Source organism: Lemur catta, chromosome 10, assembly GCF_020740605.2.
Source record: "Lemur catta isolate mLemCat1 chromosome 10, mLemCat1.pri, whole genome shotgun sequence".
NCBI lineage: Eukaryota > Metazoa > Chordata > Mammalia > Primates > Lemuridae > Lemur > Lemur catta.
The window spans coordinates 79,395,587-79,683,944 of record NC_059137.1 but is presented as its reverse complement, the minus strand read 5'-3'; the positions used below and the strand labels follow the sequence as shown (position 1 = coordinate 79,683,944).

At 40.5% G+C, this 288,358-nt stretch overlaps 2 protein-coding genes, 1 long non-coding RNA gene, 1 other non-coding gene and 2 pseudogenes across 7 annotated transcripts in view; 2 read left to right on the top strand and 4 right to left on the bottom strand.

Annotated features, from left to right (window-relative positions):
• LOC123646070 overlaps positions 1 to 5,620 on the bottom strand; it is a 6,285-nt gene extending 665 nt beyond the window's left edge. The window contains exon 1 of the long non-coding RNA XR_006737784.1: positions 5,499 to 5,620. This is a non-coding gene — a long non-coding RNA (uncharacterized LOC123646070). The remainder of the gene's footprint in view (positions 1 to 5,498) is intronic.
• Positions 5,621 to 30,522: 24,902 nt separating this feature from the next.
• Positions 30,523 to 36,423, bottom strand: LOC123645706 (annotated as a pseudogene).
• Positions 36,424 to 36,435: 12 nt separating this feature from the next.
• Positions 36,436 to 37,508, top strand: LOC123645705 (annotated as a pseudogene).
• Positions 37,509 to 119,376: 81,868 nt separating this feature from the next.
• On the top strand, positions 119,377 to 179,809 carry GOLM1 (golgi membrane protein 1). 3 transcript variants are annotated; one of them, XM_045562710.1, is made up of 10 exons: positions 119,377 to 119,550; positions 130,881 to 131,030; positions 131,964 to 132,143; positions 153,635 to 153,689; positions 157,349 to 157,451; positions 161,520 to 161,649; positions 170,218 to 170,377; positions 171,104 to 171,373; positions 172,990 to 173,103; positions 178,269 to 179,809. In XM_045562710.1, exons 2-10 carry the CDS (start codon positions 130,902 to 130,904, stop codon positions 178,343 to 178,345), a joined length of 1,218 nt encoding a protein of 405 aa, XP_045418666.1. In that variant the 5' UTR covers positions 119,377 to 119,550; positions 130,881 to 130,901; the 3' UTR covers positions 178,346 to 179,809. The 3 variants fall into 3 exon arrangements, with proteins under 3 accessions (XP_045418666.1, XP_045418668.1, XP_045418667.1); XM_045562712.1 differs by lacking the exon at positions 119,377 to 119,550 and having other exon boundaries at positions 170,218 to 170,311; XM_045562711.1 differs by lacking the exon at positions 119,377 to 119,550 and having other exon boundaries at positions 170,218 to 170,368.
• On the bottom strand, positions 141,465 to 141,569 carry LOC123646725. Its single transcript, XR_006737986.1, has one exon. It is a non-coding gene; the product is annotated as a U6 spliceosomal RNA (small nuclear RNA).
• Positions 179,810 to 186,156: 6,347 nt separating the features above from the next.
• On the bottom strand, positions 186,157 to 280,796 carry NAA35 (N-alpha-acetyltransferase 35, NatC auxiliary subunit). Of its 2 annotated transcripts, none has more exons than XM_045562708.1 (23): positions 280,665 to 280,796; positions 279,650 to 279,778; positions 268,368 to 268,401; positions 263,988 to 264,102; positions 262,934 to 263,008; positions 260,264 to 260,431; positions 240,853 to 240,919; positions 240,729 to 240,772; positions 239,176 to 239,226; positions 238,433 to 238,516; positions 237,438 to 237,552; positions 220,190 to 220,368; positions 214,516 to 214,575; positions 210,462 to 210,568; positions 198,035 to 198,101; positions 196,620 to 196,718; positions 195,406 to 195,584; positions 192,746 to 192,882; positions 191,835 to 191,902; positions 190,779 to 190,919; positions 190,264 to 190,386; positions 187,437 to 187,517; positions 186,157 to 186,549 (listed from the first exon to the last, which is right to left on the bottom strand). In XM_045562708.1, the coding sequence occupies exons 2-23, from the start codon at positions 279,771 to 279,773 to the stop codon at positions 186,490 to 186,492; spliced, it is 2,178 nt and encodes a 725-aa protein (XP_045418664.1). In that variant the 5' UTR covers positions 279,774 to 279,778; positions 280,665 to 280,796; the 3' UTR covers positions 186,157 to 186,489. The 2 variants fall into 2 exon arrangements, with proteins under 2 accessions (XP_045418664.1, XP_045418665.1); XM_045562709.1 differs by lacking the exon at positions 280,665 to 280,796 and adding an exon at positions 280,533 to 280,663.
• Between the last annotated feature and the right edge of the window lie 7,562 nt (positions 280,797 to 288,358).

The following is a 288,358-nucleotide window of genomic DNA, read 5'->3' as shown; positions in this document are numbered from 1 at the left end:
ACACTTGTGATGACACTTCATTTGACGGTTTTAAGTTGAACAAATATGTTCCCTGACCACAAAGCAATCAAACTACAATTAAGGACAAAAGTATCTTTGGAAAATACTCAATTATTTGGAAACTGAGTTTAATAACACACATCTACATAACACTTGATCAAAGAGGTAATGAAAATAGAGATGAGAAAATATTGTGAACTGCATTAAAATGAAAATACAACATATCACAATTTGGGAAATGCAGCTATTTAAATAAACAGTACTTGAATAAAAAATTTTAGCACTGAATGTCTATATTAGAAGAGTCTCAAATTAATGATCTCCATGTCTACTTTAGGAACAAGAATAAAGAAAAGCAAATTTCCCAAGGCAAGCGGAGGCAAGGAAATAATAAACATTTGCTATAATCCGAATGTCTGTGTCCCCCCACCAAAGTCATATGCCGAAACCTAATGCAGAAGTCATGATACTAGGAGGTGGGGCTTTTGAAAGGTAATTAAGTCACGGGAGCCATACCTTCATGAATAAGATTAATGACCTTATATGAGAGACTCCAGAGAGCTCCTTCACCCCTTCTGCCATGTGAAGACACAGAGAAAAAGATGGCCTCTGTGAACCAGGAAGTCGTCCCTGACCAGACACCAGTTCTGCCAGGGCCTTGATCTTGGACTTTGCAGCCTCCAGAACTGTGAGAAATCCATCTCTTGTTTATAAGCTATCCAGTCTATGCTATTTTGTTACAGTGGGCTGAATGGAGCACAGCAAGAAAGATGAAACCAATAAAGCAGAAAAACCATAGGGAAAATCAATAAAAGGAAACACTTTGAGGGAATCAATAAAAGTGATAAACCTTTAGCCAGGTGGATCAGGAAAAAAGAAGATACAAATGAATAATTTCAGAAATGAGTAATATGATATTATACAGATTCTATAGATATCATATGAACCTTATGTGAATACACCAGACAAACTAGATAAAATCAGTAAATTCCTCAAAAAATCAAAATGAGCAAAGCTCAATCAAGAACAATAAATTATGTAATCCTAGCCCTCTGGGAGGCAGAGGCGGGTGGATCACTCGAGGTCAGGAGTTCGAGACCAGCCTGAGCGAGACCCCGTCTCCACTAAAAATAGAAAGAAATTATCTGGCCAACTAAAAAAATATATATAGAAAAAATTAGCCGGGCATGGTGGGACATGCCTGTAGTCCCAGCTACTCGGGAGGCTGAGGCAGTAGGATCGCTTAAGCCCAGGAGTTTGAGGTTGCTGTGAGCTAGGCTGATGCCACGGCACTCACTCTAGCCTGGGCAACGAAGTGAAACTCTGTCTCAAAAAAAAAAAAAAAAACAAAAGAACAATAGATTACCTAAATTACCCTCTAGCTACAAAAGAACCCAAAGTTGTAGCTGAAAACCTTCCTAGAGAGAAAACTCCAGGCCCAGATATCTACAGTGGTGAATTCTACCAAATATTTTAGAAAGATATAAGATAATTCTGCAAAAACTCTTCCCCCCAATTAAACATGAAATCTATGTACATGTGAACTCATTCTTAAATGCCAGCATTATCCCAAACCAAAATCAGAGATTGATATTCCAAAAAAGGAAAACTTCCTCATGAGCATGGATATAAAAATTCAACCACGTTTTATCCTCCAACAGGTGAATAAACTGTGGTACAGTCGTACAATGGAATATTACTCACCATTAAAAGGACATGAACTATCAAGCCATGAACGGATTTGAAGGAACTTTAAATGTGTATTAGCAACTGAATGAAGCCAATCTGAAAAGGCTACATACTTCGTATTTCATACTCCTATTTCAAGTACATGACATTCTGGAAAAGGTAACACTATGGATATAGTAAAAAAGATTATTGGTTGGGAAGGGCAGGAAAGGATAAACAGGTAGAGCACAGATGACTCCTAGTGCAGTGAAAATATGCTGTATAACACTATAAGGATGGATATACGTAATCATAACATTGTCCAAACCCATAGAATACACAACATCAGGAGGGGACCCTAAAGTATACTATGGACTTCGGGTGATCATGATGTGTCAATGTGGGTTCATGTAATTGTGACAGCTATACCTCTATGGTGAGGGATACTGATAATGGGGGAGGCTATGCATGTGTTGGGACAGAGGCATATGGAAAATCTCTGTATCTTCCTCTCAATTTTGCTGTGAACCTAAAACTGCTCTTAAACAAAAGTCTTTAAAAATTCTAAACAAACTTTTAGCAAATTGGATCCAGTGATATATTAAAAGGATAATACATGAGAAACAAATGTGGTTTATCCTAGGAATGCAGGGCTGGTTTAGCATTCAAAATTGACTGTCATTCACAAAATTAACAAAATAAAAGGGAAGAACTATATGATCATTTCAGTATATAGAGGTATTTGATAAAAATCAGCATTCATTTTTGATGAAAAAAATAAAACTCTCAGCTAACAAAGACTACAAAGGAACTTCTGGAACATGGTAAAGAGCATCTGTGATAAACTTATGGCCACTGTGTGCCATGGTGGAAAAGTGAATGCCTTCCCCATAAAATCAGGCACAACCAAGGAGTGTCTGTCTTCACTACTTTTCCTCAGCATCAAAGATGAAACAATAAAACAGAGACACAAGACTCTTCCCAGTGTGGTCGGGCAGGAGAGAAATAAAAGGCATCGAATGTTGGAAGAAGCAGCAAAACTGCCTTCATCCCCAGCCATGATAACATATTAGAGATGGGTAATCACCAGCCTGTGGGCCACCTTCTTGGTTTTCTCAGTAAAGTTTTATTGGAACTCATCCATGTTCATTAACTGATGTATTGTCCGTGGCTTTTCTCATACTTCAATGGCACAGCTGATTGGCTGCAACAGAGACCATTTTGCCACAACTCTAAAATATTTACTATCTTTAGTAAGAGAGTAGTTTGAGAAAGAAAAAGGTTGTCAATCATTGGTCTATATAGAAAATCTGACTCAATCTACCAAAAAACCTAATGGAACTAAAGAAGAGTTCAGAAAGGTTGGACGATACAAAATTAACATAGAGAAATCAATTGTATTTCTATGTAGTAGCAATAAACAATGAAATTGAAATTTTTTAAATATCATCTACTTCAGCAAAAAATTGAATACAGATAAGTCTGATAAAATATGGAAATACCTGGACACTAAAAACTGAAAAATATTATGAGAATATTAAATAGGACCTACATAAATGAAGAGATACATGTTTTTCAGGAGTGGAAACATTCATTATTGTTAAGATGTCAATTCTCCACAAATTAACCTATAGATTCAACACAACCCCAATCTAGTTTCCCAGCAGGCTAGCAGACTTTTGCATTGACAACGTGATTCTAAAATTAATGTGGAAATGCAAAGTATCTAGAATAGGCCACCTAACCCTGAAAAAAGAACAAAATTGGAGGGGTGATGGCAACAACTTTCATAAAATTACAATAAAGCAGTGCAATACTGGTACAGGATGAGTATCTTGTATCTAAAATGCTTGGGGCCAGAAGTGTTTTGAATTTTGGATTTTTTTCAGATTTGGGATTATTTGTATATACATAACTCAATATTTTAGGCATGGAACCCAGTCTAAACACAAAATGCACTTATATTTTCTGTGCCCTCTATAGACATAGCCTGAAGGTAATTTTATAGAATACTTTTGATAATTCTGTGCATGAAATGATGTTTATGTATATGAGGTCAGATGTGGAATTTTGCACTTGTGGTGTCATGTTGGCCATCAAAAAGTTTGAAATTTGGGAGTATTTCAGAGTTTGGATTTTGTATTAGGGATGCTCAACCCATGTAAAGAAAGTCAAATACAGGTGGTCCCCAATTTAGGATGGTTCAACTTATGTTTTTTTTTTTTTACTTTATGGTAGGTTTACTGGGGTATTACATGGATTTTTGGACTTACAATGTATTTATCAGAATGTAATGGCATTATAATTGGAGGACCATCTGTAAATCAATGGAACAAAATTGACAGTCCAAAAATATACCCACACAAATATACACAACTTATTTTTGACAAAGGCAAGATGGCAATGCAGTGGAGAAAAGGTAGACATTTCAACATATGGTAATGGAACAACTGGATATCCATATCTAGAAAATGAACTTGAAAACATCCTTCCCAACATATATAAAAATCAACTCAAAATGGATCATGGATATAAATGTAAGATCTAAAACTGTATGACTTCTAGACAAAAGCATAGGAGAAAAATCTTTGTAACCTTGTGCTAGGCAAAGATTTCTTATTAATAGACATGACACAAAAAGAAAAATCCAAACTGGAATAAACAGAAAAATTGGACTTCAACAAAATTAAAAACTTCTGCTGTCTAAAAGATAATATTAAGAGAATGAAAAGTCAAGCCACAACTGGGAAAAAGTCCTCGTGAAATACACAGCTAATAAAGGAATAGTATATAGACTATGTAAATAACTTTTACAACTCAACCAATAAGAAAACAAACAACCTAAATTTTTAAATGGCAAAAGATGTGAAAAGACAGTTCACCAAAGAAGATATACAGATGGCAAATAAGCCTGTGGGAAAATGCTCAACATTAGTACTCATCAGGGTGATGCACATTAAAAACCACAATGGTATGCACAATACACACCCATCAGAATGGCTACATATAAGAAACTTAAATTGTAAGTGCCAACACTAAGAGTTAGTGATGGATGATACAGAGCAAATGGAACTGCCATGTACTTCTGATGGGAGTGGAAAATGGTACAAAGACTTTGGAAAAATAATATACCAGTTTCTTAAAGGGGTACGAGAAGACTGTTGTCGGGGATGGGTATGTTAATTATCTTAATGATGGTGATGATTTTGTATGTGTAGAGAGATCTATGGCAAACTTATCAAATTGTACATTTTATATATGTGCAGTTTGTCGTACATCAGTTATACCTCACTAGAGCTACTTATTGCAGGAGCAGACATTGAAGCCTGTGGCTGGGACACAGAGACAAAGGATGTGGAATGATGCCAGATAACACTAGAGGACTGAGATCTTTAACCTTATAGCAATGAGAAGTGATAGCTGGGTTTTAAGCAAGGGAGTATCATGATGACATCTCAAATTATTAAAATATATAATCATGGTTGCTTAGGAGACCAAGATTTTGGCAGGTAGGGTAGCAGTAAAAACAGTTCTAGGGTCCTTGCAGTATTCCAACCGGGGGATAACCGTAACCTGACCTTGGGTAAAGGCGTAGGAGAGAAGCAGGGTCACAGAAACACTGGGAGTGCCCTTCACACTGAGAGTAGCAGAGTGCAGTTATCCTAGCTCTTTGGCTGAGAGGGTACCATATACACTAGTTCTCATTCTATTTTAACATAAAACATCTTTCCGAGATGAACATCAGTGGTCTATGGTGCCATGCTAAGCAATGTGTGCAGACGTTACTGTAGGATACATAAACAGGCCTTATATTTATGTAGTGATCTTACCTTCACAATCCTTCCCCAGTTGCTCAATTCACAATAGACATTTATCATAATTAGTGGAAGGAATCCCAGCATCCTCTGAAGCTGGTTTAACTGACTCAATGAAGTCATGAAAGTCATCCATATAATACATTTCTTCTTCTTTGACCTATTATTAAATAAATAACACTGTTTCAACATGCCCCCAAATATTTATAGCATATACTGAATAAAGTGCCTTCTTTTTATATGAGCACAAACACAGGTACTTCCTCAAAGAACAGATACCTTTGTCAACAGCTACTGCTTCTTAATCCCTTTTTCAAAGTAAATGTCTTTACAACAACACATTCTCTATTTTTCTACTTTACCTTTTATAACTTTTTTAACAGTAATACTTTTGATAATTTATTTTGACATTATCTTGTTCTTTTTCTTCGATGTATTCTTTGCAGGCCTAAAAGATATAAAGAATTCCTTTCAGGCATATGGTAAATTTGTAAAACACCAAGACTATCTAAAACTGTTTTTATATAAAATCTCTATTATTGTAATTTTGTTTCCTTTAATCATAAAGTTTACAGGTATTATTTTTTTCAGGTAATGTAAAATACAATAATTCACCACAACAGGGATTAAACTAAAAACAGAAAGAACAACATTAAGGGACAAATAAAATGTACTATTAATAATATAATAATTAAATTTAGATCAAACTTTCTGACAGTCAAAGCAACAGGAAAAACATAATGTTACGTGTATCATTTTATGGAAATATACCAGGATTTTTGTGTGTGTGATTGTCTGTTTCAATAAAAACAAGCTTTTACTGGCACCAAAACATACCTGGAAAGTAATACTTACATCCTTATATGGAGGAAACCCTATTTAATGATGATATTAGTTTGCTTTATCAGGACTTGCTATGAAAATAATATGCATTATTCTAAGTGCATTATTCTAAGCACACACGTTATTCCAAGTGTGTTAAACTGATTTTAATCCTCAAACAATTTGGTGAGGTAGGTAACATGTTAAATATTTTATGAAGGAAGAAATTAGGCATAGAAAGGCCAAGTACCTTGGCAAGCCCACACAGCTAGTTAATAGCAGACCACCACTGAAACCCAAGAATCCTGGCTCCAAAGCATGTGGTTCAACATATGCTGTGAAAATAGTATTTATTTTCAGATGCTTTTAAGTGATATGATAACAGATGAATCAATATTATCATCCCATTTCTGGATATAATGATAATAATTTCCACGCCTTGTAAATATTTTTTAAAATAAATACAGCTTATACCTAGGAAATTTGGGGAACCTACTTTTAATACAGTTAAGTATAATTACTACAGTGAATAGTTTTCTAAAGAAATTCATCTATTCAACTGTTTATTCCTGCATTTAACAAATATTTATTGGGCACATAATACATGCCAATGACAGTGTTGGTACAGAAAAACATGGCTTTATGTTTTACTTTAAAACATTATAATCCAAACATAATAATCCATGATGGATTGTCAAGTTTGCTTTTCTGTTATACATCAACAAAATCCTTCCCTTCAGCCCAGAATCTGAACAACTATTAAGCTGATACATCTGATAGTTTAGAGGACCTTACCAGATCATATCTATTCATGATACTACTGGAAAAGATACGGTATTACCAATATATGCACAATCACCAAGGAATGTTCAAACTCTATTCACTATGGCCTAAGTGTCTGCATGTTTATCAGTACATAATGTTTTAAAAATTTATGTATGATAGCTTCACTTTTAGGTCATCATTAGCATGTCCAATTACATTAGAATATTCCATTTCGGAACCAATTCAGAATGAACCTCCTACCCGAAGACTGCACAAGAATAGAGGTTCTAAAGATAATTGGGTTAACACTATGGTGCTCACGTGGTAGTAATATTCTCCAGGGATTAGCAATTTGGTGGGGGATAAACTCACAACTAATGAACACGGTGAGCATTGTAGAGGGGAAGGACATGCCTCTAATCCGTGCTTGGGTGAGGCAAAGACATAAAATGTAACCAAAACATTTGTACCCTCATAATATCCTGAAATAAAATTTTTTAAAAAAGAAAATAAATAAATAAATAAATAAATTCTCTATCCAGGCCAAAAATAAATAAATAAAGACAATTAGTTTAAATCTTTAGAATATAACGCATTAAGTTTTCTAATGCTTAGACATGTAAACAACATTAAATTTCATAAACGCTTCCTTCTCTACTGAACCACTTCTCAACATGATACAAACATACTATAAAAGCTTCTAAGTTAAAAAAAAAAACTCCTTGAACCCCACATTCTTCTTCAGTTATCACCCGTTGCTCTATTGCCCTTCCCAGCAGAAGTTCTCTCAAGAATTGTCTACGCTCATCCACTACAGTCAGGGTTCCATGGTGACCATTTACTGAAACTGCTCCTTGTGCAAGTCATTTGTCCCCATCTTCATCAATCATTCAGCAGCATTGATGTAGCTGAGTATTCTCTAGCTTAGGCAGACTACACTATTCTATTCCAGAAAAAATAATCACTGCTAACATTCCTTCACAGGGAATGTTCATCCTGATCTATTTCATGTAAACTGCTGTCATCATTCATTTGTGGCAGACCATCACTTTCACTTAGTCATTTGGCCTTCTCAAACACTGGTGTCATCACAGATTCTGTTGAGGTCCACTTTCCATTTTCATTTTTCTTGACTTCCTTCTTGTGCCAGGCAGGACCACTAGTTTTCTCCTTGTGCCAGGCAGGACCACTACTTTTTACTTTTTAACTAATTTTGTTGACCCCTGACCTACCCTGAAAGATAATAGAGCATAAAAGACAGTTGTTCTTATCTGTACTTTAAATTATGTGTATACGTGTATATGCATGTCTGTCTGCATGTACTGGGATCAACCCGGCATATCTTTAACTACTTGAATCTGTTTGGACTGTCTGTTGCAGGTAGCAGAAAACCCAGTCCAAACAGGCTTAAATGAAAAAGAGCATCAGTTAGGTCATACCACTAAAAAAATCCTGGCCTAGGGTCAGGGTCCATCTCCTAGTTCTGCCTCCTCTGTGTTAGTTCCAAGACTGAGCTCATCATGGACAGACTTAACTTCTTCCTGCACATGGCTCTGCTCAAGCCCAAGCCTGGGGTTGTCTCCTTGATCTGTGTGTGCTGGCTCTGGGCATCTCTGAGCCAAGGCAGCTGGGAAATTCTGGGGTGGAGTCATCTTCATCTGTATCCCAGCGACCTAGAGTTGCTTCCTCTAAAGCAAAATTTAAGAATTGTTGCCACAGGAAAAGAATGAACATTGAGTGGCAAAGTAAGAAAACTGACGGCCTTTGTTTCCAGTCTTTCTCTGACTACACAGAGCCATTCTCCAAGGCAGAGGGCAAGATTCTCACACAAAAATGCAGGGGCAAGCAGCTCTTTTTGCCATTTTATTTGGAAGGCTTTGTCTCCCTCATGTTGGGGCTGTCACTGTCAGAATCCCAGTGGCCAGTTGATTCATTAATCTGTTCCGGTAGGAGAACATTGCCTGAGCATCTGCTTTGTTAGGCTTTCTGGTGACACTGGATTTGAGACTCTTTTTAACAGAGGGAGAGTAAAATATTACCAAGTTACTGAAAACAAATGAAACATAGGGATCTCAGTGGATGTCATCAATGCAGCTCGCTTTAAAGCCATTTTGCATTATTGACATCAGATACGTGTAATACACACTCATACACAGAGCACTGTATAGCACAACGATAGGAAAGGTGTGGTGAAAAGTGCATATTGGATCAAGTTAGGGGCTGTGCTGTTTGTCAGTCCTCCGACCTGTCCTCCAGGCCTTCCACATTATCTCTTCATATACTCTTTGTTAACTGTTCATTTTTCCTATACTCCCTGCCACTCACTGAGGGATATGGTCCGATAATGTGAACACAAAGTAGGATAAATAAAAACAACACACTTAGGGTATCTTAGTCATACTGCAGGAAACTAAAGACAAACAGAAAATCTTAAAGGAAAACGAAAACTTACACACACAGAAGCAAAGGTATGAAGAGTTCTCATCAAAGACTATGCAAGCAAGAATAGAGTAGGCTGAACTACATAAAGTTCTGAAATTCCCCTTCAAAGCCTAGAATTCCATATCTAGAAAACATTTCCTTCCAAAGGGAAGGAGAGAGTGCCACCAGTAATATGGTGGCGGAGGAGGTCCCCAGCCCTAGTTCCCTCACAGAAACACCAACTGAGTGAGTACCCATAGATGGGAGCACCTTTGTGAGAATCGGGGAGCCGAGGCGAGTGGTAGCAGAACACAAATGGAGCACAAAACTCCATCAAAAAACTTGATCATGGTTTTACTTTTCCTGTGTTGCCTGTCCCCTTAAGATGACCCAATCCCTTTGGCCCTTGATTTGTCAAGTAGGGGAAAGCAAGACAGAGGCTGATGTTCAACTTTCCCAGGATTTGGGGGCACTACCTCAGAGCCTACTTCTGTCTTGCCTCATGTGGAACAGGTGGGGAATTGGCATGGCTAGACCACCTGGGGACAGCTAGAAATAGGGAAAAGGGACAGGGGCTCACAGTGACTGGTGTGCAGATCTTAGCAGTAGCCCCATACCTTCATCAGTGGTCTCACCAAACAAAGACCCTCTCTAAGGGCCTTGATAGATGGAGGAAACAATAAACCAACCTTTCTTGACCATGGAGCTCCTCCAAATGGCCCCATCCAACTGCAGAATCCAATAAATGGCCCCATCCAGCCAGAGGGTCCAGCCAGCATCCCTCGGAAAAACTGCAGAGCCCAGCCACAAATCCTACCCTGCTCAGGAGCCTGAGCAGCAGCTCCACCAAAGCTCAGAGCACCAGCAGCATGCCCCACTCACCCACAGACGCTGCCATCTGACCCAGGGCGTCAGCCTAGCTCACAGCAACCTCAAACTCCTGGGCTTAAGTGATCCTACTGCCTCAGCCTCCCGAGTAGCTGGGACTACAGGCATGCGCCACCGTGCCCGGCTAATTTTTTCTATATATACTTTTAGTTGTCCAGATAATTTATTTCTATTTTTAGTAGAGACGGGGTCTTGCTCAGGCTGGTCTCAAACTCCTGACTTCGAGCTATCCACCCGCCTCGGCCTTCCAGAGGGCTAGGATTACAGGCATGAGCCACCGCGCCCGGCAGAAGCCAATCTTTAAACACTGGGATAAGTGATTACTTTCTGAAATATGAGACACCAATGAAAGGATACAAAGGTCAGGAAGAATAAAGGAAACTTAAAACCACCCAAAGAAACTAATAAACTTCCACTATGAATTGAAGAACTATAAGCTGCCTCAGCAAGAATTCAAAATACTTATTTTAAATAAGCTCAGTGAACTTCAAGAGATCACAGACACGAAACCAAACAAAATCAGGAAAACAATACATGAACAAAATTGGATGTTCAACAGTAAAAAATAAACTACTAAAAACAGATATCCTAGAGCTCAAAAATATAATGACTGAATTGAAAATTTCAATATAGATCTTCAACAGCAGACTCAATCAAACAAAAGGAACACTTAGTGAATTTAAAGACAAGTCATTTGAAATTATCCAATCAAAGAAGCACAGAGAATCAAAGAATAAAATTAAAGAATGCCTAGGTGAATATGGGACACCATCAAGTGAAACCACATGACACCAATACATATTATGACATTTCCAGATGACAAAGGGAAGAATAAAGAGGCAGAGAGTCTATTTAAGGAAATAATGACTCAAAACTTAACAAAACTGGAGATGGAAATGGACATCCAGATTCATGAAACCAAAAACCGTCTACACATGTGAAACCTGAATAGGTCTACACCAAGACCCATTATAACTAATTTGTCAAAAGTCCAAGACAAAGAGAAATTTTTTTTTTTTTTTTTTGAGACAGAGTCTCACTTTGTTGCCTGGGCTAGAGTGAGTGCCGTGGCGTCAGCCTAGCTCACAGCAACCTCAAACTCCTGGGCTCAAGCAATCCTACTGCCTCAGCCTCCCGAGTAGCTGGGACTACAGGCATGCGCCACCATGCCTGGCTAATTTTTTCTATATATACTTTTTTTTTTTTAGTTGTCCAGATAATTTATTTCTATTTCTAGTAGAGACGGGGTCTCGCTCAGGCTGGTCTTGAACTCCTGACCTCGAGCGATCCACCCGCCTCGGCCTCCCAGAGGGCTAGGATTACAGGCGTGAGCCACCGCGCCCGGCCAGACAAAGAGAAATTTGGAAAGCAGCAGGAGAAAAGTAACTTGCCATATACAAGAGAACTTTCATAAAACTAGCTATGGGTCTCTCAGCACAAACCTTGCAAGCTAGGAGAGAGTGGGATAATAAATTCAAGTATTGAATTTAGTCTGGCAACCAAGGATACTATACCTGTCAAAATAATCCTTCAAAAATAAAGGAGTGATAAAATCTGTGCCAGATAAACAAACACTTAGGGAATTGGTTACCATTAGACCTGCTTTCCAAAAAGTGCTGAAGGGAGGTCTTCTAGTTGAAATTTAAAAAAAGGTAGTAAATAACAACACAAAAGCTTATTAAGGTACAAATTTCACTGATAAAGATAAATATGTGGGCTGGGCGTGGTGGCTCATGCCTGTAATCCTAGCAGTCTGGGAGGCCGAGGCAGTAGGATTGTTTGAGCTCAGGAGTTCAAAACTAGCCTGAGCAAGAGCAAGACCCTGTCTCTACTGAAAAAATAGAAAGGAATTATATGGACAACTAAAAATATATATAGAAAAAATCAGCCAGGCATGGTGGCACATGCCTGTAGTCCCAGCTACTCGGGAGGCTGAGGCAGAAGGATCGCTTGAGCCCAGGAGTTTGAGGTTGCTGTGAGCTAGGCTGACGCCACGGCACTCTAGCCTGGGCAACAGAGTGAGACCTTGTCTCAAAAAAAAAAAAAAAAAAGATAAATATGTGGACAAACACAGAATATCATAATACTTTAATGGTTATGCATAAATCACTTTTAACGCTATAACAGTTAAAAGAAACAAGTATTAAGAATAACTATAACTCCCCAAACTTGTTCGTGAATACACAATATAAAAAGAAAGAAACTCTGACATCAATAATATAAAGTATGGGGAAGGGAGTAAAACTGTGTAGCTTTTGTATGACACTGAGGTTAAGTATTTATCAGCTTCAAATAGACTATTATAAGATTTTGATGCAAGACTCATAGTAACCACAAAGAAGAAAGCCTATAGTAGATATACAAACATAAAGAGAAAAGAATCAAAGCATATATCGCTTAAACATTCATTAAGCCAGAAGGAAAGACAAAGGTGGAATAAAAGTAGAAAACAATAACAAAAGGAAATCAGGAAAAATCACAAATGCATGGAAATTAAACAATATACTCTTGAGCAACCACTGGGTCAAAGAAAAAATTAAAAGAAAATTTACAAAATATCTTTAGACAAACAAAAGGAAAATAATACATACCAAAACTTGTGGGATTCAGCAAAAGCAGTACTAAGAGGGAAGTTTATAATGATAATAGCCTACATCAAAAAAGAAGAAAGATCCTAAGTAAACAACTGAAATTTACCCTTCAAGGAACAAAAAAAGAAAAAGAAAAATTAAACCTAAAGTTATTAGGAGGAAGATAATAATATAAATCAGAGCAGAAAAATAGAGATTAGGAAAACAATAGAAAAAACTGGCAAAACTAAGAATTGTTTTTTTGAAAAGATAAAGAGAATTGGCAAGCACTTAGCTAGACTAAGAAAAAATAGAAAAGACTCAATATCAGAAATGAATGAGGGAGAATTAAAACAAATGGCACTGAAATAAAAGAAGATCATATGAAACTATTGTGAATAATAATATATTCACAAATTCAACAACTTAGATGAAATGGATAACTTAATAGAAACACACAACCTACCTAGACTAAGACAAAATTGAAAGCTTGAATAGATTAATAACAAAGAGATTGGATCAATAAAATAAAACCTCCAAAGAAAAGCTCAGAACTAAATGTCTACATAGGTGAATTTTACTCAACATTTAAATAAGAATTAATACTAATCCTTCTTAAATTCTTCCAAAAAATAAAAAAGGAACATTTCCAAACCCCTTTTATAAAGCCATCATATCCATGACACCAAAGCCAGAAAAAGACACCACAAGAACAAACCTATAGGCCAGTATCTCAAATGAATATAGATTCAAATCCCTCAACAAAATATTAGCAAACTGAATTCAACAGCACATTAAAAGGACCATACACCACAAAAAAGTGGGAATCATCTCTGGGATGCCAGGATAGTTAAACATATCCAATCAAGCAATGTGATACTCCATATTAATGGAATTGACAAAAACTACATGGTCATCTTAATAGATACAGAAAAAGCATTTGACAAAATTCAACACCATTTTTTCATTAAAACACTCAACAACCTAGAAATAGAGGAACTCAACCCAATAAAGGTCATATATAAAGTGCCCACAGCTAACCACATTCAATGATGAAAAACTGAAAACATTTCCTCTAGGATCTGAAACAAATCAAGGATGTCCTCTCTCACCATTTCTGTCATCATAGTGTCAGAAGTTCTAGCCAGAGCAATTGGGCAAGAAGAAGAAATAAAACACATCAGAATTGGAAAGGAAGAAGTAAAACTGTCTCTATTTGCAGATGAAAAGATCTTATACATAGAAAACCCTAAGGCCTTCACAAAAAGACTGTTAGAACCAATAAACAAATTCAGCAGCTTTGAAGTATACAAAACCAATATCCAAAAATCAGTTGCAGGCTGGGCCTGGTGGCTCAGGCCTGTAATCCTAGCACTCTGGGAGGCCAAGGCAGGAGGACCATTTGAGCTCAGGAGTTCAAGGTCAGCCTGAGCAAGAGTGAGACCCTGTCTCTACTGGAAAAAAACAAAACAAAACAAAAAAAAACATAGAAAGAAATTAGCTGGACAGCTAAAAACATATATAGAAAAAATTAGCCGGGCATGGTGGCACATGCCTACAGTCCCAGCTACTCAGGAGGCTGAGGCAGTAGGATTGCTTGAGCCCAGGAGTTTGAGGTTGTTGTGAGCCAGGCTGACACCATGGCACTCTAGCCTGGGCAACAGAGTGAGACTCTGTCTCAAAAAAAAACAAAAAATCAGTTGCATTTCTTCACACCAACAATAAACTATCCTCCCCCAAAATTAAGAAAGCAATCTGGCTTACAATAGCACACACACAAAACAATATTTACGAAGAAACCTAACCAAGGAGATGAAAGGCCTATATACTGAAAACTATAAAACACTAATGAAAGAAATTAAAGCCAACACAAACAAATGGAAAGGCATTCTGTATTCATAGATTGCAAGAATTAATATTGTTAAAATGTCTAAACAACCCAAAGCCACCTACAGATTCAACGCATTTCGCATTAAAATCCCAAAGACTTTTTTTTTTTACAGAAATAGAAAAAACTATCTTAAAATTTGTATGGAACCACAAAAGACTCTGAATAGCCAAAGCAATCTTGAATAAAAAGAGAACAAAGCTGTAGGCATCATGCTGCCTGATTTCAAAATATATTACACAACTACAGTAATTAAAACAGTATGGTAGTGGCATAAAAACAGGCATATAGACCAATGGAACAGAATAGAAGGCCCCCAAATAAATCTACTTATCTATAGACAACTGGTGTACAACAAGGGTGACAAGAACACACAATGGGGGAGATGGAGGAAACTTATATCCATGGCAGGAGTTGAGATCTCCACCGTGTCTTCCATTCGCTTCCTTCGCCAGCATTGTAGCCCGCCCCTGAAACTGAGCCCGATGGCAGAGACCGCGGAGGCCCCAGCGCAGGGGGAGCCGGAAGACAGCCAGGAGAACAGCGCTATCTCCTGGGAGTGGACAGAGTGAAAGGCTACAGGACGGCGCCCCCAGCACACCCCTTCCTTCCTGCAGATGGCGGGATGTCCAAGGACAACGCCAACCATTTCACCCTGCTTGGGAAAACTGACCCCATGCGAACTCTCGGTACCATCCAGAAGGCCGCTGGGGACATTTGTGACAGCCTCTCGGGCCACAAAGTTACGGACCACCCCCTGTGCGAGGAGTGCACGCACAGGCTTCTAGAGCAGCTGGACACCCAGCTCTTTCTCACTGACCTTGGCTGTCTGGAGAGCGGGGAGCTGGCGGGCGAGGACGAGAGGGACGCGCTGCGGACGGCGCTGCGGGGCCTGGAGCAGGAGGAGGCCAGGCCGGCCCGGGAGCTGGAGGACGCGGACAGGGACCAGGCGAAGGCGGCGGCGGGTCTCCAGGCAGCCCAGGCCGAGAGCGCGGAGCTGGAGCAGCAGGAGCGGCAGCACCACAGGGACTACAGTGCGCTCAAGTGGCACCAGGTGGAGCTGCTTGATGAGCTGGGGAGCTTGGAGAACCGGCTGCGGCGCGCCCGGGCCCAGCTGCACCGGCTGAAGGAAATCCACGTCCTCAGCGCCCTGTTCGAGATCCGGGCCGAGGGCGGCCTGGGCGTCATCAGCAATTCAGGCTGGGCTGCCTCCGCGCCCTCCCCGCGGGCTGGAGTGAGATCAGCGCTGCCTGGGGACAGAAGGCTTTGCTGCTCCGGGCCGGGCCAACATGCCTGGGCGGGAGTTTGCGAGGTCTCGCCTAGGCCGCTGCGCAAAGCGCTCCTATCTCAAATCTTTAGCCTTTGACTAGGCTGAGCTGCCCTTGTATTGTCACGCCGGGCAGAATGCTTTACTGGATGACAGATTTGATGGTCGCCCTGCGGGACTGCATGCAGCACTTCGCGGAACAAACTGGGGAGGGCGCGGGGATCCACGTGCAGGGAGGCCTGTTGGAGGACTCCGGGATGGCAGGAACCTGTTCAGTCAGGCCTCCTTTGAACACCCAGGAGCAGTGGACCAGGGCGCTCAAGTTCATGCTTGTGAATTTCAAGAGGACTCTGGCTTGGGCCTCCTTAAGTTATCGTGGAAAGTAACTTTTGGCAGGGTGCCGTGGCTTGTGCCTGTAATCCCAGCGCTTTGGGAGGCTGAGGCAGGAGGATCCCTTGAGGCCAGGAGTTGGAGGTTGCAGTGACTTATGATCCAGCCTGAGCAGTAGAGTGAGACCTTGTCTCAAAAAAAACAAACAAAAAAAAAAAACAACTTTTTTTCTAAAATATTGTTCAAATATTATCATATAAATCTTCCTCAATGCATCTTTGTCCTCCCTTCCTTGTGCCTTTCTGTCCCTCATCCACCCAAACATTGAAAATGACAGGAAAACTCAATTACAGGACAATATTACTCCTACATAAGGGGATAAAGGGACGCAGATGGCAAGAACTGAGGCCGAGGGGGAGAGGAGAGAGGTGGTTACAGGAAAGATAGAGGTTTTCAATTTTTTATTAAAAAAGATTTGGGGCCACTATATATAAGTAGAATCTTGGGGTGAGAGGAGAATATCCAAAAATTAAGTTTTTGTTGGGATGCAATGTTTATCCCCTCCTATTCATCCCTGAGAAACTTTCAATAAATTCCTATACATTCTTTTTTTTTTTTTTTTTTTGAGACAGAGTCTTGCTTTGTTGCCCTGGCTAGAGTGAGTGCCGTGGCATCAGCCTAGCTCACAGCAACCTCAAACTCCTGGGCTTAAGCAATCCTACTGCCTCGGCCTCCCGAGTAGCTGGGACTACAGGCATGCGCCACCACGCCCGGCTAATTTTTTCTATGTATATTTTAGTAATAAAACTAACAACTCCTTAGGAAGACGAATGAACATAAAAAAAGACACAGCACAAAAAGCCAACATTAGGGACATCAAAGAGGACATTATTAAAAATCCACAGTAATTAAGAAAAAAATCAGAGAATATTATGAATAATTTTATGCCAATACATTTTCAATTTGGATGACATAGAAAAAAATCTCTAGAAAAGGATTATCTACCAGAAGGAATAGAAAAACTGAATAGTCCTAAAATGATTAAAAATAAGACTAAATACAGAGTTGAGAGTTTCCCCCACAATTAACAGAGAAGGTGTGTGGATGGCAAATAAAGACATGAAAAATGCTCGGATCATTAGTCATTGGAGAAATGTAAATTAAAACCACCAGTACTAGTACAGGTAAAGTTTTAAAGGAAAAAATAAAAAATAACAAATGCTGGCAAGGATGTGGGGCAACTGGGACTCTGGCTGGAGGGAATGCAGAATAGTACAGCCACTTCGGAAAACAGTTTGGCTGTACCTTGCAAGTTATACATGCTCTTACCATACAAACCAGCAATCCCATTCCTATGTATTCACACAAGAGTAATAAACATATACGTGCACTATAAGAAAGAACCTAGCTCCATTTTTTGGATGTTTGCTGCTGACAGCTTTTGAGCCTCACTGGTCCCTTCCCCTTCTGCCACACTCCTGGGCAAGCTGATAAGATGTAAGCCCAGTACTCCCTTCCTCTGGTGGCAGTGGAAGGTTCAAAGCCCCTGGCCCTGCCTGGGAGCCCTCACCCTGGCCCCCATTCCTCACCACCATGAAAACTCCAAGCCAGTCTCCTTTTAGGACAAGTTTGGGCCTGCTCGGCAGCCACCCTGCTCCCCATAGGAAGTTGCATTATGTGAGGAACGAGTCTTCTCATCCCCTTTTGGTGGATGGGTGGCATCCTCACCCTCAACATCCAAACCCAACTTGGCAAATTTGCCTCTGCAGGGTGGCCACAATATCCACATAAAGGCTTGTGCATGAATATTTATATGAAATTTACCGATAACAGCCAGAACCTGGGAACCCAAATGTCCATCAGCCGGTGAGTGGATAAACAAAGTGTGGCTTATCGACACAGCAAAATCCTACTCAGCAGTAACAAGGAACAAGATCCTAACACTTGCAAAGCATGGGCACATCTCAGAAGTTTCACGCTAAGTGAAAGAAGCCCATCCGAAAGGCCACATACTCAGATTCCACTCACAGGATGTCCTTGAAAAGGAAAAACTGTAGAAACAGAAAGCAAATCAGTGGTTTCCTGGGTCTGGGGCTAAGGAGAGGGTATTGAACACAAAGGGCCATGAGAGAACTTCTGAGGTTGATGGAAATGTTCTATATTTCATGGTGGTGGTAAATGACTGTATGCATTAGTCAAAATCCACTGAACTATACACTTATAAAGGGTGGATTTTATCATAAGGTGTACCCCAATAAACCCACTTTTTGCCAAAAGAAAACTCTAGGACCATGTGGCTTCACTAGTATGTTCTGCTAAATAATAAATGAAAAAGTACTTCCAAATCTTATACAACTTCCAGAGAATAGAAATAAGTGGACATATTTCATATGTCCCACATATTTTATGAGGCTGGCATAAATTTATACTAAAACTTGACATTAAGAGAAAGGAAAATTATAGGCCAATGTCAATGATGAACATAGGTGCAAAAATTTAAAAGAAAATGTCAGTAAAACAAATCCAATATTATATTTTAAAAAGATACTATATCATAGTCAAGATAAGTTTATCCTAGAAATGCAAGGTTGGTAAAAAGATTAGAAGAATCAATCAATGAAATTCACCACATTGACAGCTTAAAGGATAAAAATCATATGATCATCTCAAAAGATGCAGAAAAATAATTTACTAGACTCAATATCCATTTATGCTGACAAAAATCTTAGCAAACTAGGAATAAAGAACAATTGTTAGTTTGAGAACTCCTTCTGTAAAAAAGCTATGGCAAACACAATCCTCACTGGTACTACATTGAAATCTTTCCCTTTGTAATTAGGATCAAAATAACCCACTATTACTTCTGCTATTTAAAATTTTTACAGTACCCTAAGCAATACGGAAATAAAAATAAATAAAATTTTAGTGATTAAAAGGATGAAACAATAGTCTATCCTTTTAGGAAATAAGATGATATATGTAGCAAATCCAAAATAATCTTTAAACTATTAGCATTGATAAGACATTTTAGCATATTTGCTGGATACAAAATGAACAAATTAAAATCTGAATTTCCACATACCAGCAATTTATAAAATTAAATAAAAGAGATATTAATCACAATAGAATGAAAAGTTACAAGTACCTAGGAATAGATGTAACAAAATGTGTGTACAATCTTTTTAGGTGAACTTATAAATCTTTAATTAGATCTATTAAAGAAGTACTAAGCAAATAATGAATGTCATGTTCCTGGATTGGAAGATTCAGTGGTAAAGATATGTCAGTATCTCAGGTAGATATAAATATTTTTTTTTTTTGGATTCAAAATGCCTGAGTGAAAGACATATATTTTTAATGGTATTCCATCAAAGTTTCAACACATTGTTTTTTTTCCTGGAAGTTGACAAGCTGATTTTACAATTTACAAATGTGAAGGGCTAAAAGTCAAAAAATGAAATTAAGATGTGATATTAACACTTACTTTAAAGCAAATTAAGACTGCAGTATTGGTGGTAAGATAAAAAAGAGAGAGATTGAGGTAAAAAAAATAGAGAACACAGAAACAGACCCATGCATATATAGACACGATACAACAGAAAAATTGTGCTGAAGAACAATGAGAGAAAAAGACAATCTTTTAAATTAATAAATAGTACTGGGACAATTGGGTATCCATATCGGAAAAAAACTGAAATCCTTCCTCAAACCATATGCAAGTATCAATTCCATGACATGTGCAAAGTAAACTATAAAGCATTTAGAAGAGTGAGCATATAGAACAAACATTTTCTTGACTTTGTGGTATGTCAGGATACTTAAACCAGTCATAAAAGAACTACCCATTAAGGAACAGATTTATAATTTAACCACACTAAAATTTAAGATTGCTGCAATCTCATGATAAAATTTAAACAGATGAGGAGTTGCTTCTTATGAATGAGCAAAGAAATTGGTTTCTTTCTTTTCTTTTTTTTTTTTTTTTTCTTTTTTTGAGAAAGAATCTTACTCTGTTGCCCCACCTAGAGTGCAGTGGCATCATCATAGCTCACTGCAACCTCAAACTCCTGGGCTCAAGTGATCCTCCTCCCTCAGCCTCCTGAGTAGCTGGGACTACAGGCGTGCACCACGACACCCGGCTAATTTTTCTATTTTTAGTAGAGATGGGGTCTTGCTCTTCCTCAGGCTGGTGTCAAACTCCTGAGCTCAAGCTATCCTCTCGCCTCAGCTTCCCAGAGCACTAGGATTACAGGCATGAGCCATCTCACCTGGCCAAAGGTGGTTTGTTGAGATGGAATCTACTCTTAGTGAAAATGCTGTGAACATTGTTGAAATGACAACATATTATTTAGAATATTGTATAAACTACCTGATAAAGCAGTGACAGAGTTTGAGAGGACTGACTACAATTTTGAAAGAAGTTCTACTGTGGGTATAATGCTATCAAACAACATTGCATGCCACAGAGAAATCTTGAGAGGAAGGGTCAATGAATGAAGCAAACTTCATTGTTGTCTTATTTTAAGAAATGGCCACAGCCATTCTCAACCTTCAGTAACCACCACCCTGATCAGTCAGCACCATCCCATGGAGGCAAGACCCTTCACCAGCAAAAAGATTGCAACTCGCCGAAGGCTCAGATGATTGTTAGCATTTTTTAGCAATAAAGTATTTTGAAATTAAGGTATGTCCATTGTTGTTTTAGATATGATATTAATGCTATTGCACACTTAATAGACTACAGTATTGTATAAACATAACTTATAGGGGAAAACCAAAAGTTTTGTGTGATTTGCTTTGGTTGCCATATTTGCTTTGTTGCAAGCGGTCTGGAACCAACCCCAAAATATCTCCGAGGTATACCTGTATAGCAGTCCCAAAGTCTTTGTGTAGTTTAAGCTTTGCTAAGTCCAAAATTATAAATGCTACACACTTACAGAAATATCATTTGGTTTAACTACCTATAATTCTTTGATAATTAGAATTGTGAATTTTAAATAATTATTTTAATTTTAAGTGTGTAGGTCCCTCTGATTGAAAGTGGGGCAGAAATAAAAAACTTACTATTAAAAATTTACAAAACTAAATAAGTGTAAAAGAAATTTAAGCTCTGTCCCTGCATGGATGTTAAGACAAAAACATTGTGTGGGAAGCTGGAGTTGAGGACAAAGGAGATTCTGAGAGTAAGAACCCCTGGGCCGTAGCCAAAATTCCAGGGTCAACTTCAGATTTTCAAGGGCTATAAAATAGGTGGACCTCAAGCCAAGGTCTCCGATGGATAAAAGGAACCAAATAATATCTGGTCCCAGGGGGGAAGGAATAGAAAATTGACCAAGGTCTATATCTGACAGGATGAGAGGGTGGAATCCAAAGGAGGGATCTGGAAGGCCCAGGGGGTGGAGGGATGAGCAGGGCTGGGTTGGGGGGGAGGGACTGTGGTTCAGCCTCCTCCCCACATCATCAACCCCACCCTCAGGAGCCCTTTGTGATGAGGGGCCACAGCTCTGTGATGCAGGCCTGGGCCTAGTCAAAAGGCCCAAAGGCAACGCCCAGGGCTCAGTTGCTTTAAGGCGACAGTGCGATTCAGATGGAGAATTATCCATTTCCTCTGAATACCCATAGCCCCACATGGCTAAACCCCAGCTCCACCTCCTGGATGAGGGATATCATCCTGGGCATCCTGTGTGGACTGGGGCTCTTCCTCCTGTTACTCCCCTGCCTTGTGAGAGATCCATCCTCACCGCCCCTTGTGAGAAATCCATCCTCCCCACCGACTGGGCAGAAAAGAAGCATCAGGAAGGTAAGGAACCCTCAGCCCAGACCCAACAGAGAATGATTCTCTCTTTTATTTCTATTGTTATTTCTACTTTTCCAAATAGAGAGACTCCCGGGGTGGGACATTGGCTCACCCTTCTAGGCACAGGCGGGGCAGGCTGGGGAAGAGCGGCACAGGGTTTCTATGGGAAGCTCTCAGGCCACCAGTGTGGGTGCACAAGGGGCGGCACCAACGCGGGGCCTCAGGGGCCAGGGCGGGGTTACGAGAGAGAGAGAGAGAGAGAGAGAGAGAGAGAGAGAGAGAGAGAGAGAGAGAGAGAGAGAGAGAGAGAGAGAGAGAGAGGGGGGGGGGGGGGGAGGGAGGGAGGAAGGGAGAGAGAGAGATATCTCCGTGGGAGGACGGCCCTGGGCCCTAGTCGCCTCCCTGTGGCTGGTGCCTGGACCCCGCTTTTCCTCCGTGTGGGGTGATCCGAGGGCTGTGCTGAGCCCCTGAGAGCCTCCCATCAGGGGCTGGAGAGGCCTCTGGCCTCCTCAGGAAGCAGAATCCTGCCTGACAGCTCAGAGGGTGAGTTTCTCGAGCAGAGGAACAGTGACAGAAGACACCCGTGGTAATTTCACGCAGAAAATCCCTCCTGTGTTCTTCAAAGGAGAACAAAATATTTTTCATTCACTTTACAAATGAGTAAAAGCAAAGTAAAAACAAACGCAAAGCTCCGTTAATTCGGTGCAGAAGGTCGCGACCTCCGTGAGCGCGGAACGTCTGCAGCTGGGGAGAGGCGGGTGAGGACTGGTCCCAGCCCCTCAATCTTTCCTGTCTCTCAGCGTCAGGTGGAGAGGAGGGAGCGGCCCAGGAGCAGGAAGAAGAGCTCTGTACTGAAAGGTGAGGCTCTGCTGCTCCACCCCAAACCCCTGGAGACTTGATCTCACCTTTCCCTGAGGGACCAGCCCCATGTCTTAGCCGTGAGAGGGAGGCTGGGGCAGGACATCTGAACCCGGTCTCGCTCACATTCCGCGCTGGGAATGAAGCCAGGGTCCGGGAATGGGGCTGCCCAGTAGCGGCGGTGTGGGGGGCAGCGGGCCCATAACCGCCTCCATGTGGTGGTGGGGGGGTGCTCCAGGCCCACCTGTGGACAAGCTGTTTAACTTTGCTAATTCTAGTCCTTGTGGCGCCGACCCCTGTCCTCCTCCCCATCTCCCCACAGGGCAGGTGTGAGGACCTGGGCAGGGATGGATGTGCACTTTGTAAATTTCATCCCCCACGGGCTGCCCTAGAGGGACATCCCCTCAGCGTCTAGTAAAATCCACAGGCCCCTTCCTTCCCCACCTTAACGGGCTCCTAATTTCCAGTTTGTAGAGAGAGCCTGAGGGATCTGAAGGAGGCTGGGGACATGATTTCCCTTCTACAGAGGTAAAGAACTTTCCCCTTCTCCGCTACCCTTCCTACCAGACTAGGGTGTTACCCCAGGGGACCTGGGGGTGGGAGAGAGGATTGTGAGGTCCTCCGGTGGCGTTGTGGCAGGGCGTGGCCGGCTTGTGCCCCCGCCCCTCCCCTGGAGCCCCACCCTGGCCCCTCCCCCTTCCCCTCCCACCCCCTCCCCCCACCCCCACCCTGTCTGCTCCTGGGCTGTAGCTTGTACCTCCTGTCTCCTGCAGCCACCTGGAGAGAGTCCCTGACACCCCTGATAAGGTGCACAAAAGCGCATCTGCTAGAGTCCCCCAGCCACAGGAGTGTGTGGAAGATACTGCTCCCGCCAAGGCCCGGTTCGCTCCCCGAGAGCGCGTGGAGGACGTTGGTCCCGCTAAACCCCCGTTGGCTTCCCTGCCTCCTCTGATCGAGTGTCCTCTGCCTCTGGCCTCCACCCTGTCACCAGGCCCGGCAACCTCCTCAGGTACTGTTTGTTCGCACTCATCCCTGAGTGCCTCCGGACCAGCACAGCCTCCGCTCTCCCTTTTTGGCCCTTCACCCAGGCCCCTTGCACTCCCCCTTCCTCCACCACGGCCCCCTCACCCTGCGGCCTACTGTCAGCCTCCCAGAGGCTTCTCTGCTCCTCCGGTGCCGGACTCCAGTCTGACCTTTTCTCACTGTGACTCAATGGTACTTGCATTGCGCACCATCCGACGGAGCTCAGCTCCACGCAAGTGTTTGTCAGCTTCTCCCATCCTGGCCATCGCAAGCCTTGGTCGCTCAAGCTGTCCCATTTCAGCCATCTCCTGGTGGCAGGCGCCTGCCAAAGCCTGGAGCCTCTCCACCATGTCAGAGGGCAAGTCCCAGCAAGGGCACCTTTCCCCCCACCCACCACAGACCTCGCTCTGGAGAGACCCCACAAACAGGCAGATGGAGGCTGGTAGCCCCTTTTTGCCCAGCTCTGATAACGAGAAGCTCCTGGAGATACAAGTCACAAACACAGTCAAGATCAACATTTGGGACGAAAAAGAAAAAGATGCATCATTTCCAGAACAAATGAGCCCAGAATACCACTTGAATTCTTTGGGGAATATGTTAAAGTCACTGAATTCTGAGCAGGACACCACTACCTCCCAACCCTTATGGAGCATGGAGGACAAACGGGAACAGCTGCCAGGTCCTCAGAAGTTCTCACATCCCAGCATCTTGAAGGACCATTTTCAGCAGAAATATAGCCGGCTTTTCTGGGGTCTTCCCTCTCTGCACAGTGAATCCCTAGTGGCTACTGCCTGGATCTCTGAGAGCTCGTCGGCACTGCAGCCTCCCTTCTTCTTATTCAACGGAATCGCAAATCTCTACCCAGTTCAAACGCAGGCTAAAATGTCTCCACTGCTTTCCCAGGCCCAGCCCCTGTCCCATCTGGAGCTCCAATCCCAACCCTTGATTCCATCTCCACGCCAGCTCCAGCCTCCACCTCTGGATCAGGCCCAGGCCCAACTCCAGACCTCTTTCCCAATCCTCCTACCTTCTTCTACACCCTACATTAAGGACTATGGAGTATCTTTCCCTACATCCCACAATAAGCCACAATCTCTCATCCCAGCAGAAACTCAGCACCCAGAATGGAACCCTAGTAAACAACTAGAGAGTGGGTGGACTTTACCCTCTGAGGTCCGAAGATCTCAGGAAGTCTTTAGTCCTTCCTCTCCTAGCCTTTCCCAGGAATGTTCGACTTCCATTCTTCCAGAGAATTTTCCAATCAACCCTGAGCTCCGGAAGCAACTGGAGCAACACATTCAAAAGTGGCTCATTCAACACCAGTGCGACCTGGGAAGAACCCAAGAATCCCTGGAACTGATACAGCTTCAGGAAAAATTACCAGAGACGTGTCAGGCAAAGGGAAAACATGGACCATTACAGTCTTTTTTGTCCACCAGTGAAAGCAGCAAGGATGTACACAAGGTGACATTCCAGCTAGGGAAGGCCCCAGGCACAAAGCTGGGGCAAGTTCTGGGGAAAGCTCCGAACCATCTGTCCAGGGCCATGACATGCCCCCAAGTGAAGGTTCTGAAGGTAAACTCTGAAGAGTCAGAAAGGGACTTGATGAGGCCCTCACGGAGTGACTCAGGAAATAATTTACTGACGAGTGTATATAAGAATCCTCTAGAAAACATCCTGAACACCCGTTTGGGCATGACGTCGAGGCAGATGAGCGAGAATTTGACCTCCATGAATGTGGGTCGATTGTGGCATGATGTTGGCCATGGTTTTTCCATGTCTGACACCCACGTGGAAACCAGAAATTTAGCAGTCTCAAAAAGTTTAGAAACCTATGTGAACACTTCCCAGGATCTTTCCTTCCTCAGTCCACGCGTGCAACAGGATCTTGGAATGCATGTTGCAAAGTTTAGGGTGAAGCACAGGTGGGGCTTACCCCTCAAGGTCCTCAAGCCCATAAATGTCCTTAAGTTGAAAAAGGCTCGATCCTCACCCCTTCCACAGAGTGCCTTTCACCCTTCAGCCACCTATGAATCTGAGGCCAAATTTCTGGGAGAACATCAGGCAGGTCTGAGAAAGAAGGTAACAAGAGAAGAGTCATTCTCCACACTGACCAGTCATCTTGCTGCTTCCTCTGCACATAAGAAAATCCAGAAAACCATGCAAAGGGCCCCATCTAATAATGACCATGGGCCCTCAGCAGCCCCTCTGCCTGGACAGGAGGGCAGGTGGCCTTCTAAGCCCCTCACATACAGCCTCATGGGCAGAACCCAACAGAACAAGAACTTAGGATCTCAGTCTTCCAGGGCTGAGGAGACCAGGGCAGCAGTGACACAACATAGAGTCATCTTGGGATCCAGTATGCAGGCAAGCCTCCAAGCCACAAATGAGCATGTGAGTGGTTTAGAGGCTCCAGGAGCCAGTAAAAGCCCTGCACCCCCTAGAATGTCTGTTGCCCAAGATCCAGAAGAGCTCTGCCTTCTGGGTAGTGAATTTGAGCCCAGAGTGGCAGCAAAGTCAGCAGCCAATCAACCTCATGTCTGTGGTGCTGCTGTACTCCTTCCAGACAGTGTCACTGATATACTCCCTGATGCAAACAGTTTGGCTTCTCAGGTGCCCCAGAGCTACCTCCAGAGGGCACCTGTTGGGGACAGGCCAGCATTCCAGGTGCTAGGTGACCTCATGGCAGCCAGAGGGAGCAGCCTGGGGCTGCAGGAGCCCAAGATCCCCAAATATCAGGACTCATGCAAGACTCAAAGGGAGATGTTTGCCCTTGCTTATAAGAGTGAGAGCGGTAGGAAGCTCAACTCAGAAAAGCACAAAGAAAGATTTGAAGAATTGGGAACCTCCCAATTTACCTCGGTCAGGGGAACTGAAGACGCCCTTCACAAGATCCCCAAATATCAGGACTCATGCAAGACTGAAAGCGAGTTGTTTACCCTTGTTTACAAGAGTGAGAGCAGTAGAAAGCTCAACTCAGAAAAGCACAAAGAAAGATATGAAGATTTGGGAACCTCCCAGCTCACCCCGGTCAGAGGAACAGAAGATGACCTTCACAAGATCTCCAAATATCAGGACTCATGCAAGACTGAAAGCGAGTTGTTTAGCCTTGTTTACAAGAGTGAGAGCAGTAGAAAACTCAACTCAGAAAAGCACAAAGAAAGATTTGAAGAACTGGGAACCTGCCAGGTCACCCTGGTCAGGGGAACAGAAGATGCCCTTCACAAGATCCCCAAATATCAGGACTCATTCAAGACTGAAAGCGAGAGGTTTTCCCTTGCTTATAAGAGTGAGAGCAGTAGGAAGCTCGACTCAGAAAAGCACAAAGAGAGATTTGAAGAATCGGGAACCTCCCAATTTACCCCAGTCAGGGGAACAGAAGATGCCCTTCACAAGATCCCCAAATGTCAGGACTCATGCAAGACTGAAAGTGAGTTGCTTGCCCTTGCTTACAAGAGTGAGAGCAGTAGGAAGCTCAACTCAGAAAAGCACAAAGAGAGGTTTGAAGAATTGGGAACCTCTCAGTTTACCCTGGTCAGGGGAACAGAAGATGCCCTTCACAAGATCCCCAAATGTCAGGACTCATGCAAGACTGAAAGTGAGTTGCTTGCCCTTGCTTACAAGAGTGAGAGCAGTAGGAAGCTTAATTTAGAAAAGCACAAAGAAAGGTTTGAAGAATTGGGAACCTCCCAGTTTACCCCAGTCAGGGGAACAGAAGATGCCCTTCACAAGATCCCCAAATATCAGGACTCATACAAGCCTCAAGGGGATTTGTTTGCCCTTGCTTACAGGATTGAGAGCGGTGGGAAGCACAGGTCAGACAAGCACAAAGAAAGGTGTGGAGAATTGGGAACCTCCCAGATCACCCAGGTCAGGAGAACAGAGGACACCCTTCAGGGTGAACGACACCTGCCCTTGCCAACAAAGAAACAGGCTCCTCCAGAAAACCACTTCAGAAAAGTCCTCAGACAATTTCTTCAATGGATTAGTCCCGAGACAAAATGCAAGCCGCCATTAACCGCTGCCCAGAGGCAAGGAACACAGAGAAACAGATCATGTGTGGACAGCAACACTGCAGAAACTCAGGGGCTCACGACAGCTGTCGGACAGATGCTGGAGGAGGAAATAATGGTTCACCACAACCTTCATGTCTTGAATATAAACCAGTGCAAACAGGAGCTCCACACCCCTGTCTGTCAGTGTGCGGGCTACCACAGGCCAGCCTGCCACCCAGGGCTGAGCAGAATGCAGAGCCATGCAGCCAGCCATCAACCAGCCACCCCCAAGGCCCAGAGTCACCCCATCAGGGAAAGGCCAGTCAAAGATGAACAGTCCTTGAAAAATGGCCGATTCGGCAATGAGCCGTGTGGCCTGAAGTGTCCCCAACTCGTGCTCTCCAGGAAGGCTGGGTCCCCAGCCAGTCCCTGCCAGCACAGGCCACCTGTGTCCCTAGCCAGTCCCTGCCACCACAAGCTGCCTGTGTCCCCAGCCAGTCCCTGCCACCACGGGCTGCCTGTGTCCCCAGCCAGTCCCTGCCACCACGGGCCAAGTCCAGCTGGTGCATCCAGCCATTATCACCACTGCCCAAAGCACTGTCTTCGTCGAGGATGTGTCTTTTCGGGCCAATAAGAAAATTCTTCTCCAGTCCTTCCTAGTAGAAAAACATGTCTTCAAGAAAAAAAAATCAATCCATGTAGAGGAAAATCACTTTTTCTCATGTTAATACATCCAAAATATAAAATAATGTTCTCCAGTGTGTGTTTTTCTCATAAGAGGGTAATGGCTTCTGTCTGTGCCATGCTTTGTGTGGGCTTTGGCTTCTAGAAGGGATGGGGCCTGGAGGGAAGTTGACAGTGGCGCTGTGAACCTGCTCTCATCCTGATTTCCTTCGTTGACCCTTACGTATCCATAATACCACTGTTACACAAACCAACCAACCAAAACTACTCCAAAAACAAGATGAGAAAAATCCATGAAGAGCCCACCCCGGGAGCTGATTCAACCCGCCTTTCCACTGCTTTCTCTCTACCTCAAATGTTATGCAGCTGTAGGGCCCAGGTTTATGGAAACTACGTAGTGCTGAACCCTCCCATGCAGGCTCTGGAAAGTGCCACAGCGCCATGGCCTCATGTCTCACAAGATGATATAGAAGTTTGGAGGGGAGGGAGCTGGGCCTCACCCTGCTTTTAGCATAACTGAGTGCCCTGAGACCCCTGTGTGGGGATTAGACAGTGCCTGCCCCTGGGAAGCCCCTTCTCTCCCTGATAAAAGCTGGGATGGAGATGGGCTCTCTTAGTTCAGCCTTCATGGAAAGTACAGAGTCACCATCCCACTGCCTGTCTCCTCCTTTCCCACATTCAGAGTGACAGTGGGGACAGATCTTCCAGCTCTGTGCATGTGTAGGTCATAGGTGAGGGTGCTCTGGGGAGGGTGCTGAGGGTCGTGAACACCACTGCCCCACATGAGTGCAGGGCCCCACTCGTGGGCCACCTGCCTTCATTTGTCTCACCAATGTCTTACCTCCAGAGAGGGAGCTCTGGGAGAATTGAACAGGGCACAACTGTGTGTGCAGCAACCTTCTGATGGTTGGACGCTGTGGACCTACTGTGGGATGCAAGAGAATTGAAAAGGTTGGAGCCAAAGAAGGAGGCAAGCAGCATAAGGATGCCATGAGTGGTGCAGTGAACTGGCAGTCCCTGCCATCCCACTGCCATCGACAGGCTTAGAGGGGAGGAGACTTCAGGAGCCGAGTGGCCCATCCTGGTCCCACCCCAGGGTTCCACCCTGCCCTAGCTCCTAGATCATAAACCTAGAGAAACTGCTGACACAGAGGGCTAGACTAGAAGGGACACAAAGCAAATTAGGGAAGATGAATTTCTTAATATGTTTGATAAGCTTGTACACATTCATCTCTTGGATTCTACATAGGATGCAGTGACAATTGGTAGAAAAGCCAAGACTAGGGAATTTAGGGCCTCACTCAAAATCTGGTGATCTTTACATGTGCACATGGCCCCAGGACTCCTCCCAGGAGAGCAGTGGGGACTTAGAAGGGCTGGGAGGCTGGCCTAGGGTCACATAGCAAGTCTCCCTGGCTTCCAGGCCTTGCTGGCTCCAGAGGCTGGCAGGGGAAGAGACAGTCAGACTGGATTTGAGCATACAGGGGGCGTGGAAGTGACCTGTCCAAAATGGGTTGGGAGTGGACAGTAAGGAGTGGTCCCTGCTCTGCTCTCACTCTGCTTTTAGCATAGGTTTCCTCTTCTCTGCGGCCCCACAGAGCAGGGAGAGGAGGAGCCATTTCTCCAGAGGAGTTTTCCATGCCCCGTGCCACATGGAGGCCATGCAGCAGTCACAGTTCCAGGGGCTTCATTTCTGCAGTGGAGAGCCCTGTGCCAGGAGGTGCTGCCACTCTACATGACAACGGGACCAGGCTGGCCCCTGGGGTGGAGGGCAGAGTGGGCACAGTCTCCGGCACCCTGCTGCTGGTGCTGCAGGCTTCTGCTGGAGCCAGGGCTTGTCTCTCGGGCCTGCACAACTGAGGCAGCCTCCAGGGTGGGCCCAGCAGTGACAGTGGAGCCAGGACTGGCAGGAGGGGCTGAGACCTGGAGTAGAGAGAGGCTCTGGTCCCTCAGGGGCTCAGGAGAAGGTCACAGAGTAAGACACTGACCTCTGAGGAGGGGCCATGCCTGGCTTCTGCTGGCTCTCTCAGGACACCGAGAGGTGAGTTCTGGGATGGAGAAGAGCTGGACACGGACCCCAGGGCTCCTGCCAGGAGAAATGCCACACACGGGCAATGCTGACGGACCAGCAAGAAAACAGGACAGAGCAGGGCCTTCAGCCTGTCTACTGCTCTGTCTTTCGCGAGCTGCAATAAGGCCAGCAATGTAGAGACCCACAGAGACACCCCTGCACAAGAAACTCAGAGAGATCTCACACAGAGACAGCACACAGAGACCTCTCACTGACACACAGACACACTGAGACCCCCCGCAGAGATTCCCCCACAGGAACGTCAGAGCTCTCAGATGCTTCATGTTGCCCCACAGGGACCTTGAACAGAGACACCCAAGGAGCTTCACACAGAGACCCCTACGGAGAACTCCGCAGAGATCACTCTAAGAGACCTCTCCCTCAGTCCCACAAAGAGACTTTCAGTAGTTCTGACACAGAGACCTCCCAGAGATCTCACACTTAGATCCCCACGAAAACCTTAGATAGAGACCTCACACAGAGTCATCAGAGAGGGACCTTATACAGAGATCTCACAGAAAAAACACACAGAGACCTCCCACTGCCTTGTGGAGACCTCTCGCAGAGTCCTCCCACAGAGACCTTGCATTGAGAATTCACAGAGACTCACACAGAGACACACAGGCCCCGCGCAGAGATCCACACAGAGACTGCACGGGGCCTTCATACAGCGTCTCCCATGGTCACCGCACCCAGTACGCTAAGAGAATCACACAGAGACCTCCCACAGGGACTTCATGTGGCCCCACAGTCTCTTGCACAGAAACCCAGCACAGAGACTTCCCACAGAGGCCAGAGAGAGACCTCTCACAGGGACCCACACAGAGACCTCCCAAAGATACCTCCCGCCCGGACCTCCCACAGAGACCACACACAGAGGTCTCCCGCTGCCCCACACGGTGCTCCCGTGGATTCCTCACGCCGCCTCAGAGGCCGAACACAGAACCCTCACAGAAACCTCTCTCAGAGACTTCACAGAGCCTTTCCACACAGAACTCACACAGAAACCTCACGCTGAGATTCCACAGAGACCTCACGCAGAATCCTCACCAAAAACCTGGCTTAGAGACCTCCCACCCAGAACTGACACAGGGTCCTCACCAGGGACCGCACGCAGATACCCCGGAGATGTGGCACCCAGAGTTCACAGAGAGACCTCACATCCATTCTTCAGGCGCCCGAGTAGCCACACCATGACAAGTTCCAGATATTGTCAGCATTGCATTAAAGGGGATTCTCTGCCTGGGGAAATGCTCACGCATTGGTTTTTCTTTTGTAACTTCATTGCCTCTGAACGAAAGCATTATGGATTCCACATGTAGACCAACCTGCACAATTCTTTCTTCCACAGTTTTCATTAGCTTGAACTCTGACACACAGTTTAGAGATTTACGAATTTTAAACATGAGTAAAACATTGCCAACCTCCAATAAAAGAAAATGTTTTATTTGTTCGTTTTTATCATCCAGCCAAATATCTTTTTTATTTTATTGGGAATAAGACTTTGAAAATATGAATGGCAAAGGATCCCTAGAAAGGAAATAAACCAGCCAAGGGCACTGTGCAACTGGAATAGGTCAAATCTATGGCAATATTCCTATTATGTCACCTGACAAAATTATACTTTTTAATAATATTATTTTATTCCTTTAAATGTGGTAACGCTTTCAAATGACATTGTTACACGTTTCCAGCATATGACAAAGTCCTAACGTTCGGCTAACATAGCTTAAACAGATGGGCTATTTTAAATGATTTATTTTTTAAATAATTCTGTGGAAGGCACATTTTTTAAAATAGGCTGTAGGGATCCATTTTATATTCATTACTAGGCTAAAAAAGGACACATTGCTTAAAATAGTTTTAAAATCTTACAAAATATATTACTTAATCTATGCTTTAGATATACAAATGGCCTAACAAAATTACTGAGGAAGGGACATGTTAACATCTGAATTGAAGAACATACATATTTAATCAACATTTATATAATAATAATGAATAATGAAAGGCCTCACTTGTTATAGATCCAGCATTTTCCAAAGAATGCACTTTGGTGAGACTACATGTTTCTGGCTGCTCATAAGCAAACTGTTGTGCTTATTTTGGTAAAATCTATTTTAATGACAGTTGTTAAATGTGTTTCACTAGATTATCTAGTGGGATGAAAGCATCACACTCCTTTCTCTCAGAAGGGCAGAGGTGATACTAGGGCTCTTTTAACCTATTTCTTTCAACAAGAAATTCCCTTTTTATATTCTCCATAGTTTATATTTTTTTAACTATTAATTTTCTATCTTATAATGTCATGGAGTCATAAAATGAAGGAATATCATAATGGATGTCCTCTAATATTTTATCAGATATGTATTTTTAATAGTGCAACTTATGTGGGGAAGTTTTGTGATTGGAATAATATGCAATCAATTAGAAATTTCATACAGGAAAATATCCTTTTCAAGTTGACTATTTTAACAAGGTTAAAATAAGTGATGATTCTTCAGTCTTTTGAATTACAGAAAATGTCCACAATAAATAGTTTATTGGTATGATATGTGGGATGTGTTGTTTCTCACTAGTAATTAATAGTTCAATAATCTGTGAAAATTGCAGTGAACAATGTGCATTGAAGTAATGCTGCCATCAGTCATGCATTAATCTGCCATGCATTGCCTCTGGTGATTTGTGTGTCTAATTTCACAGAATAAGCTTGAGACTTTACCCCAGAAGAAATAATCAAGGGGCTTCAATCTATCAAAAAGATATTGTCAACATTTCCAGACTCTATTACCATCTATATTTTATTTTTAATAAGAATCATCCAGGGTAAATATTATAAACATTTTTACCACTTACATGTGCCCAGATGAAATGGATATCAATAACTATTAACAGGTAAGGGAGAAAACAACAACAAAAACAGATCTTTGTTTTCAAAATATTTTACATCAAAACATTTTGCTGGAAATAAACTGGTTTTTAATCTCCAGACAAAAGACTCTCTAAATGTCATTCAGGATATATTACAAATTTGAATCTAGAATACATTTATGTTTGAAACAGGTCTCACACTGGTTTCGATGAAGGAGGCACTACAGAACCCAGTGTGGAGGGCGGCAATTATGTGATGACTTCTTAATACTCCAGGGGGTAAAGATCTTTCCCACATAAGCAAAAAAAGTAGTCTTTCTACAACATCGACTCCTAAGAGCGAATCCCCTTTTTGGACTGCAATATAATTGTTGATTTCATACACTATTACTTCATAAAGAAATCCCAGAGAAAAAAAATTTCTGGAGGCTTTCCCTGATTGCACAGCTAGGCTTTCTGCTGAGCTTGCACCGTTGGCAAAGAACAGCGCGTCTAGATCCAGATAACCAAGGGGCTTCATAATTGCCTCCTCCACATACTTTGTGAGGCTCATCAGATTCACAACTATTCCTGTAACATGATCAATCTTTATAATTGTGTCCGTGGTCCTGTGGCTGTTGCATTTTCCCAACAGGCGCAAGTCTTCTCGGTTGCTGGCAGGTTTGCTGCGGTGCCCTTCCCTCATGCCCTGCTCTCCACAGCCACTCACACCGCAGTTATGCAAGTGATGTTGACTAAAGTCCGGAAGGCTGCAAAATAGTGGTGTGCCAAGCACAGTAGATGCGGATTTAGAAAAGCTGACGTCCCTCATAAGAAATGTGTGTGACCCTACACTTGGGCCGTAGGTATTTTTGTGCTTCAGCTGGCCCCCTGGATCAGATGCTTCTGTGGAAATGCAGCTAATTTTAAGATTTTCTTCCCCTCCTTCACTCCTCTTCACTTTAATGACATCTGTCACTCTTCCTTCCCCCTCTCTGTCCAAAAGCTGGAATCTGCCACCACCCATTCCCCGTGGTTTCACAATCTCCGTCGTTCTTCTCCAATGACCACTTCAACTCAAACAGCTGTCCCTCACTTCAGGTATTACCCTTCAACTCCATGAGCGAGACCACTGCCCTTTTTATTTCTGCTACAATTTTATGCTGGTAACACTTTGCATATGTATTTGCAATGTCAATGAATTTATTTTGTAGAACATGGTCCCTGGAGTCAGATAAACTCCCCACTTACTTGGTCTGTTGTTTGGGCCGGTCATTTGTTGCCTTGATTTACCAATTTTATAGCACTGTATTAGTTTATTACAAAAGATTTTATTTCATGAAATGCTAGCGCTTTTCCTATTGTTTTGAAAATTGTAAATCTATGGATTTAGGCTCAGTTATTTTTTTAAAAAAAAATCAGTACTTGTCTAAGTATTTGACAGTTTTTCTTTCCTTACATATATCAGAAATATGTTAAGAACTTAGCTAAGAATATACCAATATTTTTGTCACTTTCTGTCATTTTGTGTACTTATTTTATGTTAAAACCTCTACTATTGTGCAGCAAAGAGTTGGTTCCTTGGGAGGAAAACAAAAAACAGCCTTAAGAACTTACTAGGTTAAAGCTTAGCATCTTAGATCTGTGGCTCACCTTACTGTTTTAAAGATATTTTCATAAGCTGGTAAAAAGCCCTAAAATCCTAGGAAGAGAAACAAATTGAGAATTACAAGTCAGATCACTGAAATGGAGTCAACTGACAGTTTGTGTGCTCTGCTATACCAGCAGTGAGTGGGAACAGCTCCTGCGTGGAGACGGCAGCTTCTAGGCACTTCAGAGAAATCGGAAGGAGGGCAGAGCATCCCTGAACTGAGACTAGCCAGCACCTCGCTGGGCTTCACACAGGAGAGGCTTTAAGTCTGAGAGGTGACCAGATTCCACAGGAGACCACAGAGAGGACACCGAGAACTCACAGTGGCTGCCACTGCTGCGCGGGGCTGCTTTCCTCTGGATATAAATGCGATCAATTTTAGTTATACAGGTGTTAAATCACACTCAAGCACCTATTTTCCTTGTGATGAGTTCCTTTAGATTGTGGGTCAAACGTCATCTCAGGGGACACTGGCCCAAGGAGGTGTTGGAGGGATGAACTGACTTGACTTTGCAACCATGAAAACTCATCCAACAGAGATACTAACAATGCAAACTTCCTACTAACTTTCTGGTCAGAAAGCGTCCAACACTGTATTTATTTTGGGACAAAAATATGTATTTAGAAGATTTTTCACAAAAGAGCAGTGATGGGAGGAAACGTTGCATCTGGGCCTGGCTAGTAAGATTTTTCCTTCACAGTTTTGCTTTGGGCTACCCAGCTCACCTGCTCGCCTTGGCACCTGGTACGTCACGCCCCGAGTGCAGCCCTCGTGATCTTCAAGGAGAGTCACCACACTGCCAGGCACCTTGTCACTGCCCCAGTGGAAGGTGTCTCCCTGCCAGAAACAGCGGTTGTAGCCGCGCATGAGGCCCACAGGGCTGTCGCTGTAGATGAAGTCAGGCCTCCACACCAGGGAGCCGTACCTGAAAGTCCACAGCGCTTGAGCATCACCATAGTCCCAGGGGTGCTGAGCGGGGGGCGCAGGGGACCGCGAGCGGGGCACGGTGTTCGGGGCTGCGGATTCCTGCTTCACGGTGCCGGGCTCAGGAGACCGCCACCTTCGCCAAGGTCAAGCCGGTACCTGAGCGCGGAGCTGAAGAAATACCAGACGGAGCAAAGGTGACGCCCTGGACGAGTGTCAGGCTGAGCTGAAGAAACTCCGCAAGAAGAGCCAGGGGAGCCAGAACCCGCGGAAGTTCTCGGACAAGGAGCTGCAGTACATCGGTGCCCTCAGCAACAAGCGGGGCGAGCTGGAGGGCTCCGTGTCCGAGGGGCACAGGGGGGCCCTGACAGAGGAGCGCCGCGGTTCTGCTTCCTCGCGGAGACGCAGTGCGCCCTGGCCAGGAACGCCGCCGCCTGCCGCGCCAGGCGCAAGGGGCTGCTGGCCCTGAAGCTGTCGCTGTGGCAACAGGCTGTGCCGACCCCAACAAGATCCCCGACCGCGCGGTCCAGCCGGTGCAGCAAGTGGCTCGTAGCAACGGCGCCATCCTCCCCAGCACCCTGTAGGCCTCCAAGTCCAGCCCGGTCATCTCAGACCCCGTTCCGGGGGCCAAGCCCCTGCCGGTGCTCCCCGAGCTGGCACCGTTTGTTGGGTCCCAGAACAAGCTGAGCTAATCGTGCTCTAACACGCTGCCCGTGTGCAAGAGCGTGACGCCCTCAAATAGCTAGGCCGCCACTGGGAACAAGACTCTGCCCGGCTCCAGCTCCACGGCTGCCGGCCTGGAGCGCAACAGGTGCATGCGGGTGAAGGACATCTTCTCCCACGCAGCGGGGGACAACAGCACCCTGCTGAGCTTCGAGGAAGGGGGCTTCATCACCCTGCTGGTGCCCGAGGCCCGTGATGGCTGGCATTACGGCCAGAGCGAGACCAGGATCCTGCAGCAGGGCAAGAGCAGCAGCTCCGGGAACCTCCTGGACAAGGACGACCTGGCCCTGCCGGCCCCCGACTATGGCGCGTCCTCCCTGGCCTTCCCCACCCGGATGGCCGGCACATTCAAGCAGCGGCCCCACGGCGTGGCGGTGCTCGCCTTCTCCCAGGGTCTGGACGACTATGGCGCCAGGTCCGTGAGCAGGAATCTCTTCGCCCATGCACAGCTGAAGCCCACGGTGACCAACGACAGGTCTGCTCGCCTCCTCAGCTGAGGGCCATGTCTGCTCTGCTGCCCATGTGGCCGCCACCCCACCCCCACATGGAACCTATCTGTCACCATCTGCGTGTTCCTGCTTAGGGAACGGCCACGCCCCCGCCTGCCGGACTGCGCCACTGCAGTCTGGCCTGGATCCCGGCTGTACCTGGTCGAGGCCCCACGGAGTGAGGGCTGTCCCTGAGAGGCCCTGGGGCAGAGGGACCCGCCTACTTGAGGGCAGGCGTCTCTGGGCCGTGGGCCACGGAGCCCTGGGGCACTCCTGGGTCTGGAGGACAGAGAGGACATCCAGTCAGCCGTAGCTGGAAGAGGAGCCCAGCTGCCCTCCACTCCCACACGTGTAGTCAATAAACAGGCTGCCCCCCCCCCCCAAAAAAGCCTTTATTCAGACTACTTTTAAATAAGTGGTTGTTTTTATTGTCAGTGTATTTCCCCAAGTATATTTTTCGAACATTTGAAGTGCTGAAAGGAAGATAAGCTCTTCAGTCTGAATGATCAATAAGGATATTACAGAATTATATATATAAGAATTTTATACATGTATACATTGCTAAGATCTCCAATCTGCAGCTGGGTCGTCTGCGAAGCCTTGCCTGTCTTGACAGCAAAGGTCCTCTGCAGCATCCCTGCAGACCTGGCCTCAGCTCAGGTGCTGCACCGTGCACAGGCATCTGGCCCCAGCCTGCAGCATCCCAGACAGCAACATTCCCGCCTCACTGACCTCTGCACCCAGTTCAGGCTGGTCTTCAGGGAGTGTGTCCACAGGGTGTGCGAACACAAAATGTTAGCTGTCCATCCGTGAGTGCTACTTTTGCATGTGGCTGGCATCACTTAGTGCATGTCTTTAAAGATATTGTAAAAGAATGTAACAGAAATGTATATTGCCTTTGCCTAAATTCATTATTGTTCAAGGTCCTCAATCCAATGCATTTTATATAATTTTAGCAGGAAAAAAAAAATAACAACATCCTGCCACCAAGTATATTAGGAGTAATATGAGGGATAAAATTAAAGATGATGACTGAGAGACACTGAGCTGTCGTGGGCAAATAACTGAAATGGACTCTCTGGTAGCTTCTAGGATCCAGAGAAATCTTCTACAAGAGAAACTAGGAACACATGTCACTTTCCTCAACTGGGTATATCTGGGACTAAAATAAATCCATCTTCTGTGTAAAGGAAAAAAAAATCTCGAGACTCCTCCCCCTAAAAAACCTTATAATGCCAGAAGGGAGACCAAGCCTGAGAACTGAACCACTCAACTCTGCCATCCTCTCCCCAAAAGAAATAGCTGTGATTTCAGGACCCCATGTCATGATGTTGTAAGTCAGGTTTCTCAGGTTTCTCCAATAGCAAAGGTCCTTTGCCTCTCCAAGAAGGCTCTCTTCTCACAGATTGCTCACAGGGAACTGCCTTGTTAGCCCTAAAGCCTTTAGTGGTATATGGCCCCCATAAAACATGCACATGCCAATTATAACCCTACAGCTACAAACTAAACAAAGCCTTGATCCTGAGTTCTGTTAAGTTGCAGGGGACGACAATGTTCACTGCAAGCTTGTCTCAGCAGAGGCAAACCCAGGACAGATGAGCTCAGCCACCCCTCTGCCTACCCTGAGAAGACTACATAGTTGACTTTCTTTCTTTTCACTCCCTTTTTGAGTGTTCACCTTATCTTATGTACAATGTAGATTTCCTGAGCACTAATTAGAGCCTCACAAGAATATAACCATTTGCCTCACTGCCTATCCCTCCCCATCCCCTTTCTCTTCTGTGTGCTCTCCCTTAGATACTCTGTTTCCAAACCTCTGCAAAGACAGCCCAGGCCACAGATGCATTCCTGGCCTGTGCTTATCCCAGGCATGTCCTTAGACCTTGGCTTACTAAACCTCATCTGAGTGTGACTCAGTTTCAGTCACTCATTATTTAGGTTTTCCTCTGCTAGTATCACCTTATTCTTAATCTTGTTTTTCTTCCCCAGTATGAAAAAGACACGATTTCATTGTGATTGTTGCTTGGTATAATTTTGAAATACAGAGGCTATCGAGACAGAGCAGGAGCCCCTCCTAGAGGCCTGCTGCCTGCTGCAACACCCCCACCTACCACCAAGAATGGAAATAAAGAGAAGTCAATTTCCTTCAAGGGAAACTCCAGGTCCCTAGCTAGCCTTAAGGAATACACAAGTAACCGGATAAGCAAGAAGGTAGTAATAGCTTAAAACAATGCCCACCCAAGTCAGGTCAAGTCACAAGATGTTTGTTTCCCCATAGAAACTAAAAATAACATCTTAACATATGTCTCTGCGTTGTTTTTCAGAAACCCAGACCCTCACCAAATGGAAAATGCCTCTCAGATAAGGGGGAGCTTTGGACTGAACTGTGACCCCCCTGTTCTTTGTTCCAAATTTCTTCCTGAGGGGCCTGGAGAGAGTCACACCCACAGGCCAATGCTTAACATTCCTTTCTGCGGACCCCAAGTTTTTAGACAAAAACTAAATTTCCTTAATTAATTGCAAATCAAAGAATCTTTGAATCCACCTATGACCTGTAAGCCTCTATTTCAAGATATCCCAGCTTTTGGGGCCAAACCAATGTATAACCTCCACATATTGATTTACTATTTTGCCTGTAACTTCTGCTTTCCCGAAACATGCCCGCCTTTAAAACCCCTTGCTTGGAAGCCATCAGGGAGGCTGAGTGTTAAGCATGAGATGCCTGATTCTCCTTGCGTGGTGCCCTGCAAACAGATGCCCTCCTTTCTCTCGCTGCAAACCTCGGTGTGGGTGTCTGGCTTTACTGCGCTGGAGGAGTGGGCTCAGGTTCGTTTTGTTACTGAATGCTAGCACTTGTGCCCGGGCCTGCATAAGAAGAAAGTCCCAATGAGAAAAACAAGGACAAGTGGCTGAGGAAAAGGAAAGAGAGATTTATTAATTTGCTGGAATATGAGGAGAATGGAGACTCCTGTCTAAAATGCCATCATCTGTCTTAATCATAAGCAGAAATACAAAGCTTTTAAAGGGAGTTTTTAGCTTTAGGCAATTGCTGTTCAACTGCAGTTGATGATTCTGATTCCTCCCATCTCTGGGGAAGAGAATCTTGGGACCTCCGTCCAGACCTCTGCTTGCCCAGACCCTTCCCAGGCCTGACAGTTCGACAGTTCCGATGAGCTATCTCCTGTAGTACAAAGAAGAAAGCTCATTCCTCTGCCCCTCCTGACCACTGGCCTGAGACAGGGAAGCAGGTTTTAGTTCTCCAAAAGGAGTGGGGGAGGTTTTAAAGAGACAGAAAACACTTTGTCTCTCTCATGGTCCTACCTTGGCTGTAGAACACAGTCTCTGTGCCTTATTCTGATATCCAAGGCCCCTTACAATGTGGCCCTAACCATCTGCCCAGACTTGGCTCTCTCTTCTCACTGTCTGGTTTCCTAAGCTACAGCCAAGTTCCATCCTGTATCCTGTCTGTCCTGTGAGCACATCACATCCTTTATGCCTCAGTGCCCTGCCCGGAGATTCACTCTGCCCACAATGCCCCCTCCTCTCAGAGCAGCTGTTTAAACTCCTGATTGCTAAGATCTCAAATCTGCAGCTGAGTCCTCTGTGGAGCCTTGCCTGTCTTGACAGCAAACGTTCTCTGCAGCATCCCTGGAGGTGCCAAGGCAAGTCATGGGTTCCAGCCTTACACCAGTAGAAGCAAAGCTTTAGCCTATGAAGCAACACCTTGATACATATTTTGGGCAACTGACTAAGCACGATAGATTTTTTTAAAGATCACAGTGTTGCATGGCAGACTGATGGCTGTGGTGTAAGAATGCATCTCAGTTGCCTATAATTGGGCACAAGGAGCCCTGCTCCAGGGATGCACACAGAGAAAAATGCTGTTTCTACAGCATCAATCTCCAGTATCCTCAATAACATCTTGTGTTATATTTATTTTTTAATATAGTTGATAGGGTATCCAAGTGAGAATAAATAATCATAAACTTTCTGTAAGTTCTCAAAAATACTTCTCCCAAAACTTTTTTAGGTAAAAATATACTATCCTCTTATTGTTATCATGTAACTGTAGCTTTACATCTTCTAAAAACATGTGGAATCAAGTATGACGTCAAAGATTTCATTTATGTAAAAATAATAGTTGCTTTTGTCCAAAAAAATGAGGTGGGGCTGGCCTGCCTGTGGCCTGGCCTGCCTGTCACTGTGCTGGCCGCTCTCTTCCGTGGGCCGAGCCACACGCTCTCACCACACATGTCCCTTTGGGTGCTTGAACAGCAGTGATGGTGATTGCCTCTTACCTCCCTTCTTCCTGATCAAGAGAACTGTCCCGAATGGCTAATGCCCCACCTTGATCAATCCCTTTGACCACAGTCTTCCTAGATGGCAGGAGCACCACCAGGCTTGGGTGTGCGGGCCACACCCTGCCCTGGCAAGGAGACTGCACTTCTCTGAATGAGGCCCAAGCCCTCATTGCCTCCATGTAGTGCCCAAGACTTTCAGCCTGTGGTTCTCTCCAGAGGCTCATGCTGGGTGGGTGTTGGGATGTGGACAGGCCAGGGAATGCTGTGGCTCCTCCTCAAGGCCCCCTGTCAGCCTGTGTCTCCCCAGCTCAGCCTTTACGCCCACCCAGGGGTCTCCTTGCATGTACCCAGCCTACACCCTGGCCTCTCCGGGTGGCCTTTGGGGCCTTCAATCCAGCTATCTACCCACAAAACTCCTCTTGATGGGAGGGGGAAGCAGAGGCAGAGGTTCTGGGCCCTGGTACTGTGGGGAGGGCAAGGTGTTCACATCAGGCCTGGGGACAGTCACCACCACCCCTGATGGAGCGCCTGCCCCACTGCTGTGTGCCTGCCGGTTTTCATGGTGTGCCTCCCTGTGCCTTCCCAGGAGTCCTGGTGTAACCGAGTGAGGGTGCTGCTCTGCTGCAGGGAAATGGCCAAGGCTCAGACCTCAAAGAAATAATCTCAAAGTCTTAGGCTGAGGGTGGGAGTTTAAAAAGGGAATTTGGTATAAAGGGCATGCAGGAATGGCAAGGAGGTGCAGGTCAGTGTGATGACTGCCTTGAATTATTGCCCCAGCTGGTGAATGGGCTGGCGCTATCTCGAAGGCTGTTTATCCATAGATTAATTGCAGCCTGGAGGTAGTCTCCTGGTGGGGGTCTGGATTGTTCCAAGACTCAGTCTCTGGAACTTCTAAACAAGCACATAATTAGGCTACACTCCTGTGAGGGAGCACCTGGTGGAAATGTTACAGCCGGTTCCCCTCGGCCCCGGGAACAGAAAGACAGAGTCACTGAGGCTGCAAAAAGGCAAAGGAGTTTTATTGACTAGCTTGAGCTAGGGTCCAAGCCCTGAGCACCAACGCAGTGGTCTCTTTCCATGGGCAGGGACCCCGCGCAGCGGGGCGCATGTCTTTTATACTTTTTTTTAGCGGAGTACATGCACGGGGCGATGGATCCCCCCTCCCTCCCTTAATTCATTTGCTCCTTCAAAAGTGGCTGATTGTCTTGGCTCCTGATTGGTTGGTTTTTTTTAAGTTGCGGGACTGGCTTCTGATTATGCCTTGCCCTTCTTATCTGGTTAATTGGTTGGAGGCCCCTGGACTCTCCAGCCCTTTATCAGGAAGTAACTTGCGGTACATGTCAGGGCTCCACTTAAGCCAGCAAGCCATATTTACAGAAGCAATTAGCATCCGTTAGAATCAAAGAGAGCACACATTCTTTTTTTTTTTTTTTTAAAACATTTCCCGTTCTTCAGGAAGAAGGAGGGTAAAGGTCAGTGTTTCCTCGTTAAGAATATAGTAAAAATGGGCCGGGCACGGTGGCTCACTCCTGTAATCCTAACACTCTGGGAGGCCGAGGCGGGTGGATCACTCAAGGTCAGGAGTTTGAGACCAGCCTGACTTTTATTTTTGTTAGTAAATCCTAGGTTTATGACATTGTATTACTAATGAGAGTGTTAGTTGTAATATTTCTATTTCATGAATGTTACTGTTGTGTCCTTTGTGACCTAATACTTAATCAGTTTTTGTGAATATGCCATATAGTCTCCATAACCAGGGAGAAAATTTTATGTACATATACCTCCATAAGATAAAAATTTCACAGTGTCCTTTGTCACATTTAATGCTTTGGGGCTTGAGTTCTATTTTTCTGATATCAGAATTGCTACTCCTGCTCAATTTTTGTTTCCATTTATGTGATATGCTTCTGTCCAGTAGTTTATTTTTAGCTTCTCTGAATCACTTTGTTTTAGATATGTCTCTTGTCTCCTCAAGGTTTTTGTTTTTATAAGCCAAGCTGAAACTAATGTACTTGGTCTCAAATATTCAACTTATGCATGTTGTTATATTACCTTATTATAAGATGTATATTACTTTCTCATTTAATTTTTAGAAGTTAGAGAGCAGGGATTGGTATTTCTATTTTTGTTCTACTGATTACCTCCACACTTAAATTTTCACAATACCCTTAGTTACTCCACTTTCTTATTTAACCTTTTACTATCTGGTTTGTCAGGGTTTTTTTCCCCCTCAGTATTCTTTAAAACCCACCTATTACCAACACTTTATCCTCTTTTCTCCTCCCATCTTTTTAGTTGCAATATTGTACTTTCTTACAATATACAACAGTTAGACATTAGTCTTTTACACTGGTCCTCACCTTCTTAATCATTTTGCTGAAACTTTCCCATCATCAATTGTTTGGATGAAGCTCACCCTCTAATATATTCCTCAGAAATGGCCGGTGGATACAGAAATTACCCAAGTTCTTGTATGTTGAAAACTTTTTTTTCTATAGCTTTGCTATTTGAAGGATGTCTCAGTTGGATACAAAATCCATAGTTCACACTTTCCTTGAGTTTTAAAAAAGATACACCTCCATTGTTGCCTTGCTTTGTATGTCAGTTTTGCAACGTCTGATGCTTTTTGTAAGTTTGCCTTTGCCTTTGTAAGTTATGTGTTCTTTTTGACTGGAAGACTTGATGATTTTATCTCTTAAATCTAATAGTTTTACTAAGACATATCTCAGAGTTGATAATTATGGGTTAATTTTTCCAGGTACCCAGTAAGTCCTTTCAGTCAGTAGATTTAGGTTTTTTTCCATTTCTGGAAATTTTTCTTAGATTAGATTTTTAAATATTAATTCTGTTCTGTTGCTTTTTCTTCTTCAGGAACTCTGATAATATGAACATTATGTCTTCTTTGCCTGTCTTACATTCGCAATACTTTCTCTGACTCGTTTTACCTTTTTATGTCATTTTCAATTCTCTTGGTTGTTTTCATACCTTTCTTCATTTCCTTTTATTAAATTTTTATTTGAACCTATTCTCCCTTGACTATCTCATCTTTGTTGACTTATAATTTGTCTTTTTCTTCCATTTATTTCCTGCATTTCATTAATTTTTTTCATTTCTCTTTTTCATCATTTTCATTCTTAGTTTTAAAATTTCTAATCCAAAGTGTTTTTAAACCTTCCGATGCTTGTTTGAGTACACTCAGTTCTGTGTGGAGTGTAGACTTACTGGTTTCCTTCTGTTTCCTGGTTGTTTTCTGGGGAGAGGGAGGTAGTCTCCCAGGGAGATTTGTATAAACAGTTGTTTGCTGATTTTCTGCAGTAAGTTCTCTTTGGATTTTATTTCCTCTTGTGCATTTTTGTGACACTTGGGAGGACAGGGGTGGTAGTTTACAAGATTACCCAGTTTAATGTCATCCTAGCAAAGCCCACATGAAGCCTTTCATAGCGCTGCAAGTTTTGCTAATGTAAATGTTAGCAATGAGGATCCGGGGGCACAGATTTGGCAGTCACCTCAAAAGAAAACCAAGGTAGAGTTGAAATAACTAACCACGTATTTGAAGGGGATAACAGGGTAGGATCAAGAATGGCAGAACACAGGTGAGGTGGTGTGAAATATAGTGAATTTCACTATAATGTGCACAATTGTTCTATTGTATTATCGTGGAGCAGTGCTTCTCAAAGTGTAGTAGGCAAGCAGGAATTGATCTGTGAGCTATATGTTATCCAATCTGTATAGAAAATGGAAGTTAAGTATTTAGAAATGTTCATAAGTTGATAGTAATTTTATGTCTGTTGGATTTAATAATAAAAAATTTGAACTCACATTGTCTGTTTTAATTTCTTTTTTAATAATTCTTGTAGGCCGGGCGCGGTGGCTCACGCCTGTAATCCTAGCACTCTGGGAGGCCGAGGCGGGTGGATCGCTTGAGGTCAGGAGTTCGAGACCAGCAAGAGCGAGACCCGTCTCTACTAAAAATAGAAAGAAATTATCTGGCCAACTAAAATATATATAGAAAAAAAATTAGCTGGGCATGGTGGCGCATGCCTGTAGTCCCAGCTACTCGGGAGGCTGAGGCAGAAGGATCGCTTAAGCCCAGGAGTTTGAGGTTGCTGTGAGCTAGGCTGACGCCACGGCACTCACTCTAGCCCGGGCAACAAAGCGAGACTCTGTCTCAAAAAAAAAAATAATAATAATTCTTGTATAGTATTTTACAAAAGTATGAATCTGTCAAAAAGTAAAAATTTTAAAAACTGGTCCTTTACCACAGATAGTTCAAGAACACTACCAGAGTATTTAGCTTGCACCCCAAATTTAAGTGGATTAACTCTACCTTTGTAAATACATGTTAAAAAATAAACACAAATTTGAATATGGACTGGAATATTAGAGATTATCTATTTTTTGGTAATTTTTTTAGGTTACTAATACCACACTAATTATGTAGGAGAATGATATTTTGTAGGTATGTAGGAGCTACCTGCTGATATATCTGGGGGTAAGTTATCATGATGTCTGCAACTTGTTGAATGGTATAAGCAAAAGAAAGGACACACAGCAGGCAACCCATGCACATACGGCTAAAGCAAATATGGCCAAATTAACAGTAGTTGAATTTAAGGAGTGGGTATGTGGATAATGATACTATATTTTCAACTTTTCAAAACATAAAGTAGGAAAAAAATGTTTAAATAGTACATAACAAATGCAAAGTTCTCCATACCCCAAAGTCACCAGGGTAGGATTCCCCGGATGACTTCTGGATCCTCGCCTTCCTCAAAGCATTTCATTTTATCAAGGCTAAAACAAAAAGGGAAAGCAATACTTTAAGGTCGGCCATGCATCTTGTCCAAAGCGAGTCAGGGTTGTGTTCTAAATACATCGCTGTATTAAGCAGTCAAATAAAATCCAAAAAGCAATTCTGAGGAGAGGCCAGAACTCAAGGCAATGATTTCCATGCTGATTATTTTATGAAAAGCATATATAGCCCATGAAGGCAACCAGTATCATTAAATAGAGAAAGAGATCATAAAAAGTTATTTGTATATTTTCAATCCAAATAAGGCACTTTTGGGGGAAATCTCAGTAATAGCATACCCAGGAGATCCCCACAAGAAACCATAGTTAATCAAGGTTGTAACATTCTAATGATTAAATCTGGAGCCTCAGCCATGACTGGGGTTCCTCCATTATCAAAGTGCCTGTCAATGGCAAGTACACGTCGCTGTTACCCTGATTGCTTTTCTTTGTTAACAAGCACTTTTTTAAATTTTTTAAATTCAAAATATTCTGTGGGTACAGATTTTTTTTTGATACATGGCTTGATAGGCTTGAGTTCCTATCACCCGAATAGTGTTCATTGCACCAGTAAGGTGAGTTTTTCCCTTCCCCTCCTTCCCCTCCCCACTGCTTGATTTCCAATGACTTTTACTTTCCTCTGTGTACTTGTGTGCCCATCGTTAACAAGTACTTTTAAAACTGGAGAATAGAAAAACTATCCTTTGATGAAGCTATCTTCTTCCTCTACTCCGACTGGCAGAAATTGTGCATCGGGGTCCTGGGACTCCTCCCGGTGTTCCAGGAAGGCTCCAGCCCGCTGAAAGCTTTGCAAGGGCGCTCCTCCTACCCCAGGTCTAAACCACAGGTCCTCCCAGGGACGAATCCCAGAGGACAGCCGGAGCTAGGCTGCACCCCGGTGGTCCACAAACTGCAAGAGCCCCTGGGTCCCGCACTCACCCGCACACCGCCCTCATCGGCCACCGCCTGCAGGCTGCAGCCCGGAGCCCGGGCCACCGCGGCATCCTCCCGGTCCCCGTCCGCGACCGCTCCACGCCCGGGCAGCGCGGGTGCCGGCGGCTCCGTCAGCGACAAGTTCCGGGCCCGCGCAGCCGGCCAGGCCGCAGCCCCCAAAGGAGCCGGCATGGAAAGCGGGCGTGCTTAGTTCGGGAAGCTGGTGCTCTGCAAAGCTGCAGCCGCCAGTGCTGGCGACCCGGTCCTGCCTGTTGACAGCCCCGCCGCAGGCTCAACGGCCCCAACCGCCCTCGGCCGGTTTCGTTCCACTCCCTCCCTCCCGGCAACCGCCAGGCGCCGAAGGCGTCGCGGAGCCTGACGGGACTTGCAGTCGCCAGCGGCCCGGGGCCTATTGTCGCCCTGCCCGGCCCTGTAGGGAGCTGGGGCGGCGGGTCGGGCTGGGTTCCCGGAGCCGCTGAGTCCCGGCCCCTTGCAGTTACGGAGCAACAGCCCCGCCGGTAGGGCGGCCTCGCCTCGCCCTGACCACACCGCCTCGTTTCTCTGGGCCCGAGGCTCCAGGACTTTTCTTTGGCTCCAGGGTTAGCAGGATGCTCTGCTACGGCCCTGCCCTAGAGCCTGAGAGACAAGGGGGCCGAGGGCCGACACCAGGGTCACGACCAGCCCTCCAGATGCGGTCCTTTCAGAACCTCCCCAAAAGCGTGAAGTTTGCATGCATGTATACACATATGCATTGCTGTATGCTCTATGGGTAGTGAGTGTTTCAGAGACTCTACTCTGTATCACACACTGTACATTATTAACCCTAATGTGTCTTTTTAAAAATCACATTTCCAAGTAGGGATTATCATCCCCGTGTTGCTGTTGAAGGAGTTAACTGCTAGGAAATAGAAACAGGATCGGATCTGATCTCAACTGGGCTAACTTCAAATGGAGCGCTCTCCATCTCTCAGAGACCCCAAAGGACGTGGCGGGACAAACAGAAGAAGCCTGTCTACTTACGTAGTAGGACATAGTCACATGCTATATAATTCACTCATTTGAAGTGTTCATTCAGTGGTTTGTAGTATATTCACAGAGTTGGGCAACCATCACCATAATGTATTTGAGAACTTGTTTTCCCACTCCAAAAAAGAAATCTGGGTGGGGCTTGGTGGCCCACCTGTAATCCTAACACTTCAGAAGGCCAAGGCTTGAGTCCAGGAGTTCAAGGCTGCAATGAGCTATATTTTCACTACTGCAACCAATCACCCATGGTTAGTGACTATATTTATGGTAACTCTGTGTTGAACCATTTGAGGAACTGCCAGACAGTTTTTCAAAGTGGCTGCTCCATTTTACAGTCCTGCCCTGCAGAGTGCTGATTTCTCCACATCCTTGCCAACACCTGTTATTATGTGAATTTTTTATTATAACAATCTTAATGTTTTAAGGATCTTGTATATTAAAAAAGAAATGAAGACATGCACAAAAGGTTGTAAAATAAAGAAATATTTTAAATGTTTACATGAAGAAGTTTAACAGCTCTAATTGCAGGAATGCTGTGTAATAAAGCTATGCTATTCAGAAGATTAAAAACAAATCTTAGTGGATGTGAAATGGTATCTCATTGTGGGTTTGATTTGCATTTCCCTGATGTTATTGAGCATGTTTTTACGTTTATTGATCATCTTTATATTTCTTTACAGAAATGACTATTCACGTTCTTTACCCATTTTTAAATAAAGTTATTTGTCTTGTTACAGGAGCCCTGGTTTTTATCAGTGCACTATTGTAGGAGACATATTTTTTTTGTCTGCCTCGCATTGTTTCTTAGATCTGACCTTCCCTACTCATTTTGGTTCTCTGGGGGTTGGCAATAATAGAATCCTTCCCATTCTGGCCACAGTGATTGATTCAAGGATGAGCAAGTGACTCAATTAGAACTAATCAGAATCTTCCTGTGGGATTTTATCTATTGGCTAAGAAGCTCTTTATCAGTTCTGAGGACCTAAGGATGTGTCCTAGGCACAGACTGTGCCTGCCAGTGGAAAAGTTAGGAGGGGCAGAGGCAAGAGTTTGAGTAAGCAAAGGCAGAGAATGGAGGAAAAAAAAAGCCAAGTGACTTGGAGCTGTTGGGACTGAGGGCATCTCCTCCCCTATACTGGACATTATGTAAGAGAGGCAACATTTTACCTCTACCCTCATAGGGGTTTTCAACTGGGCCTGAAAATTAAATTTACAGAAGACAGAGCAACAGGAGAAAAGCATACAAATTTATTTAATACAAAGGTTTTATGTGACATAGGATTCTTCATCAGGAAAGGAAGACCCAAAGATGCAGTTAGAATTTAATACTTATTTGCTGAATTGGATGAAGAGTAGTAATTGTGAAAATGTGACAAGGGGCTTGGGATATGGTAGTTAATTGGATAGAGAAGTGACTAGGAAGATAAGGGTTAGTTTAATAAGGGGTTTCTCTACATATTTCCCTCAGCCTCAACTTTCTATCCTTGATGGCAAACGTGATACTTTCCTTCGGGTATAGGGAGGACATCTTTCACATGGGAATTTCATCTGCTTTTAAGAAAGAGAGAGAAGATCAGAGTGGTCTTCTTGTACCTGATGTTTTTCAAGGGCTTTTAAATCAAAATACTCAATATGCCACAGTGAGACATTTTGGGGTGGCATGTTCTTAACTCCTTCGTTAGTAATATTTTTAAATCATAAGCTAGTTTGAGTTGGATTCTCTTACAACCTGAAGACCAATAGTCTTCACAGGTCCTGAAAGATATGATCTAAATTCCTAGACAGGGGGAGCTCTCACTCCAGAGAATGAGGTCATGCTTCAGGCGGAACAAAAAATTGGGTCTAACATATATCTAGGATTTCGTATTACAACATTGGCTTCAGGAGTGGAGGCCACAGAGGTTCCTGAGCAGCAGTGGGGAAGGGCAGGAACAGGATGACCATAACAGGGGAAGGTTGCTCATTGTCACTGAGATGTAGGGTTGGGGAGCAGCAGCTGGCGAGGTGTGGGTTGCAGGGATTAGCGGGGAAAGGAGGGTCAGTGGTGAGCACCAGTGGCAGTCACAGCAACGTGGCAGGCAGTTGGGTCTTAATCAGAAGCTGCCCCTTCTTGGGATGAGGCCATGGCAATGGCAGCTTCTGGCTCTGTGGCAGATTTTATCAAAGATGGGGATGTTGGTAGGCCTGGCCGTAGGACCAGACCATGGCAGAAAAGAGGTGAAAAGATTCCGAGGTCCTGGGATGAGTACAGTCCCTATAATTCTGGGTGAGCTTTGTGTCATCCTTGGGGGAGGGAAAAAAACTAAGGTTTCCTAGTTGTGGGTACTGGAACCAACCACTGGATTGGGGTAGTGATGTGGGATTTAGAGTCAGGAATCCTGAGTAGTGGTTCAAACCAAGAGGACTATGGAGTACTACCTGTCCCTTGATTTCCCAGCTTTGCTTACTGAAGAAAAGAGTAAGAACTAGGGAATGGGAACAGGACGTGAGCTCTTGAAGTTGGCCTCTGAGCCTTAGTTTCTTTACCTAAGATGCTTATGTGGGCTCAGCAGGGGATGGAAATGGGAAATGCTTGCTGGGGGGAGCTGTGGCAAACTGGGGAGAGCCTGCCTCCATGTAAAAGGAGCCACCGTGGTGGTGCCATGCAAGAATGCAGGCCTTGTATACAGGAGGTTCCAAAGAAGCCAGATAGCTATTTTGTTTTGTTTAATTTTTTGTTTTTTTAGAGATAGGGTTTCATTCTGTCAACCAGGCTGGTGTGCATCAGCATGATCATAGGTCACTACAGCCTCCAACTCCTGGGCTAAAGCAAATTTCCCACCTCAGCCTCCCAAGCAGCTGGAATTACAGGCACCTGCCACCATGCCAGGCTAATTTTTAATGTTTATTTGTAGAGATGGAGTCTCGCCATATTGCCCAGGCTAGTCTTGAACTCCTAGCCTCAAGTAATCCTTCCACCTCGGCTCCCAAAGCATTGAGACTACAGGTGTGAGTGATGGTACCCAACCTAGTTTTTCTTAAGTGTGAGATCTCCTGATTGTAACATGTTGGAAATTAATTTAAATAAAATTTAAAAACAATATTCAGCATTCAGGGCAACATAGCATACTCCATCTCTAAAAATAATTAATAATCATAATAATAATAAACAGTATTTGGGCCAAACATAATGCACATAGGCATCTGGCCTATGGCCCACCAGTTTGTGATCTCTGATCTGTATTGTGATTTCTGATCTATTGTGTCTTTAAAAATCCATCCAGCTCCCACTGTGTAATTCCACATGTGAAATTGTTTCAGTTTGTTTTCCAAAGTATTCTGCCACAGCCCCAAGGCCTTCTTTCTCATAATTAGACTATAGGTACGTGGGAGCCTCACTGGGATTGAAATCATGTCTGTAGCCCACCCATTTAAAAGTTGGCTGTCCAAGTTGTATTTCCATCTAGTTCTTTCTAATGTCTACATCTTTCCTAGAGATAAACAATTTATTTTATTATTGTCCTCTGGCTTCAGTTTTTTTTTTCCCTGAGTGTAGAATTGATCTAGAATTTTTAAAAATAATTTTGAATAAGCAATAGCCTCACATGGCACATAATCTTAAAGATACAAATATTATACAGTGAAAGATAATTCTCTCTTACTCCCTTTTTCCCCAGCCATGTAGAGGCCCTTCCTGGAGGTAACCGTAATCATATTAGCAGGTTTTTGTTTTGTATTCCAGATAAATCATACATATATATATGTATACACACACATATATCTTTTGCACAGAGTGGTAGCATACTAGATACACTGTTCTATATAGTCTATACCTCATGTCTTCTATTTAAGGGTACATCTTAGACATCCTTTTGTATTAATATGTAAAGAGTATCCTAAATTCTTCCACTGTATGGATCTCTCAACTTTCTTTAACTAGTTCTGTATTGAAACACAGTTAGGTTGTTGGCTGTCTTTTGATATTGCAAATAATGCAGCAATGAGTAATCTTATAGGAAGTCATTTTTCTCACATATATCTGTGCTCTGACCTCAATTAAAATTTTTATTTAAACATTCTTCTTCTTCTTTTTTTCTTTTCCTTTTTTTTTTTTTTTTTTTTTTTGAGCTAAGGTCTTACTCTGTCACCCAGGCTGTATTGTAGTGGTGAGATCACAGTGTTACCAAAAGCTCAGCACTTGTTCCCGAGGCCACATCAGAAGAACAAGGACAAGTGGCTTGAGGAAAAGGAAAGAGAAGTTTATTAATTTGCCAGCAAATGAGAAGAATGGCAAATTCTCGTCTTAAAGTACCATTTCCCTTTCCCCCTTTTAGCACAAATACAGAGCCTTTCAAAGGGGGTTTTCAACTTTGGGCTACTGCTGTTCCACTGTAGCATCTCTGGTGAAGATCATCTCCTCACTTCTGTTCCATTGAGCCAACTCCTGTGGTTTAAGACACTAGAAACAAAGAACTAAGAGCATTCCTTTGCCCTTCTGATCCTTGGCCTCAGTCAGGGATGCAAGTTTTACTTCCCAAAAGAGGTGGGCGGGGGTGTTAAACAGACACCTTGTCAAACATTTTGCTCTTTTTCAGGCCTTTACCTCTGTTACAACAGCTCACTGTAACCTCGAACTCTTGAGGTCAAGTGGTACTCCAGCCTCAGCCTCCAAGCAGCTTGGACTGGAGAGATAGGTGATCAGCTCTTAGTCCTAAAGGCAATTGATAGAATAATAATAACCATTCAGTTATAACCATTCCAAGGCCTGACATTAATTATAAGGAATTCTAACAACTCAGATGGAAACCTGAATCTAGTCTCCTCTTTAATTCTAAGCAGTGTTCCTTTTAAAGGTTGAATAACTGTTAATAGACATATATTTGTGTGATGACTTGCTTTTATTCTCTAAATTGCCTCCAATGTATTGCCTTAGGATATCTCTACTGTTTCTTATTCTCCCACTACTGTAACAGAGGGAATGGCCTGGGAAAAAAAAAAAAAAAAAAGCAGCAAAAATGTTTTCTGTCTCTTTTTTTTTTTTCTTTTGAGACAGAGTCTTGCTTTGTTGCCAGGGCTAGAGTGAGTGCCGTGGCGTCAGCCTAGCTCACAGCAACCTCAATCTCTTGGGCTCAAGGAATCCTCCTGCCTTAGCCTCCCGAGTAGCTGGGACTACAGGCATGCGCCACCATGCCTGGCTAATTTTTTCTATATATATATTTTAGTTGGCCAGATAATTTCTTTCTATTTTTTTAGTAGAGACGGGGTCTTGCTCTTGCTCAGGCTGGTCTCGAACTCCTGAGCTCAAGCGATCCACCCACCTCGGCCTCCCAGAGTGCTAGGATTACAGGCGTAAGCCACCGCGCCCGGCCTTCCATCTCTTTAAAACCTCCAAAAGCTCCCCAACTCCTTTTGGAAACTAAAACCTGAATCCCTGTCTCAGGCCAGTGGTCAGGAGGGGCAGGAGAGTATCTTTTGCTCTTTGCGCCGCAGGAGATGGCTCAGCTGAACTACCAGGCAGAGGCCCAGGTTCAGGCAGGCAGAGGTCCTGGGCGGAGGTCACAAGATTGTCTTCAGCTCTGTATTTCTGCTTATGATTAGGACAATGGCATTTTAGACAGGAATCTCCATCCTTCTCATTTGCCAGCGAATTAATAAACCTCTGTTTCCTTCTCCTCAGACCACTTGTCCTGTTCATCTAATGCAACCTCAGGGACAAGTGCCAAGCTTTCAGTAATAGATTTGGCATCCCTGGGTGGGCCCATCATACCAAAGTAAAGAGATGTCCCATAGAAAAACAGAAGCCAAGTCCCCACTGAGGGGGCCAGACTTTAGGCAATTTAAAATATCTGTTCAAGAGAAAGGGAAAAATGAAAATGTTTTCTGTCACTAATCTTTCTTTGGTTATTTGTTCTGTCTATAGGTTGGAGAGACAACTCCTTAGTGAGGATTTCCCCAGACTACTGCCTCTGTTGACCTGTCTTGCTGCTGGATTTGTCATCATAAACTTTGTTCTGTGCTTTATATGATTTCTAAATTTGTAGAAGTCAGTCTCTCGGATCACCTACAGGGTGTGACTAACAGCTCCGTACTCAAGCATCCCATGTTTCTTTCTAACCCAGCCCTATATCAGACCTGTGTACAAGGCAACAATCCATTTCACTTTGTCAGTCCTCAATGATATTTTTTTTCCTGGTAACCTGTTGTAAACATACTCCCAAAGCTTTGCAATGGCATACATAGTTATAAACCTTCCATCCAAAACATTGTCCCAATTCAGCAAGAAGTAGCTCGATGACTGCTTCACCCATCCTCTCATAGATATGGAAGGGTAAAACTGACAGTGGGGAATACGTAACAGAAAAAAATGTCAAAAATGTTTTCTGTCTCTTTAAAACCTCCAAAACCTCCCTCACTCCTTTTGGGAACTAAAACATGCTTGCCTGCCTCAGGCCAGTGGTCAGGAGGGGCAGGGGAGTGTCCCTTGTTCTTTGTGCTACAGGACATGGCTCAACTGAACTGTGGGCAGAGGCCCAAATTTGGGCTGGCAGAGGTCCTGGGCGGAGGTCATGGGATTGTCCTCAGCTGAGATGGGATGATCAGAATCATCAACTGTACTTGAACAACAATAGCCTACAATAGAAAACCCTCCCTTTAAAAGCTCTGTATTTCTGCTTATGATTAGGACGATGGCATTTTAGATAGGAATCTCCATCCTCCTCATTTGCCAGCAAAGTAATAAACCTCTCTTTCCTTCTCCTCAAACCACTTGTCCTTGTTCTTCTGATGTAGCCTTGGGGACAAGTGCCAAGCTTTCAGTAACACTACCTACCACCTTCCCAGCTCCATTAAAATGTAAAAATTAGGTAATTAGCTTTTTGCAAGAACAGTGGCAAATTTATAGTAAGGTGTTTTAAATCTTGGATTAGGAAAGAGAGCAAGAAAGTCTAGTGGTAGAAAATACAGAATCAGAGAAAAAAGATCAAAAAACATTTTGACCCCTTTGGTTATAGGGATTGTAACATGGGGGGGGAATTCAGGAGAAGTTGTGGCTTTTCGGTGAGAGGCTTGGAATAGGACATTGTCTGACTCCTATCACATGAGGCTCGTCAGAGCCTGCCAAAGAGGTAGCTTTGAATTCCAGCTTGTATAGCATCTTCAACAAAGAACAAGGCCAGGTGCAGTGGCTCACACCTGTAATACTTGTACTCTGGGAGGCTGAGGCAGGAGGATCACTTGAGGTTAGGAGTTCGAAACCAGCCTAAGCAAGAGTGAGACCCCATTTCTACTAAAACTAGAAAAAAATTAGCCAGGCATGGTGGTGTGCACCTGTAGTCCCCGCTACTCAGGAGGCAGAGGTGGGAGGATCATTTGAGTCCAGGAATTGGAGGTTGCAGTGAGCTATAATGGTTGCAAAAGGTCTCACCTAATTCCCTATGGTCATTTGATTTATTCAGTTGGTTGCCTATAAGCCTAAGTTCATGGCTCAAATGAACCATTTGCAAATTGAGATTGTCATATTACTATTAATTTTACTTTTTCCCTTTTTAATCTATCTGTTACTTGTTAAAACCTTTACAGAAGTATAACTCCTAACAGAACAATGCTGGCCCAGCACTTTGAGATGATAGCAAAAGACGATGGAACAGACAAAATTGAACTTAATAATGGGCTCCAGGTAGACTTAGCCTGAAAGGTAGACTTAGCCACTCCCTTCAAACCTCTGCTGTTGCTCAAATGTGGCTATGAGGGCTTTGACACTGACCCTTAGTTGCCAATCACTCCCCCAACATGGGACACAACCAGGAACTGGGACAGGTCCATCCTGGCATCAAGGGACAATCGATTAATCAGTGATGCTTTCAGAGAAAGATTTTTTTTTTTTTTTGAGACAGAGTCTTGCTCTGTTGCTTGCTGGGGCTAGAGTGCCATGACATCAGCCTAGTTCACAGCAATCTGAAATTCCTGGGCTCAAGCGATCCTCCTGCCTCAGCCCCCCGAGTAGCTGGGACTACAGGTGTGCACCACCATGCCTGGCTGGTTCCTGAGTTTTGCTAAATGCACCATGGTAACACAAGATATTAACAACAGGGAAAGGTAGATGAGGGGCATATGGGAACTCCATATATTTGCAACTTTTCTATAAATGTAAAACTATTCTAAAATTAAAAGTTGATTTAAATAAAATCACTTCCATAAATAACCAAGCATTCATCACATAAAAATCCAAGGAGTCACCAAGGATTATGACACCTTTTAGGATGTTTTTGCATATAAGTTTGTGGTTTTAGACCAATTCCCAGAGAAATTTTAGAACAGATTAATAGATAAAAATAATAGCCAACATTTATTACACTGTTATTATGAGCCAGGCACTGCATTAAGCAATTGTGAACACATTAACTCATTGAATTCTCACAAAACTGTGTGAAGTAGTCACTATTTCATCCTGATTTTTCAAATAACAAAATAAAACAGTTTATAAGCCCTTAGACATGTCAATGTTGATGATGAAGTAATTCATCCAAAAGCATCTTAATAAAAACGACTGGAAGGCATTTGTCTAGTGACTCCACAATCAAGTCTATATATTCTGATTCCTGATTTTGCCTTTTGCTTTCCAAAGTTAACTTCACCCTGAATGCGGACGTAGTGTAGGAAAACAGCCTGTTGCATGACAAGAGTGACACCATCTTGAAGCGAAACCACCATGATAACCACTATGTTTGACTCCTGGAAACCAAGGTGTTCCCATAGCATAGACAACCCCACATAAAGAAACAATGCCTATAGCATAGGTAACCCTTCATCAAGATGTTTATCTAACCTCCCCAGTGGTCACAAGTTTCACATGAAAGTCTGAGGCATGACCAGCTACACATGTCTTTAGGCTAAAAGCTTGCTATAGAAAGGATATTTTCTGGAGGGCAGGTTCAGGGATCCACTGTCTCTCAGCTTCCAGAGACATGGCTTCTGTTTGTAAGTCCCTATTAAATGTTTCTTTCTGAGAAACTGGAATGTCAGCCTCTTTCTTCAGCCTCTCAGCCCCCTCAGCCTTTGGGGGTAGCTTTGCATAGACCTGCTCATGGTGGAACACCTGGGATTCCCCAGAAAGATTCCTGGCCTTTCCTTACCAAGGCCCACTGTGCAACCACCACTCCTGCCTTCATTTCTAAGACTGAGCAGGCCTTCCACAGGCCCCACCCCAGTGGTATCTCTCTTTGTTCTACACTGCACCATGAGGAAACTCTACTTTTTATTTTAGAATAGTTTTACATTTATAGAAAAGTTGAGTTTGAGTTCCTAGTGAACAAATTCTGCCAAATTAATGTCATTCCTTTTTTAAATTTGAAAGACACAGATAGCAATACAGGAGGTGGGTGGTGGTCCCCATGAGGTTCTTCATGATTGGTCAAATCCACCTTCTGAATCCTTAGTGTGCCCAGTGTCAACCTGGAAAGAGCCTAAGGAGGGTCATGGGTCAGTCTTCTATATCTGGACTTGTCTACTGCAACAATCTCCCATTAAAACACACACACACATTCACTCTCACACACACCCTGGATGAAGTGTTATAACAAGTGCTTATTAAACCTACAGATGACCCAGAGCTGGAAGGTTAATGCATTGGATGAAAAAATTAATATTCCTCAAAATTCCCCATATACTTCCCAAGATACACAGTGTAATTTAACAGGTATAATTTTAAAATTCTAAATTTAAGTTCAAAAATTAACTACATTCAATTTGGGGAAAGCCTGGCTGACAATAGTTCCCAGGACAGAGACCAGGGGGGGTTCTGGGGACTATAAGCTCAGCTGGTGGTGTGGCCCGACATGGTTGTGGAAACAAGCAAAAAGCTAGTGCAAGCTGCTATAAAAATATAATTTCAGCTCCACACAATCAGGTCACAAGTAAAGTTTTGTGTTCAGTTGAAGAAACCACATTTAAAGGACCATGGAATTAGAAGTTCATTTAGAGTAGTGGTTCTCAACCAGGAACAATCTTGCCCCTACCCTCATCCCCTGGGACATAAGACAATGTCTGGACACATTTTTGGTTGTCACAACTTGGCGGGGAGTGTCACTGGCGTCTAGTGGGCAGAGGCCAGAGATGTTGCTAAATATGCACAGGACAATCCCACAGCAAAGAGTTATCCAACCCTGAATGCAGAGAAGCCGGCTCCGGAGTAAGGGGCTAATGTCCAGGAACCATGGATTTCAGTAACGTTTAAATACTATTCAAAGAGAGGAGAAAATCTGAGAAGAGACTTGGGATCTGCTGTCAATAATTTCTTAGGTGTAAGAAGTTTTTCATTTACTCCATCTTTTTCCAGAAGGTAGAACCAGAATCAACAGGAAGTAGTGACAAGGCCGCAGATTTTAGGTCGGCACAAGGAAAAAACTCTCCAACAAATTTTAATTTGATGTTACATGTGGATGTAAAAGAAAATGTACAAATGTGTAAATGTATTAACATTGTCATAGGATACTAGCCCAAGGACATTGAAACTGAACCTAGAATCTTAAGCTCTCCAAAACCAGTTTCAGAAAGTGTCCCTCACCCACTTCCTGGAACAGATCTCCGTGTCAGTGTTCAAATATCAGGCTGAGGGATGGCTGAGCCCGTGAGAGACAGGAAGAATCAACTAGAGAGAACCAGGGCCAGTGGGGCTGTGCCCACACCAGGCGGTAGGAGGTGCACCACCTTCCACACCCAGGAAGGAGAGTCTATGCCAACCTCTCAATCCTCACCTCCTTTGGGCCTCCCTGGGCTACTTGGGTTCATAACCTTGAAGGAGATTCTAATCATTCCTCCTGTAGGGAACCTCCTCTCATAGGTAGTCTCTGCTCACAGGCCGGAGCCATTCACCCCTAAGATAGCACTCAGTCTCCTAAGTCAAAATATAATTAACAATTCATTTCAGTGGAAAAAAAAAACTAACATGCATTCATGCTAAAACACAGCAAAATGCCATCGAAATGAACAATGCCTCAGTAGTGAACACCCTGTCCCCTATAACAAGCCCAGTAGGGTTGCTCAAAGTGCTTTCTGGGCTGTGACATCCTACACACTAAAGACCACGTGCCTGCCAGGTATACACATAGTTATGCAATTAAACCTTCATGCCAATTAGAAATTAACAGAAAAGTAAAGACTACAGAAATTGATGACAATATTGCCAGTGACGGGCAGCTGGATTATCACAACTGCACACTAATAAGCTGGGCGACCACCTGGGGAGTCATGAAAGGTGAAGGTGTCTCTGGAAGGGACGCTCCCTGGCTCAGTTAGTGGTCCTGTCATTCACCTATCATCCGAGTCAGACACCTACTTGTGACCTGTATTGGGGTTCTCCTGCGAAGCAGAACCAGTCGAGTGTGTGTATGTGTGTGTGTGTGTGTGTGTGGGTATGTGTGTGTGTGTGTGTGTGTATGTGTGTGTGTGTGTGTGTGTGTGTGTGTGTGTGTGTGTGTAGAGACAGACAGATTGTAAAGAATGGGCTCACATGATTATGGAGACTGAGAAGTCTCTCGTTCTGCAGCTGGCAAGCTGGAGACCCTGGGGGCCGATGGTAGTTCCAGCCTGAGTGCAGGAAATGACTGAGGTCCCCACTCAGCAGTCAGGCAAGAGCAGTTTTCTCCTACTCGGCCTTTTGGACCTATTGAGGCCTTCAATTGCGTGGACAAGGCCCACCTACACTCGGGAGTGCCTGCTTTTCTCAGTTTCCCAATTCGAATGTTAAACTCATCCAGAAACACCCTTGAAGACACACCCAGAACAACGTTTGGCCAAATGTCTTGGCACCTCAGCCCAGGCTAGTAGATACGTAAAAGTAACCATCACACGCCCCTAGCCTCCTGCGGTCCCAAACCCCCGACATCCATGTAATACAAATATTTCTCATTTGTCACGTCTCCATTAACAATGCCTCTGCCCTAGTGTGCCCTCCCCCCGTCATTCTTATGTCCCTCCGGGTGCTGCCTTCCCGCCTCCAGCCTCATCCTCTTCAGATCTATTCTACAGAGAGTGAGCAGGGAGTAGACTATCTAAAAGGCAAACCTGACTTCCTCGCTCGGTGCTAAACCTATCCCTCCGGGAGAAAGTATCGGTTCTTCAGGGTAGAGCTCAAGGCCTCCCCTGCCTCCATGTCACCCCGCAGCCACCTTGGACCTCGGGGGCCTCCACCCACTGTCTGCACCTTGGCCTGTGCTGTCTCCATTTCCTGGCGGGCAGTTTCAGCATGCAAACACTGAGCCTGGCCAATCCTACTTATTAGAGTCCCTCCAGAAAGCCTGCTCCCGTCTCCCCTCTCCCTCACCCCCGGGCCCAGACTGGGTCAGGGACCTCTCCTCCCTGCTTCCAGAATATCCTCGCCATATCTCCATCACGACCATTCACTCATGCATTTACTCACACAGCAAATATTTCACGTTCAGAGCACAGGAGCTAGGGCAGAAGCCAGACAGGAGAGTGGGGGTTGGAGGCCCAGGGCAGAGAGTTGATGCTGACAGAGACCACATGAGGTGTGGACTGGACTTGTCCCCCACATATATCCAAAAAGAGGCCTCCTCTCTTCCCTGTCTGTCTTCACCACTAGGCTGTGAGCCTTAAAGGAGAAAACACTCTCGTAGTCATCATTTTAACTCCCAGCCCAGCCCACCATCTGGCCTGGGGTGGGCTCTCCAGGGTGTGGCAGATGAAGAGAATAAGAGCGTCCCAGTCAGGGCCATCTGCTGCAGCTTGCTGTCGTGACTCCTCAGAATGGCACAGGACCATGCAGATGTGGTCCAGTCCCTTCTCTGCTGACAGCTAAGAAACCTGAAACCCAGCGAGGTGAGCAACGAGGAAATTTCGGGCATCAAAACCAAGACTTCTGCATCCACAGCTCAGTACCTTTTTTTCTAAACCGTTCTGCTTCTAACTCAAGTTGAACAAGGTGTGATCTGTGTACCTCAGTAAACTTTTACTTGTTAATATTTTTAATCACTTATTACACAATAACTTGAACATTCTTGCTCCTTCCTTCTTTTCTTCTATACTTTCTTCCTTGCTTCCTTTTCTACCTTCCTTCCTTTCATTTTCTCTTTCATCCTTATAACCATTTTGACCCCAAAAGGATTTTAGACTGAAATGCCTACCTTGAGAGAGGCATTCCAATGGGTGCTGGGATGCAAAATGAATAAAGTCGGTCCCCTGCCCTGTGTGGAGGACGGCTGAACATGAACAGGTGCAGTACAGTGTCAATGCAAGCATTGAAGTTGGGGGCTGTGTAAATGCTGTCATTGAAGTCCTCTTGGTTTGGGTGAATCAAAAGAAGCCTCACAGGGGTGGAGATACATAAGCCCTATCTCAAAAAACAAATGGGGTTTTGCAAGTATTAGGAGCCCCAAGAAGGAGGGTGTTCTTAGCAGAAGCACAGCAAGTATGAGACAGAAACAGTAGGTATGTTAGTTCTTACATTCATTTTTGCTATGCTCTTTAGACTTAAAAAAAAATCTTTTTCTAACTTTCATCAGTTCTTATTCCACATCTCACATTCTTCTAACTGCTTATGCTTATATTCATCTGCTTTCAAAAAAAGGTAATTCATCTGGCCCTTCCAATATTGAACTCCCTCCACTGTACAAATGAGCTACAAGGGTTTAAAGAGTACATGCCAGCAGCACAATTCACAATTGCAAAGATGTGGAAACAACCCAAGTGCCCATCAGTACATGAGTGGATTAATAAAATGTGGTATATGTATACCATAGAGTTCTATTCAGCCACAAAAAACAATGGTGATCTAGCACCTCTTGTATTATCCTGGATAGAGCTGGAACCCATTCTACTAAGTGAAGCATCACAAGAATGGAAAAACATGTACTCACCATCAAATTGGTTTTAACTGATCAACACTTAAGTGCACATATAGTAGTAACAACCACTGGGTGTCTGGCAGGTGGGAGGGGGGAGGAGGGGATGGGTAAATACAAACCTAATGGGTGTGGTGTGCACCATCTGGGGGATGGACACGCTTGAAGCTCTGACTTGGGTGGGGCAAGGGCAATATACGTAACCTAAACATTTGCACCCCGTAATATGCTGAAATAAAAAAGAAAAAAAAAGAGTACATGCCACAGTCAGCTGCACTCCACTGTGGTCACCTGCACTCCACCTCCTTCTACAAACCTGGACTGACTACTGTGTGCCGAGCACTGAGCTAGGTGCTGATGCAGAATTGAAGACGCAGACAAGAGCACAGAGGGTGCAATGGGCCTGCCTGGTGGAGACGGGACATCATCACTCATTCACCAGCAAAAGCCGCTAAGCAAACTAAGTTTAGCCATAACTCTATTGGCTTAATTATTATAAATTCTTTGAAGGCAGGAAACATGTCTGCCAGTGCCTGGAAGTCACCCTTGACTCTCCTTCTCACTTACCCCCGTATCTGTCACCAAGTCCTGTCAATTTTACCCCATAAATATTTTCAAATCTTTCCATTTCTCCCCATCTTTATCACCACCTCCATATTGCAAGCTTCATTATCTCTGCCCGGATTACTGCAATTGGCCTCCTTGCATCATTTCTAATCCTTCTCCAATCTCCTCTAATTCATTCTCCACATGCCAGTCAGAGTAATCTTTGCAAAATGCAAGCCTAATCATGTTCAGCCATCACACATGTTTGAAATCATCTGGTGCCTTCCAGCTGTTCTTGCTGTAAGGATGTGGTCTGTCTCAGGGTACCTCCAATGGGAACAGAGGCACTGACTCAAGCCTTTTATAACTCTGCATCTTCTCTCTTAGTGACGTGATGGGGAAGGAGAGCCTAACATATAATTTGATGACTCAAACTATGAGTTGGCCACAAATTAATGGTTCACATATCATCCATTTAGCATCTGGAGACCTTTCCATATTGGCAAATAGAGAGCTATGTCTTTCTTCTTAATGGTTATATGCTATTTCCTTGTGAGGACATTTCACAATTTAACCAGCCTCAATGCCACTTAAGGTGTTTCCAATGATATTGGTATATATTCTTATACATATATCTTAGTTTACTATTATTATTTTTTCAATTTATTTTAATTATTTCTATATCAGTGTTCCTGTTCTTATATCTTTCATATAAATTTTTGAATCAGTTTTTGAAGCTTCCTGAAATATTCCATTGGGATTTTGCTCAGAATTGCAAAAAATTTATAGGTTATATGTAAATAATGAACAATGAGAATACGGCATATGATTCTCCACAGTCTGGCACAAGTGGTTGTACATGAGTAAGGATTTTGCACAAGAAGACAAATGAGAAAGTGCAAATCAGAAGCATAACTTGAAAAAAATACAGCTTTATTGAATTGAGGACCTATTAGATTATTCAGTTACTAAAAAGATGTCTATTGAGCAACTCCTACGTGATGGGCACTGTACCACATGCTGGGATTTAGACAATGTCTTTTTACATTCTAGTGTGTGGACCAGACAGTAAGATTATAGACATGCACACATGCACATATCTGCAAATGTGTCCATGGTGAGAGGTGGTAAGTAAAGAAGTAAACAGCAGCCGGGCGTGGTGGCTCACGCCTGTAATCCTAGCACTCTGGGAGGCCGAGGTGGGTGGATCGCTCGAGGTCAGGAGTTCAAGACCAGCCTCAGCAAGAGCGAGACCCCGTCTCTACTAAAACAAAATAGAAATTATCTGGCCAACTAAAATATATAGAAAAAATTAACTGGGAATGGTGGTGCATGCCTGTAGTCCCAGTTACTCGGGAGGCTGAGGCAGGAGGATTGCTTGAGCCAAGGAGTTTGAGGTTGCTGTGAGCTAGGCTGATGCCACGGCACTCACTCTAGCCTGGGCAACACAGTGAGACTCTGTCTCAAAAAAAAAAAAAAAAGAAGACGTAAACAGCAAGAGGAGATAAGAACTGGGCACTGCTATGCATTGGGTGATCAGGGGTCAGTGCCCTGAGGAAGTAATATTTAAACTGAGCTCTGAATGACAAGAAGAATTCAGCTTGGCAAAGACTCAAGGGAAGAATCTTTGGGACAGGAGAGCAGCCACTGCAAAGGCCTCAAGGCAGGGACAAGACTGGCACTTCTCAGGAACTGAAGACCCATGCAGTTGCTGGGGGAAGCACGGTGAGAAGTGAGGACAGACAGGGGCACAGGGGCTTCAGGCCAGGCGTGATAGACGTGTGCAAAGATGGCCGACAGCAAGTCCTCTGCTCCTGGAAGGAGCACAGTCTGCTCCTTCATTAGAAGGCAGAGTCTGTTTCCGTGCTCTTGGAACTAGCCCGGCCATGTGACTTTGACCAATAGAATAGTGGAAGTGACACTGTGCAGTTCCAGGTCTAGGCCACAAGAAGCCTAGAAGCATCTGCTTTCTCCTCTTGGTGCTCTGAGCCACCACATAAAGAAATTCACCTTCCCTGCAGTAGAGAGAGGCCACATGGAAAAAGAGAGAGGGGCCCAGAGGATGAGAGACTCTAGAGAGATGACAGGAAGGCCTGGCCAGACCTGGAGCTGTTCTGACCATGCCAGCTGATGCCTGGCAAGTGAGTGAAGCCATCTTAAACATGCAGCCTGGGTCAGCCTGCCCCAGCTGACACCATGTGGGGAAGAGACAAGCTGTCCCCACTGAGCCTTGTCCAAACTGCAGAATGGTGTGCCAATTAATGGTGCTGGTCGTTTTAGGCCACTCGGTTTTAAGGCGGCTTGCTGTACAGCACACGTGACTGCAATAGCAGAGTGAGGTGTTTGGGTCTGTTCTGAACGCAGTAGGCAGCCGCGGAGGGATCTGATGTAGGGTGTGTGGTGATCTAGGGCAGTTTTTAGAAGCCAGCCTGGATGCAGTGTGTGGCGTGGGTTGAAGTGGTTTTGGCAAGGCGGCCACGAGGATTATGCGCATGTCCGCCTGCTCCACCAGCCAAGCACTGCTTACTTCTCGGTGAAAGCACAACGTTTGGCTATAGATTCTCAAATGTTTACTGAACCAGAATGAATCCAAAAAAGCTCCTTAAATTTTGTATTAAATTGTACCATTCTTTTGTTCCCAGTCTTATGTTTCTGAATCCTAATAAATATCCCAGCCTTTTAGGAATAGGCTATGTTATTAGAAAGGGGCTTGCCTTTCATTTCTAGACGTTTAAGTCTTTATTTGAGCACCTCCCAACCTACCTTGAATTGATGTCAGTCCTAATCAGTGTCAGATATTAGAATATCTCAATGACTCCATAATTCCACTTTCTTCACAACCCAAGCACTGTGGACCTGTTATAATAGGAGAGCTGGACTTCCATTGCCAATACATATTGTGTCCTTATTAAGCATGTGACTTGCCCTTGCCAAACGACTTTACCAGGCTTTTCATTTCTACATATCTGGCTGAAATGAGACGGAGAATGCCTTGACACCATCACTCCTTTCTCCCTGTCCAAATTATGATCCTTCCCAAGCCCCAGATCCATCCAAGATAGTCTCATTCTCTTCTCTCCACGCCTCCATGTTTACCTCTTCTCTTCTCCTAGAACCTGAAAATCCAGTCCTCTTCTGCCCTCTTCTCTTGAGCACTCAACCTGTCTCATCCCTAAGGTCTCTCTGCCCTTCCCGCTCTCTCCCTGGTCCCACACCCACAGCACAGCGCCCCCTAGCAGCCACCTCAGCCGGTGCACCCAGACTTCAGTTGACTCCAGGAAGGGCAACCCTGGGGGCTGTTGCTGCTTCTAAAGTTTGATTATCTGGGGCAGAAGGGGAGATAGGAAAAAGGCAAGAGAATCACTGTGACTAGGCAATATATAACTGCAACAAATGTTGGAAAGGAGAGCTATACAGTACCACTAGAGGCTGGCCAGAGATCAGGAGGCTCTTCCCTGAGGAGGTTATGTTTAAGCCGAAGGATGAAGGATAAGTGGCAGTTTCCCAGGCAGAGAAGGGTGGGCACAGCATCAGAAAAGCTAAACCAAACAGGAGGCATGACAGCATGTTTGGGTTTCAGGGAAAAAAATCTGCCCAGAATTTACTTTTTTAAAATATGTATATCAGAAAAATATTTAAATAACACATTAAACTTACCACACTATTATATTGAGGTTATAGTAAATAACCCTATAACAAAGGCATATGCCTACATTATTTTCAAATGTTCAATTTAGAGAAAATGGAGGGTATGAATCATAGCAAAAAGCAAATTCATGACTGTACATAAATGACTGACATTTAGAAATATAGTTCTACTCTATTCATTAAATATAATTTACCAAAGTGTTTTAAAATGAATGTTGTATTTTTGGAGTAACTTTAGATTTATGGAAGGATTGCAAAGATAGCATGAAGTGTTCATGTATACATCTCACCCAGTTTCATCTCCCTTAACATTATCATCTTAAGTTACCACGGTATATTTGTCAAAACTAAGAAACTAATTTCATTCACATTTCACCAGGTTTTCCATTAATGTCTTTCTTCTGTTCCAGGATCCCACCCAGGGCACCCCATTGCATTTAGTCATAATGTCTCCTTAGTCTCGTCTGACCTGTCAGTTTCTCAGTCTTTCCTTATTTTTCATGACCTTGATCATCTTAAGGAGTTCTGGCCAGGTATCCTGTAAAACACACAAACATACCCCAATGTGGGTTGTCTAATATTTTCTCATTATTAGACTGGTGTCAGAGTTTTTGAAAATAAATCACTTGTTAACACACTATGCTGCAGTACAAAGAGATCAGTGAAAGTTTCCAACACCCAAATCACAAATGGATGTTTTGAATTGAAGGGGATCAGAGTATACCACCCAAAAATATGCCACTTTAGCATAAGAATTATTTTGAGCTAAAGGCAATTGAGAAACATCAGATGCACAAGAAACTCTCTTCCTTCCCCCTTTCTGCCCAAAAGAAGAACTAAATTTCCCTTTGTGAAGGTGTTCCCCCTCCTCTCTGTTATATTAGGAAAAGATACCTCTTATTATTGGAAATGGCTATGATTTAAGTCTGCCTAGAAAACCTTACTATAATAAATACCCCTTGTCTTTTCTTAGTTTTCCCCATAAATTTACCTTGCCACAATTTACCACACCTAGAAGCTCAAACACATTTTTCTGTCTTGTCACTTCTCCACAGCGTATTGCCTTTTGTTAAAATGGTATATAAACTCCCAGGCCTAACTGCTTTTTGGGATTTTTTATTTACTGTGAGGCTCCTCATGTACATATGAAATAAACCTTTTGTCTTGTTAATATGTACTTTATCACTTTAATCCTCAGTTCCCAGATGCTGAAAAGGTTTTTTTCTCCCTTACAGAATCCCATGTCCTTTAAGGAAAAATTTTCAAAGCTCACTGCTGAACTAATTACAACTGATATAACTTGGCAACTATCACTAATTTTCACACTATTATTTTGTAAATTTTCTAAGTGATAGTTCACAAGCACGTGAAATAACTAAATCATCTAAAAGGATGGTGCTTTTGGGTGAAAGTAAAAAAAAAGTAACTAAATCATATGAGAGGATATAAAGTGTGTGATATAAAAGTAAAACTCACAAGTTCATTGGTTGCAGGCAGGTTCTACTAAACAAGGACTAAAAGTTTTGAAAAATTTTAAGTTCACTGAGGCTTTGTCTTTAGCCTCATATCTAGATAACAAGTGCTTTGCTGCTTAGAGGCTGTCTTCTGTTCTTGAAGGAGAAACTCATCTTTGTGTGTGGAGGGGGTTCTCTATATAAGAGGGGTTTACAGTCTTTCTTTCCCAGGTGTGAGCATCTGAGGACGGGTAGTGAGCAAGTTGCCTTGGCCAGAGGAGGGAGGACCGCAGCAGAAACTGTAGGTCAAGTAAGGAATTGTTATTTATATTCAATCCAGCTGTACATATAAGCCATTAATTTTTGTAGGAGACTAGAATATGCCAATTGCAAATATACCACATTGGCATAAGAATTATTTTGAGTTAAATGCAAATGAGAAAAAAACAGATGCAGAAAGACGACTTTCCCAAGCTTTCCTTATTTGACTAAATGCAGAAACCTCTGAGAAATGAGGACTGGCATGAATACCTTCTCCTGAGCCAGTTTTACGACTGTGGAAAAGATGAAAAGCTGGTGTCAAGAGGGGCCTGCACAAACAAACAAACCTCACTCCATTAGTGTCCCCGCTGTATGTACCTTGCCACAGTCAGCTGCCCTTGGAAACATAAACCCTTTTTCCTTTGTGTTGCCACTTCTCTAAAACTTATTTTCTTTGCTAAGGTGTTGTATAAGCCAGTCCTAACCACTCCTTTGAGCTACTCACCACTGAGGTCCCTCCTGTGTGAGGTGCACTGCGTGCATTAACCACCTGTTTCTCTCTTGTGGATCTGTCTTTTGTCAGTTTAATTTGCAGGGCCCCAGGCAGAGAAGCTGGGACAGTAACGGAAAAGTTTTTCCTCCCTTAAGTCTCAAACCTCAGCATGCATCAGCTGTCACCTGGAGAGCTTGTTACAACACAGATTGCTGGCGCCCCCAAGAGTTTCCCATCCAGCAGGTCTGGGCTGAGGTCTGAGAATTTGCTTTTCTAACTTGTTTCTGATGGTGCTGATGTTGCTAATTAGAAAGAGCACTACGAGGATGAAGTCCCCCCTAATCAACTCAGGGGAGCAGGTCAGATGACACCTCTCTGAAGTCTTTCTCCTTCTCTCATAGAATCCTGTGCTCTTTTCAGTTTTCTGATGTTTGGCACCACTGGACCAGGTGCAGAGAGAAAAGCTACCAAACCATGTGCTCAGCAGCAAGGGCCACCCTTTGTGTTTGTTCAGGTCCCTCTGAAAACAAAGCCTGAGGCAAGGACTTCGGTGCCAGTGTTTTATTTGGCGGTGATCCCAGCAAGCAGGAGAGAGGAGTAGGGCAAGAAAGATGGGGAAGGAGGGAGCTCCAACATCAGGGTCCCTCAATCCTCCTGGGACATCTGAGAAGCTGAAAGCCTTCCAGAATTGTCCATGGGAAAGATGGGTGGCCAGGGTGTTATCCATCTGCTAGACTCCACTGGTCAAGGGTTGCCTTAGAGGCATTAATTCTCCCACACTTCCAGGCCAAGCCAGCTCTGACAGCACCATGGGACAAAGGCCAGGGCAGAAGGTGTGTGATTGAGTTGTGACACTGTGAGGCTGATCTCCCAAGGCACTGTCCAGCACAGCAGGAATGGAAGTGGACCCATGGGGCATGGTGCAGACATGAGTGGCATCTGCCACCTGGCTGGAGGCTCAGGTGTGCGTGAGGGCTGGGAAAGCCCGGATGCTGGCAGGCGCAGCACACTCTCCTTCTAAGGCCTTAAAAAGAACTTTGTCTGATCGCACATCCACATTTGCAACAGCACTATTCACAACAGCTAAGAGGTGCAAGCAACCCAGGTGCTCCTCCAGGGATGACTGGATACGCAAAATGTGGAGTACACATACAATGGAATGTTATTCAGCCTTAAAAAGAAAGGAAATGCTGACACATGCTACAATATACATGAATCTTGAGGACATTTTACTAAGTGAACTAAGCCAGTCACAAAAAGACAAATGCTGTATGATTCCATTCATATGAGGTATGCAGAGTAGTCAAATTCACAGAAAGTAGAATGGTGGATGCCAGGGGCTGGGGGTACTGGGAATAGAGAGTTGTTTAATGGGCATAGAGTTTCATGTTTCTGTGATAAAAAAGTTCTGGAGATTGGTTGCATGCAACAGTGTAAATATACTTAATAATACTGAACTGTACATTTAGAAATAGTTAAGATGGTAAATTCTATGTTGTGTTTATTGCCAAAATAAAAAATAAGTTAAAAAAGAGCTTTCTCATGCACAGAGCCTGGTGCGGCACAGAGCTCCAGCACACGGGCTTGTTTCTTCTTAGCCCATGACTTTAAATAAAGTCTTATCCTCTCAAAGGAAAGGAGAGCCCTGCCTCTCTGACACAAGTCCTTGTGCTTCACAGATAACCTTTGCTCACAATTCAACATGAAGTGAGACTAGAGATCCCCTTTTCTCAACTTGTATTATTTGAAGGCACCTATGATTCCTCTCTTTATGGTTCTTTATACCAAATTTAACAAAGCCACAAAGTATAGTTCCCAGGGCCAGCAGCATCAGCATCACCTCACAACTTGCTAGAAATGCAAATCGGAATCCTTGGAGTGGAGCCAGAAGAGTTGTTCCTTGTTAGATCTGTGTTTTAACAAGCCCTCCGGGTGATTCTGATGCATCACTCATGTTTGTAAAGGATAGTCCTAGGCAGTGATATTTAGGATATGCATTTTTTAAAGATAGTAACTGATTGATTTTTCTCCCTGCTATGGTTTGAATGTGTCCCTCAAGGTTCATGTGTTGGAAACTTGGCCCTCAAGGTGGTGGTCTTGGGAGCTGGGACTTTTAAGAGGTGTCTAAGTCATGAGTGCTTTGCCCTCGTGAATGGAAAGAATTAATGCCATTATTATGGGAGTGGGTTATCTCGGGACTGGGTTTCTCATAAAAGGACAAGCTTGTCCCTCTCTTGCCCTCTGTTTGCCGTTCTGCCTTCTAGTAATTCCATGGAATGATGCAGCACAAAGGTCCTCACCAGATGCTGACCCTTTGATCTTGGACTTCCCAGCCTCCAGGACCATGAGAAATAAATTTCTATTCATTGTAAATTATCCTGTCTGTAGTATTCTGTTATGGCAGCACAGATGGACTAAAACATATCCCAATTAAAAAACAGCTTTCCTGGCTCGGCGTGGTGGCTCACGCCTGTAGTCCTAGCACTCTGGGAGGCCGAGGCAGGTGGTTTGTTTGAGCTCAGGAGTTAGAGACCAGCCTGAGCAAGAGCGAGACCCTGTCTCTACTAAAAATAGAAAGAAATTATATGGACAGCTAAAAATATGTATAGAAAAATTAGCCGGGCATGGTGACGCATGCCTGTAGTCCCAGCTACTCGGGAGGCTGAGGCAGGAGGATTGCTTGAGCCCAGGAGTTGGAGGGTGCTGTGAGCTAGGCTGACACCACGGCACTCACTCTAGCCCGGGCAACACAATGAGACTCTGTCTCAAAAAAAAAAAAAAAAAAGAAAACAGCTTTCCTGTCATTATATTTACTGTAAAATATTATCACTTATTCACAATCAGGATGAGCTTCTCTGTTATCTTTGCAAACCACAAACTAGCAAAAAGCCTCCCATAAACACTTGCAGGGTACCTCAGCAGACAATAAACTATTTCACAGTATAATCCAAACCCAGAGATACCTCCAGACAGTTTTTCAGAAAGCCTCTTCTTGCTGGATGTTGATTTCTTTTTTTTTTTTTTTTTTTGAGACAGAGTCTCACTTTGTTGCCCAGGCTAGAGTGAGTGTCGTGGCATCAGCCTAGCTCACAGCAACCTCAGACTCCTGGGCTTAAGCGATCCTACTGCCTCAGCCTCCCGAGTAGCTGGGACTACAGGCATGAGCCACCATGCCCGGCTAATTTTTTTTTTGTATATATTTTTAGTTGGCCAGATAATTTCTTTCTATTTTTGGTAGAGACGGGCTCTCACTCTTGCTCAGGCTGGTCTCGAACTCCTGACCTCGAGCGATCCACCCGCCTCGGCCTCCCAGAGCTAGGATTACAGGCGTGAGCCACCGCGCCCAGCCTTGGATGTTGATTTCTTTATATGGTCTTCACTTATGCTGTGCCTCTCTCCTGATGACCAGAAATAGGACATAGGGCAAGGGTCTGAAAAGTCTTGTCACACTTCTGTCTTTACAAATACTCCTGTGAACTAACAGTCAAGAAAGATGTTCAAACCCTATGATTTAGTAATTTCCCTCTAAAAAGCTACCCCATTTAGAAACAATGACAAAGGTTTATACTCATAATAGCAAGAAAAATGAGAAACAGTCTGAATAGCCAAAATTATGAGAATAGCTACATAAATTATGTATATATTATACAACCACACAATGGACTATTATGAAGTCATAAAATGATATGTACAAGAGTTTTAGTGAAATGGTGAAATGCTTATGATAAAGAATTAAACGAAAAAACAGAATATGAAATTGTGTATACAGTATGATCATAATCATGTGAAAAAAAAGACCAAAAAAATTCCAAGGAAATGGTCAAAATGTCAAAATGGTAATGATATGGGAAAGTGACTCCAAAACTGGGGTCCAGCCTGAGGCCAAGCGGGTTCTTGGCTTCATGCAGGAAAGAATTCAAGAGAGAGCCAACAGAGTATGGCAAAAGCAAGTTTATTGAGGTAAGAAAAGAAGCAATAGGGAGGCCGTCCCCTAGACAGCACAGCAACTATCTCTCACAGCAATGGAGAGTAGCCCTTTGTGAGTTTTCAGGGTCTTATTTTATACCTTCTATTAATTCTATGTTATGCAGAGGGAGGATTATTCATAAGATTTCTAGGAAAGAGGTGGGGAGTCCCTGGAACCAAGGGTTCCTCCCCTTTTTGAACCATGTAGGGTAACTTCTGGGAGTTGCCATGGCAATTGTAAATGTCATGACCCTGGTGGGAGTTCTTTTTAGTATGCTAATACATCATGACTAGCACATAATGAGCAGTGAGGGTAACCTGAGGTCATTTTTCATGGCCACCTCAGTTCTAGCTGGTTTTGTTCAGCTTCTCCACTGCCTCCTGTTTTATCAGAGATTTTGGTTTGAGCCTTATGACTCCTCATGGAACAGGGCCTGCTGGTTCCCTATCTCAGTAACAATGTGAGTTTTTTTGTGTTTGATTTTGTTTGTTTGTTTTTTTGTGGGTTTTTTGGTGGAAAGATCATGAGGATTTTCTTGTGTTCCTTTACACTCTCTATATCTTCTCTGGAGGAAGAGATTTTAGTTTCACCCCCTGGAGGAAAGTTGACATAGGAATCATTTCTGTTTACCAAAAACAGTTTTGTGAGTCCTTGGTCACCAGTTGAACTTATGTGATGAACATTGGTCATGTTGTGTGGCTGCCCAGCATCTTTGACCCACCTTGTCCCTTGGATGAATGTCCCCCACAGAAGCCAACCCCCAGGAAGAGCCAGGTGCTCCCTTGTAGCTCAGGCCTGTGATCCTAGCTCCTGCAGCCAAGAGCAGTCCATCCAGAAAAAGTGAGGTGGGGGTGACAACAGAGGCTGATGACAATGATCAGACCGTACATAAAGAGAGAAAACTCTGACCCACAACCTCTGCAGCCACCAGCCCAGGAAGCCAAACTACAAACTGTAGCATCAGCTCCAAACAGTCAGGACTTGGTCAACAATTGCCAGGTTCCCAAATTTTTGCCTCTGCTTCCAACTCAGGACCAACCCAAGAAACCCTGATATGCTCCTCTAATTAGTCCCATGGGATGCCCATCTCTGATTAGCCCACCATGCCAACAGCCTCTGATCAGGACATCCCCAAAGCTTCCCTGTTATCACCACACAGGGCCCCCACTCTCCACCTGCCTTTGAACCTCTGTCAAATGCAAGTGATGGTGGCCGACTCCTTTGCCATAACACGCTCTGAATAAACAGCTTCTTGTTCTCAGTGGGTGATCTTCAGTTATTTGCACTGGGGACAGTGGGCAGGGGCACAGTGACCAGTGACAGCTCTATGAGGTGGGTGCCTGGCCTTGCAATGGGACCTCCCAGAGATCCTGTGAGCCATCTACTAGTCTATTAATAGTTCCCTTTCTGTTCCCTGTGGCTAGAGGGCACTCTGGGGCTCATAGTCAAGAACGCTGACTGATAAAATCTAATATCCACAACTGTCCACCTTTTGGGACAGAAATTTGGCATTCTCCTAAGATCTGGGTACTGTGGTGACAGCAGAGAGGCATGTGCAGGGGAGGCTGCTGGCCCCACCATGCCCTCAGCAGCCACCAAGCAGGGAGTGCAGCCTGAACACCACCTGCCTGCAGCCTGCTCTGTTTGCCGCAGGGCTTTCTTTAGTGCAAACTGGAAGTGTTGGGGACTTTATGCCCACAGGAAGCAGCCCTCAACCAATGGCTGACAGAAATCGCTAAAAATCACCCAGCCTGCTCTCTCGCCCCTTGCGTGGGACTGCCCTGAGGTTCCTGTCGTATATTCTCTTCCACACTTTTCCAGGGGGACCAGGGTGACATGGTGTTTATTGGCTTCCTTCCTGGAGTCACGTTCCCACTCCCCAGCAGGGTTACCTGGGACCACCTCCCATTGAACTGCTTGTACTTGGGTGTTCCTCTCAGGGTTGACTTCTGGGGACACCCAAATCTCCACAGATTTGAAAAGTTTCTAATTACTTTTTCCATGTTTCCATGTTTGCTCTTATTTATCATAAGAATTCTCCCTTTTGTTTAAGTATTGATGATAGTATTAGTTATCCTATCAATCATGTTATGCACTTAAATTATGCACATTTTTCCAAAGAATGAGTCATTTTCTTGCAGCTGGTGATATTCCTTAACTCCTGAACTTAACCTTTTCTTTCTCTCACTGCCAGAATAAGGAATAGCATGAATGGTACTCTTTATATCTGGGGTTGCATACTCAAATACCTTCCAGGATCAACCAGGTAATATTTGTGTGTATAGGGGCATGTGCAGGGAAGCTGGGAGGATGGAGCCTGGGGCAGCCTGAGAAGGATTCAAACCAAATTTTATAAAACCACCTTTCTGGATGAACAAGACAACTGAGGTTGGCCTATCAGCCACCAGATTTCACCCCCTACATTTAGATCTTTTGTACACAGCATTTCTTTTCTTTCTTTCTTTCTCTCTCTTTTTGTTGGGTTTTTCTTTTCCTTTCTTTTCTTTTTTTTTTTTTTTTTTTTTTTTGCTTGGGTCTTCCCAAGGGCCTTGTCTAAAAATCATTTTATATCATGGGTCTGGACACATAGCACACAATAAAGGATTGATAATGCTTCTGGAACTCCAGTTCTTAATATACTTACCTCTGCTTAGCAATCTGATTTACTATTGGCATCAAAAACATTGTGTTGAATGTGTCTATTATTATCTTCTAACCCATCATCACCCTCCCCCAATAAATGACCCACTATAACCCTATGTACACACAGGTATTTCTGAGGAGGAGGCATAGGGTGACCAACTATTTTGGCTTGTCCAGGACTCAGGAGTTTGGGGAGATATGGGACTTACAGTACTAAAACTGGGAAAGTTCTGAGCAAACCAGGATGAGTTGTTCACCCTAGGTGTGGGCCTCAGCAGCCACACGCATACTGCATGCCCCAGCCTTCTACCCTAGCTACACTGGACCATCACAGACACCTGACCAAAGAGAAGCCAGCCTCTAGACCTGGCTGAGCCAGTCAGATTTTTTCTTTCTAGAATTGGAGAGAAACAGGGAATTATAAGATGGTTAACCCTCTAACTAAAATGTCAGGCAGATCCAGTGCCAAGATGTGCCCATTCTACACAAATATGGACTGAAATTATGAAGGCACAGACAGACAGACAGATCTCATCTTAAAAAAATTAAAAGGCAGAAGCCCATGACTAGCATCATCCTTAATGGTGAATGACTGAAAGATTTCTCCCCTGAGATCAGGAATAAGACAAGGATGTCTGCAGTTATCAACTCTATTCAGCATTATATTAGAGGTTCTAGCCAGGACAATTAGGCAAGGAAAAGAAATAAGAAAAAGAAACAATCTGGAATAATTTTTTTCCAGTTTGAAAAATAAATAAATAAAACTATCTGTAGTCACAGATGACATGATCTTATACATAGAAAAAACTAAGGAATCCACACACAAAAACAGTAGAACTAATAACACAGTTAAGCAAAGTTGCAGGATACAAGAGCAATACACAAAAATCAACTGTATTCTTATACATTAATAATGAACAATCTGAAAATGAAATTCCATTTGTAATAGCTTTAAAAAAATAAAATAGTTGGGAATACATTTAACAAAAGAAGTATAAGACCTGTATACTGAAAACTACAAAATATTATTGAAAGTAATCAAAAAATATCTAAATAAATGGAAAGACATTCCATGTTCATGTACTAGAAGATTTAATACTGTTAATATGGTAATACTCCCCAAATTGGTCTAGAAATTCAATGTAATCCTTATCAAAAATCCCAGCTGGATTCTTTCAGAAATGGACAAGCTGATTCTAAAATTTTTACGTACTTTCAAGGGACCCAGAATAACCACAACCATCTTAGGAAAAACACAGTTGGAAGAATCACATTTCCCAATTTCAAAAGTAGGAGTAATCAAGATAGGTTAACACTGGCTTAAGAACAAATAGATCAATGGAATAGAATTGAGAGTCCAAATATCTACCTTCATGGTTATGGTCAATGGATTTTCTACAAGAGTTCCAAGACAATTCATTGGGGAAAACTAGTTTTTTCAACAATTGGTGCTGGGACAACTGGATATCCATTATGCAAAAGAATGAAGTTGGACCCCTACCTCACACCCTATACAAAATTAACTCAAAATAGATCATAGACCTACATGTAAGAGCTAAAACAATAAGATACTTAGAAGAAAACAAAGAGGCAAATCTTCATGACCTTGTATTCCATAATTGTTTCTTATAAAGGACATTTGTTTGTGAGAAACAAAAATATAGATAAATTGTACTTCATCAAAACTAAAAACTTTTGTGCATCAAAAGATATCATCAAGACAATAAAAAGACAACCTAGAGGATAAGAGAAAATATTTGCAAATCACATATCTGATAAAGAACTTATCTCTAGAATATATAAAGAAACTTAACAACTCAATAATAAAAAAGTCAAATAACAGTTAAAAATGGGCAAAGCATCTGCATAGATATTTCTTCAAAGAACACATACAAATGGCTAATAAGCACATGAAAAGATGCTCAAAATCACTAGTCACTAGAGAAATGCAAATCAAAACCACAATGAGATGGCTAAGATAAAAAAGACAGACAATAATGACTGTAAGTGTTGACAAAGATATGCAGAAATTAGAACCTTAATACTCTGCTCGTGGGAATGTAACATAGCACAGCTACTGTGGAAAAGAGCCTGGCAGTTCCTCAAAAAAGTTAAACATAGAGTTACCATGGGGCCCAGCAATTCCATTCCTAGGTATATATCCAAGAAAAATGAAAATATATGTCCACACAAAAACTTGTACACAAATGTTCACAGCAGAATTATTCATAATAACCAAAAAGTGGAAATAAGCCAAAATGTCCATCAGTTGATGAAAATATGTTATATCCACATATAACATAGTGGATGTGGATATAACAAAATATGTTATATCCACATAGTGGAATATTAGCCATTAAAAAGGAATGAAATACTGAGACATGTCACAATATGAATAAATCTTGAAAACATTATGCTAAGCAAAAGAAACCAGTCATAGAAAGCTATATAATGCATGATTCCACTTATCGGATATGTCCAGCACAGGCAAATCCATAGAGACATTCATAAAGGAGATTCATGGTTTCTGGGGGGGAGAGAGGAAATCAAGTTTCTTTCTGGAGTGATAAAATGTGCTGAAATTAGTTAGTGGTGATGGTGACATCACTCTGTGAATACACTAAACCCCAACGAATTCTCTCCTTTAAAAGGGTGAATTTTGTGGTATGTGAATTAAACCTAATAAAACCTATATTTTTCAAAAATCAGCTGGAGAATGCCACAGACCCTGGATGAAAGACAGATGACAGCACAGGTGGCCCACGTGAATGGAGCTGGGCTGTGACTCTGGTTCTCTAGCTCCATTCCAAGAATTGTAGTAAAAGTCTGGTTTCTACAGAGGTATAGACATAGCTAAAGTTAATCAGCAACTGTTTCACAGCTAGCCTTCCTGTAATTGCTTACTATTTAGGAGTTATGCATCCTTGACTGACATAAGATTGATGACTTCCCCAATCGTTTCTATAGATAACACCTCTATTGTAAAACCTAAGATGGTCTTTGGGATATCTTCCAGACTCTGCTTTTGGGGGGACCAACTGACACCAACCAGATCAGTGGCCATACCTAGGAGCTGTCTCAACAGGTCCTGTGACCCTCTTTCCAGGAGCCATCTCAGTGCAAGAAGACAGTTTCTGCTTCCTAATCCTATGAGTTCACCCCCAGCCAATCAGATCCAGTTCTCCAGCCCTTTGTCTGCCAAACTACTTTTTAAAACCTTAGCCTCAAAATTCTTGGGGAGATGGATTTGAAAAATTCCTCCCATCTCTTCATTCAGTACCTTGTGATATTAAACTCTTTCTCTGGTGTGACCCCTGCTGTCTCCATGCATTGGCTTCATCCTGTGCAGCAGGCAACAAACCTGGTTGTGTGGTAACACCACTGGGTTCAGGTTTTGGCCTAGTAAAGAAGCAGCCAAGGGTACTCATTATCCCATACATGGAGCGGATTTGTCTTTAGGGTTCACGTTTATGATCAACATATTCATGCAGGAGAAACATGGCCAAGTTTGAAAGGATATTATCAAATCTTTCCTGAAGATTAACAACTTTCTGAAAGGATGGCATTGTTAGTAAATCATCTAACATAAAAACATCACTGTGCACAATGGTGTGCTGGCCTCCATTGCTTGCTTCTTGCTTGACTACCTGTAGTTTAACTTGTCGTTTTTTTTTTTAAGAGCTTATTTTGCAGAGCTGGAAAAGTACTAAACAAATAAGGAAAGGGCACATAGCTTCATCAGCATCAGCTATACTGCATTCTGAAAAGTCAGATAAAACCAGCCCATCAGAAAACAACTGCTCTGGAAAATAACTGCCTTCTGTTACCAATTCACAACAAGTGCTCTGGAAAATAACCACCTTTCATTATCATTTTGCAACTACAACTGCTCTGCTCTTTCTAACTCCAATAAAATCCCAAGCCACTCATCCTCAGGGCCGGCATGCCTTCTTCCTTTCATACCCTGCCCTTTCCTCCCTTGGAAAGTAAAATAAACTCCTTACTTCAAAATCTATCTTAATCTTTGAGTCAAGAATTCTTTCTCATCCCATAGTACAAGCCCCCTAACACTTTCAAAAAGACAAATGTTCACTTGAAGGCTTTTCCACATTTACTGGCTAAAAAATAACTTGGTGCTACAGAATCCTGATAAGTTTTGCCTTGAAATCCTGATGTCTTTCTCCTTTGGCATTAGATCCTAACCATAAATTATTTAGATTAATATTTATTCGTCTGATTTCCTGCTATCCAGCAAGACTCACTTGAGTGTGAATATGTAATTTTGTTGCATGCTATTTCTTGAGGAAGAAACCTTTATTTGAAGATGAACTTTGTGACTTTCAGGACAAGATTCTTTAAAAACTAATTTTAAATGTTTGGCTTTCCGAACTAACCTTCACCATCAGTAAAACAAATCATGAAAAAAATTCCGCATTTCCATGAGACCCTTTTATTGAGCTCATTTAGTTCAGCATGTCTCGTGTGCTTGGGAGAAAATTGGTTTTCTGCTAAGGACAAAGGATTTTGCACATTATGCCTTGATTATAGGAGATAATGCTTAGGTTCTTTTGGACTTATTTTATTCAAACATATGCAATTTGATAAAAATCTGAATGCATGGCAACAGGGGAAAAAACCCATAGCTCCTATTCCTTTTTATTTTTCTTTTATGTGATAAAGTAATTGTTCAAAAATCTTACTAATTTGAACATGTGTTGTTGTAAAGGATATTTACGAGGTCCCAGTAGAGATCACTATTCCCACATGTAAGACCTGCGTTGGCTCCTTCACGCTGCCTGTGCCTCTTTCTATGTCCCTCTGCCCCACCTTGGCCACTGCCTTCAGAATCCAAGTCTCAGCTCTTAGACCCCCCTGTTCCCCAGGCTGAATCAGATACTTCTGAAATCCCATATTAAAGCCTACGCAAGTATCTCTTTGGGTACTTATCATAATGTATCATAAATAACAAGAATGTGTGAACTCCTTGAAGGTAAAAATTATCCCTTTCTCTTCTCTGTGATCCCAATAAGGAGTGTAGAGATCAAGGCCCTTGGCCTCCTAAAGGTTTGCTGAAAAATCACTGACATGGGGCAGATTGATTAATAGGAGAAAAGGGCATACAAATGTATTTAACACTTATGCACAAGCGCCTTGGGAAGATACTTCCCACTGAAGTGCAGAAGTTTGGGTTGTGGCAAAACAGGTTTAGTGGCAACGTGGGTCGTGGGAGGGAGGAAGGAAGAGGCTTGGCTAGCATAGGGGTCTCGTTATGTAAATGACACTTTACAGTTAGCAGCCCTCAAAGGGAATAAATGGTAAATGTTTCTTTTCAGACCCTTAAAGGTGTTAGACTCTCAGTTAATCTTTCCAAGATCAATAAGGAAAGACCTGGCTGCATTAATGGAGATTCTCTACAGATGTAAATTTCTCCCCACAAAAGACAGTTTTGCAGCATTGCTTCTGTCTGTTGGACTTGAGGCAGCCGTCTCAAATATGTCAAAGAAATGTATTTGGGGGTAAAATATTCTGCTTTCCTTTAGGAGCATGCTTCCTGACTCAGAGCGGTTGTTCCATTCACGATTGCCCAGTGAATGAATGAATGAATAAATGAATTAATAACTTTAAAGAATATTTTCTTGTGCCACTCCGCAAAAGGCTTTTATTGTAGCCCTTTCAGACAATCTATTCTTTGCTACTTATTGTGTGCCCCACATGTATGATGAAAGTAGATATGTCCTCCATAGTGAAGAGCACTGATTCCCAAAGAACAATGCAGATTCTGAACCTGATTCATGGTAGACCGTTTACCAGTCAGCTGTACAATGAGAAAAATATGGGCGTGTGTCGAGTTTTTACTGAGTTTGTTAAATAAGAGGCCACTGTTTTGGACTGAGCTCCTGCACTGGGCCCCAGCAGACCAAACCAAAATGAATTCACTCGTGCTAAGTGCCACATAATCAAACTGAAACTTTAAGGAAGCATGAAAATCCCCAAACAGACTTGTTTGATCTAAAAACAGAAGATTCACACAACCAATCAGAAAGGGCCCAATTAACCTGAGCTGGTATGATACAGAAATCTCCTCTGCTTTAACCCTTATTAGGAAAGTAACTGATTTTAATAATTTTTTTTATATTGTTCTGTTTCCTCATTTCTGCTCAAGCTACCTTACCAAAAAACAACTCTTCTGCCTTGCCCAGCAGAGCTCCTTCTATCTGCAAATGGGATGCTGCACAATTCATGAATTGCTAATAAAAGCCAATTAAATTAGATCTTAAACTAAATTTGTTGCAATTTTGGTTTTTAGCAAGCTAAATTGATACTTTTTGTTTCTGAGATATTCCCTTTCCTACTTTTTTAGTATTAAAATACTTTTCTTTTATGAACTAGTGATGTCACTGGAAGGAAGGGTCCCACACATGTGCAATATAGTGAGGTATAGATAACAATACAGGATGTTGATATCTTATTATACATTAATATATGATATGAATATGTACATTGATATTAGTATCTTGTATTGTTCAGAGTAATGAACAACTGCTTTTGGAGCCAAGAAATTTCCCCAAATTCAGTGTCTGGAGGAAAGAGCTTATTCTTCTCTCGCATAATTGTCCCACAAAGAGTAGACCAGGTTGGTGGGACAGCTCTTCTCCATAGAGTCATTCAGGAATCCAGATTCCTTCCATCTTGTTATCTCATCCCCTCAGGTGGGATGTCCTTGTCTGCATGGCCAAATCTGGGTCAGGGACACAGTTGTGTCCACATGCATGTCCACATATGTGTCTGTGTGGGACAGAGAAAAAAGAGAACTCCTGGGAGTCAGTTTGTCCTTTGGGTTGGAGATGACTTAAAAGTTACATACTGGCCAAGCACAATGGCTCATGCTTGTAATCCCAGCACTTTGGGAGACCGAGGCAGGAGGACTGCTTGAGGTTAGGAGCCCAAGACCAACCTGGGCAACATAGTGAGACCCCATATTGTTAGGGCAATGACTGGTTCTTAACCTCCAACCTGAAGAATCACAGCCAGAGGAACAGTAGACAGAGCAATTAGCAAGCCACAAACCCACAAGTCACACAAGCAGCCTTTATTTGCAAAGCAAAAGTACATCCTGAAGAAGAGACAAGTTGGTCCCTGGGAGTGGAGATGACACTGTGGAATACAAGATTTGTTCTTTTTATTATGGATGGGCAAACTGTGGCTTCTAGTTGGAAATTGCTCCCTGTGTCATGGTTTTCCATAATTCTCTCTGAAAACCCACCAGAGATGGGGGTGAAACCACAGTGTATCTATGTCATAAGGTTACACTCAGTCACCCTTCTCCTACTAGTGCATATATTTTATGCAGGGGAAAGTCACAACTTCCTGTTGTTGTGTTTAATCACTCCTTTTATTATTGTTTAAGCCCATGGAGTCATTTCTTTAATCTTGCCTAATCGACCATTTCAGGCTGGGTAAACTCCACCTTTCACCCACCTCTTTGCTGAGGTGTCCTCCTCCCCAAACTGTACCCTAACAATATCTACAAAAAAAAAAAAGAAGTTGCATGCTTATTCCTGCTCATGGTCCATCAGCCTGACTTAGTAACAGAACCACATTCAGTTGCATGAGAGGCTGGGAAATGTGTTCTCTCTCTTGGCAATTGGGCAACCAGCTTAAATTCTACTGCTATGGAAGAAGCTGAAAACAGATCGTGCTGACAATTAGAAGTCTCCACTGTCAGGGTAAATAGAAATCTAAAAAGCTTTAAATTTTCTCTGGTGCCAAAAAAGAAAGAGAGCATACACACATATACATTTTTCTAAGAGCAGTTCCTTTAGAAAACATGTAATTGTAAATTCTTTCTTTGTCTCTTTGAAATGTATGTAAATCTCTTTAAAAGCTTAATAAGCCTCATGCCAAGTTTTGCACGCGAGGAAGGTTTTTTCCTGGCGTCTTTGGAGCCAGTTTTTGAAATGTAAATATCAAAAAGAATGACATCCTGTTTCCTTGTCTCTGAGTGAGTTTAGGCTTGGTGCCTATGTCTAAGTTGTAGATTCCTGCTTGTTGTAATGATATAAGAAATTTTCTTTTTCCCTTTGATAAAGACAATTAATATGTAAGTCATGGATTGTATCTGCCTGGCTGTATAAAAAAGTGGGATTTCTTTCTGTCTTTGCAATCTCTTTAGTGGACTTTGATGCCCACATCATGGTCTGGTTTAATGCTTAATCAGTAACAAAATTATTTCATTATTTTCTATAATTTCTGGAGAGGATTTGTCTGCTGTCTGGAGATTTTATTTTTAATTACTTTTTCAACACTACCACCACCTAATAACCTTATTTGGTAAAAGTTGTCAATCTCTTGTCAGTTCTTCAAACTGCACTGACCCTCAGGTCCCAAGGCCTGGGAAGTGAGGAAAATGGCATACTCCCATCTTAGAGTACCAGTTTTCCTCATTTGCTGGCAAATTAATAAACCTCCCTTTCCTTCTCCTCAAACCACTTGTCCTCCTTCTGATACAGCCTCGGGGACAAATGCCAAGCTTTCGGTAACACAATTTAGCATCCTTGGGTGGGCCATCAGCACCCCAGTGGAATGTCACCCCTCGACTCCTGGAAGAGGTGGGGGCAGCCCTGGGTCCAGCCATGGGTCTTCACTGATAAGAGCAACTTCTTCTTAAGGTGAGTGCATAAGGGACAGCCCCAGCAGCTGCTGGAGGCTGTTTTAGTTCCAGGGTACTCCTGTCTCTTTCTCCCCGAATTTGATGCAGTACAGAGTTGTGCAGGATCTATGTGCCACTAATTGATATTATACAAATGACTATTAATGATACTCAGTTGCATTTGAATGGCAGGATCCCAGAGTGGCCTCATGGTACTACTAGACTGTGTTACCTTAGAGGTTTTAAAAGGGCTCTCCTGTGCTGTTTGATGGGGGCTTAGTGGGAGACTTGTGGAACCTGCAATTGGACAGATTTGCAAACAGCAGGTCACTTATCTGGGATTCCAAATTATCAAGGGAACCCACGGCAACTGCGCAGCTTCCTAGGAACGGCAGGGTTCTGTCGCATCTGGATCCCAAACTTTGGACTAATAGTAAAGCCCTTGGATGGGACTCTTAAAGGGACAGATGTGGAGCCCCTGATCTGGACCACAGACTGTCAAAATGCCTTTGAAAAACTAAAGCAGAGTCTTATGACAGATGCTGGGAGACATCCCATGGCCAGTAGCATCAAAGCCACTGAAGAATACTACGAGAGGACGGCCTCCTTGCCTCTAGGCAATAGCAGCTATTTATGAGTTGTTATTAAAGACTGCGTCTATTCTCAATCCTGCCACCCTGTTATCAGACAAAGAGAATGGGCCTTTTCAGCATGACTGTTTAGAGGTTCTGGAGGGTATCTATTCTAGCAGGATGGGTTTGTCAGCTCAGTCGATGCCAAAGCAGCTTTACGGACAACAAAGGGCTGAATATGCAGTGATCATGGTAGTGGCTGAACTGATTGCTTTAACTAGAGTTCTTCAGTTATCCAGAGGCAGGATGCTGGCAGAGCTACTAAGGAGGCCGCTGAAGGTGATCTGTTCCTCAGGGCCTTGATACCCCAGCTAGATTTAGATCCCCTTTAAAACCAAAGGCTGGTGCTCTAACATTTGGGATGGCACAGCTAAATGGAGACAAAATTCCCATGGATTCATTCTCCTACCCGAAGCTTTGATTTGACCTCTTATGAGGCACCTACATGAACGCACACATTAGAAATGCGATGCCTTAACAGGAGTACGAGAAGTCTATGATGTGCCTCGTAGAGAAAATCTGTGTGTCGGATAATCTGGGCGTAAATTATAGTGCTCTCAGTCATGAGTTCAGTGTTAATGAATCAACAATAGATATTAAATGAGGTGTCCTTAAACAGAAACATACATAAATCCTGGCTATGTACCGAACAATTGACAAAAATCTTGTGACCAGAGGCTCATGGGAACCTAACCGTGTTTCCCTTAGGAGCAATGGTTGAGTATTCACTAACTTGGTGTTAGTGCTGACTTCATGGAACATAACTACAGTGAATGAGAATCAACTGTACATACATTTAAATGAGCTTTTACATGGTACATACATATGCACAAATGCATAGAAAAATCTGAACAGATATGCACAAACATATGAACAGTGATTATCTCTGGGTAATAAATAGAGTTCTGGTCATTTAAATTTTCTTCTTTTTACCAATCTGCATTTTCTAGTTTCTCTATAACTGTGTATTACTTAAATCATAAATATTAAAATGGACTCAGTACATCTTCAAACAGAAAATGTGTATTTAGCATCTTCAAGTATTCAATCATTTTTATGATTCCTTACACCCAAGAATAATGGAGTAAGAAGTTTCTTCTTTTTTAAAAGCCAGAACATATAATAAATTTCAAGGATAGTAGGCTGCTCCCAACCTTTAACCCCTTCGTTGCTGTTTCCCTTCACCCTCATTCTAGATATTCAATATAGGAGCATATCTGAAAGTTTATCATTCACCACTTACAGTTGACAAAACTGAACTTGTGGTTTATAAAAGAGACACATCCTTCAATAGGTGCATGGATAAACTGTGATGTATCATACAATGGATCAGTATTCAAAGATAAAAAAGAGGCTGGGCTGAGTGGCTCATGCCTATAATCCCAGCACTTTGGGAGGCTGAAGCAGGAGGATCAGTCGAGGCCAGGAATTCAAGACTACCCTGGGCAATATAAGTGAGACCTCGTCTCTGCAAAAAAAAAAAATTAGCCAGGCTTGCTGGCACAGCTATAACCCCAGCTACTCAGGAAGCTGAAGTGGGACGGTTGCTAGAGCCCAGGAGTTCAAGGCTGCCGTGAGCTATGATTACACCACTGCACTCTAGCCTGGGCAACAGAGTGAGAGCCTGTCTCTTAAAAAAAGAGAGAGAGAGAGAAATAAAAAGAAAGAAATGAGCTATGAAGCCATGAAAAGACATAGAGGAATTTTAAATGTCTATTGCTAAATGAAAGAAGCCAGTCTGAAAAGGTCATATTAATAGAATGTTTGATTCCAACCATGTGACATTCTTGCAAAGGCAAAACTGCTCTCTACCTCAACTCCTCCCAACCCCTCTTACTCACCATCCCCACCAAGACCTGATTGACTCAGATCACAGATGCTTACTTTAGCCATTGAGAGGATACAGATAGGATCTGATGTAAAAGATATTCTCACCTGACCAAGTGGGGAGGGCCTTTTTGAGGAGGGAAGGAGAGAGTGAATGGCTGGGTCTGTTTGTGGGTGTCGGTGGGGATGGAGAGTAGAAAAATCAAATAGGTTCAGGAAATCTGAAACCTTTTTGGGTAGTTAACTTCAGTTAACATTTAGAACAATTCCAATCCCATAGTAAGCCCCTCAGTGAGTGTTAGTGTTACCTCCCTGCTCAGTAATTACAAAATCTTTAACGAGTACATGTACATCAAGCGCTTTGCATAGTACCTAAAACACCAACTCTTGGTAGCTGTTAGTATCACTCATCAATCCAAGATTAAGTTTTGACATAGACATTGTTGAAAGCTGAACAAGTGAAGCCGAGTGTCTTGCTTACTACAATAAGCAAAACCACAGTGACTGCCATAGCAGTGTCTCAGAAGGAGGAGCTCAAGGTTAAGGTTTTGGAGGACTGGTTGGAAGCAGGTCCTTCAGTGCAGGTGTGGGACCTGACTGAGCCTGGGCAAGGCTCATAATTTAATAGGCACAGAGACAAGATTGCTGCTTTGAACTGAGCCTTAAGGAATAAACAGTCGCTTGATAAGCCCAGTTGATCAATCTGTTTTTCTGAAAAGGGAGCTATTAACCCTGCTAAGAGCTAGTTGAGTCCACAATTCAGATAAATGAGTTTTTACAAAGTTCCTGAAATAAACCATAAAGTTATTTGCAATGTCATCTTCCTGGGCAAAATTTCCTGGGAGAATCAAGTATTGTTAATGGACACAGCCTCTGTTCTTAATTAAGCTGTGAGGCTGTAGGTAGTTTCACATTGGTGTCCTTTAGTGCCCATTGTTATTAATACTTTGTCTTTAACCGAAGCAACCCTTTCTGGAGCTTATGAAAGCATGAAAAACAACTGAATTCAGCCTGTATATGTGCACAGGCATTGGGAGTTCATCTTGCCTTCAAAGAGACCAGCCCTAAACCCAACAAGACAGATGACAATGTTCGTATACCTCAAAGGAAACCTGTCACACGTGCCTGGAAATGATGTGTCTGCGAGATTTAATAAAGCTAGTGGTTAAAATTATGAGGCATTGGTTGTAGTTTATGATGGCATGGATGTTATGCACCTTTGAGACAAGTGTCCCTGGGACCTCTACTTGCCATTTCTTCCTCAGTCAAAATGGTAGCAAGTGAACTTAGCTCCCCTCTTAGGAGCAGGCTCAGGACCATGTGATCACAACAGACCATCTTCTGCTCTGCAATGACAAAGCTTCAAAAGACACCGTGGAGGCCTGAGCAAGAGCTGCAGTGACACGCCTTTCTCACTGCTGCTCACTGTTGCCTCTTCTCCCCACAATGCTTGAGCCATCCTTGAGGCAGGGAAGCCTCTTGTTCACACTGCAGTTTGCCTTAGTCTATGAAATTCTAGTTTATTTGACCCCATGCTCCTTCCACAGTGAGCTAAGTCAGTTCCTGTTCATCCATCTCTCTTTCTTATTTTGATAGGTCTCAGCATTTGCTGTTTTCTTCTCCATCCAAATACAAAACTGTTCGCTTTATCTTTTGGTCTCATTCCACATTTGTTCGGTTTTCTCCTTATCTTCCCTTGCTGGAGTTTCCAACAGCCCCCAATAACTACAGCAGTGTATCCTTGCAATGGACATCTGCGTATCTGACAGCTGGAAAGTGTAGCATACCAATATTTGCAAACACTGATTGATGGGAGCTGGAATTTATTTTGAGGGGGAAATTTCCATCAGTTCAGGAAAGGAACACATTGTGAGTCCTTTTTGTCATCTAGATGAAAACAAGTGAAGTTCCTACTCAAAAGTGGATGCTTCAGGCTGAGATGAGACACTAAGCAGAGAACATAACTGATGGTGTTTCGAAAGGCCACCTTGCTGTGGACGGGTATGGATGGCTCTGCAGAGACTGTCGGGATGTGACGCGATCTGGAGGCTGGGCCAGGCAGCAGCAGAAGGAGGGCAGGGGAAGCCTCAGGAGGAGTCACTGCAGCAGCAGGGAGGGCTGACAAGGGATTAGCCCTCTGAAGAGACAATGGCCAATGGGCTTCCAGAGCTGGAATATCTGATGTTGGGTGTTAAGCTTTTCTTTTTTGTATTTTTACTTTGTTAGCAGAGTTGGTTACAGTTAACAATGTTGTATTCTCGGTGCCTTGGGGGAAAAAAGAGAAATAAAGGCCTGTACACCTACTTGGGAATGAAGCAAACCCATAGTGTCAGTGACACAGCCGCAGTATCACTAAGGATTAGGTTCACTCGCAAGTGACAGAAAACCGAACGTGAGAAAATGTAAAAAAGATAGGAATCGTTTTCCCTCTCAGGTAAACAAAGTCCGGAGACAAGCAGTCCAGGAGTGTATGGGGGCTCCACGACCATCAGGAACCTGGGGTCCTTTTATTCTGTTACTCTACCATATTCAGCATGTGGCACCACCCATGGTCCCAAATGATTGCCAGAGTGACAGCCACCATGTTCACGTTCCAGCAGCAGGAAGGAGGGAGGAGGTGAAGAAGGTCACTCCCCTGCACTCGAAGGATACCTCCTCAAGCCCCACATGACACCTCAACTTACAGCTAATGGAACAGACGTACTCCCACAACCGCACCAAGCTGCAAAGGAGGCTGGGAAATGTAATTTTTATTTTGGGTACCCGTGTGTTCAATTTAAAATCAGAAGTTCTATTAGTACAGAAGGAGGGAAGAGTGACGTTGGCCTATGATAGACATAACGATGCCTCCTTCCCCAACATGTCCATGTGCTAATCTCGGGACCTGTGAATATGGTACTTTACATGGCAAAAGGGACTTTGTAGGTGTGATTCAACTAAGGCCCTTGAGATGGGGCGTTTGCCCGGGATTATCTGGGTGGACCCAGAGTCATCACAGCAATCCTTAAAAGCAGAGAACCTTTCCCGGTGTAGTCAGAGGGAGACATGATGACAGAAAGAAGGGACAAAGAACTGTGACACTGCCGGCTTTGCAGGTGGAAGGGGACCATGAGCAGAGGATTACAGATGGCTGCTAGAGGCTGGAAAAGGCAAAGAAATGGACTCTTCTGTAGAGCCCCCAGCATGGAGCCTTGCTGATACTTTGATTTTAGCCCAGTGAAACCCACATCGGACTTCTGACCTACAGGCTGTAAGATAAATTTGCGTTGTTTTAATCCACTAAAGTTGTAGTAATTTGTTGCAGCATAGGAAGTTAACACAGGCACACACTTGTACTAAAACTCTCTGCTACAGCCATGAAGATGGAGAAGTGATCCAGAGACGGCCGGAGGCAGGAGAAAGTCAGAGCACGAGCCCACAGCTAGCGTGGCAGGCAGCAGCGATGGATTTATAAAAACCCACATATTCACCCAGGATCCTTAGAAGTAATCCCTGGTGAGGGGACTGGGCTTTCTGAAGAATGAGGCCTGAACTATTACTATTTATTTAAATATTAAAGGAAAGGATGACTCTCCCTTTGCTTTGGATAACACAAAGCTAGTTATATCATCCCCTCTCACTCCTGCCAAATCTGTGTTCCTAGAAAGAGATCTATGGCAGGGAATGGATGTTAATTATCTAGAGAACTTGGGCAGTGTGATGGAAAGTTAAGACCAAAAGACCCAGACTTCATTCATTCATTTATTCAACATACATTCACTGAGTACCTACAGGGTGTCCATAAAGTCTGGAAACAGAGCTTGTTTTTTATAGTTTACAAATTGAAGATGTCCTTGACAACATTGTGCATTGTGGCCCATGTTTTCAGACTTTGTGGATCCCTTGCCACGTGCCCGAGAAAGCAGTGAACTGGCCGGATGTGGGCCTGCCCGTGTGGAGCTCACTGTCCGCGAGGAAGGCAACCAACCAACCGAGTGCTGACTACAGAGAAGGAGGAGGGTTCTACACTCACTAGTTCAAATCTTAGCTCAGCACTGACCTTGAGCAAATTATTTAACCTCTCTGTGCCTTTATTATAGAAAACTTCTAGGATTGTTGCTAGGATTAAATGAGTTAACACATGTACAATGCACCTAGGACAACTACACATAGTAAGCACCCAAATACACATTAGCTACTGCCATAATTATTACTAGCCACGCAGCCCAGAGGCCTGGGCCTCTTTTCCCCATCCTAATAGCCTAGTACACCTCACAGAGTTTGTCAGCTTGGATGCAGTAGTGGATGTAAAAGACACGTTCTATTACAGTACATTGCAAAGATATAGTGTCATTATCATGGGTTTATTTACTTCTGATATTTGCCCTTGACTGTCTGTCACTACAGGTAAGCTCATGATGGCAAGAATCTGTTTGTCTTTTGTCACAGATACATCCCAAGCTCCAAAAATAGTGCCTGGTACTAAAGCACTCAGTAGAGAGTTGTTGATTTTCTTGAATGAATCAGTAAAGTAATGAATAAATAAATAAATGATCCTGGGTGTATGAATCTACTTGGGTTGTCATAAAAGAATACCATAGATTTACGTGGCTTAAAGAACAGAAATTTATTTTTCACAGTCCTGGAGGCTAGAAGCCCAAGAGCAAGGCACCAGCCATTCTAGTTCCAGGTAAGGGCTTTCTTCTTGGCTTACAGGTGGCCGCCTTCTCTCTGTGTCCTCCATGGCAGAGAGAGAGAGAGAGAGAGAGAGAGAGAGTGTGTGTTCCAGTGTTGGTGTGTCTACTTGTAAGGGCACTCATCCCATCATGAAAGCCCCACTCTTACGACCTCATTTAACCTGAATTACTTCCTCAGAGGCCCTATCTCCAAACACAGGCACAGTAGAGGTTAAGGTTTCGACATATGAATGTGGGGGAGGACACAATTCAGTCCACAATGCTGAGTGAGTGCATACAGGGTCCATACAGCCATTGCAGCTTGTCACCTCTTGCCGTGAACTTCTTCGAGCTCTGGCCATTTCATACTTGCACCACCGCCGTCATCACCACCACCTTTGTCCTTAGCATCAACAAGGGATGGTCTCCTTCCCAGAGGGAGGTTCTCTCAGGTTCCCGGGACTGCAGCGCTAGCAAGCCAAATGTCTAGCATGACCAAGAAAAAAACAGTCTTAAGGATTTTTACAACTAAGAAGAGGCAGATCCATTTAGCTTTGTCAAAAGACAAAATTCCAACAAATTTGATTATAGATATAATCAGGTTTTATTTGAGATTCATGAATCAAGGCAGCCTCTATTCTGCAAAATAGAATAAGGGCTCCCAATGGACAACAGCAGAACTGTGGGTTTTGTGAGGTGGGAACAAGGAAACAGAACAATAGGAAAGAGCTGATGGGTTAACATCAGGTTACTTCAGGTTAGTATTTGTAAAGATTTAAGCAGAGGGACTTCCTTAATACACTACCTCAGGTAGACTGGAATCTCCTTTCTCAGGAAAAACTGGTCGGTGTTGGGATCTATCTGCTTCCTTCGAGCTGCAGTTTGAATATGTGGCATTTAGCATGAGTGACTCCATTTTGGATTGGGCTGGTCTGTCAGGACCCAGTGTAGGAGCTCAGTCCAAAACAATGGTCTCCTGTCATTCTGTTTAGTAGCCTGAACTTAAGTTCTTCAGTGACTTGAATCTTTATCTAGACCAAAGTCTTCCACTGAGCTGCTCTCTTGGAATGTCGGGCTGACCTGCTGAAGGCCACAAAAAATTCAGCAGATGCAAGTACTGTTCATGAACTCTAATAATTTGTGTTCATGGTGCATTTGTTGCTTATAGGACATTGTTAACCAATTGTTGCAATATGCATTTATATTTATGAATTGATAATTGTTGTAAATAATGTGATGATTACTGAAAGGCATGTTGCCAAATCTTATGCATATGTTGATTATCAGTCTGTATGTGTATGTATCAATGTGTATAAATATGTCACTTTTGTTTGCAGAGCAAAAATTGCCTGTCATTTATAACTTTTAGGGCTCTTCTCTGTAAATCTGACATGTGCCTAGTGGTATCAAATAAAACAAGACTCCAAATAGTGACTAAATGGTCCTTTCTCTTGTGGCAGCTACAACCTGTAACAAAACAAACAAAATAAAAACTAGACAACATATAAAGCTCACCCCCAAGAAAACAAGTCACAAACTGAACAAAGCACTTTCCCTCAGGCTAGATCTTACAGACAAACACAGCATCGATTTATTTCAAAGTCATTTCTAAAGAGCCTCAGAAAGCCACCCAGCCTCGCCCACAAGTTGGTTAGCTTCAGGGTCACACTTCCAGTGGGGAGCTGACTCCTGAGTCACACCTGTTTCACAGCCCTGCTGGCACTCAAGGGGCCCAGTTAAAGGCCACAGGCAGGGTGGCAGTTAGTCCAGGAGACCCAAGGGCCACGCCCATATTCTGCCTGAGTCACGTTAACGGTGGTTGTCCTGGAGACAGCCAGTGTTCTTCAGGAGTGAACAGCTGTTTTGCCGCTCTGCCTGGGTCTGGGCAAGACGGCTCCTTGCAGAGGCGCACACTGCTGAAGACGGGCTCAAAGGCAGGAGTGACCCAGTCCTTTGTGCGTGCTGATCGAGCTCTGCTATAGAAAATGCTTGACACAAGACTGTTTTTCCCTCCTCCCTCCCAGCCCAGACATGGCTTGATTGTTAAAACAGCCATGAATAACCACGACTGGCTTTGTGCCCTGTTGATGGCTACACACACTAATTTTCCACAACCTTCAAAACCCTTTCTGAAGGGTGTTGTGGAGAAAATCCCAGAAGACAAACACTGTGTAAATGAACCCGCATACAGACGGATATTAGCATAGATCCTGGAACAGTCTTTCACCCATGCAGAGTTCGTGCCCAAGGCACCACCTTCTCACTAAACAAAAGGATGTTTATTCTTGCTGAGTCCTTCTTCCCTATTCTATTAAGTTGCAGCCGGCTGAATGCAAACTTTGTGTTGTGCTCTGTCTCTGTATTTGCTGTTTGCAGAGCAGAACACTACTTTGCAGTGGAGGATACAGCTATGGATATTTGAGTCTCTGCCCTCAATTAACTCATAGTGTCTTGGACCCATAAATCAACAATAAGATGGTAGAACAGAAAAGTGGCACCTAGCTGATACAGGGGCTGCCAGGGTTAATCCTGTGGGAGGACCAAACTTCAGAGCTGAACAAACGGAGGACAAACCATTTAAATGCATGGCTTTAAAGCACTGAGGTCAGGACTGTGCAGCCACTAAAGAGAATGAGCCAGAGCCTTATGTGCTGACACAGGAGAAGCCCGGGAACACACTGGAGAGTGACAAAGTAAAGAGCAGGGCAGTGTGTATGATGTGTCCCCATTTGCAGGGGAAATTATGAATATGCTGAGAATAAGCCCAGAAGCATCCCCAGGAAACTGGTAACAGAAAATTTCATTTAGGGACAGAAATCGGGTGGCTGGGAATAGGGTGGGGGTTGGGGGTGGGACTTTTCAACTATATTTTGAATTTGTTACAATGTAAATGTATTATCTTTTGGTAGCTTTTGAGTTTAACTTAACACAATTTTTAAGACCTATATACATAGCATTCTTCATTTGGGGGTGAAAGGGAAGCAATGTTGTATATGTGTACATGTGAGGGGGGTGTTCAATGCAATCTCAATCAAAACCTCAGGATGCTTTTTTGCAGAAATTGGCAGGCCGATTCTAAAATTCTCTGGAAATACAGAGGACCTAGAAGAGCCAAAATAAATTTGGAAAAGAATAAAGTTGGAGAACTAACACTACTTGATTTCAAGAATTATTATAGACACTGCGGGGCCTGCCAACGTGCCTGCTCAACTTCCCAGCCCCCTGCCCTCTTGCCAGCACCATGCTCAGAAAGGCCATGAGCTTCTCTGCTTTGTGTGCCCTGGCTATGACTTTCCCTCACTACCTCCAGAATCAACCACTGACCTACTAGAATCAACCATGGAGCTAGACTCGACCACACACGCACGTGTACCTGGAGAACATGCTTTCGAATTCTCCGCTGATACAGAGTCAGCCACCTCCACCTTTGTGGAATAAGTCACCGAGACCACAGCTGATTACAATACACTTCAGACAGAGAGCTTCATGAGTGCAGATTTTGTAGACATCACTGCTGTTTATTCTGAAGAGCCCATGGCTGGAACACCAGATCAGCCCAACACCTCCAAGAGAAGCAATGAGCACATCTCAGTGCATGCTTAAAATGAAGGAACTTCTCTGCTAGCTGTGTCTATCACCATGCTATCTGCCACTTTCTAAGAAGATTGAGCCTTCGCACAAGCCTACCACTGCGGGGAGTTAGCTACATTCCCAGCAAAAAATCGGGTCCCTTAGGCAGGGGTTGTCGCAAAGGATAAGGAAATAATACAAAATAGAAAATAATAGAATATAAAAATAAAAGAATACACAGAGACGAAAGTACAGTTTTATAAAGTATAGATTTTAGGAAAGGTGGGGGAACGGGAGACCCCCCAGCATTCCCGTGGGCTGTGAGGCCTCGAGTAGAGTTTCACATCAATATTTATATATACGGTGATCAGTTCCCAGGGGTAACAGATTTACATAATAACAGGTAGTTTGTTTTAGGTTAAAAGTCTCCCAAAAAGCTTCTAGAGATCCCTTAATTAACTCTATCTACATGAGCAAACAGTTACAAAATCTTTCTAAGACAAACTTCTAAGTTCTAAGATAAAGCTATCACTTAGCAGAAAGATTAAACAGAAATATAGTGGCTCTATATCTCTTTATCTAGTTTTTGTGGATTGAGACAGGTAGTTAGGAGTGAAGCAGGAACTGTCCCTTAGGCTAATTGCTTTTAGCCGCAGGTGTCTATCTGTGGGGCAGGCACTCTTTGATCATCTCTCATCCCGTGGCTCCATGCAAACCTGCTTTGTTGTACAAAACAGGTGAAAGCCACAGGTGTGAGACACAATGTCACCTTGGAAAGCAGCTGCCACTGACCTGTGAGATGCCCTCCTGAGGCGAGGCAGCTTTTGATATGTGAACTAACAGTTCACATATTCCTTCAGGGCAAAGCCCTGCAAAACTGAAATCATTTCTGTCTCTATATAGCAATATTAATCTATGGAGCAACATAACACTACACTATGGAAGATTGCATAACTGTAGACAATGGAAGAAACCTAGGATCTACCTAGCTGAGGGGCAACAGGCATTGATCCTGGCTGGCTGGAGTGAATTCGGGAGGGAAATTTCATAGCTGTTCTCCATTAATACGGGCTGAATACATATTCATTTGAATTGAAAGAAAAAAGAATTATTATAAAGGTACGCTATTCAAAGCACCATGGTACTGGTATAATGACAGACAAAAAGATCAATGGTATAGACTAGAAAGTACATTTGCAGAAAAATCTCTAGAAATATATACAAGAAACTCATGATGGTGCTTATCTTCTTTCAGGCTGGGAGCTGGGTGATGGAGACCTGGAGGGGACACTTTTCACTGTACGTTTATTTAATGTTTGAATCCCATGCATGTATTACCTACCCAAAAACTAAAATCAAAAAAGCACTTATGCCACTTCTTAAAGCACAGTTTATGCTAACTGATCAGGAAATATTGAATACCTTCTGATTTGGTAAAGAAAAAAAGGGAGAAATCAAATTGTCTTTCAGATCAATTTAAACCAAGGTTAGGGTCCTGGAACTCTGAGTTTTCAAGATGGCTAGTCATCCTTTCTGAACACATTAGGAAAAGTCATGTCTGAAAAAGGTTGTTCAACCCTGTGACTAATGTTCCTTGGTCACATCTGGTCCCAAAGCCACAGAACTCTATATTAAGAAAGGGGCTGAGGTCTTTCCCTCCTCCTTTCCATTCTCAGAGTGGGGTCAGGGAGAGGGGAGAGGGCAAGAACAAAAAAAAAGAAAGGAGCTGAATTTCTGGTTCCTATCTGCATCTGAGATCTCAGTAAACAGGAAGGGTTTTTCGTTTCCTTCCTTTCTTTTTTTTAAAAAGGCAGCTTTATTAGGTATAACTGACAGACCATAAGCTGTACCTATTTAAAGTATATAATTTGATATATGTACACTATCCCAAAGAGTAAACGTATCCATCACCCCCAAAATTCCCTTGGGCCCTTGGTAATCTGTCTCTCATGACCCTCCCACTTTCCAAGCCTAAACTACTACTGATGTGCTTTCTGTCAATGTAAGTTAGTTGGCATTTTCTAGAATTTCATATAAATGGAATCATGTAATGTTTACTCTTTTTTGTCTGGCTTCTCTCACTCACAATTATTTTGAGATTCATCCATGTTGTTGAATGTTATCAGTAGTTCATTTCCTTTCATTGCTGAGTAGTATTCTATTACATGAATATGTCACAATTTTTTTTATCCATTTGCTCATTGATAGGTATTTGAGTAGTTACCTGTTTGGGCTATTACAAATAAAGCTGCTGTGAACATTTGTATATGTGTCTTTGTATGGATGAATAGTTTCTTTTCTTTTGGTTAAATATCTAGAGTGACATGGCTGGAAAATACAGGAGGTATGTGTGTAACTTTTTAAGAAACTGACAGATTCTCAGTTCTAGTAGGTTCTTAGAAGATTCCATCTGATTTCCTGGTGGAATTTCCAATGGAAAATCCAATCAGATTTTCTGATGAAATGATCTAATAAATGCTCATGTATGCAAATAGACACAGTTTTACTTGTTCTTTTCCACTCTAGATGTCTTTATTTTATTTTATTTTATTTTATTTTATTTATTTTATTTTACCTGATTGCCCTGGATAGAATCCTCAACACAATGCTAAATAAGAGTGGTGGGAACAAACATCCCTAGGTTATTCCTCCTCTTAGGTGGAAAGAATTCTGTCTTTCAATAGCAAGTATGATATTAAACATAGGGTTACTGCACATGCCCTTTATCAGGCTGAGGAAGTTCCCTTTTATTAGTTTGCTGAGAGTTTTTATCAGGAATGAATGTTCGATTTTGTCACCACCTAGGAGTTTTTCTCCTCCCATGGAGATGATCATATGATATGTTTTGTTTTGTTTTGGGAAAGGTTGTTGTTGTTAGTTGATATAGTTATTCAATTAATAACAATAATTGATTTCAAATATTAACCCAACCCTGCATTCCTGGGATAGGCCCCACTAGGTCATGTTGCATTATACTGTTAATATATTGTTGAATTAAATTTGCTAAAATTTTGTTATAATTTTTGCATCTATGTTCACGAAGGATATTGGTCTGTAGCTTTGTTTTTGTTTTCCTTGGTATGTTTTTGTCTAGTTTTAATATCAGGGTAATGCTGGTCTTATACAATGATTTGGGAACTACTTCTTCAGCTTCAATTTTTTTAGGGGGAGAGTTTGCCTAGCATTGTTATTATTTCTTCTTTAAGTGCTTTTTAAAATTCACCAGTGAAGTCCTCTAGGCTTGAAGGTTTTTTTATGAGATGGTTGCAAATTCAATTTCTTTAGTGAATATAGAACTATCCTGGCTATGTGTTTTTTTCTTCAGTGAGCTAGGGTGGTTTGTGTCTGCCAAGGAGTTTGTTCATTTTGTTTAAGTTGTTGAATGTATTAACATTAAGTAGTTCATATTTTCTTATTATAATTTTAACATCTACAGATGCTGCCTCTCTCATTCCTAATATTGGTAATTTGTATCTTCTCTTTTTTTTCTTGATCAGTCCGGCTAAGGCTTCATCAATTTTATTGATCTTAAAGAAACAACTCTTGGGTTTATTGATTTTTCTCTATTGCTTTTGTTTTCTATATCATTGATTTTCACTTATATATTTAATATTTCACATATATATTTCATTTATATATTTAATATTTCCTTTCTTCTGATTCTTTTTGGTTTAATTTGCTCTCTTTTTCTAGCTTCTTAAGGTGGAAACAAAATTGAGACCTTTCTTCTTTTCTAATAAAGAGATTTAATGCTATAAATGTCCTCTTTTGCAATCTCCCACAAATTATTATTATTACTATTATTATTAGAGACAGGGTCTTGCTCTGTTGCCCAGGCTGGAGTGCAGTGGCATAATCATAGCCCACTGTAACCTCAAATTCTTGGGTTCAAGTGATCCTCCCACCTCAGCCTACTGAATAACTAAGACTATGGGCATGTGCCAATATGCCCAGCTAATTAAAAAAAAACTTTTTTTTGTAGAAACAAGGTCTCACTATGTTGCCCAGGTTGGTGTCAAACCCCTGGGCTCAAGTGAATCCCTTCATCTTGGCCTTCCAAAGCACTGGAATTGCAGGCATGAGCTACTACACCTGGCCCACAAATTCTGATATGTTTTCACTTTCATTCATTTCAAAACACTTTCTAATTTCCCATTGGATTTCCTCTTTGATATGTGGGTTATTTAGAAATGTGTTATTTATTTGGAGGACTCTTTCTGTTGTTGATTTCTATTGTAATTCCTTTGTAGTAGGATTACATGCTTTGTATGACTTTAATCCCTTTAAATATATCCAGATTGGTTTTTTGGCCCAGAATGTGCTTTATCTTTTTTTTTTTTTTTTTTGAGACAGAGTCTCACTCTGTTGCCTGGGCTAGAGTGCCGTGGCGTCAGCCTAGCTCATAGCAACCTCAAACTGCTGGGCTCAAGTGATCCTCCTGCCTCAGCCTCCCAAGTAGCTGGGACTACAGGCACGCGCCACCATGCCCGGCTAACTTTTTCTATATATTTTTAGTTATCCAGTTAATTTCTTTCTATTTTTTAATAGAGATGGGGTCTCACTCTTGCTCAGGCTGGTCTCGAACTCCCGCCTCGGCCTCCCAGAGTGCTAGGATTACAGGTATGAGCCACTGCACCCAGCCTTGTATATGTTTTATCTTGATCAATGTTCTGTGTGTACTTGAGAAGAATGTGCCTACTGTTTTGGTTCTTTCAGTCAGGGAGTAAATCCAGTCCCTGTTTCCCCATCTTGGCTGGAAGCAGAAGCTCAACACGACTTTTAAGGAAGATGAACAATCTCAACTTTGCATCAGCCTTTAGTGATTCTCAACCTTATGTGCATATCACAGTCAGCTCGGAAGCTTAAAAAAAAAAAGATGCCAGGGTCCACCTTCCTGCCTCAATTCTAATTTAATTGGTCTGGGCGGGGCTGCTCAGTAAAAGCAAAGTCTTGTGAGAGCTGAAAAGCTTAATTTGGTGCTTTGGCACCATTTCCATGCCAGGAGGCGGGGATTTAAGATTTGGCCATCCTGGGTGATGTGCCTCTTCGAGACAGTGCCAGTGCTCTGGTCGGTGACACATGTGATTGCAGGGGAAGAGCAGTCCCTCATCTGTCACCTCAAGCAAGCCCATGAGCTCAGCTAAAAACAGTGAGCTTGCCGTGCAGACATAGCTCAAGACAAGTCCCCAGCTGGAGAAATGTGAATAAGGCATGAGTATAGATGGTATTGGCGAAGTTATTGTTAATCTCATCATATGTCACGATAACAGCTAAGAAAACAATGTTATTATTTTTCATATGTATACTGAAGTATTTGGGGGTCCATTGGGGGCTGTAATTTATTGTAAAATACTTAAGGGAAAAAAAAAACTTCAGCATCCTTCTTTCTTTTATAATTAATTATAACCTCAACAGGGTCCAAGACGACTCAGCACCACATGAACAAGGTGAAGGAAACAGGATTCAGGAGGATGAAGGAAAGAGGACAAAGCACCACCCTCGCCTGTCAAGGGCATGTCCCAGAAGTTACACACAGCACTTCCCCTTACATCCCACCCACCAGGACTTAGTCACATGGGTGCACTTTGCTGCAAGGGAAGCTGGGAAAATGGAGACCTTTGGAGGGTTTTGTGTGCCCCACTGAAACACAAGGTTACCATACTGAAAAGAAGAGAACAGATAATAGGGAATAGTGATTAGTCTCTGTCATCTGTAAAACTACCCACCTGTGCAAATTTTCAAAAGAATGTATTGCTATGAGATTTAAAGAGAAAACTCCAATAGGAAAATTGGAATCTAGCCGGCAATTCCAGGGAAAGCAAACCCTTATTTCCCCGGATTAGGTGTGAAAAAAGCATGTGGCCTTTTTTACTCAGAACTATTTAGACCTATAACACAGCACTTCTCAAACCTGAGTGTGCAGACTGATCGCCTAGGGGCCTTGTTGAAATGCAGGTTCTGATTCAGTAAGTCTTGGGGAAGATCCCAAGATTCTGAGTTTCTAACAAGCTCCCCAGGGAGACTGACACTGCGGGTCTGAGGGTCACACTTTGAGTAGCAAGGGATAGCACCCTGTGATGGGTTGAACTGTGTCCTCCAAAAAGGTATGTTGAAGTCCTAACCCCCAGTTCTTGTGAATGTAATTTTATTTGGAAACAGGGTCTTTGCAGATATAATTAAGATATAAATCAAGATGAGGTTATACTGGATTAGAGTAGGCCCTGAATCCAACCACCTGTGTCCTTATAAGAAGAGGAGAGGGCACACAGGGTCCCACACAGTGACGAAGGCCATGCAGAGATGGAGGCAGGGATTGGAGTGATGCAGCTACAGGCCAAGCAATGACAAGAGTTGCTAGCAGCCATCCTGCTGGCAGAGGCAAGGAAGGATCCCCCTTCAAAGCCTCCAAAGGGAACATGGCCCTGCCCACACCATGATTTTATACTTCTACCCTGTGAAAAGAGAAAGCATTTCTGTTTTTTTTAAGCCTCCCAGTTTGTAGTAATTTGTTATGGCAGCCACAGGAAACTAATACATACCTTTTGATTTGATCTGGCATGTGTGTGGGCTGGACGATTCTTTAGGGTTCTGCATTGTCAACATTGTGTCAGGTTTCATTTCTTTCCTACTCAAGGCAGCATTTCTCAAAGCATAGAGCAATGACTTAGGATATTCATTTAAAATTCAGATTTATGGGCATCACTCTACCCATAGCATCAGTATTCCTGAAGGTTGGTTCCAACACTAGCATTTTAAACAGGCACTCTGGGCAACAGCTCTCTAGAGCCTTCCCTAGGGCTCTGCAGTGTAGACAACCTTATTGTGTAATGTGAATCCAAAGCCAAGATGTCTAAAAGCTGCTTTCCACTTAAGAACTGCCCTGAAATTCCACTGTCAAGACCTTAATCCTTCAGGTAAAGAGATGAAGGATTAAAAAGCAGATTAAAAGCCTATTAAAAAGCAAATGCCTCTGCCACTGAGCCGTATGTTTTTGATCTCTTCCCAGAGAGGAGCTTTCTTCCAAATTCTTACATCCCTATCTCAAATCACTGAATGCAAGTACAACTTGACAGGTCTCTACTCCAAGAGGTGAATGGCACGCAACTTGCCTGGCACTGCTCCGTGTTGCGAGCTACTCGATGAGAATGTCTTGTGCAAGCTAGTATCAGACATTTAAACCTTAGTCTGAAAGAGCAGCCGTGGGGAGATGAGAGGCTGCTATACCACTCACTCACTGTGTGAGCAACAGTCCACCACTTACGAAATCTGGGCTTCAGGTCCCCTTCTGAGAAATGGGGCTCTCATACCTTCCCCTCCCACCTGGTAGGGGCTATCATGACCACCCCAGGGCTCTAGGGAGTGAGAGGCTGGTCCTTAGGGAGGGTGTAAGCCGAGAAGCAAGTACAGGAGCTGTCTGGCAGTCCTGGGAGAGGAGAGACAGCCTGCTTCTCTGTTTGTCTAGAGTCTGAACTGTACAGTGGTCCTTTGAAAATTGCTGTTAATTAACTGTGGCTGACTTAATTGGTTGCTGTTTTCAATTAGTTGCTTGGGGGTGACTCTTGTTCTATGTAAAATTAGTTTAAGTACTCAGAATAATCAACCACTATAGATTAAAAAATAAATAAATAAAGCAAATGTCCCTCCCTGTCCTTCTTCATTCCCAAGTGTCCATGGTACCCTGAAGGAGTTTGATAGTGATACAAGTGACTTAAAGACTCCTGGAAAACTTAAGTGCAAATCAATATTTAAAAAAACCAACACAAGTGAAAAAAATCAGAACTGTGGTTGCCTTTCTGGAATGTGCAGGAATTGACTGGAAGGGTGAATGAGTCAATTTTCTGGGGTGATGGTAATATTCTATATCTTGATAGGGTGCTGTGGTTACAAGGCAAATGCATTTGTCAAAACCCAGCAAATGACTGTGCATTTCATTGTCTGCAAATTTTACAAACAAGGTAAGAGATGAATCTACCAAAAAGTTTCTTTCCTACCTCGTGAAAACACCACCTTTTGGCATATATGAAAAGAATACCATGGTACTGAGTGGTGACCCAGCCTTGCATTTGTGGGCTCAGAAGACAGTATCTCAAAATTAAGCCCACAGAAGCAGAAGTTTTTCTCTGACTTTCTCCTGCCCTCCTGTCTCTCAGTCCCATTCTCCCCACTAGGCAAGCCATAGAAACCAGAACCCCTTTTCCCCAAAGCCAGCCACAAAACCTAAACATATTACTCCCTGACTTTCGCTCCACCTTTCTGTGTAAAAATTGGCCGTGAAGAAATTACCTGACCTACCTTATTTGACCATAGGTCATAAGACCCCTATTCCAGAGAGGGTCCTGCCCCACACCCAGAAGGAACGAATGTGGCTCAGAGAGGCCAAGAAGAACCCAGACAGACAGGCCTTGCTGGGTTTCCCCACTTAGTTTATTATTATAGCATTGGATCATACCCTTTTTATCCAATCATATTCTACATGGCTATCCATACTTTCTTTGTTCAATCTAAGCATAAAAAAATGGACAATATCCCCTGTGTCTCCTGTATCTTTGGGTCTTCATTTTGAAGGCTCCCGTGTACATGTTAAACAAATTTGTGTGCCTTTTGATTTTTCGGCAAACCTACAGAGGGTGAAGCGGAAATTTTCCTTGACCCGTATCCCTGTTTTCTGGCCACCAAGAGACCTCAGTGAGGGGTCCTGCCCACGCTTTCCCCTCACTCCTCGGCCTCCTGATGGACCCTGGTGCGTCCCTCCTCTTGGGAACCAGGAGTAACAAACTACCTTTTCAATGGCAGTCCTCTCCTGATCTGTTGACCTCACCATACCTGAATTTAAAGAAAATCTCAGTAAGCTAGCTCAAAAGTGTTGTCGTGGGCAGTGCAAGGTCAGACGTACCCAGGTCCACACACGTTTGTGTCTTTCCACAAGGTCAGACTTTCACTGATGATTATTCAATCACAAAAGCCATGAGCTATGTGGAGTTCTCAAGGAGGCAGTTCTCCTTAGTACTGCCCATTCACTTGGTAGTCAGAGCTGCGGACACACAGGCTCAATCTGCAAGTCAGTCAATATTGCAAATCATACATACTAGTATACTTAATCAATACATAAATGTTACAGATCTGAAATCTCACGTCAAAAAGAGTAACACTGAACATCAAGAAGAAAGGGGATAGGAAAAAGGATTAACAAACCAGCCCAAGGAGAGCAAGAATGTGAACAAGAACAATGCCCTGGGCTGATCCAGATGATTGTCAGCATTTTGCAAGGAAGTCCTTGGTTTGGCAGATGCCCGGTACTGACCACGAGTGACAGCAGGATGGTGTCTAGTGAGATGGCTGGTGTTGAACTGGTGAAGTTCTGCTCTTCTGTAGTCCTTAGTCCTCTGGTGAGGGCTTAGAGTAAAGGATGTATCTGGTTGGGTATAGTCTCTATTGATTAGGTGAATGTCTGGTCCCACCGGCATGTTGCCTTTTAAAATATAAAGTGGAGACTTTTTCTAAGATGGAGTTACTAATGTCAAGGGTGCTCTATACAGGGGTCTACACAGGAGGGCTTTGGGCCAGCCTTAGTCTGACTGGAACCACCTCATCTGTGGAGTGTCCACTTATGGCTAGGCTCTTACCTCCACACTTCCCCCAGGATGCTCTAAATTCCAAGGTGGACCTTCATTCCTTCAGTTTAAGACTTTAGCACCTTATTAAATGCTAATGCCCCTGAGGTAGGTAGACACAGCCTACGCCTTCCTCATTCATCCAACCCTTCCATAAGGATGTGAGAGCAAACCACACAGGCTGGAGAGGGAAGAATGAAAAGCTGCTACTGATGCTGATGTGATAAAGGTCCTGTCCTAATTTTTTTCTCATCTTGTCATTTATGACCAAGAAACGGATCGTGGTGATGTGAACCTTGATTTCGACCTTATTTTTCCTTCCTTTTTCCTCTGTTTCTTTCCTATTAGTTTCTGGCTTCATTAGTAATCATGATAGCTGATCCAGATAAAGAATAGCAAGATTTCATTAATAAGGTCAAAAGCAGCATTTAAATAATTAATCATCTCTAAATAACAATATAATAGAAGTTGTGAAATTGATAAGACTGGCTCAAATCAAACTCTCATGATACGCAAAGAACCAGTGGCATAGGCGTTAAACCTAAATGATTTCTAGAGATATATTAATCTATTTCTGACTACTCCTGTACTTTCAGATGTTTCTCAGCATGGGTAATGACAAGAATGAGAAAGGTGTAGCCAGACCGTCCTAGCAGAAGCCGAGGAAGCTGAGAGAGAGGAATTGGGAGACGCAAGATCTGGTACCAGGCTTGGCTGTCACCAGCCTTCCTGACACCTCTATGCAGTGATAGCCTCTAAGAATCCCAGGCACCTCATTTAATTAGGGTCCGATATCATAATTTGAGATCTTGGTGGATGGGAGTCTTCAGGAGAAATATCTAATTTGGGCTGTGTTGATGTCTTCAAGTGTGAGCAAGAAAACAGGTTGTTCCTAACCCATGGGAGAAATAAGTCATATTAACCTGGGGCCTTGGAAATGTTCATTCCAGGACCTTTCCTAAGGGAAGTTTAAATTGCTGAAGGCCTTGTCTTTTTATTACTGGTTTTCTCATCTGAGAAGAGACCAGAAGGGGCAGAGCCAGTCCTGGGACTCCCTGCCTGGCAGCAAATCCGTCTTCCGCAGCCCCTCCCTGTCTCCCCTCGTTCTTCCCTCCTCCTCCTTCTCGGCCACACCTGCCTCCTGTGGTCCCCTTCCGGCCGCTCTATCCTATGTATGTGAACAGTGCTCTATTTTGGTGGAGAAAAAAATCTCTTTTACATTTTTATTATTGTTTTAAATTACCAGAAGGCTTAGTGCCTTGATATGTTTTCTATCTCTGGAGGGTTTGTTTAAAAATACATGTATTTATTAGGGAGAGGACCATGTGAATACTCAGGGAGATATAAATGCTAATGTAGCTGTATCAGGCATCTGAACCGGCTTGGCTTTTTCAGGGAGACAACCGAGGGTATAGGAGAAGCCACGCCCTACCTACTGCCCCCCATGGGTAAAACTGGCTCCACTGTTGGATTTTTTCCATGTTGTTCAAACACTCATGTCTCTCTTCTCTGACTCCTTTCCAAATTTCAAACTGCAGCCCTGATTTATCCTTTCTTGTATGAAGGACGCTCTTGCCGGCCAACTTCAAAAGCTCCCACGGCTCATTACCATAGCAATAGGAGCGCGCTGCGCAAATCAGCACCAGCGAAGGGCCGGCGGGGGCGGGGGCGGGGGCGGGGGTGGGGGTGGGGGTGGGGAAGCACTGCGCCCTCCCAGCACCGGAGCTCAGGTCGCAGCCGCTGCATGCAGCTAAAGGAGCGACTCTGAATTTCCTGAGCTCACAGGCATTAAAAATGGGGAATATTATCCCTTGAGCAAATTACTGCACGTTTCCAGACCTCTTTCCTCTCCTGTGTGTGACAGAAGAGAGTTTTTCTCTAACTCAACGCAGAGCAAAATCTTGAGATGGTTGTGTCCAATTCCACCCAATACAGGGATGACTCAATGTATAGGTCGGGGGGACCTTCTATCGGTGACGGTACCACCCCTCTAAGGGCTTAGATTCAGCCACCTGAATCTCAGGGGATTCACATCCCGGGCTATAGAAAGAGGGAGCGGTGAGTTGTTTGGGACTGAATGAAATTTGGTGGCGGACACTGGCGCGGTCCTCCTGGGCAGTCTGCGGAGGACGGTGGCCCCCAGCAGACACCAAGAAGGAAAACCGCAGGTGCAGCGGCACTGTGGCTTAGGCAAGCAGAGCGCCCACTCATGTGGGGAACAGATGGGTGCAGGCCCCTGAGAGGCCCCCGCAAGGTGTCCTGGAGGTCAAGAGGACGCCCATGGCCTCTGGAGGTGAAATTCACCCTCTGGATTCTGTATCTCCACCCAGGCTTCACCTCTTCACCCCTGTGTCCAGCCCCCTCCCCAGGGGAATCCTTTCTAGATTGAGCTGCAGGAGGCTTTAGACTTTCAAGGCATTTTTTCCAAATCTTTTCTAATAGCATGCGACCTTCCATTCCTTCCCCTGGCGATGAAGCTTTTCAAATTCGAAGACCAATAATTGAAACTTTTTTCTGTTTTTTTCCTCTGTTACTCATACCCTTATGCAATGAACACAGACTTTTTTAAAGTTACTTTGTGCGGTCTATGGACCCTTTCTCAAAATAATATTTTAAATGCATAAAAATAAAAAGGAAATCATAATGAAATCATAATGAAACACAAGTTGTCCATATATTCAAAAAAATGTGTGATATAGTTATATATGTGCTTCTTTATTAATAAATTAATAAGATGAGGTACCTTGATTTGAAATTGCTGATGTGCATATGAGACATATGCCACAAATATAATGTGCTATGAAAATATCTGTGCTTTCTATTGGTTACAAGTCATGGTACTGTGAATACTATGAGGTCTAATGCTTACATTAAAATTAAAAAGAAATGCTAAATTTCAGTTAGAGGTTATGTTATGTCAAGAACTGGGAAGGGTCTGAGATTTTACCCTGCTTGTTAGGGTAACAAATTAGCCAGAGACAGTTTCATGGATGCTGACAGAAGACATGAGATTCCTGGGTCAGACATGAAGGACAGTTTATTACTCACCACAACAGCAATAGTCAGAGGATCAGCATTTGTGCTGGTTCTCTGAGCCCCAGTTCCCACAGAGTAATGCAAAGAGGGCTAGATGATACCTGCACACACAGTAGGATTAATTGTATTATTTATTAAAATGTAACGGACTTACTGTTTTTAAATGAATTAATCAATATTTTTAAATTTTCTGTTTTAATTTCTAAAATATTGATAGTGAGATTCAGATGATCAAAAACTCTTTGGGGTCATCGGTAATTGTTAAGTTTGTTTACTTAAAAATTTCTGGTCCTGAGACCAAAAGCTTGAGAACCTCTGGTTCAGATGATCCACATAGTAGGGTTGGGAAGATAGGCAGGGGGCAGAAAGGAATACTGGAAATAAAAAATCATATTATATAATAATAAAAAACATTGTAAAAGAGGGTATTGGATGAGATGATACCTAGGGTGACACCATTAGGATTCTGTGACATGGGGGGATAAAACTCTCATCAAGACTGAATTCAAAGACACTTTATTAGAAGGAGGTGAGCACTAAACTCGGATCTTTTTTCTTTTGCCCAAATTCCTTTCTAAGGGGGCCTGGTGAGTCACACCTACAAATGATAAAATCTCACTAAACAGGTTGTGTTAAGCCAATATAATACGGTTTACTTCCCAACCTGATTCCGTATAGCATCATATGAAAGACAGAAGATGCTTAACTCCTTTCTGCTGCCTCTGGTCTTTTAGACAAGCCTAACTCTTTCAGCCAATTGTCAACTAAAGAATCCCTAATCCCACCTACGATTTGCAAGCCCTCGCTTTGAGATGTCCCACCTTTTTGGACCAAGCCAATATATGCCTTCCATGTATTGATTTATGACTTTACCTGTAACCCCTGTCTCCCTGAAATATATAAAACCAAACTGTAACCCAACCACAGCGAGTCCACTTGCTCAAAGATTCTTGGGCACAGCTTTGGATCATGGTCCTCAAACTTGGCTCAGAATAAAGCTCTAGAGTTTGGCTTCTTTTCCATTGACAAAGGCAACAGCATCTGATGAAGGAATGGATCATTTCAGCAGCTTAATTCCAATGCTTAATTCCTCCCTCTGATACAATATTACTTTAGTTTCCACCAGACTCTCTTAGAAAGAGCAGAAAAAAAGGAAGAAATCAGAAAAACTGAGCATCTTTCCAAAATAGACTGAAATAAGTATTAACTAGTTAGTGTAAGGCCCTCTCCCCAACTCCGCACCATTTCCCCATGAGAACTCAAGAGGAAGATGACATCCCGCAAGTCACTGCCCACCCTGCATCACTGTGAACTGGGTCTGGGTGTCTGAACAGGCTTTGCATCCTCAGGACTCCAGGATCAGTGTTATATGAACACAAGCTAGCAAACCAGTGTGGTGGTGTCTGGGCCTCCAAAAGCAGAAACCAAGTCTCTGGAATGCTGGGGGTGGGAGGCATAGGGAAAACCGGAAGGAGAAGAGCCAAGAATAAAGACAAAAGTTGCCTCCTTTACAATTTTGCCTAGGATGAAAACGGAAGACAGGAACACATATAATTTAGATTTTTGAATGCTTGCCTGTCTCTATTTCCAGTAGTAAACCTTTGGCACACATAGCACATTTTTTTTCCTTTCCCTTGGCTCTCTGCTTCCTCACTTTCTTGTTCTCATCACGTGGTTTCTTTTAGAAGTGCTACATGATAAACACAGTTGAAGGAGGAAGGAGATGCCCTGGCAAAGAAAGGCAGCCGCCTCTCTCTCCATGCAACACCCTCCTTCCCCATGAGCTCTATGCCTCCCTGCTTGGCCCTGATGTGCTGAGTCTTGAGGTCTCTCCTTCGGACAGATTGCCATGCACTGGCCTCAGGGAGGTGCTGGAAAACCAGTCAATACTGACGGATCAGCCCCCTGCTGACTGCTCTGTTATCTTTAGCTGCATAACAAACCATGGCAGAATCCAGCAGCTTAAGACAACAATCACTGCATTACTATTGCTGCAGTTCTGGATGTTGACTAGGCTCAGCTGGGCACTTCTTGCTCATGTCTCTCTTGCAGCTGCAGTCAGATGGAAGACTCAATGGCTGGGGGTTAGGGTTGCTCCAGAGTTGGAGGGGAATCACCTCAGGCTTCTTCACTCACCTGTCTGGCGGCTGATGCCAGCTGTCCGCGGAGACCACAGTGGAGGCTGGGAGCCAGACACCTACACGTGGCCTCTCCATGTGGCCTGGGTTCCCTCACAGCAACAAGGAACATCCCAAGAGACAGCCAGGAGGAAGTGATGTCACCTTTTATGACCTAACCTCAGCCTCAGTTCTGCTGTCATCTGTCTGTTAGAGCGGTCACAAGCCTCCACCCTGACTCATGGGGAAGGGACACAGACCCCAGTCTCAGTGGGAGGAGCGTCCAAGAATTTGGGGGTCAAAACAAGTCAAAGCTTTACCCTTACCCTACTTAGTTAAGGCTGGACCATTGAAACACCAGCTCTTCTAAAATATTGTGGCTTCACTTGTTATTAATATAGTAACGTGCCTTACTAGGAATGGCAGAGACAGCTAGCTGTCACTAAAAATCTCTTCCTTTCTGATTTAGGAAGAGCACCCAGTTTTTAGCTGGGCACATGGCTTCCCACAATACGAGCCTCTATTTCCCAGATACCTGGCAGCTAGATGTGACACGTGACTAAGCTCTGGAGAAGGAATGTAATCAGAAATGTCGTGTGTAACTTCTGAGAGGTGTCCTTAAAGAGAAGGAAAGAGGTCTTTCTTCTTCCTCTGTCTCCTTTCTGCTCGGGGGAATGCAGAAGTGGCAGCTTCATTTCCAATGGCCATCTTGGACCACGGGGACGAGGGCCACCCAGGATCAGTGGAACCTGAGTCTCTGAGACTTTGCAGAGCTGTCCTTTCAGCCCAAGACCACATACTTAAAGATTTACCCTGCGAGAGTATAAAATTTTGTGGGCAAAAGTCACTACCATTTTGGGCTTCTCATGGTGACAAGACAGCTGAACCTAATGCTAAAATGATGTACAGACCAAAGCTCACTCTCTTGACTTCATGTCCCATAGAGCAGAACTCTAAAGGGAAAAGGATCTTCCCCAGTTCCTAGTGAATACTTTTCCTACTTACTGGATTGTTAGAGTCTCTGTTGAGTCCAGTGTTTCTCAGTACGGGTACTGTTGTTATTGGGAGGCAAAAGCATCTTTTGTTGTACAGGACACTTAACTGAAGGTCAATAACAGACCTCTCCCTCACCCCACTCCTAAAAATCACTGTTAAAAAACAAAAGTCTCCCCACATTTCCAAACACTCCCTAGGTACATGATACCACCCTCAGTTGAGAATCACTGCTGAGACCAAGAAAGTGAGCCTCACCCTCTCTTCCCCACCTACCTTAGAAGTTCTTTCCTTCTGATGACTAATACTGGGCATGACCCATCCCAAAACCCACATCGGTGTGACCTCACCATGTCACCCTTGGTGGATGCAGTGGTTCTTAACTCAAGCTATAAGCAAAACTTGCTGGGTGCGGAGAGATTGCCAGATTTGGTAGGATGGGAAGTCACTGGGCACACAGATCAAGCCAGGACAGCAGAACTGGGTGCAAGTGTTCCATGGTGCATGAGCACATATCCGTGTGAAGAGAGAATACACATCAAAACAAAGGACAGAAACCACTGAAATACAATTGACATTGATATTTCAAGGTATATTTTTAAGAAATATCTTCCTTCCTCAAACATCATTGAAAAATAAGCTAAAAAAAAAAAGAAAAAAAAAGAAAAATAAGCTACAGTAGAAGTCATTGAGCCAGAAAACCTCTTAAGACTGCAAGTTTATAAGTATTCTTAATAGTGCTGCAAGGTTAAAACAACCACAAATCTCTCATTCTAGTTATGTCTCGAGGTTAAAGAACTAACCTGCTTCAGAAGTTGTCTGAAGGGGCAGAGGGAATATATTTTGAGAACTAAAGACACGCAAGCATTAAATCATCTTTCCTACAACAACTTCGCCTTGGTGCAAACACACATACACTTTTCTCATACATACTCGACTGGGATATTTCCTTACATACACCAGACCTCACGTCTTCAGGCTGGTCCCCATATTTCAGGATACCCTCCAGCATGGCCCTTTCTCTTCTCACTTGCTCAAGGAAACTGACAGGCATTGCATGTGGCCCCTCTCTGCACCTGCAGCTGGCTCCTCCACAGTCCCTTGCACTTGGACCATGCCCTAATGTGTGCCTCCCACCAAGAAGACAAAATGGTAAAGGCAGCTGTGCAAGAGTATCAGTTTTAAAAGATGTTGAAAGTCTCACAATACACTAAGGCATCTCTTTACTCAGTGTTAGGAAGCTTTTGAAAACTAACACGTCCTTCTCAACTTCAAATCACATTAAGGTTCAGGACACCATGATAATCGTACTGTTTTACAGCCCCAATCAATACAGAAGACTGAAGATAGTTATTTGAATTCCTAAAACCAAAAGAGGCATCTACTCTAGAATTAAAGTGCAGGAATTCCTACTTTCCTTTGACTATAACAACCTGAATTTTTCAAAGGTTTCAGATGGCCAACAAAAAATCTTCATTTTTTAATTTTTATTTTGTATTTCTTGAACAGAACAAGTTGGGAATAAACCCTTCTTCTAACATAGGATTGTCAGACTCAGCAAAACAAACAAACACCCTATCCAGCATACAGTGTTAACTTGAATTTCAGATAAACAACAATTTTTTTAAATTATCTGTCCCATGCAATATTTGGGACATACTTATAACTAAAAAGAAAAAATTGATTTGCAGTTTATCTGAAGTTCATATTTAACTGGCAAAGCTACACAGATAACAAAAGGACTCATAGTCAGGATTCTTTTGGCTGTTTGTGACAAAACCCAGTTCAAATTTGCTTAAGTAAAATGGGAAATTAATTGGCTGATAGAACTCAAAAGTCCATGGTTAGATCTGGCTTCAGATATGGCTGAATCCAGAAGACCAAAAGACATGAACACTAGGTATTTATCTCTCCCTTTCTCAGCATATAAAGCCAATTTCTCCACATAGTGGCCCTAAGCCGCCCTAGGCTTGTGTTCTCCCGGTATAGGCTGCCCTAGCGGAAAAAACAACTTCTCTTTCCCAGTAGTTCCAAGACTGTCCTGCAATGGAGTCTCACTGGATTAACTGGGTCATGTGCCCATCTCTGAACCAATTGTCATAGCCTCAGACATTGTATCAGTTCCCTGTGCAGCCATAACAAATCACCAAACCTGGATGGCTTAAAACAGTACAAATTTTATTCTCCTATAGTCCTGGAGGTAGGGCCGCGCTCCCTCCAAAGGCTGTAGGGCAGGATCCATCATTCCAGCTTTTGGGGGCTTCAGATGTTCCTAGGCTTGTGGCTCCATCACACCAATCTCTGCCTCTGTAGTTAGTTACATTGCTTCCTCCTTTTTTCTGTCTCAAAACTCCCACTTCCTTTTTCTTCCAAGGATGCTTATGGTTGCATTTAGGGCCTATCCAGATAATTCACAATAAGCTCCTCTTCTCAAAGTCTTCAACTTAATCCTGTCTTTTGCCATATAGGGACATATTTACAGATTTGGGGGATTAGGACATGGACATATCTTTGGGGGAAGCTACCACTTAGCTCACTAAAGATATTTAGGACTAAAAAGTCAGTGAGGAATAGTTCTCCAAAAAGTGGTGATGCTGATACTTGAAAAAGGGAAAAATGGATGCTGGAAAGTAGCCACAGCAAGATATTTACAGCAAGAACTTTTTAGTCTGTTCAATTCATGTATAGTTGACCCTTGGATAACGCAAGGGTTAGGGGTGACAACTCCACACACAGTCGAAAATCCATGTGTAACTTCTCACTGAGCCCAAACTTAACTACTAATAACCTCCTGTTGAATAGAAGCCTTATCAATAACATGAACATTTGATTAACGCTTATTCCGTATATGTGTTACATGCTATATTCTAGCTTTTATTTTGAGACAGGGTTGCCTAGGCTGCAGTGCAGTGGCACGATCATAACTCACTGTAGCCTTAAACTCCTGGGCTCAAGCAATCCTCCTGCCTCAGTCTCCCGAGCAGCTAGGACTATAGGCATGAGCCATCATGCCCAGCTACTTAAAAAAAAAATTTTTTTTTTTTTCCAGAGACGGATGGTTTTACTATGTTGCCCAGGCTGGTTTCGAACTCCTGTGCTCAAGCAATCCTCCCACCTTGGCCTCTCAAAGTGCTGGGATTACAGGCATGAGCCTCTGTGCCCAGCCCATGTATAATATAGTCTTACAATAATGTAAGCTGGAGGAAAAAATATGATTAAGAAAATCATAACAAGAGAGAATATATTTACTATTCATGAAGTGGATAATCATAATGGCTTTCATCTTTGTCATCTTCATGACAAAGGCTGAGGAGGAAGAGGAGAGGTTGGTCTTGCTGTCTCAGGGATGGCAGAGGTGGAAGATCCATGGATAAGTGGACCCATGCAGTTCAAACCTGTGTTGTTCAAGGGCCAACTGTATTAATATTTGGAAAGTGCCTACAATGTGCTGGGCACTGTGCTACCTACAGAAGCTTCTAGTCCAGACTGAAATATTTGTCCAGCACTTACCGTGCAGGAGATGAGGAGAATACAAAGCTAACTCAAGAAGAATCCCTTCCTTTGGGAATGCTTCAGATTTCTAGTGTGGGGCAGAAAGTGCTGGGTGCTATGAGAGGTTATTTTGACGGGGGCTGTTGCGTTGTAAGAAAGTGCAGGGAAAAGGACCTCCCAGGCAGAAAAGCAGAGCAAACCTGTGCTGTGGGAAAGCGCAGGATAGCGGCCCAGTGTGCTTTGAGGAAATCTGGACAGACAGCCTAGAATGCCAAGATTCTATACAGGCAAGGAGAAACCATTAAAAGTTCTTGTAGAGAGTAGTGGCCAGATTGGTAATTTGGGAAGACTATAATGTCGTGGAGAATGGTTTGGTGAGTCTGAGGTAAAAGTGCTGCATTTCCTTCTTATCCTCCATTTACGAGGACGCCCGATCCACGTTTTTGCTTCAAGGTTTTCCTCCCCTAGGTCTGCCTGTTGTCACTTGGAGGGCTTCTCCTTCACATTCCCGCCTTCGTACAAATACCCACCCTCCTGGACCTGGCTCTAACTCCTGCAGCACACACGGGCTCCCAGTGCCCGGCTTCCGCAGTGCAGGGCACCCAACGGCCAGCAGCTTCCCCTGACACCTTAGCAGGCAGCTTTCTGGAAAGTTCCACAGGGCAGATTTCCAGCAAGTTATAAGGGCACCACAGTGACTTCTCCAACAAGGGCTGGATCTCATTTCTGGGGTGGGTGGGAAGACCCGGTGCTCTTCTGTGGGTGTTATATCTTAGCCACAGGGGTTGATGGCTGCTCTGTGTATCACTATTCCCACGTACCTCTCTTTAGACAAAGCCTCATTACTCCAATACCCAGTTAATAATCCTTTATATTAAACTTTCCCAGTTCCAATCACTGTGTGTTTTCTCTCTTTCCTGATTGGACCCAGACTGATACACCATCCTTCCAGACCTGAGCTATTCAATACGGTAGGGGCTGAGCACTCAAAATGTGGCCGGTGCCAGTGAGGAACCAATTTTTAAATTTTACTTAAGTTTCTTTTAATTGTAAAAAATACATGTCATAAAATCTACCACCTTAACCTTATAAAAGTGAAGAGTTTAAGAGTACAAAGTATATTCACATTGCTGTGCAAAAGATTTCCAGCACTTTTTCATCTTACCAAATGGAAACTCTATACCCATTAAACATTTTTTCATTGTCCCCTCTCCCTAGCCCCTGGAAACTACCATTACTTTAATTTTAATTTCAATTAGAACTGGAGCAGCATAAAATGTTTTTGCTAAGTACTTTATTACATGTAAGATGTCTCATTACCATTTTAATATTTTAATTACATGTTAAGGTGATAAGATTTGACATATAGTGGGTTAAATAAAATACACTATTAAAAATTATTTTCACTTGTTTCTTTTTACTTTTGACTGTGGCTACTACAAAATTTTCAATTACATATATGGCTTGAATTTTATTTTAATAGGACAGCCTTGTTCTCCACATACCTTCTGTATACTCTTTACTTATTTTCATAAACGATACGACTTATCTCTCTCTTTTGAACTTCCATGGCTCTTTGAATTTCTCTTAGGATATTTACGGAGGAAATTTGCTATTTTTTTCTGCCCGCCAGCATCCTATTTCCTCTTCTCACAGGCATTCCAATCTTCTTTTTGAGGAATGTCCCATGGTGTGGAGTCCTGATGAGAATTCTTGGCCACTTCCCACTACAGAAACCAGACGGGTTGTCTCTGCTAGCCTGGGGGATGGGCACACAAATCAGACTCCTCCAGTTGGAAACTTCCTCCTCACACTTTTCGTCAGGAGCAAGTGTTCCAAGGTCATGTGAGGTCAGTTGGAGGTCCTATTCCTTAAAGCCACAGCAGATTATCACACATATATATTTCACTCATTCTTCCTGCTTCATTTCTTTTGCAGTGATTGCTGCTGCCTAGTTTTCTGCAACATCTATGTTTTCTAAATCGACTGGAAATCAATCAAGTCGATTTTACCAATTCTCACCACTGATTCTGTGAGACCCTGACAACTGTCTAATTCCCATTTTCTTTAAGATTAGTAAGAGTTTGTTTCTGTTGTTTGCAACCAAGACCCCTGATTAATATTGCACAAATGCTGCTCTACTATGTTTTACATTTAGTTCTAGCAAGTTCTAGACTCTGGAGAAAGTCTCAGAATTGAAGCATAAACAGGGGAGAAAGGCTTTGGAATGCACAGGAGCCAACCTTAGAGCTCTGTATACCAAGAAGGATGGGTGCCATCATTGAAATGAGTGCACACCTGTACTTTTCAGTCCTAGGGACGTAGCTGTGTTCATTCCAGGAACAGAGTGTAATAAATGATCTGAAGTTCTAGATCTGTGGTAGACAGAATAACGGCCTCCCAAAGAGGTCCACATCCTAATTCCCAGAACCTATGACTGTTATCTTACACGTGGCAAACGTGACTTTGCAGATATGATTCAGTTAAGGATCTTGAGGTGGGAGGTTATCCTGGACTATATGGGTGGGACCAATGTAATCACAAGGGTCCTTAAAAGTGGAGAACTTTTCCCAGCTGGATCAGAGAGATGTGACTATGGAAGCAAGATTAGAAAGATGTTACACGTCTGGCAAGCCAAGGAGGGTGGTAGCCTCCAGAAGCTGGAAAAGGCAAGGAAACAGATCTTCCCTAGAGCCTCCAGAAAGCAGCACAGTCCTGCTGACACCTTGATGTTAGCCTGTAAGACTTCTGACCTATAGAAATGTAAGGTAATAAATTTGTGTTCTTTCAAGATACTAGGTTTATGATCATGTGTTATGGCAACAAATAGAAAACTAACACGAAGTTCACCCTTTGACCTGGAAAAGACACTGCCTGGAATAGTATTTGGCTATATCGTTTGAACAGTAGGGAGGAGGCTGCTGTATGAAAATCAGTTGCCACTAGCAAATGAAGGGCTATGGTTTGAATATGTGCCCCCTAAAACATGTGTTGAAAACTTAATCCCCAGTGCAACCACGTTGGGAGGCGGGGCCTAATGGGAAGTGCTGATATAATGAAGGCCCCACTTTCATAAATGGATTAATGGCAACTATAAAAGGGCTCAAGGTTCTTGAGTGTGCATGTGCTCTCTTGCCCTTCTGCCTTCTGCTAAGGGACAATGAACCAAGGCCCTCACCAGATGCCAGCACCTCGATATTAGACGACTCAGCCTCCAGAACTGTGAGAAATAAATTTCTTTTCTCTATAAATTACCCAGTCTGTGATATTCTGTTATAACAACACGAATGAGACTAAGACACGAGGGAAAGGATGCTGAACAGGCAAAATGTGGATGCCTACTGCAACCAACCACCGCAGCCCTTTCCACATTGTTTAATCAAAACCTGTCCAGATGAATGTTCAGGGCCACTAACTGATTAGTTTAAATATTTTGGGTGAAAAGACTTGAGGAAATAGAAGGGAGCTTAAAAGAATATAAATTATATATATATATATACATACATATATAAAACTGCATCTGAAAAATTCTAAATTTTATCATAAAGAATGTGATGAAACTTGAAAAGGACTAATTCTCCTTCAGTAAAGATGTAGCTAATTCAGCCAGCTGCCTTAGCACCTAGACATATGGACCTGTTCCATAAATTGTTTAAGAATCACTGACTTAGGCTGGGCGTGGTAGCTCACACCTGTAATTCTCGCCCTCTGGAAGACTGACGTGGGAGAATTGCGTGAGGTCAGGAGTTTGAGACCAGCCTGAGCACAAGAGAGACTCATCTCTACTGAAAACAGAAAAAATTAGTCAGGCGTGGTGTTGAGGGCCTGTAGTCCCAGCTCCTTGAGAGTCTGAGGCAGGAGGATTGCTTGAGCCCAGGAATTTGAGGTTGCAGTGAGCCATGGTGACACCACTGCACTCTACCCAGGCAACAGAGTGAGACTGTGTCTGATAAAAAAAAAAAAAAAAATCACTGACTTAGTTACTAATTAGTTGCTGATAAATGAGAGACTAACGGAGACCTTCTTAGTGGCAAATGAGATGGAAGTTATGGTCCACCAGTCTAAGAATGCAAAGATACTAAAAAAAAAAGGGGGGGGCAATAAAAGGAATTTATTGTACCTGTCCAGAAATCCTGATTGTGGTTACTTAAGGTCACTAGAAGGTCAGAGTGATGCAAGTGAAGTCATCTGCACAGCCAGGGCTGATGTCAAACACAGCCTCAGCTTCTGAATGCTTGGTCTGACCCTGCAACAGTTTAACAGTTACAGGTAACAAAAATACCATTTTGGAATATAATACAAGTTTATTCCAAAGGGGTCATGTATGGTCAGCTTCTAATTCAACTAAGAGGTTTTGGCTCCTAAAATTACTTTTCCTGCAGTTAAGGAGATGTATGCTCAAATGGCAGTAAGGTGTCTTGGTCACCTTTTTCAAGGTGAATCTTTGTTCTAATTAAAAACAATTTTAGCTGTAAGCATTCCTTTAGGAGTTCGTGTATTGACTTGCCTGTGTTTTGTTGTTGGGCTTTGGGAATGGTGCAGAGGAAGGGGTTTCCTTTCCAAAGCTAAGAAGGCTTTAAAAGAGAGGATTCTAGAAGCTTTCTCAGTGCTCGCTATACACTGTATTCAGGATTATCTGAGAGGCTTTAAAACAAACAAACAAACAAACAAAACCAATGTTCAGTTTGAAAACTCTGGAAGTGGGACCCTGGCACATGAATGGTCTAAAAGCTACCAGAGTTAAGAACCACTGCTTTCGAATTTTCTAGCGTGGTTACCGCGTGGGTCATTAGTTTCGTGGCACCCTCTCAGGGAGGTATGCTCTCACAGTGCTTCTCAAGCATCAGTGCAGCTGAGAGTCACCTGAAGCACTGTTTAAAATCCAGATTCCCAAGCTCCATCCTTAGAGAGTCCTAGAAGGTCACACTTGCAGGCGCCTAGGAAGCTCCACGTATATGTTGCAGGCAGTCTGATGGTCACTGATGGCCAACGGGGAATGCCTGGTGCACAAAAGACATTTTGTGAGTCTTGACCCCCTAGAAACCTGTTTTTCGTTGGCCGCCCTACTCCGGCAGTTTTGACCCAGACCAGTGAAGAAGGTGACGTGAGTGTGGCAAGGACTGTGGCGCTGGGTGTGGTCGGCTCTACGTTCGGGAACATTCCTCCGCGCGGCAGGGGGTGTCTCTCCAGGTAACCTTTCCCCGCCGCCGCTTCCCACCTCCGCGCCGCAAGTTGGGAGCCGGCTCTCGCCGCGCGCAGCGGCGCCGGGGGAGGGGGCGGCGGCGGGCCGGGCGCGCGCACCGAGGGGCCGGGAGTCCGCGCGCGGCCCCGGCGGCCCCGGCCTCACCTCTCCGCGCTCGCGGCGCCGCCTCCTCCCGTCGCGCCGCCGGCGCTGCCCGGGGGCGGGGACTCGCCGCTGCGGGGCCGGAGACGCGGCGGCGCTGGGCGCGGGGTGCGCGGCGCGCGGCAAGCGGGAGCGCGAGGCCGGCGGCGGCGGCGGCGGGAGAGCGGCCGGGCAGCCTCAGAGCGGGGCCCGGAGCGCCGAGCGGCCGCCGAAGCCGCGGAAGGAGGTGAGTGTGCGGCGCGCGTCCCCAGCCGCCGGAGCCGCGGTCCCTGTTCTCTCTCCTCAGCCCCGGGCCCCTGGCCCTGCGACGTCGGGTCGGTCCCCGCACACTCCTCGCAGCTAGCGCCCGGGCTGCAGCCTTTGCCGGCTGCGCTCGGGGCTGGCTCCCCGCCTTCCCGCTCCCGGCCCAACCGCGGCCGCCGGACCCCTCGGCTCGGTCCCCAAGGCCGGGCGCGGCCCCCTGGCCTCGCGGCGAGGGGCCGAGCGCAGGTTCCCTGCGCCCGCGGAGGCGATGCGGGGCCTTTCCTTTTGTTGTGAGCTTTGTCGCGCGCGTCGGCATCCAAAGTCAAAAAAAGGGTGCGCCCCCGAAGTCGCACTAGTTTCAGTTCTGCGGCGTGATCTGCACGAGGGCGGGGGCTGGCCGAGCCTCGAGCCTCCGCGCCGCCTCTTCCTCCCTCGGGCCCCGGGCTCGCTCGGCCGCCGCGGGTGCCCACGTTGCCGCGGCCGCGTCCAGGCAGGTGACCCGGGCTTGGCGCCGCGTCCTCCGGCCGCGCGGCTGAGCCGGCGCTGAGAGATGCTCCCGCTCCCGGTTCTCTCGTATACCTGTGTTTTCCACCTTTGCCAGTGTGCAGGATCTACACAACTTTTGCCCTGCTATAAAAAATAGTGGCCTGGGTTCATTCACTCTATTTCACACCCTATTTAATATTTGTAATTATTTGTTTTTTTAAAATTACAGCAAAATGGGAAAAATACCCATTTTGATAAATGTTCTTTTTAGCGGAATTTAAGAATCTTTATATTCGAAATGCCATGATGATGGTAGTCCTTTTCAGATGTCCCATCTCCAGTCTTGGAAAACTAAACTTGTGTGGCTTTCACGGCTTTGAAAGCTTTCCTTTGTCTGATTTGGGGTCCATAAGCCCTACATTGTAACAAATGTTGAGGAACATTTCTAAGGGCGGGTTATTAAGATGTACAACGTCCTGAGGAAGTATTTAGCAGCGCTAGAGTGACTTTGGTTCATGGCCATGAGATTGTCTCAAATTTGGCAGTTTTGGTATTTCTGAATTTAGGGGGGCATGGGGTCTGGGGAGCAGTACAATCTCTTGCAGGTTTTTGTGGCTCTCCGAAGGCATTCTGGCTCCTTCTACATGTGTTAGAAAAGATTAAGCTAAGTCCATGCTATTGGTAAGAATAATTTTACTTTCTTTGTAAATAGAAACCAGTAACTTGCTAGGACTTACTGCTCTTAGGCCAGGCACTCAATTCTTAAGGTGTCAGTGGACACAAATTGAATTCTTAGAGAGGATGTTTAAAAAAAGGAGATTAGATTTTAAGACATGTTTTCCTCTCCCAATGAGCGGTTATCACATTTTCGCATTTTTTGCATTGGGTTTGCACAAAAATGAAAGAAATGAGAGGAAATGCATGCTGGGGAGGTACAAATTGTGGTGACATGGATTTTAGGAGCTAAGGATGCCGTCTGCTTTCTAATTACTGGTTATAGGTGGTTATAGGTTCAGTTATTGATGGGAGATGAAAAGATTTAGCATTTACTTTTTTTTTTAAATTTTATTTGAGGGGTGCAGCAGAAACAACAGTTAGGACAGTTGACCCTGTCAGGCCCAGGGCAATCTACAGTAGCCCTGTGTTTATGAGGCCACCTTCCCCCCGCAGGGAGGGAACTGCTGACCAGACCTTGGCCTGTGAAGGTGCGAACTGGCCTTCTGCACCAGAAGCAGAAAGGACAGAACCTGGGGAAAATGCCTCCATGTGGACCAGTTGGAAGGGTGGAGCATCACTTTAAGCGGGTGTGCCGAGCAGGAGGCAGGTGTCTGCTGATGGACACTGTTAGTGAAAGGGAGCTTGTACGGGCGTGGTCCTGAGTACCAGCCCTGCTTCTCAAAGGACCTGGGGTGGCAAGGAAGGAGGAAGGTGTTCTCTTCTGTGCCTTTGGCTTTAATTGTGCTGCATTGTTGTGATTATTTGTTTTTCTTTTTCTTTTAAGTTGTCTTATGAAAAGGTTTGTTTCTTTGTTAATGACCTAATGTGTGAAATAACATCTGTGATTGGGAATTTTTTTTTTTTTTTTTTTTTTTTTTGACCTAAGCCCTTCCTTTTTGTAAAGAAAAAAAAAATCTTTAAAAGCTTTCCTCAGCTGGGCGTGGTGGCACACACCTGTAATCCCAGCACTTTGGGAGACCACAGTGGAAGTATCACTTGAGGCCAGAAGTTCAAGACCAGCCTGGGCAACATAGAGACACCCTGTCTCTACAAAAAAAAGAAAAGAAAAAACCAACAAAATCATCTGGGTGGTGGTGCACGCCTGTAGTCCCTCCCAGCTACTCTGGAGGAGGCAGAAGGATCACTTGAGCCCAGGAACTGGAGGTTACAGTGAGCTATGATTGTGCCATTGCACTCCATCCTGGGCAACAGCAAAACCCATTTCTTAAAATAAAATAAAATCTCTAAACGTGAAAAAGTAGAAGGTGTGATCCTACTATGCTTACTATGTTTTTGCTCTCACCTTAGTAAAGGGTGTGTGATATTTCATTTGCCCCCAAAAGATGTTCTTAAAAATCATGGTTGTTTTCTTTTCTAGACTTTTCAAGTTACTGATGAAATTATGTTAAAAGAGAGACTTCTCTTGAAGTTTAAGAATTGTTTCCTAAATCTCCAGAGAGTCTTTCCTTTGCTTCACACAGAAAGTTCACATACATTCAGAAAAAGAGGTCCATGCCTTCTCAGATTTTTACAACATTTTGATCTTTATTTTCCTTTGAAACCCTTGAGGGTTGTATTAATAGAACTTCTGGATAGGATTTTGGAGATTAATTAGTGCCTGTCAGAAAAAAATATGTATGTAAATACTATATAATATGATTCTAGTGGTTTATATTGTAATTTACTATAGTTCCCCAACTTTTTTGATCATTCTCATTAGTAAAAAAAAAAAAAAAATTAGCACTCCCCTGTGTGCGTGTTTGTTGCTTATTTATAAATTATATGCATGTGCTGTTATGGTTATACTGTATCTCAAGGCCCCACATACTCTTAGGGCTGGAGTCATTGTTAATGACAGTGATAGTAAAACCCTATTCAACATACTCTTCCTCTTAATTTTGAGTATTTTGGGCCTATTTCTTGTCAGGTTGGATTATACCATCGTAGTTTTTGCTTCTTGATGTGCCTCATGCAGAATTGACTCAGTTCACAGTTTTGCCAGCCATGGTCTTGTGCTCACCTGTGCTTGTGTTTATAGGTGTAATAAACAAGTCTCTGATTTGGTAGGTTTGGGATGAGCCAGAAAATTTGCATTTCTAACAAATTCCAAGGTGATGCTGACACTGCTAACCCAGGTTTGAGAACCATTGAACTACAGCAGGAGTTGGCACCCGTTTTCTGTAAAGGGCCAGATAGTATTTGCAGGCTATATGCTCTGTCACAACTACTTAACTGTTGTTGTAGCCCCGTAGCCAGAGACAGTATGTAAATGAATGGGTGTAGTTGTTTTCTGATAAAACTCTATGGACGTTGAAGTTTTAATTCCATGTAGTTTTCTTATGTCATGAAATATTCTTTTTTTCCAAACACAAAACTGTTTGTTGAGCACTTACTATGTGATATATGCTTTATAGCCATTATAATTTTTAATCTTCACCAGTAAAAAAGTTTTATAGATTTTAAAATCTCATATCATTGCACCCTAGAACATGGGGATAGTAATATCTACTTTACTGGACTTTTGAAAGGATTGAGTAGGATACAGAGAAGTTGTATAACTCACCTAAATTGACACAAAAAGTAAGAGAGAGAGCTGAGATTACAGCCACATTCTCTAGCACTCTGGGAGGCTGAGGCAGGAGGATTGCTTGAGGTCAGGAGTTGGAGACCAGCCTGAGCAAGAGCGAGACCCTGTCTCTAGTAAACAAATAGAAAGAAATTAGCTGGACAACTAAAAATATATATATAAAAAATTAGCCAGGCATGGTGGTGCATGCCTGTAGTCCCAGCTACTCAGGAGGCTGAGGCAGGAGGATTGCTTGAGCCCAGGAGTTTGAGGTTGCTATGAGCTATGATGACACCACTGCACTCTACCCAGGGTGAAAGAGCGAGACTCTATCTCAAAAAAACAAAAAACAAAAAAATGAATTCTGCCTGACCCAAACCCATATTCTTCTAAGGCACACTGCCTCAATAGAACCACTGTGGAAGCACTCAAAATGACATGTAGCTAAACAGACATCTAATATCACTTCATGGCCTTGGGATTCTCCAGTGTCTCAGACATAAGGGGCAGTGGAAAGAGCACTGGACTGCGAGTCACCAGACCAGATCCCCATCCCTCTACCAGTAGGTCTGTGTGGGGTTTGGGGACCATATTGAAAGTTGCAGCCGGTTCTTAGTTCTCCATGGTTTTCACTTTAGCTGGGCTCTCTTGGGTTCCCTCATGCATGCATAATCTTCTAGTCAGCCAGGAATATGTGGAGAATTTATCTCAGCCCTTTTTTAATGCTCTTTGATGAATATTATTCTTTTAACGTTTTGACCATTAAAAAATATAAAAACTAGTCTTAGCTTGTGGGTGGTATACAGAAACAGGGGGCTGGCAGGATTTGGTTGTTGGGCTGCAATTTGGGACTCCTGAACTCAAGGAAAAATTTGGGAGGTCCTACAAGGATGTAGTCTTAGTGGCGGGTGGGGGCTTTCTTCAGAGAATTCCAAGTACTGTATTAAACAAGATGGAATTTGGTTCTTTCATTTTCACTCATCCACTCACTTTTTGGTGTTTATACCATCTCACACTAAATATGCACATTCATTTTTAAAGTTTTAATCTTTAGAATCTGTCAGCTTCCAGCATTGGGGAAGACATGGTGTTTATAGCTGGGGGTTGGGGAAGTAAGAAGAGGGGATTCTGTGTACTTCCTCGTAAGTTTTTAAAGCAACTTAAGCAGAATACAGTGTTGGTCATTTAGCCCTAATGGCTTAGAGGGGGAGTTGACAAACTTTCTAAATGGTGAGATAGTAAATGTTTAATCTTCCCAATAACCCTAGGCTTAGGTCTCTGTCTCAACTAGTCTATTCTGTCACGTAGCTGGAAAGCAGTACTTAATGAATGGGCATGGCTGTGTACAGTAAGTAACACTTCAAAAAAGCTGGCTGGAGTTTGCTGACCCCTGGCTTACAGACATTCTTGGGACCGGGTGAAATATTTTTAAACCATCGAAAAACTTGGTGAGCGAGGAAATGCTTCACAGGCTCTGGTGGGTGCTAGGGTGTGCTCAGGTCTGTTTGCTCACTGAGGTGACTTCCGAACTTCCTGCTGAGCAGCTCCAGCACTCTGTTTCAGGTGGGGCCCTTCCTCTGAGAAGGAGTAGAGGTGTGGCACCACTGTATGCGGAAACGCAGTTGTTTCTGCACTGGTGACATTGGTCAAACATGCTAATCTGATCTGACTGCTTGTATATATTTATCTATGTGATTAAAAACCCTATATGGAAAGAAGGAAATATCAAAATACAATATTTAACTAGGTTCAAGGGGCTCATGTATTTGGCAGGTTGTCCGTTTTCATATGCTATTTCTTTATTTTTTTAAGTAATTTCATTCTCTCAGAAAAATTTTTGTTTTATAAACAAACAAGAATTTTAACCAGTAGGTTGAATTTTTTTTTAATTGACTAAGCCAGTAGGTAAGAATCTACAGTTTTTTCATGACTTCCGATTTATCAAATCTAAAAATACACCACGTACCTTCACTCCAGAAAAGCCAGGGGTTTCACAGAGTTTAGCTGATTTAAGCAAATCATTTTTCAGTATGTCAGATGCTCATTATCAAATATGAGACAAACACATTCTGAAGCCTAAATTAACATAGATAGTAAATTAATATCTGTTTGATGCAGTATATCTCTCTCTCTGTCTCACCCCCAGTCCACATAAATTCTAAGGCGGGGGAAAGGAGGATGTCTGAAGCGTTAATATTTGACCACTGTAAGCTCTGGCTCTGAGTTCCTGCCCTCAGTCTTTATCAATCTTGGTCATTTCTCACTGGCATCTGTCCCTTGTCATTCAGCAGTAAGGGTTTCTGCAGTCCCAGAAGGCAGTGATGAAGTGCCTTGCAGGCCTGAAGGCTCAGTGTGTGCCCTCCCCTGTGCGTGTCACTGTCCTGCCTGGGCAGCCCTAGGGCTGTCCTGACGCTGCGGTCTGGACAGCTGCTCACCCTCCTGGTCAAAAAAGCACTGGGTCTCAGTGACGGGCTTCTAGGACTGGACTCACGTTTGGCTTCCTCCAGCCTCCCTTTTTCATAATATGGTCCTGGTCTGGGCCGTCTACTGCTGCTGCAGCATCTGTGAGTCAGACCGATGGCAGTCACTGTTGGTTCGTTGGCAGCCGAGTCAATGGGAGGAGAGCGGAGGGCTGGTCACCGTGAAGGAGAAAGGTTGTGGAAAGAAAACAGGCATCACCTTTTCCTCATAAAATGGGAAAAAAATTGAATCTAGAAATGATCTGTCATTCGTCTTTCCCTCCATAGTAATAATGTCAACATTCATTGAGCAGTTGGTGTATGCCAGATGTGGTTCTAAGCACTTCTCACTTAACTCATCCTCCTAATAACCTTGGGAGGAGGACAGTGAGGCACAGGCAGGTCCTGTTGCTCCTAGCAGGTGGAGCCAGGGTCACACGTGACTGTGGGCTTCCAGTTTGTCCTCTTAACGCTACCCCGAGCGGCCTCATGCCAGCACAGCACCTGACTCATGGTAGTTGCTCAATAAATTTTTTATTGATTTGCTAAAGGAAGGAGAATATTAAATGCTCATTTGTACTCTTTCCTTGAAGTGAGAATTGAGTTTATTTTCTGCTTCCAAACTTATAATATACCCATCCGATGACTTATATCTGCTGGAATAACAAAAGGTCCCATAACTTACAAGGTCCCATCTAAAAGTGTATTGTTAGGGAATTTAACATATGACAAAGATAGCTGTTCAAAACACTAGGTAAAAACAGATAATTCAGTGAAGGCTGCTGGAAGAACTGGCTAGTCATTACAGGAAAAAAAAGCCATATTCTTTGAATTTCCTTACTCTTTACACCAAAAAAAAATTCCAAAGGAATAAACTTAGAGTAGGAATTACCTTTCTAAGTGTAAACGATATTCAGAAGCAATAAAAAAATTGAAAAGATTAGGTTATTTAAAACAACATCAGCAACAAAAAACTTTGGACAAAAATTCTATAAAATCAAAGAATAAATGAAAAATTGAAACCAAATTATCCACATGAAAGTCCACAGATTAGTTTATCTTTAACATACAAAGAGTCCTATTAAGATGTTAATAAGATGAACACCCCGGTTTAAAAATGGGAAAAGAGTATGGAAAGGCATTTCACCGAAGTGAACATGCAAATGGCCAATAAATGAAAAGGTATTTATTTATGCTCTCAATTGATATGTTTTAAAATATCACTAATGAGGTTACCAGGCATTAAAAAGTTTATGTTGCGGGTTATGTGAGAAAACAGGCATTCTCCTATTGCTGGTAGAAGAGCAAATTATTGGAACTGCTTTGGAAGCCAATATGGTAAGGTCTATCAAAGAATTTTTTTACATAAGTTAGACTCATGGAAGAATTACAGAAATAGTGCAGATAGTTCCTGTATCCCCTTCACCCAGCTTCTCTTTAACCATAAAATTTATCAAAATTAAGAGGTTAACATTGGCATTGTCTTATTAACTGTGCTGGTTAAGTGTTTTATAGAATGTCCCTCAATTTGAGTTCCTCTGAATTTTCTGATAAGATTGACGTTGTGTGTTACTAGGCAGACCACAGAGGTGATCTGCCTTCCCAGTGCATCATACGGGGGTACATCGTGTCGATGTGCCTCATTACTGGTGGTACCAACCTTCATCATGTGGCTGAGGTAGTATCTGCCAGGATTCTTTATATAAAGGTACTGTTTTCCCCTTTGTATAATAATTTGCCAAATATTTTGGGAGAGATTAGCTCTATCAATGTTAAAAGCATACATTTTTTGATCCAGCAGTTGCACTTACAGAAATTTATTTATCCATAGCTGTCTGTGATTTATTTCATCTCCTGCAAAATGGGGGTGATACTGCCCCCTTCAAGCCCATGGGAGCCCCCCATATTGCACCGTGCCTCACATGCAGTGAGCTCCCCATTGAGTCACCCTTCCTTCTTCCTTTGGAATTCAGGATTTTTCTTTTCAGAATGCAAAAGATACTATGGTGCATTTAATATATATTATGTGACACACCCAGGAGGATCTGGAACAGTACCCCATAATCAAACACTAACCCCTTTCTGCAGCAAAATGTATGAATATTCACAGGAAGGGAGAAAGATAAAGACTGTAAGTAGCTTCAGGTGAGTTCTGATGAGACCTCAATCTGAGTTCAGGTTAGATTTTGTTGCTGAAAGAGTTTCTAAAAAGCTTTTTGGGTTTTTAGAGCATTTGGGGTTTCAGAATTGTGGATAAGGGACTGTACACATAGGTCAGAGTTTGTAAACACAGAGGTGGTTAGACAGTCAGCCCTCCAGATGTGTGGGTTCCACGTCTTCGGATTCAAACAGCTGTGGTGGGAAAATGTAGTTGGGCCGAGGATGGTTGCTTGCATCTGTGCTGAACCTGTGCAGACATGTCATTATTCACTAAACAATACAATGTAACAACTATATAGCATTTACATTGTATCACAAGTAATCCAGAGATGACTTTAAGTATGTGGGAGGATGTGTTTAAGTTATATGTAAATACGACTCCATTTTATATAGGGACTAGAGCATCTGTGGATTTGTCGGGGGTGGCAGTCCTGCAACCAATTCCCCTATGGATACTGAGGGAAACTGTATAAGGATGTTCATGGTAGCATTGTTGGAAATAAGCCTGGAAAACCCTGAATCAGTCCCTCTGTAGGAGATTGGTTAAGTAAATCCTAGTACAGAATGGTGCCCTATTCAGCTCTTTAAAAAGAATGGAACAGACCATGATGTGCTAATAGGAGAAGGACATGGCAAGATGGGTTATAAAGAGACACATAAGATTTGCAGAACAGTGTGAATGGTGTGTTCTTGTTTGGATTAAGAATAAATATATTTATGCTTGTGTGTGCATCAGGAAGCATCAGGAATAGTGGCTGCACATTTGAGTCACCTGGGAGGTTTAAAAAGTACCGATACCTGGGCCTTGCCTTAAACCCACTGAATTAGAAGTGCAGAGGTGGGGCCCGGATACTGGTATTTTAAGAAAGTGTCACAGTGATGCTGATGTGCTGTGAAGTTGAGGGCTGTGGGAATAGGAGGACACAGACGTTAGAAAATGCTGTCCCTTTCCTCCGGCGTGGGAAGAGGAAGATATAATGCTATACTTTACTGTGTGTAGTCTCCCCTGCCATAGTATTTGAACTTTTATATTTAAAAAAAAAGGTTAAGTGTGAAAAAAGACGTTTGTGATTAAAATTTGTTATGGTGGGGCAGTAGAGGCACATTTTCAGCAGATCTGTAGAATCTTCTAGTTTAGTTTTTCTGAGCACTGTTCTCGTTTATAAAGTGCTTGTTGATATCAGCTGATAACTGAATTAAAAACATTTTTTCAGGCTGGGCGCGCGGTGACTCACGCCTGTAATCCTAGCACTCTGGGAGTCCGAGGCAGGTGGATCCATTGAGCTCAGGAGTTCGAGACCAGCCTGAGCAAGAGCGACACCCCGTCTCTACTAAAAAAATAGAAAGAAATTATCTGGACAACTAAAAAATATATATAGAGAAAAAAATTAGCCGGGCATGGTGGCACATGCCTGTAATCCCAGCTACTTGGGAGGCTAAGGCAGGAGGATTGCTCGAGCCCAGGAGTTTGAGGTTGCTGTGAGCTAGGCTGACGCTACGGCACTCTAGCCCAGGTGACAGAGTGAGACTCTGTCTCAAAAAACAAAAACAAAAACATTTTTTCCTCTTTTCATCCTGAGAGACCAGAAGCTGCAGGTGAGTAAGGCGTGAGTGGAGTTCAGACTCGGTCATCAGCGCCGCCAGCGATGTTCTGCAGTATTTTAGATGATTCGACTGGATTGCCTATTTGTCCCCATTCAGGCCCCCACACCAGTAGCTAGCTGTTAAGACAGAAGACCCCTTTTGATGACACTCTTTTGAAGACCACAGGGTGAGAATTAGCTCTCACGTGTTCTCACTTGTGAGAATTTTGTCCTGCAGGTGAGTCCCTGGTGGTCTCCCCTCCCCTCTTCTCCCCCCACCCTTTGCTGGCCACACCTGGCATAAAAGGCTCTCTGTTCTCAGAGACCAATTGTTGCAGTATAGCTCTGATAAGGTTCGTTTTATGTGGCTCAGTAAAAGCCGTTTGGAAAAGTCAGCTTTCCTTGTTCTTGGTGACCAGTGCCAGCATCCAGCCAGACCTGGTTTGGAGTTGAAGTCCGTGAACAAAATTTATAATGCCTTTTATCTAAGCCATATTTTTGCACAGTAGTCAGCTGTCATGCTGAGGCGCCATTTTTTCTAACACTGCTGTGAGGCACACCAAGCTGCAGTTGCACAAATGCAGTTCTCCAAAGTGAGAGACACAAATGTTCCAAGGACGTGAATGCCTCATTTCCACCTTGAACTCTAAACTGGAACATGTTCTCTCCAGTGACAGATCCCACACCTCCTGTTCCATCGTATGTTGTGAAGGAAGAGGCACTTCTGCCACCGGGGCCTAGCCCCGGTGACTTACATGGGGGGAAGTCCAGTGTTCACCTCCAGAACGGGTTTCCTGCATTGCTGGAGAAATGCTTTAATTGGACGTCACTGGTAACTTTGTCAAAGGGTTAACAAAACTTGCCTTGTTAGGAATCAAATCAAAAAGTCCTCTCTCTGGGGAGTAATGAGAAATGTTTTCTTTCTCATTTGATGTGGAAACAATATTTGCTATAGCCGTTTGCAAAAATGATTGATTAATTCTCAGACATTGCTGTTTATAGAGATGATTAATTTAATTCCCAAACTATGTCGTGAAGGTGAGTACTATAATGCCCATTTATAGATGAGGAATGGAAGTGTAAGAGAAATCCTTCTTTACCCAAGGTTTTGAGCTAGTCTGGGGCAGGTGCCCGCCCTCCGCGCCCGTCCTGGGAGCTGGCGGTGCCGTCGGGGCACACAGAACTGCACACTGCCTGTGCCGCCCACTCGCTCTTCTCCTTCCACAGCTTCAAGAGCCTGTGCTTCCCGGCAGGACACCTTCCCTGGTGGTTGTGATGGTGACGCGGCCTGCTTCATGGATGGTGACACTAGTATTGAGGCTTATTTGTTTTTATTTGGCAGGTTCTCAGCCTGGCTTTTGAGATGATGGGATTGGGAAACGGGCGTCGCAGCATGAAGTCTCCGCCCCTCCTGCTGGCTGCCCTGGTGGCCTGCATCATCGTCCTGGGCTTCAACTATTGGATTGCGAGCTCCCGAAGCGTGGATCTCCAGGTGTTTGTTTGTTTATTGTTTGTGTGGATGCTGTAAAGTATTTAAAGTTGTAGGGTGATGCGGGCCAGGGGTGTGCTGTTCATCGTCCACCCCATCCAGCCCTGGGCCAGACTCCACACCAGGTCTGCTTTGGGTAGGAGAGGACCCCTCTGACTGGTCAGGATTAATTGAAGTAGCCCCTGACCCCGAGATTTTCCGTGACTCAATAGTCATGACCCCTATTGCAATGGTCTTGAGTAGTCTTTCTTACCATTTTAATAAGTGTCAGAGTGATTTCTCTTTAACAGCACTTCTTGTGCACAAATCCTACAAGGTTGAGACTTTACTTTCTCCATTTCACAGGTGGGCAAACTGAGGCACAGAGAGGCTAATAAGTACAGGTGCAGCAGGGATTCTGACCCACCTGGGTTCTCGGCTGTGGAACTCCATCCCGTCTGTTCTTCATCCTGCTCTCGGGTTTGCCCACTCCGAGTTGTAGTCCCGGCACCTGAGCTCGCACCAGAGCCCTGTTCTCTGGGCAGATGAGGTCTGGATGTCCGGAGGTGGAGAACTGAGTCTGTTTTCAGAAATTTTGTCTGATAGGGAGTTGTTAAGGGCTTTGTTAGCAGGGAGGAGGAACTAAATATTGGAGTACCACCTCACACCTGGTAAAGCGTGAGGCATTCTTATGTTCTCACCTCATTTAAACCTCGCCTGCGAGGGGTGTGGTGGTGAGCTCAAAGTGCCTTCCTTCACTTACAGCACCATTTCTCCAGAAGAACCTGATCTAGCTTCTGTACAGTTGACTTAAAACCTGGAACCTTGGGCACATGTCACGGGTGTGAGGCTGGGTGCTGGCCTCGGGCCCGGGTGTGGTCTTGGTGGGGGGAGCTCAGGTGGTCCAGTCTCTGGCGGTGGTTTGGCGTTGGCCCTGACGCTGTGGTCTCCTCGCAGACGCGGATCGTGGAGCTGGAAGGCAGGGTCCGCAGGGCGGCCGCGGAGAGAGGCGCCGTGGAGCTGAAGAAGAATGAGTTCCAGGGAGAGCTGGAGAAGCAACGGGAGCAGCTCGACAAAATCCAGTCCAGCCACAACTTTCAGCTGGAGAGCGTCAACAAGCTGTACCAGGACGAAAAGGCAGGACTGCTTTGTTTTCCTTATAGTTCTCTTCTGAGGACAGTGTCTGTGTTGTCTGTCTGTGGCATTCTCAGTGGGAAGCTAAGCGGCTGGGTGTCGATTTAGTAATTATGTGGAATGAGCCTGTTGACCGAGCCCAGGCACTTACCACCGTCCAGCCCTAAGTCTCTGGCTGGGCTGTCATGAAACCCTTTGCGAGGGCGTTAGATGGGAGAAATGCAGAACTAAGGCGATGTCGGGTTCATGCTCTTGTTGGCCTTTTCACCACTTTCTACAAACAGGTATTAAATACCTACTCTGTGCCAGGCCTGTGCGAGGTGATTGTATCTCAAAGATGAATAACATTTGTGCTTTTAAATATCTCATGGAGGAGAGGGGAGATGCAGACCTCTAAATAAATACTAACAAAGTAGGGGACTCAAGAATGTTGGCTTTTAAGTTTAAAAAAAACAGATTCTGCATAGATTAAAAAGGGGCTTCCTGCTAATTAAAATATCTAAGCTTTATATGTCTTGCTTTTTCTGTTTTTCTTAGGAATGAATGACTGTACTTTCTTCGATATTAAATTGTATAACTGTGAGAGTTAACTAATATCTTCCATTTTAAAGGGTATCAAACTCATGGCCACTTATAACCTAGAAGGGTTTGGCTTTTATAATGCACACACCTCTTTCTGTGGAATGGCTGGTTTATTGGAAGAAGGTTGTATATCAACTTCCATTATCTTGAGTTATCTCAGAAAATGAATTATTTCTAGGAACGGCCTCAGACTTTTATTGCATAACTGATTTAAAATGCAAGAAGTACTATTTTCATTTGCAGAGTACTTCCTCATATTAGCAAACTCATATTCTCTGGGAATTGTTCCAATTTTAATATTATTCTAATAAAACGTGTCTTTGTTTTTCTTCCCTTTTCTTAAATGTGGGAGACAGTATTTGTGCTCCTGAAATTCCCTTTACCTGAATATAGTAGGACCTGCACATTTCTCACAGTGTATACCCAGGCAGGACCCTTAAAACATTTTTTGGAAGACGTAGAGTTTATTCTCAAGGCTTGCAGAAATTCCATCTGGGATTTGCAGGCTGTGCAGAGAACGTTGCTGGTGCCCAGGCAGTGGTTAGGAAGATGTCTTGTGGGAACTAGGGAATGTTTGGGGCCTGGGAAGTGAGGACCCAGGAGAGGCCAGCCAGATTCCCAAAGGGGCCGGGGCTGAGATGGGCTCCTGAGGAGGGCAGGGTGAGTAGGATCTCCAGAGCTACTTTAGTGCTGCCTCAGTGACCGCCTGTGGTCTGGAATGAGCCAGAGCACGTATTTCCCGTCTGCAGGAAGTGAGAAAAAACATGGAGGATGTTTTGTGTGTCTGTCTGCCTCCCACCCTCTGTATATGTCTCATTACCTGAGAGTTTAGCTCTCTCTTTTTTTTTTTTTTTTTGAGACACAGTTTAGCTCTGTTGCCCTGGCTAGAGTGAGTGCCGTGGTGTCAGCGAGCTCACAGCAACCTCAAACTCCTGGGCTGAAGCGATCCTTCTGCCTCAGCCTCCCGAGTAGCTGGGACTACAGGCATGCGCCACTATGCCAGGCTAATTTTTTCTATATATATTTTTAGTTGGCCAGATAATTTCTTTCTATTTTTAATAGAGATGGGGTCTTGCTCTTGCTCAGGCTGGTCTCGAACTCCTGACCTCGAGCGATCCACCCGCCTCGGCCTCCCAGAGTGCTAGGATTACAGGCGTGAGCCACTGCGCCTGGCTAGCTCTCTTTTTCTTAGAAAGAATTGTGTTTTACTCTGAGCCTCTGGTCTTTCAATACTTTTATGTTTAAAATTTCTTTCTTTTTGAAATGGTAGTGATAAAGATAGTATGAGTATTTGTGAGTGCATGTGTCTGCGGTGTTCGGTTGTTGCTGCTGTTCTGTGGTTTTGGTTGTGGAGTCTGGCATTTCCTTAACTCTGTCAGTCTGCTCAGTACTTCTGAAGTGATATTGGTCCGCGAAGTCCCAGACTCTAGGAACAGCTGATCTCTGTGCTCATACTCCTCCGAGCTCCTGGGCATTTTTGTGCGTATATGGGCAGGACAGTCTGGCCATAGGGTGCTCCTCCTTGTCCTGGGCACACACTCGTGGGTCTCCAGACCCTCTCAAACAAGCTGCAGGCAGTGGGCTTCCTGTATTGCAAGGAATACAGGAAGGGCAGAATCCTCAGAGAACGTGCTGCACAGATGCATTCCTTTGAGAGAATTCACAGTAACTCAGTCAGTGAAACATCGTTACCACAGCAAGTCCTAGATATAGAAATTCTAGTTTATTTGGATATAATCTGTTGTGGAGACAAGACCACAAACTTGGAATTTTAAAAAATATGGTCAACTAGCTGTTTCTTTAAAAAATCTGCCTGTAGAAAGAAATGAGAGAGAATATCTGCCAGGCAGAAACCAGGTGTCTGTTTCACCCTGATTCTTAAACTTCACTTTTACAGCTTTCTTTTTAAGAAGGGGGCATATGTTTGAGGATCCACAGGGCAGGAAGCTCTATTAGTCACAATAAACAAACTTATGGTATATATTTGAAAAGTTAGGAGTCATGGTTAAGGTAAAAATAGTTGAAGGAGCATCAACTAGCTGTTTGAAAAGACAGTCGAGAGTTTTTAACTTTTAGAATCTGTGATATTTTTTTTTCATTATGGTGAGCAAGGGTGGGTCCCCTCATCAAAACTTAGCCCCAGGAGCATTTTAGGTTTAGCTTGGTGTAACGGAAGGCGTAGGCCTTTCGGTCAGGCAGATCTGGGCTCAGAATTGCCTTAGCTGTGTGATTTTAGGCAAGTCACTTAAGTTCTCTGAACCGGTTTTCTCAACTATCAAATAGAAATAGTGATGAGAATCCCCTTACAGGGTGCCTGTGAGGATTCAGTCCGACAGTGTGTAAAGGGTTTGTCACAGTGCTTGACACAGAATAAAAGTTCAAAAAGTGATAGCGAGTATCATTAGAGCTAATTGTACTAATAGTAGCCGCAGCAGTAACAGTAGCAGCAGTAGTAGAGGCATCAGTGAACCACAGCAGCAGTAGTGATAATGTTATCTTTTTTTATATGATCTTTGTCTTAGTCCATTCTGGCTGCTATAATAAAAGACCACAGACTGGGCGGCTTATAAACAGCAGATATTTATTTATCACAGTTCGAGAGACTGGGAAGTCCAAGATCAAGGTAACTGCAGATTTGGTGTCTGGCGAGAGCCTGCTTCCTGGTTCACATACGGCACCTTCTCACTGCTCTCCCCTGGTGGAAGGGGCAAGGCAGTTCTCTGGCGCCTCTTTTATGGCACTGATCCCATGCATGAGAGCTCCACCCTCGGGCCCTAATCACCTCCTAATTACCATCACTGTGGTTGATTTGGTTCCAACATAAGAATTTGGGGTGGGTGGACACAAACATTCAGACCATTGCAGATTATTTTTTTTCCCTTCCAAATTGAAACCATGAAACCAAACTGTGATATCTGTAAAAAAGGATTAGAAAGACGTCTAGGAAGATAGGACCAAGAACAATGACAGTCACCACAGTAGCGGGAAGAGCCCACATTAATGGAGCCTCTGCTTAGCCGGACGTCAGGCTGAGCATTCTGCAGGGATTGTTTCGTGTGTTCCTCTCGCAGCCCTGTGAGGTTAGGGCTCACTTACTAGATGAGGGAACCCGGGCTCAGAGTAGTCACTGTCACCTAGGAGAAGACGTAGACCCTAGACAGCCTGCAGGCCGCCTCCACCCTGCCTTTCTCCCTCTTCCCTCTGCGTAGACACAGCTTGAAGGATGGGTGGGGCCATACAGGAAATTGGACTGGCCGGAGTTGATCACTGTTAAAGCTGGGTGATTGATACATTGGGAGTTCATCGTACTGTTTTGCCATTAAGAACTCTTCACAATATAAACTTTCAAAACATAGTTTTTATTCCAAAGACTACTGTGTTCCAACTAACTGTCTTTTGGCCACACTTCATATCCTCAGCTGAGACATACCTGATTCTTTCAGTGTGGTCAGGCTAATTCTTCACCTGCGTGCTTACTTGTCTCTACATTCTTTTCTAATCTTAGAAGATTAGCACTTGTGGTTGGAGTTGGAAGGAGGCTCCTTTTTAGAATTTGAAAGAATTACAGTGATTGTCAGCCTAGGAGGCGGGGTGTGGGGACCTGTGGGTGGGGGTAGTTTGCAGATCTCACGTAACCTAGAGATTTCCCTGCCTGCCTCCCCCTGCGTTCCTGCCTTAAGCAGTCACTGTCACTCTGGGCAGGCATCGTGTCCCTCCAGTGGGGGCCTGGACAAAAGGTTGAAAACCAAACCTATCAGGGAAGATATGAACAGACACCTTTTTGTAATGAAATTACTGCTTTGGGTCAGCCCTGTCTAATAGAATCTTCTGTGATGATGGAAATGGTCTGTATTTGTGCTGTGTAGTATAGTAGCCACATGAGCCTGTGGAATACCCGAAATGTGGCCAGTGGGGTTGAGAAACTGAATTTTATTGAGTTTTAACTAATTTAAATATTTTTTTCTAATTTAAGTTTAAATAGCCAAATAATGGCCTTACCGTGCAGCACAGGTTTAGACGATCAGCAAAACACGGGTAATAAGCCTCATCTGGGCCTCTGAAATAGAGTCATGTTCCGTGGAGGAGTGGAGGGCCGAGGTTGGGTCTCATGAGGTTCTGTGAGGGTCAGAAGCAGTGGGGGGGAGGATTGGGAGCGGGAAGATGAGATCACTATCTGGTTAGGTGGTTGTGCTTGCCCTGAAAGTCTCTGCGGCTTGCTGCTGTTCTGATGCAGAATTATCAGTTCAGCTTATCAGATTGGCTGTTGTTTAAGGTCTGTCTTGGGGTTTTGAATTTATTTGTTAGGAAAGTTGTTTCAGAGCAATCAATTGTAGCCTGGCTGTACATTGCAATCATTTGCGAGATTATACAAAAAAAAAAAAAAAAAAGATTAAAAAAAATAGACTGGCTCAGAATCTCTGGGTGTTGGAGCTCAGAGAATATGTAATTTCTTAAAGATCACACAAAGACACACACAATGCACGATTTTTTCCTACATTCCCAAACCACTGTGATGCAGCTAGCTAATCCAGAAATTGGTGAATGAGATCAAGTGCTTTGCAAGTATTACACTTTTAAAAATAAAAATACATTTTCAGGGTTTTAATTTTTTCATGTTTTTTTTTATTTTTTTAGCCCTTAATGAAATGATTTAAAAGTTAAAAGGCATTATAATTGAGAGATACGTAGTCATGTGCTGCCTAACAATGTTTCGGTCAATGATGGACTGTGTATACACGATGGTGATCCCATGAGATTATAATACTTATTTTTACTCTGCCTTTTCTATGTTTGGCTATATTTAGATACACAAATACTTACCTTTGTGTTACAGTTGCCTGCAGTATTCAGTACAGTCACATGTTGTGCAGGTTTGTAGCCCAGGCTTGTAGTAGGCTAACCCATCCAGGTTTGTGTGAGTACACGCTATGATGTTCATACAATGATAGATAAAATTGCCTAATGACACATTTCTCAGAACATATCCTTATCATTAAACCATGCATGACTATAATTCATTTAAACATAATTTGCTAGAGCTGTTACAAAGTAATGGAGTTAATACTTGTTTTTCTAAGATGCTCTTTCATCTTTACCCACACTTACTGGAATCCTTGAACACGTTTAGAAGCTATGCCAGATTGGAAACTTTCTGCTCACCACTTTTTCCCCAGGATAGAGGATTCACCCAGAATTTGAACATAGGTGGGTCTTCAGGTCCTCAGCACTGAGACCAGCTTGCTCAGACACCCTTCAAAAGTCACCCAGAGCCGGGTACAGTGGCTCACACCTGAAATCCCAGCACTTTGGGAGGCTGAGGCGGGTGCATTACCTTAAGGCCGGGAATTTGAGAACAGCCTGGACAACATAGCAGGATCCCATCTCTACAAATAAAAAAATTTTTAAAAATTAGCTGAGCATAATGGTGTGCATCTCCCAGCTACTCTGGAGGCTGAGGCAGAAGGATCGCTTGAGCCCAGGAGTTTGAGGCTACAGTGAGCTATGGTGGCACCACTGCTCTGTAGCCTGTGTGACAGAGCAAGACCCTGTCTCTAAAAAAAAAAAAAAAAGTCACCAGGAATGGGCAAGTGTGAGATACCACATAAGCTTCTTGACAGCTGTGTGGTCGTACTGTAATGAGACATAGAACAGTTTTCTTATGAAATAGCTGCACCTACAGAAAGCTCAGAAGAATAAGCTCACATCTGTGTGCCCCTCACCCAAATATTAAAACAAAAAACATCATGAAATTGAGGTCCTGTACGTTCCCCTTCCCAGTCCCTTTCCCTCCTGCCTGTATAACCATCATTGTGAACTTGAATGATTTTCCTTGTACTTTATATTTGTGAATGCACATGTCTAAAAACAATATTATTTTCTGAGTTTTTAATATTCTGTAACTCGCTTTTTGTAGTCAGCATTGTTTTTGAGGTCTTTGTTAATTATTTTAGAGATCTAGTTCATTCATTCTAACTACTGGACCCTCTTTGTTTGTATAAATATGCCACAGTTTATTTACCCAGTTTATTTATTTATTTATTTACTGATGGGCCCTTACATTGTTTCTAGTTTTTTATTATTGAGAGAAGGTGACAGTGAACATGCTCGTATAGTGCTCCCTGGGCACCTGGGAGTGTCTCTAAGCTTGCAGTGTTTTCCAGTGACAGTTTGGGACTTGTTAGTGAGCTGTGCATAATAATTTTGTGGGTTATGACCCACATTGAAAAAAATTAAAGACACTAGAGTATACATGTTAACTATTGTTTTGTGAAACTATTGTTTCAGTTTCTATAAAAATATGTATATATATAAATATACTGCATCACAAGATAAAATTTGTCATTGTGGGTCATGGTTAAAAGAGTTTGAAAGATAGAGGGCTATATCTAGAAGTTAAATTGCTGGATCATAAGTTGTACATATTCTCATTCTTATTAGCTGTTGTCACATTGCTCCCCAAAGTGGTCCTATGTCTTTGACTTTGCACAGCTTCCTGGCCTGCACATCAGTTGGCCCTCTGTTGTAATGTGTAGCATTTCACTCTTCTTTTCTGATTTGTTCCAATCTAGGTTAAGTTATGTGTCCTATCATTTGGCATCTCTCGTGGGTTTGAGTCTGGCATTTGGTAGAAGTTCAAGTTCTTGGTAGACGAGTGAGTGGAAGTCTCAGTCGGCACACCTGCACTCCCTGGGTGTCCAGCATGTGCCTGGGCCCTCAGCAGCTTGGTTTCCATCTTCCTCATCTTCCTCCACATATCTAGAGAATAATTAATTTTTTAACAGCAACAAGAGTTACATGAAAGAAGAGATCACTGTTGACTAAAATATTGTAGTTTTTTCCTAAAAGGATTGTTTTTGAGCCTTGGAGGTTAAAATGGGATTTAGAGAAGCTTGTGGAAGGATGGCTTTAGGCATGTAGGACAGCATGAAGCAGAGGATTAGAGTGGGAATGCGGAGGGTGTGACGGATCCCGCCAACTGGTGGGAAAGTGTGGTGGGTGATAAAGCTGTATGTTGGCCGGTGTCATGGCCAGCCTTGTCTAACCCCCACCCCCGAGAACGTCCCTGCAGCCTTTGCTGCTGCCCACCTGGAAGGCTAGCTGGCCACTCAAGTTCCACTGTAACAAGCCCATGCCCACAGCCCACTGGAGGAGGCGAGGAAGCTGGCCCAGGGGAACTCTCCAGTGGCCAGCGTTGACAGTGTCAGATTCTCTGTCTTGATAAGTTAACCAAATCCCACAGACTATGATAATTTGATGTAGATACTTCAAATGCGACGTCAGCTGAATCTTGGGGATTGAGCTGTCATTTGATTTCTTTTATGCCTCCTTGTCTATTGCAACAGTAGCTGTGGTGAGGATGGTTTGACTGCATAAAGGCAATTGTGCAAATTCATGTGAATTTATATAACCAAGTGGAAGCACTACACTTCCCATTCTGTATGCAAGAAGGGATATTAAGCTTTGTTTTGAAATGATTGTGTATATTAGTTTTCAAAAAAAGTTGTCTTTTCCTTAATTAACAAAACAGTAATATTATTTTAGACAATTTTGAAAATACAGAAAAGAAAATTAAAATCACCTGTAATTCCAATCACTCACATTAACCAGTGGGAACCTTCCACTATTTTAAAGTACAGATTACATCTAAGCTTTTATAAATTATTGATTATATTGAAGCTTTTATAAATGTAGATGTGCCATGAAAATGATAGAATATAAGCAGAATTCTTTAAATGATAAATTCATTTAAATGCTTCTAGTGTTTGCACATCATTTTTTAAAAACCTCAGAAATTTCTAGTTTATTGTGCATTATTATCTCAGTTGAGGCAACTGCTTCATAGCTGGAAAGTCAGGGGTATAATTGCAGACAAGAGGATTCTTCCTACATGTTTGTGGAAGGGAGCCTGTGTAGATTGCCCTGGTAGCTAATGGGCACAGGTGCCTGTGTTTTGAATGTGAAGCTCTACATTTGGGTTCTTGTGAATAGACTTAGACATACATGGGGTATTCTAGTTATGTTACTAAGTATTAGCTTGCCCTGAACCACAGTACTTTAAAACCATGACAAACAACATTTATTTTGCTCCGGCACCTGCAGTTTGGGAGGGCTCAGCTCAGTGGGAACAAGTTGTCTCTGCTCCATGCCCATCCTGCGGTGCCTTGAGGCTGGGGCTAGAATCCTCTGAAGCCCCCCTCCCTCCCTCCAGTGTCTAGCGGTCTGTGAAGCTGTCACCTGAGAACTGAGCTGGGGCCAGGAACGTGAGGCTTTTCCACGTGGCTCTTTGGCTTCCTCACAGCAGAGGCTGGTCCCATGAGTTAGTGTCCTAACAGAGCCAGGGGAGAGGGACCACCCAGGAGGAAGCTGTGTCGTCTTTTGTTTTCCTTGCCTAGGGCTGCCGTACAGCATACCACAAACTTGGTGGCTTAAAACAACAAAAATTTATTCTTCTGTAGTTCCAGAGGCTAGAAGTCCAAGATCAAGGTGTTGGCAGGGTCATGCTTCCTCAAAGGCTCTGCAGGAGGGTCCTCCTTGCTGTTTCTAGCTCCTGGTGTTTGCAGCACCCTGGCTCTCTTGGCTGTGACTGCAGTGTCGTCCTGCGCCTTCATGTGGCCTTGCCACCGTGTCTCTGTGTCTTCACCTCTTAGGAGAACACCAGTCACAATGGACTAGGGGCAGCTAATGACCTCATAATAACTTAATTACATCTGCCTGGACCCTGTTTCTTTCTTTTTTTTTTTTTTTAATATGGAACAATTCACGAATTTGCGTGTCATCCTTGCGCAGGGGCCATGCTAATCTTCTCTGTATCGTTCCAGTTTTAGTATATGTGCTGCGGAAGTGAGCTGGACCGTTTCTAAGTGAGGCCATCCACAGGTTCACCCACAGGCTCCAGGTGGACATAAATTTTGGGAGCACACTGTTCAACCCACAGCACCTTTTACTGACCTCACCTCAGATGTCACAGGGTCACTTCCATTGCATTCATTAGAAGGTCACTAAGGTGGCTCAAATTTCAGGGGAAATTAGACTCTACCTTTGGAAGTATCATCAAAGAACTTACAGTCATGATTTTAGATCATCACCTTGTGTGAGTCTAAATAATCCTTACACAACTACTAGTGAAATACTGTTTTCTTTGTACAGGGCCTATGTGTGTACGTATAAAACAGGATTCTAAGGGGCCTAAGTGGAAATAGATCTTAGGGTTTTAGTTTTTGGCAAAAGCCAAGGAGATGCACTTGTAGAGGTCTGTGTTATCTCCTAAGGAGGGCACAGGGTGTTTAGGTCATTCGTTTATGTTGTTGTCAGAAGGCTGATTGCTAATCTGGGTCTGAAAACTCCAAAATACCCAGGGTACTCTCTTTACTCGCTCCTGCTTGGGAGCCAGCAGTGGCCACGCAGGCATGGGGGTGCTGAGTACCTGCCCTCTGCAACGCCTGGGGAAGAGTCTGGGAGACACTGAATTGCCTGGTGGCACCTTCTGAAGGGACTAGTGCACGTCCTCCTGCTATTGTGTTCATCTTTGCTTGCCAGAAGTTAGATCAGAAATAGCTTCCCTTTTGGTGTCTGCCTTCCTGACGATCTTGCTAGGCTGATTTCTTGCAGCTGTGTATCCACTTTGACGGTCATACCTTGCACTGATTTGTTCAAATGGGTAACCTAGCACTGCAGTAGTACCAAGAAAATGTTTTAGCAACAGTTCCTTTGTCATGGAAATACAGTTCCTGTATCATTCCCGAAGGGGACAAAACCTTGCTGCCTGAAGGAAGGGAAGAGTAGTTGGTGACGTGCTCACTGGATTGTGTCCAGAAGAAGAAAAGCTTAAAGACACAGGTGGTGGGGGAGGTGGAGGGAGGACCTGCCTCAGCGGCCCGTGGGTCACGCTCACCTGGGCGCCCCACGCTTGTGTCAGGTGGTTTCAGCGAGCTGCCAGGTTCCTCCTCTTGCTCAGGAACGCGGGGTGCAAGGAGGCTCTGGGAGGCGCCACCTGAGGTGTGTGGTGTGAAAATATCGTACCTTTCAAGTGCTTTCCTGTTGCAAACAGCTGGCTTGTGGAGCCAGGAGAGCTCGAGGTGTTTGGCTCTCAGGTTCTTGTGTGTCATTCGGGCCTGGGACGGGGCTGCTTCCCTCAAGTGCAGTAGCATTTGTCGATATGAGTGACTTTTCCTGAAAGATTCTGCCTCTTGAAAAGGAAATGACTAACATTAAGAAGGCCTCCGTTAGAGTTTCAAAGTGCTTTTGCACACATGAACACATTACATTTCTCCTTTAATTTCTTCAGGAGACGTTGTTTCCTTTTCTAAAATTGTTTTTTAAAGTTTTATTTATTTAGTTAGTTTTTAGAGACAGGGTCTCTGTCACTCAGGATGGAGTGCAGTGGCACAATCATAGCTCACTGTAGCCTCGAACTCTTGGGCTCAGATGGTCCTCCCGCCTCAGCCTCCTGAGTAGCTGGGACAACAGTGTGCGCCACCACCCCTGGCTCCAGTGTTGTTTCTAGAGACAGAGAGGAAAAGACTGAGAGCTCGTGGAAAGGCCCCCAGGACCTGAGAGTGGGCGGCATGGGGACGGCCCTGGGCTCTGGGGTCTTCCCACCAGCTCCACCGGACTGCATCCGAGTATGGCCAAACACAGTTCTCCGAGGGTCCTAGTTAGTGTCTTTTCTGTTGGCCAGCTTTTCTTGTCTCCTGAGAACGTGATGATTTTCTCCTGGAGGGTTGGTTTCCTTGGGGACCAGAGTGAAACTGTGCAGATACGTAGTGTCTTTGATTTTTATCACCTTTTATCTCTGTGATTGAGGAATCCAGGGTTCTAGAGCAGGTTTTCTGTTTTTATTCCCATTGATTTTCTGTGGCCAGTTCTGTCCATCTGCTCAGTATTTGTTCTGCCAGGCACTGGCTTGTGCCCAGTGGTGGGCAGGCCGTGTGCATGGTCCATGCCTTTCCCATTAAGTGCTGGAGAAAGGCAAGTAGGTGGGCATATTGGGGTCAGTGAGAAACCACCCAGCTATTTTAAGCAGGAAGGATTTAATACGGTGCAGTAGGTGCCTGTAGGCTTGAGGGAAGGAGGGGCTGTTCACCATTCAAGTCTCTAGTAGGTGCATCTGGTTGGAATCAAAATCCCACTGGAAATGAGTACGGAAGATGGATTTTAGCTTTCAAGACTTCACTCTCCAGGAAGGCACATTAAAAGGTGTGTGGAGCCAACACAGAAGAGCCGATCTGCTGTGTCCCCCACCAGGCAGAGGCGGCGTCCGAATGCCCTGGGAGGAGCTGTCCCGATGGTGTCTAACCTGGAAAGGACAGGTGGGCAGGGAGCCACTGTGGCTGTGCTGGGCAGAGTGTGGCTTCAGGTGTAGAGTGAGAGGAGTGCTGGGGCCCTTCCCTAAGGGGCTTCAAAGCCACTGGGGAGTTTGAACTTGAGCTGAAGACACAGGGGCCATCCTAGGGTAAGCTGAGGTGGCCACACAACCAGACGGCCAGATGTTTAAAGGCAGGCGGCAGCCCAGTGGGGCAAGGAGGTGGTGCTGTCAGGTGGCTCTTGAAATATTTGGAGCAAAAATTTCTCGTACTGCATCTAGGCAGAGGAAGGACAAATTCTTCGAAGTGAGCGGATTTTTGAGTCAGCCGGCAGGAGGGGTGGCCAGGCCTCCGTGACAGGACGGCTGCGAGAGGGCAGGGAGTGTCTGAATTGAGGCAGAATGAAAGCAGGTTGATAAAATCTATTGAAAATCCTTTTCCCTGGAAAAAAAAAGTGTTTGTCTCAGAAGACTTTCAGTCTTACCGGATTGTAAATTCTCCAGTTTGCTGAGTGGATTTGACCTTCAAAGATAGCTTTGTAATTAACTTCAAGTATTTCATAATTTACCTCCCACATTAACAAAAATGTTTGCAGGAGAAACAGCAAAGCAGGTGCCATCTGGGTGGATGTCCTTGACTGCAGACTGTGCTGTGAGGACAGCCAGTGCTGATTCTTCATCCCCTGCCCTCTTGGTCCTTGTCTCCCCCCTTGAGGGAGGGGCTGGGTGTGCCCCTAGGGCAGCTCCCTCCCTGGATTCGTGACCTGAGTGGGTGTTCAAATGCGCTGTGGCCGAGTTCCACGTGGAAAGCGGCGTCTAGCGATATGCCGTGCCCGTGGTGGTTCCGGGCCGACCAGATGAGGCGTGTCTCTTCTGTGCCCTGCTGTCTTGTTTCCCACGGGACGGAGACAAACCCCGCACGCGTCCTTGCTCTCGGGCTTGGCTTCATGCTCACTAGAAAGGGCATTTCTTTTTTTTTTTTTTTTTTTGAGACAGAGTCTAGCTTTGTTGCCCGGGCTAGAGTGAGTGCCGCGGCATCAGCCTAGCTCACAGCAACCTCAAACTCCTGGGCTTAAGCGATCCTTCTGCCTCAGCCTCCCGAGTAGCTGGGACTACAGGCATGCACCACCATGCCCAGCTAATTTTTTTCTATATATATTTTTAGTTGTCCAGGTAATTTATTTCTATTTTTAGTAGAGACGGGGTCTCGCTCAGGCTGGTCTCGAACTCCTGACCTCGAGCGATCCGCCCTCCTCGGCCTCCCAGAGGGCTAGGATTACAGGCGTGAGCCACCGCGCCCGGCCTAGAAAGGGCATTTCTGCATCTCGTCGTTATAGTGGGTAATGGTTGCCTGGGCTTTTGCTCTCGTGGTTGGCCTTTCTCTTACTCTCTTTTCACCCAGAAAATTGCTTGAGTGAGTTGGACCCGACTCTGTTCACCTTCATTACTTCTTAACCCGGCACCACAAGACGAACGTTTGGCGTGGAATACATAAAGATGACATGAGCTAGCCGTCGTCTCACTTATTTCACCTTTAGCGGTGACAAGGGGGGATCTGCAGTCATGCATGTTTAGGAACAGCCAGTGATCCGGATCTGTTAGGTGCATTGGCCGTGGCCCTGTAACCTGTAGGCTTAGTTCAGTTCTAGTTTTTCTTTAGCCCCCAAATGTGTATACTGTTTACTTCTTTGCAGAAAGAATGTGCAAAAGTGCTCCCCCTCCTACAGGCAGAGTGGAGTTGTTGCTGGGCTTCCCATTTGGGATCAGAAGCTCTGCAGCCCAGGCCCCTCCACTGTCCTCACTGTCCTCACGGTGCAGCCAGAAATCTGCAGCCCAGGCCTCCAGCCCGTCAGCAGGGCATTTCCTGGCTGCCTACAGAACAGCTAGGGAATGTTCTGGATCGCTGGTGCTGTGTGTGATGTCATGGAGTGTTTTTCTTCCTCTAAAAGCAGAGCTGAAGATTTCTGAGTGTTCCCCTCCCCTGGCCAAGCCCCAGTGTCGGTGTGTGGTGTGCTCCTCTGAGTGGGTGGCTCTTCCCGCAGCCATCGCCTAAGCAGCCAGGGCTGCGGGGTGGGGCTGGTGTGAGCTGCCTCAGGCCTACCCGAGCCCCCTGGCAGCCACAGCGAAGTGACCTCCAGAAAGATCCAGGGTCGGGGACTGAGAAGACAGGCCCTCATCCTGCTTTAGAGCTGGGAAGCATCATTGTGCGTGCCAGGACTCCCATTGCCTGTTGTGTTTGGGTCCTCTTGGGAGTTGTCTTTGACCCAAGTCCTGTGTGGGTTAGAGGCACATAGGTGGGCAAGACCCTGGGAGGCAGAATCAAGGGCAGTTTCCTCAGTTTGCTTCCCCTCCTCCCTTCCCTCCGTCCTCCCTCCCCTAAGCACCTGCAGTGCTGGGGTGCTAGGGGTGGATGTGAACCAGTCTTGGTCCAAGGCTCCCTCCCCCTGGGCCCGTGCCTGTCCCTGTGATGGGCAGCACGCCTTGAGGACCTTGCTGTGCCGTGCTGGGCGCCTGTGTGATCCCAGGATGGGTCCTAGGGCCATCCCGGGCCCTCCCAGCGAGTTGTGTGTGGTGTTTTCTCACGCCAGTGGCTGTGAGTTGGGCGGGGGGGGGGGGGGGGTGGGGGGTGGGGGCACGTTGTTCTTTCTGTAATGACACAACACAGGGATGTCTTGGCAGGAGCTGTTTCGCGTGCGTAGAGCTGTGTATACTAGGTGTTTTCCTAGATAGAAGATGTTCTGGGGGGTTTTAAACTTCATACAGTTACGCTTAATCCCTCCCACGACCTCCTAGGAAAGCTCTGTGACTTGTGCGCACCCTCCCGCAGCTGCAGGTCCGCCTGCATTTCTGCCCCGCAGTCCCCGCAGTCCCCGCAGTCCCCGCAGCTCCTTTCCGACCAGGCTCGGACTGTGCTCTGAGGCCTGACTGTCTGCTCAACACTCACGGGCACGTCTGCTGTTGCTGCTCTCACACTCACCCCCGCGTTCACTAATGCACCCACGCCCCGTTCCTTTTCTTCATCCTTTTTTTATTGTAAACTATATATGACATAAAAACTACCATTTTTAAGTGCACAGTTCAGTGGCATTAAATACATTCACATTGTTGTGCCACCATCATCAATATCCAGCACTTTTTCATCTTCCTAAAATGAAACTGCACTCATCAAACACCAACTCCCCATTCTTCATCCCCAGCCCCGGCAGCCACCGTGCTGCTTTCTGTCTGTGATGTCACTATTCTAGGGACCTCATGTAAGCTGAATCATGTAATATTTATCCTTCTGTGCCTGTCTCTTCCACTCGGCATAGTGTTTTCAGTGCATTTCTTACGTTGATTTGTTCTCTCGAGCTCACTTCTCACGCTCACGTTGACACACACACTCTCTCTCTCTCTCCCTCCTTCCTGTGCCCCTACCATTTGCTGGACCTTGAATAATCCAAGTTGTAAATTCTTTTGCTTTGTAGAGTCCTGGAGATATTCCTCACAGGGTTTTGTTTGACCCCCTGGAGAGTGGGTTCTTTGAATTTAAAACATAGGCCCAAGTTTTCCCTCCCTGAACATCACCTCTGTGGGGACAGTAGCTTCACTGTGCTGCTGCCAAAGCTGTGCAGGATTTTCTGTTGTCATCTACACTGTCCGTGTCTCTCCACCATCCGGCACTCGGACCTTCTGTGGAGAGGCCCTGAGTGCTCCCACCACGGGGTGAGCCTGGAGGGCAATGACGTGGACTGCTGGCTCCTGTCTTCCTTCTGTGTAGACGGGGCAGCAGAGGATCCTTTGTAGAGAAGAACAGATGTGCTCTGGCCTCCTTGTTGGCACCCTGCGGCCATTTGGAAAAGTGTGAGGTAGGGCTTGTGGTTTTTGTCTTGGAGACACAGTGGGAAGGGGGGAGCATGCTCCTGGCACTCAGAAGGGGCGAGGGGGCAGGAATGCTAAATATGCTGCCAGGGGGAATAGTAGGAGAACAGAGCAGTCCTCCCCTCCAGACCCCCCTGGTGTGCCCCTGTTGAAACTCAGCAGGCCAACCCCTGGGTCCCAGTTGTGGAAACAGAGGACCAGAGAAGTCAAGTGCTATGTCTCAAGTCCAGGAGCAAATTAGCCCCAGACCCCAAAGAATCCACACATCTCAAGTCTTTACCATTTTCTTCAAGAAAATCTCTTCCACACCCCATCTTCTCTTTGTTGCTCTCCTTCTGTCACCTTTCTCTTTCTTTTTCCTCTCCTTTTTCCCATTAATGAGCCTCTAAAGGCCTTTGTCAAAGCTGATAATTGTTGATGGAGCTATACTGCAATAAGAAAACTGCTTAATTTTATGAGTGAAATTACAAGTAAGAAATAGCACACAGTAAAGATCTGTACTTCTGAAAGTTCTTGAACCTACCCAGAATTCCTTCAGAACATAAAAGTTCATCTCAGCATCTTCTTATTTACCTTTCTTTTCTTGTAAAACCAGCCTTGAAGTTAAGGTTTTTAAAAATTGCCACTTTTTGGCTTTGTTGTCAGCATGACACGTCTTTGTGTAGACTAATTGTGGAAAACTTGGAGCATGGAAAAGCAGACAGAATGTGTCCGACAGGAGGCTTCAGTGATTGTCCCTCCTGCTGTTTTCATCCTAAGTATTTCAGTGTGTGTCTCTGAAAGGTGGGCTCCTCCTCCTCCCTGGTATGATTCCATCATCATACCAGAAAATCCAGTAATTCCTTAATATCAAATATTAGGTCAGTGTTTGCCTTTTTGTGTGTGTAGTCTTAATCACAAGAGTTAATTATGTTAGCTCCAGGGTTTTGTGGACAGGACTAGTTTCCTCACCACTTTGTGCTGCTGTTTCTATGGGAACATGCATCCTGCAATCCAGTATTTGGCCCAAGGGGGCTGTGGGCACGAAGCATTTGGGAGCCAGCGCTTGTTCTGTTGTTGGTGTGTGTGAATCAGTGTGGGAGTGCGTAATCTTGGTAGGATGCCATGAATAAATAACTCACTCTCCCCCCCCTGCCTTCTCATTCCTCAGGAGCTGTGAGTCCCTAGCTGCAAGTGGCTATTGAGCACTTCAGATGTCCCAGTTTGAGATGTGCTGAATAAGTATAATATGTACTAGAGTGCAAAGATTTAGTGTGGGGGAAAAATAAAATAGCTCACTAATAGTTTTTATGTGGATTACATCTTGAAATGATAATGTGGATATATTAGGGTAAATAAAATATTAATATTAATTTCATCTGTTTTTTAAAGTGGGATAAAATTCACATAACATGAAATTCACTATTTTAACCGTTGATAGTGTGTCATACAACTCAGTGGTTTTGGATGTGTTCAGTGTTACATGACCGTCACCACTACCTAATTCCAGAACATTTTCATCACCCCAGAAAGACACATGTAGTTACTAAGCAGTTACTTCCCATCCCCCTCTCCCTCCAGCCCCTGGCAGCCACTAATGTACTTCCTGTCTCCGTAGACTTGCCTATTCTGGACAGAGTATATCAGAGGAGTCATAAATATGTGGCCCTTTGTGTCTGGCTTCTTTCACATCATCCTGTAGTGCCTTCAGGGCTCGTCCACGTTGCAGCACATGTCAGTATTTCATTCCTTACTATGGCTGCATAACACTCCTCTATGTGGATAACCATATTTTGTTTGTTCATCTGTTGATGGACATTTGAGTTGTTTCCACTTTTTGGCTGTTATGACTAATTCTTCTGTGAACATTTGTGGACAGGTTTTTGTGTGGAGGTGTTTTTGTTTCTCTTGGTTTTAGACCTAGGAGTGGGGTCACTGGGTCCCATGGTAACTTGAAGCACTCACAGACTTTTTCACAGGGGCTGCACCATTTTACATGCTCATGCGCTGTGTGTGACGGTTCCAGTTTCTCTCTAGTTTTTCTATATCCTTGTCAACACTTGTTACTTTCCTTTTTTTAGATTATAGCCATACTGATGGCTGTGAAGTGGTATCTTGTCATTTTGATTTGCATTTCTCTAGTGACTAATGATGTCGAGTGTCTTTTGTGTACTTACTGACCATTTATATGTCTTAGTTGGAGAAATGTCTGTTCAAATCCCTTGCCCACCTGTTTCTTTTTACTTAATTGAATGTGGCTATGAGAAAATTTTAAATGTCCATATGTGACTGACATATTTCTATTGGATAGTACAATTTTGAAATTGGGAAGGGGTAAAAAGATGATGCCAGTGAATACTTCACACCCTTCCCTTCATTCTTACGCCTTTCTAAGGTCACTAAGATCAACTTTTGCATTTTAAGGTTCATCTCCCTGAGGCATTAACAGGAATTTCAGTACAAAGAAGTTATCAAGGCACCTGACTTGTGGTGGCCTGACAGGGGTTAGATTGGGTGAGCGTCCTCTTTAAGTCTGAAAGTTAAGGTGGACCCACACCCTCAAAGCAGGTTGATTATTTTAATGAGCCAAACAAAGGCAGCAGTAAAAGCTGCCTTCAACTCCTTATGAGTTGATCAGCATTCTGCTTCCAAGCCAGCTTTTCAAAAATTAGTATTTTAAGAATTAGTCATTATATCTTATTGAGCTTTCAAAATGTGTTACTTTACTGTAGATTTGTTGCTTTGAACATTTATTATGAAATGTTGAGCTTATTTTTCTAGGAATCTAAGGCTGAAATACTTTCATTTTTTTCCTTAATTTTTTATTTTTATTCTTATTTATTTTATTATAATTAAAATTTTTTTCTAATTCCTTCCTTCACCACTGTACTTACCAAGGGCTAAGGCAGAAATAGTTTGATCAAATATACTTACTTCCCGTAACAGAGTGGTTATAATGAATTTGTCCATGGGTGATTCACACTGACACCTTTGAGTTTAGTTTGCAGTTAAATTCTGGTGGCACTTACTGCTTTCTCGTCTATGACTGAGCGTTCCCTGAGGACAGTTCACAAGCATCAGGAAGTGCAGCTCCCCCCAAAGTCACTGCACCAAAATGGGGAAAACAACCTGGTTTTTCCCATCTGTTGGTTGTTTAGAGTAGAATACATAATTCATTTGAATGCAGGGTTTTTTCTTCCTTATAATATATCGAACCCAAAAGGAAGCTGGGAAGCATTTTCATAGTTTTCCTGAAAATGATTCAACAAGAAATTTTCTATAAATGTAAAGCTGTATATAAAAGATCTTGATGATATTTTATGATCCTTTTTCATTTTAAGTGGAGGCTGTATTTTTCCATGCATAAGTAAGTAGGTAGGGGAAGATTAAGGAAAATATATTTCCCTTGGAAGAATAAAGTCACATGGAGACGAATATTTCTGGACTCTCAGATAGCTGCAAACTCTAATATGGATTTTTTGGGGAGGGGCTAAGGGGAATGGGTGGAAAAGAAACAAGTCAAATTGCCATAATTTTTATAGAAATGATTCACCTAGGAGAAATCAGCTTTGAGGATAATCGGCATATAATTATTTAAGTTTTCAGTTTTCCTTTTTTTTTTTTCTGTTTCAGCACTAATGTTGAGAGGGGAAGGTGGTTTCGATATCTAGGTACAGAAGAAATTTAAGTGTATAGTTCAGGGATGTGAAGTATATTCACATTGTTAAGCAACAGAGCTCTAGAACTTTTTCATGTTGCAACACTGAGACTCTCTACCCACTAAACACCAATTCCCTCTCCCCCTCCTGCAGCCCTGGGCAACCATCTTTCTATTTTCTGTTTCTGTGATTTTGATTACTTTAGGTACTTCACATGAGTGGAGTCACACAGTATTTGTTTTTTTGTGACTGGGTTATTTTTTCACTTAGCATAATGTCTTTGAGGTTCATCCATGTTGACATGTGTCAGAATTTCCTTTTTGAAGGCTGCATAATATTCCAATATATGTATATACCAGATTTTGCTTATCTGTTTCTCCATCTGTGGTTACCTGTGTTGCTTTTCCTTCTTGGTTATCATGAATAATGCTGCAGGGAACATGGGGGTGCAGATGTCTCTTGGGGATCCTGCTTTGAATTCTTTTGGGTTTATACCCAACAGTGGGATTACATGGCCATATGGTAATCCTTTGTCTTTTCAACTGGATGTTTGTAAGCTTTTTCAAGAGTAGCAGGAGCTGGGAGTTGTGTAATCTGATTCCACTGTTGGGAAGGGGTCCCCCTTTCACTTCCTGTTTGCTACCTCCGCCCCTGCCCTTGTAGAATACTTGTAAACACTTCTCTAATCTCTCCCTGAGAGATGAATTTTACACATATTATCACCGTGACCTCTTATCTGTTGCCCCAGGAGATGTTCTGTATCCTCAGATCTCCCAAAATAAACACCAGGTTTGTGTGGTTAGTTGTCCTTTCTGGGCATGCATCCCTGTGTCCCTAACACCTTACCCTGGTGCTTCCGCTAAGCCCCCTCTCTGCTCAGGCCTAAGAAAGAGCGAAGGCTGCACAGAAGGGTCCCAGCGGGAGCAGGGGGCAGAGGAGGAGGAGATAGTGTGGTTGTCATATCTACCACTAACCAGAAATGTATCTCCATGTCATGGCAGCACGTTGAGGAGTGGGCTATTTGCAAACTTCGTTGATGGTGACAGTAAGAAATTTCACAGTGTGCCCCAGCCCACCTGTGCCGTGTGTGTTTGTTCACTAAACACTTAACCTGTGCGATGTCCTCCAGGGTTTTATATTCTGTTCCCTCCCTTTTTTAGGTTTTTGCTTGTTTTTAGCATTGGGTGCCGTCCCCTAAACTGGTGTGGCAATTTGGCAAGTAGCCACGAAGAACCTGCTCTCTGGAGCGTGCCTGTCGGAACTAGAGTTTGGCTTTTCCTATTAATAGACAAGTGACCTTGAGCAACTTAAGCAGTCCGTGCCTCGCTGTCCTGTCCCCTAACACGGGATGACAGACTTCCGCCTCACAGCCCTGTTACGAGGAGTGAATGAGCAAGTAGACAGGAAGTGCGTAGCAGAGCCCCGGTGCCGAGTGATCCCCCAGTGCGGAGTGATCCCGTGGTGTGGCCTGGCCGCTCGCTGACACTCGTTCTTCTTACTTTTCATTTCCTTTTATTATCGAGTCTTGGCTGGCTTCTGCCCACGTCTGCTGCAGACTTTCCCAAGTTGGTGTAACTGATTGTGTGTAAAACCTCGTCCCTAAGCTCATAAACTGTGGACTGTGGACATAGAGGCACAGCCAAAAGTTCAGATCATCAAGTGGCCTCGTTAGCAGAGGCTTCTTGGTGCATGCCTTTTCCTGTGTTCTTTTAGCCAGTCTGGGATTTGGAGTTCAGCTTCTGATTGAGGACATGTGCTGCAGGTGCCGGTGCATCTGCTACTGGCCGGGGAGGGGGCAGAAGCCAGGCCTGGTGGGGCCTTTGGTGGAGGAGCTGTGGTGTCCTTGGCGTGGAACAGAGCCAGGGATCCCTTTACTCCTTTCTCAGGGTACAGGCTGGTGGTTGGAAAGCAAATCTCTAAGCAGGGGTGTCCCTTTTCTGCTGTGGACATCGGATAGTCCAGCCGGACAGCTGACTGCCCGGCTCCTTCCCCGGCAGCTGTTTTGGGTTGGGGGAGAGGGCGGTGCCTTTCCCTTGTTTCCAACACATCTACCTTGTTAAGGCCACGTTGTTAGGTTGCCCGTGTTTATTTTGTGTTTATCTTCTTTGCAGGCAGCTCTGGTGAATAATATCACCGCAGGTGAGAGGCTCATCAGAGTCCTGCAGGGTAAGTGCATGTCCCGCCTCAGCACAAGGCACTGGCCTCCTAGAACAATCCACTTTTCCTCTCATCCTTCTCTGGGGCCACCTGCTGTTCTCCTACTATAATTTCGGGGTGGGTAGTGTTATGAGTAATTGAGCAGTCTTTAGTCTATCCTTTTTGCTTAACTCGATTTCCTTAAAAGGCTTTCCGTTTTAACAATAGTGCTAAATAATGCATTGCAAACTCTTACGTGCAAAAGAATCCAGACTCCCATTTATGAAGGTTAAATATTGTATATATGTGATTTGTTTTGTAGATACAGCATATATGTGTGTGTGTATATGGTATATCTATGGCTTGGGTCACCCTGAATTTAGATTTTCCTCATGAAACTTAGGAAAACTGTTCAGCCCCATTTAATTCCATTTCTTTGCTACTCTGACTCTGTTTGCCAGCTGGGATTTGTGGGGCAGGAGACGGGACTGTGTCCTCTATGTGGGGGCTCCCCTTCCATGTGACTGAGGGTCAGCTCAGCAGGGCCCAGTGTGGCCTGAGAACGTGGTGAAAGGAGCACTGGTCCTGGTAGGAGGTTCCCGAAAGTCCCCAGAGCCTGAGCTTCCACCTCTCTAAAATGGGACAGGAGCCATGGTGGCTGATGAGCCGTTGATGTGGCCAGTGGGACAGAAGAACTGAATCTTTAATTTTCGTTAAATTTTCAGTACTTTAAAACTGATAATCAGTTCAGTTATTTGGAAACTTAAGTATGTTTGGGGCAATGTGTGTGTATCAGTCTACTTCTTAATTGTAAATTTTATGAAATCTAAATTCCGATCAAGGATTTCTAATGAAAATTTAACAACTGAATTGAAATGTGCTATAATTGTCAAATACACCCCACATTTCAAAGATTCAGTATGAAAAAAGAATTTAAGATATCTTTGAAGTGAGGTATCACAAGAATGGAAAAACAAGCACCACATGTAACTCGCCATCAAATTGGTGCTAACTGATCAACACTGAGGTGCTGACATGGAAGTAATACTCACTGGGTGCCGGTCAGGTGGGAGGGGAGTGGTGGGGGTGGATAAACTCACAACTAGTGGATGCAGTGGGCGCTTTATGGGGAAATGGCACACTTTTAGCCCTGGCGTAGGTGAGGCAAAGGCATTATATGTAACCAAAATGTTTGTGCCCCCGTAATATTCTGAAATAAAAAAATAAATAGGATTTTGCATACAAAAAAAATTTTACAGTCATTATATGTTGGCATAATATTTTGTATCTGTTGGGTTAAATATTATTTACATTTTAAAAATGTGGTTACTAAGAAATTAAGAATTCTCTATGTGGCTTGCATTATGGTTCTGTTAGACAGCACTAGTTTAGAATTCTAGTTCCAAATCAGGTTCTAAGAATATTAACAGGTCTTAGGTGAAAAGAGGTTGCTTTGTCAAATTTGTTTTGGGGAATTTATTTTGGGGAAAAAAAAGTTACCCGACTATGGGGGGCGGGCTTCTTAGTGCTTGTATCTGCTGCTGACACCAGTCAGTCCCCTGGCAGGGATGTGGCCTGTGGCCTTTCCTATACTCCATGTTTCCCACAGCTTTAATCATGTGTATTTGACACACAGTGAACTGTACACAGAGTGTACAGCTTGGTGAACTTTTACATATGCATGCGTGTCACATAGCCACCACCAAAGTCACACTGTGTAGTGAACATCTCATCATCCCTTAAAACTTGCCTGTGCCCCTTGGTATTCCTCCACCTCACCCCCAGACAGCCTCTGATCTGCTTTCTGTCCTTACAGATTAGGTTGCAGTTTTAATAATTGTATATGCAATCAGATCGTATATACCTTTTTTTGTTGGGCTGCTTTCACTCAGCATAATTTTTTTCCTTTTTTTTTTTAAACAGAATCTCATTCTGTAGCCCCGGCTGGAGTGCAGTGGCATTATCATAGCTCACTGCAACCTCCAACTCCAGGGCTCATGTGATCCTCCTGCCTCAGCCTCTCAAGTAGTTGGGACTACAGGCACATGCCACCACATCTGGCTAATTTTTCTATTTTTAATAGAGACGAGGTCTCACTCTTGCTTAGACTAGTCTTAAACTCCTGAGCTCAAGCAATCCTCCTGCTTTGGCCTCCCAGAGTTCTAGGATTACGGGTGTGACCCACCGCACCTGACCTACTCAGCATAATTTAAAAAAATTTTTTTTAGAGACAGGGTCTCACTCTGTCTCCCAGGCTAGAGTATAGTGGCATCATCGTAGCTCACTGCACCATCAAACTCCTGGGTTCAAGCGGTCCTCCCTTCTTAGGCTCCTGAGTATCTGGGGTTACAGGTGTGCAACACTACACACAGCTAATTTTTAAAAACATTTTATGTAGAGATGGGGTCTCGTTGTGTTGCCCAGGCTGGTCTTGAACTCCTGGCCTCAAGTGATCCTCCCACCTCAGCCTCCCAAAGTGTTGGGATTACGGCCATGAGCCACCCGCAACCTAGCTTAATTATTTTGACATTTATTCATGTTGTCATGGATATCAGTAGTTCATTTCTTTTTTTGCTGAGTGGCATTCCATTGTCTCCTACTTAGTTGGATTGTGGAATCTTTTAAAGTTAGGTTTATTGAAGTCTAATTTATATGCTATAGTGTTACCCTTTGTAGTGTACACCCGCATAAGTCTGACCAGTACTCAGCCTCACAGACTGCTGAGGTTGGTACATACACACACCCATCACCCCAGGGTACCCCACTTCGAAGCCCTCTGTAGTCAGTCCTCCTCCCCTCTTGGGCCTCAGGCACCCGTGGAGCTGTTCTCTGTCGCTATAGCTTTGTCTTCTAGAGCGTGTCATACAGATGCTTTTCAGATTGGCCCATGTTGTTGTGTGTATCAATAGTCCATAAAATCTTTCAGTGTTATTTAATTTTATCCCCACCTCCCCACATGGAGTCTTGTAGGTCTAGCATTGTAAGGACAGACCTCAGGGCATGCTGACCTCTGTCCCGGCCCTAGCTGCTGCTGTCTGCCAGCCCTGGTGTCACCTCCGTAGCTGCTCTTCTTCCCGCCACAGCTTGGCCCTTTGGCAGCTGCTGCTCCTTCCAGCAGAGCTTCTGCGAGCGGAGTTGTCAGCGTGGTGTGGATGAGCTGATAAAGTTTCCCCAAACAAGGCTGCTGTATCCCTGATAAGAGGGTTAGGTGATTAAGCAAGCACAGGGCCTTAGAGAACAGCGTGGCTATGAATAAATGGCAGGAGGAGCATGTTGGCAGGCAGCATGGCCCAGGGCAGGGTCCAGCAGGAGTGGCTGCTTGTCGGCCCATACGTCGGAATCGGTGTTTTACAGACAGAAGGGTAAGCCTGCTGGGGCTGAGGGACACAGTGGTGTGTGTGACTGTTTGGGACAGCTCAGGGCTTATGATACCTAAGGGAGAAATAGGCAAATAGAAGCTCCTAATGCAGTTAAAGGGTTGAAGGCCAAAAAGGAGATTTAAAAGAGATATTTGGGAAAAAACCGAGATGCAGATTCCTTTAGGGTTGCTGGTCTTCCAAGGCTGGGGTATAGTGATTACTAGGGAAGGGCTGTGTTCTTGGCCTTTTCTCTGTCCCCTCCTTAGTCCCTTTGTGTCCCGATGTGTGCGTCTGCCTTTGTAATATTTACTTGTCCTCTTCTTGGCTTAGACCAGTTGAAGACTCTGCAGAGGAATTACGGGAAGCTGCAGCAGGATGTCCTCCAGTTTCAGAAGAACCAGACCAACCTGGAGAGGAAGTTCTCCTACGACCTGTAAGTGCGTCTGAGAGCCAAGCGCACACCTCTTGGGAGGCTCATGAGTTGTAAGGCAAGGGCAGCAGACAGAGAAATAACCTCCACTAGCTCTTCCTGTGATAGAGCATACACCTTCTGGTCCGCACAGGGCTCTGTGAGAAGGGAACAGTCTAAGATTCATGTCCTTTAGAAATTCTGCATTTTATTTTGTGTCAGCAATGCTTCAGAAAGCCGTGAGTAAGTGTTAGCCAGCAGGCTCATAATACAAAATAAATTAGCAAGGTACACGCGCGCGCGCACACACACACACACACACACACACACACACCCCATACCCACAAAGAGGGCAGTTCTCAGCAGGAAATGAATTACTCAGGATACTTTAAAACATAACGTAACTTAAAACTCTATAAAGCACAGGTGTACTGGTTAAATCAACAGCCTAAAGCCTTTAAAAATGTGTTCCCAAAATGCTCAGATGTTAGCTAAATCAAACCCATAGACTAAAAGACATTTTGGCAAAATAATGAATACAATTTATTGCCGGGTGATGGCATTGTGGGCGTTTTGTTTTCTTGAGACTTTTCAGTGTTTTTCCAAATTTCTGCAGTGAGAATGGATTGCTTCTATAATTAAAGCAAAGCAATAAACTTTTAAAAAGTGAGCTAAACCCATGGGATGATAGTAAAAAACAATTTACAAGGTAGAGAATAATGTTGTAGTCTGTTGATTTCCCCCCTTTTTCTCATAAAAGCAACATAATTAAAACACGGGAAGTTTGGGATCAGAAGCGCCCCCACCCATGACCCAACCTTCATATGACTGTTTTTCCCCTTGTTATGTTTTAAAGTATCCTGAGTAATTCATTTCCTGCTGAGAACTGCCCTCTTTGTGGGTATGGGGTGTGTGTGTGTGCGTGTACCTTGCTTATTTATTTTGTATTATGAGCCTGCTGGCTAACACTTACTCACGGCTTTCTGAAGCATTGCTGACAGCTTTCACAGCAAAGTTTTATCTGGTCCGAGACAGCTATAGTACCAAGGTTGAGAAACCCTGAGTTAGGCTGATAATCAAGGAATTGCATTTAGATAAAAATGAAGTACCCCAGCCTTATTTAATTATTGATCCTTAAAAGACCCCCTAATAAGAGTATGTGTCTTCCACTGCTTGAAATACAAAAAGCCATTAATAGCCTCACTTGATTAACATTGACCCAGAAGATTTTGACCTAGCTGGAAATCAGCCAGGGCCCAGTGACAGGGAAGGAAGCTGTGCTGTCCATATGGGAGAGCCCAGATCTAGGGCAGCGAGTGAACAGCTCTAACCTGGCTGGGCACACATGCAGGGTGCACTCCTTTTTCTCATAACAGATCAGACCTATTTCAAAAGCTCTTTCTGGCTGACTCTTCTATTTCACTAGTTAAGCCCAAGACCCTGTACTAGTTACAGATGCTTCCTGGTGGTGATGTTCATGGAATGTTGGAAGCTAGAAAGAGCTAGTTGCTCTTAACTGTCTTTGCATTATAAACCCTTTTTGAGAATCTGATAAAAGCTATGGACACTTTGTTAGCAAATTTTTAAATGGATAGATGCATAAAGTTATACATTCAATTTGTGGGACTTCAGAGGTCCCTTGAAACATACCCTCACACCCTTCGTTAAAACACTCTGTCTAGTCTAATCCTTTTATAGAAGGCAGGGTTGAGATGGAATGGCAAGTTTTTGTCATGCACAAGTTTTTTAGTGTTCTTTCCTCAGAATCAGCACACATCCTATTTCTTACTTCTATACCTGTGGCAGACATCACTAAGCAGTCACTGCACTAGATTCAGACGTAGTCTTGCATTCTCTCCCCAAAGCACTTAGAGTCAGCACATGATTTGATCTTCTAGCCATCTCATCTCCATGCTGTCAGGAAACAGAGTTTGCAAATGCTGATATCGGAGTGTACTTGTAATACTCTAAGTCAGTGTCCTGGATGGTGGGATCAGATAGACTGGTAGACTCCTGTATTGAGCACATTCTGTTAATGGTACTCCAGTTACAATAATTACTAGTGGCCAAGTCCTAAACGTCTCTCCAGTTTAGCTCCTGTTAATGCTGGAACATTTACCACATTCATGTAAGAAAAAGCCAGCCTGAGGCCTTCAGGGAATAAGACCTGTCACAGTCCATGTGACCCATGTCTCAGAATTGAGTTCTGTACTGAGATTGTTCTGCTTATTGCTGTTGAGCTGGAATGTGGAAAGCCGAACCTTCATCTGCAAGGCTCAGAGATAGAGGCTCTTTGTACCGGATTTTGGCAGGGCTGGGAGCAGGTGAAACCGGCACTTCCCTTTTGTAGGTTTAAAGGTTCAGGGGTAGCATATGACCTGCTCCTTTAGTTCTTCAGTATTCAGATGTCTCTCTTTTTTGGCTGTGTTTAAGCTCCTTTGTACTAGTCTACCACCTGTGGCTTGTATGTTTGTGAGAATTTTATTTATGTGAATTTTTCACTTTATCTCTCAGCTGTCTAGGGTCAGGAACTATGCATTTCATTATTTCTAAAGTACCTGATGGCCTTTTTATATGTGGTACATTGTGGCCCAGTGGTGCTTTGAACTGAAGGGTGTATTCCAGGAGTTAGAGATTTAGTGTACTTACACTTGGCTCCCAAATGCCTGCAACTCAGAAAAGCCGGCTGTGTGGTAGAGAGCCCTGCGCAGGCAGGAAACCTTGAGTCTGACTTCTGGTTTTAGCCTCAGCAGTTCTCTCTCTTTGACCCTTGTCCAATGTAGACAATGAAGTCATCCCTTAGCTCCTTATTTGCAAAATAAGTGGGTAATCCTTTCAGTTACTTTAGAGCTCTGATACTTTTTGAAATACTCTTGAAATAAATTCTGGACAGAGAGCAGAAGTGATGCCTTAAAGTAAGTTCCAACAGCAATTCTTTGACAACTGGGTATCCTACAATTCAGTTCAATTTTGACACTACTCAGAATTAGCACAGACCCCACAGGTTGAGAAGCTCTAACCCTGAAGACTGCCCTCAGCTCAGATGCCAGCCACAAGTCCTAGGTGTCCTCCAGCCACCGTCACTTCTGCCCTGGTGGCTACAAATTTAGAGCTACCCGCCACCCCCTCAGGTGTGATCCTTTGCCAGAATGACTCACAGAGTTCAGGTGAACTGTACTTACCATGACAGAATAGCCAAATGGTAGAGATTCATAAGGTAAGTGGGATTGGGGGGTGGGTGGCAGGAGCTTCTGTCCTGTGGAGTCAGGGTTCCACCTTTCCAGTGTATCATTATGTTCACCAGCCAGGAAGCTCACTGAGCCTCATGGTCCAGAGTTCTTATCCAGGTTTCATTATATAGGCATGGTTGATTAAATCATTGGCTATGTGATTGAACTCAGTCTCCCCAGAGGGAGTGGAGCTGAAAGTTCAAACCCTCTTGTCAGGTGGTTGGTTCTTCTGGCAGTCAGTCCCCGTCTTGAAACTACCTAACACCCCTCCCTGCCCCTGTACCCATGAATCACCTCATTAACATAAACTCTGGTCCAGAGGGCCTTGTTATGAATATCAAGACACTTCTATCAGGAAATTCCAAGGGTTTTAGGAGCTCTGTGCCAGTAGCCAGGGACAAAGACCAGTATATATTTTGGTTATTTTGTTATTCTACAGATTGTATGTTAAAAAATTTTGTTGGTGGTGTTTATGTGTTTTCAAGAGACTAGAGTCTCGCTATGTTGCCCAGGCTGGTCTTAGATTCCTGGGCTCACACAATCCTCCTGCCTCAGCCTCCTGAGTAGCCGGGACTACAGATGCATGCTACCATGCTTGGCTGAAAAACTGTTTTTTTCCTAATCAATAAAGTTCACCTGTTTTAGAACAATGTGACAAATTTTTAGTGAGTTTCAGTTAACTATAGTTTTTTGGTCATTTAATGGTTGGAAACACACGTTTCCCTGTCTTAAGTGCCCTCTTCAGATAAAGTGCCTGATACAGGACAAAAATGGCCTATGTCTCTTACTGAAGTGGATTTCACAGTCCAGCAGGGACATATCCATAGACATTTGTCCTTTCTTTTGCTTTCTTTCACCAAAGGAGCCAGTGCATCAGTCAGATGAAGGAAGTGAAGGAGCAATGTGAGGAGCGGATAGAAGAGGTCACCAAAAAGGGAAATGAACCTGTAGCTTCCAGAGACCTGAGTGAAAAAAAAGACCTAAGTCAGCAGGTAATTTGGGGGATCTTCTGCCAAGGATTTCTAGGAGGTATTCTTACCTTCTCTTCAGGCATTTTGTTCCTTTTATCTGCTGTCTGATTTGCTCTAATCTCTGCTGTCCCTTGCAGATTTGGTTCCCTGAGATAGAACAGAGCAAACCTGGTTCTCACCTTTTGTGCTGGCCTCCAGTCCCCGTTCCCAAGCTCAGGCCTTTACAGAAATTATTTCATTTAAAGCTCACGGCCTAGACCAGTTTATTAATGTGGGGGAAAAAAGAAAAAAGCTGATAGCCAGCCTGGGAGAGCTTTGCTGCCATTTTGCCTCTTTTGAGGACACTGAGGTGCATGGAGATGGTTGAGTTCTGTGGCCGGTGTCTCACCCTCTGGTCAGTGGTAGAGCCCATCAGGGGTGTAGTCTGCCAGACTCCACATTGTTACTGTGAACCTGCCTTCTGTTCACAGCACAGCCATGAACTGCTGCTCCAAGCCTTCTGGGAGATCTTTGTTTGTTTTTATGTATAGTCTTGTTAAGATGTGTTTCACCTAGGAGTCACCCATATAAAGTTTGCAATTCAGTGGTTTTGGGTATATCACAAAGTTGTGCAACCATCACCACAAAAGCTTAGAAAATTTTTATTGCCCTAAAAGAAACCTTGTACCCTTTAGCCGACTTGGCATTTACCTTCAATCCTCATAGCCCTAGACAACCTCTAATCTACTTTCTGTCCCTAGATTTGCCTTATCTGGACATTTCCTGTTGATGTAATTATACAATATGTGGCTTTTATTGTCTGGCTTCTTTTACTTGGTATAATGCTCAGAGTTTATCCGTGTTGTAACCTGTATCAGTACTTTATTCCTTTTTAATGGCTGAATAATATTCCATTGTATGGGTAGACCACATTTTGTTTATTCATTGTCAGTTGATGGGCATTTGGGTTGTTTCCACACTTTGGCTATTGTAAATAATGCTGCTTTGAATGTTTGCATACAAGTTTTTGTGTGGGCATATGTTTTTGTTTCTCTTGGTACTACCTAGGAGTGGAAATGCTGGGTCATATGATAATTTGTATTTAATCTATTGAGAAACTGCCAGACTATCTTGCAAAATGGCCATACCATTTTACATTCCTACTTCTTCACATCCTGTCCACTCTTGATATTATCTCTCTTTCATTGTATCCTTCCCAGTGAGTGTGGAGTGATATCTCACTGTGGTTTAGATTTGTATTTCCTGAATAAGATGTTGAGAATCTTTTCAAATTCTTCATTGGCCATTTGCATATCTTCACTGGAGAAATGTCTACTCAGATACTTCACTAATTTTTAAATCAAGTTATTTTTATTATTGAGTTGTAAGAGTTACTTTTATTACTGAGTTGTAAGAGTTCTTTGTATATTCTACTATCTAAAGATATGATATTCCAAATACTTTTTTCCAGTTCTGTGGGGTTTTTTTTTTTTTTTTTTGTACTTTCTTGATGGTGTTTGGTTGAAGCTCGAAGATTCTTAATTTTGACAAAGTCAATTTTATCTTTTTTTTTCCTTTTGTCATTTGTTCTTGGTGTTATATCTAGGAATATTTTGCCTAAACCCAGATCGTGAAGATTTACTCTTAAATTCTCTTCTGAGTTTTATAGTTCTTGTCTCTTACATTTAGGCCTAAGACCCATTTTGAGTTAATTTCATTTTTGTATGTGGTGTGAGGTAGAGCTCCAACTTCATTCTTTTGTGTGTGGATGTCAAGTTGTCTCCGCACTATTTGTTGAAAAAGACTGTTCTTTTCCCCATTGAATTGTCTTGGCACTTTGTTAAACATCAGTGTACTATAAGTATGAGGGTTTGTTTCTGGACTTTCAGTTCTATTCCATTGAGCTGGCTATTTGTTCTTATGGCAGTACCACATAATCTTGATTACTGTAGCTTTGAAATCAGGAAGTGTGAGTTTTCCAATTTTGTTGTTCTTTTGCAAGATTGTTTTGGTTATTCTGTATCCCTTGACTTTCCATATGACTTTTAGGATTGGCTTATCAGTTTCTTCAATGGAGGCAGGTAGAATTCTGACAGGGATTAAGTTGAACGTATAGATCAGTTTGGGGAATACTACCATCTTAACAACATTAATAAGTCTTATGAGCCACAAATGTCGGATGTCTTTCCATTTATTTAGGCCTTTTAAAAATCGTTTTTGACAATGTTTTGTAGTTTTAAGAAGTCTTAAATTTATTCTGTTTAGTTTATTTCTGAGTTTTGGGGAAGAACTGACATCTTGACAGTATTGAGTCTTCCTATCCATGAACATTGAATATCTCTCCAATTATTTAGTTCTTTGATTTCTTTTATCACAGTTTTATAGTTTTCCTCATATAGATCTTGTACAAATTTTGTCAGATTTATACTTAAATATTTCATTTTTGGGGTGCTAATGCAAGTGGTATTGTCTTTTTAATTTCAAATTCTACTTGTTCATTGCTGATACATAGGAAAGTGACTTTTGTATGTTAACCTTGTATCCTGCAACTTTTCCATAATCATCTATTAATTCCAGTTGTTTTTTTTTTTTATTCTTTCCAATTTTCTACATAGGTGATCATATCATCTGCAAATAAAGATAGCTTTTTTCCCCCCTCAATCTGTATACTTCCCCCCCCCCCTTTTCTTATCTTACTGCATTAGCTAGGATTTCTGGAATAATGTTGAGAAGGAGTGGTGAGAGAGGGTATGCTTGCCTTGGTCCTAAACTTAGTAGAAAAGCTTCAAGTTTCTTACCAACCAAGTTTGATGAGTATGATGTTAGCTGTAGGTTTCTTATATTCTTTATCAAGTTGAAGAAGTTCCTCTTTTTTCCTACTTTACTGTGAGTTTTTATCATAGTAGGTTTTGGGTTTTATAAATACTTTTTCCACATCTATTGATATTATCATGTGATTTTTCTTTTTTAGTCTGTTGATGTGATGGATTCTGTTAATTGATTTTTAAATGTCCAACAGACCTTACATACGGTGATAGATCCCACTTGGTCATGGTATATAATTCTTTTTTTTTTTCTTTTTTTTGTGAGACAGAGTCTCCCTCTGTTGTTGCCCGGGCTATAATGAGTGCCGTGGCATCAGCCTAGCCCTCCCAAGTAGCTGGGACTACAGGCATGCGCCACCATGCCCGGTTAATTTTTTTTTTCTATATGTATTTTTAGTTGGCCAGATAATTTCTTTCTATTTTTAGTAGAGACAGGGTCTCGCTCTTGCTCAGCTGGTCTCGAACTCCTGAGCTCGAGCGATCCACCCGCCTCAGCCTCCCAGAGTGCTAGGATAACAGGCGTGAGCCACCGCGCCCAGCCCCGTAATTCTTTTTATACACTGTGGATTTCATTTGCAATTTGCTAATATTTTGTCGAGGATTTTTGCATCTATGTTGATGAGAGATACTGGTCTGTAGCTTTCTTTTGTCATAATGTCTTTGTCTGGTTTTGGTATTAGGGTAATGCTGGTCTCATATAATGAGTTATATTGCTTCTGCATCTATCCTCTGAAAGAGATTATTGAGAATTGGAATAATTTCTTCCATTTGAAATGTTTGGTAAAAATCACCAGTGAACCCATCTGGGCCTGATCCTTTTTGTTTTGGAAGGTTATTAATTGTTCAGTTTCTTTAATAGATACAGGCTTATTCAGATTGTCTAATTTTCTTGTGTGAGTTCTGGCAGATTGTATCTTTGATAGAATTGGTCCGTTTCATCTAGGTTATTAAATTTACATGCCTAGAGTTGTTCATACTATTCATTTATTATCTTTTTACTCTCCATAGGATCTGTAGTAATATTTTTTTCTTCATTTTTGATATTAGTAATTTCTGTCCTTTTTTTTAAATTGAGACAGAGTCTCACTCTGTCACCCTGGGTAGAGTGCAATGGTATCATAAATAGCTCAATGCAACCTCCAACTCCTGGGCTCAAACGATCCTCCTGCCTCAGCCTCCTGAGTAGCTGGGACTATAGGTGTGTGCCACAATGCCCAACTAATTTTTCTATTTTTAGTAGAGACAGGGTCTCACTCTTGCTTAGGCTGGTCTCAAACTCCTGAGCTCAAGCAATCCTCCTGCCTCGGCATCCCAGAGTGTTAAGTTTACAGGTGTGAGGCACTGCACCCGGCCGTTTTTTTTTGTTTTTTTTTTTTTTTTTAATTAGACTGGCTAGAGGCTTATCAGCTTTATCTTTTCAAAGAATAAGCTTTTAATTTCATTGATTTTTTTCTTTATTTCCTTTTTTTCAATTTCATTGATTTCTGCTTTAATTCTTATTTCTTTTTTTCTACTTACTTTGGATTTAAGTTGCTAGGATTTTTCCTAGCTTCCTAAAGTGGAAACTTAGATTATTGATTTTAGAACTTTGTTTCTTTTTTAATACATGCATTCAGTGCTATAAATTTAAGCACTGCTTTCACTGCATCCTACAAATTTTGATAAGTTGTCTTTTCATTTTCATTTAGGCCAGAATATTTTTTTTGATTTCCCATGAGATTTCTACTTTGACCCATGTGTTATTTAGAAATATGTTGTTTAATCTCCACATATTTGGGGATTTTCCTGTTACTTTTTCTATTATTGATTTCTAGTTTACTTCCATTGTGATCTGAGAGCAGACACTGTATAAATTCCGTTCTTTTAAATTTGTTAAGGTGTGTTTTATAGTCCATAACATGGTTCATTCTGGTGAATGTGCAGTGTGACCTTGAGAAAGTGTAATCAGTTGTTATTGGATGTAGTTGTCTATAGATGTCCATTATGTCCAGCTGATTGATGGTGCTGTTGGTTAAACAATGTCCTTACTGATTTTCTGCTTGCTAGAGCTATCCATATTTGACTGTTTTGAACTTTCCAGCTATAATAGTGGATTCGTCTATTTCCCCTTGCAGTTCTCTCAGTTTTTGCCTCATGTAGTTTGATACTCTGTTGCTAGGTACATACATGTTAAGGATGTCTTCTTGGAGAATTGACCTGTTTATCATTTTGTAATGCCCCTCTTTATTCCTAGTAACTTCTCTTGCTTTAAAGTCTGCTCTGTTTGAAATTAATTTGCCTACTCTTCATAAGTGTTAGCATGATGTATTTTCTCTAACCATTTACTTTTATCTTTATTTAAAAATTTTTTTTCCAACCATTTACTTTTAATCTGTAGTGTCTTTATATGTAAAGTAGGTTTCTTATAGACAGCATATAATTAGATCTTGTGTTTTGATCCACTCTGACAGTCTTTTTTTTAATAGGTGCGTTTAGGCTATTGACAATGTGATTATTGTTCAAAGTGATTACTGATATGGTTGGAACAATAGCTGCCATATTTTTTATTGTTTTCTATTTCATTGTCCTGTTCTTTGTTCCTCTTTTTGTCGTCACTCTTTCTGCCTTTTGTGGTTTTAATTGAATATTTTATATAATTCTGTCCTTGGGATATCAGTTAGTTTCATTTTTTAAATTTTTTTTAGTGTTTGCCGTAGAGTTTGCAATATACTTTTACAGTTAATTCATGCCAGTTTCAGATAACACTATACCACTTCACGGGTGCTAGGACTTTGCAGTAACACAATAATCCTTATTCCTACCTTCCTATCCCTTGTATTATTGCTGTCATTCATTTCAATTATATATAGACCTAGTTAGGCAGACAGATATACATAAGGTATATAAATAAGCATACATAATAGGATATATTGATGCTAATAGTATTTTCAGTGAGCTGTTATCTGTTAGATCAATTAAGAATAAGGAAACTAAAAGTTTTTATTTTACCTTATTCCTGTTTTGATGTTCTTCCTTTCTTTATGTACATCTGAGTTTCTGACCTATATTATTTTCCTTCTCTGTAAATAATTTCTTTTTAACATTTCTTGCCAGACAGGTCTACTGGCAACAAATCACCAATTTGTCTGAGAAAGTATTTCTCCTTCACATTTGAAGATAATTTTGCAGTGCACAGAATTCTAGGTTGGTGGTTTTTTCTCTCAACACTTTAAATATTTCACTCTACTCTCTTCTTCCTTGCATGGTTTCATAGAAGTCAGATGTAATTCTTATCTTGTTGGTCTATAGGTAATGTATGTTTTTCCTCTGGCTTCTTTTAAGATTATTTTTTTGTAAATTTTATTTGCTTTTTATCAGGATTTTTTTCTTTTTCTCTTTTTTTTCTTTTTCTTTTTTTTTTTTGAGGCAGAGTCCCACTCTGTCACCCTGGCTGGAGTGCTGTGGCATCAGCCTAGCTCACAGCAACCTCAATCTCCTGGGCTCAAGCAATCCTTCTGCCTCAGCCTCCCGAGTAGCTGGGACTACAGGCATGCACGGCTAATTTTTTCTATATATTTTTAGTTGTCCAGCTAATTTCCTTCTATTTTTTTTTAGTAGAGACGGGGTCTCACTCTTGCTCAGGCTGGTTTCAAACTCCTGAGCTCAAACAATCCACCCGCCTCAGCCTCCCAAGTACTAGGATTACAGGCGTGAGCCACCACAGCCGGCCAGGATTTTTTTCTTTATGTTTGATTTTCTGTAGTTTGGAAATGGTATGCCTATGTGTAGGTTTCTTAGTATTTATCCTGCTTGGCGTTCTCTGAGCTTCCTTGATCTACAATTTGGTGTTTGACATTAATTTGGGGAAGTCCTCAGTCGTCATTGTTTCAAATATTTCAAAGTAACTTCTGTTACTTTCTTTTCTTGCTGGTATTCTCATACCAGAGCTGTCCCATAACTGTTGGTTGTTCTGTTTTTTTCAGTCTTTGTTCTTTTTGTCTTTCCATTTTAGAGGTTTCAATTTAGATATACTCAGCCTCAGAGATTTTTTCCTCATTGTGTCTACTCTGCTAATGAGCCCATCAAAGGTGTTCTTCATTTCTGTTACAGTGCTTTTTTTATCTCTAGTATTTTTTTTTTTGGTTCTTTCTTAGGATTTTCATCTCTCTGCTCATATTGCCCACTTTTTTTTGAAATGCCCATCCATTCTTGCATATTATCTGCTTTATCCATCAGAGCCCATAGCATATTACCATAGTTGTTATAGATCTCATCTGATAATTCCAGTATGTCTGCATGTCTAGTTTTTATGTTTGTTCTGTTGCCTCCAAATTGTGTTTTTGCTTTGTAGTATGGCTTGTAATTTTTTCTTGATCCCTGGGTAAAAGGAACTGCTGTAAATAAGCCATTAGTAGTTGTATGTTGTTGGGGGGAAGGGAAGTGTTCTATAGTTCTAAGATTAGTCTTTTAACGAGCCTGTGCCCCTTGGCTGTGAACTTCACATGTGCTTCTTGGTATTCCCCCCTCCCCACCCCTTAGGTGGGACAGGATGGCTAGAGAATGGGCTGGGAGTTGGGCATTTCCCTTCTCCCACATGGAAGACAGGAGCTCACTGGGATTGAGGGTTTCCCTTCAGGTCAGGTTAGGCTCTGATCATACCCTAGCAACTTAGGCTCTGAGTTTCTCCAGAGGGCAGGCTTTGTTAAGGAGAAGATTGCTCTGGTCTGTTTCAAAATGGTTCCTTTTCCTTTCCCACTGCTGAAAACACGAGGGGATTTTTCTCCAGCGGTCTCTCTGAGAAACCTCTCAAGCTCCTAGAGGAAAATTCACAAAAGTGTTTTCTTAGGCTTGACCACACTAAGCCTCCAGCAGTTCATCAATTACAGTTCAGGTTCTCCTACCTCAATGCTGATTTCCCCAATGGTTTCTGCTCGAGTCTTTGTCCTGGCAGGCCGTGACTCCCTGTATGTGGCTGGCTGTCTCTAGTGCTAGGGGCAGTGATTTACTCTGTGTCTTCACCTCTCTTCCGGATCAAAGAAGTGTTGATGATTTTCCAGTTTGTTCAGCTTTTTACTTGTTTTTGTCAGGACTGAGTGGTGACTTCTAAGCTCCTTATGTGAGGCACTAAAAACTGGAAGGAAGTCCTCCTTCTTAATATAGGCATTTAGAGGAGTAAGTTTCCTTCTAAGCACTACTTTAGCTGCCTCCCATAAGCTTTAGTATGTTGTGTTTTTGTTTTCATTTGTCTCAAAGCATTTTCTAATAATTTGCCCTGTGATTTATTGTTTGACTCATTGGTTATTTAGGAGTATGGTATTTAATTTTCACATGTTTCTCAAGATTCATGGTTTATAATTCATTCCATTGTTATTGGATAACATACTTTGTGTGATTTAGTTATTTAAATTTATTGAGGCTTGCTTTGTGGCCTGACATATGTCTGCCCTGGAGAATATTCCATGTGTACCTGAGAAGAATGTGCATTTTGGCTCTTGTTGGGTAGAGTGTTCTATAGATGTTTGTTCAGTCTGGTTGGTTCATTGTGTCATGTCTTCTTTTCCACTATTGATCTTCTGCATAGCTATTAATCCCATATTGAAAGTGCTTTCTGGGAGGCCTTGACTCAACTTCACGTGTTCTGATTTAGGCCTTGCAATAGAGCGTGACCAGAGCAGATTGTGGTATTTCTCAGGGTTTTTTACTGTTGTTCGTATTTGTGGGAAGGATGTGGTGGTGCTTTGCATTGTGTGGGGTTCTTGTAAGGCTTTTGGTCACGGAGCCCTGCCACCCTGTGCTCTTGTTTCAGCTCCAAACCCTCAGCAAGCCTCAGCCCAGGCCGCAGGAAGCAGGCCTGCAACTGACAGAGGTGCCACAAGGGAAAAGAAACACACCCAGTGATGGTGAGTCCCAGAGGCCAACCCCCAGTTCCAAGGTGGCTTTGGATTTGAAGAGTCGAGGTGAGAAAGGTGGGTGGAAAGTTACATTTTTACCCCCTCCACAGCCCTGTTCAATTTGGAAAAGTAGCAGCAGCTCATGTGCTCCAGCCCATACAGAGACCCCAGGGGCGGAGCATGTGGCTTGACAGTGGGGCTGCCCAGAGGCAGGGCAGCGTCTCTCTGGGCACCTGGAATTGGGGCTGCAGGGCTTCTCCTCGGTCTTACTGATGTCTTTTCCTTATAACTAAGTGCCTTGTTCTTTGGCAGCTGTGAGAGAAAGGTCCAGGCTGCACCTTTATTCAGGACATCAGGTGGATTATGGGAGTTGAGGGGAGGTGCCTGAGCGCTAGGCAGCTGTCATGGGAACCAAGGGGGGCTGTAATGTCTGTATGTGACTCCTGGGTCGACTGGCTGCCAAGGACTTGTCTCAGATGGACACAGAGATCAGATAACTCAACAGTACACCCTCCTCCACTTTTAGTTGTTGAGATAATTTAGTCCAGTTGTTTGTTTGTTTTTCTAAAGTGCCTTTCTGTTCCTTGCGGTTCTGAAGGTGAGCTGCAGGCATAGAGAGGCCTGCAGTCTGTTGCTGAGGTTATAGAATAAGTTACCCACCTGCTCCCTGTGTGCAGCCCACCCCATCCCCACTCCTTGGAAAAGCTCTGGGAATTGAGTGGCATGAGGTTTTGTTGTTTTGTTGTTGTTTGTTTTAATTAAATGCTGGTGAGGTCATAGGTAACTCTGTTCTGTGCATAGAGGAAACCAATGAGATCCAGTTTGTCAGCGAGAAGGAGCCTCAGAGGGATGGCCCGGGGCTGCCGCAGGAGCCAGGCCGGAAGCAGGCTGTGGAGGACAGACCTGTGGGCGGAAGAGGCTTGGGGGGAGCCAGGGAATTGAGCCGAACCCCACAAGTACCAGCTGCCCTGTTGCTGAGCCAGGAAAATCAGGAGACTGAAGAAGACCCTGAGAGGGACCAGCTTGTCATCGCGGATGGACAGGAGGAGGAGCATGATGCTGCTGAGGAAGGTGGGTTAGAGGCCCCGTGGTTGCCCGCGCACACCTTTCTACTGGACACTCAGCCCTCTCGATCTCCTTCCTAACACCAGACAGATCCCCTTGAATTTTACCAAACAGCAGTTCTTGATTTGGCAGTTCCTTTTTGTCTCTATGTTTGTTATCCATTATCAAGTGGGAGTCAGGAAGGAAGAGCAGCACACACTCTAGTGCTTGAGAAACAGTATTAATGGGAAGTGAAGGGGACCTTGCAGGTAGATGACCTGGAGTGAGCATCACCTCCTAGCAGACAGTCTGCATGCCTGGTCTTTGTATCTGCACTTCCTCATGCAGTGTTTGGTGCCGCAGACATAGCTAGTCAGTGCCTGAGGAATGAACAATTGAAGGCAGGAAGGAAGGAATGATTATTGGGTAGATGGAGGTTAATACATATCTGAGCATTGAGGAAAAGTGACATGCGAATCCCACCTTTCTGGTTTGGTTTACTTTTCTCTTTTTAAAGAAATAAAGTGTGGGAATATTCTGAGATCAACACAATATTCTGAGATATATTTTCAGTCCCTTAAAGATGCAGAAAATTTCCATCCCACCTGAGGCAGGAGTACTTCTGAAGACATGACACCTGTGATCTGGGGCAGACCAAGTAACAGAGGTTGGAAAATATGCTTATTTGCAGAAGTCACCCTGATTCCAGTCTAATTTTCACCTTAGTTTCGCTTTCTGAAGAATGTGTCCTCCCAAGTTCCAGTTAAAGAATTGCATTTTGTCAGCCTCCCCGACAGCATTCCTGCTTGGGTCTCTCTTCTCCAAGCCACCTCAGCAAGACGCTCATGGTGTGAGGGAGGGAGAGCACACTTGGGCAGCTCAGCCAGTGGGCTCAAGTGTCAGACCACTCAGCAGCTGGTCACACAGTATAAGGTGGACCTTTGATACTGAAGGCCCTACATGGTGTACCTGGTTCTAGATGTAGTTGTAGTGATCTCATTTGAAGAATAAATCTATTGGGCACACAGGCCTGTGCTTTGTTTCCACCTCAGGGAGTGAGTGCAGAGAAACAGAATAGAACTAGAGCAGGTTTTCCTGGCATGCTTTTCAAAAAACAAAAAATGATTTTGTTTACCCATCTGTATACAAATACAGAATGTTTAGGTTAAACCCTTTGACGAGGTCTCTGTGCATTATGTCCTGATTTTTTCTGGTTGCTGTTCTCTCTAGGGATGAATGTAGTAACCAACACTGTAATTCTGTAAGTATGGTGGACAGTTTTACCCTTGGGCACACAGTAACGGCTCCATTTCTTCTCTCAGAGCGATGAGCTGTTCAAAGGAGATGCTGTCATTAATTAGAAATCTGTTGTTGCCTAGAACAGCGGTACCTTTAACCTTGAGATGATTCTCTCTTTAAAAAATTGGGATTTTGGTTTAGTTAGCTAGTTAGTTTCTCCATTTCCAGCCTAGAATATAGCCTTTTGTAGTAAAAGCAAGCACATGAGGCCCTATCATTTCCAGAGAGGAAGCGAAAAGGTCTGGCCGGGATGAGCAGGCTAAACCCCAGCACCTGGGCTCTGGTGTTCCTGTGGCATCAAGAGAGAAATGACGTAGCTTATATTTTATGGACTAATTTTACAGGGAGAAACCAGCAAAAACTGGGAGGAGATGATGACTACAACATGGATGAAAATGAGGCGGAATCTGAAACAGACAAGCAGGCAGCCCTTGCGGGGAATGACAAAAACCTAAATGGTAATAATGGTAGTGGGAGAGGGGAAGGGGAGTGGGTCCCCTTTCATTTTCTCTTTCTGGTCTTTCACTTTGTCCTGTGAATCCCAGCAATAATATTTTAAGTAATTGATCATTTCAAGGAGACCGTCTTTTCTTCAGGAGCCTTTGAAAGTAAGGGCAGTGGAGCAAGGTGAGGGTTGCAAACCCCAAGGTGATGAAGATCTTTGAGAAAGTCTGCACATTCAGTGGGGCTCAAGCCCTCAGGTATCCGTTGGAGGATTTGTTTTCAGTGCCACTGCCCCACAAAATGGCTAGGTCACCACTTGATCAGTCTACATCACAAATGAAGAAAGCCCTAATTTATGCACAGAGCTTCCAAGCAGCTTTTATAGCTGTACTTTATTATTATTTTGAATTTTTAAAGAGTCCAGACCAGTGTCTGATCAAATATATCAAATTTTAGATATGTCTATTTCCTTATGATGGATTCAGGTTGAACATTTTTGTAGCGACAGTTTTGTTCCTTTTGCTTCCCACCAGCAGTCACAAAATGGCAGCTTTTCTCACTGATGGTATTGATGCCTTGGCTAAGGTGGCACCTACCAGGTCTCTCCATGGTAAAGGTCCATTTTCTCTTTGTAATTAGTGTCATCTAGAAGAGGATGCTTTGAAATGGTGTGGCTTTACCATTCACCTAAATGGTGACGTTTTAAATTCTGTTGTCTCTGCACATTTATTACCTGACATTCTTTAAGGAACTCTTTTCCCAACTCCAACACACTTGTTTGTTTTAGTATCACTATGCGCTCATGGTGGCCTTTTTTTAAAATTCACTTTTCTATCGGATTCTTGGTGTTTTCCTTCTTAATTTGTAAGAGTTCTTTGTATGTTAGGGAGATTGCCCTTTATCTGTGGTGTGAAGTTGCAAATACTTTCTCTCAGTTTCTCTTGATTTTGCCTTTGGCGTTTGTCATGCAAAAGTTTCAAACATTTTAATCTTTTCTTCTGCATATTGAGTCATAGTTAGAAAGGCTTGCCTATTCAGTGTTGGAAAGAATTCACCCTTGCTTTCGTTTGGTATGTTTTCATCCAGAATGCTTTCCAGTTTTTCTTGTTGTCACTATTACAAAGTAAAACACAGATTCAGAAAACCACATGAAACAAATGAGATTTCGAAGGTGAACACCTTGTAACTGCCTCCCCAGTCAAGAAACAGAACTTGGCTGGCCCCTCCAGAGACCCCTCCATGTCCCCTGTCCCAGTCACAGCATCTTCTCTAATAGTATAAACTCTCCTCACCTTTACAGTATGCATTTTCTTGAATTTATGGGTTTATCACTCAAGTGGGCATCCTTGGACACCATAGTATATAGTCTTGCTCATTTTCTTAAACTTGGTATGTCTTTAAGCCTTTCTTAATCTACAGGTTTCTCCTCCATTCCTTTATTTTATTTATCATTTGTTAAAAACCTAAGCCATGTAACCTGTGGTTTCCCAATGTCTGAATATTTCTGATTGTATATTCATGAGCCAGTTTCACATGTTCTTCTATCCCGTTTTCTGCAGATTGGCAGCTGGATCCATAGGCTTGATCAGACTCAGGTTCAGGCTCAAGCTTTTGGTCAGATAGGTAGTGATGTGTCCTTTCATCAGGAGGCAACTGATGTGTGATGTCTTTCTGTGGTGTTGCTCAGTACTTGATGCTCAGTACCTATGTCTGTTAATTTGTTTCTGTTTCATTTGTTACTTGGAATATTCTTATACACATTTCAGTGGTATTGTTCATATAGGATAGGCAGGATAAATGTTTGATTCTTTCTCTTTATTTACCAGTTTTCTGAATAATGAATTATATCCCCATCATCCCCTGAAGGTGATCTCTTTTTTATATTAATATCATTATAACTTACAGTGATATAAACATACTTGATCAGTTTCACTCAACTGCATTTATTATCCTTTGTGAAGTTCAAATTGTTTCATCTTGTTTTTGGCCAGTGGGACCTCCCCTACTTTTATCTGAGACTTCGGTTTCCTTTGTTTCTCTTGTTCATGTCCTGCAATCTTCCCTCTACATTGAGCACTTTTTCTCTGCCCAGGAAGGAACCCCAGAAAGGAGCCCTGGCCTGTCAGTTTCAGGAGTCCATGGGCTTAGCCTCTGCCAGCCCCTTTAACCTGTGCCATGGCTGCCTTGTGGTCACCTTCTGTGAGAGCAGCAGGACCCCTCCCACTCCCAGGGGCAGTTCTCCCATTGGCCCACGAACTTGCTGGCATGTACCTGTTGGCTGTTTGGGCTTCTCCTATTCTCAGATCCATCACATGCTCCATTGCTTCCCTGTTTTTTTTTTTTTTTTTTCTTTTCAGATGCTGCTAACACCTGGGTGGTTGTCCACAGTTTGCCTTTAACTGCTTGAATTTTAGGGTCTGCAGGATTCCTTGTCATCTAATTTTGTTATAAATTTCCATGATTTTTGAGTTTTTAAATTCAATTCTTTTATGTAGGAATTCTGAGAAATTTAAAAACTATTCCACTGTTACTGCCATCTTTCCAGAATTATCCTGTTTTCATATTTTATATTAAGAATCAATTCATTTGAATGTTGGTATGGCATGAGGTATGGGTCCAGTTTGATCTTTTTCGAAAGGGCTATCTAATTGGCCCACTACCATTTCAAATCACCATTTGCAATGCCACCTTTACCAAATACTAAATTTTCATATGTATTTGGGTCTATTTTTGGTCTGTTTCTCTTCCAATAGTTGCTCTGTGGATTCACACTGTACCATACTATTCTAAGTATAACATAACAGCTTTCTTTAATAGCTGGTAAGGATATTCCCTCTGGAAAATCTCAGACATCTCTTTGCATAATGCTTCTTCCCTTTTTGATTCCTTCTCGGACTCAGATTCAAAGTGTTAGATCTCATTCTATTCATGTTTCTTACCTTCTTTTTTCATATTTTCCATTTCTGCCTATCTGGGCTGCATTCAGAATATTTCCTCAGAAATACCTTCCAGTTCACAAAGTTTTCTTCAGCTATACCTTATCTGCTCCTTAACTGGTAAGTTTTTTAGTTATTTTTTTCTCCAGGTGCTCATTCATGATAACTTGTTTCCTTGTGTGTTTTGTGCTTTTTAACTGTGAGCTACTAGTTTTCTTGGGACGTTTTCTATGGTAAGTCTTTAAGGGTTGAGTTACAGTTATATTTCACTAGAGAAGGTGGTTTGTCTCTACCAGTTGAAATGAGGGCACTAAAACTCACAGCCTCCTTAAACTAAATTCTCTTTAAGTTTTCTGGATCACGTAGGAAATGTAAATTCAAATTATAAACCTTCAGACACCACAGGGCTTTCTTTGTTGTCCCATTTTCAGGTCAGCTTTATTTCCCATTGTCTTTCAACCAGGGATATGAGCCTTTGGGTTTTTGGCTTTATGTGGGGGGTCTCCTACTTGACACCCCACCTTGAGTACAGCCCAAATCTTTGGTTTTTGTACCCCTGCAACTTTTGAAGCTGTGAAGGGAGAAGCCTAGTATCTTCAGGCCTCAGTGTCAGGGCCACTGCTGGCCTTGATGCTTGCTTTCCCTCCATTTTTGGCTTTGCAGATGCTTTCTTTTTTTACCATATGGGGAATGCGTTACTCTTAATGTTTTAGTATTTTTAAAAAATTTTTAAGTTTTCATTTTGAAATGACTTAGATTTTAAAATATAGTAACAAGAATTTCTGTATACTCTTTATCAAGGTTTCCCCAAACGTTAACATTATATATAACCACAGTACAGCTACCAAAATAAGGAAATTAATGTTGATATAATGCTATTATGTAACCCATAGACTTTATTCAAATTTAATGAACATCCAACTAATTTTTTTTCTCATCTAAGATCTAATCCAGGATCATACACAATGCATTTATTGTCATACCTTAGTGTCCCTTAATCTGGAGCTGTTTGTCTTTATCATTCATTCTCATTCATCTTTTTTGAAGTATAATAGCCCAGTTGTTTCGTAGAAAGTCCCTTAATTTGTGTTTGTCTGATCCAGCAGTGCATTCTTAAACATTGTCTTTTGTATTTATCCAGGATGTCAGTTGTTTCAATTGGCACAGTTGTTTGGAGTTTCTAGAAATGGAAGTCCTAACTTGATTTTTAAGTTATTTACAAGGACTTTGAGGTAATTTATTTAAAAAGGCAAAAGGGTAACACATTAGCAGTAAGAATGATAAGTAAATACAGAGTTTCTCCATCTTTCTGTTCTTGGTGTCATTGACTCCACTCATTTGTATACTTCAGTTCTTCAAGAGCATGTTTCATGGTCTGGTCACATCTGTTTTAACAACCTTTTAAATGGGCCTATTGTCTTACAAAATGCATCGCTTTGCAGTGAAGCCTTGTGATCTTGCATCCCCTACACTCAGGTGTCCTAAGGACTTGACCTTGTGCAAAGTTTTAAACAAAGTGAGGTAGGCAAGGCAAAGAAAATAAATGCCCTGTCAGCTCTTCTAAGAAATAGTGTTAAGTTCAAGAAGTGTCAACATTAGCTTCAACATTATTTTAAGATTATGTCTTTGAAATAGTTTAAGACCCTGGTTGCTCTAGGGAAATTAGAAGAAAAAGGCATTAGCTCGAAGTTAGAGACTTTAAAAGACACTATTAATTTAGTATGGCAGTCATTTAATTAATAGTCCCTTAAATGTCCTTTGTGTGTCAAAGGGTAAGACCAGATGGTGGAAGCCACATATTTCAGCTCTGTCAAGGGGGAGCTTTGGAGTAGCAGGAGCTGTCTGAAGCCACGGATGGCTCTTTAGGAGGCTGCGTGTGCTCCTGGAAGGTGCAGTAGTGAGGGAGTCATGCCACACAAGAGGGCTGTGATTATACTAAAACTTAATGAAAGTACATTTTTTGTCCATTTTATAGACATGGGGCATTACTTTACTATTTAATCAATTATGGAATCTGTGGGTATTTTAACTTTGTTATATGGAACACTGTTGGCTATACATATGCCATCTTTTGCCATCTTGCCCTTGATTAGGAATGCAATTCCAAATTATAGTGTTGGTATGGGAGATACAGTCCTTTATGACACACTTCCTAGAAACTTATGCAAAATGGGACCTGCCTGGGCTGCTTTCTCAAGATGTTAAAATATTAGAATGTTATGTGTGAGTTTTTCCTTTTTTAGTTTTTATTGCTGAAGATCAGAAAAGAGACACCATAAATTTATTTGATCAGCGTGAAAGGCGGAATCGTACAGTCTGAATTGAGCTGGAATTCACATATTTTACTTCAGGACCGAAGACATCACTACAAAATATTCATGAGGGACTGGATGCTCAAAGCTGTGAAATGTACTAAGTAAAATGTACATCTAAAGATGATTATTATGGAAATGAGTACGTACTTTATGTAGGAGAAATTGGACTTTTAGACGGTTTTGGGGGTACTTTTGAACTATCTAATAAAATTTGTCAAGATTTTTGGCTAATACGTATTTCATGAGAAGATCAACACCAGAAATAGAACACAAGTTCTCCTTCAAGTGTGGCAGCAGTGGTACTCGTTATTCTGGACTGTAACTGTTCAAAAAAAAAAAAAAAAAAAAAGCAACCTGTAGGAAGAATCTGTCTTCTGATGTGAAGGAGACTGACTTTACACAGAGAACTCCTTTTCCACCTCTGGAGTCCTCTTCTCCTAACAGAACATGCTGGGCCGATTTCTGTTCTCACTGGTACACACAGTGAGTGAGTGGCTTATGCTCTTGTGCAGTCACTTCCTACTCTGACAATCAATGGCCTAGAGCACTGACTGTTAACACAAACATCACTAGCAACAGTTTTAAACCAGTCTAAATACAAAGCTGTTTTGTGTGTGAATTTTTAAAAAGACTACTTATGTAATAATCTCTGCCATTTTTAATGTACAAAACACTGTTAAGTGTCTTGTAACTTGAACATTTGTGGTCTATACTTACTTTGCTTCATATGTGTGGGCAAAGCAAAAATCTTGTCTAATAAGTACACACTACCAAAAACAATGAATGGATTATACTTTTGAAAAAAGGGCCCCAAACAGAGCTTGACAAGGGCATACCTATAGCAGAGCACAGTGAGGACAGGTTTGTGTGGACAGATCTGTACCTACTTTATTACTACAGAAAAAGAAAAACAAGTTAATTGATGTTGAAGGATATATAATGTTACAAATTGGGAATGTTTGGAAAAGAAATGCAATAGTTATTTTTATCATAGTTTACACATTTTGCTTAACGGTAAGAGACTCACAAAACTGATTTAAAAATCAAAGGTTAACATTAATTTTGAAAATGACTATTTAATCATAGTTCCCAATGATAACAATGACATTAGGTTTGACCTGAATTGGTTCCCAATATTTACAGTAAAAGGTAGTTACCACTAGTGAATGACTGGCAACATCACATTAATGACTTATTTTCAGTGAGGCTCTCTAAAGGGTAAGTGGGAGAATCCACAGGATCTGGGATCCAAGAGCCTCAGAGATCATTGTGTGTAACTCTCACATTTTCAGAGAGGAAAGTAGGGTCAAGAGAAGTTACGGAGCTTCTACCTGGTGAGCTGCAGCACCTCACTGTGCCCCTGCTGTCACTGAAGGTGCGCTTTGTTTGTGTTCGTGTTGCCACCTCCAACTTGAATATTCTTCACGTATGATATTGTTTTACTCCATCATTAAAAGATTTAAAACTTTTCCAACCTCCCTTTGTGTCCCAGTCTTGGGGTTGATACGAATTTTCTCTTGCTTTCTGAATTAATACTCTATTCATCTCATGTTTAATTAGTGTATATAGAGTTGTTGGGAAATAAAATACGGTTAGTTCAACTTTTAAAACTGTTTTCACAGCTTTCATTGTTCTTAGCTGTTTTCCCTTCATCCCCTATTAGATAAAGAATCAGCTTTCAAATTGTGGATTAAGGATGGTGGTTTGCCTTGAACCTTTTGTGGAATGAGATGGGATGTCATTATAAACAAAAAAATACAGTGCTTTCCTCCTCGCACGCAGGGCCCCAAAGGCCATGTGCTTAGCAGGTATGTGTGCATTCTGAGCTCTTTCTCCAGGCAGCCATGCTCACACAACTGGCTTCCTTTGGGATCAAGGCACGATCCAAGGCAACAATGGAGAGAGAGGGCTGAGAACTGTTTCAGCAAAACAAAAACCTGTGTAACATCATCAAGTAGGTATCAAACCCCTGGCCTTGGTCTTTTGGTTTCATCCAAAATTAAATTGGTAGCTATTCCATTTAAAATTAAAATAAATTCTTAGTGTAAACTCATTTATTTTATACCTTCTTCCATCCTCTGAAATGATTGTGGACATGACTGATGGGATTATTCATTTGATCTTTTTTCCTGCAAATAAGACTGCATCTGGAGAGTCCTTAAGCAACCCTGGAATAGATGTCATGAGTAATCTAATCACTACACATAATTTATTTTTATGTGATGCAATTTGAGAAATAGTCCATTACTGGCCAGGCAAAGTGGCTCATGTCTGCAATCCTAGCACCCTGGGAGGCCAAGGCAGGAAGAGTGCTTGAGCTTAAGAGTTTGAGACCAGCCTGAGCAAGAGACCCGATCTCTACTAACAATACAAAAAGTTAGCCAGGCATCCAGGCTGCGCCTATAGTCTCAGCTTCTCAGGAGGCTGAGGCAGGAGGATCTGTTCAGCCCAGGAGTTTGAGGTTGCTATAAGCTATGATGATGCCACTGCATGCTAGCTGGGGTGACAGAATGAGACTCTATCTCAAAAAAAAAAAAAAGATACAAACCCACTTAGCCTTAAGAGGTAAGCCAGAATAAGAGTTCCTGATACAACCTTGCCTTTTCACTAATTTGTCTCTTTCAGCGCTATAGGGAAATGACAGTAATGGAACCTCCAGGTTAATGTATCATCTCTGCCTTTATCCAGAACTAAAGCTGCTGCATTGTCAACATGTAACATCTGTATCATTTTAAAAAGTAGTTTTGTGAGTTCAACCAACAGTATACAACTGTCTGTTTTTCCTGTAAAGAACAATCTTGGTTTATCAGTATCCTTGCTCTGGTTCTTTGAGAAGAGATCATTCAAAAGTTATTCTAGAAGTCAACAAGTGACATGTCTGTCACCAAAATAGAGCACCACACTTTCCTTTAAGCTTGGCTTAGTGTTTGAATTTTAAAAAGAAGTTGCAGGTATTGCATCTTTATTGTTGTAATAGTTTAGAAATTCAGAGAGCTGTTAGATAATAACTTTACAATTCTCTAAAATCTGATATATTTTCTTAAATGGAAGGCAGTGTCAGTAGTAGACTACAGTAGTGGTCCCCAACCATTTTGGCACCAGGGAGCAGTTTCATGGAAGACAATGTTTTGACACGGCCGGGAGAGTAGGGTGAGGGGAATGGATGGTTGTTTGGGGATGATTCAAGTACATTTATTGTGTACTTTATTTCTATTATTATTACATTGTAATATATGAGATAATTATACAACTCACCATAATGCAGAATCTAATGATGCTGCTGATGTGACAGGAGGCAGAGCTCAGGCGGTGATGCAAACGATGGGGAGCCAACTATAAATACAGATAAAGCTTCCCTGGCTCACCCACTGCTCATCTCCTGTTGTGTGGCTGGGTTTCTAACAGGCCACAGACCAGTGGGAAGCCCAGGGGTTGGGGACCACAGGACTCCAGAAAAAACTTTATAGTGTAAATGAGTGCATGGGTGATGTGGTTTAATATTTCAGAAAAATCATTTCATCTCTTCAAAAGCAAAAATTTTTTAACACCTTTGATAGATGTAGGATAACAAAAATGTTCAGTTTTATTTTATGGTCCCTTATGTCAAAAGCAACCAGTTCTAGTTCCCTATTCTTCTTAGATGTGGAAAAATTTGATATACCAACTTGTTTAGATTAATATTGCAAATATCAGACAAATCAATTTCTACCACATTCCAACTTACCACCTCAAAGTTCCTCTGTGTCCTCAGCCATGCTGTGTTCTCACCATGTAATCTCTCCTGTTAGGGACCTTGTTTAACCTCATCTATTCAGTTTCCCCCTAGGATGACTCTTAGCTATTAGAATGTCTTTTTACATCTTAAAAAATCCGCACTGTGTTAATTAAATGAGTAGGTATTCCTGAGTTGACTCCATGCTGTCAGGTACTCAGAAAGTGAAGTCCCTTTTCTCATGTTTATACTACAGTTGGGAAGATAAAAACAACGAACTGCAGTCATGTGCCACATAACAAACAACCTTTCACTCAACGATGGACCACATATAAGACGGTGGGTCCCATAAGATTATGATGGAGCTGGGAAAAAACACATTACATATTTGTGATGATGCCAGTGTGAACAATCCTATACTATTTTAAAATTACCAAAAAAAAAAAAAAAATCCAGAATAAGGATATAAAGCAAATATTTTGCATAGCTTTCCACTATTTTTTTAAGCTAAATGCTGTTAAAAAGGTAAAAAAATTAAAAAGTTTATAAAAAACTAGCTAAGGTTAATGTATTATTGGGCAAACATTTTTTAATTTTATGCAACATCTACAGTAGTGAACGGTAATGTCTTAGGCCTTCATATTTACTCACCACTTCCTATTCACTCACTCAGCAACTTCCAGTACTGCAGCTCCATTCATAGTAAGTGCCCTATATAGGTGTACCTTTTTTTTTCTTTTGTACCACATTTTTATTGTACATTTCTATGTTTTGATACACAAATACTTACCATTGTGTTACAGCTACCTACAGTATTCAGTAGTGTCACATGCTGTACAGGTTTGTAGCCTAGTAGCAATAGGCTATACCATACAGCGTAGGTGTATAAAGGCATTTACCATCTAGGTTTGTGTAAAGACACACTGTAATGTTCACACACTGAGGAAATTGCCCAGGGACACATTTCTTAGCCTTTCTCAGTATCCCCATTGTTAAGGCATGCTTGACTGTATTTAAATTGAAACTGTGCTGATTAAGGTGGCATGGCATAAAACCAGGAGAGGGAGGACTCTTCCCCTGGGGATATGTCACTTCAGTTGAAACTTGAAGGATGAAGAGAAACTCGCCAGGAGATGAAGACTTGGGAGTCCAAGGGAGGCAATGTGGCTGCAGCCTGAGGGGCCAAAGGAAGAGGGCAGAAATGAAGTGGGAGAGGCAGAGGTGGCCAAACTGGGCATTCCTGGGTAAAGATCAGGTCATTAACAGGAGAACAGTGGATTTTAAGTAAGAGTTGTAGAATGATCACGCTTGCATTTTATGATCTTGTAAGATCATAGCAGCTTCCTCCAATAGAGTGGGGCAAGTATGAGTGTGGGGAAGTAAATTCTTCAAGCCCAGTTGAGTTGACTTTCCAGCCTTTGCCCCACCTCTTCAAGAAAGGTGTCTCCCTATTGTCACCAGCAACCTATACTTGCCAAATCCAATGGGCCCATTTTGGTCCTTATATTACTGGCCTTTTAGCTGCATGTGGCACTCCATTCTGCTTATTTTCCTGTCTCTTTTGGAGGGTCTGTGTTTTGTGTTTCCAATGCCCAGAAGCATAGCCAGAAAAGAACAAGGGAGCAACTGCCTCTCCTAAACTTTTCCACATGGGGTGCACTTTGACCAATAGTTAATACATTGTCTTAGCCAGAAAAGTCGGTCTAGTGCAAATGAAACAGTGAAACAGACACAAACACTTGCCAAATGGTGGCATGGCATGATTTTGAGGTGTTCTTCCCTGCAGCCTATACTGTCACCTCAGCAACCATTCCCCAGCCCACTCTTACAACTTGGACATCCCAAGTCTGTTCCTTGGGACCTATCTCAGGCCGTTACTCTACCAGCTCCCTGAGCAACTGCAATCCCCACACAAGGTTTTAATTTACACCTTTACAGCCACTTAGTGCTTATTCTTCACCCCCGACTGTACCTTTCAGCCCCAAACCATACCACTACCCATCTTCACCAGGATGTCCCAAAGACATCTCAACATCTAAAGCAATCTTTATCCCCAAACCTGGTCTTCTACACTGGATATATAAGCAAATGCCACCACCTTTGTAAAGACCACCATTATATTTTCCCTTTTCCCTGCCTCCCTTTGAACCATTCTCAGGCAAGCTGATCTGATTTGATCTCATCATTTCCCTGCATAAATGCCTTCAGTGCTATCCACCAATATCTAAGTCCAAATTCTTTGATCTGGCCTGTCTTTATCTCATCCCTCCAATTCTTTTTCCTGCTCTATACTTTAGCCACACTGCCACCTTCTCACTTCCAGACCTGTGCAAATCCTGTCTAGGACCCCCTACACCAACTAATGCCTCCGGCATCTTTGGGGCTCTGATGAGATTTTTTTCCATGAGGTTTTATGTGAGGTGGATCTCATACCCTAGCATACCGCATTTCCTCAGTGCATTTCAAATATCTGTTTGCTTTCCGGCACTCTTCGTAAGATTATAAGCTCTATGAAGGGAGAAACTGTCTTACTTCCCCCATTGTTTTTTTAGTACCTTGAATGGCAGATTTTAAAATTCTAAAAAGGCAGCTCTCTTTTTCTGATTGGAAAACTATTTAAAAAAAAAAAAACGCAAAAAACTAAAGCTAAAGGAAAATATACAATTCTATCAATAATATTCATGAATAAATCTTTTTTTAGTTGACAATGGATTCACTATTGGAACATTCTTTGCTCTTAGGAAGACCCATTCCAAAAAAATAACGTAGGTGTTCTTTAATTATAGAATCTTCATCTGTACTAGGTGTCCCAGTCAGACATAGCAGTTAAAAAATGCCAGAGTACCCTCTTAATTGAAAGCGATCCCATCATTTAGCAGGGCTCTTGTTGCATCAATTCATATTCTTTTTTTGCTTTCAAGGGGACATAGTTTTTATACTTCCTATCTTGGCCACTGGGAAGGCAGAATAATTTCCCTAAATAAAATGTGCCTCGGGCTCTCCTGGTTGTTTGTCAAATGTTGATGCTCTTTTATTATCTTCTTTGCTTTTTCTTTTGATTCTTTGTTTCTTCTCTTGCTTATTTCCTACCATTTCTTTGCCTTTTGTTTGTTTAAAGTGTTCAGAAATTACCAGCAGAAACAGTATTTCAGGATGCCTAATGGCGGTTCCTGGATAACACATGTGTTACCACTCTAGGAAAAGAGAGCCAGAGTACACTTCATTACCCTACAATCTTCTTTACCATGGCAGGCAAGTTCACTCAGGTTAGCTGCTTTAAAGTATTTCCGTATTTCCAGAAAAAAGGTCCGATACCATGTTTTTTAAAGAAAGTTGTCAAATCAGAGTTAAGATATTTGCAGTTCAGAACACTTTTTGCCATTGACAAATAAAAACTGTTGACAAATAAAAACTGTCATTAGTCTTAGGCCAAGCCACAAAAGCTAATTTAAGTCACAGTGTAGCTCATTTTGCCAATAGTACTGCCTGCTACAGAGGACAAAGGGAAGGCCCAGAGATGCCTTGGCAAACACCAGAGCAGAGACAGGAAGAGGAGAAGCAACAAAGGAAGAGTGGGGCCCCAGGCACTGGGCACTTGCAGGTATGGGTAGATTTAATTCAGTTTTTCAAAGCCAGAGGATACGAACAGACCCCCATTTGAAATTGTTTCATGGAGTCAACTGAATACAAAGTAAACAAGCATGCCATATATAAACCTAGGTCTAAAATTTAATCTATATACATTACTATCTTCCTACCTTTCGAATAACACCACCAATAAACGTAATATGTAATCTTTTAAAAGTGCCCAAAGTCACAGTTAAAAGATGTTTTTTAAACGTCTGTGTTCTTATATATAATTCATGATGTCATGACACACAAAATCACAATCCCATGTAATCTAGTCTCCCTATATATTTTAGGGGTTCCATCAAAACCCCTTTTAAATGTATTTTGCCAAAATCTCATACAAGTGTTTAGTAAATCCCTTGATTTGAAACTTCATTTTGATAATTTGTTTTTGAATTGCTCAAATGTTAATGAGAAACACCTTCAGTTCTTAACATGTATCAACAAAGTGCTATTGTTTTTCATCTCCAGCAGTGCATTTTTGTCAAGAAATTTATTAACCTTTACAAACACTATTTTCACTCAATCATTCATAAAAAGTGATTTATGATTAAATCTGTAATAAAACCACATAACGTTCATCAGTGCATTCAAGATCAGTTTCATCCATGGAACATGATAAACCACTTTAAAACAGCAGTTTTCATTCACATCATATAAGGCTGTCAAACTAAAAGTATTCCTTATAATGGGGTGTTATCCAAGAAATCCATTTCATTTCCCGTTATTTGGACACTGGTGCACATACCCTTTGAGAGTGGGGTCTGCAAATAGACTGCCCCTTTATAGTCACCTTCTCAGTCTCTCTCAAACAAGTTTCACAACAGGAAAATATTTGTGAGCAGAAAAATCAAACTCAGGAGGAACCTGTAAAGAAAACGAGAAAATCAGTGTATCTACAAATATTATTCAGACAATAAGCAAAATAAAGACTTTTTATTTCAGAGTTTCCTGTGTTTTTAGAAATAAGGCAGCACAAAAGAGATTTTAAAAATTGGCTTAATGACAAAAAAAGTAGTAATCTGGAGGAAAAAAATGATTAACCTGTTTCTGGGTTTATGAAAATCATCAGAAAACATACTGACCAGCTGTTTTTTATCTTAAGAAAACAGTTAAAGAAAAATGGACTTAAATTACAGGAAAGGAGTTCAATTAGATCAGGGAGTCAACAAAATTTTTAGTTCTAGGCTCACTGATGAAATGATAAGTGATGAAATGAGAATCATCAGTAAAGCAGGGGAGGAGAGGAGGAAGACAGACAATGACAAAAACAACGGGAGTGAACAAAAGAGCAAGATATAATGGGCAAATACCACCAAAATGCCTCAATAGCTGGCTTTGTACACAATGCAGAACTTGCTCTGAAATGTTGATCTAATACGATGATATAACAACATTATCAAGGAAAACATACAGACTCTTCCACTTCCCAAAGGCAAATGACTTTTAAAATATATCATACTTCTCCCATAAATTTGTTTTTACACATTTTCTTGTTTACCCCAAGTTATTCAGTAATATACACAGCAGGGAAGAGGGAGACATAAGGGCAGATTTCAGAAACTTTAAGTCAACAAAAAGTCTCAAGGCAAAATGGCAAATTCTATTTAAATTTGTTTTTTGCTGAACTTTTTAGAATGATTTTTGTTCAATAGTTTAACTTTTTCTATAATAACATTTATGCATCTTATTGAAAAGAATGTAAAATTTTACAATATTTTTAAGATCATTCATTTTCCCTCTAATGTACTTACCTTAGATTCCTTTTTGTGTCCTCCTGCCAATAACTTCATAACCACAAAGTTGGGTTTGGCAACCTTTAATATTCTACTGACCTAAAACATGGAACAACATAAAACTATCAAAACATCAAATTCATAGTCAAAATTTCTTTTTTTTTTTTTTAATAGTCCTAGCTCTAAGGCAAAAATTTCCTCATATTAATATCGTAGATACTAACAGGAACTTTGCATAATGGAAATATTGATATTTTATTAAATGCAATTTAAAATTGTAAACAAACATTATACTTCTTTTAATACATTTCAACTAACTTTGAAAACTTTGAAAGGGCCACCCTATCTTGCTTTCATGGAAACAAAAGAACATTAGCCTACAAAAGTAGCACAATATAGTCTCTGAAGCATGGACTCAAATTAGGCTGTATATTTTCAATTTCCAGCTTTGCCACTTACTAGCTGTGAAACCTGACCAGTTCTCTAACCTCTCTGTTCCTCAGTTTCTTCCTCTGTAAAAATGGAAATGATTACTTTACCTGTCTGACAAAGATATGTGAGGATTAAATGAATTAATATATAAGAGCTTAGAACCATGCCTGGCAAGTAGTAAGTGTCCTTCAAGTGTTATCTGTTATTTCTGATTTAACTATTTGTCTAAAAGGCTTCATTTGAACAATTGAACAACGGAATAAAATAGTGTACTTAGAGAGTAATCCAATTTGAAAGAGGTTCCCACTGCCGCCTTCTTACTGACCTCTGTCAGGAAACACACATTACCTCAAGGTCAGGACGTGCTCTTCAACTCTAGATCAGACAACCACCTGCCTAGGTGACAGCTTCATTTGGACATCTAATAGACAACTCAAAAATAGGCAACGAGTCCCTGCCCTGCCTGGCTGTTTCTTGCCCACATGAATCAATCCATCTGGTTACTCAGGCAAAAAACTCTGAAATCATTCTTGACACCTCTTTCACATCCCTTTTCTAATCCATCAGTCAATCCAGATGGCTCGACCTTAAAATCTAGAAAGAATGCAATCACTCCCTTGTCACCTGGATTGCTGCTATGACCTACTCTCTGATTGGCTTTCCTGATTCCACCCTTGGCCCCACTATAGTCTGTTTCTGACACTGCCAGAGTGACCCTTTAAAACATGAATCAGATCTGGTCACTCCTCTACTCAAAACCCTCCAACAGCTCAGCCCCCTTGTTCATCCCACTCCAGCCACATCAGTCCCTGGCTGTTCTTCAATTACTCCAGATGCACTTCTGCCTCAGCACCTTTACATGCAGATCCCTCTGTCTAGAAGGCTTCATCCTTGGCTATCCATGACACTTGCTTCTTCACCCTCTAGGATTTGCTAAAGGCCACTTTATTTAGAAATGTTTAATCCCCTCTACCTCCCTACTTTCTGTAGCATTTTCTACCACCATTCTCAGCTTGATTTTTCTTCACAGTAGGACCTTCTATTATACTACATAATTTACTTACTGTCTGTAACCCAGTGCCACTCCTTTACCCCCACAAGGTCTGGGATTTCAGTCTGTTTATTTTCTGCTAGGGATACAGTAGGCAATCAATAAAACTCTGTTGAATAAATGAATCACGTTTCCACTAAATGAAATATGCCATCTGCAAATTTTTACATTACCCCCTTTTATTAAATAGCATATATGATTTTATAAAGTGTCTCTCTCTCCTATCCCTCTTCCAGGCACTGTGCTTCTCTTCCAAGAAGCAAACACAAGAATCAATGCTGATGTATCTTTCTGTACATATTTTGTATTCATACAAGATGATACTTACACATATACTATAGCCTTCCTTGACCCCCCTTTTGACTGAAATGGCACCATACTGTGTACACTGTTTTGCACCTTGCTTGTTAAAGCATCCTGAGGGACATTCCATTACAGTACATAAAGATCTTTGTCCTTTTTAAGGCTGCATAGTATTCCATTGTATGAATGCATCATAATTTATTTATTAGGCCCCCTGTTGATGGACACAACAGCTTCTTCCATTTTTTTGCTATCAGAAATCCTACTGCAATGAATACTTATATATTCATCACTTCCTTCACATTTCCTGTATGTGCACATGTGTGCATCTATTAAGATAAATCCCAAGAAGCAGAATTGCTGGGTCTAAGCATAAGCATTTGTAATTTTTGACAGATACTGCTAAACTATGCCTCCATGAAAGTTGTACCAAAATATACTTCCCAAAATGATATATACATGTTACAGGTAACTCATATTTACAGAATAAATGTATTTCAATAAAAATCAGGATACATGAAATTATCAAAATACCAAAAGCCTGAAACTTAATGTTTTTTTATTTTCAAAGTTTATTTTGATACCTCAAAGTCTTCAAAAGCAGTAGCCTTTACTTAAAATGGTGAAGTGGAATAAGGTTGTTCCTATGATAACTGACCAGATTATTTTTTATATTGAAGACATATATATGTATATTTTAATGTAGTAAACTATATATTAAAATAGAAAATTTTAAATGCCAATAATTTGAGCTATGGATCACTGTGGATCTTATTTCTATCCCTTTACTTCATAATTCTGAGTCTTAATTTCTCTTTGCATTGATTTTCTAAATTTACACAAAGGAGAGATTTACATCACCTATTTCTTAAAATAATTTTAAGTCTGACAAGGCTAGGTTGGCGAAGCTATTTGAAATCTTTGGTAGAAACATGACAAGCTCCATTTATTAATACTATAAAGTTCACTTTTATATTATAATTAACTTTCATACAGTAGAGTTAGAGATGTATTTCCTGCCAAGCTGTCCCCCTAGAATTACTGTGACTCTAGTCTCACCTCATGGTCTGGATTTGGGATATTTTCCAGTATCATTTTTGCCTGCTGAAAGTGCTTACTAGCTGCCACATACAGTTCCGGAGACTGAGGAGGAGGGCTATATTTATTGAGGTCAGACATTTCCTACAAAAAGGGGAAAATATTCAAAACATGTTTAATATGAAAAACTCTGATATACTTTTTTAATCCTTAAAGAAGTCTACATTGATTATTCATATACAGACACTGAAACAAACACTCAACACATGTCCCTTTTTCCTATATAATATTCAATTCTCAAACCTCATATACCACCTATTATGTTCATAACTTAAATATTAATAACCGTTAATGTGATAAGTCCATCCAACAAAGCCAAATAATTTTCATATTATTTAAAACTGCTATTTTAATCACTTGTCCCACTATCCCAATAAGTTTGATTTGACTGTTTTAATAAGATGGCTGTGTACAAACAGCACATCTCCAGGAAAATCTAAGACTGAAAATTTCATGATTTCACCGAGCAGGTTCACCTTGAACTGTAGGTAGTGCACTGGCGGTGGTGTCATCACACTGTTGAATGGAGCAAACCTGTGCTCATACCGGACTTGTTCACTATCAAGCTCGAACTTGGGTTTGCGTACTTTGCCATCCATGTCAAATGCTACCATGGTCTAAAGGAAAAAGGGAATGAGAAAAAGTAGGAAATCAATATGAAAAAGTAAATACCTCCATTAATACAGAACAGAAAACAAGGAGCAGTTATTTATATATAGTTAAAAAAATTCACAGCTCAGAAATCAGAAATAGGAAGAGAAAAACTGGCTTCTTAGTATTCATTTTTATTTTATGTGCCATGTTTTACACAAAAAATCTTCAAGCTCCAGTGTTCAATATATTATTATTTTTCCCAGTGAAATTATAGCACATGCACATTATTATTACATGTTGCATACTTTCACAATAGCTTTGAAACTTTCATATAGAAGCTTCTGAAGAGACGAGGAGCACATAAATTTCAAAGCCTAGGCCCTGTTTTTCAAAATAGAAGTCCCACGTTCTGCTTTATGCATTTTAATGTAAGCTACCTCAAATGATTTCTTGAATTACTAAGTACAACTTAAGAGTTAGTACCTACTACCTCCTGAAAATGCCTGCTTTTGCTTAAACCATTCATTTGAGCCCATCCCTTTCCTAATATACTCCTAAAAAACCCAAACCCTATCTTCTCCATAAAACCTTTCCTGACCATCAATCAGAAGTATTCTCTTCTTTATTACCCGTGTCATACATACATCAACTGGCTTGTTAATTAACTAGGTACGTGAAACAAGGACCATATCTGATTAGAATTGGTATCCTACAATGTACTCCAGTACTGAGCATCTGACACACAGCAAGGTGGTTCAAATGTTTTTTGAACAAATAAATGAAAACAACTAGACTTGAAAAATGGTAATCTTCAAGCAGATGGGAAATAAATGTGAAATTAGAATCTGAAAGAATCACAGAAAAGAGTTAATTTTAAATAAACTATTTAATAGTAATATAATTAAAAAGTAAGAACCACTTCATTTTCAACAACTTACTTTAAACATTCCAGCACACATGTTCTGATATGCCTGGCTCATTGTGATCTCTCGGCTCAATGGGCGAACTGTAATTAGAAAGAAAATCTTCCATACTCTTTCCCCCTCCCTCTTGTATTATTGCAAGAGAAAATCTAATTTCAAAAAATCTTTTAGCTTGTTTACCAAATTAAAACTTGTTTGTTCCTACAGGCTAAATTTTGTTTTACAGTCTAAATCTACAAATAACAAACAGAAGTACAACTGAAGCTAAATTGTGTCTCAAAATGGCTAACACTAAAAATTCTAGTATGAAGTAATTTTTAACTTTTCTGGATTCACCATATAGAAACTTAACCTTTTATAGCAGAAACCCATGAATATAGGTATTTAATGACCCACCCCAACTGCTCAAATCCTAAGTAAACATAAAGTAGTATTTTATAATGATTGTAGCAGTACCTACAGCTTCCCTAAATGATCAATAGGGCAGTCCCTTTGAAACACTTCTCTTTCCTCATGGTTCTTGGATGATGCCCCATGGTGTTGTGTGATCATCCTTCTGTGCCCACTCCAACGGCACAGCTCCAGAGCTACTTCCTCCTGAATTGTCAGGCTCTATCAAAAGCTCAGTGGTCTCTTGCTGTCTTTTTCCCCAACCTATCTTGCTCGTACACTTCACATGGCTACTTCTTGATCTAGGATCCTCTAATAAATTGAATAGCAAAGAAATAAAAGCATGGGAAGGGACAAAAAGGCTTATATCACTAATACTGAGGTTCAGTCTCTACCTTATAATTTCTGAAGAAATGAAAGATGAGAACTAAAATATAATCCCTAACTCATGAGTAGCTTTCCATCTATTTATTTGCAGAAATTAAAGTGTACTCTAATGTTCTTTATTTCTTAATCTTAGAAATTATCCACAGCACCTTTCTTTTTTTTCTTTGTTTTTTTACTGCTGCGGCCCTTCTGCTGCTCTTCCATTATCCTTTCCTCTGCCATTTGAGAGCCATCAGCACGACTCAATGTTGACATCAACCATGCATAAAGGAATTCAGAGAGATACCTTAAAGGATAAAAAATGTTAGTTAAGTAAGGGTAGATGTCTAAATGAGATAACTTTATCAACACACGTATTAATAATAACGTATTTTTATAATGCTTTAAGTTTTTTAAAAACATCATCTAGTTAAATAGATTAGATCTTACAAAAAATATTACAAGGATTAACTTTTCCTTTCTATATTTTATAACTTTTCAAAAGATTTCTTGATAATTATACATATATGTAAATCAAATGAAAGTTCATTAAATTGTTTTTCCTGTATCAGGACACATTTCTTCTTAACCTATTAAGTAAATATTTTCTTTGCCTGTTAATGACAAAAGAAAGCAAATAAATTCAGAAAAAGTTAAAAAGTTATTGGCATTACATAAAACAATTCTAAAAAATTAAGACCATTCAGACTTATAATTTACTTAAATTTAACCAATAAATGAAATGTATGACAGAATGATATTCTACCAGACACTAATTTTTCAGAAGTTTAAAAATACATTCTGCTATGCCAGAAAATTAGTTCAAATCTAGGATATGAATATATATACTTTGCAATATAATCCATAACAAATAAGAAAGCATACATTTCGTATGGAGAGAAAATAATTCCTGGCACTGAATTTAAGATAAGCATTTATTATAGTATCTTTTTATAGGACACAACTGGATTTTGTTTCCCTACCACAAAAATTTAAGGGTCTATAACCTAAGCTGTATCTTAACTCAATGAAGAATTTCTATGCCTTCTACCTTCCGATTCTCCAACCTAAGGACAGATCAATGAGGGGGACAGCTGACAGAATGCAGGCCTCTCCTCTGAAATGTCAGGTACTTCAATGAGTTTTTATTAAGTGCTTTATCAAAATGAATATACAATTATATCTAAGGAGAGTAAGAGTGCTGATATTCTATACCCATGATTCTCAAATTATCATCTCTGGGCAAGCAGCAGTATCACCTGGAACTAGTTAGAAATGCAAATTATTGGGCCCCATCCTGGGCCCCATCCTAGACATAATAGGTCAGGAATTCTAGGAACTGAGCCCAGAAATTTATGTATTAATGTGCTTTCCAAGTCATTATGGTGCATGTTAAAATTTAAGAATCACTTTCCACTGTTGATTTTAAAAGGGTCCACATGCTTTAGGGATAATATTCATGAACAACAAAAGCAAAAACGTTATCTTGGGAAAATGCAGGGAGTCCAACCTATAATTTTGAAACCAAAAACAGTTCAAAACTAATATGAAGACCATAAAGGTATTTACAGACTAAAATTTGTTAATAAGAAATGAATCTGCTTATGTATGTAGATAAGTTTGTAATGGAGAATTTACCCGAATATCATTCTCATTTGTTAAGATACCAATTCTTTGTGCAGAAAGTATATAAAAATTATATTTTGAGCTGAGAAATCAAGAGCAAAAGGTTCCAATTAGTTACATCAAACAACAAAAGAACGAACTTGAGCATGTTCCCCTATAAAATGAAGAGAAATGTCTACCATGAGTTTATAATAAAATGTATCCCAAGTATCTATATAAACACCTGTTGGTGAGGGTTATTTGATATTATCTATATAAATGTTGGAGAATACAGCAAAGAAAATTATTCTTATATTACTATAGTTGATGCTTAAATTCAGTTTTCATAGCCAAGAGTTATCTGGTTAAGAGCCCTCACTGCTCACATTCCTCATAACAGTACGTCAGAGAAGATACAATACCTTAATTACTAAGTTAATTTAAATAAGAGTTTAAAAGGTGAACTATATTAAAGTCTAATATGCTAAAGTTAGGTGTTTTTGATGGGTAACATAGGTCATTATTAGTTTAAAATACCACCATACTTTGCCAGACTAAAAAGATTAAAGATAACTGAATTAACACTCAATTTTCTTAATTTATTTTTTTTTCTATGGCAACTTTTCCATGCCTAAAATAGTCTCAAACATCCTCTTACTAGGTTTCTTCATCTCATCCTCAAGTGAAAGGGAAGAACCTTTCTGCTAAAGATCATCTTTTATCAACTCTTTTATCAACTCCAAAGCTCTGAGGCAAATCCTCAGGAGCAGTTTCAAATAGTCATGCTCCCAATGATCATCTTGGCCATGATTTCTTCTCAGGAGAAGAAAGATCTGGTTCCCATATGAACTTTAACTCCTTCAAGTAGTACTGAGTGCCACTGAAGTCACAGCAAAATGTGTTAATTTTTCTCCACAGGAGCAAATAAAAGATATTCAATTAATCCATTTACTTTGGAGCCACTTTTTATCAGTGATTTTTATATAAATATTCAAATAGCTAGAAGAATATATTTGTATATGAAAACACTTTAATATGTTCAAGATGATCTAGCTTTAATTTTCAATATTTTTCCAACTGTCCTACAACCAAAGGTAAAACACATCAAATGAAAAAGTACCCTGAAATTATACTGTTTTATAGATTCTCTCCTGACTTTACCCACTTTATCTCAACTCTTATCCACTCTATCCACCACTAATTTTAATGCAAATTGTTCTCTTACCAATATATGTAGTAGTACTCGTGCATGCTATAGAGTTCCAATTCAAAGCCACTTAGAAGATACTGTATCATAATTCGAAGGTTATGGTAAAGGACCCAGGTACCTAAACAGGCCAAATGTTGCCTTTGGGGTTCTTGTTTCAACAGCATAGTGTGAAGTGCTGCATCAACCTTCTCTGCCTACCAAAATAAAATGTCATAATATTGTTTTGTTTTTCTAAAGTAATAAGAGAACTTAAAAAAATGGCTAAAAATAGCATATGAGCAGAATATTTAAATCTCATCACCCAAAGAACTCTTATTTTCAAATGCATTTTTGGTTAGGCTTACTTTCAAAGTTCTCATCTCACAAAGGTTAACATTTACCTAAACAAATCTTAAACTATAAAGACATTTTATTTATTTAAAAAAAAATTTTTTTTTTTCAGACAGGGTCTTGTTCTGTTGCCCAGGCTAAACTGCAGTGGCACAATCATAGCTCACTGTAAACAAATTCCTGGGTTCAAGCAACCCTTCCCTGCCTCAGCCTCCCAAATAACTGGGACTATAAGCAGGCACCACCATGCCTGGCTAATTTTTAAAAGTTTTTTTGTGGAGATGGGGTCACACTATGTCACCAAGGCTGGTTTTGAACTCTTGGCCTCAAGTGATCCTCCTGCCTTGGCCTCCCAAATTGGTGAGATTACAGGTGTAAGCCTCCATACCCAGCTGACATCCATTTTAAAGAACAAAAACACAAATAACAGGCCTGGCATGGTGGCTCACACCTGTAACACTAGCATTGTGAGCTATGATGATGTCAATGCCCTCTAGCCCCGGGCACTGCCAGAGCAAGACCCTGTCTCAAAAAACAAAACAACACAAATAACTGACTTCAAGCCTTTATAGTATCAATTAATATTGCTACTGCTCACAAATTAACTTTAGAATCAATATATATTTATTATGTGAAGCTTTCTATAAAACGATTGTGCTATATTTCACAATTTATCTTGATTATCAAAGAAATAATTTAAGATATTTATCAGTTTGGATTATTGTTCTGTTTCTTTTTGTAAATTCTCTTTTGTATATAAAACTGTTAGATTTTAAGTGAAAAGTAAGCTCATCATATGGGAAGATTAAATAGTCAAAATACTATTTCAAAGAATTTTTTTTTAACATCTGGACAAAGTGTGTGAATTGTTTAAGAAGGGAGAAGAACTTGGCTCTTACCTCATCCTGCAAGGTGGCAAATTCCTCAAGAATATGACCAAGCTTATCTCTCTGTCGAGCTCTGTTATGCCCATGGATCTGAATAAGACTACAGAATGGCTGTAAGACACATACAATTTTTCAACTGTAAATATGAAATTTCCTGAGACTAAAGAAACTTAACATTCCAAGTTCTCAAAATCTGGTTTAAGGGAAAAAATGTTGTATATATAAGAATCGTACCTATATATACATTTTTTACAAAGGTGTTTTTAAGGAACTCAACATCAGAATTTGTCAATAACTGGAAAAAAGTGGCCATTTGTAAAGCTTTTCATACGGCAAAAATATCTTCCTTCAATCTCTAGATATCTTCCTGCAATTTTAAGAAGACAGTTTCTTTTCTGCTTATTTAAGCCAAAAGCCAATGTTCAAGGCTGACATTTATGTATGCCTTTAAATATAGCAGAATGCCTAATAATTATACAGCTGAAGTAATGGATAATACCTGTAAACCCTAAGGTTCTTCTATTCCTACTCTCTATATACAATATTCTCATATAAAACACTATAACATTTCACTAATCAGACAATAACATGCTCTAAGTATGAATTAGTTTTCTTGAAGTGTAATATTATTTTATATTTGTATACATTGACAGGTATTATCTCATTTGATCAATAACTACCCTATTACAGTTACAGAAAGTATTAGCATTTCACTCTTTAAAAAGTGGAAAATTTATAGAACGTGATATGCCTGATGATGATAAAATGTTAGTGATAAAAATGAAATCTGGTCTTTTGTTGACTCTCCTTTCACCATACCATGCTGCCTTCCTATATATATTTAGTAACTGGATATATATATATAGGCCCAAAAGAGCGGCCTGTATGAGTTTTCTAAGAGAAATGTTTATATAATTAAATAAGATTGAATTATAGTTCATTCAATCCACTACAAGGTTTGCACTTTTTCTAATTACTCAAGACCTGAAAAAAGTTTGTGATCTCATTTAAATAATTTTATCATAATCATATTCATTAATGTAGTACAAAGATAAGTGTATAGGGATGTTACAAATATTCCCAATTTGACCTTTGTTTTTAAGGTCAAAAACAAAGCAGTTTTAGTGTCCATTTACAAAAAAATTTGGGGAAACAACTGCTGTTTCCCCAGTTGGGGGTCATCACATCCCGTATCTGTGGTCCCACAGGCTACAGTGGGAGGTCATCAAGGCTGCCTCTATAGCTAACAATCTAACAGGAAGACTACAGACTATAATGCCTCAAGTGCTAAGAGAAGATAGAAATTTTTTATTTCCTCACTAAAAGTAAGACATATTAGATTTAAAAAGCATAAATTAATGATACTGAAGGAATTACATCCCACAATTTTTAACATACCCATCACAAAATCCAATTGTAGCTCTTACCCGAACACAATGAGTAACAAAGGAGTCGATACAGTCCTTAGCCTGGTGATTATTATATAGGCAGCACCTGTAAGATAATATTCACATCATCAAAATAAAAATATATGGCCCAGACAAAAGAAGCAGTGATTATGGTAGAGATGCCACCAACAGACAGAGAAGGTAAAACAGAAGAATCAGAACCAATTACTAAGAACTATTTATAATTACTATGTTGTTCACAAAATAAGTATGTGATATATTTCTAATTCCTTTAGTTCTATATTTGAACAATTAGAGTTGGATCCAATAAGATCTTAGCAGGGAGAAAAAGAAAAGTCTAAAGCCCCGCTTTTTCATGACCCTACTCCAATGTCATATATTTCCCTAAAACTGATTTCCACATGGATTGTGCTCATAATAGTAATTACAAACAAAAACCTATACAGAATCCTGACTTTTTCAAGAGATATCCCCATTTCCAACCCCTGGCTATAAATCATCACCTATCTATCCCTCTGACACCTCATCTTCTCTCCTTACAAAGTGGTTTCCGTGTGGCATTCCTTACCTGTTAATAGCAACATTTCATTCCTGAGCATTCTGGGAGGACCTGCTACCTTCCTAGCCCAGGGGGAGCTATAGGGACTAAAGTGATGGGGAGATTTTTTGCACCAAAGGCAATGAGACAAAGCAAAGAGACTTTCTTCTGGTGCCTTGATGGGAGCTGACAACTTGCTACTCATAAGTGTTTGCCACAGCTGAACAATCTGACAGGCACCTCAAAGAAAAACACAACCACGGTCTTACAACAGAAAATGACAATGCACCCAGCAGCTAGGAGAAAGAAAAAGAACACCTGAAACAGGCAGGTGGTGAAGAAGTCCTGGAAGGTACACTACATCTTTAACCCCAAAGTAAGAAAATTACTTAAGGAGACACTAAAATAAAGCACTTAAAAAAAATAATGTGTACACATGGACACAGGGTGTGGAATGATAGACAATGGAGGCTCAGAAGATTGGGGAAGGAGGAGGGGGTAGATGATAAGAAATTAACTCTTAATTGGTACAATGTACATGATTTGGGTGATAAATACCCTGAAAGTCCTGACTTCACTACTAAACAATCCATTCATGTAACAAAATTACACCTGTAACTCAGAAATTTATACAAATAAAAAAATACTTTCTGGGGTGGTCACAGTGGTTCACACCTGTAATCCTAGCACTTTGGGAGGCCGAGGCAGGAGGATCACTTGAGGCCAGGAGTTCAAGACCAGCCTGAACAACATAGCAAGCCTTTGTCTCTACAAAAAAAATAGAAAAATTAGCCAGGCAAGGTAGCAGACACCTGTAGTCCCAGCTACTTGGGATGCTGAGGTAGGAAATTGACTTGAGCCCAGGAGTTTGAGGCTGTAATGAGTTTGAGGCTATAATGAGCTATGATGCTGCCACTGCACTCTAGCCCAGACGACAAAGTAAGACCTTGTCTCAAAAATAAAACAAAACACCCCAAAAATTCTGAATTTAAAAATGATTATTTTCAAATTTAGAAATTCAGTTGAAAGAAACATGTTCACTAGTAGCCTTAACCATCAAGAGGAAGAACTTTCTCACAACACAGCAAAAATAACAAGGAAATGAATGTCATGAGGAACATGCAGGGGAGATCTAGAAGACCTACTAGAAAAAAAACCTAAAAAAAAAAAAAACAACAGATGAAGGTAAGGCAATAGTTAAATAAGTAATAATAGGGATAATGATCTGATGAGAAGACTTGAGCTTTAATGACCGAGTTCCAGATAGGACTAGTTGAAAATCACACAGGAATATTCTGGCAAAACTTCTGAACTCCAAAAATAAAGAGAAACTCTACAACGCTTTAGAAGAAAGTTTCAAATCACTTAGAAAGGGCAGACCAGCATCAGATTTCTTATCTGCAACATTAGTATTTTAAAAACAGTGGAATAACAAAAATGAACTCTGCCACATATACAGTCAATTCTCATCATTTTCAGTAGTTATATTCCATAAATTTGCTGAGGACACTGAATTAGTAACTACTGAATCATTGCTCCCAGGTGAAATAAACAGGTTCCCATAAGCCTCTGGTCACAACATTTTCATGATCTGGTCAATACACAACCTTGTCTTATGTGAATTTCTGTTTAAAGACACCTTATTTAATGTACAACTGTTGACTCATTAACATCAGAATCATAGTCCAACAGCACTACAACTCATGCCTGAGTGAAGTTCATTTAATACATATATTTTCTCCATAAGGCACATCACAGCTAAGGAAGACTAGACAGCTTGTCACTATACTTAAGGGCACTTTAAAATTTTTTTTATTTTAATAGACAGGGTCTGGGTAAGTTGTTCGGGTTGGACTTGAACTCCTAAGATCAAGCAATCCTCCCACCGCAGCCTCCCAAGTAGCTAGGATTACAAGCACACACCACCACACCTAGCAAGGGCCGCTTTTTTTTAAACAGTGAACTCAGCACAAAAATGTGAAAAATGTGGGCCAGGCACGGTGGCTCAAGCCTGTAATCCTACCACTCTGGGAGGCCGAGGGGGGTGGATCCTTCGAGCTCAGGAGTTCGAGACCAGCCTGAGCAAGAGCAAGACCCCACATCGCTACTAAAAATAGAAAGAAATTATCCGGACAACTAAAAATATACACAGAAAAAAATTAGCCGGGCATGCGCCTGTAGTCCCAGCTACTTGGGAGGCTGAGGCAGGAGGATTGCTTGAGCCCAGGAGTTTGAGGTTGCTGTGAGCTAGGCTGACGCCACGGCACTCTAGCCCGGGAAACAGAGTGAGACTCTATCTCAAAAAAAAAAAAAGTGAAAAATGTGGCACGTAACAGAGTTGTTTATAGTATGAGAGCTGAGATAAGAAGGCAGAGCTGCCTCGCTGGACCTCAGCATTTGTTACTCTGCATGTGTTCATTCTGCAAATGTCTGTAGAGACAGTGAAAGCAGAACAAGTACTGATTTGGGGGTTACAACAAATTTAGCGACTAGGCAAATTTGGAAATACAGAATCTGCAAATAATGAGGATCTACTACAGTTAAGTCTAAATGGATAATAATAACTGACAATGTGTTATCTAAGTGCTGAAGAGGACTCAAATAAAAAAGCCAAAATGCAAATTAAGATTTACACATTAATTCACATACATCATATCGTCAAAATTAACAAGTCTCATAATGCCAAAGGCTAGATTATGGAGAAATGGGAATTGTTATGCAGTTTTGTATAAACTGGTTCAATTATTTTGGGAAGCAATTTGGCAAAACCAGTAAAGGTGAAGATGCACATGCCCTACAATCTAGAATTCTACTTCTCAGTATATATCCTACCTGCACAAGGAGACATACTCAAAGATGTTCACTATAGCACCAATTTTAATAGGAATAAATTAGCAACAATTTAAATGTCCAATTATACACAAATGGCAAAATAAACTGCAGTATATTCAAATGGTGGATTTTAATGAATAGGTTTGTATGAATCAACTTGGGTAGATATCAAAATCCTAATGCTGAATGAAAAAAATGTTGCAGAAGGATGAATACAGTATGAAAAAAATGTACAGCTTAAAAACACATAAGCTGGTGCATTCCATGGACACGCTTATTTGGTGACATGTACCAGCATCCATAAGAGTGATGCACATAAACTGCAGTGTGGTGGTTACCTCTAGGACAAGACTGAGAGGAAAAGATGGGTTGGGGAGGAGAATTTGAAATTATAGTCAGCAGTTCTCAATGCATGGCCTGTTTCCCTGTGATGGTGAGAGTATCCCTGAGACACCTTTAGCGGGCAACACAAGGTCAAAATAACACTAAGACCTTATTTGCCTTTAGCATTCATTCTCTCACAAGTGTGCAGCGGACATTTCCAGAGGCTATGGTGGCATATGATACCATAGAAGATTGAAAACAGAAGCAGGTAAGATCATTCAGCTATTTTCTAGTAAGAAAGATATGAAAGAGATTTGAAAAAATATAAAACAATGCCACTTTTCTCACTAGTTTTTCTTATAAGTATATAGTAATTTTCCATAAAAATGTTATTTTTATTAACATGTAAATAATTTACTGTAAGTGAATAAATATTTTTAAAGTACAAACAGCCCCCACCTGATGATGGTTTAATTTTTTTACTTTACGATGGTGTGAAAGCAATACACATTCAGTAGAAACTACTTCGAGTATTCATCTGACCATTCTGTTTTTCACCTTCAGTACAGTATTCAATAAATTACATGAGATATTCAACACTTGATTAGAAAATAGGCTTTGTGTTAGATGATTTTGCCCAATGGTGCAGGCTAACTTAAGTGTTCTGAGCCACATTTAAGGCAAGCTAGGCTGAGTTATGCTGTGTACGAAGTCAGGTGTGTTAAATGCATTTTTGATTTATGGTATTTTCAACTTACAATGAGTTTATCAGGATGTAACCCCCATTGTAAGTCAAGGAGCATATGTAATGTTTTAGTATCTATTACAGTAGTTATCAATAGGTATGACTCATATAAACAAAAACTATTTGGCTCCTTACTTTTAAGAATGAAAAGGGGTCCTAAGACAAAAAATTTTGAGAACTACTGCTTTAGATGTATCTCTAACAATTTAATTCTTTATACTCAAAGCTCACCCCTACTCTGAGAACTTTCAGTTGCAGCTGACTGTCAGGAAGCTCCACTCCTTGATTCTGCATGATCACAGCTTCAGTTCACTCATATATATATGTGCACCAATACCACCTCCAAAATGAGGGAGCCAAGCATGGTAGGATTTTGGGGGAGGGCTCTCTTTCTGGCTTGCAGATGGCAGCCTTCTCTGTCTTCACATAGTAGAGAGAGAGCCCTCTGGTCTCTTCCATTTCTTATAAAGACACTATTCCAACATGAGGGCTTCACCCTATGACCTCATCCTAAACCTAATTACCTCCCAAAGTCCTTACCTCCAAATACCATCACATTGAGGGTTATGGCTTAATCATATTAATTTTGAGGGTACACATTCAGACCATAACAGCAGCACAGCCAGTATACAAAATCTTCCAAATTAAAAAGGAGAAAAAACGAAAATAAATAAAAATTGGATAAAACTAGGAAAAATAAAGGGGAAAAATTTTTTAAAAAGAAAATAAAACAGTAAACAATTAAAGAGGAAGAAATAAAAGGAGATAATGTATTTCAACTGTTACACTAAATGTAAATAAGCTGGATTCTGCTTTTAATAGAGTTAGACTAACAAGAATTAAAACAAAACCCAGTTAAACACCATGTAAAAGAAGCACATTAAAACAGAGTGATGCAAATAAGTTTAAAAATGAAGGAATGATCAATGGGATGTCAGACATTTTTTAAAAAGAGAGAAAGTAGGACTGCTAATACTAACATGAAATAAGTGGTACTTAAGGTTGAAAGTATTAAACATGGCAAAGGGAGATAGCGTATGATAAAAGGCACAACTGACAAGGTCAGTGTAACAGTTTACAACTGTATGCACTAAAGCAGCACCTAATTATATAAAACAAAAATGATTAGCGATACAAGGAGAATTCAGTAAATTTCTGTAGATTTGTCTTCTTCACAATTATTGTGTGTGAACATATATACACATATGCATGGCTAATTATAAACTGTTTGGACTCTGGCAGATCTAATAAGGGAGAAACTGAATAACCCAATTAACAAACTCAATTGAACAGATGAACATTGAACTTTGCTTCCTAGAGGTGAAAATCTGCATTGTTTTCTTTTTCCTGTCTTTTGAGATGGGGTTTTGCTCAGGTTGGTCTCAAACTCCTGGGCTAAAGGAATCCTCCAGACTCAGCCTCCCGAATAGCTGTAACTACAGGCAGGCACCACCATGCGTGCTGTACTTTTTTCTTATATGCGTAATAGACATATGAAAATCAGCCATGTACTTAGTCACACAATAAATAAAATTTTTAAAAACCCAGTATTGTAGTAATTGAGTAAAATTAGAAATAAACAATAGGAAGTTATCTAAAAAGTCTTTACTTGGAAATTAAAATACTTCAAAAAATGACCCTTAGATGAAAAAAGAGAAAATCAAAATAAAAGTTACAATATTCTTAGCAAGCAACAAAAAGATCACTTCCTATTGAAAACTGAACACAGATAAAGCTAAATTATGAGGAAAATGATTAACCTTCAATGTTTCATTCTTAAAAGAAATAACTATTTTAAAGAAAGATATAAAAGTAACAATGAAAACTTTAAAGAAAACAGGTATGGATCTAACAATTATTATGGACTATTTATCAAAAAACAAAAACAAATGTGATTCCAAGATAAAAATGGAAAGATCATTTCCATTAACATAGTGATCAAGCTTGCTATGATCACTGAATGTTGCTATTCAACTTTGTTTCAGAGATTCTAGCAAAGCAATGAGCCAAAATGAAATTTTATGTAATTACTAGAAAATAAAAGATAAAATTATCTTTTGGGGAAAGAGATTCCAAGCATCGTAGCAGAAACAACAGCAATAACAACAACAAAAAAACAAAACAAAGAATAAAAATCCCCCAAACTACCAAGGAATACATTTACCAAGAAATGTATAAGACCCATATGAAGAAAACAACTGAAGGACATAAAATAATATCATGTCCTTTGATTAGAGAATTTAAGAGCATAAAAATGAGAACTCTTAACATTAATATTTTTTCCAATTAGAATTCCAGCCTTTCAAAATTTTGCATAAAATTATCTTAACATTAATGTGGAAAAATAAATACCAGGGAAGAGCCAAGGAAGTCCTTAAAAAGAATAATGTAAGAGGACATGTCTTAACAGATATTAAAACTTAAGAGAAAGTCACAAAAGAAAAAAATTATCACTGAAACTGAAATCCTAATACAAATGGGATTTTTTAAGTAAAAGATGCCATTGTAACCCACAGGAAAACGATGGTTTATACTTCACCCAAAGGGCTAACTATCTAGCATAAAATAAAGTTGAATCTCTACCTTCAAACCATTTTCTGGAAACGATTTCAGAAGGATTAAATTCTAATAAAGCCCTAAAAACCTTTGAAAGAAGATTTAAGTGACTAAAGGTACAACCCATGGGTAGGGAAGAATGATTTACTTCCAAAAAAAAAAAAAGGTAGATAAAAGCTATCAAATAGAAAGCAAAAATTTTGATGTGGCAAAGACAGACACTTATCTGCAATGCCTATCACAGGTTAATACAAAGGATTAACCTCTTGTAATATACAAGAAGCTCTCTTAACAAATTTTGCAGAAAAAAGTACACCACTTAATAAAAGTCAATGTGCAAAGAATTTAAATGAGCAATTCACAGAAAAATAATTCTAAGTGTCCAATAAATATCGTAACAAAGTGCTCAAATTAAAATAACAATGAATTATCACTCTTCTCACAACACAGGGGAAATAATTAAAAGGACTAATTAACACCTACTGCTGGTCAGGACATATATGAAAAATGTACTCTTGTATACGGCTGGTAGAAATATAAACTGTTACAATCTGTTTAGAATTGGCAATATCTATAAACATTAAAACTACACAGAACCCTTTACCCAGTAACCCCACTCCTTAGAATACATTCCTATAGGATGAGCATCACTAATCTGAAAATCCAAAATTTGAAATGCTCTTTATAAAATCCAGAACTTTTTTTTTTAATTTCAGCTTATTATGGGGGTATAAAAGTTCAGGTTATATATATTGCCCATGTCCCGCCCATCCCCCCGAGTCAGAGCTTCAAGGGTGTCCATTCCCCAGACAGTGCGCATCGCACTCATCATGTAGGTATACACCCATCCCCTCCCCCCAGCCCCCACCTCAGCAGGGAAACCAATTTGCTGGTGAGTACATGTGGTGCTTATTTTTCCATTCTTGGGATACTTCACTTAATAGAATGGGTTCCAACTCTCTCCAGGAGAACAAAAGAGATTCTATATCACCGTTATTTCTTATAGCTGAGTAATACTCCATGGTATACATATACCACAGTTTACTAACCCACTCATGAATTGATGGGCATTTGGGTTGTTTCCACATCTTTGCAATTGTGAATTGTGCTGCTATAAACATTCGGGTACAGGTGTTTTTTATAGAATGACTTTTGTTCTTTTGGGGAGATGCCCAATAATGGGATTGCTGGATCGATGGTAGGTCTACTTGAATCTGTTTAAGGTATCTCCATGCTTTCCACAGGGGTTGCACTAGTTTGCAGTCCCACCAGCAGTGTATGAGCGTTCCTGTCTCTCCGCATCCACGCCAACATGTATTGTTTTGGGACTTTTTGATAAAGGCCATTCTCACTGGAGTTAAGTGATATCTCATTGTGGTTTTGATTTGGATTTCCCTGATGATTATAGAGGTTGAGCATTTTTTCATATGTTTGTTAGTTAGCCATTCTTATATCAATACCCTTCAAAATAGCAACAAAGAAAATAAAATACCTAGGAATATATTTAACTAAGGAGGTAAAGGACCTCTATAGGGAGAACTACAAAACACTGAGGAAGGAAATTGCAGAGCATGTAAACAGGTGGAAAACCATACCATGCTCGTGGATCAGAAGAATCAACACTGTTAAAATGTCTATACTGCCCAAAGTGATCTACAGATTCAATGCAATCCCTATTAAATTACCAACATCATTTTTCACAGATACAGAAAATATAATTTTACACTTCATATGGAACCAGAGAAGACCCTGTGTAGCAAAAGCAATTTTAAGCAATAAAAACAAAATGGGAGGCATTAATTTGCCAGACTTCAAACTATACTACAAGGCTGTGGTTATTAAAACTGCTTGGTATTGGCACAAGTGCAGGGACACAGACCAGTGGAACAGAACAGAAAATCCAAATATAAAACCATCCTCATATAGCCATCTAATCTTTGACAAAGCAGACAAAAACATACTCTGGGGACAAGAATCCTTATTCAATAAATGGTGCTGGGAAAATTGGATAGCCACATGTAGAAGACTGAAACAGGACCCACAGCTTTCACCTCTCACAAAAATCAAATCACAGTGGATAACAGACTTAAACCTTAGGTGCGAAACTATTAGAATTCTAGAAGAAAATGTAGGAAAGACTCTTACAGACATTGGCCTAGGCAAAGAATTTATGAAGAAGACCCCTAAGGCAATCACAGCAACAACAAAAATAAATGAACGGGACCTGATTAAATTAAAAAGGTTCTGCACAGCCAAAGAAACAGTCACGAGAGTAAACAGACAACCTACAGAATGGGAAAAAATTTTTGCATACTACACATCAGATAAAGGACTGATAACAAGAATCTTTTTAGAACTGAGGAAAATCAGTAAGAAAAAATCGAACAACCCTATCAAAAAGTGGGCAAAGGACATGAATAGAAATCCACAACTTTTTGAGTGCCAACATGAGATAGCGTGACGCCTTTGCTTTCTGGTAGTTCAATGTACTGAAACTGTTTCATGCACAAAATTATTATAAATATTGTATAAAATTATTTTAGGCTTTGTGTATAAAGATGCCTACGAAACATAAATGAATTTCATGGTTAGACACAGGTCTCGTCCCAGAGATATCTCATTATGTATATACAAATATTCCAAAATCCAAAACACTTCCGATCCAAAGCATTTTGGGTAAGTTATACTTTATTATGAAATATTTGGGAGCCATAGTTAGATCTACCATAAGTAATTTGGGACAGAAAAGCACCATGTGTCTTTTTTTTTTTTTTTTTAACCTACTATTTTTTTCTTTTTTCTTTTGTTTTTTTTGAGAAAGAGGCTCACTCTATTGTCTGGGTTAGTGCCGTGGCGTCAGCCTAGCTCACAGCAAACTCAAACTCCTGGGTCAAGAGATCCTCCTGCCTCAGCCTCCCCAGTAAGTGGGACTACAGGTATGCACCACCATTCCCGGCTAATTTACATTTCTTGCTCTTGCTGAGGCTGGTCTCAAACTCCTGACCTCAAGTGATCCTCCCGCCTTGGCCTCCCAGAGTGCTAGGATTACAGGTGTGAGCCATCACGCCCGGCCCACTATGTGTCTTTGAGTGGAAAAAAGATAAAGAACTTTAAAATTAAAATAGATTCTTTAAATAAAAAAAATTTAAAAGGCAATTAACAAGTAATTTAAGAGTTCATGATAAAAACAGCCTGATGAGCTGGGTACAGTGGTATATGCCTACAGTCCTAGCTACAGGAATACTGAGATATGAGGCTCACTTGAGCCCAGGAATTCAAGTCCAGCCTGGCAACACAGTGAGATCCCAGTCTCAAACACACTCATAGGAACAGCAACAAAAAGAATAGCCTGATGTATGTGATCCCATTTATATACTTATATATACATGTGTATCTTTATACACAAAGATATCTAACATGGTCATCAAAATGTAGCTAATCTCAGAGGTAAGATTTCAGGTAATTTTTTTTTTTTTTTTTTTACTATTTTTCACATACTTTTCTGCACTGATTGAAATTTCAATTGTGATCATATATTATTTATATAATCAGCCTTTAAAAAAAGGCAACTTAGTTATCTTTTCTCTTTTCTTCCCCTAGTGAATCATATATCATTTTCTATTAATTTTATCTCTGAAATTGTTCTCAAATCTGTTCTCTCCTTTATATTCCCAGAGTTTAATCCTTCATCACCTCTAACCTGTACAACTGAATCAGCCTAATTAAATGCTTTGCTTCCATTATCACTCCCTCTCACTACTGGTTTGCTTTCTATTAAAAAATACAGACCCAATTATGCCAATTCTCTCCTAAAACACTACGTAGCTCCTCACTGACAACAAAATAAAGACAAAACCTTACCAAAGCATTCAAGACTCTCCCCAGTCTCATCCTCAACTATCTTGCCATCAAACTCTCATTTGTTTGTTTATTCACTCAACAAATATTTATTATGTGCTTACTATGTGCCAGATACTATTCTAGCATCTGTGATACATCAGTTAAAACATACAGCTGTTGTTATAAAACAGCCAAAATTACCTGCCTTGACCTTGTGGAGTTTATATTCTAATTGAGGGGATGAGGAGAGTGGAAGATTGAAAATAAATACAATAAAGAAAATTATATCCTATGTAAGATAATTGTTTTGGGAGAGAGAAATGGAGTGCTGGTGGGAGTAGGGGTTGCAATTTTTAAACAGGGTGGCCAGGGTATCTCTCATTGAGGTGACCCTGAAAAGACTTGAAGATGGTGAGGTAGTCAGCCCTGGGTATGTTTGAGGAAAATGCCCACTATCCTCCATACTGTGTGTAAAACCCCTAAGGTGAGGTCTTTACACAGCATATTCCATGAATAGCAAGGAGGCCTGTGTGACTAAAGCAAAAGCGGTGAGGGCAAGAGCAGTAAGAGATGAGGTCAGAAAGGTGACAGGATAGGTGTCTAGACCAGAACACACTGAGCCTCGAAGGCTCAATCATAAGGACTTTGGCTTTTACTGTGAATCAAATGGGGAATGTAACCAACACTGAGAAAGCCTGGTTATTTACATCCTCCCAGGGATAGTCCTTATGGGACAGGTATATGTGTAATTTCTCAAGCTCCCTGTTCCTGATAAGAACTACTCTGAAGTGTAACCTACACTGTTCTCCAGAGCTCTCCTATAGGACTGAACCAAAGTTACTTTCTGTGGAGTGCACCTTAGCGTGGCTTTCTTCCTTTTCATGTCCTGCTTGCCCAAAACCTCACTGGTTTTTCCTGGGAACACTTTCTAAATATGTTTATATGAATCCTGGTCTCAGGGTCTGCTTCCCACCTAAGACAGGAAGCAACCACAGAGTTTTACATGAGATGTGGCAAGATTTCTTTTCAATAAATTGTTGGTAAGAACACCGGACTACTAACTGTTCTTAAAATACATTTCATGTTCTCATGTCTGCAACATGTGCTCGGTTTTTTGCTAAGAAATAATGATTCTTTTCTTCCCTCCCCACTGGAAAAGCCCAACTTACTTCTCAAAATGCCAACTCAAAAGATGATTCTTTCTACACGCAATACTTTTCAGCTACTTAGGGCAGCATGTTTTCAGGGCAGTGTCTCTACCAGAGCATAGTTTAAGGATCAATTATCTGCATTTTTTATTTTTATCTAGACTTCAGAAACCAAAGTGCCTAACATAGTGCTTTGCACAAAGTAGGGTCCAAGACAAGTTACTGAACTTCTGCTAACAACCGTTCGGTTTTCTGTCTCATACTGGATCTAATGCCAACCTCACAAAAACCTTAATTTCTAATCTAAATAATATGTGGCAGAGATCAATTTAACATGACCAAGTTATTTTTTATATTGAGACTTGATCCTAAACAATTTTTATACTTTGGCTATAAAGAAGGACTACAGAGAAGGTGGGCTTTTAAAGAAACACACATTATAAGACGTCTTACAATACTTACTTGGGAGAGAGCACCGGAGGACTTACAAAAGATCGAAGCGCATCTTTCACCATGTCTTGCATGAGATGAGTTCCAAAGACCTTTTTGTTATCCACCAGGAAAGTGGTCTTAAAACAAATGTAATATATTAGTAACACTGTCACACAGAGTTGTCACTACTATGACATGAGTGTACTTCTTATAAACACTACAGGCAACACAAGTGATTAAAATACAGAAAGTTGGTGGAAATTTTTAAAAATCACTGATTCCAGAATGGGTGCTACCTATTAATCCTTGTTTAAGGTATATTCTGATACAGGAGAATAAAAAATGTGTAGAAATAAAAATCTCCAAAGTTAAGAGTAGTAATATGGAACTGAACTAATCAAGATGAACTGACTAATCTGATTATATCAAAGGAGCTAATATATGAGAGCTTCATAGATTATAAAATATTAAATGGCTATAAATATTAAGTTATTTGATAATATTGGTCTCTAATGAATCTTTTGTAATATATACAAACTTTGTGGAAATGTAAAAAATATATTTAAAACAAGAGTCTGCACCTAGCAACTTCAGGATGCCTTTAAAAAAAAATAAAATAAAATAGCAGTCTAAACTCAATAATTCGCATTTTAATTTCTTCCCCTTAACAACTCTAGTAATTTTAATATTTAATTTATCATACCTTACTGATTTCCTAATACTCAGATTTTTAATATTTTTAATTTACATACAGTAAAATTCACATTTTTTTTAAAACAGTTCTACGCTTCTGACAAATGAAAGTTGTTTAACCAGCACCACAATCAAGATACAGGACAACAGCATCACCGCAAAAACATTCCCTCATGTGGTCCCTTTGTAATCAAGCCTTCTCCCTCACCCAAATCCCTGGCAACATATCTATTGGATCTATTATCGAACTGTATTTTGCCATTTCTAAAATATCATCATCAAAATGAAATCACACAGCCTTTGAGTCTAGCTTCTTTCACCCAGCATAATGCAGTTGAGTTCTTCTGCATTGTTTGTTGTATCTATACTTTGTTTCTGAGCCACTGTGCCCATGTACCACACAGTATATTTATCCTTTCACCAGTTCAAGACATTTGGGTTGTCTCAGTTTTTGATGATCATTAGCAAAAAAGCTCTAAACACTTGCACAGAGGTGTCCAGAATATCAGATTTCACTTCTCTTAGGCAATCAACTAGGAGTGTGATTTGTATGTTTAATTTTATAAGAATCCGCCAGAGTGTCTCAACCATTTCACATTTCCATCACCCCAGTACATCCCCACCAGCACTTGGTACTGTCAGATTTCTTAAAAAAAGATATTCTGAAAGGGAGTAGTACATTGTAGTTTAATTTGCATTTCCCTAATATTAACTATGTTGAATACCCTTTCATACTGAATTTCAAATTTTTTGCCCATTTTAAAAATTGGGTTGTATGTTTTCTTATTATAAAGTTTATAGAGTTCTTTATGTGGTCTAGATATAAGTTCTTTGTCAGACATATGATTTGCAAATATTTTCTCCAACTTTGTAGCATCTCTTTTCTTCACAGTGTCTTTCCCAGAATAAAAGTGTTAAATGGATCAATTTATCATTTTTCTTATAAACTGTGCTTCTGATGTCATACCCGAGAACTCTCTTCATTCCCTAAGATTACAAAGATTTTCTCCTATCCTTTCTTCTAAAAGTTTTATAATTTCAGATTTTATATTTAGGTTTACGATGCATTCTGCGTCAGTTTTTTTCATATGCCTGTCCAATTATTCAAGTACCATTTGTTGAAAGACTTATCATTTCTTCACTAATTTGCCTTTGTACCTTTGTAAAACATTAATTGACTATATTATTGATCAATTACTTGAACACATTAGTCAATAATTGTAACAATTTTTTTTAAAAAAGAACTTCTCTGGACTTTCCCCTCAGTTCCCACTGATTTATGTAGCCATCATTTTGCCAGTATCACACCTGTCTCACAAAAGGTAGTGTGAGTTCTCCAACTTTATTCCTTCCCCCCCCAAATCATTTTAGCTGTACTAGTTCCTTTGCCTTTCCATATAAATTTTAGAATCAGATTGTTGACAAGCTACAAAAATTCTTGCTGTGATTTTGACTAAGACTGCTGCGAATCTGTAGACTGATTTGCAGAGAACATTTTAAAAAAATCAATTCTTCCAATCCATGAACAAGGTATATCTCTCCATTTATTTAGGTCTTCTTTGATTTCTTTCATCAGTACTTTGCAGTTTTTCAGCATGCAGGTCCTACACACGAGTTGTTAGATTTATATCTAAGTATTCCATTTTTTGATGTTATTGTAAATACTTTTGTTTTTAAAATTTTGATTTCCCACTGTTCATTGCAAGTATATAGAAATACAATTGCTTTTTGTATATTGACCTCATATTCTGTGATCTCATTACACTTACCCATCAGTTCTAGGAATTTCTTTGTATATTCCTTGGGATTCTACATAAAATCATGGAATCTGTAAACAGACAATATAATATCTTCCTTTCTAATCTGTATGCCTTTTATTTCTTTTTCCTGCATTATTGTGCTAAGATTTCCAATGTTGAGTAAGAATGGAGAATTGTAAGCAGATATCCTTGCTTTCTTCCCAATCTTAGGAGGAAACTATTTAGTCTTTCAGCATTAAGTATGATGTTAGCTGTAGGTTTTTTGTATACGCCCTTTATTAGGTTAAGGAAGTTCTCTTCTATTCCTAGTTTTGCTGAGAGTTTTAATCATGAGTGGATGCTGAATTTTGTCAAACGCTTTTCCTGAATCAGTTGAGACTTTAGATTGTAAAGTGAATTACACTGACTGATTTTTAAATGTTGAACATGCCTTGTATTCCTGGGATAAATCCCACTTGGTCATGGTGTATTACTTCTTTTTATATATCATTGAATTCAATTTGCTAATACTTTATGGAAGATTTTTATGTCTGTGTTCATAAGGGATATTGGTCTATAGTTTTGTGTTTATGTGTCAGTTTGGTTTTAGTATTGCGTAGTATTGGCCTCATATAATGAGTGTTCTTGTCTCTTATATTTTCTAGAAGAGATTACATAGAACTGGCCTGGAGTTTTTTTTTTGTTAGGAGGTTTTTAACTCTAAGTTCAATTTAATGGATATGGGATTATTCAAATTATCTATTTCTTCTTAAGTGAGTTTTGTAATTTGTGTCTTTTAAGGAATTAGTACATTTTATCTAAATTTCTGAATTTATGGACATAGAGTTATCCATAATATTCCCATATTATTCTTTTAATATATACAGGGATCTATAGTGATATCACCTCTTTCATTCTTGATGTTAGTCATTTCTATCTTCTTTTTCTTATTCTGTCTCACTAGACGTTCATCAACCTTACGGACATTTTCAAAGAACAAGCTTTTGGTTGCACTGATTTTCTCTACTGTTTTTCTGCTTAGTATTTTACTAGTTTCTGCTCTTATCTTCATTATTTCCTTTCTTCTTCTTGCTTTGATTTGCTCTGCTTTTTCTAGTTTCTTCAAGTGGTAGCTTAAATTACTAATTTCAGAACTTTCTTCAATATAAACATTTAATGCTAGAAATTTCCTCTAAGCATTGTTTTAGTTGTATCTCACAGATTTTGATATATATTCCTTTTCATTCAGTTCAAAGTATTTTTTAATTTCCCTGAAGACTTCATCTTTGACCCATAAAGACTAGTAAAATACTAAGCACAGGTACTTAGAAGAGTGCTATTTAATTTCCAAATATTTAGAGATTTTCCCAGATATCCTTCTTTTACTGATTGCTAGTTTAATTCTAAAATGGTCAGAAAGATACTTTGTATGATTTCAACTGTTTTAAAATTATTAACGTTTGTTTTTTGGCCCAGGATATGATCTTGATGAATGTCTAACACTCAAAGTCAATACTTCAATTAAAAAATATTCCACTAACTGTGGAATATCCTTTAAAAGCATCTACCTTTTGTTCCATTAACCAATAAAAATAATGTCAATACACATACAATTTAATGTTTAAAGTATTTTGATACTAAGCGGCACTTACTTGTAACAGAGATCTTGAAAGAACACACGGTGATTGTTCGCTAAATTCACAGAAAAAATCCTAATAGATATAGAAAGAAAAAGCCATGTCATTAACAGATTAAATAAAAGCTAAAAACGTTTGCATATAGAGTGTAATTTTTACTAGAACTTCTGGAAGTGCTATATTACCAGAGTTAATATTTTAACAAATAGTTAAAAGGTCATTTCTACAGAAACTGTTTAATTTTTCTTAAAGATAGGTATCTGGGCTTGGGAACCCCTATGGTATTGCCATAGGCTGATACTAAGAGAACAAAAGATATGGAACTTATAGACTGCTCTTCTGGTAAGAGAGACAGGTATTGCCCAGATGACTATCACTGTGGAAAACATCCCTAGACAGGCAGTACATTTTCCCACTGAGCCCTCAATTTCAGCCTAAGGATCCTCCTGAGTACAATATTCATGAACAACTCAAAGCTGGTGTTTAAGATGAACCTATCCAGCACCCCAATTCCATCCAAGAAAGAAAATACTACTTGCTATTTATGCTCAATTCTCATGCGCTATAATAATAAAACAAATGTGTAAGAATTATTATTCTAGGGTTTATATGATCATCCTATAATTGCTAGCCAAGCTCCTGGCTCACATTTCTCATCCCCTTTAACCTGTATTATTCTATTAGCCTACTAACACAAGACTTTCATTTGCATCATTTCACTTCTATGCTCAAGAACAAACAATGGTTCCACAATCTAATCACAACTAAACAACATTTGGGTTTTTGCAATTTTTGCTCCATCTTTTTTTTTTTTTTGAGACAGAGTCTCGCTCTGTTGCCCGGGCTAGAGTGAGTGCCGTGGCGTCAGCCTAGCTCACAGCAACCTCAAACTCCTGGGCTTAAGCGATCCTACTGCCTCAGCCTCCCGAGTAGCTGAGACTACAGGCATGCGCCACCATGCCCGGCTAATTTTTTCTATATATATTTTTAGTTGGCCAGATAATTTCTTTCTATTTTTTAGTAGAGACAGGGTCTCACTCTTGCTCAGACTGGTCTCGAACTCCTGACCTTGAGCGATCCACCCGCCTCGGCCTCCCAGAGTGCCAGGATTACAGGCGTGAGCCACCGCGCCCGGCCTTTTGCTCCATCTTAATTACCCATACCTACTCATCCAAATTCTCAATTCATAACTCAACATGCAACCACTGCTCCACTTAGAATACCCTTCTTATTGACCTGGTAGTCTATAATTAACCGCTCACATTCCCAGAAAAGTCCCTTCTCCTAAATTCTCATTATCAAAATCCTCATTTCTCAAGACTCAAATCAAATTCCAGCTCTTAGGCTGTACTTTCTTATTCCAATTCCCCTTTTCTAAAATCCTGTTGCAGTTAGACACCTTAGGTATTACTTTCCTCTAACTAGAGGGGGTAAGATGGAAAAACGGAACCTTTTATACTTTTTCTAAATATCATTACCAATTACCCACCTACATGTCATTTCATATTTCCCTTGTAAATCTTGGAGAAATACAAATTACATCCTTTTACATAAGGATTTAGTTGTAAATTATTAATCTGATCCACATATTGTAAATAAAATTCCAAAATTTAGGTATTTTGATACCTGTGAAAACTTGTATTCATGATAATCCCCATCAAAGGTATGCCCTAAATAGCAGTCACTCATTATTATTATGTTATTTATTAATTAATTAGAGACAGGGTCTCACTCTGTCACGCAGGCCGAGTGCAGTGGAGCTATAATGGTTCAGTGTAACTTCCAACTCCTGGACTCAAGCAATCCTCCTGTCTCAGACCTACAAGTAGCTAGGACTACAGATGTGTGCCACCACACTTGACTAATTTTAAATTTTTTGTAGAGATGGAGTCTCACTATATTGTTCAGGCAGGTCTCAAACTCCTAGCTTCGAGCAATCCTCCTGCCTTGGCCTCCCAAAGTGCTGGGATTACAGGTGTGAGCCACCATGTCCAGCCAGCTTAACACAGGATTAAGAGTTTTACTGTAGGCTGAGTGAGGAGAGCAGTGGATCAAGAAGCAGTGACTGGGCTCAAGCTCTATCCAGGAAAATATAAGAGGTGCTAGATCACTGTCGTTTCTTATTGAGTAATATTCCATTGTATACATATAACAAATTTTAATAATCCGCTCATGAATTGATGGGCACTTGGGTTGTTTCCACATCCTTGCAATGGTAAACTGTGCTGCCATAAACATGCGGGTGCAGATGTCTTTATTATAGAAGGTCTTTTGCTCTTTTGGGTAGATGCCTAATAGTGCTATTGCTGGATCGAATGGTATTTCTATTTTTAGCTATTTGAGGTATCTCCAAATTCTTTTCCACAGAGGCTGCACTAATTTGCAGTCCCACCAGCAGTGTAAGAGTGTTCCTGTCTCTCCACATCCTCGCCAGCATTTGTTGTTTTGGGATTTTTTGATAGAGGCAAATCTCACTGGGGTTAGGTGATATCTCATTGTGGTTTTGATTTGCATTTCTCTAATGATTAGAGATGTTGAGCATCACAAGATCAAAGAATAGGCTCCACATGTACTCGCCATCAAATTGGCACTGACTGATGGTGCTCACACGGTAGTAATATTCTCCAAGAATTAGGGGGTTGGGGGGGTAAACTCACAACTAATGGATGCGGTGAGCATTGTAGAGGGGAAGGGCATGCCTCTAATCCTCACTTGGGTGAGGCACAGACATAAAACGTAACCAAAATGTTTGTACCTTCATAACATCCTGAAATAAAAAAAATAATAAAATAATAATAAAAAAAAACTTAAAAAAAAAAAAAAAAAGAAGCAGTGACTGGTTACAGAGGAGACCACAGAACTACAGGACCAGGAATAGCTATCAATATAGATCAGGTTCAAGGAAATAATCAGGAACCAACAGTAAAAACTGAGTAAGAATGTAGAGTAGAAGAAAGCGGAAAGAATGGGATATATAGTCAAAGAGCCAAATGGTTATTTATATGAACAGGTAGGAGATCAGTCACAAAGCTGTTCAGTAATTCATTTAAAAATGAGAACCTATTAAATATACAGTCAAGGAAAACAGATTAAAGATACCAGCTCCAAGAAAATGTTGATGCAAAAGGATTGATTAATACTAAGAGTTTCAGATATGCTCTGTGTTATACAGAGGCTAAACACAGGGTTAAAAGGTAGAGTCAGAAAAGATGGAAATACTTAACTGGCAGTAGGTGGGCAAGATTTTGACAACTCTCTCTTGTTCCCTCTTTGCTTTGGCCTATGACACTTGATAAATGAATGAAACAACAATAAGAAGAAAGCCCTTTTCCTTTAATATTCTCAACACTTTTATCAATGTACATTAAAGAAACAACATGGTACCAGAGTAAAAAGGACTCCTGGAACTACTGCTCAGTCTTCCTACACACAAGGCAAAAGTACTGATGTGGGTGAAAGGCAAAAAGCATCTATCAGAAGTCTATGATTCTGCTCCTTCAAAGGCTATCAAAACCATCCCCCATTTCGCAATCCTAAGTCAGCTGTAAGGGAGCTAAAAAATCAGAAAAAAAGCCTATTCAGACATCTGTGTGATCAAGTTCTTTAATAAGACATCCTGCAGCTTGCTGAGAAACATTCAAAGGATCACTAACAATGCCTCAGCTACCTACCCTGGTTAGAACCAATGTAAGTCTCCTGAGGTATCTGGAATGGGCCATAGTCTCCTTAGAGGGCTTGGTGAAAGTGACTGGCATAATGGTAGACAACTTAGCCTTCCATATCAGGAGCCCATCAACACCCAGGTCAGCCCTGTTGCTTGTTTTACTTATTTAAAAAAAAAAAAAAAAAAAAAAGTCCATTTGTCTACTAAGAATAGAACTGGTAAACAACAATATATATTAAGAACCCTATGGGCTAATTTCCAATATGCCATTACGGTCACAAGTCCTTTGAACCTTACTTTGTTTAGCTGTAAGATGGATTGCAAAATAACAGATTTATGTCTATGTAATCTTTCCTACCTTTAAAATGCTATGATTCTTACGATGGAATAAGAGCAAACTACTAAAAAGAAAGCAAACACAAGAGAAAGTAAAAAAGGCATAATCAGTGAAAGTTTCACTAAGGAATGAAGACTTAAGCTGGGCATTAATGACAAAGAATTAATGGAAGGGAAGAAAAGGGTATTTTAAGAAAGAGCATAAACAAAAGCACAAATCTTTACTGACCATCAACTATAGCCCAGAGACTGCTGCTAAATGCTAGGGATATAAACTAGATATTTTGGGATCTCAAGGAACACAGGTACAGTGGCAACCTGCAACCAGAAAGGAAGACTTCACAGAGGAAATGATCCAGAGGAAGCAGTTACATATCTAAGTGTGCACGCTAACAACAAATGCTTATCTATGCACAGTTAGGCAACACACATTAGTATACTTATTGCCTAAGAATAGTAATATTTTGCATATTATCTACCCTCCTACTAAGCTTATATATGTCACTATAACCTTACCAATTAAAAACCTCAATCCCTGAATATATTAGTATTCCCAAAATAAGCCTTGTTCCTCTATATTTTAATCCATAAAAAAGATTGATCCAAACTATGGTAGCTTCAAAATGTGCATGCTCTTTTACCCAGCAACTTCCTTTTTCAGAATTTTTCTTAAGGGGGAAGGAAACACATGGCATAAGGATTTACCTAAAAATGTGTTCATCTTAGTATTGTTTGTAACAGTGAAACACTGAAAATGACCTAAATATAATTTAATATGAATAAACTGGAAAAACCTGTAATATATGCTGATAATGGAACACCACACAGCCATTAAAATAACATCAAAATGTGTATTTGTTGACATGAAAGATGTCCATCATACAGAGATTAGGAAAAAAAAAGGTTACCAAACACCATGATATCATTTTTATATGTAAAAATCCTTATATACATACTTACATACACGTATGTGTATTTGTACAAAAGGTTTTGAAAACAGAATCCAGAGTTCAAACTCCATTCTTAAAACTTGGGTAAATCATCTAACCTCTCTAAAATTTAACTTCTTAATCTCTAAAATGAATAGTATAAAATCCTTGAGGATTAAATAGAATGCATATATGTATGTATATACCACTTAATCTTCTAGCTATCAAAGAAAATAGGTAAGCAGCATTATTATTAAGAGGTGATCTGTTAAGTAAGATCACCCTTGGGACACCCAGTGTCCAAAAAGTGATCAGCTACTCTGTTATTAAACTAAAGTGACTCCATAAATATGTACAATTATTCTGTATCAATTAAAAAGGAAACAGGCCAGGCGCGGTGGCTCACGCCTGTAATCCTAGCACTCTGGGAGGCCGAGGCAGGAGGATCACTCGAGGTCAGGAGTTTGAGACCAGCCTGAGCAAGAGCGAGACCCTGTCTCTACTAAAAAATAGAAAGAAATTATCTGGACAACTAAAAAATATATATATATACATAAAATTAGCCGGACATGGTGGCGCATGCCTGTTGTCCCAGCTACTCGGGAGGCTGAGGCAGAAGGATTGCTTGAGCCCAGGAGTTTGAGGTTGCCGTGAGCTAGGCCGATGCCATGCACTCTAGCCCGGGCAACAGAGCAAGACTCTGTCTCAAAAAAAAGGAAACAAACCAAAGTAATATTCCAGAATAGAGATTTGTACTTACCAGGATACAATGTAAATTCGTTAAATTCACAACCTCACAGACAGTTTTTATTCTATCTATTAATCTGGCAAAATAGTTGACCATTTCTTCCCTTTTAATTATTTTCGCATATCGAGGGAAAGTTGGTGGAAGTAGTCTCTGGTTAACAAGGGGCTCAAAACCCATCATAATTGGATGATCTAAAAAGAAAAAAAAAGTTAAGATTTTTCAAAGTTTCTCTTAATTTTAAACCACAAATGCTATTAATATAAAAAGAAAAATGCAAGTTTTAAAAGCCTTTCCAAATTCTAATCACAAGATCCTCTAAATGGATTTTATAATTTACAATTAATGTATCTGTACGTACATTTTTAAAAAATGAAATAAGCAGATTTAGTAACCTAAAATTGTACTTTCTACCTACATGGTGGTGGTAGTGGAGACGGAGGGAGTTTTCTCCCACAAAATCACAAGAATGGGATAAAATGGGGTCAATATATTCTCTCAAAAAAGAGGAAATGCTATATGAACCATGAGATTGTGAAAAAAGGTAAAATGGGAACACAAATAATGTAAACTTCTCTTCCCCTCAATTACTGAACAATAGAATCAATTCAAACTTAGCTATATACTAATCTAGAATAGCAGAGCAGCACAGCCCTCAGTCCGTAATGAGTCCGGAACGTATTTGGTTCAGAGCTGAGATTACAGAAACTCACGATGCTTTACAGAAAATATTACAAGAGACCTAAGGGTGAGTTCCTCTTTCCCATTCTCTGTCCAATGGCGATGTCACTTTTCACAATAGTGCAAAGCTCCAAACCAAGTCTTTCTCAACTAGAAATCTAAAATGAGAAAGTGTATCCCTGAAATGAGTCGTGATTAAGAATTTCAGATTCAAAGTTCTGCTGGTCTACAAATAGGTTATAACCTAAGAAAAAACATAGTTTCAGATGTCAATGAAAGATAAACAGGTGTCATTATTAAGAATGAAAAGAATGACAATCAAATTATAATAATATCACTGAGATATACACCATAATTGTTCTTTAGGATTATGTAAATAAAGATGTTCCACAGGGTTCTTGGTCTACTTCCTCTTATTAAGTTCTGCCTAAAAAGCAGGTTGAAGTTACTTATTTTAATATAAATTCCAATTTAATTAATGATTCCCAAACTAAAATCTTTGGCTCACAATCTTTATTCTTAGTTCCAAACCTATGATTTCAAACTGCATAATAACATTTCTACCTTGGTATGCCGTATCACCTCAAAAGGCACATGTCCAAAAACCAACTTTATCTTTCTCCCCTCACATTGCTTCTCCTCTTATATTCCCCTTCTCATTAAAATGACCCATTATCCTTACAATTGCTTAAGCTAGAACTCTCTCCTCTCACCCATCATTGCTTTATTTAATCAATCGGTAAGTCTTAAGGATTCTAATTCCTAATGTCTACTGAATCTGTCTTTCCTCTCATTCCTACTACCATACCAATAGCCTAACTGTATTGACTCCTCTCTCATTAAATTAATCCTGTACATTGCCACCTTTATTGTTTTATCTAAAACACAGCCTGACTTCATTATGCTAATCCAAAAATTTTGTTGACTCTCTATTACACACAGTATAGGTAGGACAGTGGAAGGTGCTTCACAATTTTCTGCCACTCCTACAGAAAAAATTTTGTACTCCAATGGAAAACAACTATGCACTGTCAGATTGATTCTACAGGAACTATTTTACAAATCTACAAATTGTCGGTAACTGACAGACTGCTAAATTTTTCATTTAAACAAGTTATAACATCTCATTGAGTAAGTTTAACAAAATCCTTAACATTTTTATAGCTGTATGAGAGTCACAGTTTTACCTTTTTCTGAAAATCATCTTTTAACACGCCCTACTCCCTAAGCACCATAAGCTGTAAGCAAGCACAATGATTCACAAATGTCATTCTCCATGCTTCTTTACTTTTACACGAACTATTTTCTCTACCTGTAAAGCCTACCCCTTATTCTTAGCCTGGTAAACTCGACACAGCTTGAATGCTCTCTCCTCAGTCCTCCCATAGTATTTTGTACATACACTGCCCCTGTGTTGGGCTATGTCACTTGCCCCTCTCTCCGAGGTCTTTTAAAAGCAGGAACTTGGCTTCATTTAGAAGTAACATAAAAGTAGTAGTGCTAATGGTGTAAGAAGCTTCTTTACCATACCAATATGGGTACATTTTGGCCTTTAATGATAAATGCATAGAACCCAGATGCTTAAATAGTACATTAATCTTATTTTCCCTCAAAGTATTCTAACATGCATATAAAATTATTATCCAGGAATACTTTTATTCTTAATATATACATTTTTAGGCCTTATACCACACGTAGAAAATTAAATGCATAATAGCCATTCATGAAAAGCTTCATTACCAGTGAAAGAAGTAAATATTAATGGGAAATGAATATGTTCTGTACTACCTTCACTTTTATAGAAATTAAAAAGTGCAATATAAACCAACATTAATGTCTAAAACTAATTCAGCTGTCCAGAACATTGCAGAGTGTTTACCAGTTATCTCTGACCTATTCTCACTAGGTGTCAGTAGCATCCTTTAAGTTAAAACCCTTATTGTGAAAATTGAATACACATCCAGACATTGTCAAATGTCTCTGGGAAGCCCCAGTTGAGAAAGACTGGTCTAGACAAATACAATAAACAATTATAATTCAGTATGGATAAGCCCAGTATGTAACAAGAACATCTAATCCCTGGAAAAATTAGAGGAAAGACTTCCTAGAAGAAGTAAAGTCTAAGGAAAGACCTAAATGATGAGAAGTTGGTCATTCAAAGTATAAAATATTAGTCAGGACAAAGTTTTCCAAGCATATTAAAAGTCTAGAAGACAGAGAGTATGACTCCTTTTCTTTTTTCCTTAGGGAGCTGCAATTTTCCAAGTCCTAACGTCTCCAAACAGAGCAAGTAAAAATAGATGCATATAAATAGACTGGAAACAAAGTTTCTATGTATAAATTAAGAAGATACCTGTATGCTCCTCTCCATTCTTTACATACATTTAAAATTTCTCCCTGCATTTTTCTTGACATTGTCCATGTTAATGGTTAATGGTCAAAGTGGTTCCTAATAGCTATTTTTCGAGTCCAATGCCTTAACCACTCAGCCATCACAGCCACAACTAATAAGCTATTTTTAAATCTCAGCTGTTGCTGAATCTCAGGGACTTAGTAACCATACTATATAAGACATCATAAGTTGCTTGACTAGAAAAGAGGGTAAGAACCAAGATATAATAAAAGATCAAAGCTGTTATTCAGGATATAGACTAAAGTTTAGCAGGAAAGGGGCTAAAACGTAAGTAGGAGTTTGTATTTGGTTTCAAGGTAACAGAAACAGTGAAAAGCTTTATCAGACCCAATCCCTTCCCAGAATAAACTGATCTAATATTTTCCCATTATACTTCATATCTCTTCCACATTATTTATCTTAGACTGTTTTATATTAAAATAACCTGAACGGACTCTGATGTCCCTTACGAACTAAGCTCAGAAAGCAGTATCATTCACACCACTTCCTACCTAGCAAGTACTCAATAAAGTTTTCCTGAATTGAACTGGATACAGATCAGACAAGATAATTTCTAGGTTTCCTTCTGATTTTATAAGCCTGTAGGTATATAAAAATTATCTTGGTTTTCCTGTTAAAATACTTCATATATAAAATGCTAAAAATCACTCTTAGTACAAGAATGCCAAATAAGATTATCTTCCCCTCACAATAATATTCTTTTAAAAATAAAATAGTAAGGCTGGGCGCAGTGGCTCACACCTGTAATCCTAGCCCTCTGGGAGGCCAAGGCGGGCAGATCGCTCAAGGTCAGGAGTTCGAGACCAGCCTGAGCAAGACCCCGTCTCTACTAAAAATAGAAATAAATTATCTGGACAGCTAAAAAAACATATATAGAAAAAATTAGCCGGGCATGCTGGCACATGCCTGTAGTCCCAGCTACTTAGGAGGCTGAGGCAGTAGGATCGCTTAAGCCCTGGAGTTTGAGGTTGCTGTGAGCTAGGCTGACACCACGGCACTCACTCTAGCCTGGGCAACAAAGTGAGACTCTGTCTCAAAAAAAAAATAAAATAAAATAGTAAAAGTGTAACTATTATTTCCAAAAACATTATGACACACTGGTTTAACACACTGACTGCCATGTGAGCTGTATTTAACTCAGGCTAGTTTTGACCCCAGGGCTGTGTGAAGCAAAACTCTGCAGTTGGTTCGTGATAATCTTGATGTTCCTATTGTAACAATTAATATTGACAATTGTAAAATCGTGGATTCCGAAGCACATAAGTCATGCACAGAAAACAATAAAAAACAACAAATTAGAAAGGATTGTGTTGTTTTAATAAAACACCATCACCCCAGGGAAAAAAAATTTTTTTCTAGTGTAGCAGTCAATGTGTTAAAGTATACGAGTTATTCAAATTCCTGAGTTATTCAAATTCCTGTTAGATCACTGGTCTTCATTACTAATAGCACTAAAGTACTAATAGTACTTCATTACTAATAGCACTAAAGTTTAGTACATTACTAAAGTACTACCAATAGCACAAGGTCACTGGATAAAAGCTTTCCTTTTGATATATAATAGTAGTATATATTTTTGGGGTACATATGATAGTTTGATACATGTATACAACGTGCAATCATCAAATCAGGGTAACTGGGATACCTTCATCTCAAATATTTATCTTTTCTTTGCATTGGGAACATTCTAATTCTTCTCTTCTAGTTATTTTGAAATACACAACAAATTATTAAGTATAGTTTCCCTAGTGTACTATCAAATAATAGAACTTACTCCTTCTAACTGTATTTTTGTATCCATTAACCAACTTCTCTTCACCCTTCCCTCCCCCCACCAGGAGACAAAAGATAATAGATTTATAGTAGCAATGTGGTTTGGTTTTCCTGAGCAACATAAGTTATTCTAAAAGTAAATTAGATGTCAAAATTAAAGATCTGAAAATGTGTTAGAAGAGACAGACATTATGTAATATTTATTCAATACATCTCTCATAAGTTACAAAGGCAATTTATAGTTAGATTTAAAATAATGAATTTTGGCTGCTTAGAAGTTAGAAGGAATTCTGGCAAACAAAGGAAGCTGCTGAGGTTCGGGTGTGTTATTCTGCACTTCTTGGCTCTTTGATTTCCTTTTATAAAAAGTTGTAACATTATGCTAAGTGAAATAAGCAAGACACAGACAAATAATATATGATTCCACTTATATAAGGGACCTAGAATAGTGAAATTCATAGAGACAAAGTAGAATAGTGGCTGCCGGAGATTGGGGAGGAGGAAATGGAGAGTCACTGTTTAACGGGTACAGAGTTTCAGTTTGGGAAGATGAAAAAGTTCTAGAGATGGATGGTGGTGATAGTTGCACAACAATGGTGATGTATTTAATGCTAGTGAATTGAACACTTTAAATGGTAAAAATGATAAATTTTACTTTATGTATATTTTATCAGTTAAAAAATGTTATAAAACAATATTAAACCACAACTGTTAGCCTCAATATTCTATTCGTCAGATGCAAATCTACATATTTTAACATTTTGCGTGTACATGTTTTAATAGGTAATACATACAAACAATTTTAAAAACTTTCAAGCACAACAAAAGGGTATATAACAAAGGGTATACTCCTGTCCACTTATGGTCCCCAGTTTATTGCTTGAGAATTAACCACTACCAACAGTTTCTTCTGTGGGTGCATGTGTAGTGTATCCCTTTTCTAATTTTATTGAGGTATAATGGTCATATGATAAAAGGCAAACATTAAATGTATAGTTCAAAGTTTTGAAAAATACATACAACCATGTAAGTATCACAATCAACGTAAACAACTTTTCTAACACCCCAAAAAGTTTCTTGTGCTCTTTCTCAGTCAATCACTCCCATGCCAGGCAACCATGAACTTTCTGTCTCTATAGATTAGTCTTCCTACTTTTAAACAAGAAGTCATACGTTCATACTCTTTTATATCTGACTTCTTTTGCTCAACATGTTTCTATGATTTATCCAATATGTTACATGTATCAGTACTTCATTTGTTTTGATTGCTGGTAAGTATTTCATTGTATGGATATGTCATCATTTTTCTATTCACATATCAAAACCATCAACATATTATTGATCTAATTTTTTGCTTTAAGGTGAACTTTTTTTTTCTTTGGACACAATCTCAAACTTACAGTTGAGCTGCAAGTGTAGTCAATACCAAAACACCCTCTATTATGTTCAATGTCATTCCTACAAAAAACAAACTCCTACATAATCACAATACAACCATCAGAATTAGGAAAAATGACCAATTACCATCACCTAATCCTTAGACTTCATTCAAGTTTTACAAACTGTTCTTCATATTCATGTCAAAATCACAACATCATATCCATGTCAGAATCACAAAATCATTATTACTCTCCTTTAACCTGAAACAGTTCTTGAGTCTTTCCTTGACTTCCATGATACTGACATCTTTGAAAACTAACAGACCAGTAATTCTGTATACTGCCTTTTAATGTGGGTTTGTTTTGTTTCCTCATGATCAGATACAAATTATGAATATATCACAGAAGTGATGCTATATTCTCACCACATCAAGATGTGACTCACTGTTAGTGATGTTAACTTTGATCCCTTGATTAAGGGGATGTCCAATAGGCCACTTCACTGTAGCTACTCTACCCCTTTCACCTTTGTAATTAATAAATATTTATGGGATTCAGGGGTCACCCACATAAATATGCTCATCACCATTAAGCTGTCCATTCATTCATTTACTTACATCAGTATGAGATGGCTTCCTCTTTTAGTCAACAAGTTATGATCTGTCAGAATTGTTTACTTTGATACTCAAGTTTTCCCAAATTTGGCCTGTGTGAGTACCTCTCCAAGCTATTGTCTATGTCCAATTGATACGTTCCTATCATTTTTTGAGTGTTTACTCACTTCTGGAATAAGATGTTCTAGGCTCACATTGTTCCTATCCTGCCCAGCCCTGGAATCAGCCAGTTCTCCAAGATGGTCTAGTTCCATTTAGTGGACAGTGGTCTTCAGTAAACAAGAGGTGGATGCTAGCATGCTCACTTCTAGTGGGGTATCACTGTTCCCAGGCTCTCTAGATGACAGACCTAGAAAGTTATGTAGTTATATGGATATACATATATTTACATACATATACATATTTACATGTCTATATCAATCTATATATTAGAAGCTACGAACTTACATCCATACCTTTAATTTCAATCCAATACCACACAGTTCAATCTAGTCTTCTCCCCTTCAGTTCCCAACTCAGTATCTCAGCTCCCCAATTCTGAGAATCTTGCCACTCCATAATTCATTTATATGAGACCAATTTCCCTATATGTAATCAGTCTTTGTATTAGTTTCTAGGGGTGCTGTAACAAATTACCACAAATTGCATGGATTAAAACATTTATTCTCTCATGAAAGTTCAACATCAGTTTCAGCAGGTTGAAATCAAGATGTCAGCAGGGCAGCAGTAACCCAGAGACTCTGGAGGAATCTGTTCCTTGCCTCTTCCAGCTTCTCTTGACAGTTGGCATGTCTTTCCTTATAGTTGCATCATGCCAATCTCTCCCTCTGTCTTCATGTCACCTTCTCCTTTTCTATGTGTCAAATCTTCATCCAATTTAGAAGGACATTTATGATGATATTCAGGGCCCACCCATATAATACAAGATTATCTCAGCATAAGTACCTCAAACTAATCCCATCTGTAAAGATCTTTTCCCCAAATAAATAATTACAGGTTCTAAGAATTAGGTCCTTGATATTTCAGTGGCCATCATTCAGCCCACTACAATCTCCTATTACTGACATGCCAAGGCTACCATGACCTCCACTCTGCTTGGAAGGTCATCCCTGAAGAGACACTCCTCACCCTATCTAAGCTCTGATATCCCATGCCACGACATCTTTCTGCACAGAATGCTTTCCTCAATCTGCTTAGGCTGCAATTCCCCACATGGGACCACCTTTTCCACTCAAACACCCTCATCTTCCTGCTTAGGCTTTGACATCCCATACTGTCCTATCCTCTTTGACAGACACCTCTTCACTTATGATCTGACACCCTACACCCTTTTCAACATGCTTAGGCTCTGAAACCCTGCATCAGGGCACCCCCATATAGAGATGCTCTCTTTACCTGGCTTGGGTCTCTGATGGCCCTGCACACAGCTGCCTACATGAATCTATCTCGGTTCTAGCACTCTGCGGCAGACCCCTCCAACATTGAGTATGCCCTCCTTACCCTGCCTGGGCTCCCACACCCCATACTTCCCTCTTCGCCATGCTTTAGCACCTTCAGGCTCCAAAACCCAGCACGAGGCTGCCTTCCCATAGACATTCCTTTCTCACCCTACTTAGGCTCTTGACACAGAGTGCCAGGTTGCTACCATATGGTTCCCCTATCAATCCTATCTAGGCTTAAGCACCCCAAGCTCAGCTGCCCTCCTGTGCAGATACCCTTCTCACCTCACTTGGGAAGTAGTGAACCCAGCTGTGTTGTATGCTGATGTGAAGAACTCTGAAGCAAGGATAATTGTTGCTTTAGATCTTAAGTACTTTACTAGGCTATATCTTTATCAATTTTCCATGAAACATATTATAGACTTTCAATTATACCCATGGATTTAGTTTTCTTCTTTCTAGAAATATCTAAAATTTTTAACATTTTTTTCCTGTTCCATTAAATAGTTAACTTCTTAAGGGACATCAATTATGAGTATGTCAAATCCTCTTTGGCTATTATTTTCTAACACTTCAGATCTCCTTTGTTCACATCCATCTTGCTTGGTTTATTTCTTCAATCTTGATCTCCATATCCTTTACAGTTTTGCTGAGGTCTTCATTTTCAGGATTTTTTTCTCCATTGTTTTCCTGAACTCTGCCTGATCACTTTTTTTTTTTTTTTTTGAGACAGAGTCTCCATTCTCTCACTCTGGGTAGAATGCAGTGGCGTCATCACATCTCACGGCAACCTCAAACTCCTGGACTCAAGAGATCTTCCTGCCTCAGCCTCCCCAGTAGTTGGGACTACAGGTGCCCACCACCACACCCAATTAATCTTTCCTAATTTTAGAAGAGATGGAGTTTGGCTCTTGCTTAGGCTTCTCTCGAACGCTTGACCTCAATGGATCCTTTCACCTCAGCCTCCCAGAGTGCTAGGATTACAGGCATGAGCCACCGTACCTGGCCTGCCTGCTCACTTTTACTCCCCATCTTCTGTTATTATTTCTTCCTTTAGTCCTAATATGTTTGCTTTCTGCTCTTGTTCTATAGAGGCCATTTTGTTTTTTAATAAATTCTTTGATTTTTGCAGAAAAATGTTCCTGGTCTATGTTTTTGTTTTCCTTAGTTTTTTTGCCCATTTTCTTGAAATATTAGGCTGTGCAAAAGTAATTGCAGTTTTAGCATTGTTGAAATTTGCCTCTTGGTGTTGGAATACATTTTTAAATAAATGTGGTTATGTTATACATCATTTTGATGTGCATTTCCTGCTTTGTGTTGTTTTGCTAATGACTTATTACTTGCTGTTTAGTTTATATTTATTTTAGACTATGGAAATGATGTTAGACAAAATGCAAAGTTGAGCACTTTTATTATTCGAGTTTAAAATGGGTCATAAAGCAGCGGAGACAACTTGTAACATCAACAACGCATCTGGCCCAGGAACTGCCAACGAACATACAATGCAGTGGTGGTTCAAGAAGTTTTGCAAAGGAGGTGAAAGACTTGAAGATGAGGAGCGCGTGGCCAGCCACTGGAAGTTGACAACGACCAGTTGAGAGCAATCATCGAAGTTGATCCCCTTACAACTACATGCGAAGTTGCTGAAGAACTCAACGTCAACCATTCTACATTCAGCATTTGAAGCAAATTGGAAAGGTGAAAAAAGCTCGGTTAAGTGGGTGACTCATGAACTGAACCAAAATAAAAAAAACTGTCATTTTGAAGTATTATCTTCTCTTCTTGTACACAACAACAACGAAGCATTTCTTGACCTCATTGTGATGTGCAATCACCAGCTCATTGGTTGGACCAAGAGGCAGCTCCAAAGCACTTCCCAAAGCTAAACGAGCACCAGAAGAAGGTCATGGTCACTGTCTGGAGGTCAGCGAAAACATTATGTCTGAGAAGTATGCTCAGCAAATCAATAAGATGCACTGAAAACTGCAATGCCTGAAGCTGGCACTGGTCCACAGAAAGGGCCCAACCAACAATCCTCTGCCCACCTTCTCCACCCAACCCCACCATTTTTCTCTTCCCAGAGGCAATCTCTTCTACTTCCTCTTAGCTATTTCTTTTGTTATTTATCCACGTATTGCCAAACAAAAAGCTTATAGTACTATCTCATATTTTTTTCAGTTTTATACATTATCCTTCTCCTTACGAGGAAGTCGAAGATAATGTGTCAGACTGAAAAAATGAAAAGATAAGTTGCTCTGTAAGTGTATACAAATTGCATGCATACATACATTTATGTCCCCTCACTTCCCATATAGTTAATTTTGGTTAGTTTTGGTGATGATCAATATTCAACATTTGCACCATTATGACTAATATGATATTCACATCTGGGCCATGGAAAACTTTTGCAAACATGGAGGTAACTTTTACTTTCATATACATTCTAAAGTTAGTAATTGTCTCACTTTTTGTTTACTTTGTTTCCTAAGCCTAAACTATTCACCAATTCTTTAAATCTCTTCTCAATACATCAAACAACAGCTATTGTATCAATTTTATTGGCAACAGCCAGTCTTGTATTTTCTTTGAGACAATTCCTCTAGAGCCTTGTGACTTTCTCCAGTCTGGACTTGTCCATATATGGTGCTTAGCTGTTATGTTGTGATCTCTTTTCACCACCATACTGGGGATTTCCTTCATTATTCTCTCATGTTGTATTCTCATACTCCCTAAACCCCATGCTTTCCTCTTTCTTGATTTATTCCCATGTTTTAATGGAGCACATCTTCTAACACTTTTGGGAGATAATTTTTCTGAGACTTTAAATGCCTAAAATTATCTTTCCTCAAAATTAAATGATAATATGTATACAGAATTCAACATTAGAAACCATTTTCCTGGCTGGGCTCACACCTGTAATCCTAGCACTTTAGGAGGCCAGGATGGGAGAATTGTTTGAGGCCAGCCTGGGCAATAGCGAAATCCCATCTCCACAAAAAATTTAAAAATTAGCAGAGCATGGTGGCATGTGCCTATGGTCCCAACTATTCAGGAGGTTGAGGCAAAAGGATCACCTGAGCCCAGAAGTCAGAAGTTGCAATGAGCTATGATGATGCCACTGCACTCTAGCCTAGACAAAACAGTGAGACCCTGTTTCAAAAAATAAAATAAAATAAAATAAGAAAGAAAGAAAGAAAAGAAATAAACCCTTTTACTCCAAATTCTGAAAACATCACCAGTGATTTTCTTTTACTCACAACGCTACTGAGATATAATCAATATAGTACATAACTCACCTATTTAAAGTATACAATTCAATGTTTTGGGTTTTTTTTTTTTGTATATTCAGGGTTGTGAAACCATCACCACGATCAAATTTAGAACATTTTCATCAACCCAAGAAGAAACTCTATAACCATTAGCGATCATTCTCCTACTTCCTCCACTACCATTCCTCCCCCAATCCTAGGCAACCACTAATTTACCCTCTGTCTCTATAGTTTTGCCAATTCTGGACATTTTTTATATAAGTGGCAATCATACCATATCCTGTCTTTGGTGATTGGCTTCTTCCATGTAGCATAATCTTTTAATGGTCCTTTAGTACTTCATTTCTTTTTATTGCCAAATAGTATTGGCAATTAATGAATGGATACACCATTTATTTTTATCCATTCATTCACTGATGGACATTGGGCTGTTTCTACTTTTGGCTATTATGAATAATGCTGCTGTGGGCATAACTTTTTTATGGATATATAATTTCATTTCTCTTGGATATACACCTAGGATTGTAACTTCTCTTATCCAAGATCTATCCAATCTTGGATAACTCTATGTTTAACATTTGAGATATTATCAGACTGTTCTGTAAAGCAGTTGCATCATTTTACATTCCAACTGGCAGTATATGAAGGTTCCAATTTCTGCACATCCTTGCAACACTTGTTATTATCTTTTTGATTAAAGCCATCTAGTGGGTGGGCTGTGGTATCTTTTTATTTTGCTTTGCATTTTCCTGATGGCTACTGATGTTGCACATCTTTTCAGGTACTTATTGACCATTTGCATATCTTATTTGGAAAAATGTTCAGATCCCTTGCCCACTTTTTCATTCTTTTTATTAAGGTATAAGATTTATGCTTATGTTTTAAGAGTTTTATAGTTCCAGCTCTTACATTTAGGCCATTGATCCAATTTGAATTGATTTTTGTACATGATGTGCAATGGGGAGATGGGGAATATATAGCTTTATTCTTTTGCACGTGGACATCCAGTTGTCCCAGCGCCATTTGTTGAAAAGACTTTTCTTTTCCCACTGAATTGTCTTGCCACCCTTGTCAAATAGCAGTTGAGCATAAATATGAGAGTTGACTTCTGGGCTCTCAATGCTATTCTACTCCACTCATCTACGTTTAACAAGAACCACACAGTCTTGATTGCTAATAGCTTTGTGTAAGTTTTGAATCAGGAAGCGTGACTCCTTCAACTCTGTTTTCACTGCATTGATTTCCAGTTTCCACTGCTAGTGCTGAGAAGTATGATGACATTCTGTCTTGACACTGTGTCTATAACTTGCTTTTGTCTCTTTCGAATCTCTTACAATCTCTGTTGCTACTATTCAGAAATTTCAAAATTACATGCCTTGATACAGGTCAATGTTCATCCTGGTTGTGCTAGGCAGCTCTTCATTGGCCTTTTCAGGCATGACTGGGCATGTTCAGGGTGGTATGGCCACAGAATGTTGGTCTTTGCAATCTCTGTATTTGTATTGCTTGAATCCAGGACATTTTCTTAAATGATTTTCTCTTTTTGCTTCTATTTTCTCATCTCTATTTATGAAAAAACTGTCATTAGTTTATGCTTTATTTATCTTATTTATTTATTTATCCTTACTAGGTAGTACAACACTTCTGGACTCATAATATTCTCAACTTTTTTCTCCTCATTTTTTATCTCATTTTTAGCTCTAAGATTTCCAAAACTTTGTATTCTAAACTTTCTATTTATGTCATTTCTGTTCTTATACTTTCAATCTCAACACATTCCCTTTTGTATTGCATCCTTTTCTTGTTTTATGTATTCATTTTTCTCAATTGTTTTAAGGTTTGTTTTTGTCTCTTTCTTTCAGGCTAGGGATTTCCAACTTTGACTATATACTCAGATTTGAAACTGAAACTCATAAAAACCCCATTAAGAGCTCTGTGAATATAGACCAAGCCTCAACCAAGCCATTTTATCTGGGGAACTGCTGATGTCAGTAAATTTAGATTTTGCTATTGTTTTTCTCCACCTCTTAGGCTTGTCAGATTTCCCTAAGAAGAATCTTCTACACTTTTAAGTGGAGTGCATAAGCCTGGCTACATTGTTTTGGAAGCTGAGTGGAGGGGAGGGAAGCAGGGAAAAGAGGAGGTCACAACAGTAAGTATTTAAACTTTGATTCCATTCTCTCATAATGTGTATCCTTCAACTGGGCCTCATATCCCCTCAGTCCAGAATCCCTCTGTTTTCCTCACTCAGAGAATAAACTTTGAATATTCTTAGGTTCAGGAACGTCACCCAACGAAACAGGGAGAGGAAATCTCAGCTTTTAAACTGATTTTCAACCAGTTCTCATGTCTTCAGCTAAATTTTCACCCCCCTTTCCAAAGGCATTTGGTAAACTAATAATGAAGCCTTTCAATTTAAACTACAGTTTAAACTAACAATGAAGCCCACAGTTAAACTGAGTTGTCTTTGACTTCCCCCCTATTAGTGACTAAGAATTCAGTTATTTGGAGACAACTAAGTCAATGTCTTTCTGTTCTCCAGCACCTAAAATTTTGTTGTTATTGTCTCCTTTCCCTGTCTTTTTCCTCTTTACCAATTATGCCTATTATTTTTTAAAAATCACTTCTTTATTATCCATTGGAGTTTTCAGAAGGTAAATGTGTTCAATCCACCAACTTTCATCAGCTTTCTTTTAATTTATTTTAAAAACATAACAAACTCTTGAAAGTATGTGTGTCAGATTTGAAAATTTATTCCAAAAGTATCTACCAATTCCAGGCAACATAAATTTAAATACATTTTTAAATTTCCATTAGCAATTGTTTTTTGTTTTTTTTTTGAGACAGAGTCTCACTTTGTTGCCCAGGCTAGAGTGAGTGCTGTGGCATCAGCCTAGCTCACAGAAACCTCAAACTCCTGGGCTGAAGCAATCCTACTGCCTCAGCCTCCTGAGTAGCTGGGACTACAGGCATGCGCCACCATGCCCGGCTAATTTTTTCTATATACACGTTTAGTTGTCCAGATAATTTATTTCTAATTTTTTTTTTTAGTAGAGACGAGGTCTCACTCAGGCTGGTCTCAAACTCCTGACCTTGAGCGATCCACCCCCCTCGGCCTCCCAGAGGGCTAGGATTACAGGCGTGAGCCACCGCGCCCGGCCTCCATTAGCAATTGTTAAAGACGCTAGAAATCTAAAGGGTAAACTAGACCTAATTCACAGGTAACTATGAGAGAACATGGGAGATATATATTTTGACAAGAATAACCAGGAAAAGTGCATTGGAAGAGATGATATAAACATCATTTTACAGGATGAGCTATAATTCCAGACATAAAAAGTATAAAATTCAAGACAGCATAAGCAAAAAAAGAGCAACATCTGTTTCACTGGATCTTATTCCTCCTTTGTTCCTTCAACAGAGATTTAACCCAAAGTTCTGAATCCAGTAACCCCTGAGTAATCACATCCACTCCTTCAATTTCAATAAGCATTTAATATGAAAATGACTCTAAAATTTATTTCCATCCATTTTCCAGAGCTATATATTTACTTTACTAGTGAATTGCTCCACATCAAAAAATCCTATTCATTATCTGAGCTGCCCTCCTTATCCACCTCTGAAATCATTTCTGCCTTCTGCATCTTCATTAAAATATTACCATTCATTGAGTAAACCCACCAGCAATTCTTAGATCAAGTTAAAGTCTTCCTATTTTCTCCCTTAACACCACTGTTTCCAATTCCTACTGAATATATACCTTTACAATGAGAAGCTAAAATGAATCCTCAGTGATTTCAAGGTTTACGTAGTCATTTTGTCACTAGCTGGAGCTGTAATAATTAGAAGGCAAAGTGAGTTACCTGAGACCAAAGCTAATCTACACTATTATTTTTGCATCATTCGTCTTAGAATAGACATTAGAAAATATTAACTTTTTAATTATAGGACTACATGGCTTTATGATTAAAGCATAATTACAAAGTTAAATTAAGCCAGCTACAAGGTATTATACAGAAAACTAAGCACAGAGTGAATATTCTTTAAGTTTAAAATTTCACTATCTTAGTCGTCTTAGAATAGACATTAGAAAATATTAACTTTTTAATTATAGGACTATATGGCTTTATGATTAAAGCATAATTACAAAGTTAAATTAAGCCAGCTACAAGGTATTATACAGAAAACTAAGCACAGAGTGAATATTCTTTAAGTTTAAAATTTCACTATCTTAGTCATAAGATTACATTTTTTTAAAGTTTATTCAAGCTAATTATATGTAAACTATTTTCCTGAAGCTTACTTTAAGCATACTATAAACCCAGAGAAACAGTGGAGAACATATACGATTTTTAGCACTGGTCTGAAATACAGGGAAGCCACAACCTATAGCTACTAACGATCCTCTCTGGCAATTATCATCTCAGAGTTTGCTTGACTGTAAAATACAAAGAACAGCTCACAGTAGTCAGATATGGCAAAAAGAAACATCAGATTCCAGTAATCAGGAAGATTGTTTTGTGTCATTAATATCTTATTTGGATATTATCCAACAAATAAATTACTTTGAAGCCATGTATTATACGGTGGTTTTCATGAAAATATTCTTGCACTAGATTTCAAAGTATTTAAGAATTGTGGATATTTTACATCTCTCTGTACACATGCACTATTGGTTGCTATGCATCACAACCTTCTTTTTATGACCCATGGTGACAGAACGCCACCTAGTCACTTATCTCATAAACATATTCCCCCTCCTGGGGCAAAAGAGAAAATGTTAACAAATTTATACAAATTAAGCATAATTACTAGAAACATACAAATTGATAATACTGATTTCCTAACCCAAATTACCTTCTGGACTGCTCCTTCTTTCCTTGAGTAAGGAAAGAAAAATTCATGGGAAAGGAAACATAACTCCCGTCCCTAAATGCAAGGGAGAGGTGGAAAAGGAAAGGGGTGTGAATCAGAAAAAACTTGCCTTCCTGGTCACAAGACCAACAAATGAGAAACACTAAAGAATATAAATATCATCTCATTTTAATTAGTTCTGAGGGTAATCAAAACACTATCTAAAATGTTAACCCAATTGTAAATTTTACAATAAAGTACACTATTCCTTGTATTTTAAGACATATTTTATAAACAAAATGTGAGTACTAACAACATGCCGAGCACTGTAGAGATACAAAAGAAAGAAGACAGTCCCTGGCCTTAAAAGTATTCAAAATTTCATGGAAGGACAAATGGGTAAATAATTACAATACAATGTACTAAAAAAAAAAACGTTGTAACAGAGGCATCTATGAGTGCAATGAGGCCACAGAGGGAATACCTAGGCCTGCCTAATGGAGATAGGGTAGACTGCAATGGGGGTCATGATCTCTCAGCCAGAGTAAAGAGGAGAGGTGATTAAAAAAGAAGTTACTGCTGACATCATGGCATGAACATAAGACGGTAAATATTCAGAGTCTAAACAGTAAGATACAGAAGATGGCCAAGTTCTACAGTACTGTTCTTCAGTATGGAATAAATTTTAAATGAAGGGAGCACAGACTCTATATAAGTCTCTAGAGTAAAACATTGCAAGGTCCAGGCAGACTGACAAGTGAAATTTTAGAACAAACCAAACACTACGTATTTTAGATGGGAAAGAAGAACTTTAAAGGGTGGGAGCAATATGAACAATTACCTCCTTTTGTAGTATCATTCTGGGCCTGGATGCCATGATGCAATGAATTATGAATGGCAGAAAGAAGATCTGCTGCTTGAACCATCAATTTTTGAGCTTCTGCAACAGCACTGGTCTAGCAAATAAATCACCAAAAACATTCTTACATATTCTTTCACTGAAAGATATACATTAAATAGGAAAATCCTATAAACAATAATGAAATTAAATGTTTGCTATAATGGCATTGGTTTTCACAAACTATTCGCTTAATACAGGATACCCAGATCCTGTTAGGATAGAAATTGTTTTTTATTCACATCTATATCTTGTAGGATTCATCAAAAAGAAAAAAGAACTATTTCTGGTTTATTTATCTTATTTTTTATAATAAAAATCAGAGATGCAGTCAACTGGAAAACGGGAAATATTTCAATAATTCTACTATGTCATTCATCAAGGTGGGGAAAAAACAAGAAAAAACTGAATTACTGAAGTTAGAGCAATGGTAAAGGTTGGATCTCTATTCACCACTTATTAACTATTCACAAATTAGTCTGTAACTGACTTAATACAAAACTACACAAAAGAAAAAATGTTCATTATCTAGGGCTTGCTTTTGATTCTATACAAATCCAATGTTTATTTGAAAAATAAGCCTACTAAAATTCTCATTTATTATAATTCTCATTATTCTTACTTTCTACTGAAGGGAATAATAGGCCTACCTAAAATTCTTATTTTTACTTTCTTCTTTTCAATTCACGAAAAATGACAACCCACAAGCTATTTCAGCTTCTACTGTTTTATTTACTAGTAAGTAATAGAACATAAAATTCATGTGACTTCTTGAGAAAATCATCAGGGTTATTCTGGTATAAATACATCAAATGCTGAGTGCTGTGTATTTGAGATTAGGAGTACTTCAATGGAAAAGTCTCACAACAGCTTCAATAAGGCATGCCATCCAAAAATCACTAAAACAGATATAGACAAATTATAGTAAATGCCCTTACCTCTTTCTTAGTAAAGGCTATAAGCACTGTCAGCAACACTCGAGTAAATTTCACTCTGCTGAATACTGCGAAACATTGTTGGTGCTAAAAAACAAGAAAGGACTAGAAGTTAAAAGATGCAAAGACTGCCAAAGGAATTTTATTTTAAAATATATTATTTTAACTCCTAAATCTCAATGTTATTAGTAACTTATTACATGGCACATATCTTCACTTAAAGGCTTTTAAATTCCCGAAAAACGAGCTGCAGAAAACAACAATACAAAGTCTATGCTTTTGAAATAGAAGTATAAAGTTTCTATCGATATCAACAGGACTGATATTTTAAGTCAAAAGTTACACTATCATTTCACAAAAGCTGATTTAATTAACATTTTAAAAACGACTAATTAAAAAGTGCTTTAAGCAGAGTCAGAAAATTTAGGATCTCAACAGAGGTTCAGCAACTTTTGATACTGTGGAAGTTCTTGAGCTTTGCCAAGCTTTGATGCATCGTCTGTAAAAAGATCATTTTTTTCTTCCTACCTCACAGGAATATTGAAGAGTTTTGAAATCATGTATTTGAAAGAGCTGCATTATCATTCTATCAAAATAAATACAAGGGAAATAAAATCCCTTGCAATGCTAATTTTTAAAGAAATACCTTAAAAAGGGCTTCCATAAATTATAACGCAGTTCATAAAACTACAACATTAAGAGGTAGACTTCTCTGATATTATCTACCAGAAAATAAGTTCAATTACTTCTAGTTCAACTTCTGGATCTCTTTCTTCTCCTTGTCGACTTCGAGTACTCTAAAATTTTAAAAAAGGTGAATTACAATAAACATAAACCTGGAAAAGTATTAGATTATAAATATACAAGGTAATGCACTTAAATAATTTATTAAGTATATACAAGAATTTATTTTTAGGAAAAATATTTGGAGAAAAAAAGCTGTGTCCTGTATTTATTTTCCTCCTATTAATGCCACATACAGAAAGTTCATTTTGATATAAATTATAAAGATCATGCAATCAGGTATTGAACCAGCATACGCAAAACAATGAAATAAGTATTACAAAACCATATAACAGAGTATACTTTCCTGTAAAACTATCTATTTATTGAAGTTCCTGATGCTCTCAAAACTAACCCTGTTAAAAAAAAATAGTAATCTTTACAAAAATCCTATCATACAAATAAAGTTACTTGACCTGATTTACACTAAAATGCAAAGCATCTTGTTAATACAAGTGACAGAGTTGACAATTTTATTTAACAAAATACCAGGGCAGTGTCACAGGAAGATCTGATAGAAGATGCTGGTTCTAGCCCTGGAGCTGCCACTTACCAAGTACATGCCCTTAAGACTCAGACACAGGTTACTTAACTCCTTTGAGTTGTATTTTCCTCATCTAAAAGTGGGACACTGTGCATTTTAATTCACTGAATAACGTAAAAATCAAAAAAAAGAGAATAACAAGGTTTCTTTGACAACCATACTCCTATACAAGTGTAAAAAAAATAGTAAAAATATAACTTTTTTCCCTTTTTAATCTCTATGAAAAGCAAATCATCAAGGTCACACAGCTGAAGGATGTCATCTAGAAAGAAGATTTTTATCAGATTTGGGATATTACCATTTACTATTGTAAATAGTGTTAGACACTATACCTATTGTGTTTTAGACACTATACCAGCTATTAAAGATACAAAGGTGAAGAAGACAATCCTTACCTTTGAGGAACTTAAAACTCTAATGGGAAAAAAAATACTACTCTTCAAATAGCATACTAAAAGTCTTAAACGTTGGCAAAAAATTGAAAGAATTGGGAGAGTTAAACTTTTAATACACTCAGCTCTCTGTATTTGAGGGTTGGATTCAACCAATTGCCAACCAAAAATATTCAGGAAAAAAAACAATACAGTAAAAAATAATACAAATTTAAAAACACAGTATAACAGCTATTTACACAGCATTTACCTCGTAGTAGGCATTATAAGTAATCTAGAGATGATAAGTATATGGGAAGGTTATATGAAAATATGAAGCCACTTTATACAAGACCCTTGAGCATTATCCTCGAGGGTCATGGAACCAATACCCCGAAGATACTAAGGGAATGACTGTATTTGAAAATGACATTAATTTATCAGAAATTCCTCTAGCAGCATTCAAATTCATTACAGAAAAGGCTCAGCATAAAAAGGAGACATGTGGTTCTATATAAGCTATCTGTAATTAGCTAAAATTAATCTGACATTTAAGAGAATACCAAAACCTTACACCAAAGAAAAGAGAAAAACAATATACCTTTACTCTTCGTTGCATGTCATCCTCCACATCTTTTAGCATGCCTAGAAAGAGAAAGAATAAGTTTAAAAAGGAAATAAATCAAAATATAAAACTTGTGAATTATCTTTCTAAATGATTTTACCTGTAACTCGAAGATCTGTCACACTGTTAGCCATTTTAAATCCATAAGTCATTGACTGAAAATCTTCCTATACAAAAATGGAATAATTAGGCCTTTGAACAGTAGCAAAACTTTTCTTTGTGTTTTTCTTATAAAATCACTAATTAATAAGAAAACAGAAATGAAATGTCAACCTGCTGGTCTAAATATTGCTATCATACATCCAAGCTTTCCTTATAGGCCTACACTTAAAACACCATACTCTACTGCCACCTCTGTCCTTAATTTCAATTGCTTCTCCTTAGGCAATTTAAATATACCTGCATTTAATATGTTCATTTGGAAAATAAGGCTAATGCTTATGAAAATATCACAAAGTAGTAATTTCTACTTACAAAGTATTCTCACATTCACAGATGAGCAGTATATAATAACTACTATTTAACAATAGGGTTGTAAGATTTAGATAAGACTTATTTCAAAAATTACTCAATGCCTGCTTACATACTGTTAGGCTACAAAGGTTAAGCCTTCTCAAATAGAATTACTCAAAGTGATAACAAAACCATGTTCTGCTGTAAGGAAAAAATGAATTATTCACACATATACTCCTGCCCCCCAAATCATTTTTTAAAAATAATTTCACTGCTGAGTCATTAACAAATTAAGTGGTTTGCTGGACTCACTTTGAAGAAAATTAATTTATTAATAATATCTGGCTGATTCAATTAAGAAGTCATAAGCCCCATTAAAGGAATGTTTCTGCCACATTATAATTCCTATAAAATGTAAATAGAAACCTAATATAATGGAATAATAGGTAGCTACAGAAGAAGCCGGAACTATAGCAAAGTTTCTGGATTCTCAACAAAAACAGTGAGCATCAAATTCATGTCAAGTACTATTAATGTATCTCACAAACAGAAAGAAAACAAAATCACAATGTCGTAGTCTCAACTCAGTTGTGGTCAGTATATGATTCACATGATTGGGTCTTTTAAAAATCTCAAGTTATATTACAGAGCTATAAGCTTATCATCCTCTAGATGAAGTTTATATCTACTTGGACATCAAATAGGATTCGCAAATTTTACATCTCCAAAAAGGAACTCTTCATGTCCACTTTCTAGTGTTACCCAACCATTAAAGGCACTACCATCTATCTACAGTGCTCAGGCTGAAAACCTGGGCACCAGCTCCTCTTGTTTTCCCAAATCCCATACCAAATCCATCAGAAAACCCTGCAGGCTCTATCTTCAAATTCTAATTTAACCACTTTTTGTCCTTTCACAGCTATCTCTAGTTTAAATCACCACCCTCTCTCGCTCCTTAACAAACTCCAGACAAGTCCCCTACCTACCACACCTGTCCCTGCTGTAATTTATTCACCACCAGAAGGCAGATGGATTGTTTTAAAATAAGTCAGATCATGTCACTTCCCAACTCAAAACCCTTCAATAGTTTCCTACCTCACAGTACAATCCCAAAGTCCAACATGGCCTCTACAGCCCTGTATCACGTGACCCTGGTCTCCCTCTCCAACCTTGTTTCCTACCACTCTTCTCCATGTTCACCACACTGCATCACACAGGCCTTGATGCTATGGTTCAAACATACCAAACACATTCTCTTCTCAGGAACTTTGTACTTACTGACCCCCACCCCAAAATCATTTTCTTCAAAATATTCACAAGGCTCCATCTCTTATTATATTCCAGCCTGTGTTCTAAAGTAAAGTCCTCACATAGTTTTCCTTGTGCATTCTACGACACACCCTCTACCGTTTTATATCTCTTTATCCTGCTTTACTTTTCTTCGTGGAACTTATCTCCACCTGACGTGATACATGTATTTGTTTACATATATATTATTTGTACCAAGGAATGTATAATCCATGAGATTAGGGCTTAATTTTATTCGCTGCTTTATCTCTAGGACTTAGAATAGTGCTTAGCACAGAGTACTTACTGTTCAATGTTTGCTGAATGAACGACTGACCTACTCCAGGGCAGGGGTCATAAATGCAAAAAACAGGTTACCTTCCTAAGTACATCTCACTAGCTACAAGATACATTGGGGAGTGGTAAAGACTGGCAAATCAGAACATATGTTTAATATGAAGGGAGAAAACCACTACTTGCTCTGCTGCAGCCATGAATGAATACAGGGCCAGTGTGGTCAGATCTCCTAATTTTTCAGAAGAAAAATCTAGGTTTTTCTTGCTTAATGTGAAATCTTCCAATTTTTTAAAAAAACTTGGACAACATCGTGTAGACAAAAAACAAAGCAAAATACGTATATACCTTACCTGTGAAATGTTAGTTTACCAAGAAGGGCCTAAGGAAAACTACCTTGCTGGGGACTATCAGAGGTTCTGTGTAATGCATACAAGCCTCAGTAACAAAAATTTAATATAAGTCACTGGAGGACTGAGAGCAGGGGAGTCATGTAAACAGACTGCTACCATTAAAAGATTACTCCTAAAGATTTGTGGACTTGAAGACAGATGTCAGAGTGAAACCAGAGAGACCAGCTATTGAACTATATCCAATAGTTCAAGCAGGAGCTGACAGTGATTTGGACTTGGATTTTAACAGTAGCAATAGTAAGAAGTTGTTGAAATCAGGATATATTTAAAAGGTAAAGCCAACATGATATGCAGATGAACTGAATGTGGGTATGAGGTACAATCAGGCATCATTTTTAGGTTTTTGGTCTAAGCAACCGGTAACGTTTCCTGAAATGAGACAGGGCTTGGAAGGAGCAGGTTTAAAAGCAGAAATGGAGTACAATTTTGGTTACATTAAGTTTGCAATTTCTTTGGTCATCCAAGTGAAGATTTCAGTAAGACACTTGAGTCTGGAAGTCAGAAAAGGAATCAGGACTGGAAATGTAAATTTGGACTTCCTCAGCATATAGTTGGTATTAAAGCCACAGAACTAGAGGAAATCAACTTAGGGAGACAGTACAGGGAAGAGAGGGAGCCCAGGAGTAAGGAAGCAAGCACAGGACCTGAACTAACCAGTGAGGTAGAAAGAAATCCAAGACTGTGGTATTAAGAAGATTAAGAAAAAAGTATTTCAAAGAGTGATCACCTGGGTCTAATAATGCTCATAGGTTGAAGAGAGAGGGGTGAGAACACTAGATTTAGTAAGATGGGTAAAGACCAGTTTCTCTGTAATGGTGGTGAAGAATGACCGTTTGGAGTAGGTAAAGAGACAAGTCAAAGAGAAAGTAAAATTAGCAAATACTATTAAAAACAGCTAATTCAAGAAGTTTTTTGTGGAGGGTAGAAGATAAATAGGACTGTAAATACAAGAAGCCATGGGATCAAGGAAACTGTGGTATTTTAAAATGAATGACATTAAAGCATAAGAACAATCTAGCAGTGAAGGAGAGACTAGTAATGCAATACAAAAAAAGGTTTATTAACTGCAGTAGGCCAGAGGATGGAATCTAGAACATAAGTGGAGGGGCCGAGTTTAGACTCTTACAGGGATACTTTCATTTTAAGAGGACAGAAGGCAGAGTACATGGATATCAACAGACAGGTTAGCATTTTTGATAGTGAGAAGATGAGGTATTTCTAATATTAATAACATCTGACTACAGCTAATATTTCAATAATGTAGAGAGCAAGCTGAAGGTGAGAAGGGTTGGCACTGCAGGTGTGAGAAATACAAGTGGAAAAGTCACTTCAGAGACTAGAGAAACAAATTCACTACAAAAGTGTAGGATGGGATTGCCTCCATTGTGGATTGCTCATTTGAGATTTGCAGTCATAAAATTAAACTGAGAATAGACACACACATGAGTTTTTTCTAGCAGCTTCTGCTGCCTGGGTACAAGCACAGAATAGGCAGATGGCTGTGGTTTTGCCAGATAAGTAATACAAATGATGAGTGAGGCAAGGAAGATAAGTGTGTTTGAGTGATTTCAGCACTGGACCATGAAAATGAATACACAAAGAGAATAACAGAAAGTAATAAAGTGACAGCATCCATGAATTGGAGGTCTCTGTGGAACTGAAAGATAGTGGGATTAGGGGAATCAGAGTAAATAAGTCAGAAAGTAAGGGTAGCAATCAAAGGGTAGCATGCATGAAATCAAGATTTTGGGGTAGATTAGTGGGGGAAAAAATGTCCATTTATCCCCTCATTCCTAAACCATTTTCTGAGCACCCTATGGTGGCTGGTATAGGCTAAATACCAGGAATACAATCATAAAATACAAGCACTGCCATTAACCAAAGAGAAAACATCTATATTATAAGCTAAAGCCCACATTCTTTATTGTATTTTACAGTGTCTTTGCAAAACTGCCAAGATATAATGGCAGAAAGTTCAGGGATATTTAGGGTTCTATAAACTAATGCACTTAAAACAATGCAGCACAGCAAGGAAATTTAGATTGGTAAAATATTTACAATCATAACTGAAACAGAATACCCCACACCACCAGTACGGAAAGAGAATGTGATTCCACTGGAACAATAATCTTGATGATACTAATAATGTAATATTCTAATAAAGTAAAAATTGTTCAATTTCTCTAAAACTTACATATTAAGATATATTGGCTGAGATTTATTATTGCTTTAAAAATTCATTTCACAGATAAAATATTTTGAATAAAGATTCCAGGGGCTCCTGAAATAATTCAATTCATTCAACCAAATCTGAGTGCCCACTACAGATCAGATACTGGGTAGCATATTAAGGGTACAAGTAAGGGTAAAACATGCACATAGATATTTCAGATTAAGATCTGAAACAAGGCCGGGCGCGGTGGCTCACGCCTGTAATCCTAGCATTCTCGGAGGCCGAGGCAGGTGGATCGCTCGAGGTCAGGAGTTTGAGACCAGCCTGAGCAAGACCCCGTCTCTACTAAAAATAGAAAGAAATTATCTGGCCAACTAAAAAATATATATAGAAAAAATTAGCTGGGCATGGTGGCGCATGCCTGTAGTCCCAGCTACTTGGGAGGCTGAGGCAGGAGGATCCCTTAAGCCCAGGAGGAGTTTGAGGTTGCTGTGAGCTAGGCTGACGCCACGGCAGTCACTCTAGCCCGGCCAACAAAGCGAGACTCCGTCTCAAAAAAAAAAAAAAAAGATCTGAAACAACTTAAATGTCCATTAGTAAGTGGCTTGTAATTTATTGTACATACAATGGAATACTAATAGCTAACATTATGTTTACTCTGTGCCAGGTACTGTTCTAACCACTTTACTTGTATTAATATTAACTTTGTTATCCTTACAATAATGCTCTGAGGTGAGTACTATTATAAACTATATTTTATAGAGGAAAAAACTAAGGCGTAGAAAGGTTAAATTCCAGAAAACTACAAAGTTTGGAAGTGACAGAGCCAGAATTTAAATCTACGTGGTCTCACTTCCCAGAGGTTGTACTTTAACATTCATTTTGAAAAATACTTCAGATTACAAAGTTACAAAAATAGTAAAGATAAGTCTCATATTCTCTTCACCCATATCACCCAAATGATAACATTTTTATATTTGCATTATAATTCTCCACTTTTTTTCAGAAAACTTTGAGACTAAGCTGTAGACTGATACCCCCTTACCTCTAAATACTTTAGTGTGGTTTCCTAAACATAAAATCCTCCTCTCACCTAACCATGGTACAATTATCAAATCAGGAAATTAATGTATATTTAATCTCCTTTAATCTGGAACAGTTCTGTCCTTATCTTTCATGCTTGACATTGTGAAACAGTACAAGGCAAAGTAATTTTGTAGTACATCCCTCAATATGGGCTTGCTTGATGTTTCTTCAAGATTAAATTCAAGTTATACCATATTTGGTAGGAATACCACAGGAGTGATGTTCTGTCCTCCTTATTCTATAGGGATGCACATGATATCAATTTCTGCCATTACTGATAATTCTGGCCATTTGGCTAAGTTGGTGTCTGCCAAGTTTCTCTACCATAAAGTTATCATTTTTCCTTTTGTAATTAATAAATATCTTGTAGGAAGGTACTTGGAGACTAAGTACATATCCTGTGTCTCACTGTACTTTTGTTCTGTAGTTTTAGCATCCTTTGATGATTCTTGCCAGAAATAATTATTCAAAAACTATACTTTTCACACGATGGTATGTCCCCCCCCACCTCCGCCGCCAAAAAAAAAGCAAGAGAAATCTACCTACATGTGCTGGTATGTACAAAAAGCCTATTCTCTATTATTCAGAGTAAAAAAGCAAGTTGCAAACAGTTTACATAATTCCATCATGTTAAACAAAATGCAATGTATACACATTACAGAAAATATCTGGAAACACACCAAATGGATAGCGATGTTTACTCTTTATCAGGAGAACCAGGAACCTCTACCGTTTCATTTATTTTTGTGTAAGTTAAAAATATGTTCAGCTACAAAAATCCAACTACAGTAACTTAATTGATGCCGACTTTTATCGTGCAAATGAAAAGAATGTAAGAAGCAATCTTCCTTTCAGCTCCACCACCCTGAGCTATTAAATTCTTTCACAAAATGAAGCAGTACTTTCAGACATCACATGTTCAAGGAAAATGGCAAGAAAGAGGGTGGACTAAATCATTATCATTTAACTTGGCACACTATTAAGAGTAAAATGGGATGCTATTAACAATCACACAAGGACAAAAGGTGCCAAGTAGGACTTATCCGTGGAAACCAAACGTGTAGCTCCAGCTGTAACAGAAGAACATGCTAAGGGTGGGCAGAAAAGAAAACTGAAGTCTGTCCGGACAAGTCAGAGAATGGGATCCTGGATTAAAAATAAACAGGACTGGCCAGGCGTGGTGGCTCACGCCTGTAATCCTAGCACTCTGGGAGGCCGAGGCGGGCGGATTGTTTGAGCTCAGGAGTTCAAGACCAGCCTGAGCAAGAGCGAGACCCCGTCTCTACTAAAAATAGAAATTATATGGACAGCTAAAATTATATATAGAAAAAATTAGCCGGGCATGGTGGCACATGCCTGTAGTCCCAGCTACTCGGGAGGCTGAGGCAGAAGGATCGCTTGAGTCCAGGAGTTTGAGGTTGCTGTGAGCTAGGATGATGCCATGGCACTCACTCTAGCCCGGGCAACAGAGTGAGACTCTGTCTCAAAAAAATAATAAAATAAACAGGACTTTGCCCTGAAAGGATACAGGGAAGAGAAAAGGAATAAAAGCCAAAGGGAATAACCTCAGAGAAAGCATTGGATAATGAAAAAGAGTAACATATTTAGGAACAGCTAAACTATAAAATACGAAATGGAGAAGAAAGATAAGCAATAAAGTTGGGGCCAGATCATGAACAGAATTACTCCTAAGGGTTTTGAATTTTATCATGTAGACAGTAGAAATGTTGGACTTCTGGATTAATGTCGTGTTTCCATAATACCCTGTGAAATCATGTATCTAAATCATTGCTATCTAAAATCATAGCCAAAGAATTAAAATTTAAATCCCAGCTGGGCACAGTGGCTCACGCCTATAATCCTAGCACTTTGGGAAGCCAATGCAGGAGGATCACTTGAAGCCAGGAGTTCAAGACCAGCCTGAGCAACACAGCAAGACCTTGTCTCTATAAAAAATAGAAAAATTAGCAGAGTACAGTGGCACATGCCCGTAGTCCCAGCTACTCGGGAGGCTGAGGTGGGAGGATCATTTGAGCCCAGGAGTTCAAGGCTGTAATGAGCTATGACCGTACCACTGCACTCTAACCTGGATGACAGACCAAGACCCTGTCTCAAAAAAAAAAAAAAAAAAAATTAAATCTCCTAAGGACAAAGACAATAAACAAGACATATAAAGCAATTTTTGGAAGATACAAGATAACTGACTTAGAATGAAATAAACTAAACAGATACCAATGAAAACCAAGGGCAAAGAAAACACTCAGGAATTAAGAGATGTCAGATACATTTTAAGGTTAAGGTGTGGGGCTATAAGCAGCTGGACATATAAGCAAGGAGCTCTCAGGACTCCCTCCCATCCTCATCCTGCACAGCAAAGTCATATGCCTGCCATTTTATTTCCAGCACCTGCTAAATGCCTGGCACATGCTAAGTAAATGAATAAATAAGATAGTATAGATCAGGGATGGGCAAACTTTTTCTTAAAAGGCCAGATAATATATATTTCTTGCTTTACAGGCCAAGTGGCAAAATGGAGGCTACTGTAGGTATTTACATAATCGTTTAAATGTAGCCATTTAAAAATGCAAAAACCATTTTTAGCTCAAGAGCCATAAAAAACATAGGTACCAGGGTGTATTGGCCTGTAGGCTGTAGTTTGCTAATCTTTGGTTCACAGGACTTCATGAGAGTTTAGACATTGGGTATGAAAGGAAGAGAAGGGTCAAGGATGACTCTAATGTTTTTGGTCTGTACCAATTAGAAAAATGAAGGAGTCTTATCTGCTGAGATTGACAAGATTACAGAAGGAAGAAGTTGGAGGCAAGGGAAAAATCAGTAGCTCAGTTTTAGGAATGTTAAGTTTAAGATAGACATCCAAGTGGAGAAGCAGAATAGGTGGTGGCATATATGAGTATGAGGTTCAGGGAACAAAGTCTAGGTTGATGATGTAACTTTGGGCTTTATTAGAAGACACAAAATTTAAGAATAGGAAACTACATGAAATCATCAAGAAAGTGAGTATAGATAAAGAAGAGGTGTAAACAGAGAAGGGGTGTAAAACTGAGCCTGAGCCACATCAATTTTTAGAACTGGTTTGTGCAATATGGCAGCTGTGGTTGCCACATAACAACCACTGAGCACTTGAAATGTGGCTACTTCAAACTGAGATGTGCTATATGTGTAAAGTACACACCAGGTTTAGAATACTTACTACAAAAGAAGAATGCAAAATATCTCATTAATATCTTTAAATCAACTTTTATAGACAATATTAAATATTGACTAATATTTTAAATTCAAATATTTTAGATATATTGAGCTAAATAAGATATGTTATTAAAACTGATTTCACCCATGACCACTAGAATATTAAATTAAACTATATATGTGGCTTACATTATATTTCTATTGTATAGTGCTGGGTTAGAGAATGAGATGACAGACAAGAACTACCAGTGAGGTAGGAAACCAGGGAAGAAAGACATCTTAAAGTCAAGCAAAGAATTTGTTTTGAGGATGGAGTGATAACTATGTTAGAATCTGCTGATAATTCAAGTTTAAGACCAAACCTTAACCACAGGGCTTAGCAACACTGACATCTTTGATGACCATGACATTGCAGTTATGGTGAAAGAAGGGTTCAAAGCTTAATTGGAGCACATTCAATAGAGAAAAAGAGGAGAGAAACAGAGACAGTGGGTATGAACACCTCTTTTAAGGATCTGGCTGAAAAGAAGATTGAGATATGGGCAGAAGATGAAGGACAATATTATGCCAAGAAATGGTTAACAAGCGAAAAATAAAGTATGTTTGTATACTGATGTGAATGATTAGTAAGGGGGGTAAATACATTATGCAAAGATGGAGGGGAGAATTGCTATAGCAATGTCTTTGAATATAAGACAGGGCATGGGATCAATGCACAAGCAGAAGGAATCACCCTTAGACAGGAGTATAGAAAGTTCATCTATGTAACAGAAACACAAGAGAACACAGGACAGGTATGCTGATAGGTGAGAAGATTGCTTCTATTTAGGCAGTATAATAGGAAGGTAGGTCATGTGCTTAAAGGGAGGAGAGTGGAAGTGTTGGAAATCTTAAGAGAGTGGGAGTAAAAAAACTAGGGAAATGTAATGACTGCCAAGTAGCACTCAATGCCCACTTGAAGTCAGTGGTCATAAATTGGAAGTAGAACCAACCAGCGTGAATGTTTATTTCTCCAGTCACAGGGAGAAGTGTAGGTTTAAGGGCAGAGTAGGCAAAGGGTTGGATTTAACTAGGATTGAGGTACAATAAGGGAAAAGAGGAAGGGAGTTGACAGTATATCCAAGGGGGTGGTTATAATAAAGGAAAATGGTACTTATATTTGAAGGAGGAGGACAAGAGGGTAGCAATAATAGAGAAAAGATGATATGATGAATGAGTTGAAGTTCAGGAGAGAATGGAAGAACTGCAGGAGCCAGAGCACAAGCAACCTATAAACAGAGGTGGTGGTCTGAGAAAGGGATGCTTCAAACTGAGATCATTAAAGGGTTGCAATGATCAAATCTAAGATATAGTCATTAAAAAGAGAAATCATAAAAGCTTCCAAAAGGAAAAAAATGGGTCACATATAAAGGATCAGATAAAAACACTAGAATTATGAGACAGGAGAGGAATGTCATCAAAATTCTGAGGGAAATTATTTTCCAACCTAGAATTCTACTACAATCAAAATATCAACTGTGTGTGAAGGTAGGGAAGACATTTTTTTTTAACACAAAAGATGTCAAAAAAACTTCCCTCCCTACCTCCCAGAAGAACTGGAGATGCTCCACCAAACGAAGTAATAAATTAAAAACAGTAAAAGGTATGCAATCCAGGTAACAAGGGATCTAACAAAAAAGAGGAGAAAATGGAACCCCCAGAAGAATGAAGAGAAAGCCAGAATGACAGCTTGTGTAGTGGGCCTAGCAAGCAATCAATGTAGCCTGACGACACAAAACAAAGATTTCAAGAGTAGCGTTTTCAAAAAAATATATACAACTGGTAAATTACCTGATGTGTTTCACAATAATGGAAGGGGAAGAATTAGGAAGTACACAGAAAGCTAAGCAAATCAGAAAGAAGAGACAATTATCACCTCAAAGAAAAACAAAATTTTGTATGTGAAAGAAAATATAAGCATACACTACTTTCGCTCATCTGTCAATATCTAGACGATCACAATGTCAGTACTGAATGATTTAAGCAAAAACTGAATTACTATTAGATTATTATATATGAAATGTCTGATTTCCTTAAGTACTAAGTTTTACAGTTAAGATCTCCAACATTTCACTTTGACACTTTTTTTTGTGTGTGTGAAGGTACATCCTCATTCTTTCAAACGTATGTTTTGGCTTGTGATTATCTGTCAAATTTTTTTTTTAAAGCAATTTTTGTGAAACCATGGATAAGTAAAAAAATTCATGTTATGTTTGAACATGAGTTCCATTGTGGAACCACTATATCACAGACAGCTTGAAGTATCAACAAAGTGTTCGGGAGGGTTGTGGCTAATGAACACACAGCACTTCAATTGTTTGAGAAGTTCCATTCTGGTGATTTTAATCTTGAAAATGAGCCATGAGGGTGACCTGAGACCAAGGTGGATGATGATGACCTGAAAGCTGTAGTGGAAGCGAATCCATCTCAACCTACATATCAATTAGCAGCAAGGTTTGAAGTTACTATTCCAACAGTATTGGACCATTGGAAACAAAGCAGCAAGGTAAAGAAGCTGGATAGATGGGTAACACGTGAATTAAACGAGTATCAGAAAATAAACTGTCTCGAAACTTGCCTTTCTTTGCTGTCACAACATAAAGACAAACCATTTCTACACTGTATTGCTGCGTATGATGAAAAATGGACTCTTTATGACAATCGCAGGTGTTCAGTACAATGGTTGGATAAAAGATAAAGTGCCAAAACACAGTCCAAAACAAATATTCATCAAAAAAAGCTAATGGTTTCTGTTTGGTGGTAAAGCACTGGTATTATACCCTACAGCTTCATAAAACCTGGTCAACAGATTACAGCAAATGTCTACTGCAACCAATTGGATGAAATGATGAGGATGCTTGCAATTAAGCAGCTGAGACTGGTCAACAGAGACAGGCCAATCTTCTTGCAAGACCACGTATCATAAAAAACAATGCTGTTCAAGCTACAGAAGCTGGAATTGGAAACTCTCTGTCATCCACCGTATTCACCACACTTTGCACCAACTGACTACCACTTCTTCCAGGCTTCAGACCACTTCTTGCAAGTAAAAATATCCAATTCTCAACAATCTGTGGAAAATGCCTTTTGCAATTTCATCGCCACTCGCTCTCCAGGCTTCTTTGCTGCTGGCAAAGGCAAGCTACCGTTAAGATGACAAAATTGTGTCAATAGTTTAGGCACATACTTTTATTAATTGCACTTCTTCTTGTCTGAGAAACAATAAACTTTCGATTTGAAATCGGACACTTCATCTTTAATGACCTAATATTTGCGGCAAGGGAAGGGGCAGTGTATGAATGTTAAATCCTGAAATATCATAGCTAAAACTATTAAATCCTTAAATTCAGAAGTTAGAATATAAATTTATTATCCAGAAATATGGAAATAAAGAGTAAGGAAAAAACTAAGAGACCTGATTATTATTATGGAATGGTAAGGAAGAGTAGAGAACTATTTTTCCTTGTAAGTCTTATGGGCTAATTTGACTTTTTAAACAACATACAAGTATTATTACCTTTATTAAAATGTACATACGTGCACATCCCAGTGAAAATTTTCAAAGAGCAAAACTAAATATGACCAGGATACCTATTTTCAGGAAGGTAACTGGTGGTCACGTGGAGAATAGACTACAGGGAAAAAACTGGCCCGAAGAGAAGAGGCCTAAACCTAAAGTTGACAAACGCATGCACTAAAGCAGGAAAAATGGGAAAAAAGAAAAAACAGTGCCCAGATTCAAGATACTTGGCAAGCCAAAATGAAATAATCTGTATATAGGGGATTAAGAGGAAAGAAGTAATCAAAGATAACAAGATACCATTTGGCAAGACACAGAATGCAAGAGGAAAAGTGGTTTGACAGGAGAACTGTGGTAATATTAAGAAAGAAATGTTTTCAAGTGGCTGAAAATGTCTCCAGATCAGAAGACAAAACAGATAACAGAAGATACCAGCAACTAGAAACTTCAGAAGCATCAATTTTAAACAAATAAATGATTTGTTCATTACAAAACATTTTTATTTATTCCTTGCCAGGTCTCTTAAGGACTTTTACTAGGCGATTCAATATTTTTTTCTAATTTAAAAACAAGACAAACTTTTCTAGAAAATCTGAAAAGTTTGGCAAAACAGAAAAAATAGAATCTTTCCCACCCAGAAGTTAACTATTGGTTATATTTCTTTCTAACTTTATTTTTACATAGTTGGGTACACTCTATGTTTTTTTAACTTTTTAAAGTATGCATTTTCCCATGTTATTAAACACTCTTTCATCACACTAATGGCTACACATCCAATATGTGTAATAAATTATATATAATAAATTATCCATGATTTCAACCATAACCCCAATGGTAGCGTTTTGGTTAATGTCAATTGTTCACTATTAAAAACTCTGGTTAACATACTGGGCTATAAAGTGTCCACATTTCTAATTATTTCTTTAAGGATGAGTTCTAGAGGTGAAATTAGTTTAAATAGCATCAACATGTTTAAGACTTTTTTATACATTTCTGTGAAGAATGTCATTGGTAGTTTGATGGGGACTGCATTGAATCTGTAGATCACTTTGGGTAATATGGATATTTTAACAATACTAATTCTTCCAATCCACAACCGTGGAATCTTTCTGTTTTTCTGTGTCCTCTTCAATTTCTTTCATCAATGTTTTATAGTTTTTTATTATAGAGATTTTTCACTTCTTTAGTTAAGTTTATTCCTAGGTATTTTACTTTATTTGTAGCTATTGTACATGGGATTATTTTCTTGGTTTCTTTTTCAGATTGTTTACTGTTTGCATACAGAAATGCTACTGTTTTGGTATGTTGATTTTATGTCCTGCAACTTCACTGAATTTATCAGTTCTAACAGTTTTTTGTGGAGTCTTTAGGTTTCTCTAGATGTAAGATCATATCATCCACAAACAAGGATAATTTGACCTCTTCCTTTCTAATTTGGATGCCCTTTATTTCTCTTGTCTGATGGCTCTAGCTAGAATTTCCAGCAGTATGTTGAGTAACAGTGGTAAAAGGCATCCTTGTCTTGTTCCAGATCTTAAAGGAAAGGCTTTCAGTTTTTCCCTATTCAGTATACTAGCTGTGGGTATGCCATACATGGCTTTTATCATGTTGAGGTTAGCTCCTTCTATATCCATTTCTTGAGAGTTTTTATCATGAAGGGATGTTGAATTCTATCAAATTCTTTTTCAGCATCAGTTGAAATGATCATATGGTTTTCATCCTTCATTCTGTTGATATGATGTATCACACTGACTGATTAGCATAGGTCGAACCATCCTTGCATCCCTGGGATGAACACACTTGATCACGATGGATAATTTTTTTAATGTACTGTTGAATTCAGTTTCCTAGTATTTTCTGGTAATTTCTACATCTATGATCATCAGAGATATTGGCCTATAGTTTTCTTTTTTTGTCTTTGGTTTTGGTATCAGGGAGATACAGGCCTCACAGAATGAGTTTGAGTGTTTTGCCCAATTTTTTAAAATGTTTAAGTAGGATTGGTATTAGTTCTTCTTTGAATGGTTAGAATTCGGCAGGGGACTTTTTAACATTACTGCTTCTATCTCATTACTTGCTATTGGTTTACTCAGGTTTTGGATTTCTTCCTGGTTCAGTCTTGGTAGGTTGCATGTATCTAGGAATTTATCCATATCTTCTATGTTTTCTAATTTATTGACACATAGTTGCTAATAGCCTCTAATGATCCTGTGGATTTCTGCAGTATCAGCAGTAATGTCTTCTTTTTCATCTCTGGTTTTATTTATTTAGGTCTTCTATCTTTTTTAGGTCTTCTCATTTTAGGTCTATCTTATTTAGGTCTTCTATCTTTAGTCTGGCTAAAGGTGTGTCACTTTTATCTTTTCAAAAACCCAACTTTTTGTTTCACTGATCTTTTGTATTTTTTTGTTTGTTTCAATTTCATTTATTTCTGCTCTGATCTTTATTATTTCTTTTCTACTAATTTTGAGTTTGGTTTGCTTTTATTTTTCTAGTTATCTGAGATGCATTATTTATTTGAAGCTTCTCTACTTTTTTGATGTAGGCACTTACTACTATAAACTTTCCTCTTATTACTACTTTTGCTATATCCCACAGGTTTTGCTATGTTGCGTTTTCATTTTCATTTGTTTCAAGAAGTTTTTCAATTTCCTTCTTAATCTTTTCATTGACTCCTCAGTCATTCAGGAGCACACTGTTTAATTTCCTTGTGTTTGTATATTTTCCAATGTTCCTCTTGTTATTTTTATGCATCATGATCACATTCAAATAAAGCATAGCACTAAGGCCCAAATGAATAAATGGAAAGTAAAATAAATTGCTTATTCAGGAGGGAAACTTATCAATCGGCCATAACATTTTTTAAATTTAGCTTCAGTATAATCAGGAAATACAAATTATGATAATAAGTAGCTTGATTTTCATCTGTAAAATTTTAAAAAATAAGAATATTCCATGTTGGCAATGATACAATAATTTGATACCTTAATTTTTACTAGTGAGAATGCATAAGCATAGCTGTTTTAGCAAACAATTTAGCAGTATATGTATATATGCACTCAATATAGGAGCACCCAGATATATTAAGCAAATATTATCAGAGCTAAAGGGAAAAATAGACCCCAATACGATAATCACTGGAGAGCTCAGCACTCCACTTCCAGCATTAGACAGATCACCCAGACAGAAAATTGACAAAGAAACACTGGACTTAATTTACACTACAGACTAAATGGACCTAATAGGTATTTATAGAACCTTTCATTCAACAACTACAGAATACATGTTCTCCTCAGCTCATGGATCATACTAAAGGATAGACCATATGTCAGACCACAAAACATGTCTTAAAAAATTCAAAAAAACTGACATCATACCAAGTATTTTCTCCAACCACAATGGAATCAATAACACTACCCAAACCCTCAGTACCTGTTATTCTCTTGCATATAAAGTTTTAACTACCTATCTCCCTTTTGAAGAAAACACAAACGGTAGCAAGCTACACACATCTGACTTCTCTCACTTTGGAGATCTAACATTACCTACACACATAAATCTACTTCGTTTTAAAAGGCAAGAAAATACTTCATACACAAATGACCATCTTTTAACTAGTCTCTTACTGATCGATACTGAGGTAGTTACAAGACTTTAACTTACAGTTACTACAACTAATGTCCATGTACATAGGTCTTTGTGTAAAAGCACAAATATATTTGTGAAATAAAGTGCTAGAAGTGAAACTGCTAAGTCAAGACATGTGCATATTATAATTTTTTTTTTTTTTTTGGACACAGAGTCTCACTTTGTTGTCCTGGGTAGAATGAGTGCCATGAGTGAAACTGCTAAGTCAAGACATGTGCATATTATAATTTTTTTTTTTTTTTTTTTTGGACACAGAGTCTCACTTTGTTGTCCTGGGTAGAATGAGTGCCATGGCATCAGCCTAGCTCACAGCAACCTCAAACTCCTGGGCTCAAGCAATCCTCCTGCCTCAGCCTCCCGAGTAGCTGGGACTACAAGCGTGAGCCACCACGCCTGGCTAATTTTTTTGTTTCTATTTTTAGTTGACTGGCTAATTTTTTTTTTCCTATTTTTAGCAGAGTCAGGGTCTTGCTCTTGCTCAGGCTGATCTTGAACTCCTGACAAGTGGTCCTCCCGCCTCGGCTTCCCAGAATGCTAGGATTACAGGCGTGAGCCATCACGCCCAGCCGCATATTATAATAAATATCACCATATTGCTCTTTTTTAAAATTGTAGGAGAGCTTACACTCCCATCAAAGTATGAGTCTTGCTCAGTAGAATGCTAAAGTGTTGACTGATAAATGTGGAAGGAATATTAGAATAAGAAATCCTCATTTTGCAACCATCACAGTAAAGAGTAGTCTGGACAAGCATCATCAATGGATACTAAATTTATGGGGAGAGACTTTAGTGTGCAGGATGTTTTTATGATCTTAAAGTGTACCCCAAGATTGCTTAAATACAAGGGAAGAAAACAGTAACCATACAATAATCAGACAACTGATTACTATAATGCAGTAATGGAGTGATCAAAATGTCACCATTGAGGGGCAGATGGACAGTGCATGCCTCCAGATGTGACACCCTGAGAAGCACATAGTATCACTTATGTCATATACCAGCCAGGATTGCATCATATAAATCTAATCATGAAGAAAACGCAAACTCCCAAATAAGGAACAGATTATTAAAAAATGGAAAGGAGAAAGCTGTGTTCTCAACAATATCAATGTCACTAAAGATAAAGAAAAGCTGAAGATCTGTTGTAGATTAAAGAATACTATACATAGATATACAACTAAATGCAGGACATGATTCTAGGTTGAATCCTACATGTAAGGGGAAAGATGCTATGAACGATTGGGCCAACTGAAAGAAATGGAATGTCAACAGTGATTACAGATTTATTGAGGTTAATGATTGTGGTTGTGGTTGTGTAGGAAGAGTACCCTTTTTCTTAACAGAGGCACACTGAGGTATTAGGGGGAAGAAGGTCATAATGTATGCAACTTCCCAGTGGTTAAGGGAAAAAAAACACATGCATGCACGCGCGCGCGCACACACACACACACACACACGTGCATGCGCATGAGACAGAGCAAGTAAAAAACCAAATAGGGCAATATGTTAACAGCAGCTGCATCTCCATAAGAAATATACAGTGTTCTCTGTGCTGTTACTGTAATTGCTCTGTTTAGTTGAAATTATTTCCCAATAAAATTTTTTTAAAAAGATTAAGGGAAACAATGACTGCTCATATCATTCATATATACACACATACACAAAGCATGTGAGTACTTGTTTTCCCATCCTTATCAATCTGATGTATTATAAAAAATTCCTAATCTTTGCCAACAATGGGTAAAAAAAAATAGTATCTCATAGTTTTAATTTGCATTTCTCTTAAGTGAAGTTAAATGTCTTTTCTTATGTCTAAAGGCCATTTTATTTTCCATAAACTATCTTCTGTTTTTTAGTAACTTTCTTATACATAAAATATTTCCTCTATCTGGAATTTATTTTGAAGTGAAATAAGAAAGTAATTTTCAAGTATGCTAATCAATTGTTCCAGCACTATTTGTTAAAAGAATCCTTTCTCTGCTCCACTGATTCTGATGTCCCTTTAGGTGTATTTTCAGAATATAAGTATTTAAAATAATCTGTAGTTCTTTACTTATTCATTAACTCAAACTAATCTTTTTATAAAATTCTATCCCGTGGAAAAGAGTTTTCATAACGACACCCATATCAATTGGTTATTTGGTAGCTAAATACCCAATGAGTATTTAAAAAGTAGATGATATTCCATAAACAATTCAGAAGGCATACATTCAAATGTGGACAACCATGTTGACTATACCTTTAATTATTCTCACATATACAATATAAATTTAGAAAATATCTACATACTATCCAATGAATCAGTACTGGAACCTAAGATATTTATTTTGGATCAGTAACAGCATTAAAAGAAAACTTACCAGTTTCAACATATGGAAGAATTTAACAAAAATATTAGTTATCAATAATTTCAAATGCTATTATGTCTTCCCTTACAATTATCAGCATCTGAAACCTTATTCTTTATGATAAGGGGAAAAAAATCTTTCTATGTCTAAAACTTATACCACTTCCTCAGGTGACATACTGAAACTGGAGGAACTGTTTTAGTTTTTGTTGTTGTTCATTGTTTTTTTTAAAATAGATTTAAGGGGTACAAGTTGAATTCTGTTACATGTATAACATGTGAACATGTAACATGTGCTATATATACATGAATAACAATGAAGTCTGGGCTTTTAGTGTGTCCATCACCCAAACAGTATACACTGTACCCAACAGGTAATTTTTCATCCCTCATCCTCTTCTACCCTCCCCTCTTTTCAGTCTCTATTGTCCATTACACCACTCTGTGTCCTTCCATAGCCACAGCTTAGCCCCTACTTATAAGTAAGAATATGCAGCATTTATTTTTCTGTTCCTGAGTTACTTCACTTAGGATAATGGAAACTGGAGAAAAATGTTATATTCCTAAATATTCTTCATCTCTTTCTTTTCCTTAGCTCCCTCTTATTCAAAGACTGAAAGTACAGCCTTTTTATCTTATAATTTATAAGAGACTTGAGGGCAAGAGCTATCTCTTCTATTTTCTCTGTGAAACCCCACAATACCCAAAACAGTACTCTGTACATAATGGATACTCAATAAATGTTGGTACTAACAGAAAGAATATACACTAAAATCAAATCCCTTCTCAGACAAAACTGGATTACTTTAGCCAATATATTTGTAAACAGCAATAGCATCACTTTTAAAAACTGTTTTTGCAACCTTAAACACTTTAAGCAGCAGAAATAAAAATAAGAAAATATAGAAGAGAAAAAAAATAAAATAAAAACTGTTTTTAACTATACATGTAGACAAAAATATGTACCATAAAATCATTTAAATACATCAGAGTGAATAAGGTGGTCACTGAACTTCAGGAATACTTAAAATCACAAAATCTTACCTCTTCAAAAACAGCAGCTTTATTTACTTTTTCCCTTGCAATGTCACAGATTTTCAAGATTCCCAGGGCAAAAGCTTTCATGGCAGGATCTTCTATAAAATCTGGATTATGAATGTAAAGGCACGTAAATACTGTCTGTGCCAAGGAATGGCCTTCTAACCAAGTTATCTATTAAGAAATAAAAGAATGTACATATTTAAGGTAATACACAGAGTCTGCAAAGTCTAAATTGATCTGAGAGTCACATATCCAAATAAGCATAAGACTAATCACAAGATTTAAAAGATGATTAAAGGGAAGGTCAGAAACGACAAGTTAGAATTCACTTCCATTGACTAAAGTTTTTTAAGAATCACATACTATAAATGATACATTATCTACAGGAAGCTTTCTCATATATTAAGCAGTTTGTAATATATTTGGAGACTAATGAAGTTAGAGAACCTCCTTACACAGGCAACCAAAAGCAATCAATTCCACAGTATAGTTAATAAAAGTCCATAAACTAGGAAATACACAACTTTAGATCCAGGTTCTTAGCCACTTGTTCAATTCTTCTTTTTTATCCTCACCACCACACAGCCAACAGCATTAAATTTCACCCAGACTACTGCAAGAAACTACACAATAATTGCCCTACATCCTGTCTCTAATTTAATACCCCCAATCAGAGAGATCTTTCTAAAACACGATAATCATTAAATGCTATTTTACTGAGTAGCTACCATACGCTTGGCACCATGTTCTAGAGGATGGGAATACCAATAGCCAATAGCCAAAATGGAGTAATTACCATGTCCTAAGTTTTACACTAGGTATTTTTACATCTTGTCTTATTTTTTCCTAAGTTTGAGAAGGGTGGTATTTTTCTCCTTTTACATGTAAAGAAACAGTACGAGTTATTTAATTATTTATTTGCCCAAGTTGATACAGTTGTAATTTATACTAAAGCCCAAGATTTCTGCAATGAAACAAGATACATGCTACAGTATTAAAAAATGAGAAATGGGTATGAAAAATATAATTAAGGTGTGTTTTTGGTATAACTAGTATGCAGGAGAGGCCGGGCGCGGTGGCTCACGCCTGTAATCCTAGCACTCTGGGAGGCCGAGGCGGGTGGATCGCTCGAGGTCAGGAGTTCAAGACCAGCCTGAGCAAGAGTGAGACCCCGTCTCTACTAAAAATAGAAAGAAATTATCTGGCCAACTAAAATATATATAGAAAAAATTAGCCGGGCATGGTGGCGCATGCCTGTAGTCCCAGCTACTCGGGAGGCTGAGGCAGTAGGATTGCTTGAGCCCAGGAGTTTGAGGTTGCTGTGAGCTAGGCTGACGCCACGGCACTCACTCTATCCAGGGCAACAAAGTGACACTCTGTCTCAAAAAAAAAAACAAAAAACTAGTATGCAGGAGAAAGACCTTCCTCACTAAAAACCAACTGCCTATTAAAGCCTAAACTCTTAGATACAATCCCAAGAGTCTCATAGAATAGTTTCTCAATTTTGGCAAAAACCCTCCCTCTGTTTACCCTCCCTTCCTTCTCTATTACTCTCCACTATTCTCACACTCCTCCCGCTTGGGTCCCTGCCAAACGTCAGCCATAAGCAGCTGTTCCTGATTCCTCAAACTGAACATTTTCACATTGCCATGCCTATACCTTCTTTGCCTGCAATATTGTCAACCTTCCTGTCATGTTCTTCAGTACCTCATATCAGTATCACCTCCCTTCGTTATCCTTTCTTATCTTCCCAGACATAATTAACTCCTATTACCACAGAACCACTATTAATGCATTTATATACTATCAGAATTGTTTCTTTACATGCCTGTGCCCAGCAATCCTCCAATTTCCTTCCCTACCCAACTAGGACTGTAAATGGTTAAAAGGTAGTAAAGATAGCTTTCAGGGAAAGAGACAACTTCGGAGGACGAAGGATCAAAGATTTGGATTCTGGCAAGGCCCCTTCCTAGCAATGTAACCCTAGGTAGATAATATAAATTAACTAATAGAGGTGATAAGACCTAAATGAAAATTATACAAGTAAAACACCTAATAAAACTACTCTACACATACTGACAAGCAATAAATAAATGCTGAATGAACAAATGAATAAATTTTATATATAACTAAAAATGATGATTCAATGTTAATTTAAAACAAAAGGAATAAGAAAGTAGAGAGAGAAAAAAAGCAGTATAAATGAGAATTTTTCCACAATTAAACAACACTGCATCTAGGGAAGACATAAAACCAGCAAATACAAATCACTAAAACATTTTCTTCACAAAAGATGGTGAGTTTACTCCAATTTATCCTAGATTAGAAAAAAATATCTCCAAAGATCCCTTTGTTTCAATTCCATGCTTATTTACGGAAACTTCCAATTACAGATTTATTTCCTAGGTAACTTGAGAACAAAAAGGGTATTATGAATAATGGTTATAATATTATCTTCATTGAAAAGAAGAAAATGAGAACCTAAGATTATGTAAATGAGAAGATGAAATCCTGTTTCCTGTGGCATAACCTGGTCTGCTAATCTTATCTGCTTAATCTTACTAGGCTCAGCATTATGTGTTCATACTCAACATTGGGTATATGCTTTTAAATTCCAAGATTTAGGAAAGTAATAGTTTTTAAATTAACCAATAGTCTTATTTTCATTCTTACCAAACAGCAAAAACATGTATCCATTATCCCTATCAGTTCAGGCAAGGTGAGGTCTTTAATTTTAATCGTGCCATCCTAAAAAAGGGGGGAAATATGACATATAAGCAGAAATCCTTAAAAATTTATGTTTACTATGCATAGTAGCATTTTTGTTTTCAAATATTAATATTTAAAAATAGTGATTCTAAGAAAAAGCGATCTCATCACCTGATAAAACTAAGATACCAAACTAACTCTGTATCCTTAAAGCCATTATATCTTTTTTAAAAATTTTATTTTTAACTGACAAATTATAATTATAAAAAAATATACCTTAAACAGGTCTTCAATAAGAAAAATCAAAGCCTCTCTAAATTGAAATAATAAAGATCTTTATAATGAAAAGTCAAACCAACAAGTATTTTAAAAAGCACAATTCAAAGCAGTTTTAAGTAGCAATTAATATGAATCATTTTAATGACCCAAAACTACTTATAAAGACAAAAAACCAAACATTTTAAAAAACACTTCCCTTAAGTTGGTTAACTATACTACTTGTAAATTCTGTTTACACTATTTGCTTAGCAAATACTTCTTCAAAAAATATGCAACATTAAGCTCTATGGCAACTACAAAGTAATTTCTAAATCAACACTCATCGAGTACATTTTAAATTCACTACTACAAGCCTTTTACTTAACATATCCAGCCATGTAATACAATTCTTGTTATATTAACAATGGCTGGATACTTTCCGGACAGCCCTTGTATTAGTACACAAAATTTAATCCCTACGCCAATTATCCTGGTATTTGAATATACAATCAAATGCTTTCAAAAATTAATTTAAAAAATGCACAAACTTAGAGCAAGTTTTTAATGAAGACCTCACACAATTTCCGGATTTCAACAGATAGAGATATGTAACTAAAGGTTATAACCAATTCTTGTCTGTTTACTTGAGATCCTTTTAAGGAAATACAATTTAATATACTGTTTGACTTCATTATTAAGCACAGCATTTTAACATATAAAATAACAAAAAATAAAACACAAAAAGTAGAATGGTGACTACCTTGATAGCTTGTTCAAAATTGAGAACTTTTCGATTAACTTGGTTTCCAATCATGCCAGCATCCATCTTGGGATCCATCATTTCAATAGCAGACATTGCTTCAAAAAGACCAAATCTGCAAATAAAATAATTAACCCCCAAAATTGTTTCTGAACCAGTAAGTCTACTTTCCACAATGGCACAAAAATGATGACAGTACTTTTAATAACTACAGTATTCTATGTATTTAGTCTTCCCAACTTGCTAACACTATTTCAATTCATCATCCATAAACATAAAAATTCTTTCATGTGTTTGCTACTCAAGTTATTTTACATGCACTATAATGAAGAAGTAAAAGATGTTTTTCATGCTTCCTTCAAAAAGGTTGTACATTAGAAACTTTTGGAAAAAAGAGATTAACTGATTTATAATAGATTTCATTTTGCCTTCCCTAAATAATTTTCTCTAACATTCAGAAAATCATATTTGGAATAATCATTATCAAATGTAAGTTTTACATTTTTTCATTTTCTTTATATCTTAAAAGTACAATAATGTGCCACATTACATTCTACAAAACCCAAAGTTTTGGCAATCACAAAACAAAAAACGATCTTGAAATCCTGATAGCCTGTTACTTGTGGATAATTCATCATAAAAGCAGAGAGTTGTGATGCACTGTGACCTGACTGCTAAATATATCATTAACTGAGACATTGCTCAAGAAATGGGAGAGGAAAAGGAAAGCCTAAAGTTTGATTAGGCATGAAGCTACCAAGAAAATAAAGACACCTACCTCATTACACTAAATCATTTCTCTCACATAAAAAGCAACAATGAGACATCAAAAAGAGCTTTAACAAGACAGACGCTCTTTCCCTGCAATCCCTCTAATTTCCTAATGCTTCAATTTAAGATATTCTGATGTGATTATAGGACGATATTATTAAAGACAACTCTCACAAACCCAAATGGTATTCCTCAAAGAGACTGCTAAGACAAAAGAGATAATACTAAAGAACAGAACAGAATTTTGTCAGTAAAAACAACAGGGATTCACTAAATATTAAATGATACCATAAAGCTATAATAATTAAAAGCATTCTAAATAGATCAATGGAAAAGAATATAAACAGTTCACATCCAGATTTCTGTCAGAACTATGTATGATAATGGTAGAATTTCAAATCAGTGGAAAAACAGTGTATTAGTCAATAAATACTGTCGAGATAAACAACTAACCACCTGGAAACAGTTAAATTTTTGATTTACACAATATGAAAAAATAAACTCCAGGCAGATTTAAGTTCTAAAGCTAGAACAAGTAAACAAACACCAAACTACTCTTGTATAATTTACAAAGCTATAAAGGAAAAAGCTGGTAACTGCAACTGTGGAAATATTTTAAATTTATATACAATAGTAAACTACAGTCAGTTAATATCCAGAATATATAACTAACTCATACAAATAAATATGGCAAAAATTCCAAAGAAAAACAGACAAAGGACATGAATGGACAATTCACAGAAGAGAAAATACAAACCACTAATAAAAAGGTGAAAAGCTGCTCAAATCAAGATATATTCAGGTAACGTAAAACAAGATGAGGCTTTTTTTGGCCGTGAGATAGCGAATTTTTTTTTTAAAAAATCTAATCTACTCTCATACACTGTTGGTAGAAGTATAAATTGACAGACTTTTTCAAAGAAAATTTGGCTGAACCCATTAAAATTAAAACACTCAAACCCTTTGAGCCAGTCATTCGATGCCTAGGTTTCTATCCTGTAAAATTGTTTGCACACGAATAGGAGGCTTGTATAAATTATCAATGTCTCCAATTTTCCCATGTTATCAAGAAATGTTGCAAACTAAATGTCCATCAATAGGGACACAACAGAATAAATTATGACATATTTTAAAAAAAAATACAACAGTTAAAGTGAACAAGGTAGAGCTATTATATACTAACACAATAAATCTTCAAGATACAATAAATAGGAATGGAATTTACAGAATACTGTATATTCCTATTTATGATTAATCATTTTTATGATGTTTATTCATGTATGCGATTATAATTTTTAAAAGATCTAGAAGTACATGCAACAATCTGATAACTCATAACAGTGATTATTTCTGGGCAAACAGAGATCATGCAGGAGATGGTGTTAGGGGAAGTTTTTGCCTCTTCTCCAATGTCTGAATTTTTTAAAAACAAAGTATCCATTTATTACTTACAAAAACCACTAAAAAAATTTTTTATGGCACAATTAATATTCTAGACCATTAGGTATTTGCCTAATTAGTAAAACTGCTACAGAAACTATAATAGCATTAAGTTAGCTATTTCATCCATTCAACAAATACTGAGCACATACTATGTTCTAGGCACTTGAGATACACCAGTGAGCAAAACAAATTTGCCCGCCTCAAGGAGCTTACATCCCAGTGGGAGGAAAGAAACAATAAAGGTAAGTAAATTATATAGTACATTAGAAGACTGCATATGCTAGGGAGAAAAAATAACAGGCTAAAGGAAATATGGATTGGAAGGATACAACTTGATGGTCAGATAGGATGCTGGCAATCATGTTCTCTGGGCTCAGAGCCTAAAACCTTGGGGAAATGAAGGGGCTAGGTCCCTCTAGTTGTCCTCTCTAAAGCCTTGTTCCACAGCCAGAAGCCACGTTCTTTCCTGCATTAATCTATGGGTTGGTTTCATTATGTCCTTCCTACAACTGCCTGCATCATCAAAATGATGATCCACAGTGATTCTCAACGTGGATCAGCAGCATCAATCCCACCTGGGAATTTGTTAGAAATTCAAATTCTGTGGTCCCATACTAGACCTACTAAATAAAGAACTATAAGGGTGGGGCCCAGCAATCCAAGTTTTAAAAAACCCTCCAGATGATTCTGGTGCACACTAAAATTTGAAAAGAACTGAATTTCAGGTTCTACCTTCTCCTTCTCCCTAACCAAAATATCCAATCTTGTCCACTCACTAATTCAAAATTTCATATTCTTAACCTTGAAAATTGAGCCTGGTCGTAGTAGTATAGAAACTGGGGCTACCTATGGGACTATAATCAGGCATTTCCCTTTATTTTGCTTTTCCAGGGTGCTATGGTTTGGATATAGTCTGTCTCCACCAAAATTCATGTTGAAACTTGATCCCCAATGTGGCATTTTTGGGAGGTGGGGTCTAGTGTTGGGAGGTAGAGCCCAGTGAGAGGTGTTTGGGTCATGGGGGCAGATCCCTCATGAATAGATTAATACCCTCATGAACAGATTAGTGCTTCAGTTGTTACTTTCCCAGGAATGCATTACATACAGTTGACCCTTGAAAAACTGTTTCAATTACATGGGTCCATTCATATGTGCATTTTCTTGCACCTCTGCCACCCATGAGACAGCAAGACCAACCCCCTCCTCTTCCTTCTCCTGAGCCTATTCAATGCAAAAATGAGGACCTTTATAATGATCCACTTCCACTTAATGAACAGTAAATATATTACCTCTTATGATTTTCTTAACATTTTTTTCTCTAGCTTATTTATCATAAGGATACAGTATATAATGCACGTAACATACAAAATTTGGGTTAATCGGCTGTTCATATGAGTAAGTCTTCTGGTCAACATTAGGCTACCAGTAGTTAACTTTTTGAGACATAAGAAGTTACATGTGGATTTCTGACTATGCACAAGGAGAGGCTGTTAGGGCCCCTAACCCTTGTGGTGTTCAAGGGTCAACTGTAGTTCCCGAGAGCAGGCTGCTGAGAAGAGTCTGACTTCCTCAGTTTCTCTCTCTTGCCTTCTCCCTTCTCCATGTGATCTCTTTGCACATGCTACCCCCCCCTTCCCTTTCCACTTTTCAATGTGAGTTAAAGCAGCCTGAGGCTCTCACCAGAGACAGCCACCCTATCTTGAAACTTCCAGCCACCAGAATCGTGAGCCAAATAATACTCTTTTCTTCCTAAACTACACAGTCTCAGGTATTCTGTTATAGCAAAACTAAACAGAGTAAGGCACAGAGATTTTCATTTACTTTTACCCAAGCACTCAGTCACCTGATCTCTGGTCATCAACTAACCTACCTCATATGACCTACAACTGATACCTTTTCTTCAAGAAATTCCACATTCAGTATGTATACACCTTCAAAGAAAGGACCATAAGCCACAGTTTCCCTAGCTACAGCCATTTCTTATCACAAGTAGGGTCAGCTGCCCCAAATAGCTCAACAGAGGTAAAAAATATATTTATAATTGGTTTTACTTTTACAGGTATGAAGTGTAAATTTTACTCAGACTTCATTCAAGGAATACTACTCCACATGAGGAAAAAACAGATTGAAACATTACACTATTTCAAGGAATACATAAGTACTTACAGCTTATCATGAAGCAGTTCTCCCAACTTTAATTCTAAAAGAAACAAAGAGAAAAATCCTTTGAATAATGCTGCATTTATGCCTAACTTTTAATTCTTAAGAAAAAAAGACATCAGCACCTGAAAAAATGTTTTTGCATTACTTTAAAATTCATTTTCTAAGAAATGGTTATTTCTATTTCTATTTGATTACTAATATAATGCTTTCTACACAGTAATACTAAGAATAAATCAAGTAGTTTAGGGAAAAAAAAAGAAACTTTTGAGAATTAACAGGTGACCCATCACAGACAATATTCCAATCAGAATTACCAACCTCATTTTTTTAAAAATCACTAGTATATTTCCCCAAGTAAACTTTTCTATAGAACCCATGGCTACTTCGCAAGTTGATTAGATTATGATACCAGCAACAGTGTCAAAACCATTTTTTAAAATTCCATTTTATTTAAATCATGTAGAAAACACTTGAGTAAACAGCTAAGCAAAACAGTGCTCATTCCCTGTAAGCAACAGTCCTCAACCTTGGCTGCATATTAGAATGAAATGGGGAACTTTCTAAATCCCCATGTCCAAGCAGCACCCCAAAATAACGAAATCTAGGAGTGGGACATATGTGGTGGTTTTAAAGCACTCCGGATGATTTTAATGTGCAGGTCAGCTGGGAACCACTACTATAACATGGTGAGCAGATTAAATACTGATGGTCAAATCCTGTGGAAAGTGTAAAGAAGCGATTTTCAGAACTTTACTCAATCCTAGGCTGATCGTAAGTTAAATAACACTAATTTTTAACAGTTCCAGGTACCAAAATAGATAATGAGAATCATATATCAAAATATGACAATAAGGCATTAACAGAACATACACGAATAACCCAGTGATTCTCAAAGAGTGGTCTGGGAACACAGGAGTTTGTGATGTTAAAATTACTTTTGTAATAATACTAAAATCTTCCCTGTCTTTTTCACTGTGTTGAAATTTGCACCAATGACGCAAAAACAGTGGAGGGGAAGGGGAAAAATACAAGTAACAGTGGGTAAAATTACTATAAATTTAGCACAAATTAAGACGGTGGCCCCAAGTTAAACTAATAAGTGTACGCTCCACTTCCAAGCACTTGCAGTTTAAAAAGACAAACTTTTTTTCAATCTCACTTAAGAATGTCCCTGAGATCACTATTCATTAAGGAAATGTAAATTAAAACCATACTGGTACCACCTCACACCCATTAGGATGGCTACTACAAAAAATAAATAAATAAGTGTTACGCGGATGTGGAGAAATTAGAACCCCTGTACACTGTTGGTGGGACTGTACAGCCCCTGTGGAACACAGTATGGCAGTTCCTCAAAAAATTACAAATAGAATTACCATATGATCCAGCCAATTCAAATTCTGAGCATATACCCAGAAGAACTGAAAGCAGGGTTTCAAAGAGATATTTGTACACCCATGTTGACGGCAGCCTTATCCACAATAGCTAAAACATGGAAGCAATGCAAGTGACCATTTATGGAAACGATAAACAAAATGTGGTATACACATAAATGGAATACTATTCAGTCTCAAAAAGGGAGGAAATTCTGACATACATTATAACATGTATGAAGCTTGAAGACATTTATGCTAAGTGAAAAGAGCAGTCACAAAAGACAAATACTGTATGATTGCACTTAATAAGGTACTTAAGGTAATCAAGAATCATAGAGACAGATTGCAGAATAGTGGCTACCAAGGAATGCGGAGAGGGAAATATGAGGAGTTACTGTTTAAGGGACATAGAGTTTCAGTTTCAAAGATGAGGCCAGGCAAGGTGGCTCACGCCTGTAATCCTAGCACTCTGGGAGGCCGAGGCAGGCGGATTGTTTGAGCTTAGGAGTTCGAGACCAGCCTGAGCAAGAGCGAGAACCCATCTCTACTAAAAATAGAAAGGGTATATGAACAGCTAAAAATATATATAGAAAAAATTAGCTGGGCATGGTGGCGCATGCCTCTAGTCCCAGCTACTCGGGAGGCTGAGGCAGGAGGATCAGCTGAGCCCAGGAGTTTGAGGCTGCTGTGAGCTAGGCTGATGCCATGGCACTCACTCTAGCCAGGGCAACAGACTGAGACTCTGTTTTAAAAACAAAAACAAAAACAAAGATGAAAAGAGTTATGGAAATGGATGGTGGTGACGGTTGCACATTATAAATAGATTAACCATCACTGAACTGTACACTTAAAAATGGTTAAGATGGGAAATTTTATGTTACGTGTATTTTAACACAATAAAAAAAATTGGAAAAACAAAGAAAAATGTCCTTGATGAAGCAGTAAAAATTATTAATCTCAAGGCCGGAAACAGCGTGTGGCAAGTGAGGCACCTACAAAACAAAATGTAAGCAGGCATTCACTTTCAGTTCCTGCCTTCTTCAATTCTGTACCACAAGTGCTGCACTCAACTTCACCCTAGTACCAGACTTGATTAATCTTATTAAATTTCAACCTTTGAGAACATGTCTTTTTAATATTCTATTTGACAAAATGGGAAGCACACATAAACACTTCTGCTGCACACCAAAATAAGATGGCTATCTCAAGGAAATGCACTTGCACAATTATCATGGAATGCTATTTTTACTTGAAAAAACGGACAAATTATCGTTATTCAGACTTGAGAAATGGCTTTTTTCCCAAAAAAATAAATGAGTTTGTCACTTCAAGAAAAACAACTGATGGTGTTTGTTACCAATGATAAAATCTGAACTTTCAAGCAAAAACTTAAAATTTTGGAAAACATGTATCTGCTACTGTAAGTCTGACAGTTTCCCAATACTAAGAAGACATTTCCATATTGGTGGCAATATTAACAAATGTGCTTTTTAATATTGTATAATGAAATGTGTTTACATTTGGAAGATCTGCATAACTCACCGAACCAGTATTTTCCAAATGGCAACAATGCATGTTACAAAATCAGTCATGGAGCAAAGATCCATTCAAAGTTCAAGACAGAGCAATGAGTTTTTATGCAACAGAGCATGAAAAGTCCACACTGATAGGTTTCAGGTTCCACACTGTAACTAACCTTTAAGAAACTACCACCTGTCAAGTTTTGGGGGTAGTATCAAAGAAGAATATCCACAATTATCTGAAAATACTCCTCCATTTTTCAACTATGTATTTGGTGAAGCCAGATTTACTTCATATACTTCAACCAAAACAGCATGTGGCAACAGACTGAATTATAGGAGCAGATTTGAGAATTCAGTTGCCCTCTGTTATGCTAGAATTAAACAGATTTGCAAAAATGTAAAACTACTCTTCTAAATTATTTTTTTGTTTTGGAAAATACATTCACTTTTCAATGCAAAATGTTATTTATGCTAACATGCAATGGTTACTACCATTGTTTTTAAATAAATAGTTTTTCAACTTTTCAGTTTTAAATTCTAATACACTAAACACCTATATATATGTATATATATATAAAATATACAAATATACACATAGAAAGCAATTCTAAAGAGTATAATGGGGTCCAGAGACCAAAAAGTTTGAGAATTGCTAAAATAATCTATCATATATTTAAGGTAGCTATGGGTACCAAATAGCTTCATCAAATTAAACACTCCACACATCTAGAAGCAAGTCAGTCATATTTGGCCTTGGTTTCCTCATCTGTAAAATGACGGGTTGGACTAGATGACTCAAAATTTCTTAGAACTCTAGTAAACAGAACTCCCACTCACAAAACTATGGACAGTAACTCTTAAGAGTTACTCACAAAGCAGAGTACAAGCACCCCCACTGCATGATCTTGTACAGCACTATGGAAGTACATAAATCAGGCCTTATCCAACTAGGAAGCAGTCCTCAAAAAATTTAGTGAGAAGGATAATGTTTTATATTATCATTAGCCATCAGAGCAATGACATCATCATATATCATGTAGCCTCTGGAAAACTCTACTATATGCTAATAAGAGAATAGAGTCAAAAAGGGCCAGTACCTTATTAGTATTACCATAAAAAGAGCTTCAACTCTGCAACCCCTGTGAAATGGTCTTGGGGATCCCAGTAACCCCAGAGCACACCAAACCACTGAACTAAGAGTAACACAATGACTTTAAAAAAGTTACTTCTATTTTTAAGTTCAAGCTTTAAGTAGGCTCAATAGTACATGGTTTAAACCACTCAAAGAGAAAAATTAGGTATCAGGAAAACTTGGCTCAAATCATAGTTGTAAAGATTCAAAATTTTCTGGCAATCTTGACAATAAACTATCTTTTTAATTTCATTTTTACTCTCACATGAGGCATGAAGAGATCTCATATAAGGCACGTATAGATCTGTGTAAGTAAAAATTTAATTTCATTTTGTGGGTTACAGAATTTCACGGAATCTTACTGGGGACATCCTTTCTTTTCCTTTGGAAATAAAAAATGAATCATAACTTTTGAATATAGAGTCTGGGTATACAGCAGTGTCAACCATTTAAAGAATACAATCATTTTCCTTAACAAATGTAATCTAATAGGACAGAGAAAAACATGCAAATAGGTGACACTGCAAATACATTTTACCATCTTATAGATGAGAAGATCATTGGTAAACTGGTGTTATAGATCTTTGAAAGGATTTCTACACATAACATTATAAATGATTGTTAAGTTCCCAACTATAGTCCCTATAAAGACCCTGTTTAATCTATAATATAACTGAAATCCTATCCACTGTAATAGTGATATTTAAACAGAACAACTAAAGTTTACTCCTGGGTAAAGGTGATCAACTAAACACATGCAACTATCTTTACTCTTCTGAAATTCCATTAAAACAAGAGGGATTTTTTTTTTTTTTTAAAGAAAGGCATAAACTCCAAAAAGGAGGGAAAACACGAGCAGAAAAACAAATAACAGCAATAAAATGGGTAAAGTTGGAAAAAGACAAGTAGTTTCTTAGTAGATACATAAAAATTGAAGCCTACAACTAGCGGCAGAGAAAACCAAAAACCAGCCTAGCCTGATTCAGCACTTGCTTCTGAAAATGAGTGTAATGGGGGGCTAAAATACAGAGGACTGAGCAGTCAGATTACCTGGAGCCCTGTCTAAATGTATGCCCCTCCTGCACCCTGTGTAACCCTGAAGACTTTCTTGGGAGACTGTAAAACAAAAAGTTCCCAAGGGACATCAGGTAATTTGAAGGCCAGGGTACAGCAGTGGAAAGAGGATGCACTAAGTAAACATGTGAAAACTCCAGACCTCTTCCCTCTACTTAACTGCTAAGTCATGGGCAGTCAAGCCACATCTTCAACCTCAAGGCAGGAGATTAGACTCTTAATAATTCATTTTTAAAACAAATATATACACTAAGCACCTACAAATTTTCTGGGGTAAGAGAAGGCAGAACATAAAGGAAGAGCAACAAGAAGCTTAAGCAGCCCAGATTTACTTTCCCTTTTTTTTTTTGGAGACAGAGTCTCACTCTGTTGCCTGGGCTAGAGTGCCATGGGGTCAGCCTAGCTCACAGCAACCTCAGATTCCTAGGCTCAAGCCAACCTCCTGCCTCAGCCTCCCAAGTAGCTGGGACTACAGGAGTGTACCACAACACTGGCTAATTTTTCTATTTTTTGTAGAGACGGGGTCTCACTCTTGCTCAGGCTGGTCTCGAACTCCTGTGCTCAAGTGATCCTCCCACCTCAGGTTCCCACAGTGCAAGAATTACAGATGTGAGCCACTGCACCTGGTCAGCAGCCCAGATTTTAGAAGAGGGAAGAGAAAGCAATAAAAGGAATTTTCCTGAAGAACTAGGCAAGAGCTGAAGAAACTGGATGGATAATGGGAGCCTTAAAGAATGAAATGGGTAATAAAGACTAAGGAAGAATGAACTAAGCCATCAAAGGAAGAAGAAAATTGAATGAGAGGACAGGCCCATATCCTCCTAGACTAGAGCATAAAAGGAATGAAGTCAGGACAGCAGACCTTGGATTACTTCTGGGCTCTAGATACTCGCTGGTGTCATCCTAGGAGAAGATGTTGGCTATCCACAGTGTGGAAGAAAGGAATCTAGTAGGCAGGAGGAGGAGCAGTGTATGTTATATGATCACTTATGTTTAACTGAAATTTCTAAGTTGTGGGTTTGTAATTCAGAAAGCATCTAAATATGGAAAACCAAATAAAATATGAAGATCAGAGACTTTTCTTTTCTCAGTACAGAGTAATTTCTCATACCTCCAAAAGCCAAAGAGATCATGAGGTAACACAATGCAAAACAGAGCAGAGTTTTAGATGTGAAAGGGGCACGCCCATAACTCTTGAAACTCTACAAGGAAAGCAAAAGACTCCAAAAAGTGGGTGAGAGGACCCTTTTTCTGAGTTCCTTACTGGCTCCAGGTCATCAGAGGTCCCCTATAGTGTCTTTCATCCGGTACCAAAAATGGCAAAGAGGAAGAAAGAATAGAGAAGAGTACAAATAAATGGGAGAACAATTCTTAAGAAAGGAGGGACCAAGTACATAATTTTTTTAAAAAGGGGTTTCAGTCGACTGATAAAAAGCATCCCCAAAAACAGGATCCAAAATGAGAAAAAGCAGAAAGGCCTTTTAAAAATGTTTTTTATATATATATAAATATAGGCAGGGCATAAAGGCTCACACCTGCAGCCCTAGCACTTTGGAAGGCCAAGGCAGGAGGATTGCTTGAGGTCAGGAGTTCGAGACCAGCCTGAACAAGATAGTGAGACCTTGTCTCTACAAAAAATTAAAAAATTAGCTGGTCATGGTGGCACACGCCTGTAGTCCCAGATACTCAGGAAGCTGAGGCAGGAGAATCACTTGAGCCTAGGAGTTTGAGGTTGCAGTGAGCTATGATGATACCACTGAACTCTAGCCCCAGCAATAGAACGAGACCCAGTCTCAAAAATAAAAAATCTAAAAATTACCTCTCTCTTCAGAGACTTTGCTTTGTACAGGTAGCAAAATGAGATCGTTTAAATTAGGCAAAGTTTCCTAGAAAAGGAAAGCCTAGAGGTATTACTTAAAAAAAATCACATATTGCCTATCAGGCAAAATTAACAGTATGGCACCATATATTCAAAATAATTTGGAAAAGAAAACAAGAGCTTCAAGAACAGTTACAGGAAAGGTGGAGAGAATGTGTGCCACCTAACAGGAAATAAAAGAAATGATGAAAGTTAGAAGTTTGGGCGCATGCCTGTAGTCCCAGCTACTTGGGAGGCTGAGGCAGGAGAATTGCTTGAGCCCAGGAGTTTGAGGTTGCTGTGAGCAAGGCTGACGCCACGGCACTTTAGCCTGGGCAACAAAGTGAGACTCTGTCTCAAAAGATAAAAATAAAATAAAAATAAAAATAAAAATTAAAAAAAAGAAAGTTAGAGGTTTGTATTGATCTAGGACTTTGAAGAGCACTAAAAGAATTAGTAAAGATGTGCATGAAAAACAACTTTGTCATCAGTATGCATATTATTTTATGACAGCAAAAAAAAATCAGAGCCTAGACAAATGCCATCACACTGTCACCAAAGAGGAGAGACTATTGTGACAGTTAAAGGATGTAATCATATCTGTTTTAAATGTAGTTTTTAGAAAGTCTCTAGAACAGCAGTCTAAACTATAATTAGTCTATGAATCTGATTATTTTGAGAAGGGAAAACAAATTATTAATACCACAAGCTCAAGAGCTACCAATAGTCTTTAGTCCTAAATCTATACATATAGAAGATTTAATTCTATATCAACTTTTTAGTTCCAAGAAGTATACCTCACATTTGTGCCACTTAACACAGAGTAAGAGCTAGTTACGAAAGAGTTAATAGGATGGGATGATGTTGGCAATAAAATGATATGCCACCCCTTCTCAACAACTGAAGCAGGGATTAAACTGTATCTCCTACTCAAGGTTCCTTCCACAAAGAAACAAGCCTAATTTATGATGATATAACAATGATGCCAAACTAAAGCATCTCTGCCCGCCAGTATTCTAAACTGCTTTCTTGGGTTCAATTCTCCTTACAACTCAAAAAAGGAGAGGAGATATATACATATATACACAGTTTAATCCCTGCTTCAGTTGTTGAGAAGGGGTGGCATATAATTTTATTGCCAACATCATCCCATCCTATTAACTCTTTCGTTACTAGCTCTTACTCTGTGTCAAGTGGAACAAACGTGAGGTATACTTCTTGGAACCAAAAAGTTGATATAGAATTAAATCTTCTATATATATTTAGGACTAAAGACTATTGGTAGCTCTTGAGCTTGTGGTATTAATAATTTGTTTTCCCTTCCCTTCTATGCATATATACATACATATATATATATATATATATATATATATATATATATATATGAAAACAAGGAGCGGGACTAAAATCAAGAGGGCCTCTAACGTCATATTTAGCTGATGCTAAATTCTGAAGATTGTCTTTAAACTGTGGTATGCACAACCTGGGTGAACATCATGTTCCAGGGTACTAAGACAGGATAAAAAAATTGTACAGCTGCCTGGTGCCAATTTAGGAGGGAAAGAGCTTTAATATAAATGAAAATATGGTGTAAAATGAAAATTTTTCCATGAATTTCTAAGATAAAACAAGCAATTATAAGGATATCTTGAGCTTATGAATGAGCTGCTTTGAACTACACCCACAAGATTTAGGAAGGGGAGGTTGAGGAGTGTGTGTGCTCATTCTCTTCTGCTGTCAATCAGGGAAATGTTTAAGAAACACATCCTCTCTCATCTTCCTTTCACCACTCCAGCATTCACCAGTTGAGCCACATGAACTTTCTTTGTCCTCACAGTAACCCTTCTATTTCATTCTATCACTATCCTAGTCCAAGGCCATAACACCTCAACCTGGGCTAAGTGCAAAACCTTATGTCTCTAAGGTTACAGGCTCTCTTCATCCTAATCCATCACAAATTATGCTGGCATATTAACCTTCTTCATATACTTTCAACACTGAATTAAACAAATCCCTTGAGTAACAACAGCTTCAAGTACCTACTATAGACCAAGTACTTTATATTCATCACCTCATTTAATCCCCAAAATGTTAAAAAGTGAAGCTCAAAATATTTTACAGAGGAGAAAACTAAGACTCAGATTAAACTATCCAAGGAAACTAAACTGATAAGTGACAGAGTTGAGACTCCAGCCCATGTCTAACGCCAAAAGTTTACTATGAAGCTACTCTCTCCAAGCTACTCTTGATATACTGAATATCAAGGATAAATACAATTTCCGTGTTATGCTCAAAACCATTAAAGACCTCCCACTGCCCACAAAACAAGCTCAAGCTAAAAACACAACAAAAAAAAACCAAACCAACAAAACCAGTGGCACTGAAAACCCTCTAAAATTCCCAGCATTGAAAATTGTTCAAGCAGAATTATTCACTGTTCCCCAAACATAAAACTCTGACTGAACTCTAGCTTATACGGTTCATTTCAGTCTAGAATAATTCCATCACCTTCACTTATAGAAATTCAATCTCTCCTTTAAGGCTCAACTCAAACCATATATCCTTCATAAAACCTTCCCCACTTAGCTTCATAAAAATAGCCCTCCAATATAGATCACTCAAAATCAGCACAAGAGGACAGATATGATCTACTTAATAGTCCAAGATCTCTGAGCACAAAAATTACACTGTAACTTACACTTCCTTCTCTCTCCCTTAGATGGACACATACCGGCAGTCACCCAACCCCCAGTCTAATGTTCTTTCCACTATCTCACTAAGGCACACTTTAACTAGACATGTATTTCAAAACAAAGGGTAGGCACACGATTTATTATTTTGCTTATACTTGGCGGGCTTCCTTTCCACCTGCAGCTGCTCTCTGTCTTTATTCTTCTCCTTCAGAGCACTATTCAAACATACCCCACCTCATTATCACCAAAAGACCTAAGCTTTTTGAGAAAATGAAAGCCATCAGGTGTGAATTCCTCCACCATTTCTTCCTAGCCACTTAAAATTACACCTATATCTTCACCATCCTAACCTCAGTTCCTCTTGTTTCAGTGTGTCCCTATGCTTTTCTCCAAGTTAATTTCTCTACTTAAAAATAAATACAAAAGAAAACCAAAAACAAAAGAAAAAAACCAAAAACAAATAATTTCTCTACCATGTTCTTGATCCCATCCTCTCTTTAAAGTTCAAGCTTTGACGCTAATATTTGTTCCTTTCTCTTATCTTCAGTATTTCCCTAAAGCTCTTTCCCTTCAAACAACAATTATGTTCATTTCTCCAATCAATTATTCTCATTCATTGAACTTAATAATATGTGCCAGGCACTATTCTGTGTGCTAGGCTTACAGACATGATCTCTGCCCACACAAAGCTTATGTTTCAGTGGGTAAGGCTGACAATACACAAGAAATAACTGAAAATAATGGTTTCTGACAAAGATAAACACTACGAAGAAGATACAACAGGGTGTCAACTGAGGTGGAGTTACAGAGAAGAGAATGAGTGGGTGAATCCACTTAGAGTAGTTGTTTTGAGGTCCTCCGTGAGGAAATAACATTTAAGTGGTCAAGAAGGAGCCAGCTGTGTGAAGGCCTAGGGCAAAGCAATTTAACACAAAGGAAACAAAATCCAGGAACCACCTTGGAGAGCAGAATGAGGAGACCAAAATGATCTTGTGACTGGAACATAATCAGCCTTATAGGACAGCAGTACAAAAATGAAGTCTGAGGGGTAGGGAGAGACAACATTTTATAGGCCATGGAGAAGGAGTTTGGATTTTACCTGCAACACAGAGCCCCTGGAGTATCTTAAAAAGGAATGATGTGATCTGAGCATTTTCAAACCTCAAATATACAAAACTACTACTGTCTTTAGGTCAACATAATTAGTGTTTCCACAGTCAGAAATTACTGCTATGTGCCCTCTAACCTGTTAAAGTTAGAAAAGTTTAATTAGAAAAAAATGCCTATGGGAGAATAGCTTGAGCCCAGGAGTTCGAAGTTGCAGTGAGCTGTGATTGTACGACCACCGCACTCTAGCCTGGGTGATAGAGCGAGACTCTGTCTCCCCCCCCAAAAAAAAGAAAGCCTCAACTTGTGTATTTAATGCTATATGAAAAAAAATCAAAATAATACTGGCTTTAAACAAAAGTTAAAATTAGAGGGTACAGGTAATTGTGGTTAACAAACTTGATAAACCACACTTACCTGTTGATTTCTTTTCACTTATTGAGGTAAGTTTAGAAATCACCATCATGATTTTATTTTACCCTTCTGAGATTCTGAATTTCTAATCCAAAAATTCCAACTCACCTCGACAAGCTTCTTCAAAATCTTGGGTAATGTCCACCCAGCTTGTATTGCTTTTTTCCATTTTTTCTGGCATACTGAGCTCCCATCCTGAATCATCATCATCTACAGAAGCTTTCATAACCATTATGCCTGTAAAATTAACATTGATGTAAGAGAAACGATGTAGCTTTCAGGGCAAGAGTATTTGCAAAAATGTGTTTGTCTAAGTATTGGATGAAAGTCTTACTAAACTCTTTAAGTAGAACTCTTCTGTGTCTGAGGACCGTATTGCAAAAAATTACCTTAATGCAACTAAATCTCACGTTAATTAACACTTCTGCTGCTTATTTACTAATAGCTCACCACCTATCAGGGCTCATAAAGAGTTTGCCTTCCCCCTATTTAAGAAAAATCACAAACCATCCCACCACTGGCCCAAGAAGAACCAACTCCAGAGCTTTCAACTTTCAATACCAGCCACGAAGGACCAAGGCACCATTCAGGTCCCCTCTGGCGGCCCAGGACCCCATGCGGCAATTACTCCAGGCAAGGTGGCCTTTCACCTGGCCAGAGCTCGCTTGGCCAACCTCTCCAGGGCCGGGGCAGGACCCAGGCACAGCTTTGCAGGGGGTCGGGAAGGGAGGCGGACGGGGAGCAGGCGCGCACCGCAGGGTCCACCAGCCGGACCCAGGGCGGGGGCGCACCTGAGGCGCGGAGCCGCTCTACCTCTGCCCCGCCTGGGTCAGCCCGGCCCAGCCCCGGCCCCACAAGGCGCGGAAACAAGGACAGGGCTCTCTCCGCGAGGGAGGGCGGGCACGCCCGGCGCTGGGTCGTCGCCCCGGTAACAGCGGGCAAGGCCCGGGCCTTGGCAAACAGTGGGCACGGGGGAGCCCGAGGCTCCTACCTGAGGCACTGCAGGAGGGCCGGGGCCGCAGGGTGACCTGGCGTCCCCAGGGTCCGCCACACGCGCGGGGGGCTGCGGCTCTCGGACACGCGAGCGAGAGGGTCTCAATGGCTCCGCAGGGGCGGTCCCTACCTACTTCTCCCGTGGTCACCCGCGCCGCCACGCACCGTCCGAAGCACGGAAATAACGACGACGCCTCAGCCGCCGCCGCCGCCGCCCCCTCCCCTCTCAGCCCAGCCCGACCAGCCGCGTGCGCGCATGCGTACGCCCAGGGCGCGCGACCCCGCCCCCTCTCCTTTACTCCTGGGGACTTCGCGCTCCCGGGCCACACCCCCTCCCTCGCCACCGCCTCCGGCCGATGGCGGCCGCCTTCTCTTCTCGCGGGATTACAGCCAATCGCGAGACCGGAAACTAACTTCCCACCTCACCCTCGGTCCCAGTCTCGAGAGGGGGGCGGGTCCCAGCAAGAGGCGGAGCTTGGGGCCTCGGAGTCCGCCGGGTCCTGCGCGGCTCTTTGGGAAATTCTTAGAAAGGTGACGCGAAGGCGGAAGGAAGCAATGGAGGTTCACGTAGACCTTTGTGGTCGTGAAGGTGAATGAACAGCCCGGCTCGGAGAGCTCTGTACGGCTAGTACTTCCTGACAATGGATTTTTGTTTCTTAGACAGTACCTGCGGGTTTCGTGAGGGAAAAATAGAAACAGTATCTGCAGAATCAAGCCAGCCATTTTCTTTCAGATTCTTACATGTTTTAGATTTTCTTAAAATTTATTATAGAATAAGTTTTTAAAATGGGGTTACATAAATAGACGGGCACGGGTAAGAAGCACATCTTTATCACTACATACCCTTTAGAATGGCCAAAATTTAAAATATAATACCAAATGTTGGCAAGGACATAGAGCAACTGGACCTCTCATGTAGATAGTGAGAATGCATAATGGTACAACCACTTTAGAAAACCATCTTTTTTAAATTTAGTTTTAATTTTTTTTAATACCGAGTCTTGCTGTGTTGCCGAGGCTACATGCAAATTCCCAGGTTTAAGGGATCCTCTTGCCTCAGCCTTCCCAGTAGCTGGGACTATAGGCATGTGCCACTGTGCCTGAGCATCTATCTTTTCTTATAATCAAATACTTATATGATTCAGTTATTCCACTCCTTAGGTGTATACCTAGGAATGAAAACATATGTTCACACAGATGCCTGTACATTCAAGTTCGTAGCAGCTTTGTTTTTAATAATTGAAAACTGGAGACAACCCAAATGTCCATCAAACAGTGAATGAACAAACAACTTATGGCATATCCATATAAAGTAATAAATACTAGTCGTCAATGAACAGGGATGAACTGCATGATTCTGAACTGATTCAACATGATTGAATCTCAAAACTACGTTGAGCAAAAGAAACCAGATGCAAAAGAATGTGATTCCATTTACATGAAACTCTTGAAAAAACATCTATAGTTACAGAAACAGATTAGTGGCTGCTCAGGGGTCAAGGAAGGATTAACTTGGATAAAGCTTGAGCATTTGAGGCTATGGAAACATTCTGTATCTTGATTAAGGTGGTCGTTATATGGGTGAAAACATTTTTAAAATTGAAATGTACATTTACAATATGTGCATTTTATTGTCTGTAAATCAAACTGCAATAAAGTTGATTTTTAAAAAAATAAAAACAGCGTCTTATTTCACAGAATAATATATTTCCTGAGAGCCAAAGCTTTGATGTTTTGATCAAAGCAGTATCCCCAGCATTTAGGACAGTGATTGGCATATAGTAGGGACTCACTAAATACATTGAGGATGAGAATGTAGAAAAGAATTACAGTAAAATAAATACTTATATGCTGTTTTTCAAAAACTGTTTCTTGATCTTTGCAGGGACCATAAGAAATCTAAAGGATGAACTGACTGCATCTGAGTTGTTCAGTATTATATGTAGGTTGTGACAAAAACTGATAGGGGAAAAAATGATATGCCAAAGTATGGGTCTGTTTTCACTATTTTCATCTATTTTACTAGGTACTAAGTGAACCCTTTGTTTTGGGGGTTTTTTTTTTTTTTTTTTTGGTTTTTTTTTTTTGAGGCAGAGTCTCCCTCTGTTGCCCAGGCTAGAGTGCCATGGCATCAGCCTAGCTCACAGCAACCTCGAACTCTTGGGCTCAAGCAATCCTACTGCCTCAGCCTCCCAAGTAGCTGGAACTACAGGCATGCACCACCATGCCCAGCTAATTTTTTCTATATATTTTTAGTTGTCCAGTTAATTTCTTTCTATTTTTTGGTAGAGACGGGGTCTCGCTCTTGCTCAGGCTGGTCTCCAACTCCTGACCTCGAGCCATCCTCCCGCCTCGGCCTCCCAGAGTGCTAGGATTACAGGCGTGAGCCACTGCGCCTGGCCTAAGTGAACCCTTTGAATGTGAAAATACACATCATTCAGTTCTAGGGAATTTCCTTAAATTGTATTTGATTATGTCATCCCATCTTTTTTCCTCTGTCATCAACGTCTAGAAATCTTACTATTCAGATGTCAGATTTCTCTAACTGATACTTTAATTTTTAAGAAAATTGGGCTGGGTGCGGTGGCTCACACCTGTAATCCGAGCACTCTGGGAGGCCAAGGCAGGAGGATTGCTTGAACTCAGGAGTTGGAGACCAGCCTGAGCAAGAGCAGTGAGACCCTGTCTCTACTAAAAATAGAAAAATTAGCCCCGGGGTCTGGAGGCTGAGACAGGAGGATTGCTTGAGACGGGAGTTTGAGATTGCAGTGAGCTATGCACTCTACCTGGGGTGCAAAGCAGGACTCTGTCTTATAAAAAAAAAAAAGAAAAAGAAATTGTCTCTATTTTAAATTTTAGTTTTTGCTTTATTTACTGAGAGTTTTTCAGCTTTGTCTTCTAAATTTTCTATTGGGTTATCTTGTTTCTCACTGTATAGAACACTTTTTGTCTTCCACATATGCATTATCTTATCTCTCTGATATAATGATAATTTTCTCATCTTCCTGTATATTTTTTTCCTCTAATTTTTTCCCCTAATTAATTCACTTTCTTTCATATTGGAGACTTCTTCAATCTGGTGATTCTTGATTAGAAGTTCATTGGTGAATCTGACATCATTACCTTTGGGTCTTGAGTCTTGGACTGGTTCAATTTCTCAGAGAAGGTGCTTCTTATCTGGAACCTTCATGTATGGCTGTGCAAACTGGGCACTGCATGACTCCAGGGAACATCATTCACAAAACTGTGTATGAAAGCCTACTCCAGAGTTGTGCAACTTAGATCTGCTCTAAAAATCTGCCAGCTGCTAGCCATTTGGAATGGAGGAAGAAGGTTGGGAAGTGGGGAAAGAAAATCTCAACATTTATTATTGCATTTTCACCTCATCCCCTTTTCCATCAGTTACCCACTCTCCCATCTGTTCTCGTATCCCTTCCCTATCCCACATTAGTCCCTCCTTGCCAGAGATTCTCTCCTTTATCCTTTCCAATATTCTATAGGGATTGAGGAGGGACAGTCACAAGCCGTTTGTAATTGGGGAGATGTCAGATCCCAGTGCTTCTTAAATACGCTCCTTTGTTTTAACCTCACTCTGAACTCTGCATCTGGAGGTAGCTGGTTCCATCAGTTCCTGCGTCTTCTGAGCAGTTCTGTGGTACAAAGTAGGTGGTTTCTTGGCTTTCCCACCACTGGCTCATGATCCAACCTTCTTGGATAGCTAAGTCAATGTTCTCCCCCATCTGCCTCACATCTTCAAAGACATTGTTTGGTTTTTCTTCACCTATTCTTTTTGTCCTTGTGTCTTTTGTAGAGGTTAATACCTTTGTCCAGTCCTCCATATTTAACAGGAAGTCTGGCTAAGGGATCTTGAGCAAGTGTTCTGAACATGCTAAATTCCAATGTCCTCATTCGTAAAACAGACTTTACATCACTTATAGAGTTGCAAGAATCAGAGAGTTTTGTGAACTTATGTAAAATTACATAATATAATGATTTCCTCAATTTTCTGATATCTCAGTTATTCGGTACCACTTGACCACATTGTCTGCAGGCTATGTCAGAACTAAAAGTGAAGTTCTAGTACTTTACTTTTGTCACACCCAGATTCTTAGCTACTGATCCCATTTTTAAACATATTTGAGGAAAAGGACCTTTATTTAATACTGCCATCTCTCCAAAACTCCATTCCAGTGACTTGAGTTTGAAAAACTATTAAGGCACTCATGCTTCAGCATCTGTACATTACAAGTACTCAGCGAAGAGGAAGAAAAAAATCATTTCAGTTTGCCTAAAAAGCATCCTTTCAGATGCTTGAAAATTTATATTAAGTCTCTTGTGATTGTCAGCTCTGAAATAAAATGTGTAACCACTTTTATTCTAAAATAAATTGAACCAAAAGTATAGATACTTGCATGAGACATAATCTTATAAATTTCTCTCTTTATCCTTTAGACATGCCTTTTTAAAACCTATAAGCAATCATGTTTATCTTTTAGAAAAGAAATATGAAATGCCACTTGAACCTAAACAATCCTTGTACATCTGAAGTCTTTGGAGAACTCTGACAAAGTTAAAAAAAAAAAGTGTAAAAAATTATTAAGAGAATTTTGTTATTTATATAATGGTATATTTCCATCTTTCTGTACCAGTTATTCTTAAAATATACTTGAACACAAGATTTACGCTCATGGGTATTATTAAGTGGGAATGTATAATTTGAAGTTAAGACTAAGAATAGGACTCATTAAAAACTGAAAGGATTAGCTAAAAAAGAATCCATTAGACCTACTCTAACCATCTTTCTTACCAAATGATTGCCAAAATAGTTTGAAAATAATCCAGATAAAATATTCTGGCAAGTGTGTAGGGAAAAAAAAGATTATCTGCTACAAACTATGATTAGTAATGTTTCCAGTGCTGCTCCAGCCTTTTTTCCTCAGAAACGTTCAGGAAGTAGGACTGCTGCAGATATACCAATATATGAAATTTAGAGTTAACAGAGATTATAATAGCAGCACATGAGTGTTGGAATATCTGAAGTTATACTGAAGAATTCCAAGAAGCATCTTAACTTGTAGATTCTACAAGAATCTACGTTATAAGACACACCCTTCCACACACATAAATTACAGTGAAAATAGTGACAACTTGAAAGTCATCTACAAGGCATTTGCAGCTCATCCTTTCTGGAAATTTAAGTAGGATTTTTTGTATAGAACTTTCAGTTCTGCACATCCTCTTCATTCTGCTGATGGCTGACTGCGGTAACTTTCTCCACAACATAGACCTCTAAAAATGATTCCTTGAATCTTCACATGTTGCTGGCCTTTCTCTATCTACCCTGTATGAGAAAAATATAAAGAAAAATTACTTGTTTTCCTATCAAGTCCATCATTGCATTCTAAACTCTACTTATTTTTCAGTTCTGATGATTTTTATTCATTACTTATGTAACTCAACAAATATTTATTAAGCACCTTTTTTATACCAAGTACTCTTCTGTGCAGTGGTGATATCTCTGTATGTGAGACAAACAATATCGCTGCTCTCATAGAAATTAAACTTAGGAGGATAAATTATTCTGGTTTGGGGGGGACTTTGTGGAGATAGGATCTCACTCTGTCACCCAGGCTGGAGTACAGTGGTACCATCATGGCTTACTGCAGCCTCGATCTCCTGGGCTCAAGTGATCCTCCTGCCTCAAGTGATCTTCCTGAGTAGCAGGTGCCACCACACTCAGTGAATTTTTTTTATTTTCTGTAGAGACAGAGTCTCACCGTGTTGCCCAGGCTGATCTTGAAGTCCTGGACTCAAGCAATCCTCCTGTCTTAGCCTCCCAAATATTCTGGGTTTTATTATAAAAATAAATCTAAGCAAATTGGAGGTAATTCAGAAGAAAGAAAACCAGGAAAAAGGAATTCCACTCGAGCACAATTATTGTTATCATTTTAGTTTCCTTGATTCTGGGTTTTTTTTTTCCTTTCTGCCAGGATTTTGTTGTGGTGGTTTTATTTTGCTTTCCTTTGTTGAGTGTGTGTGTTGGGGGAATACTGTTTAACATAACAGATCTTACATTTTTTCACTTATAAACATGTTCCCATGGAACTACGTAATATTCATTACCATCATTTTGATAGTGTATAATATTCAAATGTTCATTGTTTCTTGAGATTGGTATTTGGGTAGGACCCCAAACTTAAATTCACATATCCCATCCCTAGGAATAACTGGTATCTACTGGGATTTGTGAGAAATGCTCCTTACACCCCTAAATCCTCCTTAACTTCAGTCTTGCTGATCAGAGGTCACCAGCTCTACAACAGACTTGCACAGAGAGGAGACACATGTTTAAGCAGTTGCCCAATGCTATAACCCACTTTCCTAGGGATATCACATGATGGCTGATGCTTCCATTCTCAGGCCAATCCAGATCATGAAGGGCTCTTTTGGCCTGTGATGTACTTAGTATACTCTTAGCAGTAAGCTTCTTCAGAAATGCAATTGACTTTGCATCCCAGAATCATGAACTGAACCATTGTTATCACGGTACTAGGTGAAAATATGTTCAGCCTTACAAATAACTTCTATAGAAATGAATTTTTGGAATACAACTTATTTATAAAATGTTGACTCACATAGCAATGCTATTTTTCTCTTGTTAAAGGGAACAATTGTTAATTGATGAGGTCAGTTGTGTTCGCCCAGTTATTTTATCCAGTCACAATGCAGTTGGGTTGCTTCTATTTGGAAAACAAAATCTCTGGCTTTAGTGACATTTGAAATACTTCAGGCAATAGGACCCAGCATGTAGGCCTCAAATCTCAAATGTGCTATCCATGTGCAGAAAACAATCTAGGTTTCTGAGGGTATACAAAAATAAAGGTATGGCCCTCAATTAGCTTCTGATTTCAAAGGAGAGTGTTACATGTTAACAACTAACTACAGCATGAGCTAGAATGAAGTAGAGTACCACAACAGTGGTACAAGCTTTTGAGAAAGTCAAAAGACAAACCAAAGAATGAAACAGAATTTTTGCAAGTCATATATCTAATAGAGGATTTGTAGGTAGTGTATATAAAGAACAATCCCAACTCAATATTAGACAAGTAGCCCAATATAAAAATGGGCAAAAAACTGGCCATTCTCCAAATGAGATTTACAAATGGCCAATAAGCACATGAAAAGATACTTGACTTTATCAGCCATCAGGAAAACACGAACAAAAACCACAATGAATACCACGTCACACCATGAAAGAGATCCATAATAACAACTGTTGGTGAGGATGTGGAGAAATGGGAACCCTCATACATTGCTGAGAAGAACGTAAAATGGTACAGCTGCTTTGAAAACAGTCTAGCTGTTCCTCCACAGGCTAAACATGTGTTACTCTATGACCCAGCTCCTATTCCACTCCTGGGTATATACCTAAGAGAAATGAAAACTTACAGTCACACAGTGTGTACACAAATGTTGTTTTCAAAGTTTAGACAAAGTAAATTTAACAGGGTTTAATTGAGCAAAGAATGATTTGCAAATTGGGCAGCCCCTAGAACCAGAACAGGTTGAGAGCAATTTCGGGGATGCCACATCACTGGATAACATCTATGGACAGAAAAAGGAAAGTGACATACAGAAAACAGAAGTGAGATACAGAAACAGCTAGATTGGTTACGGCTTGGTATTTGCCTTATTTGAACAAGGTTTAAACAGCTGGCTGCCTGTGATTAGCTGAAATGCTGATTGGTACAAGAGTAGGTTATAATCTGCTCATATATCCAGTTAGTTTATAGTTCACTATGTTCACAGAAACCTTTAGGCCAA

Coding starts and splice junctions, on each gene's coding strand:
- NAA35 (XM_045562708.1), bottom strand. CDS start 279,773: ATGGTTATGAAAGCTTCTGTAGATGATGATGATTCAGGATGGGAGCTC. Junction 237,553..238,432: donor TAGCCTTTACTAAGAAAGAG/GTAAGGGCATTT, acceptor TTTATTTGCTAG/ACCAGTGCTGTTGCAGAAGC. Junction 190,920..191,834: donor TGTGTGCTGGAATGTTTAAA/GTAAGTTGTTGA, acceptor TTTTTCCTTTAG/ACCATGGTAGCATTTGACAT.
- GOLM1 (XM_045562710.1), top strand. CDS start 130,902: ATGATGGGATTGGGAAACGGGCGTCGCAGCATGAAGTCTCCGCCCCTC. Junction 161,650..170,217: donor AAAAAGACCTAAGTCAGCAG/GTAATTTGGGGG, acceptor CTCTTGTTTCAG/CTCCAAACCCTCAGCAAGCC. Junction 171,374..172,989: donor GCATGATGCTGCTGAGGAAG/GTGGGTTAGAGG, acceptor CTAATTTTACAG/GGAGAAACCAGCAAAAACTG.